Genomic DNA, 259,889 nt, shown 5'->3' with positions numbered 1-259,889 from the left:
CTTTTCTTTTTTATTGTTTTATTATTCACATGTGCATACAAGGCTTGGGTCATTTCTCACCCCTGCCCCCACCCCCTCCCTTACCACCCACTCCGCCCCCTCCCTCTACCCCCTTCCCCTCGATTCCCGGCAGAAACTATTTGGCCCTTATCTCTAATTATGTTGAAGAGAGAGTATAAACAATAATAGGAAGGAACAAGTGTTTTTGCTGGTTGAGATAAGGATAGCTATACAGGGAGTTGATTCACATTAATTTCCTGTGCGTGTATATTACCTTCTCAGTTAATTCTTTTTGATCTAACCTTTTCTCTAGTTCCTGGTCCCCTTTTCCTATTGGCCTCAGTTGCTTTTAAGGTATCTGCATTAGTTTCTCTGTGTTAAGGGCAACAAATACTAGCTAATTTTTTAGGTGTCTTACCAATCCTCACCCCTCCCTTGTGTGCTCTCGCTTTTATCATGTGCTCAAAGTCCAATCCCCTTGTTGTGTTTGCCCTTGATCTAATGTCCACATATGAGAGAGAACATATGATTTTTGGTATTTTGGGCCAGGCTAATCTCACTCAGAATGCTGTTCTCCAAATCCATCCATTTACCAGCAAATGATAATATTTCATTCTTTTTCATGGCTGCATGAAATTCCATTGTGTATAGATACCACATTTTCTTAATCCATTCATCAGTGGTGGTGCATCTTGGCTGTTTCCATAACTTGGCTATTGTGAATAGTGCCGCAATAAACATGGGTGGGCAGGTGCCTCTGGAGTAACCTGTGTCATAGTCTTTTGGGTATATTCCCAACAGTGGTATTGCTGGATGAAATGGTAGATCAATGTTTAGGTTTTTAAGTACCCTCCAAATTTTTTTCCAGAGTGGTTGTACTAGTTTACATTCCCACCAACAGTGTAAGAGGGTTCCTTTTTCCTGCATCCTCGCCAACACCTGTTGGTGGTGGTGTTGCTAATGATGGCTATTCTAACAGGGGTGAGGTGGAATCTTAGTGTGGTTTTAATTTGCATTTCCTTTATTTCTAGAGATGGTGAGCATTTTTTCATGTGTTTTTTGGCCATTTGAATTTCTTCTTTTGAGAAAGTTCTGTTTAGCTCACTTGCCCATTTCTTTATTGGTTCATTAGTTTTGGGAGAATTTAGTTTTTTAAGTTCCCTATATATTCTGGTTATCAGTCCTTTGTCTGATGTGTAGCTGGCAAATATTTTCTCCCACTCTGTGGGTGCTTTCTTCAGTTTAGAGACCATTTCTTTTGATGACCAGAAGCCTTTTAGTTTTATGAAGTCCCATTTATCTATGCTATCTCTTAGTTGCTGTGCTGCTGGGCTTTCGTTGAGAAAGTTCTTACCTATACCTACTAACTCCAGAGTATTTCCTACTCTTCCCAGTATCGACTTTAGAGCTTGTGGTCTGATATTAAGATCCTTGATCCCTTTTGAGTTAATATTGGTATAGGGTGATATACATGGATCTAGTTTCAGTTTTTTGCAGACTGCTAACCAGTTTTCCCAGCAGTTTTTCTTGAAGAGGCTGTATTTCTCCATCATATGTTTTTAGCACCTTTGTCAAAGACAAGTTGGTTATAGTTCTGTGGCTTCATATCTGGGTCCTCTATTCTATTCCACTGGTCTTCATGTCTGTTTTTGTGCCAGTACCATGCTGTTTTTATTGTTATTGCTTTGTAATATAGTTTGAAGTTGGGTATTGTAATGCCTCCAGCATTGTTCTTTTGACTGAGTGTTGCCTTGGCTATTTGTGGCCTCTTGTGTTTCCATATAAATTTCATGGTAGATTTTTCAATTTCTTTAATGAATGTCATTGGAATTTTGATAGGAATTGCATTAAACATGTAGATTACTTTTGAGAGTATAGACATTTTTACTATGTTGATTCTACCAATCCATGAGCATGGGAGATCTCTCCACTTTCTACAGTCTTCCTCAATCTCTTTCTTCAGAAGTGTATAGTTTTCCTTGTAGAGGTTGTTCATACCCTTTGTTAAGTTTACATCTAGGTATTTGATTTTTTTGAGGCTATTGTAAATGGAGTTGTTTTCATACATTCTTTCTCAGTTTGTTCATTATTAGTGTATAGAAATGCTAATGATTTTTCTATGTTGATTTTATATCCTGCTACCTTGCTATAGCTATTGATGGTGTCTAGGAGCTTCTGAGTAGAGTTTTTTGGGTCTTTAAGGTATAGGATCATGTCATCTGCAAATAGGCATAGTTTGACAGTTTCTTTACCTATTTGTATTCCTTTTATTCCTTCTTCTTGCCTAATTGCTCTGGCTAGGAATTCCAGTACTATGTTGAATAGGAGTGGAGCTAGTGGGCATCCTTGTCTGGTTCCTGATTTTAGAGGTAATGGTTTCAGTTCTTCTACATTAAGTATAATGCTGGCTGTAGGTTTGTCATATATAACTTTTATAATATTGAGGTACTTTCCTTCTATTCCTAGTTTTCTTAGAGCTTTTATCATGAAATGGTGTTGGATCTTATCAAAGGCTTTTTCTGCATCTATTGAGATGATCAAGTGGTTTTTGTCTTTGCTTCTGTTAATGTGGTTTATTACATTTATTGATTTTTCATATGTTGAACCACCCCTGCATTCCTGGGATGAAGCCTACTTGGTCATGGTGAATGATTTTTGATGTGTTGTTGAATTTGGTTTGCCATTATTTTATTGAGGATTTTTGCATCAATGTTCATTAAGGAGATTGGCCTATAGTTCTCCTTTTTGGAGGTGTCTTTGCCTGGTTTTGGGATAAGTGTAATACTGGCTTCATAGAATGTGTTTGGCAGTTTTCCTTCCCTTTCTATTTCATGGAATAGTTTAAGGAGGGTTGGTGTCAGTTCTTTGGTTTTTCCTTTAATTACCATTTCATCTTCAAGTTCTGAGATTCTGTCTTCTGTTTGTTCTATTTTGCTGGATTGTCCTTCCAATTTTTTTTGCAATTTTGTCTCATTCTTTTTTCTGAGGTTTTCTATATCCTGAGTCATTTCCTCTTTAATGTTGTCTATTTTTGTCCTGAGTTCATTTATCTCTTTATTAATTGTGTTCTTTGTTTCACTTTGGTGTTTATACTGTGCTTCTATGGTTTCTTTTATTTCTTCCTGTGCTTTTCAAATTCTCTATTTTTGTTGTCTTGGAATTTCTTGAGTGAGTCCTGTACATTTTGGTTGACCATATCCAGTATCATCTCTATAAAAATTCTCATTGATTACCTGTATTACTTCTTCTTTTAGATTGTTTTTTTGGTGTCATTGGGTTCTTTGGTATAGTTTATCTTCATTTTGTTGGAGTCTGGATCTGAGTATCTGTTTTTTTCATTTCCCTCTGGTTCCTGTACTAATTTTTTGCTGTGGGGAAACTGGTTTCCCTGTTTTTTCTGTCTTCCCGTCATTGCCCTTGGTGTTGTTATTGTCCCTGTACTGTGTGCAATTCAGTATTTTCTAGCTTGTAGTAATAACAATGGTAATATTTAGAATGGAAGGGTGAGAGGAGATGGAAAGCAAAGAAGTTAAAGAAAAAGGCAAAAACAAATAAACCAACAAGTAGAAAAAGCAAAACAAATGAACAAAGTTTCAAAGATATAAACAGGGAGAGATAGTGTACTAATCAACAGTAAGCTGAACTGGCATTAGAGAGACAGAGAGAGGATTGAAAATAAAAATAAAATAAAATAAAAATAAAAATAAAGTAAATAAATGAAAAAAAATCTCCATGTTCAAATGCAATAAAGTTTCAGTCTTAATAATTTTGGTGTTAGTTCCTCAGCCTCCAATCCTGGATATGGTGCCTCAGAAGTAGTTCTGTCATTGTCTCATCAAAGGGGAAAAAAAACTAAAACAAAACAAAACAAAAAAACCCACAAAGTGTCCTAAGTTCAAATGCAATACAGTTTCAGTAAGTTTTTCAGCATGCAAGTGTAGTTCAGTTGTTGTCTCATCAAAGGTAAGGAGAAAAAAAAAGAGTCTGGAGACAGTTCTGTGAATTGCTATCTGAGGCTGTGGCTCACCTGCCTGCTGCTGCCAGCCTGCTGTTGCTGGAGAGTTTATTTATGCAGATCTCAGGAGTGAGCTTAACACTCACCTAGCCCTGCAGGCTTTGTTTACTTAGAGTTCTCCTGGGCGCAACCACCACTGCTACAAGCTTTCCCTTTTCCAAGCACACTGGAGGAGGTGACATTGCACCAGCTTTCTCAGGCCTGCATGTTTATTTAGAGTTCACATAGGAAGTGGGTCTTCCCCCCTCTCCTGTGGAGTTTTCCTTCCACCGCCATGTTTACAAGCTTTCCTGCTCCTGGTTGCTGGGTGTGTGCCACTGCTCCTGCCTTCTCCAGCTGGCTTGTTGTGAGGATATCCCCTCCCCCTCTCTTCGGCGCTCAGGGTGCCCCGCTCTCTTTGCTACATGTCTTTCTTGTTGTTATTGCTTATTATTCAGTTTTTTTTCTTTTTTCCCTGGGTGGAGGTTGGTCTGTCCAGGGGGCTCTGCTGATCTAGCCCAGGATTGTCTGCAGGAGTACCAAGTGCTGCTTACCTCACCTTGTGGTCCGCATCTTCCCAAGCCATCTGGGCACCGCCATCTGGTGGCGACACAGGAGCCCTCCTCGTTTCTTCATTTAACGTGAAGTGGAGATGCTATGTGCAGGCTGGAGGTGTGCAGGAGTCAAAGTTTTGCCTCTTCTTGGTGGTTTTTCCTGTAAGGTGTATCTCCAGTGTCTCTCCAAGATTTTACTTTAGGAGGCACGCTTTCTGCTTCTTCCTCTAGCCACCATCTTGGAATCCCTATGCTCTACGTCTTCCACATCTCATTTGTAGTGAAATCTGGCAGGAACTCATGCTGCTTGTAATAATACACTGAAGAGACTTCTGTCCTGATAAGCTTAGCTTTGGATGAAGCCTCTCAAATTCATACTTAGAAGGTATTTTCTGAGATGACTATCACTATAGTAGCACTCTTCTCCTGGGAAAGGTGTGTGTTTGTGTGTATGTGTGTGTGTGCACATGAACACCTGTTGTCCTCTCAGTCATTCCTGCAGTATTTCCCTTCCTCTTCTGTGTCCAGCATGTATTCTCAACTTCTCAGAAGCCAACCCATAATAACCATCCACTCTAAAGAAAGAGATTAAGTAGTGTCAGGGGGCCAGAATTCTATAAAATTCCCTCTCATAATTGATTCAGAAATAATCAGATACTAAAAACTAATCTAGGTGATTTGGAATCATCTATATTTGATTCCATAGTTATAATTAGGAGGCAATATGAAAGGAATAAGCACGCTACACAGGGAAAATTATATGAGAGGAAATTTACTATCAACCCAGTCTCTAATCCTCAAAAAACAGGTGAACAGGATTTACTCTTCTTTTGTTTTTGTTGTTCTTGCAGTACTGGGGTTTGAACTTAGGGTCTCATGCTTGATAGGAAGGTGATCTACCACTTGATCCACTCCACTTGCCCCCAGATTTCTTTAGATTGCCTATAAGCAAGATCTTAGCATACAAGAGATTACTCAAGAATTTCCCTTCCAAGACTTTAAAGGTGACCCAGGCTGCAACTTTCTTTAGGCCATCCCAACTGTCCTTTACTATTCACTCACCTTGATAGCTATCTCTTAAGAGCCCTCTTTCTGTACCTAGAATTCAGCATCTATACCTTTCTAACTATATCCACTTTGGGAATATATAGATTTGAAAACTAGAGTCCTGCTTACTGATAGAAAATAGGTATCACTGTCTTGTTTCAGAAAAATGAGATAGAGGTAGTTCTTAGGAATGAAGCTTTCTTTCATTGGATGTAATTTCAGTACAGTATTTGGTTCTCATCTTTTTTTTCCTCCATTTTACTTCTGTCTTCACTTTTGTGACCTAAGAAATGCTTCAGAATTTGAAGTTTACTACTCAAATTTAAAAGAGGAAAGAGGTAGAAAAAAGTAACTGTACTAATTTTCAATGAAAGTTTTCTATGCTCAATGTGCAGCTGGCTCACATAGTCTTCAGTATAGAAAACTTGTCATTGTGATCAGGACATTCCTTGGGAAGCACAGAATCAGAGAAGTAGAGGAATATTCACATTATGGCAATGGCATCATACATTGCCCTGGTGTCTGGAATAAGGACACAAAGAATCAAAGAACAGATAATCAGGTGCCACCATCAGAACAGCTGCTTCCCTGGTTGGTGCTGGGCATTAGCACATTCTTATTCTCCAAGGCTCCTTTCTTTCTTAGCTTTCTAATCACATATTTTACACATGAATTATCTCTCATCTTAAGTTATTTAGATCATATGTAAAGCATAAAATAGGATTTTTTTATAGCCATTACCACCCAACCCTACCCAATGAAACCCATCTCCTTCCTTTTTCTATGGACAAAGAACATTTCATTCTCTTCACATAAATAAAGTAGTTCTCTAGGCTCTTCCCTGTGATTTGCTCCTCCCCCCAAGTCTACTGGAAAGCCCCCCCAAGTCTACTGGAAAAGCCAAACATCAATGACTATGGGGAGCCTGGCATAGTGATACATACCTGCTGTCCTAGCACTCATGAGGCAGAGGCAGGAAGATCAGAAATTTGAGGACAGCTTGGGCTTCATAGCTGGTTCCAGGCCATCTTTTGTTATATAGCAAGGCCCTATCTCAACAAACAAACAAACAAACAAAAACCCTGTGGGCCTAGCTGAGCATGGTGGTTCATGCTTGTAATCAGGAATAACTCAGGAGGCTGAAGTGGGAGAATCATGAGTTCAAGGCCAGCCTGGGTTACACAGTTATAGTGAGTCTCAAAAAAAAGAGGGGGCTAGTGGGGTGGCCCAAGTGATAAGAGTGCCTCCCCAGCAAGTATGAGCCCCTGAGTTCAAGCTCCAGTGCCATCAAAAAAGAAAATAAAAAGGATGGTGGAGCTATGGTATAGGGCAGTAGCACAATGGCCTGAGCCAAGAGGTCTGGACTAACTTGTTCTGACTGACTAACTCAGTTCTGTTACTGACTTGTTCAATGGCCTGAAGTACACAACTCAGTTTTATCTGTGATTTCTTAGTGAAATAAAAAGCCAGATGGTATCTAAATCACATTCTGTGACTTTCTGACTCTAAAAACAGTTGGGAAAAGAGCAAAACCCTCAAGTCAAGCCCTTCCAATCCATCTTTGACTGAGACTGCTTACAGAGTGGTACTTGTTAAGAATAGCCTGGGTCAGAGGCTAAGGCAGGTTCAAGACCAGCCTGGTCACATATCAAGATCCTATCTCAAAATACTCACCCTAAAAGATTGGCCTGAATCAACAAGCAGGCAAACTTCCTGTGTCAGAGGTGGAAAAATTTCTGGAAAATAAGAGGATTGCCTCTGTGTGTGAAGCAAAAAATCTCTCTTGGGTTTCCCCAGGGGAAAGGTTTTAAGAAGCCCTTCTAAGGAAAGTAAAACAAGTCCCATCTGAGGGTGGGAACCAGTGCGGGCAGGGAGGGTAAGCAGAGAAGGTGCAGGATGGTAAATATAGCAGATGTATTTTGTATTCATGTATGAAAATAGAACAATGAAACTAGTTAAAATTGTTCTAGGAAGAGAGGAGGGTCTGAGGGAGAACAATGGAGGGGGTGAATCTTATTAAGATATAGTGTGAGCACATATGTAAATGTCACAATACATCCCCCCATACTACTACTATTACATAATAATTTTTAAAAAGCCCTCCTAATACACAGAGCACTGTGTTAAGACAGGCACCTGCTTTCCATCCCAATTCACAGCACATCTTATGACCTTGAACAAACTAATAATTTTCAAACTTCTGGTCACACTTTGGTATACAGCTTAAGTGTGAATCACAGCTCTTCCTCGTGGGAAAAAAAATTCTTAACTTTTTCAAGTTGCTTCCTTCTCTATATTCTCAAAGATTTTTACAAGTCTCTGCTGTAGCAGTGAGGAGGTTCAGAAGAAAAACAGACTAGGCCTGTGTTCTGATAATGTAGCAGGGGGAAGGGATGGCATGACAGAGAGATAAAACTTAAAGAACTGAAACTTGAAGAAGGTCACATAGCACTGGGGAAATAAAATAGCCAATGAAGTCACATGCAGCCAAATATGGGTCAAGCTTTGCTTTTTGCTTCTGTAACATGCTTGCAAGGGTATATAAGGCAAGACCCCTTTGTTCTTGGACTCAGTCTTTGGACATGAGTCCACTGAGTCTGTGCCATCATAATAAAATGTTGCTTCCTGCTAAACTTCCTCAGTGTCCTGTATCTCACCTTGAGATTCCCACAACATTTCTTGGGGGAGCTCATTTGCTGGGATTTCAGAGATGGTGATTTATCAACTCCCTTGTCGCTGGGATGCGTACACCAGACCAATGGGAAAAGATCCCACCAGGCACCAACAGACAGCTTGATCTGGAGGAGGAATTCGTGCTCCTGGTGAGGTGGGATGAGGGCCTTGGATGGAACCCAGTGAGGTGCAGGAACCAGCAAGGGGATGAGCACCACTCATCAGACTGGTAAGAACCCAGGTTTGAATTCAGGCCTGCCTCAGGAGGCAGAAGGGGAGACTGATCACTTCCCAGATTCCACCACCTTTTGGGGTGAAACCATGTCTCTCACATTCAGGGAACAGAGTAGAAGTTCTGTGCTGTGTAAAAGTGCAAGCCTGAGATGCAGCCCAGCTGAAAAGCAAGGGAGGAGTCCTTGGCAAACTCATGGTCAAGGGTGAGCCCTAACAGGGCCTCCGGTCTGGGGTTTATATGGACTCACTACAGCCAGAAGATGCCTGAATCTCCACAATGGGAGCAGCTAGAGAAGGACGAGTGAGGACCCCTTACCTCTCCTCCAAAACCCCTTCCCCTGTGTCTGTCTTGCCATCTGGTAACAGGAGGAGATGAGTGGAAGTCAGAGTAAAAACACTTCCTTGGAGTGTATGGTTAAAACTTTTAAAAGGGATTTAATGGAGACTATGGAGTAAAGTTAACTCCTAACAAGCTTAGGGCCCTTTGTGAAATAGATTGGCCTGCTCTTGGTGTAGGGTGGCCTCTGGAAGTGTCTCTAGATAAAACTGTGATTAATGAAGTTTATAGAGTAATTATAGGAATGCCTGGGTACCCAGATTAATTTCCCTGTATCTATTGCTTGCAGGATGCTGTCCTCAGCTGGCCCAAATGGCTAAGACCTTACCTGGACAAGGCCTATAGAATTATGGTAGCTATTGTGGCCACAGCTTCCAAGTGTAGAGAGAAAACAAAGAAGCCTATAGTGGCTGGAGAGCTGGAGGAAGTACCACCACCCTATATGCCACCTATCCACCTCTGCCACCAGCCCCCAGCTCCACACCTCCACCTCTAACATTGGATGGAGAAACTCAAGGGACAGTCACACCTGAAAAATTGGTTCAGAAGCCTCAACTCCTCTAACCTCCCTGACTCCTACAGACTCCACACCCACTCCAAGTCTGCCAGTGCTTACCCTATATCCCCCACTTGATCGAGAGCAACTAACCAGTCTCCATGAGGACCCCTCCTCTCCTCAGACTCCTGCTGCCCTGCAGATGCCCATGTATTATGATCAGGAAGGCCAAATATAAGGAAGAGGACAGGTATTTGTTTATCAGCCCTTTACCACCACAGAACTCCTCAACTAGAAACATCATATCCCCTTCTTCATGGAAAAGCCTCAGACTCTAATTGATTTGATACAATCTGTCATCCAGGCTCACAAACCCACCTAGACAGACTGTTGACAGCTTCTCCTGACCCTATATAATACTGAAGAGTGATGACATATAATGTTGGCAGCTCTAAAGTGGTTAGAGGATTATGAAGGCACCCTAAATGCCCAAGCATATGCTCAGCCTATTTCCCTAAGGAAGACCCCCATTGGGACCCAAACAATAGCCAAGATTACCAGTGATTTGAATGGTATCATGAGGCATTTTTGGGAGGCATGAATATGAGCAAAACATCAGAAATCCTCCAATGCCAGATGAGAGTCCCCACTAGTTCTATGAGCACTTGTATGAGGCCTTCTGTTTGTACACCCTCTTCAACCTGGAAGCCACTGAAAACCAGTGGATGATCAACGCTGTATTTCTTGGCCAGGCCCAGGGAGATACAAGGTGAAAATTACAAAAACTGGAGGGATTCGCTGGAATGAATGCTAGCCAGCTTCTGAAGAGGTCCACAAAGGTTTCTGTCAATCAAGATCAGGAGGCTAGGCAGGAGGCCAACAGGAAGATGAAAATGAAATTGGACTTACTTGCAGCAGCCCTTACTGGACAGTCAGATACACCCCAGTGAGCTAATCTAGGCAGAGGCAATCCCTGAGAGTGACAACAAATGCCCCCAGGATACCCCAACCCTAGGAATGAACTAGGGCAAAACCAATGTGCCTACTGTCATCAGGTAGGGCATTGGAAGAATGAATGTCCCCAACAGGCTAGGGACTCCCAAAAGGCCCTCCAGACTACAGGCAGAGGCCAGGTTGTCCCCACTTGCAGGGGTCTAGCCCCTGGGAGGAGAACATTGTCAGTCTGGCAGGCCTAGAAGGCTATGAAGAGGACTAGGACAGACCAGGTTCTAGTCTCTTGGGCCCCCAGGAGCCTATGGTCTGAATGAAAATAGGGGGCCATCCTCTTGACCTCATGGTGGACACAGGCACTGAGCATTAGTTGTTACCCAACCAGTGGGTCCTCTTTCCAACAAGCATACAACTATTATTGAGGCTACAAGGGACCAGGCCCGCCGCCCCTTCTTAATGGCTAGATGATGCAATCTTGGGAGTCATGAAGTAAGGCATGAATTCCTCTATCTCCCTGATTGCCCTGTGGGCCTGATGGGCAGGGACTTGTTATGCAAACTGAGGGCACAGATAACTTTTGATTAGGATGGCACAGCAGCCTTAAAGTTGAGAGGACCTGAGGCAAACACTCTAATCCTCACTGTTGCACAAGAAGAGGAATGGCAGCTCTACACCCTGAGGGGAGGCCTCCTGAGATTTCTGAGCTTCCCTTCAGGATTCCAGGTGTATGTGCTGATAATCCCCAAGGTCTGGCCAGAAATGTGCCCCCAGTTGTGGTGAAAATAAAGCCAGGAGCCACCCCTGTCAGCCAAAAACAGTACTTCATTCCTCACAAGGCCTGGGTCAAAATTCAAAGACATGTTGACAGACTCTTAAAATATGGGATCCTCCATCTTTGTCAGGAATCCTGGAAAACCCCCTTACTACCAATACAGAAACCAGGGATTGAGGATTTCAGGCCAGTTTAGGACCTCCAGGCAGTAAACTCATCAACTGTCACTTTGCAGCCTGTAGTCCAAATCCATACATGCTTTTGGGCCTTGTCCCAGGTGAGACAAAGTTTTTTACCTGCCTAGATCTTAAAGACACATTCTTCTGCATCCACCTGGCCCCACAGAGCCTTCCAACCCATTGCCTTCCAACGGGAAAATCCCAACACCAGGGGAAAGTGGCAACTAACCTGGACTTGATTGCCACAAGGTTTCAAAAATTCACCCACTATTTTTGGAACTGCCCTGGCATCTGACCTAAAAGCCTTCTCAACTGACCAGCATGGCTGCACACTCCTCCAGTATGTAGATGACCTCCTGTGGCTGGACCAACTCAGGAGGACTGTATGGAAGGGACACACATTCTCCTTTCTCTTTTATGGGAGGCAGGATACAAAGTCTGTAAGTAAAAGGCCTAAATTTGCCAAAACACTGCCAAATACCTTGGCTTTCACCTGTCCCAGGGGCAATGCAGGCTCAGCCCTGAGAAGAAACAGGATATATGTTCCATCCCAGCCCCTAAGATCTACTGGCAAATTAGAGAATTTTTGGGAGCTGCAGGTTTCTGTCAAATCTGGATACCTAACTATTACTTCTTGGCCTAACCCCTCTATGAAGCCACAAAGGAGGGAGAATCGGAGCAAGAAAAAACCTTTAAAGAAATCAAGAAGGCACTAACTAATACCCTTGCTCTAGTTCTGCTGGATGTGATGAAGCACTTTTTCCTGTATGTCCACCAGCAAAAGGGAACAGCTATTGGGGTTCTGACTCAGTTACTGGGCTCCTGGCACTGTGTGGTGGCTTACTTTTCAAAACAACTTGATGCCATTTCCTGAGGCTGGCTGCCTTGCCTGCATGCTCTGGCAGCCACCACTGCCCTGGTGACAGAAGCAGACAAGTTTACCCTAGGGCAACTCACTGTCTAGGTTCCCCACTCTGTCCTGACATTCATGGAGTATAAGGGAAATTATTGGCTTACTAGCTATGTGAAAACCAGCGCTTCTAGCTGGAGGTTAAGTTATAAACCTGGCTACTCTATTGCTGATTGATTCAGGCCCCTGAATCATGATTGCCTAGAGGTTATAGATGAGGTTTTCTTGAGCCAGCCAGCTCTAACCGATAAGCCAATCAGCAGTCCAGATGTTGAGTATTTTACAGATGGCAGCAGCTTTGTCTAGGATGGCACACACTTTGCCAGTTATGCAGTGGTGACTTTGAACTGTTATTGAGGCTTATTCACTGTAGGGACTTCTGTGCAAAAGGCTGAACTTGTCGCCCTCACATGGGCACTCCAGCTCGCTGCAGGAGTTTGTGTAAATATTTACACTGACTCTAAATATGCCTTCACAACCATTCATGTTCATGGGGACTTATATAGAGAGGTGACTCATTAACTCAGGAGGAAAAAGTATCAAGTATGGATAGGAAATCCTCGAACTACTAGATGCTGTGTGGGCCCCTAAATGGGTAGCAGTTATACACTGCCAAGGGCACCAAAAGGGAGAGGCAACAATTGCCCAGGGAAACTGGAAAGCTGACAAAGAGGCCAAACAAGTGGCCCTCACCAGGGGAGCAGCCCCAACTGTTCTGACAACTGTCTTGTTCCCCATCCCCTTAGCTGAAATGGGACCCATGGTACACACCACAAGAACAGGCTTGGTTGGGGTTGGGGATTTAGCTCAGTGGAAGAGCGCTTGCCTGGCAAGTGCAAGGACCTGAGTTCACTCCCCAGCACTGGAAAAAAAAAAAAAAAGAAGAACTGGCTTGGTTAAGACTGAGGAGGGAAATTTTCCACCAAAGAGATGGTGGAAGTTTGGTGATGGCCGCATTGCCATACCTGAGTTGCTGACCCCTACATTTGTCAAGCAGTTCCACGAAGGAACTCATTCAGGGTAAACAGCCCTTGAGACCACCCTGACTCAACATTTTTATGTCCCCAAGCACTCCAGCATAAGTAAGGCAGTGGGTGAGAGATGTACCCTATGTGCTAAAAATAACCCCAGACAAGGGCTGAGAGCACCCCCTCAGGTGCAGATTGTTGGTTAAACTCTTCTTAAAAACTTGATTGTGGATTGCACTGAAATGCCACGAGTTCGAGGATGCAAATATCAGTTAGTGTTTCTTTGTACCATCTCAGGATGGGTGGAAGCCTTCCCCACATGAACTAAAAAGGCCCAGGAGGTAGCCAGATGTCCGTTAAAGGAAATCATTCCCCCATTTGGAATACCTATGTCAATTGGGTCAGATAATGGCCCAGCCTTTGTGGTAGAGGTGGTACAGCTGTTGGCTAAGGGCTTAGAAATCACCTGGAATTTGCATATGGCCTACAGCCCCCAGAGTTCAGGAAAAGTGGAGTGCATGAATAGAACCCCAAAATCACAGTTAGGAAAATGGTGTCAGGAGACCCATCTGCAATAGGATCAATTTACTGCCCATAGCATTACTAAGGATGAGGTCTAGCCCCACAAAACGGACAGGGCTCTCACCCTTTTAAGTCCTCTACTGATGCCCATCCCCTTAATCAAGGTCATATGGGGGGACCTTAAGGACATAGGTGACCTCACCTTGAGGCAGCAGGTGCAGGCTCTCATGTTGATTCTCTCAAAGATCAATAACTGGGTCCAGGAGATACTTCCTGTCAGCCTGACAACTCCCATGCACCCTTACAGGCCAGGGGATGCCATCTGGGTAAAGGAATAGATTGTCCAACCATTAAAGCCTCATTGGTGAGGCCCTTTTGTTATTTTGTCTAACCCTACTGCAGTCAGAGTAGCAGAGATAGCTCCGTGGACCCCCCACAATTGAGTCAAACCAGCTTCTCTCAAATGGGAGTGCATCCCTGACCCAGCTTCACCATGTAAGATCACCGTCCAGAATGTCAGTACCCTTCCTTGGCAGGACTCTGCTCCCCAGGAGACAATGGGACCATGGATGACAGGCCAACAGCCCTGCTCTAGTCACACCTAGAAGCTGACTAGCCTACACATGCCAGAAGCTTGAGGAGTCAACTCTCCAAGGGGACAAACAGACTTTTCCATACCAGTTATTTTACTGTAATGCATTGTCACCCCTTGTATCTGTTACTGTAGTTCTCACCCTAGTCTTTGCCACAGGTTTGGCAGAAACTGCCCCTGCCAACTGGACTCATGCTGAATGGTTTTTATTAGCTCTCTTCTACCTCTTTTGGGCAGGATGCATAATCATTGTTTACTGTTACTGATCTGGTTTCCCTTCGCAGTCTCAGAATCCTTATCTTGTGACCTATGTATTTGTACTACTCAGACAGGAAGTGTTGCCGCTAAGACTTTGCTCTTCCATACTGACTATTCCTGTGCAGGCTCGGTCACTGGGTCATGCACTCACAATCACACCACCTATTTAGTGTGCTCACATGGTAATAGCATATTTGCTTCAACCCCACCTTCTGCCCTTGGGAGCAATGGTTAGAGATCTGGAGCATCTGCAACCCTGGGAACTGTGTCAGCCACACCCAATGTTTAGCCCTGATAAGCCAGTGTCAATGTCCTCTGATGCATGTTCAGTCATAGACCAAGATGGACGTGGAGGTGTAGCACTAAGATGCACAATGCATCTATCAAAACTGCTTGGATTTAGACTAATTGCTGGCTTCTGAGGGAGGAGTTTTTAGAAAATTTAACCTAAGCAATTGCTGCTTACAGAGAATGAGAAAGCTTGCCCATGTCCCTGTCCAGACTTGGAGAGGATGGGATCCCAATGACCTGTTTGGAGGATGGTTCCCTGCCTTGGGCAGATTCCAAACCCTGATAGGGGTAACAGGCCTAGTCCTGGGAGCATGATCAATACTGATTCCCCTGGTACTGCGTTCTATCAGGACTATTATGTAGGCCATTATAGAAAGAAAAATGGCCGCATATGTAATGATGCTATGGATATACAAACCTCTAGATCAAGATGATGCTCTTTGACCCGAGGTGGGTCCACTAAAAGTGGGGAATAATGTAGCATGGAGGAGGATCAAACTAGGCCTGAGTTCTGATAATGTAGCAGGGGGAAGGTATGGCATAGCAGAGAGATAAAACTTAAAGAATTGAAACAAGAAGGTCACAATGCACTGGGAGAATAGCCAATAAAGTCACATGCAACCATATATGAGTTAAGCTTTGCTTTTTGCTTCTGTAACATGCCTGCAAGGATATATAAGGTGAGACCCCTTTGTTCTCAGGGCTCAGCCTTTGGACATGAGTCTGCTGAGTCTGTGCCCAGACAACAAAACATTGCTTCCTGTTAAACTGCCTCAGTGTCCCGTATCTCAGCTTGAGATTCCAGCAACACAACTATAGTACTTTGCACTCTAATACTGATTACATTTGGTCTTCCTTCACCAAGCTTGAAGAATGGCATGGGCTCTGGTGCTCAGACTTTTTGGGCTTGAATCCCTGTTCCACCTCGTATTAACTGAGTGATCTTGGGGAAATTAATCTTTCTATGCTCCACATTATCAATGGTTAAATTGAAGTGATAACAATAACTACTTCACAGGGTTCTGGTGATGAATAAATTAGCCAACATATGGGAAGTATTCAGAGGCATGCCAGTTGGTAAGTATGTAATAAATGGTATTTTCTATTAAGTTACTATTGAGTCTTCCTGCAGTAGCTACTTTGTTCCTGTTAGAGAATATATGCTTAGTAAAAGGAGATAACTCTCACGTATTCATAAAGTGACAAAGCAAGGAATAATATTCACATCTGAAAATTAAACCCCAGCAAGGTTGGCAGAGTGGCTAAAGTGATAGGGCACCTACTTAGCAAGCTTTGAGTTCAAAGCCCAGTACTGCCAAAAACAGGCTCAAACCAAAACCAAACAAAATGAAAAAAAAAAAATTGAAGAGCTTGGAAGTTAATTCAAGCTTCCATGCCCAAATCCATAGAAATGGAACCCAAGTGTCCTGACTGCCATCCCAGGGTTCTCAGGGCCTCCTCCTTCCCCTTTGATAGAACAATAATGTCACCATTTATAAATTGATGGCCATTTTATCTTCAGACCTCACTTGAGAAACTTCCAAGGACAGCCCCACCCTCAAACAGAAATTCCTGTGCTCTAAGACAGCCCCACCCCTACCAGAGACTACTTCACATGCGCTAACTTCCTTAACCTCTCCCTTCTATAAAAGCCATACCTGGTCCAGAATCTGGGCTGTGCCATCTTTCCCCCGGCCAGCCTGGCAGTTTGGGCCTGACGTTAAACTTTGCTCTATGAATATGAGACTTGACTTGTGAGCTTTCTTTGTGAGCCGCATTTTTCCTAACATTTGGTGCCATGACTCAGATCAGGGTGCGCTCCTGGCACTGACTTTGCTCTCCCAGCCTCCCCCACTCCATCCCGCTCTCTCTCTCTCTCTCTACTCCCATTCCCTTCCTCCAGGACCAGAGCTGCTTTGCCAGAACCCCTGATCCTAGAAAGCGACACTCCCTCATTAGCTCACAGGGAAATTCCTCTGCCCCAGTGTGCCTCCAACAGCCATCCATCACCGGCCAATCTTCCCTCAAGGTCCTCTCTCTTAGTAAGTCCTCCTCACACACAGAGCCATGATTTCTCTCTCATTTCCTCAAAATCCTAGTGCTAGGTCTTGGCTTGCTGTCGTCCCTGGGAACCAGGTTCCCTACTAGGGACTGTGGACCCCCCATGGTGAAGATGTTCCCTCTGGGTGTTCCACATCTCTCTCTCTCTCTCTCTCTCTCTCTCTCTCTTCTGAGGACCTGATATTTCGGGGATGCTCACCATATCTCTCCTCAGGTCAGGCCTCACCATGGGAGTTGGATCATCCCAAATTCCTTCAGATTCCCCATTGGAATGTCTCCTGTCCAATCTTAGGCCCCTACGCCTCCCACCTGATCTTAAGCCCCGAAAGCTCATTTTTCTCTGTAATCAGGCCCAGGCCCAATATCCATTAGACAATGCCTACAAATGGCCACTTAATGGCACTTTTGATCCCAATATTTTAGGGGATTTATACAATTTCTGTGAGTGTGCTGGTAAATGGAAGGAACTTCCCTATGTCCAATCCTTTTCTTATCTCTGCACCAAACCCTCCCTCTGCACTTCCTGTTCCCCTGCACAGGTTCTATTAGCATGTAAACCAGTCTCAAAACCAGCCAAATCCTCTTCCAAACCCCCTCCTAACTCTGAAACTTTCCCTTTTTCGACCCTGCTAATGAGCCTCCACCTTATCAGAGATGGGCTTCCATTGTTCAACCATCAGCCCCTGCCCCTCCTTCCACCCGTCCTTCTGTCCACCCACAACCACAGGATCCCATGAGCCCCCCACATACTCACTCTCACGGACCCCCCCAGTCAGCTAGTTTCCATCTACCCTCTCCAGGAAGTGGCTGGAGCGGAAGGCATTGTGAGGGTCCATGTCCCCTTTACCCTCGCTGACCTCTCTCAGATAGAAAAGCACCTTGGCTCTTTCACCACTGACCCAGATTCTTATGTTAAAGAGTTACAATACTGACTCAATCCTATGACCTTACTTGATATGACATCTGTCTCATTCTCTCCTCCACCCTCCTTCTGGAGGAGAGACACAGGGTCTGGGATGTGGCTAGGGCACATGCAGATGAGGTCCATCGCACCACCCCTGCCCATCCTGTAGGAGCTACAGTGATCCCTACTGAGGAGCCTAATTGGAATTACCAAACCAGTGGTAGAACACTTAGGGATCAGATGGCTACTTGTTTAGTGACAGGACTAAAAAAGACAGCCCAAAAGGTTGTTAATTTTGATAAGCTCAAAAAAATTCAACAAGAAAAAGAGGAAAATCCAGCTAGTTTCTTGTCCCAACTCATAGAGGCGCTATAACACTATACAAAAGTTGACCTTGAAACTCAGGACGGGACAGTCATTCTTATGACCCACTTTATCTCCCAGTTAGCCCCAAATATAAGAAAGAAACATAAAAGGGTAAAAAATGGCCCTCAGACTCCACAGGCTGAAACTTTAAATGTGGCCTTCAAGGTCTATAATTACCAAGAAAAATAACAAAGGGCTGATAAGGAGAGGAGAGATAAAACTAAATTCCAGATGTTGGCACAAGCCCTCCGACAAAGGCCTCCAATCTCTAACTCCTGAGGCCAAAAAAAAAAAAAAAATCCCAAACACCTCCCAGCCCATGTTTTTGATGTGGCCTTGAGGGACACTGGGCTTGTACATGTCCTAAACCATGCTGCCCATCGGGTCCATGTCCTAAGTGCAAACAGGAGGGTCACTGGGTGATGGACTGCTCCTCCACCCCTCAAGGCAGAGGGGCTAAGCTCCCTCTACTGTCCCTCCTCCCTAACTGATCTTTTAGGACTGGTGACTACAGCTGATTACTGATGGAGCCCAGGACTCCCAGGCACAACAACCATAACTTCACAGGAGCCCAGGGTAACTGCCCTCATCAAAGATAGGCCAATCTCTCTCCTTACAGACACTGGTGCCACTTTTTCTGCCTTGCCGGAGTTCTGGGGACCTACCAAGCCTTCTTTAACCTCCATAGTCAGGGTGGAGGGAACTCCTAGCAGCCCTTAATGACTTTTCCTTTAACCTGCATATTGGGAGTTGCACTTTTTACTCAATCCTTCCTAGTCCTCCCTAATTGACCCACCCCACTCTTGAAAAGGGACATTTTTGTCAAAATTCCAGGCCTCTCTCACCTTACACGCCCCCCTTAAGCCACAACCCATTAACCCCTTGTCTCCACCCTCACGGGCCCTCCTTGCTGTTATGGGTGCCTTGCTTCCACAGGGCCCTCCTGACCCTCCCCCTTACCCACTACACTGGTGGACCCCATTGTGTGGGACCTCCAAAATCCTACAGTCACTACACATCATGAGCCAATTGTTATTATTCTCAAGGATCCCTCTGTTTTCCCAAACCAACCTCAATATTACATTTCTCTAATTCACTTACAGGGATTAAAGTCTATCATCTCAGAGCTTCTCGCTAAGGGCCTGCTTTGCCCAACCCACTCCCCCTATAACACTCCTATTCTGCCTATAAAAAAGCCCAATCAGTCTTACCAGTTGATACAGGACCTATGCTTAGTCAAGGCGGCAGTGACTCCTATTCCTCTGGTGTTGCCCAACCCCTTCACTCTCCTGTCTCTCATCCCTGGTACCACCACCCATTTCACAGTCCTGGACATAAAAGATGCCTTCTTCACTATCCCTGTTCACCCATGGTCCCAAAACCTCTTTGCCTTCACCTTGACTGATCCAGATTTTCATACTTCCCAACAATTGACCTGGACTGTTCTGCCTCAGGGGTTCCAGGACAGTCCCCACCTCTTTGGCCAAACTCTGGCTAGGGACCTCCTTATCCTCCATCTCTCCCTGAGTAAACTCCTCCACTATGTAGATGACCTCCTGCTCTGCAGCACCTCACTTGAGGATAGCCAACAACACACTGCTCTCCTGCTTAATTTTCTGGGAAAAAAGAGATACTGGGTGTCCCCTAACAAGGCTCAACTGTTTCTCACCCAGGTGACTTACCTGGGCCTGTCTATCTCCCCTACTCATAAGGCTATCACCCTAGATCGTAAGGCCTTGTTAGCCTCTTTCCCTGCCCCCACCACCAAGGCTAAAATTCTCACCTTCCTTGGCCTGGCTGGCTATCTCGGAGCCTGGGTGCCAAACTTCAGTCTAATGACCAAGCCTATATATGAGGCATCCAGGGGTCCCATCCAAGAGCCCCTGGACCCCTCTCAGCCTGTGTCAGGTCATTTTAAAACCCTCTTACAAACTCTGATACAAGCCCCGGTGCTTCACCTGCTGGACCTCACTCGCCCCTTTTTCCTTTATGTTTCTGAGAGGCAAGGGTTTGCCCTAGGAGTTCTGGGACACAACATAGGGCCCTCCTTCACTCCAGTAGCACACCTCTCCACACAGTTAAACCCCACAATCGGGATGGGCCCCATGCCTTAGGGACCTGGCAGCCGCCTCTCTCTTGATCCAGGAGAGCAAAAAGCTTACCTTTGGTTCCCCCTTACTGTTTACTCTCCCCATAGCCTCTCAGAACTCCTCACATATAAGGGACTTTACTCTATGTCCCCCTCCCGTATCCTATCCCTCCAGGTAGCCTTGGTTGAGGATCCCATCTAAGTTTCATCTCATGTCCCCCACTTAACCCAGCCACTCTTCTTCCTCTCTCTTCAATACCTTGTTCACTCCTGCCCCAAGATCCTTGAGGAGCTCCTCCCCTGCCCAGACCACATTCAGGAGGGCACCCTTTCTCAGGCTGACTACACTTGCTTCATTGATGGCAGCTCCTTCGTTCACAGTGGACAGCAAAGAGCTGGATATGCTATCATGTCTGATTCCACCATCATTGAGGCACGCCCTCTCCCTTTGGGTACTACTTCCCAAAGGGCAGAATTGACTGCCCTGGCCAGATCTCTAACTCTGGCAAAAGACAAAACTGTCAACATTTACACTGACTCTAAATATGCATTTCACACTTTATTGTCCCACTCTGCTGTCTGGAAGGAAAGGGGATTCTTAACTACAAGAGGAACTCCTATTATCAATGCTGCCTTAATAGCCCAGGTCTTAGAGGCTTCACTCCTTCCTTTCCAGGTAGACATTACTCATTACAAAGCCCACCAAACTGGCTCTTCCATAATTACCAGAGAAAATAACTGAGTGGATACAGAGGCCAAGTGAACAGCCCTCCAAACTACACCCCAATTAACCATGTACCCCCTTACCCCACCTTCCTCCCCCCTCACTAAACTCTCTCCCCCCTTCTAAAGTTAAAACTCTTCTCTCCCATTTACATATGCTTTTTCATCTTAACCTTCATGTTCTTTACACCTTTCTCCGCCAATCCCTTTCCCTATCTCCAGGAGACATACAATACCTTAAACAGGTTACCCAATCCTGCTCAATTTGCCAGTGCACAAACCCCAACTCCAATATCAGACCCCCTAACTTTCCTACCCACCAAGCCAGGGGATGCCTCCCTGCCATGGATTGGCAGATGCACTTCACACATATGCTTCCAGTAAAGAGGACTAAGTACCTCCTGGTATTAGTAGACACCTTCACAGATGGGTGGAAGCCTTCCCTATGATCAATAAAAAGGCCTCCACATTAACAACGATTTTGGTCATAGACATCATCCCACAGTTTGGTCTCCCAGCCTCCATCCAGTCAGACAATGGGCCTCAGTTTGTTTCCTCTATTTCCCAAAAGTTGGCACGAGACTTAAATATTCACTGGCGATTTCACATACCCTATCACCCCCAATCTTCAGGTAAAGTTGAGCGTGCCAATTGCACACTAAAAAATACTCTCACCAAACTCTCCCTTGAGCTCCATCTAGACTGGACAAAGCTCCTACCCCTAGTCCTTCTCCGGCTCCGGGCCCTTCTGAAAAGACCACTCATGCTCAGCCCTTTTGAGCTCCTCTGAGGCCATCCGCTCCTCCCTATCAAGGCTCAGCCAGAGCCCCCTAGCATTTCCCCCACTCTCCTCAATCCTCTCCTCACTTTTCTTTGCTCTCTCCTTTGGTCACATGCTCATGTTCAGTTACCACAGCTCTCTGACACCACACCCTCCAAATGGGAGATCTGGTTTACCTAAAAAGTACAGCCACCTACAAGAAAAGTGGAGAGGCCCATTTAAGGTCATCCTCACCACCCCCACAGCTGCTAAACTAGCAGGACTTCCCTCCTGGGTACATGTGCAAAATCTAAAACTGGCAGCCCCACAAAAGACCTGCCAATCTCTTCTTACAGGACCAAAAAAATAAAGATCTCCTGCCTCCCCAAGATCCTAGAAGACAGAGACACACCCACAGAGACTCCTGGGGCACAGGCAGGAGCCCTATGCCTGGGGACCTGGCATCTCACCTACTCACTCTTTATACTTCCCCCCTTCCATTCTTTCCTGTCAGTGCCTGCCCATGCTTTTACTCTTTCATATATACCCTCGACTCTGAGATTTTACTCTTCCCACCTCCCGACACATCAGCCTCCCTCCTTTCTCATACCTTCTTTACTCCTGCTTCATAGATTGGATATCCGACCTTCACCTCCAAGGTACTGTCTCAGACTTTACTCCTGAAGAAATTTATTCATTTTCCCCAACATTCTCTTTGCCTTATTGTAAACTGTGCCACCTATGCTTTCACTCCATCCCTTTCTGTGGGTAATCCTTGTCCTTGTCCCTTCTCTCCTAAGTATTAGCCTATGGGCAACTTCTCCCTGAGTGGAGATGGGCCCAGCGCACAGCGATGTTTTGGATACCTCGCCCTATGTGCCTTACTCCTTGTGCTCTCTTCTTTCTTATGACTTGGACCTTTGCAAGCACGCCCCCACCCCCCACCCATGCCGGCCACTTACAGCATATACAATCATACAAAAGGCATGCTATAGCACCGCCACTTTATATCAACATCTTAATCAAAAATATTAAATGAGTGGCAACAAAGGCGACCATGCTGACTACTGCTGCCACAGGAGGAGGGGACAACAGGTATGCGGGACTTACCTCTCACAGCTTGGTATATCTGATGGAGGCACAGTCCAGGATGAGGCCCTTTGGAAGGTCCTCCAGACCCAGGTACCTCAAAGACTAAATGACTTATTCTTTCCCACCAAAAAGCCTCTTAAAATTCCTTTACACACACTGTCCCTTTCTAAAACCCTTCTCCTCCAGGCCATAAATACTACTCAACCACACCAATCCTACTCTAGCCCGTGGTTGTTGGATGTGTCAGTGGACTGGCCCTTCTCAGGTCATTGCCAGCCCCATAAACATTTCCACACCTTTTACCTTAAATTGTTCCTTCACCAAAAGGCCCACCACCTCCGCTCTTTCCCCAGTGCCCCTCTCCCAGCCAGCCCCTCCTTGCCTACAGAGTTCCTCAGGGATAGTTGAGGTATGCCTCCTGGTGACCAAAAAAATGTCACACCACTACTGCAGCCAACAAAACCGGAAACAATATGTGCTACCCCCCCATTTCCGGGACTCTCTTTCTATGCGGTCAGAGTGTATACCCCTATTTACCCCAAGCCTGGAAGGGTATTTGCACGCTGGTATTTTTGGTCCCTGACATGGACATAATTTCAGAAGATCAGGGCAATCCAGGCTATTCCCTTGTTAGCTACCCTGGGAATAACAGCTGCCATGGGAACAGGGGCTGCGGGAATAGGAACCTCTGTCCACTGCTACACAAAAGACTCTAATCAATTGATAAGTGATCTTCAAATGGCAGTTGATGCCCATCCTGATGCCTATGTTTCTTGCTCTCATATTCTTAAGCTTCCTCCCTTGTATCATAAGAACAGTACAAGTATTTCTTTTAAACCACGTCTGCTATTGCTAATCAAAAGTTTAACCAGTTGTACCTCCAGGGATATCAACCTACCAGGACGCCAGAGGAGTCTGAGGAGCTTGCCCCATACAGCACCCCTGCCAGCAGGAAGCAGCTAAGAGACCGATGTTTCATCCCAATTCCCGATCCTCAGCCCCTGCCCCCATCATTAAAGAAAAAATGGGGAAATGACAGAACAATAATGTCGCCATTTATAAATATGTGGCCATTTTATCTTCAGACCTCACTTGAGAAACTTCCAAGGACAGCCCTGCCCTTAAGCAGAAATTCCCACGCTCTAAGACAGCCCCACCCCTACCAGAGTCTACTGCACATGCACTAACTTCCTTAACCTCCCCCTTCTATAAAAGCCAGGACAGGCCCAAAATGGCTGCTGCGCCATCTTCTCCCTCCCCACCAAAGCCTGGCAGTTTGGGCCTGCCATTAATCTCTGCTCTATGGACGTGAGACTTTTCTCGTGAGCTTTCTTTGTGAGTGGCGTTTTTTTCCTAACACCCTTTGGGCGCCAGGCTGCTGCTCCACAGGCTTTCCAGGATGGAGGAGGCACCAAGGTCAGCCGCCAGAAAAGGTCTGAGAGGCGCTGGAGTGGGCCCTGCCACAGCCCCACACAGCAGAAGCTGCCCACCAGGTGCCCCGCACAGCTGTCTCAGGACACCATACCATGCAGGATTCGCTGGGCACTCCCAGGCCACCGGAAGTCAGCCCCAGATGGTCCCAGTTCATGTGACATCACCAGTCCGTGCAGCAGCTGAGAACCTCTGCCACACCTCTATAGGAAGATGGGCGCAGCTTCCTCTCCATGGTTCCTCCCTGTAGGAGCAGGGAAAGGCGGAGCACTGGCTCTCAGAAACATCTGCAAACCCACCTCAACATGCGTTCTTGCATTAGGAAGCTGAATGGAAGTGAGAAGTAGGGATCAACCACAAGAAGCACACAGTGCGTCATTTCATCTTGCAACCTGCCACATTTATCTTCCCATCACTATACTTTGAGAATTCTCAAGGCTTTCACCAACCTGGTTTTAACCCTCCTCATGCACGCATGTTCTCACCTGCCAGAAAGCTGACCACCTCACAGGAATCCCAAACACCTTACTGATACAGGATCCTTGCTCAACAAGGGATCAAATGAACAAGAGCTCTGTTTTGGATCAAATCCAATTCTCAGTGGGTAAATATGGACAAGTTACTTGACCTCTGCCTGTTTCCTCACTTGTGAAAAAACAGGGCTGGAGGCTCCAACAGTAGTGCCTGCCTAGCAAACGTGAAGTCCAGAGATAAAAACCCCATAACGGGGAAAACAAAAAAGACAGAATGATGATACCAAATGTCATAGGGTTGCTGAATTTCTAAGAACATCTGGCACTTTAGAAACTGTTCAGACTGGAAGTGTGGCATCGTGGTACAGGCCCTGGGTTCAATTCCCAGCTCTGGGGAAATAAAAAGTAAATGGTTGGGTTATCATCTTCCTCAACCCCAGTTCCAGTCGCTATTGTTCTGCTGTGGTTTCAGTGAACTTCCCGGCCTGCGAGGTAGCACCCAGTTCTGAAAAACTTCAGATCTCTATGGTCCTCCTGCTGACATGTAGTCCAGGGATGGAGGCATGGGTAGCAGAGCACCTGATTCATCTGCAGGCATGGCATTCCTACTTATCTGCAAACTCAGAACTGATACCATCAATACCATTTTCTGTATTTATTTATTTAGCGCAACTGGGGTTTGAATTTAGGGCCTCACACTTGTTAGGCAGGAGCTCTACCACTTGAGCAACTCTGCCAGCCTTCTTTTTATTGGGTATTTCAAGAAAGGGTTTCATGAACTATTTGCAGGAAACTGACTTCAAACTGTGACCCTCCGAATGGCTGCCTCCTGAGTAGGTAGGCCTACAGGCATGATCCACCAGCACCTGGCAACATTATGTTGGGTCTTTTTATGGATTTTTTTTTTTTTGGCGGTACTGGGGTTTGAACTCAAGAACTTCATGCTTGCTAGGTAGGCACTCTACCACTTGAGCCACTTCACCAGTCCAACTTTTTAAAAACAGACCTTTTGTAAAATGTCAGTTCACATGCCATGTAACAACTCAAGTGCCTCTTAAATTTTACCAAGTGTCACATTCCAAGGACTTCTTTGATATCCCATAGCAAGTTTGTCTCTGTAGTCCTAACATTCCACAGGCCAGAGAGCCAAGATCTAACCATTTTTTAACCTACCTTTTAGGTTTCAAAAAAATCTCCAAATCAGCTGGCACCAGTGTCTAGAAACTATCCTGGAGTGGGGGTACCCTCAGTAGAGCATTTCACTAGAAACAGTAATCTGGGGCTTAGAGTAGAGCTTCTTTCTGTGAAGTGGAAAATGCATAGTACAGAAAACATTGCACACAACTAAAATGACCTTGGTGGTGATGTAGCCACTAGATGAAAGGAAGTAAAACAGAAACCAGTGCCACCTATGTACAAAGGTTTAATTGCACGTTTTCTCTTTTATTGTTCTGAGGATCTAATGTGGGCCACCCCACTGTGTCCTTCTGAAGTCATTAATTTCAGAGCACTGAGAATAAGCAAGATGATCCAAGTCTCTATCATCCTAAAAATCACATTTAGCCATGAGCTCAGGAAGTGCTTCCACTTTAGGATTTCTCAGCTCAAGTGCTCTCCTGTGGGCCAGCATCACTGTTCAGTTTCTGTCTATTTTCTTATTTCATGGATATTCTGGTTAGCATACATGTGTCTCTGCAGCTGCATTTTCCTTCTGAGATTGGACTTTGTCTCATTTGACTGTAGATGATTACTTTTTCTTATGGGATACTCTACCTCATACAATCATATTTTCTGTATCACGGGAAAAGATCAGAAATCTTCCTGCTAGCAAACGCTTCACACACACAGTCACAAACCTCCATAGTGCTAATTGCACTAATTGGTGACCTAAGTCACAATCTTCACACGATCATAGAGTTGTCCAATACTTTGAGTTCCACAAATGTTTATTGAGCACCTCCTACATGCCAGCACCTGTGGATGTGATGATAAGCACCACCACATTGTTCCTACTGGCGGAGCTGACAGTTCAGTGGAAAGAGATTTCGAAACAAAACATTTTACAGTAATATGATAATATGATTTTAAAAGCACAATGCAGAAAAAATATGTGAGTTTAGAGATAGCTTTAAGATGTTGTCTGAGCATATTGATAAGTGAGAAATCCAGGCTGTTCAGGCAAGCAAAAATTAAACATCCAGTTATGCTTAAAGACCATCCAGAAGAAATGTGAACGGTGACTTCATGCGGAATGAAACTGGAAGATTGTTAGAAAAACAGAGAAGTCTAGAAGATAAACTGGGAAGTCGGACTAAAGTAATCATAATGGAGATGGCATCCAGATGTAGGAACTTTCAAAAGGTTTTGGTGGTTGAATGGGTATGAAAACTAAATAAAAGGGAAAAACAGGGGACAGGGCACTTCCTAGGTTTGGTAATAACTAGGCACATTCATGGAACAGCAAGTGGAAGAAATCGGGAGCAGAAATTTTCAAGTGTGAGAATATGAGTGAGGGTAGTGGAAAAATAACATCCTTTCCTTTCTATAGTACCAGGAAGCAAGAATGTGCCAGCTACCTCAGCCTGAGAATTCAATTCTCAGGGCCATGGTCAATCCATTTGAAAAATCTTCCTAAACACAACTTGGGGACCATTCACCCTTAAAGTCTCCCTATTTCTCAAGAAAACTCTCTTAACTTATTCTCAAAAGTTCAAACAGCAGTGTGCAAATATTCCTCTAAATACCTATGCATCAGGAAAATCCTAAAAGTTTTAGTAGGACATTTGACTAAAATATATTAATTTGGCAAATCAATATTTATTGAGCATTAACTATGTGACAGCAATTAATTCTAAAGTGTTAATTTTATTTAAGAAATATAAATGCAGACATTTGCTTTTAGTAGACTATGTATTTTCATGAGCATAAAATATTTAGAAGGACCTCATACGGTTATTTTCTCCAATAAGGTGTTAATTTCCTCAATCATGAAGATTATGTTTTGAGGTTATGTGTGCCTGACAGCTAAAGAGGGAAAACCAAGTGTGTTCTTTCTACCACATTCCCCTAATAGTTACTAATGGTCTGAAGGGATGTTTGCAAGACAGTTGCACTAGAAAAAGAAATGAATTCTAAAATAAACTCATTTTTGTTGTTTTAATAGTAGTTTAGAAACTACTAAAAATACCAGTCAAAGGCTTCTCACAATCTTCTGAAGTTCAACTTCTGGGTGGCATTTAAGAACATGAAAGGGATTGGGAAATAGAAATGACAGCTGCCATTTTATTCAAAATAAAATACCATCATGTTCTGTCAACTTTCAGGGATTTGAAAAGGCAATTCTCTCCAGACCTCTTTTCAAAGAACTCCACAACAAATGTCAACACTCTGAAAAACTAGCCTAGTAGTTCCAAACTCTAGCCAGCTGAAAAGGCTGTCTTCTTTTATCACTGCTTTTTCAAGTAAAAGAGGAAATTAAGTTGCTTTTTAAAAAAGATACTGTTGGTCCTAATGGGTCCCTCTCTCCTGGTCCCTGTGAACCAGTGGTCCAGTCTAACTTGCAAGAAACAGAAGTACACCTTAGTCCAGGGCTAAGGTATGTGGTTATATGCAGGTTCCATGCTCTGACGCTTCTTATCATCAGTGGTCTAGCACAGACCATTTCTTTCCTAGACAAGCCAGTATTCTGTGACAGGTGGGCCCTCCTCTCCCTGGCCCCTGAACAGATCTGCCTTCCTACACAAATGCCAAGTCTCTCCTGACCTATTTTCTTATCCCCAAGTTGCCCACAAATTTGAAAGAAACTACAAAGATCTCCCTTACCCTGATAGAACACTCCTCCACTTGTAGTGATCACTATAATCTTGCCACAGATACTGTATTTGCTGAATGAATACAGGTTGTTTTTCACATGTTTCTGTCTCCCCCTCATAAGACCACTTTTAAAGATTGGGGAGTCTCCCTGTCATAGTCTGGTCAGAGCTGCCTCAAGCATCTGGACACTCCTTTAAGCTATGCACTACATCAGAATGGTTGAAACTGTTACACCAACAAGGGATGTTTTAAAAAGTACCTCAATCCAGCAGTGCATATGATCAGAAGGTTGGGCAAGGGTGTGGTAAGTTGCTAACACCTCCTCAAAGATTAAGAGTCACAATGAGAATAAGGGGTGGTGACTTACAAGCATTATCTGAAAAGCTGGAATTTCCTTCCCACCCTGCATTCTTGAAGCTCCCACCTCCATTTCAGGAGTACTCTTTCTAGAGTGCAGTAGCCAAGGTTTTTCATCCTTCCCTCCCTGATCCTTGCTCCAAGCCAGATTCCTGGTCACTCTCTCTAGAGAAATTGTCATAACCTAAATGTCAGGACTATTCACCACTATGAAGTTTCTGATGTCTGAAAAGGACTGAACTATGTCTGAAGAATTTTCCACATTCAATGCATTCATAAGGCTTCTCACCAGTATGAATTCTGTAATGTTCACTAAGATGTGCATACTTGCGGAAAGTTTTCTCACACTCACTACATTTATAGAGCTTCTCACCAGTGTGAGTCCTATGATGCTCAGTAAGAGATGAGCTATGAGCAAAGGCCTTTCCACATTCCTTACATTTATAGGGCTTCTCTCCAGTATGAATTCTCATATGCTGAGTAAGGCAGGTATTCTGATTAAAGCCCTTTCCACATTCATTGCATTTATAGGGTTTTTCTCCAGTGTGACTTCTCTGATGCCGAATAAGGCAAATGCTCTGAATGAAGGCTTTACCACATTCGCTGCATTTGTAGGGTCTCTCCCCTGTGTGAATCCTCTGATGTTTAGTAAGTGGCGTGCTCTGAGTAAAGGCTTTGCCACATTCCTTGCATTTATAGGGTTTTTCTCCAGTATGAATTCGCTGGTGTTTAATAAGAGATGGGCTCTGACAAAAGGCTTTGCCACATTCCTTACATTTATAGGGTTTCTCTCCAGTATGAATTCTCTGATGCTGAGTGAGGTTTGCCTTTGTTTGGAAGGTTTTCCCACATTCATCACATTTATGAGGTTTTTCTCCAGTGTGAATTCTCTGATGTTGTGTAAGATTTGAGTGTTTGTGAAAAGATGAGCCACATTCATTGCATATATAGGGCTTCTCCCCAGTGTGAATTCTCTGATGATGAGTAAGGTGTGTGTTCTGATTGAATGTCTTTCCACATCTATTACATTTATAAGGTTTCTCTCCAGTGTGGATTCTCTGATGTTCGGTGAGGTGTGAATAATTGCAGAAAGAACTTCCAAATTCATTACATTTATAAGGTTTCTCTCCAGTGTGAATTCTCTGATGCTGAGTAAGAAATGATTGACATCGAAATGTTTTTCTGCACTGCTCACATCCATACGGTTTCACTCTAGTGTGAATTCTTTGATGTTGCACAAGAAATGAGCTATGACTAAAGGCTTTCCCACACTCCTGACATGCATAGGGTCTCTCTCCAGTATGAGTTCTCTGGTGCTGAGTAAGTGACAAGCTCCGAGTAATGGTTTTCCCACATTCATGACATTTCTGAGAATTTTTCTGTGTGGAGAGAGCTGGATGTTTACTTTGATCGGAAATTTCATTGGTGTGTATGTTGCTTGCTTCCCAATGGTTCAGGCTCTCTTCTGTAGAGAGCCTAAGATGTGTAACAAGGCCTGAAGTCAAAAGAAAGCTTTTCTCAAAATGATATTCTTGACTAATCATTGTAGGACATGCTTCCTTGTGGATGAAGGTTATTCCCCCAAAGCCTCCTTCCTGAAAAGGGCATGGTGCAGGAATCTCTCTAAGACCCTTTTCCTTTAGGCCCTCACATGCATGTTTTTCTTCAAATGTAGAATCCTGGTTTTCATCCTCTTGGAATCGTTTTACTATTAAATTTGGTGAATCAATTTCAGAGACATCCTTCTCCAGAGTAGGCTTGTTCTTCCAACCTGAAAGAAACCATCAAAGTGAATACTTCTTATATAGGACATAGAGGAAGCCCTGAGGTTGCAGGACCTGAACGTTCATGGGTCTCAGTATTGGCCTATGAGTAAAATGAGTAGTTCAGGTAGCAAGTGGTAGAAGAGATCTACATCAGGGTAATGTGATCACCACTAACAAGAAACATCCAGGGAAAGGGCACAATAAACACCCAGGGATTAAGAAAACAGACAAATGGAAAACAATAACCCACACAGGCTAAGTTCACAGCAAAAAGGGAAATATGGATGGTTTCAATTTAAAGAATAAATGGATTGAAAGATAAAATGAATACCAGAAAACAGTTGGGTCCATAGATACCCATTAAACCTGTCCCCAACTGCCCAGTAAGACACAGCAATTTATCTCCTGAGCTTCATTCAGTATCTCTTTTAAAATTTGCAGCCAGTTGTGGGAGTACACACCTGTAATACTAGCTACTTGGGAAGCAGAGGTAGAAGAATCACAGTCTAAGACTAGCATGAGACCCTACCTGAAAAATTAACTGAAGTAAAAATGGACCTGAGGCATGGCTAAGGTGACAGAGTCTTACCTGGAAAGCACAAGGACCTAGGTTCAAACACCAGTACCAACCCACAATCTCAATTTTTTTGAATTCCTACTGATGGACTGAAAGTCTTCCTTCTCTCAGATTGTCCTCTGCTCACTCACCTGGATAAGTCTCTCTTCCAATGCCTCTATCTTCAGCTCCTTGCATATTGAACACCCACAAGTCTTCTCTTTGCTTTGGTTAGAAAATACTTCAGGTTTGGAGAACTTCGAGCTCTGCTTATCAGGGAAAAATATGTGGAAAAGGATATCACTATCCCAGCAAAAAGAAGTAAAAGAGCTGCTGCCTAGGGATTTGATCTAAGAACTTACATAAGACCTCTCAGGATAGCAATGTGATAATATCAGCAAAACTCAGGGTTGCCATGTAACCTTCCAGATTCACAAGTCTCAATTCTCAGCTGTCCAGAGTGGCAGGCTCAGACAGACTGGCATGCTGTCCAACACCTAAGTCTTCAACAAGCAAGTCAGAATGGGTTTTTTTTGTTTGTTTGTTTGTTTGATTGATTTTACCGCAAAATGATAAAGGTTAAATGGATGGGAGTATTCCTATCAATGAGTGGATTATGTTCATCACATAATCATCTATATGAAAAGTCAGTGAATGTAACCAAAAGCTACATGAGAAAGTGGCCTCATGACAAGGCATTTAGTCTGATTCACCCACTTCCACCATATGCCAACATATATGGACAGTGACTAGAGAATTTTCTCTACTGGAGTATCAGTATAATCTCCACACACTAGATATGTAGTGATTCTTCTTTCTTCAAGATGCCATACCAATAACACTTTTTTCTTCAGGCACAGCTCAGTAAGAGTACACATGCTGCAGGTTAAAACAAAACAAAAGAAAAACACCCTTTAACTGTTAAATAATTTTTGGGTTACAAAAAGTTGCAAAAATAGTACAGAGAATTTCTGCATTTTCTACTGTTTGAAATGTTAAAATCATAACTGTTCATCAAAAAATACCTTTACATGTAACCCTAAACTAATAAGCAGAACCACAGCATTACTGTCAGGACAAAAAGACAAGACAGACAAATGACTGATGGTGCCCCAGAGTCACAAGCCCTGAAGTCTTGAGGAAATGTTGAGCCTGCTGAGGTACATGATCAGGTTGATCCCGAATGCCTCTTGTCAAAGCCTGTGCCTCTGCATTAAAGTTTTGCATGTTTAAGATCTTGTGTCGGTTTTCTGATCCTCTGTCACAGGAGAGCAAAAAAGGAGAGCAAAAAAGGAGACCAGTCAGCTACCCAACAACCCTATAGACTCATGCAGCAGAGTGAGGTTTGAGTGTAATCAGAGCTAGACACTATGGAAAAAGCTGGACAATGCCCCTTTGCAGCTTATGTCATAGCTGGACAAAAGCATTAAACCAATCACTTAGAATATGGGTACTAAGGAATATAGAGAGGAAACCTAATCTTGTCTGGGAAATCAACCCTCTGTGAAGAGGAGATAAAAGGAACTACACAAGGCTGGTGGAATGGCTCAACTGGTAGACAGCCTGCCTAACAAGTGTGAGACCCTGAGTTCAAACCCAGTACTGGAAAAAAAAAGAAAAAAAGGAACTAGACAGGCAAGAATGGTAATCATACCCAGATTGAGCAACACATAAAATAGAATCAAACTCAGTGCTTTGAAGGAGTGAAGGAGCCTTAATAAGGCCAAAGTCTTAACTCCAAGAAGTGAGATGTGAAGCCTGACACAAGCAAAGGCCAGATCAAATGAGCCCTGTAAACCTTTTTTAAGGACTACACCCTGAAGTGAGCAGAAAGCAATAAAAAGGATTTGAAAAGATTTGCTAAAAACACACCATGATCAGACCTGCTGTTTTATACAAGCATACCCCTCTATTCATAGACAGAATCACAAGGTCTGGATGAAAAGTGGGGGGGAGGGTAAGAAAGAGGAAGAAGTCAAGGATAATTGGCCAGTTTGGGGTTCATTGGATGACAGTGACCAACAGTGAAGTGGGAACACTAGTCTGGAAAGGAAGAAGGTACATTTAGTTTTGAAATGTTCAAACTAAAAGTAAGACATTACATATCTGAAACAGAGGAGAGGTGTAGGCTAACAACACATTCGGAGAGTTTTGAGGGTTTTTTTTGGGTGGTGCTGGGGATCAAACCAAAGGCCTTGTGCACATTAAACAAACACTCTTCCACTGAGTTATACTCCCAGACACCTAGAGTTTTGGACATAAAAACATCAACTGAAGGTGGGCGCTGGTGGCTCATGCCTGTAATCTTAGCTACTCAGGAGGCAGAGATCAGAAGAATCATGGTTCGAAGCCAGCCTGGGCAAATAGATTATGAGACCTATCTTGAAAAACCCCATCACAAAAAAAGGGCTAGTAGCATGGCTTAAGTGGTAAGAGTGCCTGCCTAGCAAGCATAAAGCCCTGAGTTCAACCCCAGTGCTGCCAAAAAAAAAAAAAGTACATATAGAAGTACCTCAAAAATGCATCCGTGTGTCTGTGTATCTGTGTGTGTGTGTGTGTGTGCGCGCGCGCGCATTTGTTTGCAGTACTGGAATGTGAACTCAGGATTTAACATTTGCTAGGCAGGTGTTCTACCACTTGAGTTCAGCCCCAGCCCAAAAATGTCTGTATTTTTTGACCTCGTAATTCTACTATTAGAATTTTCTCATAGAGAAGTAACTTCCTAGAGAGGGGAAAAATGGAATTTGCAAGCCAGAGGGCTAGCTCTGTGGTATACCATTTGCCTAGCATGCATGAGGCATAGAGTTCAATCCCCCACACCACAAAATAAAACAAACTAATTAACAAAAACATAATTCTCTTGTTACCTATAAAAAATATCCTTGGCAGTGTAGTTAGAAGTAATTTTTCTGTTGGTAGACGCTGGAGCTTAGCAAATTATGATATGTCAACTCAGTGGAAATTATAAAAACAAAAGTCAATTAAAAATGAGGGCTGGAGATGTGCCTTGCATGGCATGCACTATGTCCTCAGTTCTACCACAAGCACTACACACACAAAAAGACAATGAAAACATGATGGCCAGGCACGGTGGTGCATAACCGAAATCTCACCTACTCATGTGGGAGAAGCAGACACACACATAAAATGAAAGTACAGACTTTTTGTGGAAAATATATAAATGAAAAAGCTCAGGATATTATGACTTCAAGTACATTAGAGGAGTCGTAGAGTGGCTCAAGTGGTAGAGCGACTGCCTAGCATAAGTGAGGCCCTGAGTTCAAACCCCAGTGCTGCCAAAAACAAAGTACATCAGATACATTTGCTAAAATACACACATGAATAAAATCAAAAAGAAAATAATTATCACTTCAGTGATACAATGAATTATGATTTTCCCAATTATCTATATTTTGCTTTCCTTTCTTATAAAAACTAGCTAAAATATAAGAATACATATGAATTATTAAGCATGATCATCTCTGAAGTATAAAATCATCATAGACTTTTTTTTTGTGGCACTGTGGTTTGAACTCAGAGCCTACACCGTGAGCCACTCCACCACCCCTTTTTTGTGTTGTGTTTTTTTGAGATAGGGTCTCACAAACTATTTGCCTGGGCTGGCTTTGAACTATGATCCTCCTGATCTCTGCCTCCTGAGGAGTTAGAATTACAGATGTGAGCCACCAGCACACAGCCAAACTTTTGTTTAAAGCCTATCTTTTTGTAATGTGTCAAAGTTTTCCTACTAGAATACATTACTTCTATAATCAGAAAAAAGAGTGAAAAAAATACAATCAGGGATTTGTGTGCAAAGATCACATTGTTAGTGTAATTGTAAAAAAAAAAGTAAATAAATTAATGGTATATCAATAGTATAGTTTTTATTTTTTTTCCTTTTGGTAGTTCTGTGGTTTGCACTCTACTACTGGAGCCATGACAACAGACCTTTTTTTACTTTAGTTATTTTTTGGGTAGGGTCTCAGTTTTTTCTTTTCTTTCTTTGCCCATAGCCTGTCAGGGACCACAATTCTCTTACCTATGCCTCCCATGTAGCTGCTGGGATTACAGAACTGGGTAACCAAGCTCAGCTTGTTTTGCCTTTTTTTTTTTTCCAGGCGCTGGCCTCAAACTTCTCTGTGATCCTCCCCAATTTCCACCTGCTTCTGTAGCTGGGATTACAAATGCGATCTACCACATAGGCAAAAAAGGTTCTTAATAGCCTCATCTTGCTACCTAGTAGGGAGGTGGCTTCCTTCTCTTAACTTGCTGTCTCCACACTGCCAACTCCTTGCCCCTCAATAATCAGATGAAGGAGTCTAGGCAAGTCGGTGTGGTTTTTCAAGAATGTGAAACCTCAATTCCTTCAATTAGACCATACTCAAATGTACTCTTCTCTGAAGTCCTTCTTGGTTTGCCTCTTGATACCATGTAACACACTCAGGGCAGTAGGAGCAGAATGTACCTATGTTTTCTGCAGCCTTGGCTCACTAAGTAACAATGTGTTCTTGGTCAAGTTATTTTCTCTGTACCTCATTTCCTCACATAAAAATTACAAATAATAATATGCTGTTGCACAACTACTTCAAACAGTGGTTGACATACGGCAAGTGCTATATGTGTGGTTTAAAATATTAAAATGTTATCACATTTAATATTAATATTAAAATATTATCACTGCTCACATGCATATCTTCCAGCACTGGACATCAATTATCCCATTTGTCGCTTGTCCTGTATGCAGCCTTGCTCCTGAATCCCATGAAATGTCTGGCATATAATAGACAGTGATTCATTGGAAGACATTAACGCTTGCATATAAGCTATTACATACAAGCTGTCAACTGAGCCTTGTGGAGAGAAAGCAAGACACGACTACTAGACTATCCAGTTCTAGAGATTAAGACATTGTACTCTCCATAATTATAACCTCGGTGTTGAGATTTGTCACCCAAAGCTTTTTAAACTAAGACAGTCACTAAAACACGTTTCTAAGCTGCAGGATCGCCGGGGTCGTTGGCTGATATCCAGACCAAGACTTCTAAGCCCTGGCATTCGTTTAAGACATGGGTCCCTTTTTTTGGCGGTACTGTTTGAACTCAGAGCCTCAAGCTTGCTAGGGCCTTTACAACATAAGCCACTCCGCCAACCCTGTTTTGTGTTGGTTTTTTGTTTTTTTCCCCAATGGAAGGCCTCATGAACTATTTGCAGCGGCTGGCTTTGAAGCCAGCCTCCCAATCGCTGCCTCCTGAGTAGCTAGGATTACAGACGTGAGCCACTGGTGCCCGGCTATGGGTCTTAACTCGTGACCATACATTCCTCACTCAAGCCCCGCTTAGGCGTTCCTCTACTCACTTTACGGTCTTTTTTAGGCTTCTCCTCTGCGCTGAACACTGAGCTGGGCCCTAGGGTCTACAGAGCTGAGGCTGCAGGCGGGACTCCGTCGGATCTCCGCGCTGCGCCGGGATCCGGGAGGCATGGCGGCGGCGTAGGGGCGAGGCCTCCGCCGAGGCACTCGGGAAACCGCTCTTGTCCCCTCCCCGGGCCCAGCTGGCTCACCGTGAGATCCCGGGCTCCTCGCGGGGCGGTGTCTAGGGTCCCAGGGGTATGTGCAAGCCCAGGACACCGCGAGTACAAGCTGGGAACCGACGCGCGGTGGCGCGGGCCTTAGTGCGTCACAGAGATCTCGCGCGTCCCTCCCACCTCCGCTGCCTCTCTAGGAAGCGGGAGGAACGTCTCTATGGTGCCCTGGGGCCGCGCTAGTCTGTAAGCCTGGAGGTCAAGCTCAGCCTTGTTTCCCCGCTCATTCCTGAAGTCTCATTTAAGACTATGCTGGCTTGGAGCGCACACTTCAGGCACACCGTAGGGGAGGCGTTAGGAATGGAAAAGATGCCGAATGGGCCATCTCAGCCCATTTATTTATTTATAAAGCAGTATACTCCATCAGCTTAAAATAGCTCCCCAATGGCTGGGGATACAGTTCAGTGGTAGGAGCTTGCACTTCATTTGCGAGACCCTGAGTTAAAGCCCCAGGAGCGCAGTGTGTGTGTGTGTGTGATATGTATATCTGTACACATAAATATCTCAGTGTGTATGCGTGTATGTGTGCAAGAACCTTGGATAATCTCGTTAGAACGAGCAAATTCAATTAATACTTACTGAATTCTTTAATCAGATAGAAAAGTAAAATTCAGATAATTTGCATTTTTGATAAATGGGAAAAATGCAGGTGCCATAGATTAAATCCAGAAAACGAGCTCTCTGAACCTTTGAAAGGAAGAACCATGCAGCCGGCAAATTCTCATCTCCTCACCTCACTCTGTACGACTGCTGTCTTCCTCCATGGGATGTAAGCTTTATTAAGACAAAGCGTTCCCTGTCTGTTCACATTATATCCCCAGAACCCAGAGCAGTGTGTGCATGTAGTAGGCACTCAGTAGATGTTTGGTGGATTGCTAGAGATACCAGAATCAGAATTTTTTTTTTTTTTTGGTGGTACTGTGGTTTGGACTCAGGGTCTTGTACTTTCTAGACAAGCATTCTACCACTTGAGCCACTCCACCAGCCCTTTCTTGGCTCTGTTTTTCAGATAGGGCCTCAAACATTTTGCCTGGACTGGCCTCAGACTGCAATCCTTTTACCTATACCTTCCTCGTAGTTGGGATACAGACATGGGCCACCACACCTAGCTTGTTCTTTGAGATAAGGTCTCACTAAATTTTTACCTGGGCTAGCCTCAAACCTTGATTGTCCTATCTCTGCCTCCCAAGTAGTAGAATTTTGAGCTGAAGAATGTTATTTTCATTACCAGTACCCAAGTAGAGAGTCATCTTTAAATATAAATAGGTCACTAAAAACATAATTATATAAATAAATATAAATAGGTCACTGAAAAAACTCTGAAGGACACCAATGAGAGAGCGAGAGATAGAGAGAGAGAGATTGACTTGATTTAGCATCTCCTGAGTTGTAGGAGATTTGAGAGCTGACAATAGTTTATGTTCTAACATATTACGTGAAATAATTACTCCATGTAGATATTTTTTGGTATATGTCAGAGTTAAAACTGCCAGAAAATCCCCTTTCCCTAAATCACAGTCTCTCTTAAAGTTTCATCTGTAGGCCAGTTAAAACTGCTAGCAACTCATCTTTTCAAACCAACCAGATTAGAGGAGAGGCAAAGTCCACAGAGATGATTTTTGTTCTCTGTTAGTTGTAATTGCTGGGAACTCATTTTTCCACCTATGCAGGTTACATGAAGAATACACAATTTGGAAATATATTACTCATCAAAGTACAAACCCTTTGCTAGTAACCTAGGTCTTCTCCAAGAAGATAACATAGAACACACTCAATGATAGATTAAAATTTTTTGAGGTGCCAAGCATGGAGAGATTTGTGAGCCACCCCCAACCTCAATACACAAAGTAAAAAAATAATGACCATGAATTTAAGAAACTCAGTCAAGTTTTGAGTTTTCTCATAACTACTTCAATGTATTTTTCAAATGTTCTTTTTTTTTTCCTGTTTCTTCAGGATCCTGCTTTGCTTTTAAAACATGCTTGACCTGCATTTTTAGGTGTCACTGAACATAGTGTACTGTGAAGAATATTGCTTCTCTGTGTGAAATATAATTCTTGATACCTAAGCAATCTTCCCATGAGTGTTATAAAGACTACACACTTCACAATGATGCATTTTGTTGCATGAGATGCCATTATTTCCCTCAGCAGTTTATGTCAAGAAAGCAGGACACAGAATTGTAAGTTTATCTCTGAAAAATGAGCAGCTATTAACATGTAATGCCCAATTCATAACACTGTTTTGTTACTTCTGTATGGGAAAGGGAACTGCTGGTAACTCAGCTCCACCCTAAATTTTATGAACAGTACAATACAGTATGTATGTATGTCATCAAGTGACACCTGATTCCCCCCAAAACCCTATAGAGCATCACATGCTGCTTCTCCAGCTAAAGGATTGATAAATTATGGCCCAGTGACCAAATCCAGCCTGCCGCTTTGTTCTTTAAATAAAATCTTATTGGAATAAGCCACATTCATTCATATACTTTCTATTGTTCCTTTCACAATGCAATAGCAGAGTTGAGTATTTGCTACAGAGATCATGTGACTCACAAAACCCAAAATATTTTCTATCTGGCCCTTTCCAGAAAAAGTTTACCAACCACTGGGATAATGGGGTGCAAGTTTTGTTAACTCAGCTGCCTTCCCAAAGCAGGCTGCATGATACACTCACTTCACAGAAACATAGTTTGCTTCCTCTGAAAGAGCTTTCTAATGGTAACTTAGCTTTCCTTTTTGTTGATGGGACTGGGATTTGAACTAAGGGTTTCGTGCTTGCAAAGCAGGTGCTCTACTGCTTGAGACACACCTCCAGTCCATTTTGATCTGGTTATTTTGAAGATGGGGATCTTGTGAAGTATTTGCCAGGGCTGGTCTTGAACTGTGATCCTAGTTGGAACATAAACTGATCTCAGCCTCCCAAGTAACTGTGTCATGTACAAGCTTAGTTTTGCTTATAAAGAGAAGTAACATAGGGCTGGTGGAGTGGCTCAAGTGCTATAGTGTCTGCCTAGCAAGTGAGAAGCAACATCAAGGTTGGTGGAGATTATATATAGGAGGCATTATTTGTTGCCAAACTCAGCATACATTTTCCCCTCTTTCACTTTGTCAAAACCCCATCCAATTTAGGTATCCACCTCTCTTCCACGCACCCACCAACATCATAGAAAGAGAACTTAATCCCAATTCCAAAGGGGTCTCTTGATTCACTTAAGAGTAGTATGTTTCAATTTACCTATCACTTTCTCAGAAAGGGGCATATATCAGTTAGCTTTGATTTTTAACAAATGACTCCAAAACTTAGTGGCTCAAAGCAACCCTTAATGTAGAGTGCCTGTCTGGGAAGCATGAGGCCTTGAGTTCAAGCCCCAGTGCTGCTACACCCCGCAAAAAATTATTATCATAACTCCGTGGGTCATCTAAGTGATGCCATCCAGATGGCCAAGGACCTGGATAGAACAAAAGGGCAGAAGAAAGGTGACCTTATCCTCTGAAGCCGGACAATGACCCTGCCTGTAGTCATTGAAATTCCAGGTTCTCTGACTTTTGGACTCTGGGACTTGTCCCAGTTCCCCTGTGGTTCTCATAACTTCATATTTAGATTGAGCTCTGTGTCTGGCTTCCTTGGTCTTCCAGCCTGCGTATCATGGTACTTTTCACTCTCCGTAATTACCTGAGCCAATTCCCATCCTAAAACCTCTCTTTATATCTACATACCCTATGGTTTTGTATTCGTCTCTGAGAATCAGCAGAGTACAAAGGAAAATGCTCCCTGATTAATGTCTAATCATGACACCTGTTCCTCACACCAGTCAGCTCTCACCTTGTTTATTCTTACCTATAATAGGAATATTATTTCTGCCTGCCCTTTGAGATGTGTGCAGATCCTATGATCTGAGCACTCTCTCCAAGGCAACTGTCCTCTTCTCCCAAGGCAATAGTACTTCTCCAATTGCATTGGTCTTTTTTGAATAGACTCTCCTTTACTAAGTCTGGATTTGGTTTCAGTTTAAGACAAGGATTCCTGTAGGAGCTCCCCAGTCTCATCCACTCCTATTGCAATGGGTTGCAGAGCATGGTCTTGGGAGGCAAACTGAATCTTTTACTATGTTGGAAGGTGTCTATCAGTACCTCCCAAAAAGCTGAGATGGAAAGAAGTGTGTTATGTTGTAAAAGAAGGTAAGGTTAGTCATATCAGTATCTAAGACTTGTAATATTTTTTCCTACAGTTTTTGTGACCTCCCATAGATGGTACATTGTTCCTCCCCTCCCAACCCACTAATGGGCCTGATGCTTTCATTTATATGTAGGCAACTCATACACAGAGGCATAGAGGTCAGTAGACCTCTGAGATTGCTGCAGAGTTGGCTGAGGGGCCTGGAAGACACTGGGGTTGCAGGCCTGGGTGCTGAAGGTGGTGGGAGGACCCTGGGGGACCGATGTGTCAAAAAGGAGGCAGAGTCTTCGAGGAATGTTGGGCCTGGCACCCTGGGGCCCCTTCATAGCGAACTCAGACACAGGCAGGAGGAGTAGCCATGTCCACATGGTCCTCACCTTGGACTTAATGTGCAGGAAAGTTATTTGTAACTTCCTGAAGGTCTGGTCATCAGTGTGAACTGGGGATCAGAAATGAGGTGAGGCAGGAGAAAGGCAGTGGAGGTGGAGGTGGCAGCCAGAGGACTGTCACATTAGTCAGTGTGAGTGACTGAACAAGGACAGTGGTCAGGTGAGTATTAAAGAGGCTAACCACAGCAAATCCCTGTGTGATGCTTAGTGTGGGCCAGGCACAGTTTTAACCATAGTCCCATATAATCTTCACAGTGACCCTATGAGGTAGGTGATTGTTCCCATAGGAAGGTTAACCTGCCTAAGTCTTAACAGCTTTTGAGTAGGAGAGCCAGGATGGAAATCTAGGCTGTGTGGCTCTGTGGCAGGAAGGCAGGGAGGGGGAAGAGTGATGACGAATGCTACAGTGAAACAAAGACAAACTGGAGTTTGGGAATGTTACCTGCAGACCAGTGAAGGGTCACCTCGCCCCAGAGGTTACAGCTGCCAATACAATGACATGTGACTATGTATGGTACACACTGTACCCCCATTTCTGGAACCTGCTCTAAATGGTATACAAGGAAGGTCCTCTTTGTCCTCAGGGCTCAGTCTTTGGACGGCTTGCTTAATAAACTTGCTTCCCAAAAGCTTTGGTGCACTCTCAGCCTCTGTCTGAGCCCTCCTGCAACAGCTCAAGTTTGAAAGGGATAACCTAAGTATGGTCTCTGTCACCCTGCCCTTCAGGGTGGCCTGCTGAGGCAATGGTGTCTCTTCAGGCCCTCAGGGCTACAGCCCCAGGGATTTCCAAGCATAGAGAACCCCCAGGGTTTTCTCACTCTGTATGTGATGTTTGCTAGTCGGCTCTGGACATGTTTTGAAGTATGTCTTCCCAGTTCTTCTGAGAACCTCCTTTGTGCCTTATCTTTGTGCTTGGGAGGATACCTTCATCTGGGAGGGATACCTCTCTGGCTTCTGAGGCTCACCAAGCCTGAACACATGGGGAGTGGATGAGGGGATCTCTTCAGCAAGTGTAGAGCTAACTTCAGTGATGATGGTACAAAGAATTAGGGCTTTGAGTTTATTCCAACAGAATGAAAGGAAAGGATCTGTGATCTGTTTTGTTTTCTTGCACTGCTGGTGACTGAACCCATGGCATCACCCATGCTAGGCAAGTGCTCTACCACTGAGCTACATCCCCAGCCCTTCAAGAGAAAAGTTTTAAACTAAAACAGGGATTAGAGGATGACTGAAATGATAAGGGTTGAGGAAGAAAAAGAGGGAAAATAATAAGAGGAGGAGAATCAAATGGAAGAGGAAAAGTGAAGGTGGGAAAAGTGTATAAAAAATGGGAAGGAAAAAAAAGAAGTCTGGTGCTAGTGGCTCACGCCTGTAATCCTAGCTACTCAGGAGGCAGAGATCAGGAGGGTTGTAGTTCAAAGTCAACCCGGGCTAAAAGTTCTTGAGACCCTATCTTGAAAATACTCAACACAAAAAAGGGATGGCAGAGTGGCTCAAATGGTAGAGCTCTTGCCTAGTAAGTATGAAGCCCTGAATTCAACATCCAATATCTTCCCCCACCTACACCCCCTCCCCCCAAGAAGAGGAGAAAGCAGTCCAGAAGTGAATTTTGTCCCATTGCTGCCACCTGTAGGCCAAGCCTCCTTCTGCATACTCATTGTCAACAGAAATGGGAACTCTCCCTCAGGTCTGTACACCTTGAATTCTCCACAGTGCAGGATGGCCTCCTGAGCTCAAGTTGACTGATTCACAATCAAAGAGCAATCCAAAGGTTGGTGCAACTTGACTCAGAAACATGAGAATAGACAGGGGAGGTATTAGGAGTCCTTGCATCTAGCTGGTTTCTTGCGTCAAACCTAGAGGTCTTCAAAGCCCACTAGAACCTCAGGCTGAGGAATAGGAACACTGCTATCTTTTGTTGGGAGTGTCTGAATGCTGAGCCCTGCTGCCTCCCCTCACTCACTGCCTTCCTAGTTGCCTACTGACTCTCTTCTGTAGCCACACTGGGGGTGTAGGCAACTTGCAGAAGACATTTAAGCGTTCTGAATGCTTAGGGCATACATTAATATCATCTGAAGATGCTCTGTCTCTACTGTAGGAAAGAGGCAACACTTCTATTTTCTATATAATTTGTTACATTATGAAACCAAATCTGAGACAGGAATTGGTTCCAAAGCAGGAAGTATCAGAAGCAGCAAAGAACAACAGAACCACAGCAGGAGAACTTCAGAATAATGATCCCCAAGAATACAGGACCAGAGGATTCAGAAATCAGGGCAATCATGTGAAAACTGATCAGAGAAAGTGCTTCCAGAGAGATGTCGAGGACAAGGACTAGAAACATAAAGCCAGCAGAAATCAAGGATGTAAAAATCTCCCCAGAGAAGAAAACCCAGAAAGGCAAAGAATATGAAAAGTTATTTAATCTAGGCTCAAAAAGTATTTCACAATCGAATCCACAGACAGAACAAGGAGCTGATTTCAGAGGTTCCAACACAGCTCCCAGTTTATGGAGGGCTTCAGAGTATAGCATCCAGGTACAGAGAAGCTACAGGGAGGAGTGGAAGTATAGAGAAGCCAGGAATGCCCCCAAGCATGGGAAAGGAAGAGGGTTTCAAGGTGTGTGGCCCTTGGAGATGGAAGTGCCTTTGATGAGGGAAGAGGGCACCAGCATTATCTGGGAGAGAAACCCTCTATCTGTAAGGAACGTGGCAAAGCCTCTGGGCAGAGTGCAACCCTCATCATGCTCCAGAGAATGCACACTGGGGAGAAACATTTGTTGTGTTATGAATGCAGAAAAAGCCTCAGTCAGAGATCACACCATAGGACATCAGAGGATCCATAATGGGGAGAAACCCTACCAATGTCAGGACTGTGGGAAGGCCTTCAGCTGGAGCTCAAACCTCATAGTTCATCAGGGAGTCCACACTAGGGAGAAATGTTTTAAATATGGCAAGTGTGGGAAAGCTGTCAGCCAGCGTTCAGGCCTCACTGTCCATCAGAGGATCCATACAGGGGAGAAGCCATTTCTGTGTAATGAGTGTGGCAACTCCTCCAGTCATAGTTCATACTTCATTGTGCAACAGTGGGGAGAACCCTTATCAGCATGATGAGTGTGGACACTCAGTGTGATGAGAGGACAGAGCTCACATCTTATTCTTCATCAGGCAACTCATGCTGGGAAGAGACTTCAGCTAGCTACTTGAGTTGGTGCCTACCGCTAATGGGCAGAGTTTCATGTTCGTGTTCATGTGTTTGCCAGGAAAGCTGCTATCAAAATGTTTCCAGTACTTATTTCCAAGCCAATTCCAGCAGTCAAGACAAGGGAGGAGTGCTGGAAATTCATCTCAGGTCACAAGGAAAGCCTGTGGTGAGTTGCAGTTACAACATTGTCTGTTGGCTCAAACTCCATGGCAGGTCACAAGCAATTGGAATTTTCAAAGTATAAGAATTTTTAGGAAGAATAAAAAATTTCCATCTAAAGTATAAGAAAATTCCTATGTGTATATATATATACCTACATATATACACATATATATATATATATATATATTTTTTTTTTTTTTTTTGGCTAAGTACTTTCCTATTACTTCTTTGGGAAAACACCAGGCCCTTGTTACAAAAGTTTGTTTTATCAGGCAGAGGTGTATGGCGAGCACACCAACTCAGGAATTTCTGAGAGCAGTTCTAATCTTGAATGTCGGTACAGTAACTATCTGAAATGGGCTATGCACTTCCTGGTCCTGATTTTCACAAGACTAGCTGTGTTAGAATGGCTACTTGCCTTGGAAAGAGACCTGGATAAGGACTGCAGGCCCCAGAATGAAGGGAAGTTAATTTTTTTGGTAGGACTGGGATTTGAACCCAGGGCCTACACCTTGAGTCACTCCACCAGCTCTTTTATGTGATGGGTTTTTCCCAGATAGGGTCTCTCAAACTACTTGCCCAGGCTATCCTTTTTTGAACCGTGATCCTCATGATCTCTGCCTCCTCTGGCCCCTGGCTGATTTTGTGTTTTGAGACACGATCTTACCATGTAGCCCAGGCTGTCCTGTAACTCTAGACAGGTTACTCTAGATAAGTTAGGGATCTGTCCTGGTTGTGAGAGGTAGCTGATAGACCTGAGCTGGTGGCTGCAAGAGGAAGAAAAATCATCACAATTAAACTTCCCAACTCCACAGGTAACCAGTCTCTGTTAAGATCAAAATAGCCCAGCAAGGTCAGGGGATATCACCACTCATCTAAAGTTTAATCCTTTCTTTCTCCGGAATAAGCCCCACACTAAACATCCCTAGGCCTGGAAATCTCACACAGGTAATCTCATTAATTTAACAAGATAAAGATTTAGGCCCAGGAGCCCATCGTAGGGATCAGATGGACCTGTGGCTGAGAATTCCTAAGTATTTTAGATCTGGATGCTGATACTGTTGTTCTCTAGAGAAGGCCACTTTCCATCTATCAAAAGTGTACTCCTCCACTTTAAACTTTACTATCATTTTCACTGTATGTTTGGATCTTTCCTGAATTTTCTTCTCTGACCTGAGGCAGGTACCAAGGTATACACCAGTGCTAAGCTTTCCGGTTCTGGAGCTAAGTGAGGGGCAGGGTCAGCCCAGAATGTCCTCTTCCCCACCAGGAGGCTTCAGAGAATTATCTTGCTCTTGGCAATTGGGCCGGGTTCGCGTCCGCCCCAGCTAGAGGACAGAGAAAGCCTGGCAGGGCACTGGGACCGCTCCCAGACCCTTCCCTTGACCTGAGCCCCTCGTTCTCCAAAGCCGCTCACCTCTGCACCTCCCCTGGCCGCTTCCCGAGTCTTCCCCTCCTGAACCCTTTACCCCCACCCCCGGGGTGCAGCCTCCTTCTTCCCTCCCAGACCTTGCTCCCAGCGCACCGGGGCCCGGCCCCCGCTGCCCTCCTTTGCCCCAGCGCGGCCGGGACCACCCGCCGCAGGCTTCTTCCCGGCTCGGGATGCAACCCACGGAGCAAAAAGGCGCGAGGCGAGACCGAGACCCACAACGACCCTAGCTAAAGGACTAGACGAGCCGGGCGCTGGTGGCTCACGCCAGTAACCCTAGCTACTTAGGAGGCAAAGATCAGAAGGTTCAGTTCCAAGCAAGTCCACGTAAATAATTTGCGAGAATTATTATCTCAAAAAAAAAAAAAGGGACTAGACGAACTCATTATCATTTTTAAGAGGGGAAGTCTTTGACTTGACATTTAATCTTTTTGTGTGCGTGGTGCTGGCGATCAAACCCCGGACCTCATGCATACACGGCAAGTGGTCTGCCACTGGTCTCCCAGCACAACGTTAAATCTTATTTTGGAACAGCAAAAAGACAAAAGAATGAACCAAAAATTGGGGGAAATACTGTGACACATGGCAGATAAAGATAATTTTTTTTACTACATACAGAATGTGTACAAAATTTAAAAGAACCAACAAGAGGAAAAGCTGCTGAAGAACGTAAGAAATCCACAGAAAAAGAAACACGTGGCTTTTTAAATATGGGATGCAATATCCAGTCTCACCCATAATTGGATGCAAATTAAAACATGAGAGCATTTTTCATTCATGAGATCACAAAGACAAAACATAGTTTCATAAGAGAACTCAGGAGAATGGACATTTTCTTACACATAATGGGAACCCCATTTCCAATTTCTATCAAAATATCAAATGCACCTACCCTTTCAATTTGTCCTGCAGATAAGGCTGCACACAAACCAAGTACAGTGTGCAGGCATATTCTACACAGCAGTTTGTAAGAAAAGACATGTCCAGCCATAGGGCACTCACCATATGAATTATGGTACATCCATGCAATGAAGCATCACACAGAAGTGGAAAAAGATTGAGGTAGATCTTACAGGCCAATAGAGAACTATTTCCAAGACACACTGGGTGAAAAAAGCAGCAGACAAAAGGCATGCTAATCTCTAGTTAAGATTGTAAAGGAATGGACTACTTTTGGAGGGATCCTCAAGAACTGTAATACATTGTCTCTGGGGAAGGAGACTTGTCTGTGCTGGGAGATCTTTTTTACCTTAGGCACTGGTTGCACTTCCACTTGAACAAAGAACTACTAGACAAGGACAAAGACTCCCAAGGTGTAATAACATCAAAGTAGCTGTGAGGAAGAGGCACCAGTTACTCTTTGAAATGGGTATGATAAAAAAACAAAAACAAAAAAACACCTCCCTCCTCAGGTGGGTTATATGAAGTAAAGCACATTTAATGTTGAGTGTGGTGCCTGGCATACAGAAACCCCCTCAGCTAACTATGATGATTATTACAACCTTGCTTTTTACTCAGCAGGCTGACTTGTCTTAAGAGAACCCAAAGGATAATGCCAATTTGATCACAGGCATCTGGGAAAAACCATGTATGGCCTTGGGAAGACAGGTAGCCTACTGGGACTTGGGTTGCTTCCTCCCTCACCCTTGCCCTTCCCAACTTCAGAGAGGCATTAGTCACTGTGAAAACAGGGCACACAGAAGCCTAAGGAAACTAGGGCCTGTCAGACCTGGGCCTGGCTCTACTTTTCATCACAGCATAGGTCTTTAGCAGGGTTCTGGCTTGGGAATTTGCTGTTTTGTCTTTTGTGCTCCTGACGGTGTACTCATTCCATCTTCTAAACATCCATCTTTTGTCCCTGCCAGTGGCTGGGGCAGAATTCCTTAGACTGTGAAAAAAACTTGCTGGTGTTGAGGTGACAAGAAAATTAGAAAATGTATCAAAAACTAAGCCAGGTTCAGGTGCTGAGACAGAACCAGGAATTAAAGGCTGAAAAATCACTAGAACATATGGAACTGAATCAACAGTTCAAGAATGTGCACACCTGTATTCTTTCCTTCCCGCTTCCTTTTCTGCTAGATGTTAAATGAGAAGCACCATCCACAGAGGAGTAATTAGGTCCAGGAATAGAAAGATGCCTGGTTTCTGTAAATCTGTGACTGGGAAGAACACCTAAATAAGGACCATAAAAACTGACACCAAGCTGGGTGCCGTAATTCTAGTTACTTAGAAGGCAGAGATCAGGAGGATCAGGATTTGAAGCCAGCCCAGGCAAATAGTTCTCAAGATCCTGTCTCAAAAAAACCCATCACAAAAAAGGGCTGGTAGAGTGGCTCAAGGTATAGGCCCTGAGTTCAAGCCCCAGTACTGCAAAACCAAACCAAACCAAATTTATGGCCAACCCTGGCCCTTTGTCTCCAGGCTTGAGTGATAAGTGGAAAGTTGCTAGGTAACCTTATATCCTGGTGACTAGTTCTAAACCCCCAGCCCAGTTGGGGGACATAAATACCCCTGGGTCAAAGATCGCCCACTGCCAGGCACTGATGGCTCATATCTGTAACCCTAGCTACTCAGGAGGCAGAGATCAGGAGTGTGGTTCGAAGTCAGCCCTGGGCAAATAGTTAGACAGACTCCATCTCAAAACAAACAAACAAACAGTATCACACAAAAAAGTATTGGCAGAATGACTCTAGTGGTAGAGCTCCTGCCTAGCAAGTTATGAAGCCAAGTTTAAACCCCAGTGCCACAAAAAAAAAAAAAAAAAAAAAGTCACCCATTGAGCCCTCTGCTCTTGTCAGAATGCACGGCTACCCTCATCCCCTTTCCTTCCACCCAGCTTTGTCTTCCTATGCTAAATCAACCTGTTCTGGTCTGCTTCATTGTGTCCCTCCTTGAGGATTAAAATTCTTTTTCAAGTTGGGGGGAGGATCCACAGTGGGTGTTGGAAAATTGAGTAGAGAGTCCCCCTCTTCTATTAAAGAAATTTCTTCTTCTGAATACCCTCCCAGTGACAGTAAAATTGTCTCCAGGGATCCCTTCTCCCCTTACCAGCCCCACCTGTCCACACTCCAACCAGAACAATGTCACAAACCAAATTTCTCTCCTGAACTCTTTTCCATGGAATTAGGACATTGGTAACTAGGAACCTACTTCTCTAGAACCCACACTCCACAAGAAAGTCTCACCACTCGCAATAAGTCATGTTCGTTCTTTTATTAACTTCCCTTCCTGATCATAAAGTTTAGGCTCACTATAGGAAATGTAGATAATGCAGGAAAACCTAACCACTGTTAAACATTCAACCGTTTTCTTTCAGTTTTTCCCCTAGACATTATAGAAAACAGGGCTCTGTGTAGTTTTATTATTCACTTAATATTAGTATGAGTGGGGGGGAGGGTGACAGTGGGAGGTGGCCCTATGTATACACATGTGAGTAAATGTAAAAACAACAAAAAAATTACCATGAGCATTTTGTTATCACTATTCTTTAAATTAGGATTTTTAGTGTTTATACTATGATATAATTTAGTCATTTCTCTGTTGCCATTTACTTGGGTTTCTAGTTTTGTAAAACTGACATGTATATATTGTTCAAATATTCATCTTAAGGTAGCTTCTAAAGGTGGTATTATTTTATTAAAGGATATACAAGCTGTTTAAATGGCTTAGGAGAGGAAAACAAAAACAAAAACATAAAATGGCTTGGGGGTTGTGTGTGAGGGGGAGATAGCGCAATTTAATCAATGTACAATGTAAGGCTATTCAGAATTGTCACAATGAATCTCCCTTGTACAATGAATGTATGCTAATAAAAATGAAAAAAGAAATGAGAAAAAATTAAAATGGTTCAATTTCCCCTAAAAATGTCAACAATGGCTGATAATGATGGAATAGAGAACAAATTTACAGATGGAAAATGAAGTGGCAACTGAGAAAACTGATAGAGGGAGAAGAGCCTGGAACACTTGCTGAGGGCACATGGAACAAGGCAGCTGATCTGCCCTGCCCAACCCCAGAGACCTGGGACTTGCAAACCTCAAATCCAATGAGGGGAAGTGGAATTAACACTTTTTTGCATTTAGAGGAAGGCTTTTAGTGAGCAAACTCCACAAATAGAGGTCTCTTGAATTGTTTTTCTTTTCACTATATTGCCCAGGCTGGCTTTGAACTCCTGGGCACAAGTGATCCTCCTGCCTTAGCCTCCCAAGTAGCTGGAACAACAGACACAAACCACAGTACCTAGCTTTCATTTGGGCTTTTGAGGCATGCATATATGTGTATGTATGGCACGTGTGTGTATGTAATTATGTGTGTATCAGTAAGAAGCACAACACATTTGAGAAAAGGTTCTAATGAGAGGAAACATGTTAAACAAAGACAAAAAAGTTCACAGAGGAGCAGGGGCATGAAGGGGTTACGATAACTCAGGGGGGACAGAAGAGATTTTTATGAAAATCCTTCTAATTAGAATACTCAGAGGGGCTAGGGATGTAGCTCAGGAGCAGAGAGAATGCCTGGTACATGCAAAGCCCTAGATTCAATCCCCCAAAGGAAAAAGTCTCTTGCCATGAAAATAACAAACATTCTTAAGGTAGAAAATTAAGGTACTCTCCCAGAACAAGACACAAGACAAATGGATACAAATGGAAATACAGGAAGCAGTTGAGGATTGATCCAAAAGGTCCAACATTTGATGGACAGGAATCCAGGAGTAAAATCAGAAAAACAATGAAGAGGGCATTCTCATATAAATAACAAGAAAAGTTCCAAAAGTACATGAGTCACTATACTGAAAAAAAAAATCACTGAGTGCAATAGGGAATTGAGTACAGCAAGGAAAAGAGACTTTAAAACTTCCAGGCATGAGGGTAGGGGTACAGGTAACTGTAACGTAACCAGTATAAACAGATTCTCAAAGAAATAAGGATCAGACCAGAATCACACATATCATCAGCAACAGTGGATGCGGTAAGTCAAGTGATGAGCGTAACTCCTGGGGGGAAAATTCCAACATAAAAATCCTGATTCAGTCAAACTACCAGTCAAGCATGAGGGCAGAGAAAATTGTCTTAAGGTAGATAAGCACTCAATAATTTTGCCATGCTCTCTTTCTTGGCAAGTGACTTGAAGCTATGCTGCAGTGAAATGAGGAAGTAAAAAAAGAAAGAAAGGAAGATATTTAACTCAGGAACAATGGAGCCAAGTTTAACAAGAGGACAATGACAAAAAGGGCATCAAAGACAGACTATAGGAGGAGGCTGGAGGTATTCCAGAAGGGGAAAAGAAAGGCAACCACAAACTTTGGTAAAAACAAAGCTGAGCTGGAGGTGTGGCTCAAATGCTAGAGTGCCTGCCTACCAAGTTCAATGTGCTGAGTTCAAAACCTAATACTGCAAAAAAAAAAAAAAAAGCTGCTCCAGAAAACAGAAAATACAAGCTAAGATCTGCAGTAAACAGTATTCACAGTCATAATAGTGTTCATACTGTTTATTTTCAACTTTCAGACAAATCAATAAAGAAGAATATGGTTACAGAATAGTATTTAAGAATCATCAGTCTTGACAATGTCAGAGTTGAAGAGGAGTAAGAGATGGGTATATTCAACATCTAGGAAAATGGGGAATGGAGATACTGTTTATAGCTAATTCAATAAAACTAAATATATAAATATAATAAATAATTTTCCTTGATTATAAGATTCTTGTTCCTTAGAGAAAATATGGAAATTACAAAAAATCCTTTTAATCACCCATAATTCTATTATCTAGAGACATTCTATTATTTAGAATTTACCTTCTATATGGCTGTTAACCACTCATATCTCATTTCAAGTAATTTGTCTATACTTTTAAAAACAGCATATAATGTATGTAACAGCAAAAGTATATGTAAAGTGTATTACATATACAACTTTGAATCTAGATTTTTTCCGCTGTAAAACTGATACCTACCTATTATGCTTTTTTATACCTCTAGATGTATTTTTCAGTATGCCCTTGGTCATAGGGCAGAGGTTTCTCAAGATGGGTCTTGAATCAAATCTTGTAAGAAACCTAAGATTAGAGGAGTAGATAGGGTGGGTGGGGGCTAGTCGTGAGATGTTATGGACACTCAGGAAGATGTAAAAAAAGGCACAGAGAAGAGCAAAATGTGCTTCTAGGCTATACTGAAAGGTGCATGGGAAGTACAGATAAACTGAAAAGAGATTATGAGCAGCTCTGTAATCATATTAAGGGTTCCAACAGTTTTGCCATAAGAGATGAGAGCAGGGTTAGTAGGCCTTGCTTGCTTTGGCACTCCACGATCTAGCACATTTGCTACAAAGAATGCACCCCCCCCTGTTTCATAATGAGTCGATGACTGATACACAGGAAATCAGAAATGCCACTTGGAAATCTAATCTGGGAGCCCCAGGTGGTGGATATGTTGCTGTCTGGTTAGGAAATCAAGAGAAGCAAGATTTAAAGATTAGGTATCTGATATAATCAAATAACATTATATGTATACAGGGAAATAATGCAATGGCAATATGTGCTAACAAAAATAAAATACAGGTTATGTATTTGGACTCTTTAAGAGATCCGGTAATCTGACCTGTTTTTAAAAATGTCACCAGTTAGTATGTAGTGCATCTGCAGGGGAGACTTTTAGGCCCTTGAGGATCCATGGATTTGCTTCAGGAAGCCTGTACCACCTTACAAATGCATGCAGTTCTGAGTGTGCAGTGTGCACCCTCAGGGAGTGCATTCACCACCGGTGATTCTCAAAGCAGTCACAACTACAAGGTTAGGCACAGTGGATGTGGATGGAGAAGCAAGTGGAGCAGTGACATATGTGGGACAGGGATGCTGCCTAGGTGAAGAAGTGAGCAGATCCACAGCAGTTAGTGTTGCCCACCAGCACTTCTTCCCCAGCCTGAAGGAATTCATGGCTGCATCTGAGGAGTAAGTTTGTGTGTGTGCTAGAGGCTGCTGAGTCTTGCTCCTGGCTCCCAAAGCAACTGTATTTGATTTCATTATCAGACTGGCGTAACAGGTGTCCTTCACATCCACTGGTCTCAGATAAGGACACATGCCAATTACCAGACCTGGCACAAAGCTCTTTGACAGCTAAAAGTCTGATAACTTGCAGCAACTTGGGCAAGTGGGGCTTTGGAGTTCTCAACCATTTCTAGTAAGATCAGCCAAAGGAAAAGGGAGATGACCCAGAGAATAGGAAGACCTAAGACAACCGTGGCAAGGGGTGGGTGATCACTCCTCCCTACTAGAATCTGCAAGGAAGGAGCAGCTGCAGCTTATTTTGAGGGCCATAACTGAATTGGGAAGTTATTAGCTGGAGAATGAGCCAGCTCACATGACTTGGGGGGGGGGATCAGAGGTCCTAAACCTGGGCACAGGTTTGTGGAAACCCAGAGCTCGAAATTAAATACAAGCAGAAATATAAAGTCATAATATATACAGAAAAGAACATAAGTTGGTTTGCTCACAGAATCTGTTTGGCTTCAAATACAGCTCCTTACACTTAGTGCTCCCTCCACCCCACCTTGATTACATACATTCTTGGCCAGGAGGCTTTGACTGCAATGATTCATTACTTTGCACACTGCAATCCCATCCAGAGTTTAAGAAAATACTGAGGCCTGTAAATGGACATTTTAAAAAGTGACCTAGGTAATTCTAACACACAACCAAGGTTGAAAACCACTGCTTTATTTTAAGGCTGAGTTAGTGATTCCCAAACCTACCTTTGCATCAAGGTAGCCTTTCCAAACAACCTGTCAATGGAAATCTTTAGCTGGGATATTACAATTCCATGACTCAGTACTCAATAATGACAATGGCTACGAAGTGAAGCCAAAACACATTAATAGTCCTAATGGTCCTAAACCCCAGATGTCACCGTCTTTCAGGAAAGTACACTTTTGGTCTCCTGATGGGCCAAGTTTACAGAATCATCCTAAATCTTTACTTGCTCTCCCAACATTCTGAGCTTCCTGATCATTCTGGGGAAAAACCAAACTTGTTCCTAGTATCAGGAGACACATGATATTAAGTCTTGGGTCTGGCCATTCCTAGACAGAGGGCAGGATTCACGTTACTAATCATTAGGGTCAGTGAAAGCATGAATGTACATGTGTGTACCTTGTGTTTGCAGGCAGGCGGGAAGGCATGAAAATACAAGTGTGTGTGTGTGTGTGTGTGTGTGTGTGTGTGTACCTTGTTCTTGCTACCACGAGTCACACTCTTGGCCCCTTCTGTTTTGGTATTTATCTATTCATTCATTCATTTAGCAGTTCTGGGGTTTTAACTTTTTAACTCAGGGCCTACACCTTAAGCCACCCCACCAACCCTTTTTTGTGAAGGGTTTCTTTTTGAGATAGGGTCTCGTGAACTATTTGTCCAGGGTTGGCTTCCAACCTGATCCTCTTGATCTCTGCCTTCTGAGTAGCTAGGATTACAGTATGAGCTAAGAGCACACAGCTGCTTTTGTTATTTTTTGAATTGCTTTTATGCCTGGGCTGCCAAGGACCATGATTCTCTTATTTCTGCATCTAGCATAGCTGGGATGACAGATGAAAGCCAGCATGCCCAGCCTTTTATTCATTGAGATAAGGTCTTACAGACTTTTTCCCAGAGCTGGCCTCAAACTGTAATTCTCCCCAACTCTGCCTCCCAAATTGCTGGGATTACACACATGAGTCACCATGCCCAGCCAACAGTATATATAATTGTTTTTGCACTACTGGAGTTTGAACTCAGAACCTCACATTTGCTAGGCAGGTGCTCTACCACTTGAGCCATTTTGCCAGCCTTTTGTTTGTGTTAGATATTTTCAAGATAGGGTCTCTCGAAATATTTGCCTGAGCTGGCTTCAAACCTCAGTCTTCCTGATCTCTGCCTCTAGAGTAACTAGGATTACAGACGTGAAACAACAGTGCCTAGCCCTGGCTAGTACTGATTCCTACTTTTGAATTCTTGTATTTGCATCTCTATTAACAGTGTGAAACCAGGAAATGAAGTCACATATGCTTTGACAAAAGACAGTGGTTAAAAGGAGAAAAATTAAGACGAAAACAGTAAGCTTTCTACTGTATGCTTTCTATATGTGAAAGTCCTCTGTAAAACAGAAAAACTTTGTAATTGACCAAATAATAATTAGTCTTGCAGAAATGAGACAATAAATGCATGGGACTTCTGCATGACACATGTACCAGGCTCAGCACTGACAATAAATGCTTTGCATGCTCAGAGGCATTCGAATGAGCTAGACAGGTAGACCTAGAGGTCAGGAGACCCAAATTCCAGTGTTAGATTTGCTGTTTCTGGTACAGTGCCTAAGGCACACCCCAAAATCTACCACCTCGGCTTCCTCACCTGAAAATGACACTAAATAACCCTTTCTCAAGCTCCTCCACAAGTCTGGATGTGGAGTACAGGTGGTAAGACAAGTGCAGGTCCTGGATGTGGATACAGGCTCTGCGTCGGATGATCACTCTCAAGTACATGAGGATGAAGGCAATGATCTATGGGAAAGCATGAGGTAACTCAAAGTATGGTCTTTCTATACAGGAAGGTACACACGAAGAATAAAAGCGCTATATAAATACAAGGCAACATTGTTACACAACTGTACCTATTGCATAGTTTTAAAAATCATTTTTCCAGGAGTAAAGGCTCACTGGCAACAAAAATATCTTACCTTAGCCAGTTTCTTCATCCTTCTAATAGTTTTCACTATTAATAGTATTCACTATTTCAACACCTCTGACATTAAAAACCAAATTAAGACCTCAGGAATCCCACTCCATCTCTCCCTCTCCCTTCAATTCTCTCTTAGGTCCACTCAGAATTAGAAGAGCTGTTATCATTTCTTTTAAATGCCATCCAGAATGTGAGAATGAAACCAACACTGAGAACCCTGGCTGGGCCTGGGCAGAATGAGCAGAGATAATCTTGGCATGTCTCTAGGCTAGCTTTATTCTTTGATAGCTTTATTCTTTGACTCCTCTACCCAGGAAAGTTAATTCCATCTCACCCAAAAAGAACATGATGGGACTTTGGGGACTGGAGCTATATGGAGGGAGAGAGATGTTGATTTTAACAAATGAATCCTCAAGCACTTGGCAATGAAGACTGGGGAATATTAGGAAATACTCATCACGGGTCCCCAGAGTTTTACAATGCCAAGGTTTAAGAGGTAAAGACAGTAGGAGGAAGAGATCAGGAGGCTCATGGTTTGAAGCCAGCCAGGGCAAACAGTTCATGAGACCTTATCTTGAAAAACCCTTCACAAAAATAGGACTGGTGGGGTGGAGTGGCTCAAGGTGAAGGCCCCGAGTTCAAGCCCCAGTCCTGAACAGAAAAAAAAAAAAAGAGGTAAAGACAGTAAAGGAACAAGGCCGTTTTCTACTTGTGTTCATTTTGGGAGCAGTAGGTGGCTAATAGGTTATTTATTTATCTTTTGATTTGTTTTTAAAGAATTACCTAAGGCTAGGTATGATGGAACATGCCTATAACCCCAGCTACTCTGGAGGCAGAGGCAAGAGATCATAGTCCAAGGCCAGCCTGGGCAAAGTTAGCAAGACCCTATCTCAAAAACAAGATAAAAACAAAAGGGCTTAGGGCTAGTGGAATGGCTCAAGTGGTAGAATGCCTGCCTAGCAAGTGTGAGGCCCTGTGATCAAAGCCCAGTGCTGCCAAAAAAAAAAAAAAAAAAAAAAAAAAAAAAAGTTCAAAGCAAAAGGGCTAGGGCATGGCTTAAGTGGTAGAGTGCTTGCTTAACCCAGTATTGAGGGGAAAAAAAAAGTATAAGAAAAAGGTGTGCAGCAGACAACTTGCCTGTTGCTCAAACAATTCCCAGAGTTTTAACAACCGAAATTAGCAAAAATGACTTTTTCCCAAGTAGGCTCATTATCAGTTAGCTTAGTCTGACTCACTCCTAAGAAAGCCACATTCCACTTCAGAAAACATGCCTCCTTAGGATACAGTTAAAACAAAGTCCTGGTATTTAGTCGTTTAGTTTTCATTTTCTTTCTCTGAAGTGTTTGTCTTCCACTTGTGTTGCTTTCCTGAAAACCAAATTTAAAGGACAAGGACCTTGTTTTTAAAAACAAAGGAGGAAAAAATAGGAAAGAAGTGTCTAATTTTGAGGGGTAGTAAGTATGACCAACAACTGGAGGTCTTCCTCATCCTCTGGTTATTCGACAAGATGGGTTCTGTGGTGTCGCATGAGATGTGAGTTAGAAATGAAAGCTGCACCACATTTCGCACATTCGTAGGGCTTCTCCCCGGTGTGGGTTCGTTGATGCACAGTGAGGCTTGACCTCTGCCTGAAGGCCTTGCCACATTCGTTACACGTATAAGGTTTTTCCCCATTATGGATTCTCTGATGAATAAGTAGGTATGAGCTACATGTGAAAGCCTTCCCACACTCATTGCACACATAAGGAAGATCTCCACTGTGAATCCTCTGGTGGACAATAAGGCAAGAGAGCTGACTGAAGGCTTTCCCACATTCACTGCAGTCGTAAGGTTTCTCTGCGGTGTGAATCCTCTGGTGCACAATAAGGTGTGAAAAACAACTAAAGGCTTTCCCACACTCTTTACACTCATATGGCTTCTCACCAGTATGGCTTCGCTGATGTACAATAAGATTTGCACTCTGAGTGAAGGCTTTACCACAATCATTACAGGCAAAGGGCTTCTCCCCAGTGTGAATCCTCTGGTGGACGATGAGGTTTGAGCTCCGAGTAAATGTTTTCCCACATTCATTGCATTCATAGCATTTTTCTGTAATATGGACTTTCTGGTGCCGAGCAAGCTGCGAGCTGTAACTGAAGGCTTTCTCGCATTCACTACACTTAAAGGTTTTTTCTAGAGAGTGGATTTTTTGATGTACAGTCAGATTTGAACTCTGAGTGAAGGCTTTCCCACATTTTGCACAAACATAGGGTTTCTGTCCAGTGTGGATTCTCTGATGCACGACAAGGTTTGCACTCTGAATGAAGGCCTTCCCACACTCATGACACTCAAAGGGTTTCTCTCCAGTGTGGATTCGTTGATGCACAACAAGGTTTGCACTTTGACTAAAGCCTTTTCCACACACGCTACATGTAAAAGGCTTTTGCCCAGGCTGGATTTTCTGATTTTTAACAGGGCCAGAACTAAGGTTATATTTTCTCCCAGGTTTCTTACATTTCTGATCTTCCTCTTTGAAGTTTTCAAGAAAGTGATAGTCTTGCACTGTCACTTGTCTGAAATCCTTCTTTTCCCTCTTTATTCTCTGTGTTTTTAACATGTTTCCTTCTTCACAGACTTCTAACTCAGGCATTTGAGGATCAGGTTTCTGGATTCTTCCTGATATTATGGAGGGGTTTTCAGCTTCACCACATATCTCAGTTTTTGGAATCAGTAATTGCAGGTTCTTGGTTTCAGCACCTGAAAACAAGAATCAGAAAATAAAAAAATGTTAGCTCTCTCTGACCTAAAACAAAATAACAGGATCCAACACACGAAAATCAATAAACATAATAAACCACATTAACGGAAGCAAAGACAAAAACCACTTGATCATCTCAACAGATGCAGAAAAAGCCTTTGATAAAAGCTCTAAGAAGGGGACCAGGAACTAGAGAAAAGGTTAGATCAAAAAGAATTAACCTAGAAGGTAACACCCACGCACAGGAAATCAATGTGAGTCAATGCCCTGTATAGCTATCCTTATCTCAACCAGCAAAACCCCTTGTTCCTTCCTATTATTGCTTATACTCTCTCTACAACAAAATTAGAGATAAGGGCAAAATAGTTTCTGCTGGGTATTGAGGAGGGGGGAGCAGGAGGGGGTGGAGTGGGTGGTAAGGGAGGGGGTGGGGGCAGGGGGGAGAAATGAACCAAGCCTTGTAGGCACATATGAATAATAAAAGAAAAAAAAAAAAACTCTAAGAAAACTAGGAATAGAAGGAAAGTACCTCAACATTATAAAAGCTATATATGACAAACCTACAGCCAGCATTATACTTAATGGAGAAAAATTAAAACCATTCCCTCTAAAATCAGGAATGAGACAAGGATGCCCACTAGCTCCACTCCTATTCAACATAGTACTGGAATTCCTAGCCAGAGCAATTAGGCAAGAGAAGAAATAAAGGGAATACAAATAAGTAAAGAAACTGTCAAACTATCCCTATTTGCAGACGACATGATCCTATACCTTAAAGACCCAAAAAACTCTACTCAGAAGCTCCTAGACACCATCAATAGCTACAGCAAGGGAGCACGATATAAAATCAATATAGAAAAATCATTTGCATTTCTATACACTAATAATGAACAAACTGAAAAAGAATATATGAAAACAATTCCATTTACAATAGCCTCAAAAAAAATCAAATACTTAGGTGTAAACCTAACAAAGGATGTGAACGACCTCTACAAGGAAAACTATAAACTTCTGAAGAAAGAGATTGAGGAAGACTATAGAAAGTGGAGAGATCTCCCACGCTCATGGATTGGTAGAATCAACATAGTAAAAATGTCTATACTCCCAAAAGTAAGCTACATGTTTAATGCAATTCCCATCAAAATTCCAATGACATTCATTAAAGAGATTGAAAAAATCTACCATTAAATTTATATGGAAACACAAGAGGCCACGAATAGCCAAGGCAATACTCAGTCAAAAGAACAATGCTGGAGGCATCACGATACCCGACTTCAAACTATATTACAAAGCAATAACAATAAAAACAGCATGGTACTGGCACAAAAACAGACATGAAGACCAGTGGAACAGAATAGAGGACCCGGATATGAAGCCACACAACTATAATCAACTTGTCTTTGACAAAGGCGCTAAAAATATACGATGGAGAAAAAGCAGCTTGTTTTACAAAAACTGCTGGGAAAACTGGTTAGCAGTCTGCAAAAAACTGAAACTAGATCCATGTAGATCACTCTATATCAATATTAACTCAAAGGGGATCAAGGATCTTAATATCAGACCACAAACTCTAAAGTTGATACAGGAAAGAGAAGGAAATACTCTGGAATTAGTAGGTATAGGTAAGAACTTTCTCAATGGAACCCCAGCAGCACAGCAGCTAAGAGATAGCATAGATAAATGGGACTTCATAAAACTAAAAAGCTTCTGCTCATCAAAAGAAATGGTCTCTAAATTGAAGAGAGCACCCACAGAGTGGGAGAAAATATTTGCCAGCTACACATCAGACAAAGAACTGATAACCAGAATATACAGGGAACTTAAAAAACTAAATTCTTCCAAAACTAATGAACCAATAAAGAAATGGGCACGTGAACTAAACAGAACTTTCTCAAAAGAAGAAATTCAAATGGCCAAAAAAACACATGAAAAAATGCTCACCATCTCTAGCAATAAAGGAAATGCAAATTAAAACCACACTAAGATTCCACCTCACCCCTGTTAGAACAGCCATCATTAGCAACACCACCAACAGGTGTTGGCGAGGATGCGGGGGGAAAAAGGAACCCTCTTACACTGTTGGTGGGAATGTAAACTAGTACAACCACTCCGGAAAAAAATTTGGAGGCTACTTAAAAAGCTAAACATTGAACTACCATTTAATCCAGCAATACCACTCTTGGGGATATACCCAAAAGACTGTGTGATACAGGTTACTCCAGAGGCACCTGCACATCCATGTTTACTGCCGCAATATTCCCAACAGCCAAGTTATGGAAACAGCCAAGATGCCCCACTACTGGATCAAGAAAATGTGGTATCTATACACAATGGAATTTTATGCAGCCATGAAGAAGAACGAAATGTTATCATTCGCTAGTAAATGGATGGAATTGGAGAACATCATTCTGAGTGAGGTTAGCCTGGCCCAAAGGACCAAAATTCGTATGTTCTCCCTCATATGTGGACATTAGATCAAGGGCAAACACAACAAGGTGATTGAACTTTGATCACAAGATAAAAGCGAGAGCACACAAGGGAGATATGAGGATAGATAAGACACCTAAAAAAGTTAGCATTTGTTGCCCTCAACGCGGAGAAACTAAAGCAGATACCTTAAAAGCAACTGAGGCCAATAGGAAAAGGGGACCAGGAACTAGAGAAAAGGTTAGATCAAAAAGAATTAACCTAGAAGGTAACACACACGCACAGGAAATTAATGTGAGTCAATGCCCTGTATAGCTATCCTTATCTCAACTATCAAAATCCCTTGTTCCTTCCTATTATTGCTTATACTCTCTCTTCAACAAAATTAGAGGTAAGGGCAAAATAGTTTCTGCCAGGTATCAAGGGGGTGGGGGGGAGAGGGAGGGGGCAGAGTGGGTGGTTAAGGGAGGGGGTGGGGGCAGGGGGGAGAAATGACCCAAGCATTGTATGCACATATGAATAATAAAAAAATAAATTAAAAAAATAATAACAGGATCATGAAATCATAAAAATTCAGGAAGTATATGACTTCAGCATCTTTGCAAATTGGCTTCAATCAGAGGATGGAATTCCCTCCGATTAAGCCTGCTCTGTAGGTTCTTTTGCCAGGTCTCCACCTGTCACCCCACCTAACACTTCCACTTGCAACATCCTACACCACACTCCTCCTATATAACTAGGACCAGTCACAGTGGACACCAACCTCTCCCTAAGCTTGCCTTCTTCCCTGAACTTCCAGTGTGGGTTGCCATACACCCCACTGGCTAATTAGGGAGAGTCTTTACTGTAAACAAAGATCTACCAACTTAGGGTGTTGCATGTGAGGATGCTGGATACCAAAGAAAGGATAAGTATGGACAGAAAGGGTCATACTGGATGCCAAGAAGGCCATGGCAGCCAACAGCATCCAAAATATTAACAGGCTGTGTAGCACAGAGTTTAGGAATATGGATTCTGAGTCCAGACTGTCTTGTTTCAAATCTTTGCTCTGGCATAACTAACAGTAAGACTATGAGCTAGTTACTTTCTTTGTGCTTCACTTTCCTAATCTGTAAAGCAGGAAGAGTAACAGGATCTACTTTGTAAGACTGAGTGGCTTAATGGAGGTACTCTGTCAACTTCTCAGAATGCTGCATGAACACAGTAAGTGCTCTGATGTCTGCCGTGACTTTCAGCCTGACTGACATGGTGCTATGTGGGGCCAGGAGCAAAGATGAACCAGTAGAGATTGGGGTTGTTATAGTGATAGACTGTTAAGCTAGGAGGGATTAAAGAAGAAACTGAACATTGTGAGTTCTTACCTTTGTGTCAGGGAACAGCTTAGCATCATGTCAAGGAAAGTTGACCTGTTGAATTATGGCAGAGCTTGCTCCATGATGTCATAAAATAACATGAGAACACAAGAATGCCCTGAAGTTTATTTATATTTTGGCAGTACTGGGGTTTGAACTTAGGACCTCATGCTTGCTGGTCAAGTGCTTTACCACTTAAGCCGTGCCCACAGCCCCACCCTGAAGTTTTAAAACCAGTGTGTCTCTGAGTGCTCTACACTGCCTCAGCAACCGAAAGGCATCACAGTGGGGGTCCTGTTGTCAGTAATATCATAGTTCTTTACAAACCTTATACCATCTCTGACATTGGAACATGCACCTGTACAGCCCAGTGTGGATTGAGGGAACTCTTAATAAATGTTTGTGAATTAAGCCATGCTGTGAAAACTACTCAGATAGTAAGGCAAGTAAACTGAGGGCCAGCAGGAGCAGGATCAGGAGTAGGAGGCAAGCTGTAGAACGGGGAGATTTTTCTGCTTAGAAGTAAGAAGTGGGCTGGGAGCTACAGGCCACGCTGCACCTGCACAGATGGCAGGTGGGGCTGGGGGAAGACTGGCATCCAAGAGAGCGAAACATCCTTATGAATGGCAAGGCCAGGGCAACTCTCTGACCTATAATATTGGTTTATTTGAAATGGTATTTTCTCCTTTTTTGTATCACAGTTTTCTGCCAGTAAGTAATACTTAACACAAAAATACTTAACACAAAAAGAGCTGGTGGAATGGCTCAGTGTGTAGGCCCTGAGTTCAAGCTCCAGTATGCCAAAAAAAGAAAAACAAAAAGAAAGTAAGCATAGGAAAAAGTTTTCACATCAATACTTTTCTTTCATTTTTTTATAACTTTTTTTTTTTTGGTACCTAAGATTGAACCCGGGGGCTTGCACCTGTTAAGCATGTGCTCAACCACTGAGATATAGCCCTAGTTCCTTTCATTTTTTTTAAAAAAAGAATGACATCTGAAATGCTACCTAAGCCCGCCACCTTAGCTGGTTACTGTATTTTCAGAAATAAAAGATAATCCTATTATTGCTTATACTCTCTCAACAAAATTAGAGATAAGGGCAAAATAGTTTCTGCCTGGTAGCAAGGGGGTGGGGGGGAGAGGGAGGAGGCAGGGGGGAAAGGGAAGGAGCAGGGGGAAGGGGGAAGAAATGACCCAAACATTGTATGTAGATATGAATAAAAGTAATAAAAAATAAATAAATAAATGAAACCCCAGCAGCACAGCAACTAAGAGATAGCATAGATAAATGGGACCTCATAAAACTAAATAGCTTCTGTTCATCAAAAGAAATGGTCTCTAAACTGAAGAGAACACCCACAGAGTGGGAGAAAATATTTGCCAACTATACATCAGACAAAGGACTGATAAGCAGAATATACAGGGAACTTAAAAAACTAAATTCTTCCAAAACTAATGAACCAATAAAGAAATGGGCACGTGAACTAAACAGAACTTTCTCAAAAGAAGAAATTCAAATGGCCAGAAAACACATGAAAAAATGCTCACCATCTCTAGCAATAAAGGAAATGCAAATTAAAACCACGCTAAGATTCCACCTCACCCCTGTTAGAATAGCCATCATCAGCAACACCACCAACAACAGGTGTTGGCGAGGATGCAGGGGAAAAAGGAACCCTCTTACACTGTTGGTGGGAATGTAGACTAGTACAACCACTCTGGAAAAAAATTTGGAGGCTACTTAAAAAGCTGGACATCGATCTACCATTTGATCCAGCAATACCACTCTTGGGGATATACCCAAAAGACTGTTACTCCAGAGGCACCTGCACATCCATGTTTATTGTGGCACTATTCACAATAGCCAAGTTATGGAAACAGCCAAGATGCCCCAGCACTGACGAATGGATTAAGAAAATGTGGTATCTATACACAATGGAATTTTATGCAGCCATGAAGAAGAACGAAATGTTATCATTCGCTGGTAAATGGATGGAATTGGAGAACATCATTCTGAGTGAGGTTAGCCTGGCTCAAAAAACCAAAAATCATGTTCTCCCTCATATGTGGACATTAGATCAAGGGCAAACACAACAAGGGGAATTGGACTATGAGCACATAATAAAAGCAAGAGCACACAAGGGAGGGGTGAGGATAGGTAAGACACCTAAAAAACTACCTAGCATTTGTTGCCCTTAACGCAGAGAAACTAAAGCAGATACCTTAAAGCAATTGAGGCCAATAGGAAAAGGGGAACAGGTACTAGAGAAAAGGTTAGATCAAAAAGAATTAACCTAGAAGGTAACACCCACGCACAGGAAATCAATGTGAGTCAATGCCCTGTATAGCTATCCTTATCTCACCAGCAAAATCCCTTGTTCCTTCCTATTATTGCTTATACTCTCTCTACAACAAAATTAGAAATAAGGGCAAAATAGTTTCTGCTGGGTATTGAGGGGGGGGAGGGAGGGGGCGGAGTGGGTGGTAAGGGAGGGGGTGGGGGCAGGGGGGAGAAATGAACCAAGCCTTGTATGCACATATGAATAATAAAAGAAAAATGAAAAATAAATAAATAAATAAAAGATAAATTTATAAGCTCAATTCATTTTTTTTCCCCAGTATTGGGTCTTGAACTCAGGACATTCACCTTGAGCCACTCTACCAGTCCTTTTTGTGATGGGTATTTTCAAGATAGAGTCTCTTGAACTTATTTGCCTGGGCTGGCTTCAAACTTTGATCCTCCTGATCTCTGCCTCCTGAGTAACTAGGATTATAGGCGTGAGTCTCCAGTGCCTGGCTCAATTCATTCATTTTACAAAAAAAAAAAAAAAATCAAAGTTTTATTTACAAGATTTATAAGTCTGTCCAGTTAGGTGCTTGAAATGTTTTAAGGCAGACATATAAAATTTGCAATTATGCTTAATATGAGGCAATCTATTCTGGAGTTAACTGTTTAAAAAATTTAGTCCAGTCAGGGGCACTGGCTCACACCTATAATCCCAGCTAATCAAGAGGTAGAGAGTGGGAGAATCATGCATCCTAGGTAAAAAGTTAGCAAGACCCCAACTCAATTAAAAAGCCAGGTGTGGTAGTGGTGCATGCCTGTGATCTCAGCAATGGGGAGGCCACAGGTAGTGGGATAGCAGTCTGGAGCCATACTCAGACTAACCATAAGAATCTGCCTAAAAAATAACTAAAAGCAAAAAAGAGCTGGGGTACTGACTCAAGTAGTACACTGCTTGCCTAGCAAGTATGACACTGTGTCAAACCCAGTACTGCCAAAAAAATGAAATAAAAATGTTTATAAGACCTGAAGTTTAACTGAACATGAATTAAGGAAAAAGTAAAAGTGTTTTCTTTTATAAAAATATTTTTAATGTACAGGTAAAATAAGTTATGCTTAAAGGCTTAAAATTGGTTTTTAAATGCATAAAATTAAACATTAACTAAAATACAGGAAACTACATTTTATATATGAACTCCCTGAGACATTTAAAACCTAGTAACGAAATTTCCAAAGCACTTTCATGTATTGTGTAGGCTGAGTATCTGTTATCCAAAATGTTTATGACCAGAAGTGTTTTAGATTTTGGATTTTTTCTTTTTCTTTCAGATTTTGGGAGTATTTGGATATACACAATCAGGTATCTTAAGGATAAGACCTAAACATCAAATTCATTCAAGTCTCATATATACCTGACACACGTACTTCTATCTTTCATTATATATGCATGCATATATATAAAAATATATAAATACATGACATATTATATATAAAGCCTACTATATTTTATAGTATACATAAGAATAAGTACATGTACATATATATTTTGGTGTTTGTGTGGTACTGGTTATTGATCTCAGGGTCTCACACATGTGTATTACCACTTGAGCTACACTGAGCCCTTTTGTCTTCATTTTGTTTTTTTAGACAGGATCTTGCTACCTTTGCCTCAGCTGGTTTTGAACTCTTGTTTCCCCCAGCTTCCACCTCCTGAGTAGCTGTATTTTATGCAATATTTTTGTGCTTGCTTTGTGATTGCAACTAGTAACATGAGATCAGTGTGAATTTTCCATTTGTAGCATCATGTCAGCACTCAAAAAGGTTTGGACTTTGGAGCACTTCGGATTTTCAGATTAGAGATGCTCAACCTGTATTTGATTTTATTAAGATAAAAAGTATTTGCCAGGTGTGGTAGTATATGCCTATAATGTACTTGGGCAGTGAAGATAGGAGGATTTTGATTTGAGGTCAGGCCAGGCAAAAAGTTACTGAGACTTTCTCAAAAACAAACTGAACATGGTAGTTCATGACTGTAATTCTTGCTAATCAGGATATGGAGGTATGAGCATTGTAGTTCAGTCTTGGACCATGATCATCCCAATCAATGAGATGGGCATGTTGGTATGTACTTGTAGTCCCAGCTACATGGCAGCCATAGGTAGGATGATTGTGGTCTAAGGTCAGTCTCAGGCAAAAACATAAGACCTTATCCAAAAAAATCATTAAGACAAAAAAGAGCTGGAGCTGTGGCTAAAGTGGTAGAGTGCCTGCCTAGCAGTCAGGAGGCCCTGAGTTCAAACCCCAGAATTGCAAACAACACAACAAAAAAATCCAAGAAGCAGACAGAAATATTCAGCTTTGCTGATTATAGGAGGAAGACAGTCTGGGTGCTGGTGGCTCAACACCCAGCTGAGTACCTAGCTACTTGGGAAGACTGTGGTTCAAGACCAGCCTGGGAAAATAGTACAAGAGATCCCATCTCCAAAACAACCAGACCAAAATAGACCGGAGGTGTGACTCAAGGGGCAGAGCACCCGCTTGGCAAATGCAAAGCTAAGTTCAAACTCCAGTCCCACCAAAAAAAAAAAGAGGAAGACAGATTAAAACAATGAGTGAGACCCTTGCCTTGTCTTGACTAGCTGTGGTTGAAGCCTGCCTGTGGACGTGACATGTAACTGAGGGTCAGAAATATAATATCCATGAGCCCTGTGTTGCAATCACCTGGATGAGTGGCAAGGCTCTTGCTGGTATTTTGAGTCTGCTTATACAGGCCCATGTGTGAATTTGTCAAACCCCACTCCTCCCTAGCCAGTTCTTCAGGCAATCCAGTGCTAAAGAGAAGGTTAGGATCTCCATCTTTCTTTTTGTCTCATTTTTTAATCATTCCCCACACTATGAGCAGCTTCTGTTCCCCACTTTCTGCTTTCTGTTCCATTCTCTCTGGCACATTTCTCTGTATGTCACTTCTTTTCTCTCTGTTTTATCAGCCACCATGTTCTTGCTCAGCATCTTAACCTCAAGACCCGTTTCTCAGCCAAGACATACCTTTCTTTGCCTTTCTCTACTGCTGGCCACTTCCAGGGCAGCAGGTAATGGCAGGAACACTGAACTCTAGAAATTGAGAGAGAGACCTGAGTATAGTTGCTGCTGAACTCTAGAAATTGAGAGAGAGACCTGAGTATAGTTGCTGCTCTGCCTCTGATAACTCTGTGACCTTGATCTGCTTCCTGTTTTACAAGCTGAGGCATATTCATTCAAAAAAATTCCAGGTATTTTGGGGGTACTTCTTCCTATGTGCTGGACATTAGGACAGGGGTTTGTGTAACAGGACTGGGCGCAACAGCTCACACTTGTATTCCTGGCTACTTGGGAGGTGGAGATTGGGAGAAGGAGATCAGGAGGAGGATCAAGGTCTTGCTTTTTTTTTTTTTTTTTTTTTTGGTGGAACTGGAATATGAACTCAGGGCTTCGCACCTGCAAAGCATACACTATACCACTTGAGCCACACCCCTAGTCCAATTTGTTAAGATGGGGGTCATTTACTTTGGAGATGGGTTCTAAACAACTATTTGCCTGGGCTGCCTAAAACTGCAATCCTCCCGATCTCAGACTCCCAAGTAGCTAGGATTCCTGCCACCCCCCCACCAACTGTGATCCTCCCAATCTCCGATCCTTTTAATGTCTACCTCTCGAGAAGCTGGGATTACAGATGTGAACCATGGTGCTTGGCTGAATTAACTATTTTTAAATAAGACTTTTTTCACACTAAAGGTTTGTAATGGCTTTATTATTTTATTTTATTTTCAGTTCTGGGGCTTGGAATCAGGGCCTTCACCTTGAGCCACTCCACCAGTCCTATTTTTGTGAAGGGCTCTTCAAGATAGGGTCTCTCCAACTATTTGCCTGGGCTGGCTTTGAACCATGATCCTCCTGATCTCTGCCTCCTTAGTAGCAAGGATTACAGGCATAAGCCACTAGTTCCCAGCTGTAATGGATTTTTTTATATATCAACAATATTTCAAACATTCAAAAAACACGCTTAGAATATATTACCCTTTGCCAAGTCCCAGCTTACAGAGAACCAGGTGACTAGCTGTAAGTACCTGCCATGAAAACCTAATTTTGACCATCATTATGGTAGACAAAGCTGCTCAAAATTCTCCAGAATTTTCACAAAGATCATCTCCAGGGCATTTCCTCAAATCACCACAAAAGTTGACCCTTTTTACTCTAGTCAGCTTCCCTTGCAGGCTTACCCATCTATGATAACCGCAGAGCACACAAAGATGTGTCTACATGTGTGTACAGATATGAAACTTGGTAAGCAATAAATATGCTAAAAGGTAGATTTGGAGTTCACCTCTATTGAGACTGTGTGCATAAAAAGTCATTTCCTGTATCAACTGCATAGATACTTCTTACCATTCCTGTACCCAGCTCTACCTGACACTCTTATCTCATACTCTGCTCAAGGTTGGCTCCCCGGGCCCATGCACATTCTCTGAAAAGACTGAGAAACCCCAACAGTCAGACTCTGATTCTTACCTAGAGAGGTCAGGTTCCCAGGAGTCTCCAGTATCTCACTCTTGGCCAGAGTCCCTGGCAGTGAGGAACTGCCAAGAGGTGCAGCAGCAGGCGCCTCTTGAGTTGCTTTCAGGACTACTGCCATGTCAAAGAACATGTTCTGACCCTAGAGACAAGCAGGCAAAGGTGGTTTTTGATGGGATGGATGGTGGGGAAGGGGTGATTATACGTTTGAAAGTGAGAACATAAGTATTTATTTCTGGAGAAAACAAAACATAAAGATAAAAAAAATTTAAAAAGGAAGTCAGAATCTTCCCCCAACCCCTAAGGTGAGCTGGGCTCATTGCTCATTCCACCACCCAAATCTAACTCACCAGTGAATACTAGCATGAGAAGTGAGCACATGGTTCTGACCATATTTTTACAGAAAGGCTCTAAGGAAGCTCTGCCCTCATTCGGCTAATGATGGTGAGGGGTGTGTTTGGAGCATTAAGGAGACAGCACAGTGCAGAGCCTCACCACTCAAAATGTGTCTGCTGATGTAAGCAGCACCAGTACCACCTGGGGACTTGTGAAAAATGGAGAGCCTCACACTACACCCAGACCTCCTGAATCAGAATTAGCATTTTAAAAAGATTCCCAGGTGATTCCAATGTACATTACATGTGGCGATGCATTGGTTAAAGCTGTCAAACCCCAATGGAAAAACTACAGAAACTCAGATTCTGAATTTCATTAGAACAGAGTATAGAATGAACATCAAAAATTTATAAAAGCTCCTTAGACTCTGTGCAGCAAAGTTTGACAACTTTGGTTTATAGAAGTACTAAATGACACATCAATCAGAAGGGAACACCCTTTAACATATTCCAAAGGACTAAAGGTGAGAGCCCTAGAAAGTGTAACAAGGCTCCAGATTTGTACTTGAGGTTTTCAAGTACAAAGCCATCACTTACCTTTTCCTCCTCTTCTGATACATCACAGCCTGCCTGAGGGCCCTCCCTAGGGGCCCAGACTTTGACATACTGAGAGTGCACTTGTTGGCTGGATGCCTGACATATAAAATTTTTGTCCTCTTCCTCTTCCTTTTTCACCTTCACTGGCCCCCACGGGGTTAGGGCAATGGCCTCTCTCAATTCTGTAGTCATCTTCTGTGCTCAGTGGGGGAACTCCTACAGATGAGGACTGCCCAGCAGAGGTCAAGCCCCATCTAATCTTTAAGTTTCAAAAGTTTCTTCTTGAGTTTCTTCCCAGGGTCAAGATGAGTGTTGTCTACTGAGAAAAGAGAAAACACTGTTAGCACTGATTATAGATATTTTTGGATGCTACTTAGCTCACTGGCCAATTTTTTTCAGTGCCTGGTCAGTAGACCCTATAACACAGAGAACATTCTACTCTTCCATAAGATGGAAAGGGACAAACTGTATTTTTGTAAATGCAAATATAATACTTACTGATTAAAATTTAACATTTTAATTGTAAAAAAAAATCCTGACTTACAGGGAGTCTACATTTTCATATCTCACAATAGTATTAATGATCTTTCAAAAAACAACAAAAATAAAGAACCCCTGGTCAACCACCAAAGAAATAACCACTATGCATAGTACAATCAAAGATATTTCTTTTAAGGAAAACCTCCAACCACACTAATCAAAATGACTTTAGAAAGCTTTTGGTTTTGACTATGAGAATACATATTTTCACAATTAATATCATAGTATTTTTTTAAAAAGGGTTATTATAACACAAAGATTTCTTTACTACTAAGTATACAAAAATAACTCAAACAAAAGAATCCCTAGAAAAAGACAGGAAGTCTACACATTAACATCTCAGGAGTAGATGGTTATCTCCAGATGGTATAATTACAAGCAGTTTTTAGGTTTTGTTTGATTTTTACATTTTCCATATCTCTCAAATGTCTGTGAATCACTCCAAAGACTTAAAAGAATTATTTTCATGTTGTCATCTTCATACTTCTTTTTAATTACTTTGCAATAACCTATGGTGTTGATGATTTTCACTCTCATTGTAAAGGATCAATTCAGAAAGAGACAGAATTAAATGAAGTCCTATACACACACACACATGTGCAGAGTAATTACAGTCTAGGTGACTTTCTATACATAGGCCTTCATACATACTGCTTATTTTTAAAAATCATACTTCAGATCACACTTGCACACTGTTCAACAACCTGTACTCTTTTTTTTTTTGCTGTTTGGTTGCTTGGTTTTTGCAGTGCTGGGGATCAAATCCAGTGCCAAAGCATGCTATGCAAGCACTTTACCACTGAACTACATCCCCAACTGCAACTGTTTGTTTCTGTATTTGACTACAGTCTTAATGATCTTTCAATATATTACACAGTACATATATACTTTCTCCTGGCATAATATGATAAATTGTGCCTATATCATAAGTTACTTAACCATACCCTATTTATGAACCACTCCTTTAATAAAAGGAGTCTTGAGTGTTTCCAGTTATCTTAACTAACGACAACTTTATTTACTGTGCAAATAGTTTCTGCTGCTGCATTATTCCTTTAGAACGAACAGAGGGATCACTGGCTTAAGGGTTTTATACTTGGTATGAATAGTCAAACTGCTTTCCAAAACAGAACATCAACTCAGTCACACCATCACTAATCATCTGTACTTCTTTATTATAGCTACGCCAGGAGTTTGTTTTGTGAGTGAAATAATCTATTTTAGCTGATTATAGAGACTGAGAGCGCCTGACTAGCAAGTCCGAGGCCGTGAGTTCTTAAATTAAGAGTTGGAAATTTTTCTTATTCCTCTTATCCCTTAACCCTATCCCTCCTTGGATGTTTTACTATAAAAAGGGTAATAAATTTTACAGAATCCCCTTTTGCAGTTATGACCTTTGTCCTGTTAGCTTACTGGCAACTTACTGCGTACCATGAATTTCTCGAGTAACGCAACACTTCACTGCTGAGACAAACCTTAATTTTGGAGGACTCTTCTTTCCATGACGCGAGTGTGTCCAGTTTGAGTCCTGTCACCAGACTTTGGATGAGATTCAAACAGCCCTCCAGCCCGGAATCTCGGGCTTCCCTCCAATGTCCTTCCCGTTTCCAAACGTGCCCTTCGCGGCCGTGTCCCCGGGACCCGCCCGGTCCTGGCGCGGTGCGCGTCCACCCTCTCCCGGGCCTGGCTCCCTCCCGGCGGCGGCGGGGCGGCAGGATCCCCGATGGGCGACGCCTCGCCCCCGCGGGTGGCCCTTCCTCTCCGCCGCGCCCGCGGCCGCTCACCGAGAGCAGCGCAGCCGGCCGGACAGAGAGCAGGCAACAACCTGGTGCCCCGGCCTTGCTCCTGCCGGCGCGAGAACAATGACCGGACAGGAAGTGCCTCGGGATGGGCTTCCGGCCCCCCACGTCGCCAGGCCGGCCGCTCTAGGAATCTCGGAGGTGCCTTCCTCTCGACGGGCTTCCAGGGATGCCCGCACAGCGGATGGAGGTCCGACTGCTTGTGGGAGTGGAGGCGCCCCAAGCCCGTCCACACGGGAGCCTGAAGCTACAAAGCACTCATCTGTAGAGAGCCCTGGTGATTTCCCCCCAAAGGCTTTATTTTGAAAATATCAAATGGTATAGAAAAGTTGAAAGAATGATTCAAGGAATTCCTGTATCCCCTATCTGAACTCATCAGTATTTTGCTGTTTGCCTTATTTCTCTGTGCACGCTTAAAGACATTTTTGAAAGTTGTAAAAACTTCATTCCAAATATTCAACATGCATCCATTAAGAATAAAAATATTCTTCAAATTAACACCATCATCACAGGTGTGAAAATGAACAATATGCCCTAATACCATCTAATATCCAGTCATATTCAAATTTATCCAACTATCCTAAAATGTATTTCAATTTTTTTTCCAAATCAGTTCTACAAACACTGCAGTTATAGCTCTATTATTGATGCGATAACCTTCTTTTTAGCAATTTTGATAAGTGTGTAGAAGTATCTGGAGATTTTAATTTGCATTTCCCTAATGCAAATAGTTATTGGTACAGTGGTGTACACACTTGTCATCTTGCCAAATGTGTAACTTATGTGACCCCAACCACCATAATCAAGACACACTGTTTCATCATCGAAAAGTCCTCCTTGGTGCTATCCCTTAAATAGTAAAGCCGAATACCATCACCTTCTCCCTCCCACATCTCTAACCTCCAGCAACAATTAGTCATTCATCTCTATAATTTTGCCATTTTGAGAATGTTATATAGTTGAAACTATAGAGTATATAGCATTTTGAGATGGATATTTTACTCAAAAATTCTTAAAATTCATTCCCGAGTTATTGTGGCAAGCAGTTCATTCCATCTCAATTCCAAGTATTCTGTTGGTATATGATACACCATAGTTTGAACCACTGCATGAATACTTGGGTTGCCTAAAGGTTTTTGACTATTAAGAATAAAGCAACGAACCTACATTGCAAGTTTTTGTATGAATGTAAGTCTTCATTTCTCTGTGACAAATGCTCAGAAGTGCAATTACTGAGGCATATGGTAAGTGCATGTTTGGTTTTATAAGAAACAACCACACTTTTTTCCAAAGCGGCTGAACCAGTTTACATTGCCAGCAATGTAAGAGATCCCGTTTTTCCCTAACCTTGCCAGAATTGGTGTAATAACTTTTTCTTTATTTTAGCAATTTTGATAACTGTGTAGAAGTAGCTAATGATTTTAATTTGCATTTTCCTAATGACTAATGATGTTGAACATTTTTTCCTTCTACTTATCTGCCATTTATACTTCAGTGAAAAGTCTTGTTAGTTTTTCACACATTGCTAATTGGATTTTTTTACTGTTAAGTTTTGGAAGGTCTTTATGTAGTCTCTAACTTCATGTTAGACAAATATTTCCTGCCAGTCTGTAATGTTTTTTCATCTTCTTAAAAGGATCTGAGGCAGAACATACTATTTTAATTTGATGAGGTATGCTTTATCATTTTTTCCCTTTTATGAAGCATGTGGGAGTTCTTCACTTAGAAGTCCTGAAAATTGTGTGGCTTTATCGCTATGGATTTCCAGTTGTTTGCAGTGCATTTGCTAAAAAGGTTATCACTCCTCTATTCGATTGTTTTTGTACCTCTGTCAAAATCATGTGTGCATTTGTGTGAGTCTATTTCTTGCTCTTAGCATCTTGTGGATCTTTGGTATCTTTTAAAAACAATCAATCCCACTCACTTTTTATACTTTTCATTGTGGAAAATTTCATACATACATAAAAGCAAAGAACAGAAGAGTAAACACCAGCTTCAATAATGATTATTCCCCTGTCACCATGACTTTTTTTCAGTGCTGAGGTTTGAACACAGGGCATGCACCTTGAGCCTCTTTATCAGCATTTTTTCTGTGATGGATTTTTTTCAAGATAAGGTCTAGCAAACTGTTTGCCCGGGCTGGCTTCAAGCCTTGATCCTCATCAGTTAGGATTATAGGCGTGAGCCACCAGCACCCAGCTCAATCATGGCTTTTTGAAGAATCCAGGGCAATTTTCTTATCCAATATCCTACATTCTGGATTTGTGTTTCTTCTGTCTTTTGATGTTGTTCCTCTGCCTCTTATATTTCCTGTAAACTGGCGATTAGGTCTAAGAAACTTGGCTGAATTCAGGATAAGTATATGACTTCATCACATAAGGAGGCCTGTTATTTGAGTGTCTTAGCAATGTACATTTTGTTACTTGGTTATGAGGTAAATGCCAGCTTTCTCCACTGCCAAAGGATATAAATACCTCTAATTATTGTATAACCTGGGTGATTCTACAGCAGAAATATGAAGCATTTTCATATACATTTCCCTGTAACTTTGTGAGGTAGATATTTCTCCTCCTGCTTGACAAATGAGGAAATCAAGACTCTAAGAAGTGAAAAGATTTGTCCAAAGCAAGTGGCAGAACCTGATTCAGGTCTTAAAACTATAAATCTGAGCTCCTGCCACTTTTACTCTTGGGAATCTTTAATCTAATGAGGAACCTGCCTTCAAGGAGCTTTAGGTAGAATTAATAACATTTATTATAATCGACATATCACTTTGATACCACTAGTATCAGAAAACACAATCCTGATATACAGGTATTTATAGTCCAGCTGAAAAACTAGAGTTTTGGGAATTACACAGAATTATCAACTCAAGCAATATAGGCTGAATGAATCCTACAAATGTACAATAGGGCACAGGTTGAATGAGTGACAGGTTCACAGGGAATAATAGATAGTGACTGCCCAGAGGATTCTACATTAGCTTAATCAAAACGTGAAGGACTTGACTCTGAAGAACCATCACGTGCCAGGAAAGAATATTTTGTGAGTAACAGCCATCACCTGACAGCAACAATTAAATGCTAATTAGAACTGTGAATGACTGTGGCAGGGGTCATTAGCTCAAGATGATGGGATTATGGATTTCTCCCTATGACCAAGGAAAACAACATGTCTTTCCATTTGATGCTCTACATGTATTGTTGTACATTCAAAGACTTAAAAAGAAACTGCTTTCCTTGGCATCAATGTTAATGGGTGGCCATACTGTTTTTCTGAAAAACAAAGCATTCTATATATTGACACCATTAGATGTTATAAAACTGTATTCTTAAAAAGTGTTCTTAAAGTACGAAATTCCAAAGTTAGCTAACCACCGTACTTCTGCGTATAAAAATAAGCGTCATTGAGGTACACGGAATCATCCTCATTTAATATTGACCTAATGAACAAATTTACATCATGCCATCTTCTAGACTTTGACCACACCTCTTTTATCTGATTTTATTGACAAATGAATAATTTCATGAAGTACTTTCAAAAAGATCTTTTCACTTAATCCTCACAACAACCTTGTGAGGTAGGCATTACATTAACATTTGACTGACAGAGAAACCAAGACTTACAGTGACCTTAATAACATCACATAATAAGAGAAAGAGTAAAAAAACGAACTCATGTCTTCTGATTCAAAATCCAGTGCTCTTCTTAGGGTGTTCTCAAATAGCAGACTCTTACCCACCCAATCTCATGCCTCACAAGTCAGATCTCTCTACAGATTTTCTGTAGCACTGATACGGTCTTCAAAATGTACAACACATAGAAATAATTTCAGAAACAATGTCTGCTCTTTAATACAAAGATATTTCCCTATCATTTACAACTACACTTTTACATTTGGAAAGACATAAACTCAGTTTCTTTGGAGTCTTCAATTGCTCCAAGGCCTCTTTCCACAGTCATAATAAATGGTCTGGAATGGATTATACTTTAACTACAATTTGGATTCTGTTTTTTCTATCTTGGCAGTCTAGATAACTTTCTTGCATTTATCTATAAGAGAGTTGCTCATGATTTTTTTCCTTTAGGAACCATATATTATTTCCCTGTTACTTAAGTAGAATTGTATGCATTTTATAAATAATACTAGATTTTTCTTTACTTTTTGTGGTGCTGAGGATCAAACCCAGGGCAAGTGATCTATCACTGAGCCATATCCCCATCCCTGCACTAGACTTTCTGAATCTCTATCTTGGACTTACTGGTATTTTGTAGCCAGGAGAATTCTTCCACAGTATGGATTTTTTGTTGAAGATGAAGGTTTGGAGTCTGAGAAAACTGTTGTTGAGACTCAGCACATTCACAGGGTTTTTCTTCTGTATGAACTTTCTGATGTACAGTAAGGTTTTTCCTTTGCCTAAAAACTTTACTACAATCATTACACCCATAGGGTTTTTCCCCTGTGTGTATTCTCTGGTGGCCAACTAAATTCCTCTTAGAAGTAAAGGATTTCCTGCACTTTTCACACTCATAAGGTTTTTCCCCAGTATGCATTCTCTGATGTACAACAAGGTTTTTATTCTGACTAAAGTCTTTTCCACACTCACCACATTTATAAGGTTTCTCTCCAGTGTGGATTCTTTGATGTACCATAAGATTTCTACTAGAGGTAAGGACTTTTTGACATATATGACATTCGTAGGTTTTTTCACCACTGTGAATTCGCTGATGTTCAATAAGGTTTCTGTTGTAGGTAAAACCTTTCCCACACTCACTGCACGCATAGGGCTTCTCACCAGTGTGGATTCTCTGGTGGGCTATCAGGTTTGAGCGGTAACTGAAGACTTTCCCACAGTCATTGCACTTGTAAGATTTTTCCCTTGTGTGAATCCTCTGATGTCCAATGAGGCTTTTCTTCAGAATGAAGCATTTACCGCACTCATTACACTCATAGGGTTTTTCACCACTGTGGATCCTCTTATGTTCAATGAGATTTCTGTTGGAACTAAAAGCTCTCCCACACTCACTACATTCAAAGGGCTTTTCTCCAGTGTGGATTCTCCGATGTACAAGCAAGCTTGAATTGTAACTGAAGGCCTTCCCACAATCCTCACATTTGTAGGCTTTCTCCTGGGTGTGGAGTTTCTGATGGACCATGAAACTTTTGCTCATGATAAAGGTTTTCCCACACTCTGGACATTCATATGGTTTCTCTCCATTGTGCAGCCTCTCATGGTCAGTAAGATTTCTGTTAGACCCAAAGACCTTGCCACAGTCTTTACACTCATAGAGATTCTCTCCAGTGTGGAACCTTTGATGTAAAATGAGGCTCTTCTTCAGAATAAAAACCTTTCCACACTCATTACACTCATAGGGCTTCTCTCCATTGTGGAGTCTCTGATGGTCAAAAAGGTAAGCACTCTGAGTGAAGGCTTTCCCACATTCAGTGCACTTGTAGGGTTTCTCTCTGCTGTGCATCCTCTTGTGGTCAATGAGGGTTGACTTAGAGCTAAAAATCTTCCCACACTTTTTACAACCAAAGGTTTTCTTTTCTGTATGGACTCGTTGGTGCAAGAGGAGGCTTTTACTGCGAATGAAAACTTTTCCACATTCTTTACACTTGTAAGGGTTCTCTGCACTGTGGAGTCGCTGATGGTCCACAAGATAGGTGGTCTGAGCAAAGGTTTTTCCACATTCATCACATTTATAGGGTTTTTCCCCAGAGTGGATTCTCTGGTGCAGAATGAGGCTTTTCTTTAGAATGAAAGCTTTCTGGCACTTGTTACATTTATATGGTTCTTCCCCTTTGTGGAGCCTCTGATGGTCAATGAGGTAAGCATTTTGGGAGAAAACCTTCCCACATTCATTACATTTATAAGGTCTCTCCCCTGAATGGCGTCTTAGATGTATAATAAGGCCAGAGTGCCTATAGAAGCCCTTTCCACACTCCTTACATTTATAAGGTTTCTCCCCAGTGTGGATCCTCTGATGGTTTAGAAGGTAAGCACTTTGAGAGAACGCTTTCCCACATTCATTACATTTATAAGGTTTCTCCCCGGAATGGTTCCGTAGGTGCATGAGAAGGCTTGAGCGCTGAATAAAGCCTTTTCCACACTCCTTACACTTATGAGGTTTCTCACCAGTGTGGATTCTCCGATGGTTTATAAGATGGGAAATTTTATTAAAATGTTTATAACATATATCACACTTATAAAGCTTCTTTCCATCAGGATCTATTAAACTTTCAGAAATAGCTGGACTTAAAGTCAGACTTTCTCCAAATTCCTTCCATTTCTGGCCTCGTTTTTCAGGTGGAGTCCTCTTCTTCTTATCTCTTTCACAAGGGGAACCTTTCTTCACCTTATCTACCCTTTGCCCTGTTTCACCTCCCCACTGACTTGCCAAAACTTGCCATTCACACTGATCCTCAAAATCATGGACTGGAGGAAAACTGCCTTGAATTCTTTTTGATGTTCCTTTCTGAGAGTCTGCTCTTAGAGAAATAGTTGGTTTTGATGTCACCGCCTCATTCTCAGTCATGGTCTCCCATTCTAGTAAAAGGAATTAAAAATGCAAATGTTATCATGTCCCTATGATTGAGAATAAGACTTTTTTGTTTTGTTTTGTTTTTGAGATAGGGTCTTGCTATGTAGCCCAGTGTGGCCCCAAACTTGCTATGTAGCCCAGGCTGGCCTGGAACTCAGATCCTGCCATACTTAGCCTTCCAAGTGCTAGGATTATAAGATGAAACCCAAAGCCTTTGCCATGCTAGGCAAGCATTCTATCACTGAGGTATAGCCCCAGTCCCTTAGAAGGACATACTTTTACATGCATACAGAAAAGGAGACTCTTCATTCAATAAAGGCACAAAGCAGCATGGTACACTGACAGGATGTTGTAAATGGTAACATAACTCACTCTCAGACACTTCTAAGCTCTCTGTCTTCAGGAGTCGAATGAAAAAATACAAATTATGCTGAGAAAATAGATGAAAGAAAGAGAATTTGGCATCTTATGGAGACGGTTCGGACCAGAGGTCCATGAAGCTGGACAGAACAAGAACCATATGGCTCAGAAAGGATTATCTCCTTTTTTTCTTCATGTTGAGAAGATGGGAACTGTAGGAGCTAAGTGTGGTAGCCCAAATGTGTAATCCCAGCATTCAAGAGATTGAAGCAGGACTATCATGAGCTCCAGGTTAGCCTGGGTTACACAGAAACACTTGATCTCAAAAAAGAGGGTAACTTTAAAGTAGAGGAAATATACCTAGACTAAGAAAGGCAATTTTTAATTTTTAAGAGGTTGCTTTTTTAAGTAGTTGAAAACAACCCACAGAACAAAAAAACATTCAGCAGGTGTGGTGCCTGTAATCCCAGCACTCAGAAGGCAGAGGCAGGAGAATCATGAGTTTCAGGCCAGCCTGAGTTCCATAACAAGGCCCAATCTCAAAAAGGGAAAGGGGAAGGGGAAAAAAAAAATCCAACAAAAAGCATCTAAGAGATGCTTCAACAACTGCCTGCCTGTTTTTATGGTGTTAACTCTTCTCAGAATTTCTTACACCCCTAGCCTCTAGCCATGGTAAACTGTGCAGGTGCAGCTGCCCAACACATCAATTTTTTTTTCTTGGCTATCACAGTCCTTGCCCAAGCTGACTTTGAACTGAAAGATCATACACACTCGCTTGTCTAGAGTCCCAACAGAGTAAAAGTTGGTTCAAACTTCTCTTTCCTTAAAACACTAGAAAGAATCCTTCTTTCCTTCCTTTCTACTTCCCCCCTTTCTTCTTTCCTTCCTTCCTCTCTCTCTCCCCCCACTCCCTCTCTTTCATCCTAAGGATTGAACGCAGGACCTCATACATGCCAAGCATGTGCTATATCACTGAGCTATACCACCCCATCCATTGTCTTATTACTGTTTTAAGCTCAACTCTTAGACTTCTCTGGAATTGATTTTGCTATACAGCATGTGGTATGGATCCAAGGTGAGTGCTTTTCATCAAATTAATCCATAATTGATCCATAAAGAATATTTTAAAGTTCTTAGAAAAGATGGATTATTGAGTAAATAGCACTAGAACTACTGAAAGCCACTTGGGTTTAAAAAAAACAACAACAACACAGTATTCCTATGTCATTCTGTGTATCAAGATAAACTGATAAATATCAAGATGAATTAAAGCTTAAGTGTCAAATGAAACAATGAAAGTATCCTTAGAAAATACAAATTAATTTTTAAAAATAATTTTATGGGGAAAAAAAGGCCACAAAGACCATAAGGAGAAAACAGCTAAGGTTTCCTATATAAATGGTTTTGGCCACCATCTTGTGCTTTTTTGGTACATAGTTGGTAGAAAGCAGGTTGGTAATATGTAGCAAAGTATAAAATCCACAGAATGTTTGACACACAATCACCACTGCTGAGTTACTAAAGACTACATTCTCAGAAATGTGAAAACAGACAGTGTAAATTGCTACTAAAATAATAAGGCTGTTAAGCACAAAATTAATATACAAAAAATCAGGTATCTTCATATATGTAAATAAGTAAATTAGAAAACACCAGAGAAGACTAATTCCAAAGAATAAATATTACCAAAAAATATGGAAGATCTAGATGAATGTGACTTTAAAACATGCCTAAAACAGGGAAAAGGCAGTAAATAAAATTGGAAGATGGTGTAATGGTCCTCCCTTCTTCTTTTCTCCCTCCCTCACCTTCTCTTCCCTCCCCTTTCCTCCTCTCCTTCCTTCCTTCCACATGCTACATAAGGACTGTACCAACTGAGCTATCTCCCCAGCCCCTTATCATGTTCTTGAATAGGAACATTCAGAAAAATAAAACTCAATGTAAGGCATAATCACTGACAATACTATGCAACCATTTAAAATGATATAGCAGAATATAAAATTAACATACAACAAAAACCAGTAGCTTTTCTATATATCAACAATGAACAGGATGAGAAGACAATTCCATTCACAATAGCTTCAAAACAAAAAAGACTAAATATAAATCTAAATAAGGAAGCAAAAGGCCTCTAAAATGAAAACTACAAAACCTTGAAGAAAGAAACTAGAAGACACTGGAAGATGGAAAGACTTCCCATGTTCATGGACAGGCAGAATTAATATCATGAAAATGGCTGTACTACTGAAAGCCATCTATAGATTAATACAATGCCTATCAATTCCATTGTCATTCTTGGCAGTAATAGAAAAATCAATCTTAAAATTCACACTGAAAAGACTGAGTAGCAAAAGTAATCCTGAGCAAAAAGAGCAACACTTGAGGTATCACAATACCAAACTTCAAATTATACTACAGAGACGTGTAATAAAAATAGCATGGAACTGACACAAAACCAGACACAAAGACCAATGGAATAGAATAGAAATCTAGAAATAAAACCACACAACTACAGCATATGAACTTGACAAAGGAGACAAAGACACAGACTGGAGGAAAGACAGACTTTTCAACAAATGATGCTGGGAAAACTGGCTCTCTACATGCTGAAGACTGAAACTAGACCCCTATCTCACAGTCTGTATAAAAATCAACACCAAATGGACCAAAGATCTCAATGTAAGACCTAAAACTTTGATACTATTACAGGAAAAATAGGGGAAACTTTGGAAGACATAGGCCCAGGTAATTGTTTTCTGAATAGGACACCAATTGTCCAGGGCAAGAACTGACAAATAGGACTACATCAAATTAAAAAGTTTCTGCACACCAAAAGAAGCAATCAAGAGACAATACACAGAATGGGAGAAAATCTTCACCAGCTATTCAACAGATAAAGAATTAATATCTAGAATATATAAAGAGCTCAAAAAACTAAACAGCAAAAGAACAAATAATCCAATTAATGAATGGCAAACAAATTGAATAGACAGTTCTCTGAAAAAATGAAGATGGCTAGTAAATACACAAAGAAATGTTCACTATCCTTAGGCATAAAGGAAACACAAATCAAAACTACACTAAGATTCTCAGTCAGATTGGCAATCACTAAGAAAACAATGCTGGTGAAGTAGGGTGAAATGAACTCTTACTCATTGTTGGTGGGAATGTAAGCTGGTACAGGTACTAAGCAAATCAGTTTGGAGGCTCCTCAAAAAACTATGCAACATGAATAAGAAAAGGGGGGAAGAGAGAAGAAGGAATGGGAGTATAACAGAAGAGGTGAACTTGTTCAAAGTATACTGCATACACGTATGTAACCGCCACAGTGAAAGTCCCTTGCATTACTAATGCTCACTAATTTAAAATATAATAAAGCATTGAAAATGACCCTGCATATGCATTTCAGCCAAAATTCAATCATGCGGCTGAGCCCTCAGTCTTCAATGTCAATTTTTCCAAATGGAGGCCTGCTCTTCCCTTCAAGTTTCAGGACAAACGCTGCCTCTTTTATGACCCTCCCTAATCCCTAGGAATGGATCTGATTGTTCTGTCTTCTCAATTTCTATCACAGCAGGCTTATGTCATTCTTGCACCAATTGTTCTACTATTTTGTATTCCATAATCATTTCCCAAAACTTGTTAAGCTATGTAAGGGCAGAATCATACTATTTTCACAGTGGCAACACATGATAAACTATTTTTGAAGCAAAAATAGTGAACTTTGCTTTTCTGAGTCAGGATTTCACTTTGTTGCCCAGGCTGGCATCAAGCCATCCTCCTGGATCAGCCTCCCAAGTACCCAGGACTTACAGGTGTGCACAAAATTGCACCCAGTTAAAAAATTATTAAATATTCTTACTTTATTACTAATCAAAAAGAAATCCACTTTAGCCAGAGCTGGTGGCTCATGCCCGTAATCCTAGTTACTTGGGAGTCTGAGATCAGGAGAATTAATATTCAATGCCAGCCCAGGCAAAGAGTTCACAAGATCCCACCTCCAAAACAACCAACGCAAAATGGACTGAGGTGTGACTCAAGTGGTAGAGTGCCTTCCTGGCAAGCAAAACATCCTGAATTCAAACCCAGTCCCATTAAAAAAAAAAAAGTCTCCTTTAGAATAAACATGTATTACAACTTCAAGCTGGGTGCACTAGCTCACATCTGTGGTCCCAGCTACTCAGGAGGCAGAGATTGGAAGGTTCAGTCTGACCAAAAGTTTGAGGCCAGCCTGGGCAAAAAGTTAATGAGACCCTATCTCAATCATTAAGCTGGGCATGGTGGTTCATACCTGTGATCCAAACTATGCAGGAGGCATAGGTGAGAGTATTTCAGTCTAAGGTTGGCCCCAGGCAAAAATGCAAAACTTTACCTGAAAAATAACTAAAGCAAAAAGCAGCTGGAGGCCTGGCTCAAGTGGCCTAGCATGCACAAGGCCCTAAGCTCAAGCCCCAGTGCCACCCCCCAAAAGTCAAACCAAGCAAACAGACCAAACAAAACTTTAAGAGTGAAGAGGATCACAGAGAAAGCATTTTGGTAACAGGAAGCAAGAGCTTAAAATGATTCAAACACTTAGGTCCAGTAGTTGTACTTGTGAAAAATAAAGATTAGGCACTGAAATTGATAATTACGGCAGCAATGACCTAAAAGAAGCAAATGGCTAACTAATTCACTATGCAAATCATGTAGCCAATAAAGGTAACACTTAACACTTTGTGAGGAGATGAGGAAGCAAGCTATGAAACTGTAGATGCATACTCACTCACACATATTTGAACAATGTAAAGCAGAAGAAAACAACTGCCCCCCAACACACAGAAAAAAGCAGATAGGCAGTAAATCAAAATGTCAATAGCAGTTGTCTGCAGGTGGTGGAGTTAAAGCTGATTTTGTTTTTTAATATTCTGTTTTCCAAAATAAACTTTTTTTATAATCAAAACACAAAAGCTGATGAACTAAAGGTGAAAATTAGTGAAGAAAGTATCCTTACCTAGGGAGGTCACGTTTCCATAGTTCTCCAGCATCACATCCCAGTATAGGGCTCTCTGAATTGGACCCAAACATGCCCATTCCTCTGAAGTGAAGCATACTGACACCTCCTCAAACATTACCAGCTCCTGAAATGACAGGTGTGTATGAGATTACTAAGGCCCAGGAGCTCCCTTATTGAAAGGTTCCTTTTACTTCTGGGGAGGGGATACACTATGAGGCCATGAGGTGGGCAGCAGATATTAGGAAGACATAAAAGACCCCATGTGACGTCTGTCTTCCAATAGCATGAATCCTGATTTAGAGATGGGAACTGACAGGACACCATGTGCTAGGAAGGAGAGGGCACTTCGCAACAATTATGAAGTACACACAGGAAGGAAAGAGGACATGAACCTTACCTGGGGCTGGGCTGTTAGGAGCATAAGTGCCATTAATTGATTTCTTGGGTTCTCTTCCTGGGAAAGGGAAGAAGCTTCAGGGGCAGAAGAATCTGAGGAAGGAGAACAAGCTGCATCTGAGAGTTCTGGTATCCTGGCTTCCCACCCCAAGTCTTACATCTATAAATTAGGAATTCTGAATGATCCAGATCTCCCACGCCTAGACAATCATTGCTATGAAATGAACTATAAACTTTTTTGAGTGACTTCCACAAGTGTAGCAAAAAGAATGAATATAGGATAGAGAGACCCAGGAAGGGACAAGAGAACAGCAGAACAGTAGAAAGAGACTGGCATTATAGGGGATTCTTATACAGGGTAGCAACTCCCTGGAATAGGGATGAGCCATGGAAAGGTTCCTGGGAAATTAAGTACCATGTGGAGAATCCTGGAGGTTTAACACCACTGGCTCAGTAAGAGAACTTGGGTGAATTTCAGTTGGTAAGTGGCTGTTGGGATGTACAAGAGGAAGTACTGTTCCTGGAGCACTCAATCCCTCCTGAAGAGTGTCCTGCTCCTGGACAAGGACTGGAGCCTGGGAACAAGCAAAATAAATTAAGCTGGTTCTTCTTGTACATTTAGAAAATGGACTCACCTAACCACTACGGACCTCTTTCTGCCCTCAATCTAGAACTGTGAGATCAGAAAGACCCACCTCAAATGTGGAGCATCAAAACAGCAGTAAAGCTTTGCATTGAGAACAATGGAGCTGCCCTCTAGCCCCACTCATGGCACTGGTGACCTCTCCCAGAGGAGACTGTACAGAACGGTGGCAACAGAAGCCAGACCTGGGTGTGGGTTAAGGAGGGAATGGAAGTAACAAGCAGTAATGAAGAGCATGGATTTAGCCTCAGACCTAGCTTTAGATCAGATGTGGGTTCAATTACAAGTCTTCTACTTATTTACCTTCTGCCCGTTTACCACTTTACCTACACCTTCCTGCTTTAACACAAGTAACAAGGGAGTGGGGATCTAGACACTTGGTTTGTTACTAACTAGGTGTCAAACCTAAAGCAACCCACTGAACCCTTTTCTGCCTCAGTTTTCTCATCTCTCAAGTGAGAAGGATGGATTACTAATTCATAATAAGATAAATAGCTCTAAAAATCCTCATTTTATGGTTAAAATAAAGTAGCCCATCTTTAATACCACTGCCAAGTTTGAGTTATGGTTCAGACTTTTTAGGCTTCTTATACAGAGGTGTTTCTAATGGGCTACATATTCCATTTACGAAAAGAAATCTCACACATATGAGAAAGACTGTATTAAGGTCCCAATCTAAAGGCCAAAGATATAAAATTTTTTCAGAAGCAAACATTTCAACCTAACCCCTTGTCTTGTAGAATCCACAGTAGGAGCACACAAGGGGAGGTCTTGTTGGAAATGGATGGCATCATTTTTTTGTTGTTGTTGTTTTGTTAAAGAGCATCATTCTTGGTATGTCACTTCCCTTTATATTCCAAGTTTTTCTCATTATTCCAATCAGACTTATAGAACAATATATAAGCTTCCGAATAGGGAACACTTATAAACATTATCCTTTTCAAAGTGTTGAACCAAACTCAGCATTAGTAAGCATCATCCAGAGGAACAAAATGGAATCAATGCTCTTATGTTGATTCCGAGTTGGACCCAAAGACCTAAATCATAAATCCACAGTTTCTGCAAACACATTCTGTAATCTGAGTAGTTTATGAACCTACTTTCTTTAGTATTAGATTACTGGTGTGCTGTTAATTATTAATGAAAAACTGCAGGATTACCCACCAGCCCAGCCTCAATTCTTTCCTTCTTTCTATTTATACCCCACCCCCAGCCTTTCTCACTTTTAGTGCTGGTCCATCCAGATCTTTCTGCAGCTCCTCTACCAGGGCCACAGCCTCCTCGCCACTCCCAGGACGGTGGAGCTGCACCCAGGTCCGGAGCTCCCCAGGCAGGATGCTCAGGAACTGCTCCAGCACCAGCAGCTCCAGGATCTGAGCCTTGGTGCGTGCTTCTGGCCTCAGCCATCGGCGACAGAGCTCCCTGAGGCGGCTCAGAGCCTCCTGGGGTCCGGATGTCTCATGGTAACGTAACTGTCTAAAGTGCAGGTGGCACGTTTCCCAAACAGAGGAGCTGCTCCCTTGGAAGTTGGTGCCCCACTTCCAGATATCGTCCTTCCCTTTCACAAGACCCTCTTGTCTCAGAGCATTGTGGGCCCAATTTTCTCTTGTCATTATATTTTAGGAAAAGTTCCTCTCCACGTTCCTTTAATTCTTGCTTGACTTTTTCCTTAGTCTGGAGAGTATCATCTGTAAGACCTCAAGAAAGAATTGTTAAAGTTAGCTCAGAGAAATAACCAAGCTTTCCAGACCCCTGTTAGCTCCCAGTAAAAAATGGAGTAAATGCAAAATTGAATGCAAGATTCCAGGCTCCAGAGTATCTTCTGTGACAGAAACCTCCTGCCTAAGGCCCTGGGGATAGGGCTACAGACGGCAAACACATGGAATTACTTTGGCCTTGATTTACTGGCTCTCCTCCCTCTAATTACAATAAAGTCTATCTACGATTGGCCTCCCACATACTTCTGTAGTCTAAACAGGTTATCTCACTAATTTGTGACACAGGGATAACAGCAGTTCCCACCTTACAGGGTTGAGAATTTGATGTCAAAATACACTTCAAGGAATTTTTTGTTTTGTTTTGTTTGTGTGCTAGAGATCAAACCCAGGGCCTCACACATACTACACAAGTGCTCTACTATGAGCTATACCCAACCTTCATTCAAGTTTTTGAACAGTGCCTGATACATGGACTCAAATGTGAGTTATTCTGTAACTAACACTCTTCCGTTCAAGAGTCATGGAGTAACCATAGCCTTAATCCAGATACCTATAGGAAAATAATCAAACACTCAACTGATAAAGGCTGTGTAGTTTGTTATACCTACATTTGTCTAAAAATTGTCCATTCTGTTAATCAAAATATTTGAATAACTTTGGATACTTGAATAACTTTGGATAAGGTTGCATCATATGGAATTTAGGCTTTTTGCTCTCTAGAAATAACATTTTTCTGATTACAAAATGTATAATTTGTAAAATTGAGAAAGAAGCACAAAACCAGAAAATAATCATTGTTATAGTTTTGGACTATATTCATTCAGTCCTTTCTCTACACACCAATTTGGATCACAAGACTGGATCTGACTGTACCGCTCTGTAACTTGCTCTCCTCACATATTACGTTGTGAATGTTACATTAAATACTGTATAAGATTGAGTCAAGCAATACTTAGGTAGTTCTGTTTGCTAAACATATAGATTATATCTAATTCTTTGCTATTATAAAGACCTCCATGACTCTCATGGCTGACAAACTTTCGGTTGTATTTCTGCTTATTTCTTCAGGATAAATTTCTAGAGATAAAAATGCTGGGCCAAAGAGTACAAGTATTTTAAAATTTTTAAGGTTTAACAGTTACATCATCATCTGTGAGATATGATTAATTTTATTTAACAAACCCTTAAGAAACTTGTGAATAAACAAACAGAAGAGGCAGAATTATAACCACAATTTCAATTTAATGTGTAAATATAATAGGAACAACATATAAACACAAAAAGAACTCATGAAAGGTATCTTTGGATTGGGCTTTTAAGGAAAAAATATAAAACTAATTATCAGGAAAGCCATTCCAGGAAAAAGGAAACTGAATGGGGCAGGGGGAGGTTTGAACTCAGGACTTTCCACTTGTTAGGCAGTGTTCTACCACTTGAACCATGCCTCTGTCCTTTCTGTTTTGGTTACTTTGAAAACAGGATCTCAATTTTTGCCCAGGCTGGTCTGGACCACCATCCTCCTATTTTATGCTTCCCACTATAGGATGACAGGTGCATGCCACCATGTTCAGCTATTGGTTGAGATGAGGTCTTACTACCTTTTTGCCTGGGCTACCCTTGAACCATGATCCTCCCAATCTGAATCTCCCAAGTAGCTAGGCTGATAGGTGTGAGCCATCAGCACCTGGCTGATACTGTACTTTCCAAAGGAAGTAAAACACAAGCACACACAGCTCTGTCAGAAATGGGCTTTGTAGTACAGCTCTTGTCTTGCATGTGTAAAGCCCTAGGTTTGATCTTCAGCACCATCACCACCACCAACAGAAAGAAAAACAGTTCTTTTGAAAAAAGGGCTTTGCAAACCACAGAAGTATAGAAAGTTCTGGAGACAAGCTAGTAAAAGCAGAACAGGGAGGTAAACAGGAGACAAATTCTAAAGTCTCTTGAGAGGCAGAGTAAGGAGGTGATCACATCCTATAAGTGATGAGCCATTAAAGTGACTTTAAATTACATTTCCTTGTTATTTTTTTAAAGCAGGTACCATTCATGTTGTTCAAAGATTAACATAAGAAACACACCATGCACTTTCCCTGTCTTCATTACTCTCCATATCTTTGCAGTCATTTACACACATACAAGTGTGTGTACATATTGTTTTATATTTGCTATCTTTTCAGCATGAACAGTGTGCTGCATCTTCCTTTTCTCCAGTTAACAATGTATCTTAGAGACCTTTCCTGTGAGTAAATAGTCCCTTCCTGTTTTTATAGATGCAATTTATTTGTTCAGTCTAGCACTGGTGAGACACTTAGGCACTTTTCAATCTTTCCTTATTACCAACAATATAATTATGGATAATAGTGGACCCACCAATTTGTGTATGTGTAGGCACACACAGGAAAAAGTTCCTTGGGTATGGTGGCTCACGCCTCTAATACCAGCTACTTTCGAGGCAGAGATTAGGATGATCACAGTTTGAGGCTGGTGGTCCGGGAGAGTTAGCAAGACCCCAACTCAACCATTAAGTTGGGCCTGATGGCACACATCTGTAACTCCCAGGTACTGGGAGGCATAGGTAGAAGGATTGTAGTTCTAGACCGGCCCCAAGCAAATATCCAATCCAAAAAATACCTAAAGCAAAAAAAGGGTTGGGAGAGTGAGTTAAGTGGTACAGTGCTTATCTAGCAAGCACAAGGCCCTGAGTTCAAATTCCAGTAATGCCAGGAAAAAAAAAGAAGAAAAATTCCTTCAAGCAGAATTGCTGAGTTAACAGATGTATTTATAATTTATATTGCCAATCAGTCCTCCTCATTCTCTCACCAATGCAGTTGTCAAAGATTGGGCTCATTCCCAAAATTTCAACCTGCATTTTGAGTGAATGAGTACATTAAGTCATTTTGCTAACAACTCATATTTTGCTGGGTGCTGGGTCTTGTTAATTTGTACACATTCTGTATCACAGGAAAACCAGTCCCTTGCTTACAATGGAAGTTGCAAAATTTTCCCTAGTTTGTCATGTGTCTGTGACTTTGTTATTATGATGGTTTTTGCCATGCAACCAATCTTTTATGGCTTCTGGGTTTTGTGACACAATCACAAAGACCTTTCTTACTTTGTAGAATCAGGAAAAGGAGGACTCATGGGGTGGAGTGATATTAGGAAGACTAGTTAGGTTTTTCCAATTCTCTAAACAAATGATTAAGTTATAAATGAAGCAGAAGGAATAAGACAATTGGGGAGAACTTGGCATTTCTGGGTAATTAATCTGGGGGTGATGGAAACTTTTAAAAGGATTTAAGATTAATTTTCTATCAAAACTTTCTACCCATAGTTATTTTGCAGATTAAAAGCCAATCTTGTTTCTCACACAAGGTTTATGAGGCAGAAATTTAAAACAGCAACAGGTTCAGAGGAGCTACGGATTCACACAAGGCTGGTTAGGTTGTAGGAGCAAATTCTGAACTCAGGGATTTCAACTCCAAAACCCCAAAATAATTCCATCTAAGAAGAGGTTTATGAAACCCAAAAAACAGCAGTTGAAACAATGGTTTCCAAACATTAATCATGCAAGCTGCAAAAAGAGAAAAGCAATAGTCACATACACACAGTCATCGACAGGTGGGCAGTTACTTTTCTTTTTGCGAAACTTCAGTGAAGTTACGGTGCACCCGCGGCTTAAGTTTGCTTTGTAATACCGCAGTGTTACAGAATTAAAAGGCGATCACTGGCCCATCCCCAGAAGGCTGGAGGCCACTGCTCTGGGAAGCCTCCGACTGTTTCTAAGCGGCCCCTGCGGTGACCCGCCGGCGAGGTCACTCGCACTCGGGGGTCACACGCACTCACGCGCGGTCCTCGGTACCCGCCCCGGGTCGCGCCCAGCCCAGGCCGCCGCGGGGGAAGCCGGGAGGGCCGCCCCGCCCCCGCCGCTGTGCGCGCTCCCCCGCGCGCCGCCGCCCCCTCCCTCCGGCTCACCAGGGCTCCGGCCGCGCTCCAACCCTGCCACTGCCGCTGCTTCGGCGTGTGGCTGCCGGAGATGACACGGGACCCGGACGCAGCCGCAGCCGAGGCTCAGAATGATGGCCGAAAACCGAAGACCGCGACTTCCGGTTGCTTACCGCTGTCCCCACATCCCCGGCTCTCTAGGAAACTCCAACTCTATGGTGCGTTGCCGCTCCTGGAGGAGGCCAGGAGCTCTTGGAGCTCCAGGGCGCTTGGTTTTTAGACTGTTCAGAGTTGTCCAGGTTTCTGCCACTTCGCTGAGAATGCCACAGTGAGTCAGGACATCCTTGGTCCTTGAAAGAGGTTTTTGTAGGTGCAAAAATTACCCAGCTGCACTTCCTGCATCTCCACGTAAACACAAGCACACTTTTCCGCACTGTATCACTAGGAACTCCAGAACATTTAAGTTGAGTGAGGCTAAAGTTCAAACCAGAACAGCTGAGATATCAGGGGAAAAAATGAATATAAACATTGCTGATTTTATGTCAGACTCTTTCACATATTCACCCGGTTAATTTCATTTACTTCTTACATCAATTCTTTGAGACACCTAATATTGTCCCAGTTTTAATGATACTGAAACTAAGGATGAGTAAGCTTAAGTAATTTCTCAAAATTCCTTGCCTAATAACTAGGAAGACTTTGAAATCCAAGGCAAGGACCTTGGATCTTTCCACCAAGATCCATGTAGGGTTTTTTTTTTCCCCCACCAAAAATGTGTTTCTTTTTTATTATTTTATTTTATCGTATTTTATTCATATGTGCATACAATGTTTGGATCATTTTCCCCCTTCCCTCTGCCCCCTCCTTGACTCCCCCTTCGCCCCCTCCCTTACCCCTGCAACCCCTCGCTTCAAGGCAGAAACTCTTTTGCCCTTATCTCTAATTTTGTTGAAGAGAGAGTATAAGCGGTAATAGGAAGGACCAAGGGTTTTTGCTAGTTGAGATAAGGATAGCTATACAGGGAGTTGACTCACATTGCTTTCCTGTACAAGTGTTGAGGAAGTATGGTCAGACAAGAAACCAAGCGACAGTTGGAGGAGTGGAGAACTCAGATTTTATTTTTATGCCAGCGGGCTCAGACTTACACCTGTGTCTGAGCCCTGAACAAAGGATTCATAAGATATTTAAAAGGTAGTACAGGGCATCAGGTTACAAAAATGTGCTCAGGTTATGGTGTCCTAACCAGTGAGTTAGATTGTTTAGGTTCATTGGGCTGATAGTGAGCTAGGAACCTATGTTGTTTAGATAAGAACAGCAGGGGAGGCCTGCTTTGGAAAGTTTATTTACAAGTAGAGACAAAGAAAGGCAGGAATGGGTGCTTATCTCTGCATGGTGCCTTTCATCTTTTTTTTTTTTTCCTTTTATTTCTTATATTATCTTTTTTTTTTTCATTTTTCTTTTATTATTCATATGTGCATACAAGGATTGGTTCATTTCTCCCCACTGCCCCCACCCCCTCCCTTACCACCCACTCCGCCCCCTCCCTCTCCCCCCCCTAATACCCAGCAGAAACTATTTTGCCCTTATTTCTAATTTTGTTGTAGAGAGAGTATAAGCAATAATAGGAAGGAACAAGGGTTTTTGCTGGTTGAGATAAGGATAGCTATACAGGGCATTGACTCACATTGATTTCCTGTGTGTGGGTGTTACCTTCTAGGTTAACTCTTTTTGATCTAACCTTTTCTCTAGTACCTGTTCCCCTTTTCCTATTGGGTGCCTTTCATCTTGGTCCTGAACTTTTGCATGGCTCTAATGGGCAATTCCTCATGCTTTACAGCTCTGTCCTAGGTTACAGCTTTTAATTGACAGTTTACCATGTTTTATGACCCTGTTTCAAGGCTATCTTCCTCTTCACATGTGTGTCACCTTCTAAGTTAATTCTTCTTGAACTAACCTTTTCTCTAGTTCCTGGTCCCCTTCTCGTATTGGCCTCAGTTGCTTTAAAGTATCTGCATTAGTTTCTCTGTGTCGAGGGCAACAAATGCTATTTAGTTTTTTAGGTGTCTTACCTATCCTCATACCTCCCTTGTGTGCTCTCGCTTTTATCATGTGCTCATAGTCCAATCCCCTTGTTGTGTTTGCCCTTGATCTAATGTCCGCATATGAGGGGAATCTTGGCTGTTTCTATAACTTGGCTATTGTGAATACTGCTGCAATAAACATGGGTGTGCAGGTGCCTCTGGAGTAACCTATGTCACAGTCTTTTGGGTATATCCCCAAGAGTGGTATTGCTGGATCATATGGTAGATCAATGTTTAGCTTTTTAAGTAGCCTCCAAATTTTTTTCCAGAGTGGTTGAACTAGTTTACATTCCCACCAGCAGTGTAGAGGGTTCCTTTTTCCTCACATCCTCACCAACACCTGTCGTTAGTGGTGTTGCTAATGATGGCTATTCTAACAGGGGTGAGGTGGAATCTTAGTGTGGTTTTAATTTGCATTTCCTTTATTGCTAGAGATGGTGAGCATTTTTTCATGTGTTTTTTGGCCATTTGAATTTCTTCTTTTGAGAAAGTTCTGTTTAGTTCACTTGCCCATTACTTTATTTGTTCATTAATTTTGGGAGAATTTAGTTTTTTGACTTCCTATATATTCTGGTTATCAGTCATTTGATGTGTAGCTGGCAAATATTTTCTCCCACTCTGTGGGTGTTCTCTTCAGTTTAGAGACCATTTCTTTGGTTGAGCAGAAGCTTTTTAGTTTTATGAAGTCCCATTTATTTATGCTATCTCTTAGTTGCTGTGCTGCTGGGGTTCCATTGAGAAAGTTCTTTCCTATACCTATTAGTTCCAATGTATTTCCTACTCTTTCCTGTACCAACTTTAGAGTTTGGGGTCTAATATTAAGATCCTTGATCCCTTTTGAGTTAATATTGGTATAGGGTGATAAACATGGATCTAGTTTCAGTTTTTTGCAGTCTGCTAACCAGGTTTCCCAGCAGTTTTTGTTGAAGGGGCTGTCTTTTCTCCATCTTATATTATAGCGCCTTTGTCAAAACCAAGTTGGTTATAGTTGTGTGGCTTCATATCCGGGTCCTCTATTCTGTTCCACTGGTATTCATGTCTGTTTTTGTGCCACTACAATATAGGTTCTCGAAGTAGTCTCTGTTGATTTCCTGGACTTCCATGGTGTTTGTTGTTATCTCCCCTTTTGCAATCCTGATTCTACTAATTTGGGTTTTTTCACTCCTCATTTTACTCAGGTTTGCCAAGGGTCTATTGATCTTGTTTATGTTTTCAAAGAACCAACTTTTTGTTTCATTAATTCTTTGTATGGTTTTTTTTGGTTTCTGTTTCATTGATTTCAGCTCTTATTTTTATTATTTCTCTCCTATTTGTTTTGGGATTTGCTTGTTCTTGTTTTTCTAGGAGTTTGAGATGTGTCATTAGGTCATTGATTTGAGATCTTTCAGTATTATCAATATAAGCACTCATGGCTATAAACTTTCCTCTCAGGACTGCCTTTGCTGTGTCCCATAGGTTCGGGTAGGTTGTGTTGTCATTTTCATTGACTTCCAGGAACTTTTTAATTTCCTCAATGATGCATTGTTCATTAAGTAATGAGTTATTCAGTTTCCAGCTGTTTGCATGTTTTTTGTCTTTTCTTTTGTTGTTGAGTTCTACTTTTACTGCATTGTGCTCAGATAGTATGCACGGTATAATTTCTATTTTCTTATATTTGCTGAGGCTTGCTTTGTGCCCTAGGATACAATCTATTTTGGAGAAGGTTCCGTGGACTGCTGAGAAGAATGTATATTGTGTACAAGTTGGATGAAATGTACTATAGACATCAAGTAGGTCCATTTGATCTATGGTATATTTTAAATGTAGGATTTCTTTATTGATTTTTGTTTGGATGACCTATCTATTAATTATAATGGAGTGTTAAAGTCTCCCTCAACCACTGTGTTGGAGTTAATATATACTTTTAGGTCTTTCAGGGTATGTTTGATGAAATCAGGTGCATTGACATTGGCTGCATATAGATTGATGATTGTTATTTCCTTTTGGTCTATTTCTCCTTTCATTAGTATGGAATGTCCTTCTTTATCTCATTTGATCAATGTAGGTTTGAAGTCTACTTTGTCAGAGATAAGTATTGCTACTCCTGCCTGTTTCGGGGGCCATTGGCGTGGTAAATCTTCTTCCAGCCTTTCATCCTAAGCCTATGCTTATTTCTGTCGGTGAGATGGGTCTCCTGTAAACAACAAATTGTTGGATCTTACTTTTTAATCCAGTTCTTCAAACGGTGCCTTTTGATGGGGGAATTAAGTCCATTAACATTAAGTGTTAGTACTGATAGGTATGTGGTGATTCCTGTCATTTAGTTGTCTTAGTTGTTTGAAGGTTTGATTGTGTGTATCTAAGTTGAGGTTACTCTCTACTTTCTTGCTTTTTTTTTTTTTCATTTTTCTTTTATTATTCATATGTGCATACAAGGCTTGGTTCATTTCTCCCCCCTGCCCCCACCCCCTCCCTTACCACCCACTCCACCCCCTCCCGCTCCCCCCCCTCAATACCCAGCAGAAACTATTTTGCCCTTATTTCTAATTTTGTTGTAGAGAGAGTATAAGCAATAATAGGAAGGAACAAGGGGTTTTGCTGGTTGAGATAAGGATAGCTATACAGGGCATTGACTCACATTGATTTCCTGTGTGTGGGTGTTACCTTCTAGGTTAATTCTTTTTGATCTAACCTTTTCTCTAGTTCCTGGTCCCCTTTTCCTATTGGCCTCAGTTGCTTTAAGGTATCTGCTTTAGTTTCTCTGCATTAAGGGCAACAAATGCTAGCTAGTTTTTTAGGTGTCTTACCTATCCTCACCCCTCCCTTGTGTGCTCTCGCTTTTATCATGTGCTCATAGTCCAATCCCCTTGTTGTGTTTGCCCTTGATCTAATGTCCACATATGAGGGAGAACATACGATTTTTGGTCTTTTGGGCCAGGCTAACCTCACTCAGAATTATGTTCTCCAATTCCATCCATTTACCAGCAAATGATAACATTTCGTTCTTCTTCATGGCTGCATAAAATTCCATTGTGTATAGATACCACATTTTCTTAATCCATTCGTCAGTGCTGGGGCATCTTGGCTGTTTCCATAACTTGGCTATTGTGAATAGTGCCGCAATAAACATGGATGTGCAGGTGCCTCTGGAGTAACAGTCTTTTGGGTATATCCCCAAGAGTGGTATTGCTGGATCAAATGGTAGATCGATGTCTAGCTTTTTAAGTAGCCTCCAAATTTTTTTCCAGAGTGGTTGTACTAGTCTACATTCCCACCAACAGTGTAAGAGGGTTCCTTTTTCCCCGCATCCTCGCCAACACCTGTTGTTGTTGGTGTTGCTGATGATGGCTATTCTAACAGGGGTGAGGTGGAATCTTAGCGTGGTTTTAATTTGCATTTCCTTTATTGCTAGAGATGGTGAGCATTTTTTCATGTGTTTTCTGGCCATTTGAATTTCTTCTTTTGAGAAAGTTCTGTTTAGTTCACATGCCCATTTCTTTATTGGTTCATTAGTTTTGGGAGAATTTAGTTTTTTAAGTTCCCTGTATATTCTGGTTATCAGTCCTTTGTCTGATGTATAATTGGCAAATATTTTCTCCCACTCTGTGGGTGTTCTCTTCAGTTTAGAGACCATTTCTTTTGATGAACAGAAGCTTTTTAGTTTTATGAGGTCCCATTTATTTATGCTATCTCTTAGTTGCTGTGCTGCTGGGGTTTCATTGAGAAAGTTCTTACCTATACCTACTATCTCCAGAGTATTTCCTACTCTTTCTTGTATCAACTTAAGAGTTTGGGGTCTGATATTTAGATCCTTGATCCATTTTGAGTTAATCTTGGTATAGGGTGATATACATGGATCTAGTTTCAGTTTTTTGCAGACTGCTAACCAGTTTTCCCAGCAGTTTTTGTTGAAGAGGCTGCTATTTCTCCATCGTATATTTTTAGCTCCTTTGTCAAAGATAAGTTGCTCATAGTTGTGTGGCTTCATATCTGGATCCTCTATTCTGTTCCACTGGTCTTCATGTCTGTTTTTGTGCCAGTACCATGCTGTTTTTATTGTTATTGCTTTGTAATATAGTTTGAAGTCAGGTATTGTGATACCTCCTGCATTGTTCTTTTGACTGAGCATTGCCTTGGCTATTCGTGGCCTCTTGTGTTTCCATATAAATTTAACAGTAGATTTTTCAATCTCTCTAATGAATGTCATTGGAATTTTGATGGGAATTGCATTAAACATGTAGATTACTTTGGGGATTATCGACATTTTTACTATGTTGATTCTACCAATCCATGAGCATGGGAGATCTCTCCACTTTCTATAGTCTTCCTCAATCTCTTTCTTCAGAAGTGTATAGTTTTCCTTGTAGAGGTCGTTCACATCTTTTGTTAGGTTTACACCTAGGTATTTGATTTTGTTTGAGGCTATTGTAAATGGAATTGTTTTCATACATTCTTTTTCCGTTTGCTCATTGTTAGTGTATAGAAATGCTAATGATTTTTCTATATTGATTTTATATCCTGCTACCTTGCTATAGCTATTGATGATGTCTAGAAGCTTCTGAGTAGAGTTTTTTGGGTCTTTAAGGTATAGGATCATGTCGTCTGCAAATAGGGATATTTTGACAGTTTCTTTACCTATTTGTATTCCTTTTATTCCTTCTTCTTGCCTAATTGCTCTGGCTAGGAATTCCAGTACTATGTTGAATAGGAGTGGAGATAGTGGGCATCCTTGTCTGGTTCCTGATTTTAGAGGGAATGGTTTTAATTTTTCTCCGTTAAGTATAATGCTGGCTGTAGGTTTGTCATATATAGCTTTTATAATGTTGAGGAACTTTCCTTCTATTCCTAGTTTTCTTAGAGCTTTTATCATGAAATGATGTTGGATCTTATCAAAGGCTTTTTCTGCATCTATTGAGATGATCAGGTGGATTTTGTCTTTGCTTCTGTTAATGTGGTTTATTACGTTTATTGATTTTCGTATGTTGAACCACCCCTGCATCCCTGGGATGAAGCCTACCTGGTCGTGGTGAATAATCTTTTTGATGTGTTGCTGAATTCGATTTGCCATTATTTTGTTGAGGATTTTTGCATCAATGTTCATTAAGGAGATTGGCCTATAGTTCTCCTTTTTGGAGGTGTCTTTGCCTGGTTTTGGGATAAGTGTAATACGGGCTTCATAAAATGTGTTTGGCAGTTTTCCTTCCCTTTCTATTTCATGGAACAGTTTAAGGAGGGTTGGTATCAGTTCTTCTTTAAAGGTCTGATAGAATTCAGCAGAGAATCCATCAGGTCCTGGACTTTTCTTTTTGGGGAGACTCTTGATTGCTGCTTCAATTTCATTTTGTGTTATAGGTCTATTCAGGTGATTAATTTCCTCTTGGTTCAGTTTTGGATGATCATATGTATCTAGAAATCTGTCCATTTCTTTTAGATTTTCAAATTTATTTGAATATAGGTTCTCAAAGTAGTCTCTGATGATTTCCTGGACTTCCATGGTGTTTGTTGTTATCTCCCCTTTTGCATTCCTAATTCTACTAATTTGGGTTTTTTCTCTCCTCATTTTAGTCAGGTTTGCCAGGGGTCTATCGATCTTGTTTATTTTTTCAAAGAACCAACTTTTTGTTTCATTAATTCTTTGTATGGTTTTTTTTGGTTTCTATTTCATTGATTTCAGCTCTTATTTTTATTATTTCTCTCCTTCTATTTGTTTTGGGATTTGCTTGTTCTTGTTTTTCTAGGAGTTTGAGATGTATCATTAGGTCATTGATTTGGGATCTTTCAATCTTTTTAATATATGCACTCATGGCTATAAACTTTCCTCTCAAGACTGCCTTAGCTGTGTCCCATAGGTTCCGGTAGGTTGTGTTTTCATTTTCATTGACTTCTAGGAACTTTTTAATTTCCTCTTTTATTGCATCGATGATCCATTCTTCATTAAGTAATGAGTTATTTAGTTTCCAGCTGTTTGCATGTTTTTTGTCTTTACTTTTGTTGTTGAGTTCTACTTTTACTGCATTGTGGTCAGATAGTATGCATGGTATTATTTCTATTTTCTTATATTTGCTGAGGCTTGCTTTGTGCCCTAGGATATGATCTACTTTGGAGAAGGTTCCATGGGCTGCTGAGAAGAATGTATATTGTGTAGAGGTTGGATGAAATGTTCTGTAGACATCTACTAGGTCCACTTGATCTATTGCATATTTTAGATCTTGGATTTCTTTATTGAGTTTTTGTTTGGATGACCTATCTATTGATGATAATGGAGTGTTAAAGTCTCCCACAACCACTGTGTTGGCGTTTATATATGCTTTTAGGTCTTTCAGGGTATGTTTGATGAAATTGGGTGCGTTGACATTGGGTGCGTACAGATTGATGATTATTATTTCCTTTTGATCTATTTCCCCTTTTATTAGTATGGAATGTCCTTCTTTATCTCATTTGATCAATGTAGGTTTGAAGTCTACTTTGTCAGAGATAAGTATTGCTACTCCTGCTTGTTTTCGGGGGCCATTGGCTTGGTAAATCTTCTTCCAGCCTTTCATCCTAAGCATATGCTTATTTCTGTCAGTGAGATGAGTCACCTGTAAGCAGCAAATTGTTGGATCTTCTTTTTTAATCCATTTTGTCAAACGGTGTCTTTTGATGGGTGAATTAAGTCCATTAACATTAAGTGTTAGTACTGATAGGTATGTGGTGATTCCTGCCATTTAGTTATCTTAGTTGTTTGAAGGTTTGATTGTGTGTACCTAACTTGATGTTACTCTCTACTGTCTTGCTTTTTCTTATCCTGTGGTTTGGTGCTGCCTGCCTTTTCATGGTTAAGTTGGGTGTCACTTTCTGTGTGCAGGATCCCTTGCAGAATCTTTTGTAATGGTGGCTTTGTGGTCACATATTGTTTTAGTTTCTGCTTATCATGGAAGACTTTTATTGCTCCATCTATTTTGAATGATAGCTTTGCTGGGTAGAGTATCCTGGGGTTGAAGTTATTTTCATTCAGTGCCCGGAAGATCTCACCCCACGCTCTTCTTGCTTTTAATGTTTCTGTTGAGAAGTCTGCTGTGATTTTGATGGGTTTACCTTTGTATGTTACTTGTTTTTTCTCTCTTACAGCCTTCAATATTCTTTCCTTAGTTTCTGAACTTGTTGTTTTAATGATGATATGTCGTGGAGTAGTTCTATTTTGATCTGGTCTGTTTGGTGTCCTGGAGGCCTCTTGCATCTGTATGGGAATATCTTTCTCTAGATTTGGGAATTTTTCCGTTATTATTTTGTTGAATATATTACGCATTCCCTTTGCTTGCACCTCTTCTCCTTCTTCGATGCCCATGATTCTCAAGTTTGGTCTTTTGATGGAGTCGGTGAGTTCTTGCATTTTCTTTTCACAGGTCTTGAGTTGTTTAATTAATAGTTCTTCAGTTTTTCCTTTAATTACCATTTCATCTTCAAGTTCTGAGATTCTGTCTTCTGTTTGTTCTATTCTGCTGGATTGGCCTTCCGTTTTGTTTTGCAGTTCTGTTTCGTTCTTTTTTCTGAGGTTTTCCATATCCTGGCTGTTTTCTTCTTTATTGTTGTCTATTTTTGTCCTGAGTTCATTTATCCATTTATTCATTGTGTTCTCTCTTTCACTTTAGTGTGTATACAGTGTTTCTATGGTTTCATTTATTTCTTCTTTTGCTTTTTCAAATTCTCTATTTTTATTGTCTTGGAATTTCTTGAGTGTCTCCTGTACATTTTGGCTGACCCTATCCAGTATCATCTCTATAAAATTCTCACTGAGTACTTGTAGTATGTCTTCTTTTAAATTATTCTTGTGGGCTTCATTGGGTCCTTTGGCATAGTTTATCTTCATTTTGTTGGAGTCTGGATCTGAGTTTCTGTTCTCTTCATTCCCCTCTGGTTCCTGTACTAATTTTTTGCTGTGGGGAAACTGGTTTCCTTGTTTTTTCTGTCTTCCTGTCATTGTCCTTGGTGTTGGTACTGTCCCTGTACTGTGTGTAATTAAGTATTTTCTAGCTTGTAATAATAACAATGGTAATATTTAGATTGGAAGAGTGAGCTGAGATGGAAAGCAAGAAGTTAAAGAAAAGGGGAAAACAAATATACAGACAAGAGGGAGAAAGCAGAACAAGGTATCAGACAAGAGAGTTTCAAAGGTATAAACAGGGAGTGTTAGTGTACTAATCGACAGTAAGCTGAACAGACAATAGAGAGACAGAGAGAGGATTGAAAATCAAAGATAAAAAAATAAAAAATAAGTATATGAAAGTAATATCTATATATAAAAATGAATTAAAATAAAATGGAAAATAGAAAATTAAAAAAAAAAAAAAAACCAAAAAACTTCCAAGTTTATATGCAATGCAATTTCAGTCTTAATAATTTGGATGTCCGTCTCAATCTCCAGTCCTGGAGTTGGTGCTTCAGATGTTGTTCTGTAGTTGTCTCATCAAAGGGGATGCATAAAGTAGAACAAAACTACACTCACACACATACAGAAGAAAAAAAAAAAGCCCCACCAAGTGTCCCCAGTTCAAATGCAATACAGTTTCAGTAAGTTTTTTTGGCTTGCAGGTGTAATTCAGTTATTCTCTCATCAAAGGTAGGGAGAAAAAGAAAAAAAAGCGTCTGGAGGCAGTTCTGAGAGTGGTATCTGCAACTGTGGCTTGCCTGCCTGCTGCTCTCAGCCTGTAGCTGGCGGCGTTATTTATGCAGATCTCTGGGGTGAGCTAGCACTCACCTGGTCCCACAGGCTTTGTTTGCTCAGAGTTCTCCTGTGCAGGGGCCTCTGCTACAGGCTTTCCCCTTTCCAAGCACTGGGAAAGGTGACACTGCCCCGCGTTGTCAGACCTGCGTGTTTATTTACAGTTCACGTGGGAAGTGGGTCTTCCCTCCTCTCACAAACGTCCCCGCTCCTGGTTGCTGGGCGCGCCTGCTCCCGCCAGAGCCTCTCCGGCCCGCAGGGCTTGTTTATTTACAGTCCCGGGAAGGATTCCCTTCCCCCAATCTTCAGCGCTCAGGGCGCCCCACCCTCTTTCCAGCGTGTCTTAACTGTTCTTATTGCTTAGTACTCAGTTTCTCTTTTTTTCCCGGGTGGAGGTCAGTCTGTCCAGGGGGCTATGCTGCTCTGGCCCAGGCTTGTCTGTGGGGCTACCGCGGTACCGCGAAGCTCACCTGGTCTGCGTCTTCCCAAGCCGTATGGGCGCCGGCCACTGGCGGCCCCGGGGGCCCTCCTCGGTTTTCTGTTTAACGTGAAGTGGAGATTCTCTGTGCCAGCTGGAGATGTGGAGGAGTCAAAGTTATGCCTTTTCTTGGTGATTATGCCTGCAAAGTGTGTCTCCAGCGTCTCTCCAAGATTTCACTATGGGAGGGTCGCTTTCTGCTTCCTACCTGTAGCCGCCATCTTGGAATTCTTTCCCAGCTCCCAGCTGCCACTCTATCTTGGTGATCTCTGTCTCTTGTGATGGGTTGCTTCTTCAAGTCCTAGGGCTATGTCCTTTGCTCTGAGCCATTCACTCCTCCAGTCACTTTGCAGCCATCTTGGAATCCAGGAAGGAATGGACAGGAGATTAAAAACCACTTAAATATTGTTTTCAATGTGACACACCAAATCAATGAATCAATTTTCAAATGAGTGCTGGTGACTTGCTCAGTGCCACATTCTGCTTGTGGTAGACTAAAAACGACCAGCCTCTCATACTTCTCTTTCCCCAGTCTTTCAAAACTTGGGAGTTCAAAAAATCATGAAATGTACTCCTTGTACAAAGCTGAGTCACTTAGCATACTAGCTTAAGTTCCTGTTTTTGCACAATCTTATGTTTACTTAGAATTAAGAGTTGCATCATTTTGTTGTTGAGTTTCCTATATTCCCATGCTAAATCAGTCACAAGCTCTCTGGCCTACGATGGTGGCGGGGGTTGGGTCGGGCTTTACGTGCTTTGTGACTGCCCAGGGTCACTGGTGTAGCAGTAACTGGCCGTGGAAACTAAAAAAGCTGTAGGGTACAGAGACAACTTCAGAAGATTTGTGGGTTCGGGTTGCGTCCTTGTTTCCCCTTTCCCAGGTCACTCCCCACACGTTGGAATGCAGCCACCGCCCAAAAGCAAGATCAAGTGTGGAGACAATGAACCTTTATTTTAAAGCCATACTACTAGGAAAATACATCACAGCAAACAGACAGGCTATATTATCATTTCAAGTAATAAGTTGGTAAAAAGACAACATGGTCCTTACCCAAAAGATAAGGTACCCTGAAGGGGCAGGAACACTTGCTTGTTGCAAATACCCCAGACAAAAATGGCATTTGGTAATGTGTATGTGTTCTTGCCCACCTTCCTTGCTTTTTGACCTTCCTATTCCCAGAAGATTGTCTCAATAAGGCTCTGTTAATTCAGGGGCTAGCTAAATAAACAATGCTGGGTTTAGTCTTTTATCTCATCACTGTTTTATGAAATTCAGCATTTTGCAAGTCCAGTACTTCACAACTCTCTCAACTAGCCAACAGTTCCTATTTAGTGTTTATCACCAGATGCTGGTATGACATGATCAAACCTCCATTCCATTTAAGGCAAGACTGTCCTACTGCTCTGCTGCAGAAAGCCTCAAAACCCATAAGCCAGTGAAGGAAGCTGTGCTTTCAACACTCAAGAGTGACACTGACTCTCCAGGAATTTCAAGAAATGCACATCCACATCTTGATGGCCAGAAACGGATGTACAGAAGAACCTTTCAAAATTCTTGTCCAACTAAACTACTCTCTCCCAACTCACACCTTAAATCCACTCTATGCTGCTGTATGCAAAACAAAACCAAGCAAAATAAAAATCCAGAAACCTGGGATGGTAGATTGGCTCAAGCAGTAAGAGTGCTTGCTTAGCAAGCGTGAGGCCCTGAGTTCAAACCCCAATAATGCGCCCCCCCCCAAAAAAAAAACCAGAAACCTTCTTTCCTTTCTAAATTAGTGATCTACTGGGTTTTGTTTTATAACTTACAAAAATACTTTCGGCAAACAGGAGGTTGGCAACAAATAAGACACACCTCTCCTCAACCTTCACCAGATCACAGGCAGGTTGGAGGAACTTGCCAGCCTGTTGGTACCTGTGTACTAAGAAGAATCTAGTACCTTGGAGATCTGTGGCTTTGTACATGGGAGATCTCAACTGCTAGGAAAAGCACTTGCCACATGGGAATTTATGCTCCAAAACACGCCCCCCTGCCCACATGCTATCTTTCACCCAAATTTTAGCACCTTTTTTCCACTTCACTTTCCAGGATGGAAACATAAAAGAGCTATTGTCCAGAAACAAGTGAAATATACCTTAAACATGTTGTCATCCTTAATTTCTTCATAAACTTTGCTTAAAAGACTAAAATTCCCATTCCTCTTTAAATACATTCCTGCCCTGAGCTCAATGGTCCCAGGAAAGGACTTTTATTTCCCAATGGATGAGAGAGACTCTTTCATCTTCTTAGTCATAGTCAGGATGAGGTGCATGTGCTCATCCACACACTTGGTCACACAACTGTCCAGCTGCTGCTTCACCTGAAGCGCCTTGTTCCCTGCATCCATTGAATCTTTGGCTTTGTCATTGCAATGAAAGGTGCACTGGGCTATGTGGTCCTGGAACCTTTCCAACTCACTGGTCACCAAGGCCTGGGCTTGGGCTAGAGGCGCATGGCAGCGCTCAATGCACTGGTGCACCTGCTGCATGGACGCCTGGCTGTCTTCACAGCAATTGGCGCTGCACCGGAACATGAGGCCATCTTTCGGATGTTCTCTTTCTCCACGCTCTTCACCATGGCATCCACCGCCTCCTGCACCCAGAGCTGCTGCAGCTCCGCCATGGCGAACCCGCGCTGCGCCGCACCGTGCCGCGCCACGCAGGCGCCCACATGGACTCCTCTTGCTTTTTCTTTTCCTGTAATTTGGTGCTGCCTGCCCTTTCATGGTTATGTTGGGTTTCACTTTCTGTGTGCAGAATCCCTTGAAAAATCTTTTGTAGTGGTGGCTTTGTGGTCATATATTGTTTTAGTTTCTGCTTATCGTGGAAGACTTTTATTGCTCCATCTATTTTGAATGATAGTTTTGCTGGGTAGAGTATCCTAGGATTGAAGTTATTTTCATTCAGTGCCTGGAAGACCTCACCCCAAGCTCTTCTTGCTTTTATTGTGTCTGTTGAGAAGTCTGCTGTGATTTTGATGCATTTACCTTTGTATGTTATTTGTTTTTTCTCTCTTACAGGCTTCAATATTCTTTCTCTAGTCTCTGTACTTGTTTTAATGATAATATGCTGTGGGGTAGTTCTATTTTGGTCTGGTCTGTTTGTTGTTCTGGAGGCCTCTTGCATCTGTATGGGCACAGATTTCTCTAGATTTGGGAAATTTTCTGTAATTATTTTGTTGAATATATTATGCATTCCCTTTGCTTGCACCTCCTCTCCTTCTTCAATGCCCATGATTCTCAGGTTTGGTCTTTTGATGGAGTCAGTGAGTTCTTTCATTTTCTTTTCACGGGTCTTGAGTTGTTTAACTCATTGTTCTTCAGTTTTTCCTTTAATTACAATTTCATCTTCAAGTTCTGAGATTCTGTCTTCTGCTTGTTCTATTCTGCTGGATTGGCCTTCCATTTTGTTTTGCATTTCTGTTTCATTCTTTTCTCTGAGGTTTTCCATATCCTTAGTCATTTCCTGTTTAATTTTCTTTATGTTCATTTTAAGTTATCTATTTATCATGTTCTTTGTTTCACTTTGGTGTTTATACAGTGCATCTATAGTTTCTTTTATTTCTTCTTGTGATTTCTCAAATTCTCTATTTTTGTTGTTTAGGAATTTCTTGAGTGTCTCATGTATATTTTCGTTGACCATATCCAGTATCATCTCTATAAAATTCTCATTGATTACTTGCAGAATTTCTTCTTTCAGATAGTTCTTTTGGGCTTCATTGGGTTCTTTGGCATAGTTTATCTTCATTTTGTTGGAGTCTGGATCTGAATCTGTTTTCTTCATTTCCCTCTGATTCCTATACTAATTTATTACTGGGGGGTACTGGTTTCCCTCTTTTTTCCATCTTCCCATCATTGCCCTTGCTACTGTTACTGTCCCTGTACTGTGTGTAATTAAGTATTTTCTAGCTTGTAATAATAACAAGGGGATATCTACAATGGAAGGGTGAGGGGAGAGGGAAAGCAAAGAAGGTAAAGAAAAACAGAAAAACAAACAAACAACTAAAAAAAACCAAAAAATAAAAATAAAAAAAAACAGTGCCAAAGAAATAAACAGGGAGAGATAGTGTACTAATCAGCAGTAAGCCAAACAGACATTAGAGAGACAGAGAGAGGATGAAAAAAAAATCCCCAAGTTCAAGTGCAATAAAGTTTCAGTTTTAATCATTTTGGTGTCAGTCCCTCAGCCTCCAATCCTGGAGATAGTGTCTCAGAAGTAGTTCTTTCTTTGTCTCATCAAAGAGAAAAAAACAAAAAATAAAACAAAAAAACAAAAATAAAACAAAACAAAATATCCCAAGTTCAAATGCAATACAGTTTCAGTTAGTCCTTCAGCATGCAGTTCTAGTTTAGTCGTTGTTGCATCAAAGGAAGAGGGAAAAAAAAAAAGGTTCTAGAGACGGTTCTGTGAATGTCTATCTGAGGCTGTGGCTCACCTGCCCGCTGCTGTCAGCCTGCTCTTGCTGGAGGCTTTATTGATTGCAGATCTCAGGAGTGAGCTTAACACTCACCTGGCCCCGCAGGCTTTGTTTATTTAGAATTCTCCTGGGTGCAACTGCCTCGGTTACATGCTTTCCCCTTTCCAAGCACACTAGAGGAGGTGGTGCTACACCTGCCTTCTCTGGACAGTTTGTTAACTTACAGTTCATGTGGAGAAGTGCCCCTTCCCCACTTTCCAGTGGAGCTTTCCTCATGACAGCCACTGTTACAGGCTTTCCCGCTCCAAGGTTGCTGGGTGGGGGCTGCCACTCCTGCCTTCTCCAGCAGCTTGTCTATTTACATTTCTGTGATGAATTTCCCCTCCCCCCCCTTTGGTGCTCAGGGCACCCCGCCCTCTTTGCTACGTGTCTTTTTTTGTTGTTTTTATTCAGTTTGTTTTTTTTCTCTTTTTTCCCTGGGTGGGGGTCAGTCTGTCCAGGGGGCTATGCTGATCTGGCCCAGGGTTGTTTGTGGAAATACCACGTGCCGCTTAGCTCACCTGGTAGTCTGTTTCTCTTGAGCCAGTAGGAGCTGGCGTCTGGTGGTGTGGGAGCCCTCCTGGTTTCTCTGTTTAATGTGGAGTGGGGATGCTACGCACAGGCTGGGGGTGTGGAGGTGTCGGAGTTTTGCCTCTTCTTGGTGGTTTTTCCTGCAAGGTGTTTCTTCAGTGTCTCTTCAAGATTTTACTTTAGGAAGCATGCTTTCTGCTTCCTCCCTCTAGTTGCCATCTTGGAATCTAGCTCCATGTAGGTTTTTATCTGCACTGAAGCAAGCAAATCCCTCAGGATTCCGAAGCAAGACCGAGGTAAGGGAGAAAGGGGGGAAAGCTGGGACAAGCAATGTGAAGACTATATTCAGCCCCCTGAATATCTCAACTGTTATCAGGTCTTGGAGAAACAGTGCCAATTTGAACGAAAACAAGCATTAATGTTCTGGTCACTGGGAATCCATCTAAGTCTTTGATAATCTGGTGGGGTTGTGAAGCAGGGAGGCCTACTATCCCAGCTTGCACCACTTGGACTACTTTTTGGGTTTTTTTAAATAGGGTCTTGCTCTTGCCCTGGGCCACCCTCAGACCATGAAGCTCCTACCTCTGCCTCCTGGGAAGCTGGAATTACAGGTGAGACCTTGAATACCAGCCTGACTCTTGACTATACTGTGCTCTGGAAAGGCCTCAAAGTGCAAGATTGAAAAAAAGAACAGGTACTAAAAGGTTACTGAGCCCCTTCCTAGTTCCCAAGCTACGATAATTTGCAGAAACTTTATTTTGGAATGAAAAAATAATGTAATTGCTGTTATTGGAACCAGTGATGCCCCAAGGTGAAGCCCTCCAAAAGAGAGGCTCTTGGGTTCATGATGTTATTGAAAAAAATAATTTTAGGACACATCAAGGTAGAGATCAAGAAAGTTTATTAGTAAAGCAAAGATAGAAACATAGAACATAACCCAGACATGGGTGTGGCACATCTGATAACAGTGCAATGAGTGCTGTAACATCAGGGGTATTTATGTTGAAAAAGTAGATTGGGGGGGTTGGCTTGAATTTGCCTTAGGAAAAGTGCAGTGCTCCTCTTTGTTCTGACACCTGGTATATTTAATTAATTTTGCTGTTATACTATTTTATCATTTGGGTCCAAAGATTTCAAGGTTGGCCCACTTATTAAATTTGGGTCATTATAACATAGATGTCTGAGCATCTCTTTAAACAAAGGACAGAAAAAATGCTCACCATCTCTAGCAATAAAGGAAATGCAAATTAAAACCACACTAAGATTCCATCTCACCCCTGTTAGAATAGCCATCATCAGCAACACCACCAACAACAGGTGTTGGCGAGGATGCGGGGAAAAAGGAACTCTCTTACACTGTTGGTGGGAATGTAGACTAGTACAACCACTCTGGAAAAAAATTTGGAGGCTACTTAAAAAGCTAGACATCAATCTACCATTTGATCCAGCAATACCACTCTTGGGGATATACCCAAATGACTGTGACACAGGTTACTCCAGAGGCACCTGCACACCCATGTTTCTTGTGGCACTATTCACAATAGCCAAGTTATGGAAACAGCCAAGATGCCCCACCACTGATGAATGGATTAAGAAAATGTGGTATCTATACACAATGGAATTTTATGCAGCCACGAAGAAGAACGAAATGTTATCATTCGCTGGTAAATGGATGGAATTGGAGAACATCATTCTGAGTGAGGTTAGCCTGGCCCAAAAGACCAAAAATCGTATGTTCTCCCTCATATGTGGACATTAGATCAAGGGCAAACACAACAATGGGATTAGACTATGAGCACATGATAAAAGCGAGAGCACACAAGGGAGGGGTGAGGATAGGTAAGACACCTAAAAAACTACCTAGCATTTGTTGCCCTTAACGCAGAGAAACTAAAGCAGATACCTTAAAAGCAACTGAGGCCAATAGGAAAAGGGGAACAGGTACTAGAGAAAAGGTTAGATCAAAAAGAATTAACCTAGAAGGTAACACCCATGCACAGGAAATCAATGTGAGTCAATGCCCTGTATAGCTATCCTTATCTCAACCAGCAAAAACCCTTGTCCCTTCCTGTTACTGCTTATACTCTCTCTACAACAAAATTAGAAATAAGGGCAAAATAGTTTCTGCTGGGTACTGGAGGGCGGAGAGGGAGAGGGCGGAGTGGGTGGTAAGGGAGGGATGGGGGCAGGGGGGAGAAATGAACCAAGCCTTGTATGCTCATATGAATAATAAAAGAAAAAGGAAAAAAAATAAAGGACAGGTCCACCAGATGCTCTCCTCAAGACAGGTGTCCATCTTTGTGATAAGTATTTTTCTTTGTGAACACTTTTTGTGCCCAGAGGACTCACTTTCCCTGGTGGTTTTCCCGAAGATAAGTTTCTTTCTTTAAGATACCCTTACTCAGTTCCCAATGTACACTAATTATTTGGGCAAGCAGAGGGCAAGAACTACTTTTCCTTTTTTTCCATTTTACTAAATGTTGCAGCTTGTTGTATGTGTGTGTGGGGGGGCAGTGTAAGGCTTTAAGCAAAGAAAATAGTGCTCGTGTGCTTTTAATGAAGCCACATATTAATATAGTGTTTATCTCTGAATTCCTGGTGGCTCTTTCCCATGCCTCATCTTCCCTGATCTATCCTGCCTCATTACTACAATGATGAAGGGCATCTTTTGAAATAATAAACTCCTTTGAGTTAGGTAGTAGAAGCAGCTTCTGCATGTTACCTAAAGATGGCTTTTGTACTCTGTTCCAAGACCACTTCTGTTTAACTGATTTTGGTAAAGAAATAGGGAAATGACTCAACTGATCTACTGGCTTCAGAGTATGACTTTATGTAACTATAAAAATAACAAACATCATGTAGAGATAAGCCAGCATCTTCTTTATTCTAAAAATAACCAACTCCTTAAAATGAAGCAGATTGAATTGTTTTCATCCCACTCTGAGCAAAGGAAGCAAAAAGAAAAGTGATTATTTCGAATAGCAGATGTTTAATTATCACTATTTCCTGCAAAAACAATCTTATGTCTCTAGTTTTATAATATTAGAGGTGATTAAAGACACTCAAGAACAAAAAACAGTCTAATAATATAAGCAAGATTTTTATTTATATTGAAGAGAAAAATACCAAAATAAAAGACCTGTCACTGAGGATTCAGAGCTGCAATTCAATTTAATCTTATGGATTTAGATACAATTATTCAGCTAACCTAAATAAGGCTCTTTTTTGTTTCAATTTTCTTCCAAATGAGACCTAACATAGTACTCACCATCTACACCTATGGGGAAAAAAATCTCTAAAGTCTAGGGAACTAACACTTCCTCTCTAAGCAGGTTTCTTTTTCTTACATAATTTCTCTTTCTCTTTTTCTTTCTTTCTTGTGAAATTTTATTTTACACATTCCTTTCAACTAAGAAGAACGTGTGTATTTTTAATCCACAAGAGTTAAGTCTGCATAACCAGGATGTCCATCATAGAAATATTGCCTCTTCACATTCCTCAGGAATATTCTGGGTACTAAAAACATGGGTAAGTGCACAGGAAGCTAGTAGATGACAAAACACAGCTGGGTAATATACAGTGGTTCTGTAATGTTTCAACAGAGCTGGTTTCTGATAGAGAATAGAGAAGACATGGCAGTGCAGAGAGGTACATGGGTTGAGGGAGACAAAGACTGGCAATCAAGGAACCAAGGAGGAAGTATTGCCCTTAGGGAAAAGCCCAAGTTCCATCAGTACAAGGAAATGAAGAAAACACATTCAGAGATATCACCTGAACTCAGGGTATTATGAAAAGGCTTAAAAGGATGCCTGACCAAGGATGTAGGCTTAAGCTCTAAGGTAACAACTGGGAGTCCAAGCAGAGCCATGGAGGAAGGTGGGTGATCTGTTCAAACCATATTGCAGGATACTTCTCAGAAGGGGTGCGGGAACGTGTGGCCACCATTTCCTTCTGCAGCTCAACATCAGTCTAGAAGATGAATGAGGGCTTCAAGAGACCTTAATCCTAGCTTCCCTGGGGAAAGAAATGTGAAGATTTCCTGTATTCAGATCTCTGGGTATGAGATGACATAATATCCTTCCTTAGAAATATTTACTCTTAAAGATAAAAAATTCTTTCATTGAAAAAGAAAGCCTATGTGAAGAAAAAATTTCAGGCACCACATAGTGATGGGAAAATGATTGCGCAGTGACTGGAGAACACTTATCCACTCAGCAATACAGGAAGCATCAGCAGACGAATGCTCCTGAATGCAGCCAGTCTATTCCAGGCCCTCCAATCCCTGCTTTGAATAACTCTAGGAAGAGGGACTACTGTATCACAGAATTATGAACAAACCACTATCCTATCAAAATGGGACAAAAACCAAACAATCTTTTTTCACACAGATATACAACCTTTACTTCTTTCTTTCCAGTAATGTCAAGGAAGAAATATATATAACCCTTAAAATGAAATTATAAGGTACAGAGATAGGCCATAAATCTTACTCAGAGATTGATAGCGTCTTCCTTCTGAAACCATGGTCAAATAATTATTCAGCTACAATCACCTTTCACAGAGGTGCCATCCTTAGAACCTCAATTGGTCTCCCACTCATACAGAATCACCAGGTGAGAAGAGAGACTTTGGTATCATGAGGAAAGCATGAACTTCAAAGTCAGATCTGAGTTCAAATTCTGGCTCCAACCACTTATAAACCAGTCACCTAATATACTGAGACTTGTTTTTTTTCTTTTCTTTTGTTTTTGGAAAACAAAAACTCAGGTCTCACATTTGCTAGGCAGGTACTCTACCATTTGAGCCACTCTGTCAGCCTGAGACTCAATTTTCTTACACAAATGTTGCAAGAATTAAATAACATATCCTCAATAACTTATGAAATAATGAATCACTGTGTTGGGCTTAGGGATTCACAGTGCACAAAGAGGAATGGCTGAGTTAAGAATTGGGGAGATCCTAATTGTAGCCAGATGGACTTTGAACTAAAGACCTAAAAGTTTTGAATACTGGGTCAAGATGGGCTAAGACCGTCTTGGAGAGCTGGCCGTAGGGAGGGTGAGGAAAGCTGGCTGCATCTGTGGCGTTAATTGCTCCGTACCCTTCCCTCCCTTATTCTGGGAGCGGGAGAAGAAAGGACTCACGTAAGAAAGCCTCAGCCCCTCTCTTCAATTCCTAACTTGCAGGGAGTTGTGTGAAGAAAAGGAGGTCCAGCTGTGGCCACTGGCTTGCGACCATGGGGTTATGAGAAATGAAAGACAATATGAAAATTATAGAGTTAATTTGGAAGTCTGATGAACTGCTTACCTCTAGACTTCCTATTAAGTAAAAAATCAATATTCTTAAGGTCTAATTTATTACCATTTAATATTCCATTCGTTACACTTGAAAACATCCTATATGCTACCTTTGGCAAAACTTCAACCATCCCTCTAGAGTGTTTAGAAACACTGTTCCAATGTCCTACACTTGAGATATTATACGTTACCATGTGTCAGGCTTGTCATACATTACATTCATTATTTCATTTCATCCTCACAGCAACCCTGTGGGATAATTTATTCTCTTTTTACAGAAAAGTCTGAGGCTAAATGCAGTTAAATGACGTATGCAAAACTGACAAGCTAGTACTCAGCAAAGTTGGGACTAGAACACAGATCTCCCAAACCCAAAATCTGTATTTTTACATACTAAACTGTATATAACAGTGAAGGCAAAATCTCCCACTAGTTTTATATTAATGATAACCAACTCTTTAATGTTTTTAAGCCTATAATTGTTTCAACTTCATAAGGGCAACTTTTTCCTAGTTGTCTGAACATGTCCTGGAAAGCCAGGATATAGGTAGCTCACCATCTTCAGACCAGTACACAATTGAGGGAAAGGAGGGCGCACTCAATTTTTGCTGAGAGAGAGAGAGAGAGAGAGAGAGAGAGAGAGAGAGAGAGAGAGAGAGTATGTGTGTCTAACTTAACAGTAATTATACATAGACAACTCACTTATTTTAAAACTGCAAAAGACAAAGGACAGGTAAGCACACACCTATAACCTGAGCACTTGGGAGGCTGAGGCGGGAGGATCACAAGTTTGAGCTCAGCCTAAGCTACATAGTGAGATCCTATTATCATAAGAAAAAAAAATTAGCTGGGCCCTAATGGCTCATACCTGTAATTCTAGCTATTCAGGAGGCAGAGATCAGGAGGATTGTAGTTTGAAGCCAGGCCAGGGAAATAGTTCATAGGACACTATCTTGAAAAAGACCCAGAATGAAACAGGGCTGTCAGACTGACTTAAGTGATAGAGCACCTGCCTAGCAAGTATGAGGCTGTCAGTTCAAACTCCAGTATCAAAAAAAAAAAAAAAAAAAGAGCCAGGCACTGGTGGCTCACACCTGTAATGCTAGCTAATTATGAGGTTGAGATCAGGAGAATCATGGTTCAAGTCCAACCTGAACAAAGAGTTCACAAGATCTCATCTCCAAAATAATCACAGCAAAATGGACTGGAGGTGTGGCTGAACTTGTAGACCTAACTTCAAACCCTAGTCCAACACACAAACAAACAAAAAGACAAAGAATTAGTGTGAATGACTTCACTAGCAGAAAACAGTCTCTAAAAGGAACTGATTCAGCCAGTTTCACTACTGCTAAGTGTCAGTATTCAGGTATAATCCCAATATTTTAAGAGTATATAACAAGTGCCTTTCCTAACACTGTCGAGTGAAAATGAACACGTACTCATTGCATTTAAAATATACTATAGTTTTTTCCTAAGTATAAAAGTAGTACATTCTTCTTATAAAAAATCTAGAAAGTATAGAAAAGGACACAGAAGAAAATAGAAATTATCTACAATTCTGCATTACCCAGAAATAATCTTAACATTTTGGTTTGGTTTACTTCCTTTCTCTTTTGCATAAATTTAAAAAATTGAATTGTTTCATTGTTTTTCTTTCTTTCATCTTCCATTTTACCCAAACCATTTGACATGGAAATTAAATATTATTCCTCTTTTTTTTTTTTTTGGCATTACTGGGGTTTGAACTCAGCGCCTGGCACTTCCTAGGCAGGCACTCTACAGCTTGAGCCATGCCCCCAGCTCCTATACCCCTGTATTGTTGAAAATCTAGGGCTCCCCACCCCTTTCAGTTGTCTTTGTCTACTCATTATTTCCCATTTGGATTTTAAAAGTAGAATTATGGTTAATGATACTGCAAAAATTACTTTTTAGAAGAGTAGCAGTTAGCCCTATTACCAAGGATGTTTGTTATTTATGAGGTTTCTTTCTCTTCGTTATGTTTTCTCTGGTGTTGAAAAAGCTGTGAGCTGTAACGATAGGCTTTTCCACACTCACTACATTTATAAGGTTTCTCCTTAGTGTGGGTTCTCAAATGTAGAATAACTTGAGAAGTCTGCCGGAAGGTTTTCCCACATTCATTACATTTGTAAGGCTTCTCTCCAGTGTGAACTCTCTGATGATCAACAAGATTTCGATTAGAAGTAAAAGCTTTCCCGCACTCATTACATTTGTAAGGTTTCTCTCTACGATGAAGTCTCTGGTGTTCACTAAGCGTCTTCCTTAAGATGAACGCTTTTCCACACTCATCACACTCATAGGGCTTCTCCCCAGTGTGAATTCTCTGATGGTCCAGGATCTTTGTATTAGAACCACATGTCTTCCCACACTCCTTACATTTGTAAATTTTTTTCCCTTTGTGCATTCTCTGATGTTGAGTAAGGTTTGAGCTTCGGCTAAAGGCTTTTCCACACTCAATACAGGTGTAGGGCTTCTCCCCAGTATGAACTCTGTGATGTGAAATAAGTCCTGAACTCCTACTAAAGGCTTTCCCGCACTCCTTACATTCATAGGTTTTCTCTCCACTGTGGATGCCCTGGTGCCGAATGAGGTGTGACTTACCACTGAAAGATTTCCCACATTCACTACATGTATAGGGCTTCAGCCCAGTGTGGATTCTCTGATGAACCACAAGGTTGGAGCTATGACTGAAGGCTTTTCCACACTCCTTACACTTATAGGGCTTCTCTCCTGTGTGGATTCGTTCATGCACTGTGAGGTTTGCACTCTGACTAAAGGCTTTCCCACACTCAGTGCACACATACTGTCTCTTTTCAGCCTGAACTCTCTCATTTGTGGGGTCAGAGCACTGACTAACATCTTTTTCAGATTCTTGATCACTCCCTTCTGTGAGTGCTTTATTGTTTTTAACCCTATGTTCGAAGTTTCTTGTCTTTCTTCTCATTTTCTGATGGGAGCATTCCAGTGGCTTTTCTAGTCTTCTTTATCCCTTCAGAGGAAATTTTGAAATTTTTGCTTTCTTGGCAACACTGTTGTGGAATTCTTTAGAGAGTACAATGTGATTCTGATTTTTCAGGAATGATGCATTGTAATCAACACCTTTGCAGTCCCAGTTTCACCATCTGATAGAAGAAACAGAAATTGTGCATGTCACCTGTTCTCTGTACTATGGAAATAAGAACTGTCCAAAGGACAGGATGAGGTAGACCCCAACGCGTTTAGAAGGGTAAATGTTCAAAGGCAGGAAACTACTCAGAAAGCTAGAAAAGTGAACTTAGACACAGAAGCCAGAGTGAGCAGAGTCCAACTGGTCCAACGTGAGAGGAAGCAGTGAGCAGTATAAAATCCACCCTGGTTTCTTTCTGCGAACTCACAGAAATAGCGCATCAATTCATAATGGCAGGCTCAACTATAATCTGGTCCCTAGAAAAAGTAAAATGAAATATCCTTAGTTCTGTAACTGAAATGACTAATCTTCAGACTTGTTTGGCTTTTAGTTTTCCTAATGCTAGTGATATAGTGGCTGGCATAGAACAGACACTCAAAAATTGTTCTTTAAAACATCAAGTGGGATTCTATCTTAGGGTATGACTAAGATTTCATCTTTTTCTCTAGGTCTAGGTACCATGGCCCACTCTACCCCTGTATATTTAAGCCCCGTTAGATAAGTGGGAATACAGTTCTTTCACTATTGAAGCCTAGTCACATTACAGCCTGCTGTGTAGAGGCTGGTCTATACCTAGAGCCAGCTTTCTGTGCTAGTTTCATCTGTCTGCTTTTTACCATGCCATCAATCTAACAATCTACTGGGTGATCCTGAGGGGTCTAATTGAAGAAAAAGGTTAAAGCATGGTGGAGAACTGTGATAGGACTTTGCTTTGGCAATGTAAACAATGCAAAAGGATGAGATTAGGGGATAACACAAACAATTGGGGCTAAGACATGAAGCCACCTATCAAGAATGAACAGGAATTTCCCAACTGGTTTGACATGAAACTCTCTATATAATATAAGGTACATTTCAAATGCAGAGGGGGGTTGAATTGTAAAAGAAAATGAAAGGCGACTGGTGACTCCATGATACTAGCACATGCCTAATTTTTCTTCTACTATGCTTCATTTCAGACTTGTTTGTCTACATCTTGTTGGAAAAACACATTGTAGATAAAATTTTTCACCCTATCTCTTCTGCATTTTAATGATAAATAAAAAAGTGTAAGTATTTATAGTATAGTAATATATGTTTTGACTTATATAGACCTTGTGGAATGGTTAAGATACACTAATTAGCATATCTATGACCTCCCATACTTTTTTTGTGGTGAGAACATTTAAAATCTACCCTTAACAAATTTCAAGTATATAATACATTGTTATTAACTATAGTCATATTGTGCAATAGATTTTCTGAACCTATTTCTCCTGGCTGAAATTCTGTCCTTTGACCAACATTTTCCCCGTTTTTTTTTTTTTTTGTTTGTTTGTTTGTTTTGCCATACAGGAGATTGAACCCAGGGCCTTGAGAATTCTAGGCAAACACTCTACTGTTTGAGCTACATCCCCAGCCCTTTTTGTTTTGTATCCTTTTGGGGAAAGGGTGGGATTGGGGTTAGAACTCATGCCTTCATGCTTAAGAAGCAGGGACTCTACTGCTTAAGCCTCACCTCCAATCCCTTTTTAGTCTGGTTATTTTGCCCAGGCTGACCTTGAGTCTCAATCCACCAGATCTCATCCTTGAAAGTAGTTAGGATTATAGGCATGAGTCACTAGTGCAGCACTGTATTTTGTTTTTGAGACAGAATCTTGCTAACTTTGCTTGAGTTGGCCTGCAATTTGCAATCATTCTGCCTCTGCCTCCTAAATAGTTGGGAATACAGGTATGTACCACTATATATACCTGTTCATATATACCTGTATAGTGGTACATATATTGTAATACACATTAATAATACATATTAAAATATTAATTTTTATTAGTAGTTTTCCACATAACATACCACTAATTGAATTCATAATTTACCTATCATTTTCAGGGGAGGGGTTACTTGTGCTTACGAGGCAAGTACTCTACCACTTTAGCCACACCTCCAGCCTTTTCATGATCTCTTTGTCCATAGAAAGTTTTCTTCCTATTAAAATATATTCCTAGGATAGAAGTTCCACAAGTCAAAGGGATGAAATTGCTTTGCAGTACTGCCTACTCTTTCAAAAAAGTTTGATCAATTCCCATTGTCTTATGTTTTTCTGGTAAACTGAGTCATTTTCTGGAGGAGGGATATGTTCAGTGGTGAGTGCTCAAGACCAGCAAGAAGAGATCCGTCAAGGATTAAGTTCACATCGTGGAAGTACAGATGCAACTGACTCCATACACAAGTACTTACATAGACTAATGTGCAAGGTTTGAAGGGTAGCTAGAGAGAATAGGGTGAGAGTGAGTTCTTGGCTGAATCCTGAGCTCACCCCATCCAGCTGCTGCTAACTCACCTAATCACACAGGATGAGGAAGTGGAGGAAACTCAGTGAGAAGCCAGGGGACAACAGAGCAGATTAGAATTGCAAGTGTACTTACCTCCAGAGTTGTCTCTGGGAGAAAACTGGTAGTTCTTTCTGCTTTTTGTTTCCATTTCTAATCTCTGAAACTTTCTCTTCTTCATACATTTCTTAATCTAATAATTATTTAGCAACATATTTTATAAAAATCACCATTCTGATAGGGAAAAATTTAAAAAGCACTGTTATGGACTGAATATTTGTGTCTCCCTGAAATCATGTTGAAGCCCTACCTCAATATGACTGTATTTAGAGATGGGGCCTCCAAGGAGATAATTAAGGTTCAATGAGGTCATAAAGGTAAGCCTTAATCCAAAAGGATTAGTGCTGTATAAAAAGAAACACAAGCGAGCCCTTTCTCTTCCTGCATGCACACAAGCAAAGGTCATGTGGGCACACTGCAGTAACAGCCATCCACACAAGCTAGGATGGGAGTCCTCCAACAGAAACCTAATTGATTACCCCAATCTTAGACTGACTTCTAGCCTCCAGAATTGTGAGGAAATAAATTTCATTAAGGTATCTGGTCTACAGAGGCTAAGGAAAGGAGGGAGGAGAAATTATTGAGGCTCAGAATGCTGGGGGGAAGGGTTTTAGAAGGACAGAACTTCAGCTGAATCTCAGAAGAGAAGCAGTAATTGTTTTTTCAAAAGGAAGGTGGTGCAGGGTTGGTGTACTCACAAGAGGAAGATTACACTATGTGTAAGCTTCATGCTGGTAGGGATTTTGTTCTTTTTGTTCACCACTGTAGAACAGTTCCAGGCACTTAGTAAGTAAACAAAAATTTTTGTTGTTTGCTGAACAAATGAAGGAATGAAAGAATCAAGTTGCTTGAAGTAAACCCAGCCAGAACACTGAAATGACAAGACAAAAAAATGGATAGAATTTGATAGTCAACTGGAAACAAGTTCCAAAGAGTCAAATCTTAATTTTCTTTCCTTGCTCTGTAATTTGTATTCCTTTTTCTACCTTGCTATTCTCCTCTCCTTACTCTCTTTCTTACTTATCAATATGTTTTTTCAAGCATTACCATCCATTTCCCTTAATTCTCATCTTTCCTCTCTGCCATCTCTTAGAACATTCATACTTATCTCAGCTTTATAAATAAAGTGAAAAACAGAGGAGATTGGCAGTTGGGGTTCCCATGGGGAATAAGTTGAGGAAACTGAAAAAGGAAAGAATCCAAGAAATGCTCTCTAATTGTGGGATGATTATATATCCTGGATTTCCAAGAATAGTGCTGGCTTATACCTGTTATACCGATATCTTATTAAACAGTGCTCCCTTAACTCACAAAAATATCCTGTTTTGGATAAGAAATTTTGTATCACCCTATTCAAAAGTGAAATTAGGAAAAAAATGCTTGAGGAAGATTAACCAAATGGAATAGAGGGGAAGAAAAGAATGAAGGAAGGGAAATAAGTTAGGAGAAAACTTTAGAAATGCAGTATGGATGACCAGTGGGGGGCCTAGCATTTTGCTGAAGCCCAATAAATGTGTGAATAAGATAGCAAGATGCTAGCCCAAGATAATGACAGGACAGAGAACAATGAAAATCAGCTATTCCAAGAGAGCATCCACATATATCAGGCTGGATAGAGAGAATGTGTGACAAAAACAATGCAAGGTCATCAGATTCACATCCAACCATTAAGAATGGTAGTGTCACTAAGCAAGATGAGACATGGGAAAACACTTTATACAAGAGGAGGAGAAATCAGGCATATAAATTTGGGGGGAAAAAGAATCAAAGGAAGTTATGAAAATGTGTAATCTTAGTGAGATAGGGATGTGTGTTAGTAGGCATAAAAGGTAGGAAAAAGAAATGCAGAGGGATGTACTGTGAAGTCCAGGGTATTTCTGTAGAATCTGAGGAGGAAGTGGGTCTAGACACGAGATCAGGGAGGGCCGGTTTGATGTGAGTTTGATCAAAAGGAGACCTAACGATTGTTGCCTGATTGGATGGGAAATTTCCTTAGTAATCCTGGAAAAATTTCCAGGCACTAGGCTGATAGGGTCTTACTGGAGATGTAGGAGAGAAAGAGGAGCCCACAGGGCCAGTAGGGCATTAAGGATACCTAGGTAACTGTGCACAAAAGCACAAGTTTAGGTGACCAGTTTGCCTTATATTAGAGTTGCATATATGCATGTCTGTGCCCCTCGTCATCACATGTACATATTAAGCTCTAAGCTCCTAGACAGCAGGGCCTGTGGATATCACACATTGCCTGTCAAAAAGAGAACTCAGTAAAAGGTTAGTTTACAATGTTAAACAAGTTCAGGATTGTATCTAATATCTGGAGCATTCATGGGGATGGTGAGAGTGAATCTACTACACCTTACCACCACCATCCCTCCTCTACCTGTTCATCTTTTTTTGGGTCCAATATTGTGTGATAAATAACAGCGTTTTTGCATTCTTCATGATTCTAAATCAACATGACAATCCAAGGGTCTACATTCCCTAAGAAATTGACCAGTCCTACTATTCAGAGGGTCTTAGAATGTTGGCGCTGGAGGAGACCTCCAGACCACCTAGTCTGATATCCAAATGTACAGATGGAGGAACTGGAATTTACAGGAGAACTGAAACTCCAATCCAAGTCTCCTGGCCCCAAATTTGAGTTGCACTGCAACACCTTTTCCCATCATCCCCAAACTCTACTCCTCAAAGTACAGAGGTAATTCCTTCCACTTCTGTGGTTTTTCTCCTATTTTATAAATAACCATCAAGAAACGCTTCCTTTGAACCTCCATCTCCACATCATTTAGCCGGCAGGATACCTGTCCTACACTAACTTCATAGTCTGCATCTCACCTGCTCAGGAAACAAGGGAATGACTCACCCTCATTTCTATGCACAGCAGTTGCACTCCAAAGGATCATCCCAGGACAGATTTTTGCCTTATCTCCTCCTTGGGGTCAGTGAGGAAGCTGCTAATGGAGGCTTGAGTCACTGTAAACAGATATTAATGATGGAGTTTTCTGATTACCTTAACTCCAAGTGGACATGGGGCAGTAAACTATTGTTAAGTAGGTTCCGTGAGCAGTCAGGATGGCATTCCAATTTTAATGAGTAGGAAATGAGGTTCCCAGGGGTTGAATGACTTGCCCAAGATAGGACTAGTGAGTGATAAGACTTCTAGAGTCTGAAAGAAACCCTCATTCTAACACATCAGAACCATTCCTTTTAGGGCTGGAGGCATGGCTCAAAATAGAGCACCTAACAAATGCAAAATCCCGAGTTCAAACCCCAGTACTGCTGAAAGAAAAAATTATTTTTCTCCTAGTCCGTTGGAATCTAAAAGCCTCTATATTTTCTCTAACTGCAAAATGCATTCTTACTGGGAATTTCTCTGCAGTATAGCTTTCCATAGAAAGTTTGCACAAGGTAGAGGAGGAACTTAGCTGAATCAAGTGTCTTTAAATAGAAAGAAATACTTCAAAAGACATTAGAATTTTTTTTTCTGATTACCTATTTCTTAGAATTATTAGACCTCAAAGTATGTTTTGTGCTTTTCCCCTTCCATATGCTCAGGCTCTGCTTCTAACTCTTCAAGCTTGTTCCATTTCTTCTTTTCCAGAACATAGCTCAGCCTTGTACACAACTGTATCCCCAGATCCTAGCACACTCCTGGGTTGGTGCTAAATATATTAATATTTGTTGTAGGAATAATCTTGGCAAGACTCTGCTCCCTCTACACCCTCATCCCGGGCTCGTGTCCTCCTTGGTGACAGAGCCGGGATCGGATGGGTGATTCGAGTCAAATACTCAGGAGGTGGCGGGGCCCTCGGATAACCTGAGAGGGACCTCGATCAATACTGCCTGGGCGGCCCACTGTTAGCTGCTGGGGATGGCACGGTCTGTCACCACCCCTATCCTGCTCCAAGCTAGCAGCTACGAGGAGTCGGAGACTAGACCCAAGACAAAGAGAGCGCGGAACGAAGAAGGAGGTCCACACCGACCCCTCGGCCGTCGCGCAGGTGTCGCAGCGAACAGCCGCGGAGGAGGCCTGACTCCACGCCTTGCGTGTCCCACGCACTCCCAAAAACCCGGCCGACCCTCCCAGCTCTACGCCGCTGTGCACCCCTCACCGAAAGCGCCAGACGCACTTCTGGGAACAAAGCGGAGAAGGAACTGCGTCAGCGACTCCTTCCTAACCCCTTTGCGGGCCCCTCCGGCCCTTCTAGGCATCGGGAGGTTTCCACATCTCTGTGACCCCCAGCCTGGAGCATCCCACATGCCGCGGAAGCCCAGCGAGGTTTGTGGACGCTCTAGCCGCGCCTACTAGGCCGACTTTGCCCTACCATTGGCTTGGAGAGCGGGAGGACTTGAAGAGATCAGCCAATGAGAGGAGATTCCTGGAAAGAGTGAGACCTGGAACGGGAAAGTAATCAATCAATTGGGTAGCCAGGCCACCTTCCTTGCGCTAGGAGTGTCTGAAGTCGCACATTCCCAGCTACAGCTGCCAAGCAGAGAGGTTCTCTTTTCTTCAACAGATTGCGTCTCAAAGTCAGGATCCGCTATCTTATATCGTCGTATGAAAGTATTTATTGGGCAGCTAGCATGTCACTATTCTAGGCGGGGCAGACACAGTAGTAAGAAAATGAGCTCCCTGCCCCCAAAGGGTTACATTCAAGTCAAGGGAGATGATAAATAAATACGCTGAAGGCAGTAGCAAGTTAGAAGGGAGAAAGAAGGTAGTGGGAGTGTTTTAATAGGTGACAGACCGAGACAGGGAGTGAGTGATGGAAGCACGTGGATGTCTGAGGGAAGAGAGTTTCTGATAGATGGAAATTAGGAGCAGAAGTCTTAAATCGGGAATAGCACATTGTTGGCTATGATAAAGCTTTGCATTGCTCTGAGTAACACAGAAAGCTAGCTGTCGGGGCTTTGGGTACAGAGGAGTGACATGCTCTTTTTTTGTTTTTCTGACACATTGTTAGCAATGAGATATGAGTCAAGAAATCTGTTCCTATAAATTCTGATTTTTGCTCTTTCTCTGCAGGTATCCCAACATAAACCTTTCGTGAAAGTTTTACTCCCGGACCTAGGTTTTTAAATTTAGCAGTGACTACTTTATGCAGAACAATCTAAATATGGGTTAGAATAGAAGCAGGGAGATTTAGAAGCTATTGCAGTATCCCAGGTTAGAAATGAAAGTGGCTTGGACTAGCTTAGAAGTCAGGGAGGAGGTGATAACTGGTAGGTAGTGCATGTATTTTGAAGGCATGGTCAGAGTGATTTGCTAGTGAATTGAATGTTGGTTGTTATTGTTTGTATCTGGAATGTCTTCCACAAGTGCATGTGTTAAAGGCATACTTCTAGCTTGGTTCTACTGGGAGGTGTGGAAACGAAGAGGTGAGGTCTAGTCATAGGTCTTGGGTTGTTGGGGATGTGCTCATGAAGAAGATGGCAGAACCCCCGTCTTCTCCTCTTCTTTTTTTCCCCCACTTCCAGGCCATGAAGGATGCAGCTTTGTTCCAGCATACGCTCCCATCACAATGTGCCTCTCTAGGCCCAAAAGCAACAGGGCCAACCCACTGTAGACTGAAAGCTCTAAAACTGTGAGCCAAAATAAATCTTTTCTGTTCTTTAGTTGATTTGTCTCAGGTATTTTTTATAGTGATGGAAAGATGACTAACACATTTGGCTAAGGACAACTCCACAATTATTGGTGTTTGGAGCGAGGATGTTGTTTTTCAAGAAGAGGCATTGTTTCCCAGGCATAGAAATTCTTCTTGCATTGTATAACTTCCTGCTTTGTACTGCTTATATGCCTAATGCAAAAATAAAAAAATTTGCCAGTTGGTCATCAGCCTTCTGGTCCTCTTGATTTGTGTCTTGAATGTTCATTCCTTTCCTGAGCCCTTTCAGGTCAAGGACCTCTGTGATCCCAGCAGATGTGAGCAAGAAGCATAATACTGTCTTTTGGAAATGGAGTAGCCTAAAAGGGTTAGGAAGAGGGATCAGTAGTATTGTTTTGGCTATATTAAGTTAAGTATGGCAACTTGACACCCAAGCAGAAATGTCAAACTGTTGGAATAAGAGTCTGAGTTCCAGTGCAGAAATCACAGCTAAAAATATAAATTTGGGAATTATAACTCTATAAGATAATATAACCTAGGGAATGATTATAAAGTAGTTGTCTGAGAATCGGGCCTTTAAAAGGCTTTATTAGTCACCAAATATGTATTGAATACTTAAAATATGCCAGGATCTTCCTTCCTTCTTTCCTTCCTTCCTGCCTTCATTCTTCATTCATTCTTTTTTTTTTTTTTTTTTTTTTTTTTTTTGCGGTTCTAGGGCTTGAACTCAGGGCCTACACCTTGAGCCACTCCACCAGCCCTTTTTTGTGATGGCAAACTATTTGGTCTGCCTGGCTTGGAACCGTGATCCTCCTGATCTCTGCTAGGATTATAGGTGTGGGCCACCAGCACCCAGCTGCCAGGAACTTACTTATCTACCAGTTTGTGTGCGTGTGCTTGTAAACATGTGCATGTTACAACTCTGACACATTTTATAGGGACTAAAAAATAGAAGTTTAAAGAGGTGATAAGACTTACACATGTTGGTGTTGGAGTCAGGACTCAGAATGCTTTATTTACTAAGTAGCACAATACTATCGTCAATACACTATAGCCTTCAATTTGGTCTTGCTTTTCACCTACTCTTGTATTTGGGAGGGAGTCATTAATTCTGATTCAAAATGATAATTCCAAAGTAAAAAAAAGACGATAATTCCACATCTGCTCCATGGGAGTAATGATGACTTATTATTATTCTAGTCCAACCATTCTCAAATTTAGAGAGCATTAAGAGTCACTTGAATGCATATTAAAAATACAAATTCCAACCCCCCTATCCAGCTTATTACCCTTACTCACAAGCATATTTTTCCTACAAAAATATGTTCATTTAGTTCCAAATTATTTCACTGCCTAGAAATCAGGGTCTTTTGTGTGTGTGTGTAACAGTTGTGTAAATATTCAGTAATTTCAATCTTTATCAAGATATCTGTTAGCTAAAGAAATTTGATCTCATGTTTGGGCAAATGAAGTCAATATCCAGTTGATGAAGTCTTACTTTATTGGTAAAAATGGTGATAATGCAATGCTTCTCCTTTAAGAATTGACAATGTATTTATAACTATGTCTCTCATGTTATTATACAAGATCAAAATATATTTCAAAAATATAAAAGTGAGTGTTCTTTTTAGTTGAATCTCTGGCTGAAGTCACCTCAAAAGTAGCAGAGGACAGCCAGGTATGTTGGTACATGCCTGTAATCCTAGGACTTGGGAGGCTGAGGCAGGAGGATCATGAATTCAAGGCTAGCCTGGATTTCATAGCAAGGCCATGTCAAAAAAAGTAGCAGGATATTCCTCAAGACTATCTCAAACTGTCTTAAGATGGGTCTCCTTTGGATTCCAAAGAAAGAAGCACTATAGCACAGTTGATCAGTTTAAAACATTTACTTGGAAACTTATGTTCACAGGTCACATCAACCCTGGAAATGGGCAGTGAGAAAAAAGAATGTTCTATCAGGGCATGTCCTATGCAAGAGACTTTGGATATGGTGTTTATATGAGGGCTTAAGGAATTAAGTTTACAGCTAGGTCTAATTTCCTTTACTGTTTTTGGGCAACATCTTAAACACCTTTATCAGTGCCTAGGAATGGTGAGGCTCTGCCTTGGATTCAAGTGAAAAACATGCAGCTGGCTGGGTTATAGAGCAGTCAAGGCATTATTTCTCATGAAAGACAGAGTAAAAAGGCCGGGCACCAGTGGCTCATGCCTGTAATAATACTAGCTACTCAGGAAGCAGGGATTGGAAGGATCATGGTTCGAGGTCAGCCCAGGCAAATAGTTTGAAAGACTCTATCTTGAAAATACCCAACACAAAAAAGGGCTAGATGAGTGGCTCAATGGTAGAGTGCTTTCCTAGCAAGCATAAGGGTGTGAGTTCAAACCCCAATACTGCCAATAAAAACAAAAAAACAGAGATAAAGAGTGGAGACGCCTGAGGGACCCTATAAAATTGGAATTCTTATTACAATATGTATTGCTTTACAGATTATAAAGGGGTTTCATTGGTTTTAGATCATTTAAGCCCCAGGATACTTTTATGATGTAATATGCTTATTTTTCAAATACGGAAGCTAAGGCATGGATGTGTGAAATGATTTGCTTATGGTTGCACAGCTAGTAGTAGAAAATTTGAGATTTAAAGACCTGGGTCTTACAACTTCAGATCTCAGGCCCTTTTTTTCCTCCTTCTCTGTGCTGAGGATGAAATTCAGGACATCTCATATGCTAGGGGAGTGCTCTGTCACTGAGCTATACCCCTAAACCTGTGCTCCTTTATCTATGGCTACGTTGCTTCAAACTATAATTTTTTCCTTTTTTTTTTTCATTTTATATATTTTTTCTTTTTTTGGCTTCCTTTTTAAAAAATTTTTATTGCTTTATTATTCATATGTGCATACCATGCTTGGGTCATTTCTCCCTCCGCCCCCACCACCCCCTTACCACCCACTCCGCCACCTCCCTCTCCCCCCACCCCCTCAATACCCGGCAGAAACTATTTTGCCCTTATCTCTAATTTTGTTGAAGAGAGAGTATAAGCAATAATAGGAAGGAACAAGGGTTTTTGCTAGTTGAGATAAGGATAGCTACACAGGGAGTTGACTCACATTAATTTCCTCTGCATGTGTGTTACCTTCTAGGTTAATTCTTTTTGATCTAACCTTTTCTGTAGTTCCTGGTCCCCTTTTCCTATTGGCCTCAGTTGCTTTTAAGGTATCTGCTTTAGTTTCTCTGCGTTGAGGGCAACAAATGCTAGCTAGTTTTTTAGGTGTCTTACCTATCCTCACCCCTCCCTTGTGTGCTCTTGCTTTTATCATGTGATCAAAGTCCAATCCCCTTGTTGCGTTTGCCCTTGATCTAATGTCCGCATATGAGGGAGAACATATGATTTTTGGTCTTTTGGGCCAGTTTAACCACACTCAGAATGATGTTATTCTCCAATTCCATCCATTTACCAGCAAATGATAACATTTCGTTCTTCTTCATGGCCGCATAAAATTCCATTGTGTATAGATACCACATTTTCTTAATCCATTTGTCAGTGGTGGGTCATCTTGGCTGTTTCCATAACTTGGCTATTGTGAATAGTGCTGCAATAAACATGGGTGTGCAGGTGCCTCTGGAGTAACCTGTGTCACAGTCTTTTGGGTAAATCCCCAAGAGTGGTGTTGCTGGATCAAATGGTAGATCAATGTTTAGCTTTTTAAGTACCCTCCAAATTTTTTTTCAGAGTGGTTATACTAGTTTACTCTCCTACCAACAGTGTAAGAGGGTTCCTTTTTCCCCGCATCCTCGCCAACACCTGTTGTTGGTGGTGTTGCTGATGATGGCTATTCTAACAGAGGTGAAGTGGAATCTTAGTGTGGTTTTAATTTGTATTTCCTTTATTGCTAGAGATGGTGAGCATTTTCTCATGTGCTTTTTGGCCATTTGAATTTCTTCTTTTGAGAAAGTTCTGTTTAGTTCATTTGCCCATTTCCTTATTGGTTCATTAGTTTTGGGAGAATTTAGTTTTTTTAGTTTCCTATATATTCTGGTTATCAGTCCTTTGTCTGATGTGTAGCTGGCAAATATTTTCTCCCACTCTGTGGGTGTTCACTTCAGTTTAAAGACAATTTCTTTTGGTGAACAGAAGCTTTTTAGTTTTATGAAGTCCCACTTATCTATGCTATCTCTTAGTTGCTGTGATGCTGGGGTTCTGTTGAGAAAGTTCTTGCCTATACCTACTAACTCCAGAGTATTTCCTACTCTTTCCTGTATCACTTTAGAGTTTGTGGTCTGATATTAAGATCATTGATCCATTTTGAGTTATTATTGATATAGGGTGATATACATGGATCTAGTTTCAGTTTTTGGCAGACAGCTGACCAGTTTTCCCAGCAGTTTTTGTAAAACAAGCTGCTTTTTTTCTCCATCGTATATTTTTAGCACCTTTGTCAAAGACAAGTTGGTTATAGATGTGTGGCTTCATATCTGGGTCCTCTATTCTGTTCCACTGGTCTTCATGTCTGTTTTTGTGCCAGTACCATGCTGTTTTTATTGCTACTGCTTTGTAATATAGTTTGAAGTCAGGTATTGTGATACCTCCAGCATTGTTCTTTTGACTGAGTATTGCCTTGGCTATTCGTGGCCTCTTGTGTTTCCATATAAATTTAACGGTAGATTTTTCAATCTCTTTAATGAATGTCATTGGAATTTTGATGGGAATTACATTAAACATGTAGATTACTTTTGGGAGTATAGACATTTTTACTATGTTGATTCTACAAATCCATGAGCATGGGAGATCTCTCTACTTTCTATAGTCTTCCTCAATCTCTTTCTTCAGAAGTGTATAGTTTTCCTTGTAGAGGTCTTTCACATCTTTTGTTAGGTTTACACCTAGGTATTTGATTTTTTTTTGAGGCTATTGTAAATGGAATTGTTTTCATACATTCTTTTTCAGTTTGTTCATTATTAGTGTATAGAAATGCTAATGATTTTTCTATATTGATTTTATATCGTGCTAACTTGCTGTAGCTATTGATGGTGTCTAGGAGCTTCTGAGTAGAGTTTTGGGTCTTTAAGGTATAGGATCATGTCATCTGCAAATAGGGATATTTTGACAGTTTCTTTACCTATTTGTATTCCTTTTATTCCTTCTTCTTGCCTAATTGCTCTGGCTAGGAATTCCAGTACTATGTTGAGTAGGAGTGGAGCTAGTGGGCACCCTTGTCTAGTTCCTGATTTTAGAGCGAATGGTTTCATTTTTTCATCATTAAGTATAATGCTGGCTGTAGGTCTGTCATATATAGCTTGTATAATGTTGAGGTACTTTCCTTCTTTTCCTAGTTTTCTTAGAGCTTTTATCATGAAATAGTGTTGGATCTTATCAAAGGCTTTTTCTGCATCTATTGAGATGACCAAGTGGTTTTTGTCTTTGCTTCTGTTAATGTGGTTTATTACGTTTATTGATTTTCGTATGTTGAACCACCCCTGCATTCCAGGGTTGAAGCCTACTTGATCATGGTGAATAATCTTTTTGATGTGTTGTTGAATTTGGTTTGCCATTATTTTGTTGAGGATTTTTGCATCAATGCCCATTAAGGAGATTGGCCAATAGTTCTCCTTTTTGGAGATGTGTTTGCCTGGTTTGGGGATAAGTGTAATACTAGCTTCATAAAATGTGTTAGGCAGTTTTCCTTCCCTTTCTATTTTGTGGAACAGTTTAAGGAGGGTTGGTATCAGTTCTTCTTTAAAGGTCTCATAGAATTCAGCAGAGAATCCATCATGTCCTGAATTTTTCTTTTTGGGGAAACTCTTTTTTTTTCTTTTATTATTCATATGTGCATACAAGGCTTGGTTCATTTCTCCCCCCGGCTCCCACCCCCTCCGCCCCCTCCCTCTCCCCCCCAATACCCAGCAGAAACTATTTTGCCCTTATTTCTAATTTTGTTGTAGAGAGTATAAGCAATAATAGGAAGGATCAAGGGTTTTTGCTGGTTGAGATAAGGATAGCTATACAGGGCATTAACTCACATTAATTTCCTGTGCGTTTGTGTTACCTTCTAGGTTAATTCTTCTTGAACTAACCTTTTCTGTAGTACCTGTTCCCCTTTTCCTATTGGCCTCAGTTGCTTTTAAGGTATCTGCTTTAGTTTCTCTGCGTTGAGGGCAACAAATGCTAGCTAATTTTTTAGGTGTCTTACCTATCCTCACCCCTCCCTTGTGTGCTCTCGCTTTTATCATGTGCTCATAGTCCAATCCCCTTGTTGTGTTTGCCCTTGATCTGATGTCCACATATGAGGGAGAACATATGATTTTTGGTCTTTTGGGCCAGGCTAACCTCACTCAGAATGATGTTCTCCAATTCCATCCATTTACCAGCGAATGATAACATTTCGTTTTTCTTCATGGTTGCATAGAATTCCATTGTGTATAGATACCACATTTTCTTAATCCATGTGTCAGTGGTGGGGCATCTTGGCTGTTTCCATAACTTGGCTATTGTGAATATTGCCGCAAAAAACATGGGTGTGCAGGTGCCTCTGGAGTAACAGTCTTTTGGGTATATCCCCAAGAGTGGTATTACTGGATCAAATGGTAGATCGATGTCTAGGTTTTTAAGTAGCCTCCAAATTTTTTTCCAGAGTGGTTGTACTAGTCTACATTCTTGGGGAAACTCTTGATTACTGCTTCAACTTCATTTTGTCTTATAGATCTATTCAGGTGATTAATTTCCTCTTGGCTCAGTTTTGGATGATCATATGTACCTAGAAATCTGTCCATTTCTTTAAGATTTTCAAGTTTATTTGAATATAGGTTCTTGAAGTAGTCACTGATGATTTCCTGGACTTCCATGGTGTTTGCTGTTATGTCCCCTTTGCATTCTTGATTCTACTCATTTGGGTTTTTTCTCACCTCATTTTAGTCAGGTTTGCCAGGGGTCTATGGATCTTGTTTTATTTTTTTCAAAGAACGAACTTTTTGTTTTATTAATTCTTTGTATGGTTTTTTTTGTTTCTATTTCATTGATTTCAGCTCTTATTTTTGTTATTTCTCTCCTATTTGTTTTGGGATTTGCTTGTTCTTGTTTTTCTAGGAGTTTGAGATGTATCATTAGGTCGTTGATTTGGGATCTTTCAGTCTTTTTAATATATGCACTCATGGCTATAAACTTTCCTCTCAGGACTGCCTTTGCTGTGTCCCATAGGTTCGGGTAGGTTGTGTTGTCATTTTCATTGACTTCCAGGAACTTTTTAATTTCCTCTTTTATTTCATCAATGATCCATTGTTCATTAAATAGAGTTATTTAGTTTCCAGCTGTTTGCAAGTTTTTTGTCTTTACTTTTGTTGTTGAGTTCTAGTTTTACTGCATTGTGATCAGATATAATGCATGGTCTAAGTTCTATTTTCTTATATTTGCTGAGGCTTGCTTTGTGCCCTAGGATATGATCAATTTTGGAGAAGGTTTCATGGGCTGCTGAGAAGAATGTATATTGTGTAGAAGTTGGATGAAATGTTCTGTAGACATCAAGTAGGTCCATTTGATCTATTGTATATTTTAGATCTTGGATTTCTTTTTTCATTTTTTGTTTGGATGATCTATCTATTAATGATAATGGGGTGTTAAAGTCTCCCACAACCACTGTTGTGGAGTTAGTATATGCTTTTAGGTCTTTCAGGGTATGTTTGATGAAATTGGGTGCGTTGACATTGGGTGCATATAGGTTGATGATTGTTATTTCTTTTTGGTCTATTTCCCCTTTTATTAGTATGGAATGTCCTTCTTTATCTCATTTGATCAATGTAAGTTTGAAGTCTACTTTGTCAGAGATAAGTATTGCTACTCCTGCCTGTTTTTGGGGGCCATTGGCTGGGTAAATCTTCCAGCCTTTCATCCTAAGCCTATGTTTTTTCTGTCTGTGAGATGGGTCTCCTATTAGCAACAAATTGTTGGATCTTCCTTTTTAATCCGTTTTGTCAAGTGGTGCCTTTTGATGGGTGAATTAAGTCTGTTATCATTAAGTGTTAGTACTGATAGGTATGTGGTGATTCCTGTCATTTAGTTGTCTTAGTTGTTTGAATGTTTGATTGTGTGTACCTAAGTTGATGTTACTCTCTACTTTCTTCCTGCTTCTTTTCCTGTAGTTTGGTGCTGCCTGCCCTTTCATGGTTATGTTGGGTTTCACTTTCTGTGTGCAGAATCCCTTGAAGAATCTTTTGTAGTGGTGGCTTGTGGTCACATATTGTTTTAGTTTCTGCTTATCATGGAAGACTTTTATTGCTCCATCTATTTTGAATGATAGTTTTGCTGGGTAGAGTATCCTGGGGTTGAAGTTTTTTTTAATTCAGTGCCCAGAAGATCTCACCCCATGCTCTTATTGCTTTTAATGTTTCTGTTGAGAAGTCTGCTGTGATTTTGATGGGTTTACCTTTCTATGTTATTTGTTTTTTCTCTCTTACAGCCTTCAATATTCTTTCCCTAGTTTCTGAACTTGTTGTTTTAATGATGATATGTCATGGGGTAGTTCTATTTTGATCTGGTCTGTTTGGTATCCTGGAGGTCTCTTGCATTTGTATGGGACTATCTTTCCCTAGATCTGGGAAATTTTCTGTAATTATTTTGTTGAATATATTACAGATTCCCTTTGCTTGCACCTCTTCTTCTTCTTTGATGCCCATGATTCTCAAGTTTGGTTTTTTGATGAAGTTGGCGAGTTCTTGCATTTTCTTTTCACAGGTCTTGAGCTGTTTAATTAATAGTTCTTTGGTTTTTCCTTTAATTACCATTTCTTCAAGTTCTGAGATTCTGTCTTCTGTCTGTTCTATTCTGCTGGATTAGCCTTCCATTTTGTTTTGCGATTCTGTTTTGTTCTTTTTTCTGAGGTTTTCCATATCCTGGATCATTTCCTCTTTAATGTTGTCTATTTTTGCCCTGAGTTCATTTATCTCTTTATTAATCATGTACTCTGTTTCACTTTGGTGTTTATACAGTGCTTCTATGGTTTCCTTTATTTCTTCTTTTGCTTTTTCAAATTCTCTATTTTTGTTGTCTTGGAATTTCTTGAGTGTCTCCTATACATTTTGGTTGACCATATCCAGTATCATCTCTATAAAATTCTCATTGAGTACCTGTAGTATGTCTTCTTTCAAATTGTTCTTGTGGGCTTCATTGGGTTCTTTGGTATAGTTTATCTTCATTTTGTTGGAATCTGGATCTGAGTATCTGTTTTTGTCATTTCCCTCTGGTTCCTGTAATAATTTTTTGCTGTGGGGAAACTGGTTTCCATCTTTTTTCTGTCTTCCTGTCATTGCCCTTGGTGTTATTGTCCCTGTACTGTGTGCAATTAAGTATTTTCTGGCTTGTAATAATAGCACTAGTGATATTTAGAATGGATGGGTGAGAGGGGATGGAAAGCAAAGAAGTTAAAGGAAAAGGGAAAAACAAATAATCAAGTGGAAAAAAACAAAACAAAGAAACAAACAAAAAAATTTTCAAAGATATAAACAGGGAGAGATAGTGTACTAATCAACCTTAAGCTGAAAAGGCATTAGAGAGCAGAGAGGGGATTGAAAATAAAAAATAAAAAGAATAAAGATAAGAATAAAAATAAAAAATGAAAGAAAAAAATATATAAAATAAAATAAAACAAAATAAAATAAAAAAACAATCCTCCAAGTTCAAATGCAATGAAGTTTCCATCTTAATAATTTTGGTGTTCGTCCCTCAGCCTCCAGTTCCGGAGATGGTGCCTCAGATGTTCTGTAGTTGTCTCATCTAAGGGGAAACATAAAGTAGAACAAAACTGCACATGCACGCGCACACACACACACACACACACACACACACACACACACACACACACACAAACCCCATAAAGTCTCCCAAGTCAAATGCAATACAGTTTCAGTAAATTTTTCAGCATGCAGGTGTAGTTTGGTTGTTTTCTCATCAATGGTAGGGAGATAGAAAAAAAAGTCTGGAGACAGGTCTGTGAATGGCTATCTGCAGGTGTGGTTTGCCTGCCCACTGATATCAGCCTGCTGTTGCTGGTGGCATTATTTATGCAGATCTCTGGGGTGGGCTTAGCACTCACCTGGCCCCGCAGGCTTTGTTTACTCAGAATTCTCCTGTGTACGAGCCACTGCTACCAGCTTTCCCCTTTCCAAGCACACTGGGGGAGGTGACACTGCACCCACTTTCTCAGGCCTGTGTGTTTATTTATGGTTCACATGGGAAGTGGGTCATCCCTCCTCTCCTGTGGAGTTTTCCTCCCACCACTGCTTTTACAAGCTTTCTGGCTCCTGATTGCTGGGCGTGTGCTGCTGCTCCTGCCCGCCGGAGTGTTTGTTTACAGCTCACATGGGAGGTGGGTCTTCTCCCCTCTGCTGTGGAGTTTTCCTCCCTCCACCACTCTCACAAGCTTTCCCTCTCCTGGTTGCTTGGCACGCGCCCCCGCTCCTGCCCTCTCTGGCCAGGCCCGGCTTATTTACAGTTCTGTGAGGGATTCCCCTTCCCCCCCTCTTTGGCGCTCAGGGCTCCCCAACCTATTTGCTATGTGTCTTTATTGTTCTTATTGCTTATTACTCAGTTTCTCTTTTTTCCCCGGGTGGGGGTCGGTCTGTCCAGGGGGCTATGCCGATCTGGCCCAGGCTTGTCTGTGGAAGTATCACGTACCACTTAGCTTACCTTGACCACGTCTTCCCAAGCCATCTGGGCGCGGGTGTCTGGCGGCCCGGGGCCCTCCTGGTTTCTCTGTTTAATGTGAAGTGGAGATTCTCTGCTATAAATTTCATTTCCTCCAAAGCATATTGAGTTATGAGCTATCCATATCCCTCTTCATCTTTTTCAAACTTTATTTTGAAACTTTCTGATATGTAAATACTCTCTAGCTAGACTTAACAATTGTTAACATTTTGCCACAATGGCTTTCTCTCGCCTCACACATCTACACATATTTTTGTGGTTATTGTGGATTCACTTGAAAATATATAGTAGACTGTGACCCTTTAGGGTTGGAAAAATATCTCAGTGATAGAGGGTTTACCTAGTATGCATGAGACCCTGGGATTAATCCTTAGTACCATAGGGGAAAGCAGAGAGAGGGAGAGAGAGAGAAGGAGAGAGAGAGAGAGAGAGATCATAACCCTTCAACCTTAAATACTGCAGCATGCATCTCCTAAGGACAAGGATATATTCTACATAACCAAAATACTATCGTCACACTTAAGAAAGCTACAAATAATTCTGTATCATCAATCAATATTGTCAAATGATACTGTCAATTCTGTATCATCACAATACACTTAATACTAAACATTATATCTAGTTATATGGGCATGGCTTTGGCAGCAACAGCAGCTCCTATGGGTGGTAGCCCTCCCCCAGGAAATCCTTGCAGTTGGCCAGACTTTGATCCATGGTCACCATGTACGACTGAAGGGTAACGATCAAAAAATGTGGCTGTGTTGGAGGAGATAAAGCAGGGCTCAGTAGAGTGTGCTTCTCAGACATTGGAGAACTACAACATAGAAAAAGACATTTGCAGCCAATTATCAAGGAGGAGTTTGACAATAATTACAACCCCCCCACTGGTGCTGCATTGTTGGAAGGAACTTAGGTAATAACGATGAATATTTGTTGCCACTGCAGAAGTGCCTAGAGACAACATGGAGAAAGTATGTGGTGGATTTACTGAAGGACGAGCACAGCATGCACTCATAACAGAGCAAGAAATACGTCAGTTTACAACATCAAAGAGACTTCTAAGCCAAAAAGTAGTTTTTTTCTTTCAGATAACTCTGGAGGAAACATTTGAAAAAGCTGCCCAGTAGAATGCCTTCACATCCCTAAAGGACCCACGTTCTGGTCCCGTAACTGCTTCTGTTTCTTTTCAACCAAAAATAAGACACAACATACAGTAACCTTTTTTTCTTCAATTTTTTTTTTTTGGCAGCGCTGGGGTTTGAACTCAAGGCCTCACTGTTGATAGGCAGGCAATCTACTACTTGAGCCTCTCTGTAGAGAGAAAATGCAAATCCTTGCCCCTATTTAACAGCTAATGCAGGGATTCAGTTGATACTCCTGTGCCACTTAGTGACCCTGAAGATGTGATTTTTTTCACTGTACTAATGGTAGGTCATATTTTTATTGGTTTTTTTTTTTTTCAGTACTGGGCGTTGAACTCAGGGCCTTCACCTTGAGCCACTCCACCAGCACTTTTTTGTGATTTTTTTTTGAGATAGGGTCTAGAGAACTATTTTCTCTGGGGCTGACTTTGAACTGTGAGCTTCCTGATCTCTGCTCCTGAGTAGTTAGGATTAAAGCCACCAGCACTTGGCTTTTATTGTTTTTGTTTTTTTGTAGTAAAAATAATAGTAAATATTATTAGGAAAGAAATTTAGTGTAACAGGATAAAAGTTGGGACAAATTTAGTGTAATAGGATAAAAAGTGAGGACAAGCTCCTGCCCCCATGCGGGATATGGGAGTATAGACGCCCATGTTTTTATTGTTAAGTATGTGTTTGTGAATTTGCAAATAAATGTAGGAAATAATTGTGTATCAGTAGCATGCACATTCTGAGTGAGGAATGATGGTGATATCAACTCACACTGGAGTACCATCATGTGCCTGCTACAGGGCTTAAAAGTCCATCTATACATTCTCTATCAGGCCAAAAGTTTCAGCTGAGAATTAAATATCAATTGAGAAGCCATCTGGAATACAACACAGTAGTCAGTGGCCATATTCTTTATCCCAGAGGAAATGGTTAGGTTAAATAAATTAAAAAAATTTTTAAATCTTCTATGTTATGAATTGTGGGGGCCCAAAATTGATTAAGTAATTAAAGTTAAATGAAGTCAATAAGGTGAACACTAAGCCAATCTGTGTCTTAATCTCCTCTCCTTGTAAGAGGAGACTAAGACACTAACAGATCCAGAGGAAAGATCAGGTATCTATAGATCCTGATCTATCCAAGGACAGAGGGCTTCAAAGAAACTATCTCTGCAGAACATCAATCTTGGGTTTGTAGCCTCTACAACTATGAGCAAACAAATTTCTGTTGTTTAAACCACAAAGGTCTGTGGTACTTTGTAATGGCAGCCCTCACAAACTAATACACCTACTTCCACTGAGGAGCAACATATTTGGTGGTGACCACTTTACAATTCCCCAAGAAAAGTAAAGTTGGTTCAGAACTTGGAGATGCAGACCAGGTAGCATGTCAGGGCATGGCTTTGCCCTTATCATCAATTACAGACCATGACATTATAGCTTCTTGTTGGGGGGGGGGCAGGGTAGATGGGACACATCTTTATCTGTCCCAAGTACAAATTATCCATAACTCTCTAGCATTGTCCTACATATATTGTTCTTCAAGTAATTCTCTTTTAAATTTTAAAGAGTAACTACAACTACCTTGTTCTGAGCCTGTTTGCTAGGATAGATGGTTAACAGTGGATAGCCACAGTAAATGTAGAGCTTAGATTGGAAAGAACAAGTTGCTGGTGATTTTAAGGGTAGCACTATAGCAGCTGCAGTGACCACATTCTCCATAAATTACCTCTGTAATAGGCCACACCCACCTTAAATCCTGAGGGCATCAGCGGTGTGGCTGGTGACAGCTTGAGTATCATCAGCTTATGTTCATTGTTGAGGCAGCCTGGATGCTGACTGGAGATGTTTCATTGGTGGCCTCTTTCTGATATCAGGACAAGTATGGTGAGTTGCCAGGGCTGCCTCTGGTAAGGTGTCATTGCAATTTTTCTAGCCTCTCCTCCTCTGGGGAGCAGCATATGGTTTTAGGTTGGGATATAGCATTTTTCAATCTTCTAAGATGGTATTAAAGTATATAACTAGAACAGGTTCTGCCCGGAAGTGGGGGGAGAGGGTGGCACAATGTATACCTATATAAGTAAATGTAAAAATAATAAAAGGAAAAGAAAACCCAGAGTAAAAAAAAAAAAGTATATAATGAATATATTCAGTCTAGTGGCTGGGTATGTACAAATTCATCCCATGACTCAAAATATGCATCCGTGGTTGTCACTCCTTATTTAGTTTAGGGTAAATATATATTGCCCCGGGATTACTCTATGATCTTGTTTTACCCAAATCTTGTCCATATAGAAGACAATGCAAGTGGAAGGAATTTGGGGAAGAAATCTATTAGATATCATCATAAAATGCCAACTATACATTCATTCCTGGAAGCTTCTTTTTAAGTCTAGGGAATGGGTCGGCTAAGGGAGAAAACATGGTTTTGGTCAGCTGTTTCCTAATCTGGCATCATTTCGGGAATACTCAGAGGCCAGAAAAGAGGGTAGACCATGATACATTTGTCTCTACTGTGTTTCCATGCAAAGCATTCATATGCTTTAAAAAGGAGTCTGCCCTATTATTGGCACCCACCCTACAAAGTGACCTTATGTGTATATGAGTGTGAGAACTGCTTTGGTTCGATGAACAATAAATTTACAATGTCCAATCCTAGGCTAAGTACTTCACTATTGGGTACTTGTGGAGCCAGTTGGCATCATAACACCTTCCTTTTACCATCTGGGTAACTACTTCTACAGGGCCCCATTAGACTAGAACATGGCCTAATGTTAAGGGGACATGTATATATATACATATATTTTTTGCTGTGTTTTGTTCTTTATAGAGCCCCACCATATGGATATTGAAAACTGACAACCCAAAATTTGTTGCTAACTCCTACAGATGTTCACGAATGTATCCTTTGTAATATATCAGAAGGAAGTTTCTTGACAGAAACTATCTCCCAACATAAGACAGTAGTAAATAATGTCAGCATCCATAATCTTGTGACCCTTCCTACAGGATTTAGAAGCTTAATGGCCAGGGTTAAGGATGCAGAATTCAGTTGTGGTGTATTTTGTTTGCATGTATCAAATATAAGTAGGTCAATGTCCAGCTCTTAGCCCCTTAACCATCACGATCACCTGAACTACTTCTAGGTTTGAATTGATTTTTACAAAAACAAGTAGGAATTTCTTCCACATAATTAACTGCTATCCTTTCTCTATATTGTGGATTCCCTGATGGAGGAAAAGCTATGTGCTATAACAGAAAACTTCTCCACATTTTCTTCAAGAATATTTTTCAGAAATGTATGCAAAATAGTGGAAGCTCCTATTGATTTCTTGACCTCCAAAAATAAAAATGGCACACTAATACAGTTAAGGCTAGTGCCAATTCTCACCCCCCAGAAACTTACAAAGGATGAACAGTAAGAACCAGAAGGACAAACTGCAGCATTCAATAGGAAGGGTAGTTCTCTTGAAGATGGGACTGGTAATGTCCAACTCAAGGTAGAGGCTGTCTAGGTACAGCCCAGGTACAGCCCATGTACCCAAATAGGGTCAGGTTATTCCTTGAGATCTGGGAACTCCAAAGTGAAATAATTCTTTTAAAGTCCTATCTGCATGACTTTTAAAAGGGAAATGGAGAGCAAAAAATACAGTTCAAAACAAATATAATTGACAATACAAATACACAAATGGTAAATTTCATTATGTTCTCAGGTCAGTGATCTTTTTAGGCTCCCAAGTTTATGCCTACAATAGTTTCCTAACTTTGTCTTTGGTAACTCCTCCAGAATCACATAATTATTTTCTTAAGCCTCAACTCCTTTCCCTTTCTTCTACATTATCTGAGACATACACTACAGCTCATAAAATCTCTCCTCAAGGTTACATATCTGTCATTGCCTCTCTAACCTCCCCCTCCAACTCTGCCACACTGCTGGTCTTTCTCATGCTGTTAACAGGAAATTTGGGGAATGGCAAGGGGACAGACATCAGAAGTAAAGTTTTCCCAGCCCTGGACCCTATTGCAGAGATGGAAGGGAAGTTGTGCTAGCTTGTGACTGATGCACATTAACTGGAGAGAAAATCCTCTGAGATGACTTCCTGTTTCTTATGTCTTTTGGGAATAAAAAATGGTCTAGAAGAGAATTAAGAGTACAGTTTTCATCTTGAATTTGAGATGGCAGATGTGGTAGACAGGACTAGTTGCCAAGGAAAAATTGTGATTTATCTTATCTTGCCACAAAATTCATCACTGTGAACTTTGATTATCCAGTAATGTGTCTTGTAAGATTAATTATCTGTACTACACCCATGAAAGTCAACTCACCTTTGCAGTAAATTTTGACTATATTCCTAACCTGTTTATTGGGAAAGCAGAATGGGGTCAGCAAGTTCAGAACTGGAGTCCTTGGGTAGGCAACACACATCTCAGTGAGACAGGACTTCCCAACCCAGTGCTTACAGGTACAAATAGTCACACAAACACACACACACTTACATACACAAACACATTAACTATTTAACACTGAAATTCCAGCAGTGAGACTTACAGGAATATATATAGAAGATATCAATGAAGCCTTTGGATGTGATAGCCCACAAAGGGAGATGCACTTCCATCTTTAGAAGTTAGAAGAAAGGAATTTGTATATAACTTAGGGATCATTCAGTTTGAGAGCTGAAGTTTATTTTACAACCTGTACATATAATCTACTATCTATATGCTGAGTTATATACCTGACCTCAATAAGCCTGCAAGTTGGTATGAAAATATATACAGACACAAGAAGAACAACTTACAAGGCATAATTTAAGCTGTACTTTAGCACCACCTTATTCAAGGAACGAATAAGAGAAACAAGTTTTGAAAAAGAAAGTTCTTAAGAAACGAAATGGATCTTAAAGGTTATGATGGAGCACAGATGAGCAAACAGAAGGAAAAAAAGCTTCCCAGGTAGGGAACATAGTGATAAGAAGTTATACATTGGAGTAATTAAAAACTAGATGTGGAGCACCATAACCCAGAGGTAGGGAAGAATGGATAAATCTTAAGGAATTGCTTTATGTAAATGGTAAAATGGAGGAGAAAGAATGGAATAGAAAATATATTATCTGTCCTTGAGATCTTTACAGTTTGATTGTGAGAGGCAACACTAAGAAATCAGAGATTTTAATAGCTAAAAGAAAATGAAATGTGTAGTCTCTACTTTTCTGATGATTGGGAAAGACTGCAATAAATTAATCCCACTCTCCCCTCTTAGTGACCCAATGGAAAGCACTAGGCAATGGTCAACTCTGACAAGTAGCTCCAGGGAGAACATCCTTCTTATATATACATAAAAGCTTAACTCATATTTCCTTGTTCTCTCTCTCAGAAAACCACACCTTAGGATTATGACCGAGGCAGACCTGAGGGCTTCTCTCCAGTGTGAGTTCGCTGGTGATGATTGAAAGTGGAACGCTGACTAAAGGCTTTCCCACACTCAATACATTCATAAGGCTTCTCTCCTGTGTGAACTCTCTGGTGGACAATAAGCTGTGAGCTGTCACTAAAGGCTTTACCACAATCCTTGCACTTATAGGGTTTCTCCCCAGTATGGGTTCTCTGATGGACCATAAGGCTGGAGCTATAACTAAAGACCTTCCCACACTCATTACATTCATAGGGCTTCTCACCAGTGTGAATTCTCTGGTGTATAATGAGGTGAGAGTTTTGATTAAAGGATTTTCCACACTCATTGCATTTGTAGGGCTTTTCACCTGTGTGAAGTCTCTGGTGCCGAATAAGGCATTTACTCAGACTGAATGCCTTACCACACTCACTACATTCAAAAGGTTTCTCTCCAGTATGAATTCGCTCATGGTCAACAAGTTGAGAGTTCTGATTGAAGGCTTTCCCACATGTGCTACATTTATATGGCTTTTCCCCAGTGTGGAGGATCTGATGTCGAATAAGACATTTACTCCTACTGAAGGCCTTGCCACACTCCATACATTCATAAGGCTTCTCCCCAGTGTGGATTCTCTGATGGTCAGTAAGATTTCTGTTGGAACAGAAGGCTTTCCCACACTCATTACACTTGTAAGGTTTCTTACCAGTGTGAAGGACCTGATGTCGGATGAGACTTTTACTTCGATTGAATGCCTCTCCACACTCATTGCACTCATAAGGTTTCTCCCCAGTATGAATTCTCTGGTGGTCAATGAGTTGGGAACTCTGAGTGAAGGCTTTCCCACATTCATTACATTTATAAGGTTTCTCCCCATTATGGAGTCTCTGGTGTTGAATGAGATGGGAGCTGTGCCTATAGGTCTTCCCACACTCATTGCATTCATAGGGTTTTTCCCCTGTGTGGGTTCTGAGATGAACAATTAGCTGAGAAGTCTGCCTGAAGGTCTTACCACACTCGTTACACTCATATGGCTTCTCTCCAGTGTGGATTCTCTGGTGCCCAATGAGGTGTGAACTCCGGTTGAACACTTTGCCACATTCACCACATTGATAGAATTTCTGTCTCTTTGGAACTCCTTGATGTTCAGTAGGAGTGGAGGACATATCTGGATGCTCCTCTGCTTCCTTATATTGCCCACATCTGTCTTCTGTGGTATTTGTCTTATCCTCATCTGTCATTTCCAAGAAATCACTTTCCAGTCCAGATTCTTCTTCATCGGAGGGCTGCCTTTCCAGCTGCTCTGAAACATCTTCACAGGTATCTTCAGCTTCTGTTCCCCTAGTGGCCATTCCATAGAAGACCCCTGATAATCTATCAGATGACTCCAATTCTTTGGAAATGTCCTGCTTTGGAGTTAACTCAGAATTCTCCATTCTGTTCTCTCCTGCTACCAAAAGAAACAAGCAAACAACTCATTTTTTTATCCTGTTGTAGAAACAGAATCATCAAGAGAATGATGCATCCTATAAACATAACATCATGGTAAAGGAAGGAGGTAACACATTGAGAAGAGGAAACAGGAAATAGCTCAATTGCTCAATTTTGTCTTTAGAAACAGAAAAACAAGGAGGGGAAGTTTTGTGGGTTTTTTTTGTTTTTTTGTTTTTTTGTTTTTTGTGGTGGTACCAGGGTTTGAACTCTGGGCCTTACACTTGCTAGGCAAATGCTCTACCACTTGAGCCACTCCACCAATCCTGGGGAAGATGATTAATGAAGAGGGTGGGACAAGTGACACCAGGACAGATGGATGTTGAGCCAGCACAGCCTAGCTCAAGGCTGTACAGCATGATGACATCTTCCAGAAGCCCATTCCAGTGTTGTCTTCTTAGTAAAAGGATGAACTCTTAAGTTCCTTCCAAACCATGACAATGTGTAATTCCATGATTCTCTGAAAACATTTTGGGAGAGAGAGAAGGCTTACAAGCACCTCAAGTTAAATATGAGAGAGAGAGAGAGAGAGAGAGAGAGAGAGAGAGAGAGAGAGAGGGAGAGGGAGAGGTGGGGGGAGAGGGAGAGGAGAGGAAGAGAGAGGAGAGATGGAAATGGTAAGAGTTAATGAGAGGTTTATAGTATTAGGGTATGATCAGGAAAGTGTACAAAAAGGAGAGCTCTTGTATGATAAGACAATGACAAGATATGGACATGAATTTAGGAATGTTGTGGGTAACAGTGTTGAAAGGGAAAACAAAGCTCTAAAAGTGGAGATGCCACAGGTCTCCAGAGCACTAGACTGATAGAAGCCAGCTCTATACTTGAGTAAAAATTTAGCCATCAATAATTTAAAATGTGAATTAAAATATGTGTTTGAGATCTAGGTTCTGTAGAATAATAAGGAAATTAACAGATGAATATGCATCTGGAATTTTGGAGTTCTGGAATACTAAATTTAGGAAAAGACACATAGTAGAATTATTGCTAAACATGAAAATGTTGGTTCCTTTCAATCATGTCTTAACTAGGGCCAGGCCACCACACTGCACAGCATAAAAAAAGCTTAAAGATGTCTAAATCAATGGTTGTCATTCCCCATCTGTCAAGTTGGCTACTATCCTAAGCTTGTCATCCACAGGTCCAGCCCCAGGCTTTGCAGAGAAAGAATCTTATACATCTATGCTTTTTGTCAAGTGACTGTGAGCATGTCTGAAGGACCACAGGTGATTGCACCAGGGCAGGTAGTAGACCCAAGTGTAGCTTATCTGTAGGCTAATTATCAGTCTCTGCTTTTGCCTGGGCAGTGAATGCAAAAACAAAGATGACATTAAATGACTGTACCAGCCAAAATCCCTCTCTATGGATAGTCTGACCTGGAAACAGGGTAAAATGAAGGCAAATGTGAGTCAGACCTAAAATTGAAATGATGTATGGAGCCAAGTGAAGGTATTCAGAGCCACAGCAAGCAGTAAGTGTGAGGAACTGGAAGTAAAATTGTGAAGAAGCTATGATGAGGACAAAAGTTTCAGAGGAAAGAAATGGATAGTAGTGGGAAGAGAAGCAGAGAGAAAACAGACAAGGGGGAGCAGTTGTGTTAGTCACAATAGAACACTGGTGTAAACATTATTTACTCATGCTACTAAGGCTCTTGGGCTGCCATGTTTCTCAAAGCCTGGTCTACCTAATGGGTTTGTACTGGGTTCCCATTTCTTTAAGCTTTAAAACACATTTCCTACTTCTACAATCTGAGGGACTGTCTCTTCCTTACAACTTAGAAAACCCAAAGTAGCCACTTTATGTCCATCAATCACAAATAAAAGAGAATGATGACAAATGTCAAATCTGGGTGATAGGTGCAGGGAGATTCATTATACTAATCAATGTTTCAAACAGCTGATAATAAAAAGGATTTTAAAATATAGTGAAGAACAGCTGAGTGTAGTGGCTCACTCCTGTAATCCACTCTACCTGGGAGGTAGAGATTGGAAGGATTGTGGTTCCAGGGCAGGCCAAGCAAAAAGTTACTAAAACCCCATCTCAACCAATAACTGGGCATGGTGGCCAATACTATCAGCTTTACAGGAAGCATAAATAGGAGGATGGTGGTCCAGGCTGGCTCATCCAAGAATACAAAACCCTATTCAAAAATAACTCAAGCAAAGACGGCTGGAGTGTAGCTCAAGTGGTTGAGCACCTCCCTAGCAAGCTTGAGGCCCTGAGTTCAAACCCCAGTACAGTCCAAAAAAAGTGAGGAAAATGAACACAATGAAGACTTTAAGTTAGTACAGAAGAGAATCATTACCCAATGAGACCATGCTGTGATCATTTTCTGGTATCATGTTCCGGTATAGGGCTCTTTGACTGAGTGCCAGGCCTTTTGACTGCTTCTGAGTACAGTGCACAGACGTGCCCTCATATGCTGCAGTCTCCTGTAATGACAAGCTTCACTGCTTAGGAAAAGAAGGGCAGAGTCCTGAGGGATGTAAGGGGCACAGATTGTGGGCTCTTGGTGGGAAAAGGAGTCAGGGAAAGGAGCTGGAATGACACATCAACAGGACAAGATCAGGGTTAGACAGTCCATTAACATGGCACAATGACCAGCTCCAGATATTCTCCACCCACAGCCACAAGAACTCGGAAATAATACAAAGAGTCATGCTCACCTGGGGTCTGACCATCCGAAGTACAGTGGCCACTGCTTGGTTTCCTGAGTTCCCCACCTGGGGAAGGGCAGGACCTGGGAAGAACAAATTGAGGTGAGGGAGGAGAGCTCTGAGTGGGCAGAGCCCTGTCTTTGGCTCCTACAAGGTTTTTGTTTCTAAGGAAGGTTTTTGATAGCACCTGAGCAGCTCCCCACACCACTGATTCCCAGCCCTCTTCCTAAAGGTGCTATCCCAAGTATGCTGTGAATGTTTCCAGGACGGCACAATAGTTCTCTGGTCAAACCAAGACCTCCCAGCCCTCCCTTTCTTCAATCTGACCATAATCTTTCCTAGCACCAGCCAAACCTGATTTCCTCTCATGCCTAGTATCTCTTCCTGCCCTCTCAGAAGGACACACTTAGAAGCCCAGCCCAGTGCTTCATTCTTTTTTTATCAGTAATCTCACCAGCTCTCGTGGCTTTAACACTACTCTGAATTCTCACTTCTCTCCGAGACCGCTTTCTCAGAGTTGTGTATTGGACATTTCACTCAGGAGTCCCACACCTCAATTTCATTTTCTAAAATGCATTTCCTTTCCAGAAATCCCACTTTCTGTCAATAATTACATCACTGACCAAAACCCTCTTGTTGCCCAACCTTATGGATTCATCTATCACAATGTTTCTTGCATCTATCTTCTTCTATTCCACCTGCCCCTGATCTGGTGATAACTGCCTATTTTACTGCACAAGCCTTCTATTGAAGCTCCCTACCACTCAGTCCACAAGTAGCAAGTCATCCTCCTGAGATATGTTTCTAACATCATTTTCTGAACCTCATAACCTTCCTGGTCTCAACCTCAAAGGCCCTGCACAAGCAAGGCTCTGGTTCCCAAATACAGCTCCCCCTGACTCCTCCTCAATGGTGGCCCAATGAATTCTCAGCTGAGAGCCTTTGCTTATATCATCTACCTTCTATCACTCTTCTCCTGCCTTTAAAATCCTCCCCCACTTTTCATTGTTCAAGTCCCTGCTACTTCCTCTAATAAGCATCTTTTACCCAATGATCACTTTTTACAATGTCCACATGGCTCACTTGTGATAGGATCTAATGCTCAAGGACAGACATCACTCATATATATTTTAAGGTGTTGCTTTTTCTTATACATATGCCTGACTTCCTGTTACCTAGATAACAACTCCTTGAAAACAATGACAGTGTACTAAACCTCTCTGATCCCCAATTCTGTGTTTCTTATGACATGTGCTTGAAAAACACTTGCTAAATATATACACGATTGAGAATTAGCAAAAGGAACAGACAAGGTCAATAAGAAAGGAGGCCAGCTGGCAGGGCAATATGGGATTCCAATGGGGCCAATGGCAGATCAAAGCAGAAAGACTCTAGAGAGCAGACAGAGGCCACAACTAGGGAGATGAGTACCGAAGTGCCCACTGGGGAGGTGGTGTCCCCCTGAATCATGAGGAGGCTTCAAGAGGGCTCCAGGGTCTGAGCCCCCACTGAGGGGTGAGGTGGGAGATTCCTCTGTTGCACCTAGAGCTGTCATCTCCTCCAAATGTACTTCCTTTTTCTGCACTGGAGCTGAAACCTAGAGATAAGGAAATACAATTGGGTTCAGAAGAGCATGCTTGAAGGTAGGGACCCAAGATCTTTAAGACGCCCTCTCCAGGAAGAAATCCAGGGATGTGGGGGTTGGGTGGGATGCAGAGTGTCTTTCCCACACTATAGTGAAGCCCATGCAGAAAGCTTGCAATCCTCCCTGCTATCCCTCTACCTCTTCATAGAAGCTTGAGACCCACTTTTATAGCCATTTCCTTTCTGGGTCAGGTCTTCCGACACAAATCTGCTTAAAGAACCACCTGGAAATGGCCAAGTGACTCAGTACATTCAGTAGGGCCTTAGCAATGTGTGTTCCTGTATGTACACAAATAATGCTACTGAAACTCATAGCTGAAGCTATACTATAGAACAGTAGCTGACAAACCTAAAAGGAGCTTTTCCAATTTCTCTCAGCAAAAGTGTCTCCTCTGACTACAATGACAAAGCAGGGATAGTTACTATCTTAAATTATTTAATTATATTTTCTACATTATATATATTAATCTTTACATCATCTCATTTTTATCCTTATTGTCTATTTTGCCCCACTGGAACACCAAGTTTCATGAGGGTAAGAATGTTACCTGTTTTGATTACTAGCTCCTAGAACAATACTTGATGCAACATTGATGTTCAATTAATATTTGCTGACTTCCTCTTGAGACTCTTGCTAAGAGTCTTTAGGGTTAGCTACAAACTCAGTTTTTAATATGTCCTACTTCTTCTTAATAATTTATATTAAAAAGTCAAAGCATAGCCATGTTATTTCTTTTTTTTTTTTTTTTTTTTTGTGGTACTAGGCCTCACTCACTCTTGCTCTGCAAACACTCTACCACCACTTGATTTTTTTTATTTTAATTTTGCCAAAATTTGTGCCTCTACTTTTCATGTAGCTGGGGTTAGGGGCATGCATCATCATGCCCAGCCCAGTCATTTTATTTGTAAGGAAATCAGCTCCTCACAATCTCATGATTACTATTTTTAGCAACATTTTGAGCAGAAAATCCAAAACATTATCTAAACAAAGCACATTTATAGGCTCACTTGCTCTGGCATATACATACAGCACACAGCATGAGATGAAAATAACTTCTTTAATAAACCATGCTAGATCTGCCCTATTTGGTTACATCTACTGAGATGTTACAGGACTTTCTCTTTTAATATATATCTCACTAGCATAATGGTGGGACCAGGTGAGTGGTGGTTCCCAAGTTCTCTTCTGGATGTTTCTTATAAAAGAGAGTCACAGCTCTTCAATATAGCAGCTTCGGGCATGGGTAGATCATAGAATTTAACTGCATTGTGATAACACAACCTTGTGATTCACTGACAATTAAATCCTAATACAGTTCCCATTCATTATTGAGGCTCAGACACATGAGTTTCTTTTCCTTGAAGGCATGAAAATCTCATTCCAATTCTCATTCTAAAAATGCATTCTATAGCAAAACGCTAGTGAAGAGCTAGTGGCTTCAAACCTATGGAGCTAGAGAATCCTGGTTCCTCACCCTTGGTGGTAATCAGCAATCACAACACTTTAGCTAAACCTGTGGACAGGGAATGCTTACTTGATGTGTTATCTCAGATGAGTCATCAACCTCTCTGGACTTACTTCATTTGTCAAATGGAGATAATGATTACTTCACTGCCTATTTGGTAAGCCTTCTAGGAACTAAAATAAGATATAAGATACAAAAGCATTTTGTAAGTAGCAAGATTCTGTAGCCCAGCAGGGATCACTCCACAACCCTCCCCAGCCCCAGGGTACCTACTTGTCCATGCTCTTCCTATAGCAATAAAGTGGCTTGCTTCTGAGGAGCAGAATGACTTCCATTTGACAAGATCCTCCCTAATCTCCAACTGACAAACTGTCATGAAAAGCTTGTTTATTCATCTAGCCATTCTATAAACATCTTCTGAACCCCCTGCTAGGAAAAATAAGTAATGCCTTCATGTCTCCATGAAGGAAACACTGACAATAGTGTCAGAGTAAGAAATGGAATCTTTAGACTCCACTCTTAGGCTAGAGCCATGAGTGTACAGCTGCCCTATTTGTAAACTGTTTAGTCACTCTCTTGGGTTGTGACTTGGTCACCTTTTTCTGAGACTCCTTGGACAAAACACTGAGACTTTCAATGCTTCAGTATGGTATGAAATAAGGAAAATTTCATTATTTGTTCAGCTCCCTGTCATTGATATGGTTAGTTCTAGTTACTGTGTTAGGCCCTTGTGATTTATTCATGTGTGCATACTTGTTCACACGAAGGAAATGAAGGTTGACAATAGGTTTGATGATCTCAAATGTGCACTGGCTGGCTGGTACTCCTGGAAAAAACACCTAGCCCTAGGACTTCAGTCAATTGGAACTGATTCCATAGTCACAGAAAATGTATTTTTAAGTGCACTGAATAAAATGACATGCTGTATAGATGGGAAACTTTATACATTCATTTTCTCTGATAAAGTGCAAAGGAATAAAGTAAAAGGGACAAGTTCACCCTGCTCAGGTTATAACACAACAATTAGAAACCCGGTAAGAGGAATTAATCATTGGTGTGACGGTCTTTTGATGTGTCAACTTGGCACTAGTCAAACATTAATTCAGGTGCAGCTGTGAAGCAGAAATGTGATTGCAGTCCATAAGCAGTTTGAGCAAGGGAGACTATCCTAGACAATGAATGAATGGGCATGATTCAATCAGTTGCAAGGTCTTAAAAGCAGAGCTAAGCTGGGTGCTAGTGGCTAACACCTGTAATCTTAGCTACTCAGGATGCAGAGATCAGGAGGATCGCAGTTTAAAGCCAGCCTGAGCAAACAGTTCCGAGAGACCCTATCTGGAAGAAAAATCCTTCACAAAAATAGGGCTGGTGGAATGGCTCAAGTTGAAGGCCCTGAGTTCAAGCCCCAGTACCGTTTAAAAAAAAAAAAAAAAAAAGCTAAAGGTTTCATGAAGAAAAAACTGCCTGTACACTGCAGCTTCACTTGTGCCAGAGTTCCAACATGCCCCTCTTGATGGCCTCCCTAAGAATCTCAGTCTTGCTTAACCAGCCTCACAATAACAAGGGCCACTTTCTAGCAATAAATCTCTACACACACACAAAACCCTACAGATTCTGCTTCACTGGCTGAACATTGACTGATATATATGGTTATAGAGCTACTGGCTCTGTGGACCCAGAAGTAAGATTTTCCAATGTATATTTCTGACTCTTTCCAACTTTTCTTCTGGTTTGAGTTACCTTGGCTTTAATCTTGAGAGAATTCCAGGAAATAGGGACAACTGAAACTGGAGTAAAAGAGACCAAAAGACCTAAGTTGAATTTGGAAAGCTAGCAAAAGGAGCAAATGATAACATGGCCCAGAAATGTCATTTCTCATAAGGAACCTAAGAGGCAGGAAGAGAGATAATGAATTGTGAGAAGTCCACAAAAGTATGAGAATTTCTCAAATAAAAGTCCATGTTACCAGTATACCCAAAGGTCTACTTCTTCCCCACCCCTATTTTCTAACCCGTGTTGTAGCTAGACTCACAACAGAGTTATAAAGTGATTCAGTGCTTAGCTGGGATTTGCTGACTTTTTTTTTGAGACAGGATCATGCTATATTATCCGGGCTGGCCTCAAACTGGCAATCCTCCTGCCTCAGCCTGGGATTACAGATGTGTACCACCATGCCCACCTGGGATATGCATTTTTGTTTTTGGCTTGGAGCACAAAACTGCTTTCCCTCTGTCCATGGAACAGGTTCAGGAGCCTAAAGGCAAAGCAGCCTAGAGCCTGGGGAACAGAGAATGCCTATTTCCTGGCTAACCCAACCACTAGAGAATGGTTCCAGATACCATTCTAGACTCAACTGCTTACCTCCCCTGGTCCGCTGAGGTGTCTCTGGAAAACCTCCACCACAGCCACAGCCTCCTCACCACTCTCAGGACAATGGAGCTGCACCCAGGTCCGAAGCTCCCCAGGCAGGATGCTCAGGAACTGCTCCAGCACTAGCAGTTCCAGGATCTCCTCCTTGGTGTGGACCTCTGGCATCAGCCACCAGCGACAGAGCTCACGGAGCCGGCTCAGTGCCTCCCGAGGTCCAGACATCTCATGGTAACATAACTGCCTGAAGTGCAGCCGGAAGATTTCACAGACAGAAGGGTGGTTCTTTTGGAGGCTACAGTCCTGTCCCCAGGTCTGGCTCTGTGACTCCTGCTTCACAGTCAGGCAACCCTCCTGCTTCTGGAGCACAACACTCCGGGGGATGAGGCCTAAAGCTCCCTTGCCTTCAGCAGTCATTATGATCCCAGCTGCAGGAGGTCCAATTAAAATGATGGTCTTTAGTTCAGATCTCAGGAGCTGTTTTCCAGAGTTGAGGAAGGAAGTGATAGGAGTGTCACCTACAGAAACATTGAAAGACAAATCAGTGTCCCCAGTGTTTTCCTCCCCTAGGCTGATGATAGACCCTTTACAGAGTTATAAAACAAAGAGCAGCCAAGTATGGTGGTACAGCCTGTAATCTCAGCTACTTAGGAGGCAGAGATGAGTCAATCCAGGCAAAGTTAGTAAGACCCTATCTCAAAAATATCAAAATACATGGGGGAGGGGGCAGGTGGGAGAAATGACCCAAACAATGTACGCACATGTGAATAAATGAATAACAAAAAAATTTTTTTAAAAGAGGTAAATTCTGACATTGTGGAAATGCAAAAAAAAAAAAAAAAATTAAAATACAAACAAAAGAGTTGGGGGCATGACTCAAGAGGTAGAGCACCTGCCTAGCTCGTACAAGTTCAATCCCTAGTTACCCCTCTCCCACTGCCCCCCCCAAAAAGCAACAGGGAAATATCTCTTAAGCATCTCCCCAAGTGACTTTTTTTAAATGTTCAGTGGCTCCCATCGCTAGGATAAAACCTACATAGCTATGCCTAGCATTCACAGACCTTCACAACCTAGCCTTAGACCTCTGTTCCAGCCAACACCCTTTTACTCTCCCCAAGTATACAAACTAGAAAGACAGCAATAGTCTCCAATGTAGGATATCCAAGATATCCCAAATGGCAAAAGAAAATACTAAGTTGTTATTTAACTCCTGTTTAATGTATGTTTAAAAATATACGTTGAAATTTGTATAGCAAAATTTTATTTTATGAATACATATTTTTAGTTTATAATTATGAATTACATATTTTTAGTTTATGAATAAACCTATGCTGGAAACTCTTCCACTGACAGAATTGCACAATAAAATTTGGGACTAACATTCTGGAGATACAGTGAGAAGCCACATCCACTCTTTCCCTGTTTGGACTATTTCTTCTTTCTCTCAACTTCTGACAAATTCATATTCATCAGAACGAATACCGTTTTTCTTCAAGGCTTTCCTGACTGCCATAGCAGGAAGAGAGCTGGTAATTGCCCTTGCTGTAACTAACTAAAACACATTTTAACTGGTTTATAGACAACTTGTCTCGAATGCCCTCTGAACTGCTGGGTGGCCACCCAAAGAAAGAAACCAGATGGAATCAGAAAATTCCAAATCTTTTCTACTCAACTTCCCTCCTCTGGAAAGCCTTTCCTGGGTTAAGACTAGTTATTGCCTCAGTGATGTCACAGCCTGTTTTTTTCATTCAAACTTCAGCCATTGTAACTGTAGTTTACGCCTGTCTTCTCCACTTTCTGGGAGGACTCAAAGGACAGGGTTGAGTTCCAGTTATCTTTGTACACGGCCCATCGGGGCACATATTTGGTAAGCAAATGAATGTGGCTCATTTATCTGACATCAAAGTTTGGGAAAACGTTTATTCAGATTATCCATCGACAAATGCCATTTGAAAATCAGCAGCTTAGTGGTAACTAGGATATGTGTGCTGTGCTTCCAAATCACCATACATCCGGCGCCCCAGAGCAAACCATTTTTCTCTGAGCCTCAATTTCTTTAAAAAAAAAAATTGAGAAAGAGACTTATCTGTTAACTCTACTCTGAGATCCCACAGATGTAGGAAGTGCAGGCCATTTTCCTACTTCCCTTCCTGCAGCGTTATGTCAACGGGATTTTTGCGTTAACAAGTAACACTGCACATTTGAGCTCCCAGCCTGGGTCTGACCCACTTCTGATGCTGCTTATGGTCGCCGGGTGCAAGGCTGGGTAGGCTGCTACCTACAGCTCGTGCTAAGCCAGGCTTGTGCGGCGCGCTCACCTGGCCACGTCTGCCCTGATCATTGCTGCGCCAGCAGGTGCCGGACTCCCAGCCAGGATGCTCAGAGGAACAGGACAAAGAAGCGACTCTATATCGGACGGCCTCTGGGCGTCCCAGAGACCCCGCCGCGGGAACGAAGCCTGTCCCCTCGGTGTTCCAGGACGCTGCTGCTCGAGCCTAGCGACCACACATAAGGTCGCGCCTCGATCCCCACCCTCGGCCTGTGAGTGCGACGACTCAGCGCACCCACCAGACACTTCCAGAGCCCAAAGAAATGAAAACAATGGCCGGGCCGGAAGTGAGAGAGCCCCCCACTTCCGTCCGCACCAGGACCCCGGAAGTCCCGGTTGCGAACGTGTGCGCGCGCGCCCCTGCATCGGGAGAGTGGGCGGGGTCCTGCGCGCCGGGACTTTATCCCGGGCCAGGCTGGGCTAAGAGGGCGGGACCTCAGGCTGCGCACGTCCTGGCGCCAGAGTCCCAGAGATCTGGTATCACAGATCTCTTTCCATCCGTGGTGACCTTAGGAGTGATACTCATTCTCCCAGTCTATTTTCCCATCTGAAAAATGCAGAGTATAGCGCAAGCCTCATGGAGCTGTGATCAATGTGAGTTAATACACAGACACTACAAATCGAAGTCCTGGAGGTGTTCTGGGCATTTTCACTTATAGTGAGTGAGTGAGTGTGTGTGTCTGCCCAATCAGTGACTCAATGAAGTGACCAGCTGGCATCCTCATTTTACAAAAGAAGCAGGTCCAAAGATTGTGATACTTTGTTCCATAAATGTGGCCAAGGAGCAAATAAAAAGTGAGAAGGGGGATGGTGGAAGAGCGCCTGCTCTGCAAGTGTGAGGCCCTGAGTTCAAACCCCAAAGCAGCCAAAAAAAAAAAAAAAAGGAAAGGGAGAGAAGGTTTGGGACAACTTGTAATCTCAGACGCACTTGTCTTGTTTCTGAGAGGCAAATGTTATCCTGGTAAAATGATTTGCATACAGAAGTAGGATGTAAACAGGTGCCTGCTGTTAACATGATTGAGAAGGTCTTGGAGGCACAACTTATATGGTATACACAACCTATGGTATAATGCCATAGGTGAAGAACAGAAAGTAAGAAGAGTCACTTCCTGATGGAGTTAGCTATATATGTATTTCAATGTAGCTAAGTTTGTGGGACCTTTACAGGGTCCAAAGTAAACAGTCTCATGGACTGTGTCCAGGGATCAGCAATATCCAGAGGTGTCCTGAGCCTACCTCAGGCCTTACAGTGTATCACTTATAGGTCTGGATAGGCCAGAATAGAGACAAATGCATCAGAAGTTTTCATGTTAAGCTGTCTCAGAGCAGTCTTGGTCCACTGAGTCTAATAATAACCTCCTGATATCAAATGTACCTTCAACATTTGAAAATTTCACAGGGAAACTATGGCAATCAAGGTCTAACTTCTGCCTAACATAGCCACTAGATGTAGCCCATTGGTCCATCAAAGTCTTAGAGGTCTTGGTTCTTGAGCAGGAAGTTTCTTAGAGCCAGGCCAATCAGTTCTTGGTTTCCCTGACCATGTGTTTTCCTGCAGTTCTGGCTGCATAATGTAGAAGACACCAAGAGTAATTTTTTTTCTTTTGTGGTACTGGGGTTTGCATCCAGGGCCTTGCACCCTACCACTTGAGCCACACCTCTATCCCTTTTGTGTTCTTATTTTGTGTTTGACATAGGGTCTCACTAACTTTGCTAACTCACGATCCTCCTGCCTTTACCCCCTGAGTAGCTGGGACTACAGATGTGCACCATAACACTTGGCAACTGACAGTGTTTTTTATTCCTCAAAACTGTGTCATGCTCAGGTGGTTGACTTTCATTGTGAGGGAAGTGTAAATCTGAGTACTGTGTCCAGATATGTCTATGTGTAGCATTGTGGAACTGATTTACCATAACTGGGCTAGGCCCTAGTGGTCAAGGCATGCTTCATGATGCTTCCCTTACAGCACCTTGAGATACCTTCATTTGTGCCAAAGATGACTCTGTAAGTCCTTCAGTAGTTCTGTACCAGATTATGACCTCTCTTGGAGACCATCATAGAAGCTGTGGTGTGAGAGCTATCACATAGGGAGCCCAAGTTCTACATTTCTAAAGCAAAATCTGCCATTTACCCTAAACCCTGAAGATCTACCTGTGATTCCATCTGTTTTGGAAAAACCCAGATTTGTTGCATGAAAACCATCCTCCAAAGGTAGAAGGGGCTGAAAGACTGAAGAAAGAGACAGATGGATCCAGTATTGCACAAAGTGCAATTTACTGGAGACTTACAGACAGAAATGTGTCTTGGGCAGTAGCAAGATAGGTAGATCCCTGAACCCCAAAACACTAGGAAAGGTTTACATGCTAAACTAGACAAAGGCGGACTGCAGACAATGAAATGTGCCTGGCCTTTCTCAAAAGCTATTAACATGTCCAGTGTTAGTTAAAAATAGCTAGAACAAAATCCTCAGCTGTCTTAATGATTTTGTTTACTCTAAAAGGACTTGTGAATGTGTGCTAGGGTCACTTGGGGGCAAAATTCCAGTTATGACTGTAGTCAGGCCAAAACAGGTTCCTAAACCATTACTTACTTTATCGTATTTTGTTTTATTTTTGAGATAGGATCTCTCTATGTTGGCCAGGCTGGCCTTGAACTCCTGGACTCAAGTGATCCTCCTGCCTCAGAATCCTGAGTATCTGGAACTACAGGTGTGTTCTGCTACATTATCACTTTTAAAAGCACTATTATTCATCCAGGGGCCCAGACTAGAATCCTAAGTGATCTAGGTGACCATGGGCAAGTTACTCAGCCTCTCTGTGCTGCAGCTTCCTCACATCTGTAAACTGGAGATAAAAATAATATGTAAATTTAGAGTTACTGTGAGGAGTAGATGCAATAAAATACATAAAGCCCTTAGAATGGAGCTTGGCACACTATAAAGTGTACAGAAGTTCTCTAATATATTTCCTATCCTTGTTTCCTCCCACTTCATCTGCTGTATCCAGATTATTATAAAAGCCTGCTGGGTTTGCCCCATATGTTGTAGTAGTGGTAATAGAAAATACCATTATTATCTTCTAAGCAGACACTCTACCACTTGAGCCACTCCACCAGTCCTATCCCCTCTTCTGTGTTAAGTCCTGCATGGGGTGGGGGCAACTTTGAGAAGGGTATCCCTAGGGACCTTCTGGATTTAAGAAGACCACAAGACTGGCATGGTTGTGTGTGCCTATATTCCAGCTATTTGGAAGGCTGAGGCAGAAGGATCACTAGAACCCAGGATTTTGAGTCCATCCTGGGCAAGATAGCAAGACTTTGTCTTAAAAAATAAAGGAGGAGGACAAAGATGATGAGGAGGAGGACAGCAGGAAGAAGAAGAATAAAAGGAGAGGGCCATAAAAAGAGGAACACAGTCAGGCATATGAATTCTTTACCCCCAAACTGCTCAGACCTTCTGACATCATCTGCATGGAAAGTCCTTTTTCAACAGCCAGAACACTCATACACACCTTAAAAAGATGGGTCCCTAGACACTCTAGAGGAGGGGTTGCTTTGATGTGAACAGAAAATCCCAGCCAATTCCTGTCCTTGAATGGGAGTGGATGGGGCCAAATGCTTGCTAGGAGATCAGAGACCCTCCTTTCATCTAAAAAACCCCTTCTTATCCTTTAAGGCTTAATTGAGATGCCTCTTCTCCAGGAAGCCTTCTATGCACCCATCTCCTCATCTGGATTAGCTACCTCTTCTTTTGTATTCCCGTATTGGCCTGCCATGTCCTTGTAATTGCCTTTATTTTCCATACTGCATTAACTGTATACTTAATGGCCTACTCCGACTATACTGTAAGTCCCATGGGACAGACAGCATGTCTCTCTGGTTCACGGTTGAGTCCACAGTCACTAAGACTAGACTTCAATGTTCTGTTTGTCATGGTATCTGTCTCCTTAGCTGGATGTGAGCTCTGTATAGTCAGACCTTTGTTTCTCTGGTCTCCAGCACAGAAAATAATCTAGCCTCTAAGAAGCCGGTCCTTGTTCTAAGCTTTTAGGCTGGCAAAGAAACTGATCAATCTGGGTTGTGGCAAGTTGCCTGTGATTGTCAGCTATAATGAGAGGCTTAGAGGAAGAGACAGGAATTGCTCTCATATCTGTTTATCTTCTTTGCACTTCAGTGTCTCTTTAAGACAGCATAATTAGTTTTCAGGTGAGGATCTAGAGGCTTGGCAATGTCTTGCTAGCTGGGTAGCGTGTTACTGGCTAAAAATGGTAAGCAAGGCCTTGGATCCAGGTCTTTAAGACTTCCCATCCTCCTCTTCTTTCTATTGCAAGATGCTCTGATTCTTAGTCATTCCTGGTTTTTTTTTTTAATTCCTCTCATATTTCTTCTGGCTAATGGTGTTCCAGGCCCTATTACAAGGACAAGTGGGTCAGTTATGGTTACAAAATCTTGCCTCCATGAGATACTCAGAATGAGGAGTATCTCTTGGCCTCAGAGGGCTCTGTGGGTTGCCGGTCCCAGGTCAAGAGACCACAAAGATGTGCATAACTACGAGCTTCCTAAATGGAATCTGAAGTTGTTCCAAGTATGTGAAGACCACAGAGGGCTTCCCTATTGGTGATCTTCTGTTTAGTACTTGTCTGAAACCACTACTGGTAGGGTGGGGCCTGGGTTGGGAGCCCATGGCTACCAGAATAGGACCTATAGCCTGTGTCTGCATATGGTGTCTCCAAATGTTGGCACTGGCATCAACTCCTTCATGACACTTATTGGAAGAGAGGCTCAGAGAGCAGTGGGGACCTGCTGGGGATCAATGAGGATATTTGGTGAGAACTAAGGCATTTTCTTCCCAACCCAGTCTCACCAACTCTTGGGCTTCCTTTCCCACAGGTACCCAGCTTCTGGGGGGAAGGGAGGGCCCAAGCATCCTATCCTCTGTACTCTGTCCTAGCTATACCATTCCCCAGGCCTGTTTTCCTTCCTCCAACCTACCAGCCAATCCTCCAGCCTGGCCTCTGACCCTTCCTCCAGCAAGGCTGTAAAATTGAAGGAAAATTTTCAGGCCAACCTATGCACAGCTTTCAGCCACTAGGGTTGATAGACTCATAGACTGCAGGAAGGATCCTTTGAGTCCCTAGTCCAGCCACCTCTTCCTGCCCTATACATGGGGAAATGGACTCATGGAAACAAAGCAACTTAGCTCTCCCGTCTCCCACTCCAAGGACCTTGTCTGTTTTTCTGACCCAAAATTCTGTGAGCTTTATTTTCTCAAAGCACAATTTTGATCTTGAAAATAATAAATTCACTATTACTGGTTTTAATCTCTCAGTTTCTGGGTACTGAAATCTAAATTCTTACTGAAGTTTATTTTTCTGGGGGGGTGAGTGAGACTGAGGTTTGAACTTATGAAGCAGGTGCTCTACTGCTTGAGCCACACCTCCAGTCCCTGAAGTGTCTTTTTTCCCCACTAGGATATATTTGTTGTACAAGGGGGATTCATTGTGATAATTCCAAATAGCCTTACATTGCATATTAGATCACTTCTACCACCTCCCCTCACAAACCCCTCCCTACCCCACTTGAAGCAATTGCAAGAGGTTTCATTGTCCTGAAGTATCTTAAATATAGGCTGGAATTACTTTCCAGCCTATAAATATGGAAGAACACAGCTATCACTTATCACCTTGGATTTAAATTCCTTTATTTGTGAATTGATTGGTGTGCAAAGGGTGAGGAATTGGTGTCTGCTTCTCCTGCAGAGTTGGGAGGATTAAGTGAGATAAATTGTGAGCTTGGACACACCCTCTTAACCACTATATATCATGATCTACTGAGCATACATATGCAAGGAATTGTTTGAATTCTATGTTAGAAATGGTAAGAGCTTCCTGAACTTGGAAATGTCAAGAGCAAAGAGCAGGACGACACAGATGACTCTTAACAAAAGGCAATACATGATACTCAACATAAGAGAAATTCAGAGAGCCCAGGGAGGCGCCCTTGTGAACAGTTGGCAGTGTTTAGACCATGTGACAACATCACCAGCTCTGAGATGATTCTATCAAGCAAGGACAACCAGCAGACCTGTCCAACCCACACTGACTGGACGAAAATTGTAAGGTGCCAGGGATCCAGCCCTAACAGGACTAAGATAACCCCCCAGAACATTTTCCTTCTTAGGAGAAACGATGATCCATTCTGGGGGATTGTCTCAATTCTGTCGCTCCTAACTGTAACACTTCCTGTGTGATCTTGGGCGTGAGGCAACGTTTCTCTGAACCTGAATTTGCTGTATCTGTAAAATGGAGATAGTTTTCCTTAGGTGGAAATAAGAATGAATGGGTGAATAGCTGTAACGGAACCCAGCCAAGGCAAGGTGAACAGTGATATTCCCAACAAATGTTGGTTCTCTTCACTTTTCCTTGAGTCTGCAGGTAGATGAATCCCATGCTGTCTTTGCCCTGCTATTAGGGTGCATATGAAAACCATACTACCTTAGCTCAGGAACAAGTCAATAAGATCTTGGAATTTGGTGATTAAAGAATCATGACAATCTCCCATTTTCTTAGAGAGGGAGAGCAATGTTATCAGTGGATAGCAGGGTAATGTGCAAATAGGTTTGCCCAGCTCCTCAGATCCAGGCTAAGATTTTCATTTGGGGGTGGCAACTTTTAATCCCATGTGTAAAAGTAATGCATATTAATTATGAAAAATAATTCATAAACGTAGATGCTAATAGCAGTCATTAGTCTGCCATTGAGTTATATATTTTCTTTGCTATTTTTGTTTGCTTGCTATGGTTCTAAAGAAAATAGGCTGGTCTCCCACTCTCTCCATTTCTTTTTGAAAATCCATTCACTTTTCCCTTATATATTTTAAAGTGGTGGTGATAGATGAAGAGGTGCACGTAAGTTTATGTAATCATTCAATGCATAGTTACTGAGCATTTATTTACTTTATGCCAGGCACTGTCCAAGATTCTGACAGCTCAGTCACAAACAGGATAGAGGCATCTCCTAGTGGAGAGAAAGAAATAAGTGTCTGAGAAAAATCTAAGGAACTCTCCTGCATTCTTTCCTTCCTGATTTTTGGTACAGTAGGAATTGAGTGGAAAAACAGAGATAGTTGGCTTAGACCCTAGGTCTTTCTAGAGTTTCCATTCTCTTTCCTAGGCCCATCTGACATGCAGAGGGTTCTGGTGTAGGACATACACTGTGAGATAGCTCCTTCATGGCCTTTAACCCTTCCTCCCCAAATCATTGCTTCTCATCTTTCAAAAGTCTCTTATTCCTTTCGAATGTCTCTGATTTCCAAGTGATCCAGATGTGGCAAATCTTTTGGCCAGATTTCAGATCTTAGGCAAGATTGACAACTGCATACTGCATTTGCTGTGTATATAATGGTCGAGGGGAAGTTTTTAATGCCCAACTCAGCCCCTGTTGCCCTCCAGAGCCCACATGAGGAAGAGGTTGCAAAAGGGAAAAGGTGCCTGCAGCAGCACCTTCATGGAATATTTGCAGAAGCCATACTGGAGAAGCCCTTTAAGTGCAGCAGGTATTGGAAAGACTGCAGTGAGTACTAGAGACCACGCCTATACCCGTGAGCTGCTGTGAGGAGAAGCCCTATGAACACAGGGTGTGTGTGAAGGTCCCAGCCAGAAGAGGACCTGCCAATACACCAGAGAATCCCTACTGGGACCAGCCCAAAAGAAGAGTGAACCTTTGCGCTGCACCCTCCCTGCATGCTTCTCCGACATGATAGGATACGTCTGGCCCTTGTGAGGTGTTTTCCCCCTCACTGCTTTAGCATCTTCTCCCTAGGGGAATTTGCTGGTGGACAACAGAGCAGAACTCAGGGTGAATGCTCTCTCACCTTCAGAACACACAGAATCTCACTCCTGTGTGTAGTTCCTGATGCTTCCTAAGTCTTGAAATTTGCACAAAGTAATTCTTATAGCCAGAAGCACTTCTCCCTCAATTGACTCCTTCGGTGGACAGCAAGAGTAGAGCGGAGAGGCAGCTTTCCCATACTCCTCACTTATAGAGGGCCACTGTGTTGTATGGACTCCCCTATGCCTCAGGAGAGAGGAGCCATGGCCAAGGTCATAAGGTATCTGCAGACACCAGGGGTCTCTCAGCTGCCCAGAGGTGGTTCTAGGAAGGCCAGCCTGAAAGGAGACCAGAAAAACCTTCATGGAAATAACATGTTTAAACTGTTTTTGGAGTTTTCCTTCCTTTTTTGCCAAAAAGGTATGTAGTGTCTTCCCTATGAAACCTGGTAATTAGCTAGAGGAAAATCAAAGAATTTTGAACTCGTAATGATCATGTAGCTTTCTCCCTTTGCCAGAATAGTGGGAAGACCAGAAATCCAAAGAATTTGAAATCAAAAGCCAGCATGCAGCCTGGAGCTGACCATGGATACAATAATAATTTTTTAAAAATAGTTTGCACCCTTCAGGTTTTACATTCACATTTCTCTGTCACAAACAGAAAAGTTCAGAAATCTCAGCTGTAACTCCATTCTCTCTGCTCTGGTTCACACCCCCTTTTCTGGCTTCCTATCCCCACTCTCTCCTACCTTGTTCACAGGGAAAATCCATGCACATAGAATGATACCTCTCTAGGACATTCTTGTTAGAACCATTAATCTCACACATCTGTCATTTACCCTGCCCCCCAACAAAATTAATATACTCATTTTGGGGAAAAGGGAATCTCCTAACTTTAGAGGGTCTGTTTGGTTTTTTTTTAACATCCCCTGGTTCCCAATAATTCTTAATGTTGATGGGGGAAAGAAAAGATTTGGACCTTGTCCCTTTTAGTATGGCCCTGTTATGGTTTGGATATGAAGTATCCCTCAAAGACTCATGTATTAAATGTTTGGTCCCCAAAGCAGCAAGAGGTGGAGCTTTTGGAAAGTGAGGGCTCTAATTTCATCAACTGATTCATCCACTGAGGGGTTCATAATTGAATGGCTATGGAAAATGTAGCAGATGGGTCCTAGTTGGAGGAAGTACTTCCTGGGGGACTCTGATCTGCTCTCTTTCTCTCTGCTTCCATACATGAGCATCTATCTTCTGTCCTTCCATCATGATGTACTGCCTCACCACAGGCACAGGTCCAGAAACAACACAGCCAATGGCTATGGTCTGAAACTGAGCTAAAAAAACCCTTTCCTTCTTTAAGTTGATTTTGTGTGTAGTTTGTCACAGTGGTGACAAGCTGACAAACACAGGCCCTTGGACCAGCAGTTCCCCACCATGTGGGAGCCATCCTTGGGATCATGGGCAACTTAGATGGAGCAAGTTGTTTTGGTGGTACTGTAGGTTGAACGCAGGGCCTTGCACATGCTAGGCAAGTGCTCTACTATTGGAGACATACCCTAGCCCAGGAGCAGTTTTTTATACCAGCCCACCCTTCCAGCAGGCAGTATCCAGCCTTGATGGGATAAACTGAAGAGGTTCCTAATACCCTTTTCATATTAAATCAATTTGGAGCCTTTGCACAGGGGACAAAATGAATAGGGTATTTAATAAGTACTAGAAGCTTCTTTTGCTGAAAGCACTGACTCTTCACTTGTGTTTACAGATGTACAATGGGTAACTAAAAAGCAGGAGAAAAACTTAGCATCTCTGCCTTCATCTTGTATCTGGCTCATTTGCTATCTTAAACTTTGGGTGAGATTCCTGCTCAACTCTGCACATACATATGTTAATCATTTAAGGAGTGTTAGTCTAAAACTAAGGCCAATTATATCAAGATAATAACTAGAATATTTTCAAGAATTTCAGGGACATCATAATCAGGTTTATCAGCCACTGACTATTACAACTTCCTGTTTCAGACTAGAAGTCTCTAGTCATTGCCCTAAACCTGAAGGAAGTATCAGTAATTGTCCCAAGTTACTCTGTGTTGCATTTCTGATGCATTCTCTCTCTCTTTTTTTTTTTTTTGGTGGTACTGGGGTTTGCTCAGGGCACGTGCTAGGTAGGCACTCTACTACTTAAGCCATGCCCCCAGGCCTTTTTAGTTATTTTCAGGTAGGGTCTTGTGTTTTCTCTCAGGGCTAGCCTCAAACTCAATCCTCCTGCCTATAGCCTCCTGTGAATCTGGGATCATAGGTACACGTTACTATGCCCCGCTTGTTGACATAGGGTATTGTTTACTTTTTTTTTTTTTTTGGCCTGGGCTGGCCTCATACCAAAATCCTGCTGATCCTCGCCTCCTGAGGGGTTGGGATTATAAAGGTGAGCTACTCCTCCTAGCCTGATTCATTTTTTCTCAGCGTTATTCTCTCCTCAGTTACCTCGGATTCCAGTAACAATAGGTTTGATTGGTAAATATTGTGTGACAAGAGTTAAAATTACTCCCAGGCAGCAGTAATTTTCTTATCACTGACAAAGCTTTGCATGGCCATCCTGAGATACTGATCAGACCATAGTTTGACCAAGATACTTGACTTATACATGCAGAAGCATGCCCTCACTCTGGTTCCTTCTCAATAGAGTCCCGAAGTGCTTGTCAGTATCCACGGGACTTGTTGCCCTGTTCCTTCCAAGTATGACTTTACTAAATAAATTCCTCTCCTACTTCACCATTGCTTTTTATCATTTGGCCAGCTGGAGTGAGTGGCAGAGCATGGTCCATTGTGGACCCCCAGAGTTGGGCCTCTTGCCTAGGAGTCCAAGTAACAGGTAGTGTTTTCTCTACTGCACAGAAAGAGCATTTGGAGAGCATTGCAAAAATTAAATGCCTGCACTCTGCCCATGAGATTCTGATTTAATTGGTTTGAGGTGGGATTGAGAATTGTATTTAAAAAAAAAACTCTCCCAGTGTTCCTAATGTGCTCCTAAAACTGAAGACTATTTAGGTGGCTTTCATCCTGATTTTCCAATTGTGATGCCCACCCACATTAGCACTGTCTAGAAGCCTATTACAAATGCCAGATCTCAAGTCCTACTAGAGACCTGACACAGGCTAGCATAGGAACAGGTGGCATGAGAAAAGAAGCAAGTTAAAATCTAGGGCATTGAAAAAAATATCCAAAGTGAGCTAAAAGCCAGGAATTAAGAATAAGCACTGTATTAATTAGGCATGGCTCAAATGGTAGTGTCTGCCTAGAAAGCACAAGGCCCTGAGTTCAAACTCTAGTACCACCAAACAAACACACCAAAAAATACTGTATTATTATGTAACTTGAAGTCTCTCACCCTCTCCCTTCCCCCACCACTAAACTATAGCAGCTAAACCCTGTATTAGTGATTTACTCTAGCACATACTAAGTAGCTCAAGAATAACATCTGAGCCAGGCACCAGTGGCTCACACCTGTAATCCTAGCTACTTAGGAGACAGATCAGGTGGATTGTGGTTCAAAACCAGCCTGGGCAAATAGTTCACGAGCCTCTACCTCGAAAACACCCCCCACACGAAATGGCTGGCAGAGTGGCTCAAGGTATAGGCCCTGAGTGCAAACCCCAGTACAAAACAGAGTAACATCTGGTAAATCTCATCCTGAGGCAAAAAGGAGACCTCCTTAAAGGAGGATAAGTGTCTTCCTTTAGGCATTTCTTCCCTAAATAAGCATCTTTTATTTTTGGTGATGGTACTAGGGTTTGAACTCAGGGCTTTGTGGTTGCAAGGCAGGAAGCCTACCTATCACTTGAGCCACACTTCCAGCCCAATAAACATCTTTTTAAAGAAATTGACACATCCTCAGACATATCACCTTTGTCAATTGAGACTTAGTCTCTGGGAATCTTATTAGTTTCAAAATACAAGATACAATTAGAGGAGTGTTAAAGACTGTAAAATTAAACATTGCAAATAAAGAATGCACTTTTTTCCTAAGTGGAATATGATAGAAATAGTTTCTGACCTTACCCCAGATGAGTGATACACCCAAAACTTAAAGATGCTTGAAATTTAATTGAAAGAGTGCCAATAAAATTACAAGAAACAGACACCTATGTTATAAGATCACCTCAGACTCACTTTCTCCATGCTTGGGTAATAATGTCAAAATTTTACAACAGCAAGATGATTTTGGTAGTAGCAGGTGCTGAACATTAAAGAAAACCACTTATCTGGGAAAAAAAGTTAAACTCCCCTAGACTGACTTGAGTTTCATAAATATCCTTTACATGAAGGACTTGGTGCACTTCTCCTGTGCCCACATCTCCAGCCTATTAGGATGTGCTTTGTTTCTTCTGCTTTGCTAATTAAAACTTCACCTAAGTAGACTTCTGTTAGGTCCCAGCCCATGATGTGTGAAAGATTTCACTGAAAAGAATTGAAGCAGAAGCTGTTTTACTTACTTTGAAAGCGAGGAAAGGGGCCGATATTAAGAGGTATCAGCCCAGAATGAGGTTAGAGCTGGAGTTCATAAGCATTTGTGGTGTAAAGTTCATTGCCTTTTTGTTTCTTGGCTTAGATAGCTGTTTCAGGAAGCAGCTGGGGTGGTCAGTTTCTCAATGTTTTGTCAAGGTAGTTATTAACTTATACAGTCTTATGACATCATGAAATCAGAATATGTTGTCAACAAGATGCAAGAGGGGTTCCACTCCAATTCAGAAAAACAGTTCCAGTAAAACAGCTTTCCTGCCATACAAAATGGAGGCTAGGTTAATTTAATTTGGGGCCTTACACCTTCCTTAAATTTTTTAGTGACAATGCCACGAACTTGGTCCTCATCGAGGCCGTGAGTATGGCACCCCATGTCACAGGCTTACGTCCTCTGAGGTTTATGCCCTGTAGAACCTCCCTGGGCTTGAACAGGTCCTAATTCCAGTGACAGATCACAAGTGCGGGAGTGGGACCTGACTCTTTCTTAAGAGAGCTTAAGGAAGTTAGTGCATGCACGGGAGTCTTTGTTAGGAGTGGAGCTTGTCTTAAAGCGTGGGAATTTCTGTTAAGGGTGGGGCTGTTGTTGGCAGTGGCTCCAGTTCTCAAGTGAGGCCTGAGGATAAAATGGCTGCCGATTTACAAAATGGCGACATTATTAGTCCATCAGGCAGAACATGTGAATTCAATGAGCTAAGATTAGAGGCCTTGTGCACATGCCCCAGTTTGGGTCCAGGTGAAAATGCTATTTCAAAGGGGGTGTTTTGGGGCAGTTCTGGGTGGAGCTAGACCACCTGTTCCCTGTGAGATGCTATGTGAGGAGGTTACCTGTTCTCCATGACCTGGTTTGGGTACTTTCCTCTGAGGCACAAAAATCCCCCCAAAATCTTTAGGGTTGCTGAGGGTTTGATGGTTTCTTCTTCTGTATCTTCTAAACTGGCAAGGGGCTACAGACCCTACCTATCAGGGAAGTTATCTCTCCTACTTCTTTCCCCCAGGACTTGCCAGGTAACTTTGTGGCCCCTGTTGTCTAAATCTTTGTCCAGCATGATCAAGGTTACTCATGGGGAGTTTGTTTGCACAGGATGCTATGCTTGCTGCATCAGAATTTGGACTTTAATGGCCTCAATACTAGAAGAAATGAATCCAGTTAAGTGATTTGCCAAAGTATAACCCTAACAAAAATAAAAACCAAAGGGCCTGAACATGTGAGAAGCCAGATGAAAATGCTATTTCCTAATAATGACAGGAGATTGGCCAGCCAACTATTGTCTATACCTGCCTGTTTCTTTAGTTTATCAGTAAGGCATGATGTTTTTCTTGAAGCCAGATGAACCATATCAGGAGAACTCCTGGGTGAGGGGCCCATTTGCATTGTGGGAAAGAAGTGAAAGAAGTAGGCATGACTTATCTTTTAAGCTGAGGCTTTTTGATCCCTTTGGAAGAGAAGTTTCAGGTCTTCTATTGGCTCACAGGCGTTTTAAGTGTCCTCAGGCTGTATTTGATTGGAAGAAGGTTCCCTGTCACATGTTTTACCCTGGAAAGTTGTATTCAGCTATCCATTCCTTTCACTTTGATGTCTGTGGGAGTGGTCAGGATCACTGTATAGGGATCCTTCCATTTGGACTGGAGTTGGTCAGCTGGGGCTCCTTGGGCTCCTTCCTTCCAGGACTTGATCAACACCCATTCTCTGATTAAATTCTCAGTTCTCTCCCTTTTATTGGGGCCAGTAGAACCTTTTTCCAATTCCCAGATTGCTTGTTGAAACATCCCTAGATCAATTATATATCTTAGAAGACATTTTGTTCTCTCTCAACCAAGAAATTAAAAACCAGGACAATTGGCATTTGAAATGTCCTGAATAGGGATATAAATCAGGAGACCATCCACATATTGGAGAAACTTCTGGTTGGTGATCCTGAGGGTCCCTGGAAAGGTCTCATTTGCCACTGTATTAGCAGCTGTGAATTTTTTTCTATGTAGGTGCAACAGTTAGCCTCCAGGAATTGAATATCTCTCTAGGATAGATAAAAAAGCCAGTGTCAGGGTCTGAGACCCATCTGAAAATTTATTTGGGTCCTCAGAATATCTCCTTAGTTTTTCTTTGCATTGTTGGATATCAGCTACAGAAAAAGGTGCTTGAACCTGAATTGGGCCTTCTGGCCCCAGCATGTCTCATAATGGGAGCAAGCCTTGAGATGCTTCCAAGGAAGGTGTTTCACTTTGGGTATGTGGGGTGGGGGGCTCATGAGCAGTTAGAGTGCAGAGGGTGGGTTATAGTAAGGAGGTGGATGTTCCCACTGAAACAGGTGTCATTCTCTGTAGCAGGCGGAAAAATTCAAGGACATTCATATCTTCATTTGTTTTCCCCATTTGGGATCTGGGGGTCCCCCTCCAAAGGAAAGGATCTTTATAGAAGACCATAAAGACTTGGACATGGCACTTCCAACCATTTTCCGTGTCTCTTACAAATCCAAACGTAGAATGGTATTACAACTTAAGCTCCCATTCTCAGGTCACTTTTCTTGAGGCTAAGCTACATTACAGTAGAAGCCTAGGCATTTCTTTTTCAGATTATCAGGGTTGAAATGATCCCAATGGTTAAGGATATAGCTGAATGGAGGATCCATTGGGATAGATGCTGTTCCTTCCATTTTGATTCGCAGATTGAAGAAACAACTCTTAAGATGTGATGAAGTGGGCTGGTAGTGTGGCTCAAGCAGTGGAGCACCTGCCTAGCAACCATGTAGGCCCTGAGTTCAAGCCCAAGTACTACCAAAACAAGAAAACAACAACAGAGGTGATGAGGCTGGGGCTCTTACAGCCCTTGGGGGCATCCTCCATAGTCCTGGGAGTCCTTGTGTGTGTGTGGGGGGGGGGAAATGGGGAGTGAATCCATTTCTCCCCAGCCACCCCCCCCCCCGCCCCAGACTTTGGCCAGATGTCTTTGGCTCTGGATGGGCACTGATGCCACTAATTTCTTTTAGCTGTCCTCCAAAGGCTGTGTCCGATCTCAGGTCCAGGCATCCAGCAAGTTATGCTTGGTGGTACAAAATCAGAGAGATGCACCAGTGACCATGACAAATAAGGAAAGTTAAAGTGGAAAGTAATTTGGATCAGTGAAAGAGGCAGTGGAAATGGCATTTTGAGTATGGGTCTTCCCTCCTGACTGGGCTTGCTGAAAGTGTTACCAGCAGGTGTTCTCAAGACTGTGGTTGAGCTCTCAGGTTCTTGGCATCCTGAACAGAGAATCAGATGGAGAGATAGATTGCAAAGTAGTAGCAGAGTTTCAAGAGTGAGTGAAAGTAGGAAAGCACACTCTCCAAATGGGGCGTGGTGGGGGGGAGGTTCTGAGCAAAGTTAGGTTAAGCAAAGTAGTACCTGTAGCTCAGCAGTGCCAGTGCCTTGATTTGGATGGGTATTTATCTATTACAAAGAGTGAGCAAGGGGTGGAGATTTGGATAGTACTTAGGAGTGGCTTTTGGTGATTGACTGTGCATGTGAATTGAATGATCTATAATTAAGGGCCCTTGTGCACATGTATCAGTTTGGATCCAGATGAAAATGCTATTTCAAAAGGATTGTTTGGGGGCAGTTCTGGGTGAAGCTAGATCACCTGCTCCCCTTGAGACACTGTGAGAGGAGGCCACCTGCTTCCCATGACCTGGGTTGGGTACTTTCGTATATTTCCTATCTCAAGGGTTTTTGTGTCTCTTATGTGCCACCGCTTATGGACAGACTCCTTTCTGTTGTGTATCCCCAAATTGGAGTAGAACAGTACTTGGAGGTGGACACTGCAGATGGCTGTTCAGTAGTGACACAGACTAAACTCTCTGTCCTTCCTCTCTGCCTCTCCATCCTATAGAAGACTTAAAATAGTTCTTGAGGACTTTGCCTCCCTTTAAAAATCTTCCACTTTTACCTCAAATAAATCCTCCCTTCCCTAAATCAGAATTAATATTAATTAACAGACAACCTTTGAAGATAACTCTCGAAAAACTTACTGTGACAGTTGCAAAAATGAGACTGCTCTAAGAAATTGGCATGAAAAATCAAATGTATGCTCCATTTCCAACCACCCAGTTTAAGGTAGCAAAGAAAACAGATACAAAATGAAGGCAGGGAAGCCAAGCTTTTTTTTTTTTTTGTTATTCATCAGGCATCTGCAGGTCCAAGTGAAGACTCGTGCTTCTAGCAAAAGCAGTCTTTAAGTCCTCATTATCCTTCCTGATGCTCATTAGCCTTTAACATCTGTTTGATAATTTTTATTTTGCTTTCTTGACATTATCATTTTACTTGATGCTGGCAGGGGCTTCAAATGTTATCCTGTCCAATGTTTCTTTGAGAATGGAAAGTTCTTATATAATTCCCCACATATCTGTTAACTATAACCTTTTTATGAACTGTAGATGGATAATAAAGGCATATGACTACAGTGGGCATGGGTGAAAACTGGAAGCTGTGGACTAGTAGCACCACATTCAAGGTCTTCCAGAAAGCAGAAAAGGAAAACTAGCACTGAATCAGTGACTGATAAAGTATAAAGTGCAGATCGAATTTGTACTATTTAAATTTTACCCTAAATGTATCTTTAACAAATATGAAAAAGGCAGCTATTGGTTTGTAAATGTAAGACATTTTTATGACTAAATCATATGCTTTTCTATCTTCTCTACTCTTTATGCCTAAGAAAGGTCATCTCAGGGATTCATATCCATGAACAGCTCCTGGACTTGTACCCTCAGAGAAACTATGATTGTTTTTAGTTTTTGATAGTGTTGAATTTCTCCTGAGTCCTTATGAATAGTGAAGGTTAAGTAATCCCCTCATTCTTCTGTGTTCTGGAAAGTGGCTTACTGCAAAGAGCCACCATTTTATGTAGGAGATAGCTGAGACTCACAGATTTCCCCAAATATACCTATGACAGACCCTCCAAACCCCCACTCTTTGCCTCATGATTAGTTAAATTGCTTGTTACTAACAAAATACTTGTTCACCAAGATGTAGTCAGGTGAACTACATCTTTCTATCCTCCAGGCCCAGAATTCTACTTGTTCCCAGCCTGAGCAAGCATGGAAAGTAGAATAGTCCACCTTATCAGCTTCTACAGGGAATCTGCTGACCATAGAAGGATACTTTCCCTTCAGACCCCTTTTTCATTGCTTGCCCAACTTCCTTCCAAAGGCCATGCTGGCTGTTTTGCCTCCTCCTTCCCCTATAAAAGCAAAGCCTCTCTTGTTTGGAGATACCTGCAAACAAGTATCATGACATGGTCATGTAATCCAGTCCCCATAATGAAATTAATCATTTTTCTCCCTTTCCCCTTCTAGCTAAAATTTTTTGAAATCAAAGACTACATCTCTTTTTTAAAATGTCCTAAGAGGAAACTTGAATAAACCCCTGCTGATCCTACTATAGATTATACTCCTGTGCATGGTCACCTTGGTTATCATTATGTTAAACTTTTTATTTTTTGTTTTTTTTATTCATTTATTCACATGTGCATACATTGCTTGGGCCATTTCTCCCACTGTCCCCCATCCTCACCCTCTTCCCACCTCCCCCCCTCGCTTCCAGGCAGAACCTGTTCTGCCCTTATCTCTAATTTTGTTGGAGAGGACATAAGCATAATAAGAAAGACAAAGTGTTTTTGCTACTTGAGATAAGGATAGCTAGACAGAGAGATTCCTAGCATTGTTTCCATGTACAAATGTGTTACAACCCAATCTTTACTCTGATTCCTGATCCCCTGTCACTTTAAGGTTTCTGTATTAGTTCCTCTGCAGTGGGGACATCAAACATTTTCGTTTTGGGTTTCCTACCTATCCCCATACCTCCCATATGTGCTCTTCCCTTGTCATGTGACCCAAGTCCAACCACATTGCTATATTTGTCCTAGATCTAAGGTCTGCATATGAGGGAGAACATACGATTTTTGGTCTTCTGAGCCTGGCTAACCTAGCTCAGAATGATGTTCTCCAGTTCCATCCATTTAATTATGATGATAAGATTTCATCCTTCTTCATGGCTGAGTAAAATTCCATTGTGTATAAATACATTTTCTTGATCCATTCGTCAGTAGTGGGGCATCTTGGTTGTTTCCATAACTTGGCTATTGTGAATAGTGCTGCAATAAACATGGGTGTGCAGGTGCCTTTGGAGTAACCTGTGTCGCATTCTTTTGGGTATATCCCCAGGAGTGGGAATGGTGGATCATATGGTAGATCTATATTTAGATTTTTAAGAAGCCTCCAAATTTTTTTCCAGAGTAGTTGCACTAACTTGCATTCCCACCAGCAGGGTACAAGGGTTCCTTTTTCCCCACATCCTCGCCAACACCTGTTGGTGGTGTTTTTGATGATGGCTATTCTAACAGGGATGAGGTGGAATCTTAGTGTGGTTTTGGTTTGTGTTTCCTTTATGGCTAGAGATGGTGAGCATTTTTTCATGTGTTTTTTGACTATTTGAATTTCTTCTTTTGAGAAAGTTCTGTTTAGTTCACTTGCCCATTTCCTTATTGGTTCATTGATTTTTGGGAGAGTTTAGTTTCTTAAGTTCCCTGAATATTCTGGTTATCAGTCCTTTGTCTGATGTATAGCTGGCAAATATTTTCTCCTACTCTGTAGGTAGTCTCTTCAGTTTAAAGACCATTTCTTTTCTTGTGCAGAAATTTTTTAATTTTATGAAGTCCCATTTGTCCATTCTTTCTCTTAGTTGCTGTGCTGCTGGAGTTCTATTGAGGAAATCCTTGCTGATACCTATTACTTCCAGAGTGTTTCCTGCTCTTTCCTGTACTAACATCAGAATTTCGGGTCTGATATTAAGATCCTTGATCCATTTTGAGTTAATACTAGTACAGGGTAATAAACATGGATCTAGTTTCAGTTTATTGCAGATGGATAACCACTTTTCCCAGCAACATTTGTTGACCAGGCTGTCTTTTCTCCATCGTTTATTTTTGGCAACTTCGTCCAAAATAAGGTGGGTATAGTTGTGTGGATTCATATCTGGGTCCTCTATTCTGTTTCACTGGTCTTCGTGTCTGTTTTTGTGCCAGTGCCATGCTGTTTTTATTGCTATTGCTTTGTAATATAGTTTGAAGTCGGGTATTGTGATACCTCCAGCATTGCTCTTTTTGCTGAGTATTGCCTTGGCTATTGTGGTCTCTTGTGTTTCCAAATGAACTTTAGGGTAGATTTTTCAATCTCTGTAATGAAAGTCATTGGGATTTTGATGGGAATTGCTTTAAACATGTACATTGCTTTTGGTAGTATAGCCATTTTTACTATGTTGATTCTACCAATCTATGAGCATGGGAGATCTTTCCATCTTCTGTAGTCTTCCTTGATCTCTTTCTTCAGGGGTTTGTAGTTCTCCTTGTAGAGGTCATTCACATCCTTTGTTAAGTTTACTCCTAAGTATTTGATTTTTTTTTGAGGTTATTGTAAATGGAATTGTTTCCATATATTCCTTCTCAGTTTGTTCATCATTGGTGTATAGAAAAGCCAGTGATTTTTGTAAGTTGATTTTGTATCCTGCCACCTTGCTATAGATGTTTATGGTGTCTAGAAGTTTTTAGGCAGAGTTTTTTGGGTCTTTAAGGTGTAGGATCATATCATCTACAAAAAGGGATATTTTGACAGTTTCTTTACCTATTTGTATTCCTTTTGTTTCTTTTTCTTGCCTAATTGCTCTGGCTAGGAATTCCAGTACTATGTTGAATAGGAGTGGGGATAGTGGGCACCCTTGTCTCATTCCTGATTTTAGGGGAAATTGTTTGTTATTCACCATTAGTATGATGTTGGCTGTAGGTTTGTCACATATAGCTTTTACAATGTTGAGGTACATTCCTTCTATTCCTAGTTTTCTTAGAGCTTTTATCATGAAGTGATGTTGGATCTTGTCGAAGGCTTTTTCTGCATCTATTGAGATAATCAAGTGGTTTTTGTCTTTGCTTCTATTGATGTGCTGTATTACATTTATAGATTTGTGTATGTTGAACCACCCCTATTTTAAACTATTTATGAAATGGATTTAGAGAAAACCTTGTGAGGTGCAAATTGGTTGAAACCACCATGTCTCTCATCTGGACCTGTGAAAGTGTTCATTAGGCAAACTTTTGATATCGGAGTGAGCCAGGACAGACCAGGACAAATGAAGCATGAGACACAGGAGCCAGGAATCCAGAGACAGATTATACTAAGGAGTAGCTTGACTTAAAGCACATAAGCCACCATTTTCCTTGTTTTGAGGCTTACACTCACTCCTTCACTAAGCCAAAATATTTAGCTGGAAAAAGAGTAGCCATGTTTTGCCACTCATGAAACTTGCGTTATGGTCATGGCTAATCCTGGAAGGCCTTCTTTTAGACTCTAAACAAATCTCAGAAAGGTTATGCCAGACCTCGTCACTGACTTACATCCTCACACGATGGCAGTAGATTGTGTTGACTGTACACTTCAGTCATGGCATTCATCAAGAAGATGCCTGATGCCTGGCCTCAATGACTGTGTGGCTTCTTGATTTCTGATTGTCTCCCATCTGTCTCAGGATGTTGGAAGGAAGAGTTGTGGCATTTCGACTCTGCTTTATACATTCTCTGTCCACTTTACACTGATTGATCAGACATAAAGTGTCCTAAATATTCAGGAACATCTTTCTACTAATATCTCCCCTGGTCATTTCATATTGCCTCTTACACGTCTGCATCCAACTTGTCACAGTTCGACATCCCCAACCAACCAATTATGCTGTCTACATCTCCCTGCTTTTCTGTACTCCCTACTCACTAACATCCTAGTAGCCAGGCCATACAAGAAAAATTACTTTCTGTAGGTCTAGAAATTAAGCCAGGCTATGAGGGAGATCGTGGGCATGGGACACATCCAGCAAGCACCTAATCATGCAGAGAACAATTATCTAGACATGTTGAGTATGAAAAAAGTCTTTTAACCTCATGGCTTTCTGATACCAGCTGACCCCATTCTATGAATCCACCTCATCTTTCACTGCTCTAGGAAAGACCAATCCTGAACCATTCATATGAACCTGCAACTACAGGGTTAATTTGGTATTGGGAGAGGGGATGAAGGAACTCTTTTCTCACATGGTCTCATTCTAACCATAAGAAGAGGTTGTAGGGAGGAAGGGAAATTGGCCTTCTCGATGACTTCCTTGCAGTCCACAGACAGAAGGACTCAGATCTCTTCTCCCCTCCTGGGTGATATTTAAAAGATTAATAACCAGTACCTGTCTGATTGGACTGGGGAGGTCATGAAGGACCCCTGGTTGGCTAATCATCAACACTTAGATTGTATTAAACAAAAATAGGGGAAGCCATTGTTTTGGAATTAGCTCTTGCAAGAGGCCCCAACAAATCCGACCAAACTGAATGAAGTTACTCATGCTAAGCACAACTTAATCAAGCTTTAAGGGGATAAACTCCCAAACAGACCATCTTTTCCTGAAAACTAGAGATTCACATCAAGTAATTACAAAGAATCAAGTTGACCCAGTGCTGTAGATGGGATCTTGAATGTTCTCCAAAGGCCCATATGTTGAAGGCTTGATCCCCAGTCTGTGACACTACTGGGAGGTGGTAGAACCTTTGGGAGGTGAGGCCTCTAGAAGGAAGTTTGTTTATTGGGTGTGTGCCCTTGAAAGAGATATTGGATCCCTGGGCTCTCATCTTCCTTTCTTTTTTGCTTCCTGGTTACCATGAAGCAAGCAACTTTGCTCTCCCCCAGACTACCCATCAAATGTTCTGACTTGCCACGGGCCCAAAAGCAACAGAGCCAACCAACCATGGACTGAAACCTCTGAAATTGTGAGCAAAAATAAACCTTTCATCCTTATAAGCTGATTTATCTCAAGTATTTTGTTATGTGATGGAAAGCTAACATACCAAATTATGAGGAAATTCAAGTATAAGGAAAGCAATGAAACCAGAGTTTTAGGACTGAGGCTCAAACTCCTGGGTCAGGTCTGGCCTCCTGCCCCTATATTCCAAATAAGGAGATATGGTGAAGGGCAGAGAAAGAAGATTTATTACATGGCCTGGGACATGCCAGAAGAAGAAGTGTGTGCTAAGAGCTACACAAAGTATTAGGGTATCAGAAAACATACAGGCATTGTAGCATTGTGAACAGTCACTCTAAATGAAAAAACTCTGGTACTTTTCAACATAGTGTAACTATTGCTTTTTTTTTTTTTTCTCTTTGAGAAAGGGTAACTTTGTGTACCCCAGACAGGCCTTGACTTCATGATCCTCCTGCCTTCTCTTTCCCAGTGCTGGGGCTACTAAGGTGTGCCTGGCCTATTTGCAATTTACTTGCATAATTTCTTATTACTTGTTTTTTTTTTTTTTCATGAAGATGCAGCTCCATCCAGAGTAGGTAACTGGGTGTCCTAAGCAGGAAAGGTAGTGCAGCAGCTTGACAGCCCTTGAATAGTTATATAAAAGTATTCCTAGCACATGGAACATGTCCTTATGCTACTGGATTGTTGATCTCAAGTTCGTGTACTGGCATAGTCAGTGATTGAAGATGCCACACCAGGAGTTAAGAGTAAAGCAAGCACGATGTTTATTGAAAGACTAACAGAGCACCCTGACAGGTGGGACTTAGCTAAGCCAAAGAAAGGTCGAAGTCTAGGAGATGATACAGGGTGCTACTTACCTGGCTTATGTACAACTATTTTACATTCGTGATTGGTTGGTGCCTAGTCAACTTCTCATTAAATCTGACCACCTGTCTGTCCCTCTTCTTATTGAACTGAACATTCCAGGAGGGTCTGGTCAGCTCATCCTGGCCTCAAGGCCCACTATTTACATCTTATAACTCCCTTTCGCTATCTTAGTGGGAATTTGCTGGGTTACTTTCCTTGAGGAGCCTGTTCTTATCTCTTTGGAAGTTTGTTTTCAAAGACACTTTCCTGTCTCCCTTATCTAGGAGAAAGACTACATATTTTATTATCAGGGTGAGAGGACTGCTTCTTGTGACTTCTTAGATGTTTCCTTAAGGATACCTTCCCATCTCTCTTACCTAAGACAAAGTCACTTCTGCCATATGCTCTCCTCACATTCTTCTATTTTTCTCCCTTACATATTATTTTATATAAAGTATAATTTCAGTTTTATTTTATTCCAGAAGATAGTCTTTCTTCTTCTTCTTCAGTCCTTAAGGATGTAGCTCCTTACATGGGCTTTGGTGGAGGTCGTGGGGCAGCACCAGCAGGTCTAAATCAGGGTGGCGGTGTTCAATCCTTCCGGGATTCATGAGAGTGATTACTGACCACCTTGCTGTGAATGGCACAATTAACACAGTAATGCAGTTTCACAATGACGAACTCTTAATGGCCTTTTCCTTGGGCATGCATCGGGTGCAGTTTGTGCAGCAAATAAGTGGCATGTGGCCGTGGCACTTTTTGACACAACCATTTGGTCATCTCAGAAGTGTGGACCACTGAGAGCTCCCCCTTAAATTTTCAAAGTCAGTTCTGCTGTTTGCTCCCCTCCCACTTAGAAGGACGTACAGATTAGGCAAGAAGAAGGAATAAAAGGAATACAAATAGGTAAAGAAACTGTCAAAATATCCCTATTTGCAAACGATATGATTCTATACCTTAAAGACCCAAAAAACTCTACTCAAAAGCTCCTAGACACCATCAATAGCTATAGCAAGGTAGCAGGATATAAAATTAACATAGAAAAACAATTAGCATTTATATACACTAATAATAAACAAACTGAAAAAGAATATATGAAAACAATTCCATTTATAATAGCCTCAAAAAAAATCAAATACCTCTGTGTGAACTTAACAAAGGATGGAATGACCTCTACAAAGAGAACTGAAAACCCTGAAGAAAGAGATTGAGGAAGACTATAGAAAATGGAGAGATATCCCATGCTCATGGATTGGTAGAATCAACATAGTAAAAATGTCTATACTCCAAAAAGCAATGTACATGTTTAATGCAATTCCCATCAAAATCCCAATGACATTCATCAAAGAGATTGAAAAGTCAACCGTTAAATTTATTTGGAAACACAAGAGGCCACGAATAGCCAAGGCAATACTCAGTAAAATGAACAACGCTGGAGGTATCACGATACCTGACTTCAAACTATATTACAAAGCAATAGCAATAAAAACAGCATGGTACTGGCACAAAAACAGACATGAAGACCAGTGGAACAGAATAGAGGACCCAGATATGAAGCCACACAACTATAACCAACTTGTCTTTGACAAAGGCACTAAAAATATACAATGGAGAAAAGACAGCCTCTTCAACAAAAACTGCTAGGAAAACTGGTTAGCAGTCTGCAAAAAACTGAAACTAGATCCCTGTTTATCACCCTATACCAATATTAACTCAAAATGGATGAAGGATCTTAATATCAGACCCCAAACTCTAAAGTTGGTACAGGAAAGAGTAGGAAATACTTTGGAACTAATAGGTACAGGCAAGGACTTTCTCAATGGAACCCCAGCAGCTCAGCAACTAAGAGATAGCATAGATAAATGGGACTTAATAAAACTAAAAAGCTTCTGCTCAACAAAAGAAATGGTCTCTAAACTGAAGAGACCACCCACAGAGTGGGAGAAAATATTTGCCAGCTACACATCAGACAAAGGACTGATAACCAGAATATATAGGGAACTCAAAAAACTAAATTCTCCCAAAATTAATGAACCAATAAAGAAATGGGCAAGTGAACTAAACAGAATTTTCTCAAAAGAAGAAATTCAAATGACCAAAAGATATGAAAAAATACGCACCATTTCTAGTCTTAAAGGAAATGCAAATTAAAACTACACTAAGATTCCACCTCACTCCTGTTAGAATAGCCATCATTAGGAACACTACTAACAACAGGTGTTGGCGAGGATGTGGGGAAAAAGGAACACTTTTACACTGCTGGTGGGAATGTAAACTAGTACAACCACTCTGGAAAAAAATCTAAACATAGATCTACCATATGATCCTGCAATACCACTCTTGGGGATATACCCAAAAAAATGTGACACAGGTTACTCCAGAGGCACCTGCACACCCATGTTTACTGTGGCACTATTCACAATAGCCAAGTTATGGAAACAGCCAAGATGCCCCACTACTGATGAATGGATCAAGAAAATGTGGTATTTATACACAATGGAATTTTATGCAGCCATGAAGAAGAACGAAATGTTATCATTCACTGGTAAATAGAAAGAATTGGAGAACATCATTCTGAGTGAGGTTAGCCTGACTCAAAAGACCAAAAATTGAATGTTCTCCCTCATATGCGGACATTAGATCAAGGGCAAACACAACAAGGGGATTGGACTCTGATCACATGATAAAGTGAGAGCACACAAGGGAGGTATGAGGATAGGTAAGACACCTAAAAAATTAGCTAGCATTTGTTGCCCTTAACACAGAGAAACTAAAGCAGATACCTTAAAAGCAACTGAGGCCAATAGGAGAAGGGGACCAGGAACTAGAGAAAAGGTTAGTTCAAGAAGAATTAATTTAGAAGGTAACACACATGCGCAGGGAACCAGTGCGAGTCAACTCTCTGTATAGCTATTCTTATCTCAACTAGCAAAAACGCTTGGTCCTTCCTATTATTGCTTGTACTCTCTCTTCAACAAAATCAGGTATAAGGGCAAAATAATTTCTGCCTGGTAGCGAGGGGGGCAGGAGGGGAAGGGGGGGGAGAAATGACCCAAACATTGTATGCACATATGAATAAAAGAAAACAAAACAAAACAAAAATCAAGGACGTACAGAACCTCAGAGCCTTGCTTGGGAATTTATTTCTCTGCTCTGGAGTTTAATGTTTTGGAGCTTGCTGCTCCTAACTTGATCCTAGTGTCGGCTCTCTCTCCACGGTGGAGCAGTACTGCAGATACAATGGGAGGGATATAGGCAACAAGCTCCGGACCAGAAGGGGCATGGAAGCACCGAGGTGACACGTGCAGGGGGACGCAGGGCCTGTGGGGCAAGCCTGCCTGCCCTGAGGCTATGCAGCCCAGCCCTGGAGCGGAGGAGCCGTGGAGACGTCGGTCCTCCTAGTTTGCTAGAGAGGCCACGGAGGGCCGGGGGCCGCGACGCGCGTGCGCGACCCTGGCGGCGGGAGGTGAGTACGGCTGGCGGCCGAGGCTGCGGCTCGAGTTCTTGTCGGGCGGTGGTGCAAGGCGGTGCATGACCTGGCAGGGCGGCGGACAAGCGGAGCTGGAGGTTGCGTCGCCGGCGCGGGGGCCGCGATCCCGCGCAGTCAGGGAGGGTTTCGGGAACCGCTTCGCCACCAGGTCTCGGGCGGAGAGAAGGTGGAGTCGGTGTCTCGGCTTCGGCCTCTCACCCGCTTGTGCAGATATCCGCCATTCAGTGGAGCCCGGGAGAGCGCGGGTGAGCGCGGGCGGTACGGGATGCAGTCGGTGACGGCCTGCAGCCGTGTGGGGATTGCGAAATCAGGTCATGCCATCGCTGTTCCCGTTCTTTCTTTCCCTTTTTTTTTTTTTTTTGTGCTTAAACAACAGGAATTTATTATCTCACAGTTCTAGAGTCCAAAATCATAATAGACCTATGCTCCCCGTGAAAGATCCCGCCATGCTTTCTAGGTATGGTGGATTCTAGAACTCTGTGCCTCCAACTTCACATATGCTATTGCGTTTAAAAAACGTTCATGCTGTCGTGATAAAGTACAATAACAGGGCTGGGGAACGTGGCTCAAGTGGCAAAGGGCTTGTTTAGCGAGCGTGAAGCCCTGTGTTCGCATCCCCCAGCTACACGACCCCCCCATACAGGTAACAGTTGCCATACCATACATACTTACGGTTTGAGAAATGTGTAATTTAGTGACGTTAGGCAATTCATATTACTGCCCTTTAAAGTTATTATCTCTCGAATTGCCCTTCATTCGTTTCTTTTTTTCTCTTCGTCTCTTCTCCCTCTCCCCTTTTTCTTTTTTTGTCCAGAGCCTCGGGCGTGCTAGGCAAGTGCTCCACCACTGAGGACACCTGGCCTGGTTTGTTCATACTTTGATTTAGATTGGGACTGACATGGTAACGCCATCAATACGTTTTTCCTGAAGATCATTAAAATGTGTTTTCTTTTTTTTTTCCCATAGTACACGTCTGTATGACACTTAAAATGCTGTACAAGTAGCATTTGTATAGAAAAATAGAGAAATCTTGTTACGGTGAAAGAACCAGTATATAAAATGCAGTTTTTAAACAAAGGTACAGCTTTAACCTACAGCCATTGCAGTGGATTTGGTGTATTCCCTACACCTGTATGGCTCTCTGTATGTTCAAGGACTGAAGAATTAGGTTATTGTATGTATGTATGTATGTATGTACGTATTTATCTTGGCAGTAGTGGGGGGTTGAACTGAGGGCTTTATGCTTGCTTAGGCAAGCACTGTACTACTCAAACCATGCCCCTCCTGCCCTTTTGCTTTTGGATTATTTTTCAGATATGATCTTATGCTTTTGGCTGGGCTGGTCTCAAAACTCAAGATCCTCCTGCCTCCACTTCTTGAGTAGCTGGGATTGTAGGCAAGTACCACCACACTCAACTAGCAGCAGGATACTTGTCTAGCCTGCATAAGGCCTTGGGTTGAATCTCTAGCACTGGGGAGGAAAAGCCATAGTAGACAATTTTTTCTTGAATTTTAAGAGAATACCCATGCGTTGAATAACATGATAGCCAATAAATTTGAAAACTGAGATGAATCCTTGGGTATTTTCCTTCTTTTACAATTAATGAATAATGCTGCTATGAACATTTATATATCAATTTTTGTGTTTATATAATTTATCTTGGGAATGTACGTGGGGATAGAATTACTAGGTGAAGTGATAAATGTATAATAGTAACTATGTTTTGATGAACTGCCTGAGTGGTTTCTCAACTTTCTGCACCAACTTACATTTCCACCAGCACTGTGTAATAGTTCCAGTATCTTCTTCCCCATTCTCACTGATGCTTATTATTATCTGACTTTATTTTTGCTACCCTAGCGGATGTGAAGTAGTATTTTGTTGTGATCATCTGCATTCCATGAGAATTAATGTTGCTGGCTAATCTTGTGTCCTTGTTGGCCACTTACATATCATCTTTAGAGAAATAACTATTCACATTCTTTGCCCATTTTTAAATTAGGTTATTTTTCTTCTTGGTTATAAAGGTTATTTATATCTAGGTACAGGTACTTTATCAAATATATAATTTGGCAATATTTTCCCCCAGTTTGTGGGATGGCATTTTATTTTCTTCATCTGTCTACTGAAGCACAAGTATTTTTTCATAAGTCCATAGTATTTATTTTTTCTTTTGTCCATGTGTTTTTGGTCTGCATTTGGCAAGCATATATTGCCAAATTCAATGTTACAAAGATTTATACATAAATCTTGTTAGGTATATGTTTCTTGTTAAGAGTTTAATTATTTTAGCTCCTACATGTAAGTCTTTGATGTATTTTGAGTTAACCTTTGTATATCATATAAGGTAAAGCTCCAACTTCATTCTTCTGCATGTAGAGAGTCAGTTTTGTTAACATCTGTTGAAAAGACTATTTTTCCATTTTGAGTGATTTTGACACCCTTATTTCAACAAGAGTGGAATTATGGGTAGCGTATAGGTTGTATTTCTGGACTCTTAGTTGTGTTCTATTAATCTTTATGTCTTTCTTCTAGTGGCACATAGTCTTCATAACTGTTGCTTTTTAGTAAGTTTTGTAATTAGTGTGAGTTCTCCAACTTTTTAGGATTGTTTTGACAGTGTGAATCTCCTGTGTTTCATATAGATTTTAATGCCAGGTATGGTGGTGCAGGCCTGTCATCCCAGCTATTCAGGGTGATTGCTTGAGCCCAGAGTTGTTCAGTGTCAACCTGGGCAACATAGAGACACCCAACCCCCCTTCTTTTTTATTTAAAAAAGAAGAACTTTTGGATCACCTCTCATATTCTAAATAGATGCCACTTTGGAGTCTATTAGGAATTGTATTAAATCTGGAATCGATGTAGGAAAAACCTATGGAGCATGTATTAGAAGAAAGGAAAAGGGGAATTAAAATGCTGTGGCTTACTTCTGGAATAGTTGACAGAACTTGAGAAATCAGGAAAAAAAGGTGGTAAGAACATGTATTTTATACAGAAAAATGTAAGGAGTCATATGATACCCAAGTGAAATTTCCCACAGGCAACTGAAGAGAAGTGAGAACAGTGTTAAAACTGTGAGAGCTGTTAAGAGTACTTAAAGAGGGAAGCACTGAGCTGGACTTTGAAGAGTGTCTGTATGAGAGGGCAGGAGCAGGAAGAGACACCAGACAGGAGGGGAAATCAGGGTAGGCTGGTGCAAGGGAACCAGGGCAGAGAGAATGGGATCAAGTATAGCTTCCTTCAGACAGGTTGAAAGGGCAGGCTGGGAAGTCTCCATTTAAGCCAAAGAACTTCTGTGCCCTCCAGGGAATGTTCACACTAGGAATAAGACCCTTAGAGAAAGGAATAAGAGTCAGTGTGTATTGATCTGCTGGGATGCTATCAAATCCTGTCCTTAGGAATATAGGCTTTACGGGAGCTTGAAGACAGGGCTTGGCCTTTCTTCCTTCACCTCAACTTGCACTACCAAGTCCTTCCCTTCCCCAAGTGGGGAATCTCAGGTGACCAAGCAGCAGCCACAATGCTTTGGATGGTCAGGCCCCATTAAGTATGGCTTTTTATTTTTTTTTTCTGAGTTCCAGTGGCTGTGGCATAAGAATAACTGGAGTTCATCTCTAGGCTCTGCCTATCTAAGAGCTCTTGTCTAATGCATCCCTGAAGCTGGGTCCTTGTGCTATGGTAATGGACTGTCTAGCCCTGGATTGTCCTTTTTGATGTGTAGATCCCAGGTCCTGTCCCCACCCCTTTTCCTACCAAGAGCACATAACCTGTATTCCCTGTATGCCTAGTATCCCTAATGACTCTGTCCTTCTGTTTCTGAGCAGTAGAAGCTTGTCATTCTAAGAAACTGCAGTGTATGAGGGCCAATCTCTGCCTTGTACTCAGAGGCAATGGAAAGACATGGCACTCAGAGAGCCCTATACCCAAACATGATGCCAAGAAATAATCACAGCATGGCCTCATTGGGTAATGATTCTCTTCCCCAGTAACTTATGAGTATTCACTCTGTACATATTCTTAATTCTATTTTAAAGTCTTTTTTTATCATAAATATTTTGAAACAAAATGAAGTAGTATAATGAATTTCCCTGCATTCATCACCCAGATATAACAGTGATCATAATTTTCTTTTCATGATTAGTGGACATAAGGTAGCTAGTTTGGGTTATCTTAGTTGTAAGGATAGAAAGTCCCTCTAGTTATAGAAGTAAGGAGCTTTGGATTTTAAGGCCTAAAGGAATGGAATAATCTACCTATGAGGTAGACCAGGCTATGGGAAACAGGGCTCCCAGAGACTGAGCTGTGACTCAGGGCAGCCTGAGAGACTCAGCACCATAAACAAATGAAGTTTCACCAGTGTTCTAGTGTGACTAATGCAGCTGTTCCCTAATTGTGTGTTTTCTCTCTGCTTCTCCTCCCACTACCATTCATTTTTTTTTAATGTTAAGATTTTATTTACAAAGCTTCTTGTACAGAAAGTTAAAATGCTGTTACAATCTAGGTGTAACTGGTAGCCACAGACGGTTGACTCACCAATCACAGCTGTCCATACTACAGCAAGAGTCTTACACGAAAACCTAACAACACTTACAGTTTTGTTGGGGCTGAGTCCCCAAGTTTGGTGGGTTACCAAGAGGGACTAAATGGAGGAAGGAGGAATGTCACAGGAACTATTCTTTGGCTCTTTGGGTGGGTGGGTGTCTTGGGGTTTGTATCACAGCTACCTTTTATTTATTTTTTAAACAGCTATCAAATCCATGAGCAGTTCAACCAATACTGAACAGTTCTGTTTCTACAGGTTATCTGGGGTCTTAATCATCTTCTCCTACATCATCTGTTTCTCTCTTTCTCTTTTCACCTTTCCTGCTTTCTTCCTCCTTGTCATCCTCATCCTCATCAACTTGTCCATCATGCCCAAATTCTTCCTCACCACTGACTTCATCTTCATCTTCTTCCCCTTTTACATCTTCGTCTTATCTTCATCTTCTTTTTCATCAAAGTCTTCCTCCTCACCATCCTCATCCTCCTCATCTTCTTCTTCATCCTCCCCCTCTTCATCCACACCATCCACCTCTGCATCTGAGTCAGGAGCTTCCCAGGCCTCTCGGTCATAGCCATCCAGGTAGGTCAGCTGGGGCAGGAGCCTGAAGATGCTCTCCCCGTAGTCATTCAGGTTAGTGACCTCACAGTTAAACAGATCCAGGCTTTTCAGACAGTCCAACTTTTTTCAAAGGTTCTAAGGTGATGGTATTTTCAGTTTATTTCCACTTAAGTTTAGATGTGTGAGATTTGGAAGTTTTTACACTACATGTCCAAACCTCCCAAGATTCTCTTGTCACTTAGCTCAAGCTTTTTCAATTTAGGTAGTTTGGGGATATTTGAAACTGCAACCAAGCCTACACTTACTAAACTGAGGAACTCTAAGTTCACAAATTCGGCTGTTAGGCACTCAATTTTTCCGTCATTTTATTTGCAATTGTCCAAGACAAGTTCTCGAACAGCTGCCAAGGTCCAGTTCCTTAGCTCCAGGTGGATCCTCTTCTTCATGTGCATGTTCCCTCTCTTCAAACTTAACTTCCTGTGGCTGGGGCGGAGAGGGGAGAGGTGTCCCAGGCTGTCAGAAGGGTCTGCTGGAGGCAGCGCCTGGAGGTGCCGTCCCGGGCAGTGTGTGGGTGAGGCGGAGCCCCCGGAGCCAGGTTACCAGCCCTATTCATTTCTTTACTGTGAAATTTTTATGCTCAGCATTACTACTTCTCATGCTTCTTGCAAATCAAACTAATGGTTTGATTTGGCTGCCTGCATTATTTGATCTCTAGGTCTGATTCTTAATTTTCTTCATTTTGCCCTATTTCCAGATCAGAATTTTCTTAAAGAAGGATTGACTAGGATCTGACTGGTATAGTCATTAAATATTGTGTTGGTCACTTATTGTTGCTGTGATGAAATATCTGAGAAAACCAACTTAAAGGAGTAAAGAGGTTGGGTGAAGAGGTTCAGACCTGTAATCCTAGTTACTCTGGAGGTAAAGATTGGAAAGATCATGGTTTGAGACTTTGCAAGATCCTATCTCAATCAATAAAACCTGTGAGTGGTGGCATGCTCTTGTCATACCAGCTACAGGAAGAGCATAAATAGGAGGCTTGCATTCCAGGCTAGCCTGGACTGAAAAGCAAGACTGTTCAAAAATACTTATAGCAAAAAGGGATGGGGATATGGCTCAAGTGGTAGAATGCCTGGCTGGCCCCCACAAGTCCAAACCCCAGTACGGACAAAATAATAGGTGGTGGGGAGGAAATGTTTATTTTGGGTCATGGCTTCATAGATTTCAGTCCATGATCAAATAGCACTATTGCTATTAGGCATGTCACAGTGAGATAGACCATCATGGCAGTCGGAGGGCATGGCAGAGCAAAACTGCTTACTTTGTGGCAAATAGGAAGCAGAAAAGGAGACAGGATGGGGCAAAACAAGATCTACAGTTCTCAAAGATGCATCCTTAGTGACCCACTTCATCCAGAGAGGCCCCACCTCCTAATACACATTTAGATATGAACTCAAAATGTGTTAATTCACTGTTGAAGTTAATTCATTCCTCATGATGCAGTCACCTCTCATTTGTGTCATCAGCCGGAGACCAACCATCAGCCTTTTGGGTAGATATTTTGGTGTGTAAAGCACAGCGAACTTGTATTGGCCGTCTCTGGTCCAGTCCGCAGCAGAGGCAGATGATTAACCTACAGATGATCTGCTCTTGGGTCTGGTACCCAGCTGCTGCAGTCACCTGTGGTCCCTTGTGGCATGGTTATCATTTGACACAAAGCATAGTTATATGAGCTTCTCTCTCTGCAAAGCTTGGGGCAGGTCCTGTGAACGACAGGCTTAGGACAGTAACCATCTTGACAGAGGGTGGACATGAGAGTCATGGATAGAGGCATCTTTAGATTTTCAGTTGCTATATGGTGTAGAGACATGACACTGGATAAGACGTGATTGAAAAGAATCAATGTTTTGGGGTTCAGTGATAAACCATGACTAATGTACCTTTTCCCAGATTTTGTATTCCAAAACTCCAAAATTCAGGCACATATTCAAATGTTTATTTTCCTTATTATAGTAGAGAATCAAGATCTGAAAGGCATAATTTGTATTTAAAATTATTGATGTCCCTCTCAGTTTTTATAGGAGTACCAAAGTGATTCCGACCAGCCCAGTGTTCTTAGGCCCTATGATGTCTCCTGTTTTAGAGCTCTCCTTTCCCCTTCACCACTGTTCCCCAACATTTCTAAACCCATGTCCACATCTTGCCACTGTCCCGTCATACAAGATCTCCTGTTTTTGTACACTTTCCTGATTATGCCCTGTAATATAAATCTGTCATCAACTCACTACTTTCTTTGCCCTCTCTTTCTTGTATTTAACTTAATGTATTTTCCAGCTTCCTCTCTCACAACATCTTTTCTGAGAAGCATGGAATCATATGGTGTCATGGTTAGGGAAGAACTTAAGAGTTCATCCTTTTACTAAGGAGATAGTACTGGAGTAAACTTCTGGAACATGTCACCATGCTGTACAATCTGGGCTCTTGCTTTGCAGTAGTTCTGCTGGCTAGGCTGTGCTTACTCAACATCCATTTGTCATAGTATCTCTTTTCCCATCCTCCTCCACTAGCCATCTTCCCCTCTTTGTTTTTCTGTCCTTAAAAACAAAATTAAGTGTTTTTCAATTTCTTTTGTTGTTCTTAGTTTGTCATCTCATTCCTAAATCATAATGTAAAATTTGTTAAGATACATTAGGGGTTTAAAGATTCTATTTCCACAGCAGGACAAGAAATGGGTAAACGTGTTCTTGTTTCTTTTGGCAGCAGGTAAGAACAAGATGGAGAGTTCTGAATTCACTCCAAAACAGGACATTTCTGAAGGACTGGAGTCATCTGATAGATCATTATGGGGCTTCAATGGAGTTGCTACTAGGGGACCAAAAGCTGGAGATACTTATGACGATGCTTCCGAGAAACTGAAGGGGCAGCCCTCGGATGAAGAGTCTGGACTAGAAAGTGATTTATTGGAAATGATAGATGAAGATAAGAAAAAATCTATAAAAGACAAATGTAGAGAATATAAGGAAATAGGGGAACATCCAGATGTGTTCTCTAGGCCTGCTGAACATCAGGGAGTTCCAAAGAGACAGAAATTCTATCAGTGTGGTGAATGTGGCAAAGTGTTCAATTGGAGTTCACACCTCATTGGGCACCAGAGAATCCACACTGGAGAGAAGCCATATGAGTGTAACGAGTGTGGTAAGACCTTCAGGCAGACTTCTCAACTAATTGTTCATCTCAGAACCCACACAGGGGAAAAACCCTATGAATGCAATGAGTGTGGGAAGACCTATAGGCACAGCTCCCATCTCATTCAACACCAGAGACTCCATAATGGGGAGAAACCTTATAAATGTAATGAATGTGGGAAAGCTTTTAATCAGAGTTCCAAACTCTTTGACCACCAGAGAACTCATACTGGAGAGAAACCTTATGAGTGCAAGGAGTGTGGGGCAGCCTTCAGTCGGAGTAAAAATCTTGTCCGACATCAGGTCCTTCACACTGGTAAGAAACCTTACAAGTGTAATGAGTGTGGGAAAGCCTTCTGTTCCAACAGAAATCTTACTGACCATCAGAGAATCCACACTGGGGAGAAGCCTTATGAATGTATGGAGTGTGGCAAGGCCTTCAGTAGGAGTAAATGTCTTATTCGACATCAGATCCTCCACACTGGGGAAAAGCCATATAAATGTAGCACATGTGGGAAAGCCTTCAATCAGAACTCTCAACTTGTTGACCATGAGCGAATTCATACTGGAGAGAAACCTTTTGAATGTAGTGAGTGTGGTAAGGCATTCAGTCTGAGTAAATGCCTTATTCGGCACCAGAGACTTCACACAGGTGAAAAGCCCTACAAATGCAATGAGTGTGGAAAATCCTTTAATCAAAACTCATACCTGATTATACACCAGAGAATTCACACTGGTGAGAAGCCCTATGAATGTAATGAGTGTGGGAAGGTCTTTAGTTATAGCTCCAGCCTTATGGTCCATCAGAGAACCCATACTGGGGAGAAACCCTATAAGTGCAAGGATTGTGGTAAAGCCTTTAGTGACAGCTCACAGCTTATTGTCCACCAGAGAGTTCACACAGGAGAGAAGCCTTATGAATGTATTGAGTGTGGGAAAGCCTTTAGTCAGCGTTCCACTTTCAATCATCACCAGCGAACTCACACTGGAGAGAAGCCCTCAGGTCTGCCTCGGTCATAATCCTAAGGTGTGGTTTTCTGAGAGACAGAACAAGAAAGTGTGAATTAAGCTTTACTTATAAGAATGCTCCAAGAATGGTTTCAATGCACTCTTGAAACCATTAGAGCTGACCATTGCCTACTCCTTTCCCTTGGGTTACTAAGTTGGGAGAGTGGCACTAACTTATTGTAGTCCTTTCCAATTATTGGGAAAGCATCTCATTTACTTGCAGATTGGCTTCTATCTCCCTTACTTTCTCTTAAGTATTAAAAATTTGCCTCTTGTTACTGTTCATCTCCTAGTCATATTTCTAAGGAACAGGGGTTATATCTTATTTATTGTATTGCAGCTTCTCAATTTCACTGCATACTTAAGTGATTCTACAGTACTTTTCTATAAGAATGTTTTCGTAGTCATTTACAAGACATTGTATAGGATTATTTCCTACTTCTCTATGGCCCTCCACATCTGTCACATTTTTTAAATTTATACTGTAATTTGTAGCCTCTCATCTCTGATGTTTCCTATCCATAAAAGGTCCTTTTTCTGTTTGCTCATCTCTGTTTCCTCACAGTGTTCAAGATGCATCTCATTTGAAAGACACTTCAAAAGCTTGATTCTGCTTAAACTTCCATTGATTAGACCTCAATTTTAGAGTTAGATGGTGCTACAGAATTTAAATGTTAAAATTTCCTTCTTGATGTGTATGACTTTATTTCACACCAACTTGTCAGTTTTCGAGTTTGGATGTGGTGTTGATTTCTTTTGCCTTATTGTTTGAATAGTGGTTCTTAAAATTTTTTGAAAATCCAACTCAAATTAAACTTAACATGGGCAGTTTCTCCCTTCCCTTCTCTACAAGACTAGAAGCTTCTATAGATTGAAGTGAACTGGGTGTTATAGGTCATGCCTATAATCCCAGCTACTGGGGAGGTAAAGACAGCAGGATCACACTTTCAAGGCCACCGTGGGAAAAGTTAGTGAGACCCTACCTCAGAAATAAAATACAAAAACCAAGGGCTGGGGGCATGGCTCAATTGGTAGAGTTCTTGCCTAGCCTGGGCATAGGCTTGGGTTCCACTGCAACACCAACAAAAATAAGTAAATAAATGTGGGAGAGGCATATCCTATCACAAAAGTCTCACCTTCATTTCTGTTTAGCACTGGAAGTCTTATTACTGCTATTGGACCTTGTAGAATTATGGATTTATGTGTGAATAAGTGTTTATGTATTTAGGTCAGGCCCGGAAGTTATTCTGTTGAGATGTCCTTTGTTCTACACATTGACTCCAGTTTTCAACTAACTGAATATATCCAACTTCCTAAATAAACTTTATAGTCAAAATTTATTACTAGATAACATGACTTTCATGACCATGGCACATACAATTGACAGCCCAGAATTCCTGGGTGATCATATTTACACTGACTAGTTTTTTGTCATGATATAGCAGTCAAACTAACTTTTTTTCCTAGCAACTAGTGCTGTCTACCTACAACTGCCACCTTCAGGATGAAAAGTGTACCCATCATTATCTTTTAGGCCTTCTTTTATTCCCCAAAGGGATAGAAAAGGGAAATCTTAGAGAATTTCCTGTCCTTCTACAGTCTTGCAGCTGTCACAACTTTTCCTTTCCACCCTTGCCATAGAGTTTTAATACTGGGGGACCTTTCTTTCTGGTATCCATCTCCTTATTTCTATGCCCCAAACTTTTCTTAATAGCATGAGAGGATGGGCATTGTGGCATTGGTGGAGGGGGATACTAGAGGTGCTGTGTCATGTAACCTGGAGGAGAGGTTTGTGAGCTATAGTCTGTGTTTCAGACAATAGAGAAGAAAGAGAAGGGAGCTGAAGGTTTTAAAAAATGAGAATTAGATGTGCTTCTGGGGGAAATCTCACAAAGTTAGGAAGCATTAATGGGGGCATAAATTTTGGGGAGACCTAAAAAAGTTACCTGACACAACTGGAAAATTGCCATTTGTGAATCTGCACTTTCAATTGTATTGGTAATTTATATTTATTTCCATTTTCCTTTAAAAGATACTCACATGGGAGTATATTTTTTGGTAGGGTGGGGGCGAGCTCCATAATCCATGATCCCAGAGAGGAAAATGCCCCTCTATGTGCACATGGAAACAGCCCTTCATCCTAAATGGAATAGTTGTGGACGTATCTTCAATAGAACCATCTGGCTGTTTGATGTAGTAATTTTACCTCCTGGTTCTTGTTTACTCATTCCCTCCTCCACTAGTCTCTAGAGGGTGGGAACTAACATTATTGATAACTATTAGCCTACTACTACCAATCTTGTATACATGTCCAGTAGGAATGAATGCCCTGACATCTGAGAATGCCTCAGACTCTTGGCTATTTGGAAATTTTTATTGAATCCTATTACCTTGCTGAATTATATTTAGTTGTATTAGTCTTTTCATTTTGCTTCTTAGGTTTTGTAGGAAGGTATGTAATACATAGTGATTCCTTTATATATGTTTCCAATTTTATGCCACTTATGTTTGCATTCGCAAAAACCTACCAAAATGTCCAAGAATAGGTATCAGATATTCCGTGTCTAAGTTTAACTCTGCAGGAATAGCTTTAGTATTTCGCAGTTCCATGTGTTGCTTGTCATTGAGTCTTACATATTCTGTTATATTTAATCTGTCTTTAGAAGAAGCAGTGCAATGGTTAATAGTACAGGTTTTGTGACCAGCATCCTAGGTTGAAATCTTTGTTTCACCACTTTTTAAAATGTGTGACCCAGGGAAAAACACTAGTTCTTTGTGCCTCAGTTTTTCCATGTATAAAGTTGAGCTTCCTCAGGATTGTGAAGGTTAAATTACTATGTATAAGGTACTCCAGATTGTACTTGACACCTGGTATACAGTAGAGCAATAATTAAAGAGGTTACTAAGGGGCTTGTTTTCTTTTTTGTCTTTGAGACAGGGTGACCTTGAACATATCCTCCTGCCTCAGCCTCCAGAGTGTTGGGATTATAGGCATGTACCACCATGCATAGCTTTTTTAAAAAATTAGAAATGATTGCTGAATTCTATCACCTTTTCAATTATAATTTTATGGGACATTTCCTTGTTTTATAATTTATTTTGTAGATAAACTTCTTAATAATTGAAATTTTCTTATGTTCCTAAAATAAAATGTTTGTTCATACTTAGGGTTTTTCTTGTTGTTGTTAAAGATGAAATTATATTCCACTTGGTATTGTTTTAATTTGCAAGATTTAGTTTTTCTTTTATTACTGAGGAGGAATTGCATAACATGGAATTGTTCCTTAAAGGATTGTCAGACATAAGTGAGCCTAATTGTTTTGGGACATGGGTAGGGGGTTGGGTGGGACATGTCTTTGGTGACTCTTGTCAGTTGAAGCTGCTATAACAAAATACTACACACTGGATGGCAGTCCTGTGGGCTTAAAGGTACATCAGTGTGCTAGCATGGCTGAGTGTTGCTGAGAACTCTGGTATGCAGATGGCCACCTTCTGGCTGTGTTCTCACATGTCAGAATAAGAGTGCTGGTGCCCCTTTCAGATCTTTGAAAGACATTAATCTCATCATGAGGTCCCCATCCTCATGAGTTAACTCCTATTAACTCCCTAAGGCCCCACTTCCAAATCCATCACATTTGGGATTAGATTTTCGACAAACATAACATTCCACTCTCTCCCAACTCCCACTCATGTCCTCCCCTGCAAAATACATTTATTCTACCTCAGCAACTCCAAAAGTCTTATCTCATTTTAGTATCAGCTATATTATCTAAAGTCCAAGGTCTCACCTAAGCATCTAAATCAAATATGGGCAAAACTCAAGATACAATTCATTCCAAAGCAAAATTCTTCTCTGTTTGTGAACTAGTGAGTCTAGATGAGTTAGGTACTTCCTAAATTCAATGGTGGGCATAGATTAGACACTTCAAGTCCAAAAGGTAGAACTTGTGAGGAAGAAAGTGCAATGTGTGCAAGGCACACTCCATGAGACCTTAATGGCTTAAGAATGTCATTTTTGGTTGGATGTTCTCCCCTGCAGGATCCCCTGACAGGTAGTCCTGACCAGCATTGCCTAATTGTGGCTTTGGTCAGATGCCTATTGAAACATGTAGTGTCTTGGATGGTCTCTGAATAGCCAAGGGAAGGGTCATTCTTCCCTTGACTTGAACAGTGCACAATAACCTTCCTCATTTCTAGCTTCAGGACTCCAGACACAGTCATGTTGGACCTATAGGACTTCAGTATGTGAGTTTTGGGGTACACAGTTCAGTCCACAAAAATACTTAAATTCTGACTTGCAACCTGCCCAGTTACCCATAGGTACTTGTTATCTACATATCACTGACATGTTCATTGTTGGCCTAAAACGAGTTGATCACTTTCTACATAAAGTCATAGACACTGGCATAGGCAAGCCAACCTGTCAAACCTGATGAGATCCAGGAACTTGCATAATAAGTTCAGTCCCTGAAGTCATCTGGGCTAGTGATCAAAGACTCAGTATAATCAACCATTCCTTTTCTTCTTTCTTCCCACTGGAATGTACTATGTAGGGGGTAGTTTGTGGTCTGGAGCTTTACTACCACCACCAGCGGGCCTCCTGGTTAAAAGTCAGAAGAAGTGTTAACCTTCAGGCATCTCCCTGGTGTGGGACCATGTGATAGGACAGGTGAATGAGTGACAGAATATTGAGACATTAATGTTTCTCTATATGCACCTGGGACTCCTGATTCCTTGATGCAGGTGGACAGTACTATAGAGTATGCCAGATTGTCCAGAACATGACCTCCTTCACGTGGGACAACCAAGGCTGAAAGATTTGGGTCAGTGAATCCCTGCAGAAGTAACTTCTGGAGCTGATAGAATGACTCAAGTGGTACAGTGCCTACCTAGCGAGTGTGAGGCTCTGAGTTTACACCCCCATACCACCAGAAAAAAAAAGGTTGTAACCTCGGGACTCAAACATCTTGGGTAACTATACCCAGACAATGCTCACCCCTAGAACAAGAATGCTCACCCATTGAACAAGAATATCCCTGGCTTTGAGAATTTCGTGGAGTGTCTGATGACATCAATCTTTCCTTTTCTTATTTTGTCAGAAGACTCTGCCATGCTTGTCATGACAACACCCTGGTAAGAATCAGTCAGCTATGGCCAAGGTAGCTATCAATGCAGGATTTGTGACCTATATTGAAGTTTCCTTTATCTCACACTCCATTGTAATGGCCTGGCTAATACACAATGTCTTGGAGCTTCCAAAGACAATAATCAAACTGCTTGGTGACTCCCAGGCATGTCCTGGACTTTTCTGCTTTCATATTATGATAAGGCAAGAAAGGATTCCCATATCAGAATGGGCATTTTTTTTCATCTTTTTCTAACCACATGGGAAAAATAAGGTGAGATTGTATATAACTAGACTCACCTGCATTAAAGCAATGAATATGTGCCTGAAAGGTGTCACTTGCACTCCTCCAAAGTCATGTATCCTTCTTTGAATATAGATGAGCAACAGAGTCCCCAGGAGAAGGTAATAATTTTGTTAACTTTTAAGTCCTAAGGCCCACTGTCCATATCAATAACCATACAGAGGGCTGGAAGGGAACCATTCTGCTAACTAGCCATACACTGACAGCACCTTTCCAGGTGGATAAACCAAGAGCTGGTTTCATTCTTAAGGTACTTAGGAACTAATTTTGCTTAGAGGCACTGACTCCTTACTTGGGCTCACAAATTAACTAAATTGAGGAGAAAAAAAAGACATGTCTGCCTCCATTTTGTTTTGGTCTTTGAACATGGTTTGAGACCAGCCTGGGCAAAAAGTTCACAAGACCCCCTTGTACCAATGGCTGAGCTCAGTGGCACATACCTGTCATCTCTAGCTACACAGGGAAGCACAAAAAGGAGGACTGTGGTCCAGACCAGCCAAGCATAAAGTAAGACTCTATCTCAAAAATAACAAAAGCAAAAAGGGCTGGGGGCATGGCTCAAGTGGTAGAATGTCCGCCTAGTGAACACAAGACTGACTTCAACCTCCAGTACTGCTTTCCGCCCCCAAAATTTCAGGATCAGTTAAAACTGATCTGGAGAAGTTCCATTTTCAGGCAGGATAGTTATTAGCTATGCACCCTCAGCACCTCTTAGACTCATTTATTGACTTCTTCATTTGTCTTAATCCAGGCACTTGGGGTTACTGGCCAAGGACCCGTGTTCCAGGGGCTTGATCATCCGCCTCTGTCCTGTGACCCTGATGAAGTACTATCTTAAAATAACAATGATTCTCTGCCAACTAGGGATAGAGGGGCCATTTCCTCTACTTGGTAAGAACACCTGCTTTTAAAAAAAGCTACAACTAACATCATACTTAATGAGAACCTAGAAGCTTTCCTGCTAAGACCCCAGGCACAGGAAAAAGATATTTCCTCTCACTGCTACTTTTTATCACAGTATGAAAAAGCCTAGCTAATACAATAAAACAAGAAAAGGAAACCAAAAAGTATATAGATCAGAAAGAAAGAAATAAAAATGTCTTTTTTTCACAGATAACATGATTGTCTATGTTGAAAATCCAAAAGAATCAATGAAAACAAAAATCCTGAAACTAATATACAATTATAACAAGGCTAAGGTCCAAACATGATTCTCTTGTCTGTATTAGAAATGTGTAAGTGAAATTTGAAATACAAAACACATTACCGTTACCATTAGCACCCCCAAATTGAAATACTTACGTATAAATTTATCTTATGAAATGTGTCCAAGATCTACATGAGGAATATTATTTAATGAAAGAATTGAATAAATTAGAGATTGAGATTTGGATGTTCATGCATCAGAAGACTCAATATTGTGAACATGTCACTTCTTTGCACTTGATCTATAGGGTCTATGCAATCTTGATGAATATTCTAGCAAGCTATTTTTTGGATATAGCAAAGTGATTCTAAAGTTTATATGGAGAAGCAAAAGATATATAGTAGTCAACTCAGTTTTGAAGTAGAAGAACAAAAAGGACTGATTTGACTTAAGACTTACTATATAGGTACAGTAATCAAGACAATCTGGTATTGGTGAAAGAACAGACAACTAGATCTATGGAATAGAACAGGGAGCTCAGAAATAGTTGCACATAAATACAAATGGTACTGGAACACCTGAACATCCACATACAAAAAAGTCTAGACATAGATTATACACTCTTTACAGAATTAACTCAAAATGGGTCACACATCTAAATGTAAAACTATAAAACTACAAGATAATGTAGGAGAGTATCTAGGTGATCTTAAGTATGGTAATGACTTCAGATTCTGCACTGAAAATAACTGACAAGCTGGACTTTATTAAAATGAAAAACTTTTGCTCTGTGAAAGACATTGTCAAGCAAGTAGTAAGATAAACCCCAGACTGGAAGAAAATATTTGCAAAACCTGTACCTGATAGCTGTTATCCAAAATATATAAAGAAATCTTAAAATCAATAGTAAGAAAGTGAATAAACTCAATTTAAAGAATAAACACAAAAAAAGATGCCTCACCAAAGAAGATTTTAAAAAAAGAGATGGCAAGGATATATATGAAATTTGTTCTACATCATAGATTGCTAGGGAATTACAAATGAAAACAACAATGAGATGAAATACCATGACACACCAGTAGAATGATCAAAATCCAAAACAATGACAACACCAAAGATTGGTGAGGATATAAGCAACCAGGAGTTCTCACTTGCTGCAGGATGGGAATGCAAAATGGTACAGCCATTTTGGAATACAGCTTGGCAGTTCCTTACAAAACTAAACATACTCTTACCATCCCAGCAATTGCATTGCTAGGTATTTACCAAAGCCTGCTCACCTGAAATTAAAGTAGTAGCTTTACTTATAATTCCCCAAACTTGGAAAAAAACCAAGATACCCTTCAGTAGGTTAATGATTTATAGGCTTTGGTGATCCACTGAATATTATTCAGTGTTAAAAAGAAATGAAGCTGGGTGCCAGTGGCTCATGCCTTTATAATCCTGGTTACTTAGGAGGCTGAAATCGGGAGGATTGCAGTTCAAGGTTAGCCCAGGCAAACAGTTCTTGAGACCCTCATCTCCAAAATAAGCAGAAAAAAATGGACTGGGGGTGTGGCTCAAGTGGTAGGGTGCCTGCTTGGCAGGTGTGAAGCCCTGAGTTCAAACCTCAGTCCCCTTCCCCCCCACCAAAAAAAGGGAAAGAAATAAGTTATCAACTCATGAAATGACATGGAGGAAACTTAAATCGAAAGAAGCCAATCTGAAAAGGGAACATATGGTGTGATTTCAACTATAAGAACATTCTGGAAAACACAAAACTATGGGGACAGTAAAAAAATCAGAGGTTATTTCCATAGGTTAAAGAGTAAAGCGGGTTGAATGGGCAGAGCACAGAGCATTTTTAGGGCAATAAAACTGTCTGTATGATACTACAGTGATGAATACATTCATACATTTGTCAAAAAACTATAAGATGTACCACAAAAGAGTGAACCCTAATGTAATGTATGACTTTTAGGTGATAATAATGTATCCATGTGGGTTCGTTGACTCTACCAAATATATCACTATGGTTGGGGACATGTATATGGGGCGCCGGGGATATGTGGAAATTCTGTATTTTCTGTTCTTAAAAGTGAACCTAAGGCTGGGTGCTGGTGGCTCATGCCTGTAATCTTAGCTAGTTGGAAGATTGAGATTGGAAGGATCACTGTTCAAGGCCAGAGCAGACAAACAGTTCTTGGGACCCCACCTTCAAAATAACCAGAGTAAGATGAACTGGAGGTGTAGCTCATGTGATAGAGCACCGACATTGCAAATGCAAAGCTCCAGGTTCAAACCCCAGATCCCCTTCTACAGACACACAAAAGCGAATCTAAAAGTGCTCTTAAAAATAAGCATTTTTTTAAATGACAGAAGGATTTTGTGAGCAAACTTTTTAGGGGTTTCCTCAGAGTCAGCACTGCTTCCAAATTCATGGCAGAGAGTGAGCCACATGTGCTCTACTGCTGCGTCAGCAGCAGGTGGACTGCAGTTGTGCATAGCTTGTTGACACTCACGTAGTTTCCAAAGAGTACATACTGGACTTGGGGCACATCTCATGCTCTGCTGGGCTCATCGCCTTGTTTAATTTGCACTTTTTTTTGATGGTACTGGGGTTTGAACTCAGGGCTTCACGCTTGCTAGACACTACCACTCTCCAGTCCTATTTTACTTTAGGTTAATTTTCAGATAAGGTCTTGTGGTTTTTTTCCCAAGTCTGGCATTGGACCACAATCCTATCTATGCCTCCCACCTAGCTGGAATTATAAGTGTATGCCACCATGCCTGGCCTTTAATGTGCATATCTTTGTTCTGTTTAAGCATGTGTATATCATATGGCACCTGCCCCATCCCTCTGCTCTACCTGTTCTCAGTAGTTAGGAGAGTAGGAACAGGTCCTTAATGGGCAGCACAAAAAGATGCATGCAGACTATCTCTGTTGGCCATGGTGTGAGATCCGCTGCCCATGGGGGTCAGTGCACACAATTGAAGGTTATTTAGGTCTGTCTCCTTTCTTTTCTTTCTCTTCTCCCTTCTCCTTCCTTCCTTCCTTCCTTCCTTCCTTCCTTCCTTCCTTCCTTCCTTCCTTCCTTCCTTCCTTCCTTCCTTCCTTCCTTCCCTCCCTCCCTCCCTCCCTTCCTCCCATTCTTTCCATTCCTCCCTCCCTCCTTCCTTCCTTCCTTCCTTCCTTTCTTTTCCTCCTCCTCCTCCTTTGCAGTACTGGGGTTTGAACTCATGGCCTACACCTTGGTCCACGCTGCCCTTTTTTGTGATGGGTTTTTAATCAAGATGGGGTCTCGTAAACTATTTGCCTGGGCTGACTTCAAACCATGATCCTCCTGATCACTGCCTTCTTAGTAGCTAGGATTACAGGCATGAGCTCCTGGCACCTGATTGCTGTGTTTCTTCCTTATGTGAATTAAGTGTTGTTCCACCCAGTACCTGTGTAAATTTTGTCTTTTTTGACAACCCTGACACCTGCAAACCATGCAATTAGTTGATATCCTGGGACTGCTGCTCCTGGTGGTCATCACTGCTGTGCTTTTTGCTGTCCTCCACACAGTGGGACTTCTTGGAGGTGCAGACAGGTATCAGTTGCTTGACAATTAGTGACTGACATCCTTTCTCTAGGACAGTCCTGAGCACATAGTGTGCACTCAACACATTCTTGATGAATGAAGAAATGAATGAAAATAGACAGGTCTGGCTTCAATACCCATTTTGACACTTCCTAATTCTTTGTTTCAATAGTGGAAAAAGAAACAAGAAGGACCAGGTTTGCTTGGGGGAAGGTGTGATGAATGAGTTGTTCTTTGCCACCAGAAAAAAAACACATTCTGATATTATTAACTGATTTCTGTTAGTTATCTGTGTCCTGCAACTTCCTCCTGTAGATTGTTCTGCAAAAGAGCTTTGCTTTTTTTTTTCTTTTTTCAGTACTGAAGTTTGAACTCAGAGCCTCACACTTGCTAGGCAAGTATTCTACCATTTGAGCCATTCCTCCAGCCTGAGAACTTTGCTCTTGTGCAGGCACTTGTGAACCCACAACTGTCTTCCATAAATCTGCTTCTGCTGCAGACTTAGAGAAATCAAACAATAACCTGACTGGTTTCTTTTTCTTTACATTTGTGCTCTAATAAAGCTAGCATATCCCTTCCTTCTTCCCACCCCACACAGGCATGCATATATTCACATACATATGCTCAGGGCAATGGTATTACTTCAAGGTTTTAAGGAAAAGTAAAAATTTGCAGATTACTTAATCATGTGATAAGAACACTTGATATTAAAATGGCATATGGGAAAGGCAGAATAGAAAACCAAAGTTACAACAAATTTGGTTTAAAGAGCCAATTGTCTTTAACTAGTGATTCTAGAATTAAGCAGCATCTCATTTTAAAAAGTAGAATGGCTGAGTGGAGGAAACGGGGTTTATGGACAGAAAGGAGCTAAAGTCAGCAGAAATAAGGAATAAAAAAAGTGGATTGGTTAGCACCAAGTTACTTCAGGTTACTTTGCTTATGAGGGCTAAAGCAGAGGGGCTTTCTTATGCTGGCTAAATATGGCCTGTTCAGGGATATGACTATTACTATTGCAGAAAAGTCCTATTGGTCAGGTTAGATACAAAGATTATTCATCATTTAACAAATATTTATTGAGCACCTACTCTATACCAGGTGCTGTTAAGTTCTTGAGAAACAGCAATGAGTAAAAGATTCCATAGTTTCTCTTCCCGATGGCTGTGTCCTGGCTCAAAGATAGATGACCCTCTGTCTACTACCAATAAATTTTAGCTTCCCAAGCATCCCTTCCTGGCTTCCAGAAACTCTCTCTCTACCCTTGTACTAGAGAGACAAAGAATACCCTCTGCAGAAGAATAGGGAAGGAGGGGAGAGTACAGTTCAAATTTTAAGTTCTCTTTAGTACTATGTAAAGCATCAGTATTTCTTTGATATAAATGACAAAGTAATTAAAAGTTTTGCTGGGCACTGGTGGCTCACACCTGTAATCCTAGCTACTCAGGAGGCAGAGATCAGGAGGATCGTGGTTCAAAGCCAGCCCAGGAAAATAGTCTGTGAGACCCTATCTTAAAAAAAACCTATTACAAAAAAGGGCTTTCGGAGTGGCTCAAGGTACAGGCCCTGTGTTCAAGCCCTAGTACTGGGAAAAAAAAAAAGATTCTCAGAGAAGGCGCTGAATTTCAGGCCTGTAGAGATCCAGCTTGCCTTGACTGCAGACATTGGTTGTAACCACCCTCTTGCCTTCCAGGTGACCCTGGCACATATTGCAAGTCCTAAAGGATAAAATTGTTAAGATAGTCAGCTGAGCATTGATCATTTTGTGCTGGGCACTGACACCTGGATTGTCTCTTAACTGACCTTTGACATGCTAATAGCTTTTGTGGGGAGGGGTTGGTGGGACTGGGATTTGAACTCAGGGCTTCACATTTGGAAAGCAGGAGTTCTACCACTTGAGCCACAACCCCAGCTCATTTTGCTCTGCTTATTTTGGAGATGGGGATCTCATGAATTATTTGCCCAGGCTGACCTTGAACTACTATCTTCCTGATCTCAGCCTCCAAACTAGCTAGGATTACAGGTGTGAGCCACAAGCACCCAGCTTGCTAATAGCTTTTGAGAATGCACAGGTATATTCTGACTGGCTAAAGCTCACCTTTGTGGGCACCTTCCTCCTGCCTTGCTGCTGCCCAAGACACATCTGTCTGCAAGTCACTAATAAACTGCATTCTACATAATTCTGAATTTGTCTGCCTTTTCACCTGTCAGCACCTTCCACCTTTGGAGACTGGTTCTCACATACTGGGTTTTCCTGAAACGAGACCAGAAAAGAGGAAAAGTCCTAGCAGTACAGTTTGCTTTTATCACTTCTTCACAGCTAATTCTCGGTTTTAATATTTTTTTCTATATTTTCAGCTCACTGTCCAGATCCCCCTCCTTGTCCCCAGTGCCCCAATTCAGTTTTTTCTTCCTCATCTCAAAATAAGAGGAAAATATAATGCAGGAAATTTCCTTTTTTTTTTTTTTTTTTGGCACTGCTGGTGTTGGAGCCAGCTTGGGCGATTTACTGTATGGAATTTAACTTCTGCACTCTGAGTCTGCAAGCAGCTTTCTCCTAGTTCTGCAATACTGCATGCCTCCAGCTACCCTGCAATATTTCCTGTAACTATAACCACATTCTATAAGGGGGTGGGGGGCAAACTCTGTAACCAACTTGTTTTCCTGTAACTGACCCATATACTACAAAAAACCCCAGTTACATAACTCACCTGAAGAGTATTTAACCAAGCCCCTGACACAGATCAGGGCTCAGCGCTTTGAGAACTTATCTCCCGTGAGTCTGCCAGCATAATAAAATCCCTGCTTCCTGCAGGGATCAGTGACTTTGTTTCCCTTGACATTTTCTGCAACATTTCTGGTGCATTGGCCAGGAACTGGAGAAACCAAAGTTGGCATTTTTGCCTCCCTGGCTGTTGGCCCAACTCCTGGAGATGCAACCCTGCTGAGGTGCCACTGCACACTTAGTCTGGACGGGTAGGGAATCCTCCCATGAAGTCTGAGGCCTCAGGTCCATACATGCCAACAGAACCTGGATAGAGACCTCAGGAACCAGGAAAATTTGCAGCAGTGCCCATCTGGAACAGGTAGGATCCAGGTCCATCAGAATAGGTCTGTCCATGAGAGGATGGAAGAGGGACCTGATCACCCCTAGGTATGCACTAGTACTCCTGAACCTGGATCTTTGGTATTTGTGATTATTAGGAGGATGCCGCAATACCTTCCAGACCAGGATTGCTGGGATGATGAATGTGTGATGTACAACTGAGAGTATGAAAAAAGTGTGACTTCAGTCACCACATGGTGTGCGAAGTTCATTTCCAGAAGCCAGGGATGCTCTCACTTGGTCTAGGGCGACCCCTTGGAGTACCGGTCCAGGGTTTATATGGACTCACTATGGCTAAGAGGCAGCTGAACTATCTCCACGAGAACAGCTAGGGATGAATGAAGCAAAAGTTGTCTGTCTTCCCTTTGTGTCAGAAATTGAGGACCCCATACCTCATTTCCAAACTCCCTGATCCTCTTGTACCTTGTTTCAATATGGGTGGGAGCAAAAGTAAACAAACTCCTTTTATGGTTGATTCAAGGTATGCTTGACAACTTCAAGAAAGGGTACACAGGTGGTTTACGGAGTGGAGCTCACACCCCAGAGCCTTTGGAAATTTTGTCAAATAGACTGGGTATCCTTTAAGGTTGGATGGCTTTCCAAGGGATCTCTGGATTGAGAAACCATTCATAGGGTTTATCAGGTAGTGACAGGGACTCCGGGTTATCCTGACCAGTTCCCCTACATAGACATATGGCAGACATTGCAGCTCATCCTCCTCCTTGGCTTAAGAAATGCTTTAAAGACAATTGTAAGATTATGATCACAAGGGTAACAAATACTGGGACTATCAAAAGAAAGGAAAAGAGAAAAGGCTTCTCCCCTGTTGCTCCAGGCAGAACCTGATCTGTTTCCACCACCATATGCCCCAGTTTATCTGCCTGTGCCTTGGCCACCCCCACTTCCAGCAGATCCCACAACAGACTCAGAACCTGAGGACTCAGGAGACCCCCCTTCTCCTCCCTCATCGGGAGTTTCAACCAGCCACCCTGCGCAGTCTGGAGCTTGCCCAAAAACCTGATTGATAGCTTGGCAGCATTCCAGATGCCCCTCAGAGAGACCAGAGGGGCCATGTGGTACAATCCAAATAGCAAATTACAGGGAGGTGGGCCCTTGTTCATTTATCAGCCCTTCACCAACATGGACCTCTTAAACTGGAAAAATCATACCCCTCATACCCTGAGAAGCCACAGGCCATGGTCGACTTGATTCAGTCCATCATCCAAACTCACAATCCAACCTGGCAGGACTGTAGACAATTGCTCCAAATGCTCTTCAGCATGGAGGAATTGAGATGAGTCATCCAGGCAGCCCTACATTAGCTTGAGACTCATGCCCCCAATGGGACAAATGATGTGTGAGCCTATGCCCAGATGGCTTATCCAGAAGCCGAACCTGCATGGGACCCAAATGAAGCAGAAGGCTGAGAGAATTTACAAAGATATAGAGAGGCTCTGATGTTAGGTCTAAGATAAGGAGATAAAAAGGCATGAACAAAGAACATAAACATGAACAGTCTCAGAGATCTTACGGAAGTCTGATGAGAGCCCAGCACAGTTCTATGAGAGACTATGTGAAGCTTAGTCTCTCCCTTCAATCCTGAGGCCCCTGAAAATCAGCAAATGATCAATGCTGCCTTCATGGGGCAGGCCCATGTGGACATTAGAAGAAAGTTACAAAAATTAGAAGGATTTGCAGGCATGAATGCATGCCAGCTCCTGGAAGTGGCAACTAAGGTGTCTTGTCAACCAAGACCAGGAGGCCCAAAAGAAGGTAGAACAAAAAATGAAGAAAAAGATAGATCTCCTGGCAGTGGTATTGAAAGAATGGGGAGGGCACAATTCCAGTCAGGGTAGAGGCTGAGGAAGAGGCAAAGAAGGACCCCAAAGAAACCCCCCACAAGCATGGCCCCAGGGATCAGAGCCCCTAAAGAAGAATCAATGCACTTTCTGTCACCAAGAGGGACACTGGAGAAGTGAGTGCCCACAACTCCAGCCCAGGCACAGAGAGACAAAAGAGAAAGAGGCCTTCATGGGGCTCACAAGCATTGAGCGGGCTGATGATTAGGGACGACCGGGCTCTATCCTGCTCAGTCCCCAAGAGCCCGTGGTCCGTATGTCAGTAGGGGGCCAACCTGTAGATTTCATGGTGGACACTGGGGCTGAACATTTGGTGGTGACCCAATGGGTAGCACCAATTTCAAAAAAGACACTGAACAATTGTGAGGGCTACTGGGACCCAGACCTGCCACCTATTTCTCCAGCCCCAAAAATGTACTCTGGGAGGGCATCTTGTGACTCATGAGATTCTCTATATACCAGAATATCCAGTGGCACTGATGGGCTGAGACCTGCTGAGCAAATTGCATGCCAAAATCAATTTTCAGGAGGATGGACAAGCGGCTTTAAGTTTTGGCTCAGGGCCCACAAGGGTTTTAATATTTCTTCTTGCTATGTCTTAGGGGGAGCAAATATGGGAGATCAATGGCCCAGGGAGGCAAAAGAATTAGATCCCCAGAAACCCCTCAATGGGACGGGATGTTCTTTCCTCAAGGCAAGAACCTGGCTTCTAAAAACTTCTATTATTGGCAAAAACCGTCTTGCCCAATGGGGAGGGAAGTTCAACACCTCTGTTGAAAGCCTGACATGCTTGGGTCAGAGATTTTATAATGCTACTGCCAAAGAAACCCAGTGGTGGGGGCCTTCAAATCATTCTGATCCAAACCCTCACCCCTTGTCCAGTTTCCACACCCTCCGACAGGCATGGAACCCAGTTGACACAGACATAGAATGGCGGGCCCCAGGAGGATTTTACCTGGCTGCCTTGGTATGGGGCCAGGGCCTGTATGCTAGGGACAATATGTCCCTCCTTTTTCCTCCTCCCCTTACCTCAAGGTAAACAGCTGGGAATTCCAGTCTATGAGGGAAAGGGGCACCCAAGGAGTTGGAGGGCTATACAAAGGGGCATACAAGTTGGAAACTAGAAAGATGATGAATGGCCCCCAGAGCACATAATTCAGTATATGGGCCAGCCACCTGGGCTGAGGATGGCTCTCGGGGCTACTGGACTCCAATATATATGCTCAACCGTATCATGTGGTTCGAGGCAGTGGTAGAGATCATAACCAATGAAGCTGCAAAAGCCCTAATATACTAGCTAAACAAAGTATCAAAATGCGCAATGCAATTTATCAAAACTGCTTGGCTCCAGACTATCTCTTAGCCTCAGAAGGAGGAGTTTGTGGCAAATTCAATTTAGACAGTTGTTGTATTCAGATTGATGATACGAGAAAGGTAATAAAAGAGATCACAGATAGAATGAGAAAGATTGCTCATGTTCCAGTTCAGATTTGGAAAGGGTGGAATTCTGATGATTTGCTTGGAGGATGGTTCTCAACCACAGGAAGGATTAAAACAATGTGTGAGGGCTATATTAATGGCGTTAGGCTATCTTATACTCCCATGCTTGCTGCCACTTATCATGTTGTCCATATCAACCCTGACAGAAGCCATAATAGAATGAAAAAACAACCATACAATTATATCTATTACAAGGTTACCAAAGAGTAAATCCTATCCCTGAGGACAAAAGAGATGATAAATTTTGATAAATAAAATGTCAAAGCATCAAAAGGGGGAATGTTGGAGCCAAATGGGATTTACTGTACATCTAGAATTTACCTTAGTTTCCACACTGAGTCTGCAAGCAGCTTTCTGCTAGCTCTGCAATATTGCATGTCCCTAGCTAGCCCTGCAATGTTTCCTGTAACTGTAACCATATTCTATAGCGAGATGGGGGGCAAACTCCATAACCAAATTATTTTCCTGTAACTGACCCCTATACTACAAAAACACCTGGTTACATAACTCTTCCCGAGAGTATTTAACCAGATCTGACACAGATCTGGTCTCAGGGCTTTAAGAAATAATCTCCCCTGAGCCTGCTAGCTTAATAAAATCCCTGCTTCCTGCAAAGTGGTCTCAGTAACTTTGTTTCCCTCATCATTTCCTGCAACACTAGCATCACAGAAATATTAATATCCCCTCCCACAGTCAACACCCCTTGCCTGGAACTCTTCCCCAAGACAGATCACTCATTTTTATACTCCTTAAAATGGCTATAAACCTCTGAGGGCCATTTGCCTCCGTGGCTGCTTGGTTCCTTTCCTCTCTTGGAAAGTGCAAAAATCTTTGCTTCTACTCTTGGCATTCTTTTGGTGAATTCCTTCACACCCCAGCCATGGCAGAGGCCTCCAGACCTAACATCCTTTATTTTGCCTTCAGTTCTCAGGGGAGGTCCCAGTGTGAGAATCAACTACAGTCAGGTCTTTTCTGTCAATGGGGTTAATATATATAGTATACATTATCATTGTACAGATTATTGTACAGAAATCAGCTTAACTTCCCCAAATTGTTGCCTATGTGCCTTGTGAGATGTCACTTAACCCTGTAAATTTCTAGTTTGAACAAACGGCTGGTCTTCTTAGCTGAGCAAGCTCCTGTTATTGCCAGGAGCCCTAGTTTCCAAAACTGCTTGCTTAGACAACTATTGCTCAAATAAATCTTTGCTCTCCCTTCCCCAAGGTCCCTTGCCCAATGTGCCCCCTTTTCAAATTAGCCAATGACTAAGATTGTGAACCAGAAAACCATTTAATCAGGGTAAGCGGCAGACTTGCATTAGGGCTAAAGCTGGGTGGATTCCCCATTCAGGGCACTTACTTACTGGACTCCTGTCTATAGCATGGTCTTCCGCAAAAAAAAAGTAAAACTTTGCCCAGTTGCTTCTGTGCTTGTGTCTTCATTCTTAAAGTGACATCCCAATATTCTGAGAGTACTTCTAACACCAGAGGCCCTCTTAACAGCAGCTCCTGGCCAGAAGCTAACCTGACCCTAGCATTGGGTCTCTTTCTTCCCCGGGAAGCATAGGCCCCCAGGGCAGTGCTGCAGACACAGTGAGAGGGATGTGGGACAACAAGCCAAGGCTGACCTCTGCCGACTGACATGAGCACCGAGGTGAGGCTGATAAACCCAGAGGAAAGATCTGAAGGCAAGCTCCCTCCCCCAGCCAGGCCCAGTTTCACAGATGAGTTAGTGTGGTATGCTGTAACCTTGTTCTAGTGTGATAAGTTGTAACCTTGTGCTACTATGATATGTTGTAACCTCCCAGCGAGAGGATAACTGCCACGTCTGCTTTTGTCCTCCCTGCTTGCTTGCTTCCGCAGTCTGAGGCATAAAAACCCCGCAGCCCTGAGCTCAGGGCCAGTGCCATTTTTGGAGAGATCCAGGATGCTGGCTCACTAGAATAATAGATCTTCCTTTCCTCCAACCACCTGGGTTTGAGTCTTATTCTCACTGTTCTGACATTCTTCCCACAACATTTCTGGAGACCCCAGTGAGATCAGACTTCTGAGCCATGTTGGGTAACGGGTCCCCACTCCCTGGCTCTGCAGCCTGCAAGGGTCCCTGGATTTGGGAAGTGTGCACCCCCAATGTGATTCTGGGTTCTCCTTCTAGACAACTGAAGGAGGCTGCAGAGCCATGAACTGGGCCCTTGGACTCGTGGAGTGAAAACAGAGATCTGTGCCAGATATCCAGACAGGTAGGAAGCCCCCAGGGTAGTCAGTATAAGGAGCCGGCATGGACTGATCCTCTGCAGGGGACCATCTGAACCCTGAAGAATATCCAGGGTGACACATCCCCTTCCTCTGTGACCAATGTGATTCCGGTCAACTGGGACTAGAGCAGGCCAGGATTTTAGGGGAAAATAAATAGGAACTGAATGTTTTAAACTCTGAGTGAATGGTGTGTGAGTGAGCAGCTTGACTCGCTTGCATTTCAAGCTCGAATTTGTGGCTCCACGGCTGGGCACCTCTAAGGTCCCCTAAAGGCTACGGAGTCTGAGTGGGCTTGATCTGTGACTTCATGGTGATTGGCATACAGTCTATGGTGGGATTGGACTAGTGTCCGATCATAAGTCACCCTGTCAGGCTGAACCCACTATGGCCAATCCACACCCGACCCCATCACCTGGGGTTGCAGCCAGACGAGCACCTGTGTGGCCTTTCACTGAGATGCATCCCCTTCCCTTTGTCTGTCCTGCGACACTGACAATCACCAGGCACATATAAAATGGGTTCTTCTGGGTCAGTCAAAGCACCCAGCGGTGCTCCAGACCATGCTTGCTAACTTTAGGGATGGCTTCTCAGGTGACTATGGAGTCCGGATGAAGCCGGCAAAGCTCTGAAGCTTTTGTGAGGTAGAATGCCCCACCTTCAACGTAGGCTGGCCCACATGGGCACACTGGACCTAGCCACTATTGCCCGTGTGAAAGACACAGTCACTGAGGATCCAGGTCATCCAGACCAGTTTCCTTACATTGACTCCTGGTATTCTGGCTGTCCGCCCACCTGACTGGCTACATTTTCATGCACCCCAGAGACACATAGCCTTTCTGGTTAACAGAAAAGTAAAAGAAAAGAAATTTGGGGTCCACCACATCTTGGAAACTGAGCTGCCAGACCTGCCACTGTATGTTCCTCCAGTGTGCCTAACTGCCCTGGCCTCCCTGAGATGTGACTGACTCAGAGGACCCCAATGGAAAGGATGAGGCATCGGAGCTGAACCCCCACCCATGTCATCCAACGGCTCCCTCGTTATACCCCACTTTTCCTTCAATGGCCCCAGAGAAAGATACGAGCCATTGGGGAAGGTTGCCAAACTTGGTCGGACCTATGCAATACATGTACCAGCCCTTCACTACCACCGACCTCCTGATCTGGTGGCAGCACACCCCAGCATACTCAGAGGAACTACAGGCTGTAATAGAGATCTTGACCAACATCATGCATGGCAACCAACCCAACTGGGATGATTGCCGTCAGCTCATGTCTACCCTCTTTACTTCTAATGAGCGCCGGCAAGTACACCAGCCAGAGCATGGCTAGTTACCCAAGCTCCACTGCAGACTGAAAATCCAGAGCAATAGGCAGATGAGAGGATCCCGGACACCAGACCAGACTGGGATGCAAACACTCCCGCCAGGCTCCAATCCATCCAGTGTATAAGACAAGCCATCCTGGAGGGAGTCCACCAGAGGGCACAAGGAGCAACCAACCTTGCCAGGGTCAGTGGTCATACAGAAGCCTGATAAGCTGCCTAGCCGATTCTATGACCAGTTAGGCGATGCTTATTGTCAATATACCCCATTTGACCCTGAAGCCCCTGAGAACCGGTCTATGATCAACACCGCCTTCGTCCAACAGTCTGCCTCTGATGTTTGCCAAAAGCATCAAAAGATGGAGGGCTTCGTAGGTGCCAATATTGACCAACTCATTAGTATAGTGGCCAAAGTAGTAGCAAACCAAGAGGAGATGGCCAAAAGAGACAAAGAAAAATATCTGGAACAAAATGCAAAGATCCTGGCTGTGGGCCTCAAGGAGGGAGACAGGAAGACCGGAGGCTGGAAGTGAGGCCCCAACAGGAGAGAATGGAGAAACCCTCTGGGAAAAAAACAGTGCGCCTACTGTAAGGAGGAGGGACATTGGAAAAATGAGTGCCCCAACAAGAAAAAAAAAAGGAAAAAGAGTGACAGTGGCTGCCACCAAATCCAAGGATGCCTGCAACGTAGAGACAAACACAGTCTGGGGAGACGAGTCTGACTGAGAGCAACTGGGCTACCTTTTGATCGGCCCTCAGGAGCCCATGGTCAAGACTGACATTGAGGGCCACCAAATAGACTTCATTCTGGACATTGGGGCAGCCATTTCTACCATGACCACACCAACCAGTAAGCTCACCAAGGACTCAATCACCATTATAGGGGCCACCGGAAACACCAGGAAGTACCGGTTCTGTGAACTCTGGGAATACATGGTTGGTGGACACCAGGTCAGGCACCAGTTTTCGTATGTGCCAGAAGCTCCAGGCCCCTTCTGGAAAGAGACTTACTTTCTAAACTCAGCACCACAGTATCTAGGGATCTGGGACTGTCTGACGTGAGTGCCTTGCCAGTGCTGACCTTGGAGGTCAGTCTTGATGAAGAGTGGTGCATACATCCCCCCAGGGATAATAAACCTGTCAGTCCTCAACCATTCCTAGATCACCTCATGAAGCAGTTCCTGGGCATTTGGGACCATTACGAGCAAATTGGGCTGTCAACAGGACATCCCCCAATATTGGTCACCGTCAAACCAGGAGCTAACCCAGTGTTTCAAAGTCAATATCCAATACCTCTAGAAACCGGGAAGGGAATTGCGCCACACATCCAACACCTACTGGACCAGGAAATCCTGACGGAAGTACAATCAGCCTGGAACACCCCTTTACTCCCTGTCAAAAAGCCAGAGTCCAATGATTATCAACCAGTTCAAGCCCTGCACTGGGTGAATGAAGCAACAGAGACTATTCATCCTGTCGTCCCCAACACATACACTCTGCTGAGTTTGATTCCTCCCACTGCTAGGGCATTCATGTGTCTGGACCTTAAGGATGCCTTCTTCTGCCTATGACTGTCAGAAGCTAGCTGGCCCCTCTTCACATTCGAATGGAAGGACTCTAACACTGGAGCAAAAGGACAATTAACCTGGAGTAGGCTTCCATGGGGCTTCAAAAACTCCCTCACTATCTTTGGGGAGGCCTTAGCCAGAGAACTTGAAAACTGCCAACCAAAAGACTGCACTGTCCTCCAGTATGTAGCTGATATACTCTGAGCAACCCACACCCTGGAGGACTGCAAAAACAGAACAGAAGAAATACTCCAATTCCTACAGGAAGCAGGATACAAAGTCTCACAAAAGAAGCACAAATCTGTCTATAGAAGGTCACTTGGGGTATCACCTGATCCAAGGGAAAAGAAGACTGGGAACTGGGAGAAAAGGAGTGATTATCCAGTACCCATGCCCAGAATCCTGGAGACAGCTCTGGTAGTTTCTGGGCGCAGCGGGCTTCAGCTGCCTATGGATCCCTGGATTCTCGGTCACTGCTGGGCCACTCTATGGAGCACTAAAGGGGAACCCCATAGGACCATTGCACTGGGGCCCTGACCAAGAGGACACATTCCACAAACAAACGACACCTGGGTGAGGCACTGGCCCTGGCTCTTCTGGACGTCACTTGCCCTTTCCACCTGTACATCCACGAGAAGGGAGACATAGGGTTAGGTGTCCTGACCCAGCCACTGGGGCCATGGAACCAGCCAGTAACCTACCTGTCCAAGAAATTAGACCCCGTGGCCTCAGGTTAGCCCCATGCCTCTGGGAATTGGCAGCAACAGTCCTCTTAATGCAAGAAGCAGATAAACTGATTCTGGGACAACACATCATACTCTGGGTCCCCCACCAAGTAACTTCTCTGCTCAACAGCACTGCCAGTCAGTGGATGACCGGGGAGCCAGATGTCAGGCTCTATTGGGTGAGAACCCCTGGGTGTGAGCTGAAGCAGTGAGGGCTCTCAATCCTGCCACATATTTGCCAGAAAAGGAGTGAGAACCTCTCCACTCCTGTGAGGAGATTCTAGACCAAGTCTTTTCTTCCTGGCCCAATCTCACAGACACTGCCATTCCCAACACCAACCTGGAGCTCTTCACTGATGGAAGCCGGAGCCAAAAAGAGGGAGGATACAGAACCGGGTATGCAGTGACGACTCTCACACAAGTAGTGGAACATGGACGGCTGCCAGACCATTGGTCAGCCCAACGGGCAGAGCTATACGCCCTCACCAGGGCCCTCACCCTAGCAGATGGAAAGACAGCCAACATTTACACTGACTTGCGTTACGCCTTTGCAACCTTGCATATCCATGGGGCCATTTACAAAGAGAGAGGCCTATTGACATCGGAGGTAAAGAGATCAAAAACAGTCAACAAATCTTACATTTATTAGAGGCAGTCTGGAAGCCCCGAGCCATTGCTGTCATCCACTGTCTGGCCCATACCAACCGACCAGACAAGATCAGCCAAGGAAACAGATTGACAGACAGGAAAGCAAAAGAAGCTGCTCTCTCGCAACACCACCAACAGGTGTTGGCGAGGATGCGGGGAAAAAGGAACCCTCTTACACCGTTGGTGGGAATGTAGACTAGTACAACCACTCTGGAAAAAAATTTAGAGGCTACTTAAAAAGCTAGACATCGATCTACCATTTGATCCAGCAATACCACTCTTGGGGATATACCCAAAAGACTGTGACACAGGTTACTCCAGAGGCACCTGCACACCCATGTTTATTGCGGCACTATTCACAATAGCCAAGTTATGGAAACAGCCAAGATGCCCCACCACTGACGAATGGATTAAGAAAATGTGGTATCTATGCACAATGGAATTTTATGCAGCCATGAAGAAGAACGAAATGTTATCATTCGCTGGTAAATGGATGGAATTGGAGAACATCATTCTGAGTGAGGTTAGCCTGGCCCAAAAGACCAAAAATCGTATGTTCTCCCTCATATGTGGACATTAGATCAAGGGCAAACACAACAAGGGGATTGGACTATGAGCACATGATAAAAGCAAGAGCACACAAGGGAGGGGTGAGGATAGGTAAGACACCTAAAAAACTAGCTAGCATTTGTTGCCCTCAACGCAGAGAAACTAAAGCAGATACCTTAAAGCAACTGAGGCCAATAGGAAAAGGGGAACAGGTACTAGAGAAAAGGTGAGATCAAAAAGAATTAACCTAGAAGGTAACACCCACGCACAGGAAATCAATGTGAGTCAATGCCCTGTATAGCTATCCTTATCTCAACCAGCAAAAACCCTTGTTCCTTCCTATTATTGCTTATACTCTCTCTACAACAAAATTAGAAATAAGGGCAAAATAGTTTCTGCTGGGTATTGGGGGGGAGAGGGAGGGGGTGGAGTGGGTGGTAAGGGAGGGGGTGGGGGCAGGGGGGAGAAATGAACCAAGCCTTGTATGCACATATGAATAATAAAAGAAAAAGGAAAAAAATAAAAATAAAAACAAACAAAAAGAAGCGGCTCTCTCAAAAGAAGTACAAAAGGAAGACGCTACTCCAGCCAAAGTATGCTTCGCCCTCCCTGTCCTCCTGGACTGAGCAGAGTACAGCCCACAAGAGAGAGGAGAGGCCCATGAAACAGGGACTAAAGGGAACTCAGAAGGCTGGTTCATAACCCAGACGGAAGGATCCTAATACCAGAAAAAAACAGCCCCGGACCTGGGAAGGCTGGCACAGGACATCACCCATTTGGGCAAAACCCCCCCTACAAAGACTGTTACACAAAAACCTGGTCATTCCCCAATTGGCAACTTTAACTCAGTTGGCCAGCAGGCTTGCCTGCACTGCGCCCAACATAACAGCCCCCGCTGCTCTCTCAGAAGAAGGGAGTCTACCCATTCCAATACTAGAGATGGACTTCACTGAGATCCAACCACGTAAAACTTATCGGTACCTCCTGGTGGTGGTCTGTACTTTCACAGGCTTGGTAGAGGCGTATCCCATCTGCATGGAAAAGTCCACAGAAGTGTCAAGAGAGCTAGCCAAGGAAATTATTCCTCGGTTTGGGGTATCTAGAAGCATTGGGTCAGACAACGGGCCTTGCCTTCGTCAACCAGGTGGTCAAAGGCATATCTCGTGCAGTTGGGTTGACCTGGGATTTGCACACCTGGTATCACCCCCAATCATCAGGCCAAGTGGAAAGGATGAACTGGACTATCAAGACAGCACTAGCAAAACAATGTCAAGAGACAAGGCTACCCTGGCCAGATGTATTACCCCTGGCACTGTTCAAAATTAGGTGTACACCTAAAAAATGTGGTCTCCCTTTGAAGTCTTGTATGGATGGCTGCCACCACTAATACCTGGACAGACTGGAGGCCTTTGGAAGTGTGGACAGATCGGCCTCCACAAGTTCCTAAAAGGTTTGGTGCATGCTTCCAGGGAGATTGCCTGGTACCTAGGACACCTGGAGCCGACCCCTGTGACCCTCGGGCCTTTGCACCCATGGAGCCCAGGGGACTGGGTTTGGGTCAAAACTCCAATTAGAGGGAGTCTAGACCCCCGATGGGAGGGACCTTACCAAGTTATTCTAACCACTCCTTCAGCCCTTAAGGTTGCAGGACTGAAACAGTGGATTCTCCACACGCACGCCAAGCCAGCGGAGGATCCAGGCCAGGAGTGGAAATCCCGAGCCAACCCAGACCAGCCATTGAAACTGACCTTGACCCAAGGGAGTGCCAATGAGGTCCCAGACAGACCTACTGGTTCTACTAACAGCTGTAATAATAATAAATGACTCACAAACAAACCCTCCAGACCCAGCTGGGGTCTCTCATAAACTGATATGGGAGGTCAAACTCTCAGAAGGACAAGAGGGAACTGTATTAATTAACCGCACATCCGTGCTTTGTCAGGCCCTTGTCTTGTCTCTTTTAGGTATTGCTCCAGCCTGGAGGCCAGCAGATGGGCCCAACTGGTGCCCTCTACTCTGACTTGCTCTGGCCCATCCAGAGATCACCTATTCAATGTGTATGGCCGAGTTCCACAGAACTGGGATGACTGTGGGGGGCCTTCATGATCCTTTCTATGACACTGGTCATGTGTCGATTCTGCCTCTCCAGGGGCAGGGCCATGGTGTCAGTATTAAGAGGCTATCTTAAAAAATGAAGAGTGGTCTAAGGCCCAGGGAGCAGGAAAGGAAGACCTCTTCCAATTAACAATAGACAAACCACAATTATGGGGATCTAGGGTCTTCGGGCTGGGAGGAGTCCTCAAAAATCATCGGGGAGACCCTGTAGTCTTAAAGATCCTTAGGCCTGAGATTAAAGCAGCAAATGTCTCTCTCCAGTTAGTAAAGTTAACTTCTTAACCCCTGGGCACAGGGCAAATCCTCCCTCCCTCCTCGGGTGGGACTGATCGGCCCCTGTTACACCCTGACACCCCTCTCATTAAAATGATAGCTTTGGCAAACAGCAACCACCAGCTAGTACAACGAGCAGACCCTGAACTAGGCAGAAACTGTTGGATTTGCCTGAGGGCTGGCCAAATGTCATATGCTGGGGGTGGGCCTGACTAACATGTCCAAGATACATGAGCTGGGCCTGGACAACTCAACCCAGAATGACAATACCTATCTAACAGGCCCAGCTATCCAAATAATTGGAGAAACTAAATGCTTTGGTAACAAAAAGAATTTTACCAATCTGGTAAAAAGAGCCAAAGTACCTAATGGGACTTACTTGGCCTGTCAGGGTGGGATTCACACCTGTTACCTGGGGGGAGCTTGAACCCTAGTTTTCTTAGTCCTGGACCTGGACATACTTTTCTTATGACCATTTCGGGGGAATCGTCGAGGGGCAGTCTTTGAGATTGCCTCACTAATTGCAATCTTAACAGCATTCATGTGATTGTGAATGAATCTGGTGAGGAGGTTTATCACACAAGACCCTAAGAGTAATACCATAAGGAGCACAGTAAGTGGGCCCTCCAGGGGGGCTACCCATGGGGCCCAGCTCTTCCATCCTGTATTCCAAAATGTTTCCTTGTTTCTTTCCTTTGCCTTGATCCTCTCTAGTAATTGGCGTGCATTTTGTCTCACTATCCCCAACTGGTTTGCATAGAAGCAACATTCTTTTCCTCCTTTTTCCACAGTAATGAGGTCTAAGCCTCTGTGGTTCTGTAAGACTATGGCCGCCAGTGAGTCCAACTGATTCTGTAGGGTGACAATGCTCTGTTGTACTAATCCTAAATCCTCATGGATTTGTTCAGACAGCTGGCTGTGTTGGACTTGTTGGAGGCCAATAGCAGTAGCTCCTGTGGCTGTTTCTCCTGCCAGTTCAACTCCCAGAAGTGCTGGGAGAAGGATGGGGTCCCGTCAGATAACTGGCACTTTAGAGGGTAGGTAAGAGGCTTTGAGTAGTTTAAGGATTAAGGAACCGTTAGTTATGGGTGTACCCTTAGTGGTGAGAAAGCATGGTGGTGTATAATATGATAAGCATATTTGAAGTCAGTGCAAATGTTGGCTTTCTTGTCCCTAGCCAGAGTGAGGGCTCTGGTCAGAGCTATAAGTTCTGCCTTTTGAGAGGTGCTTCCCCAAGAGAGAGGGTTAGAGTCAATGACTCCCGTAAGGGACACAATAGCATAGCCTGCATGTCTTCTGCCCACAGAGTCCAGTGAGGAGCTACCATCTATGAATCAGGAGACATCAGGATTGGTAGGGGTGAGCAGGATAGATGAGGTTTACAGTATGTAAGGGTCTCTAACGATTCTAGGCAGGAGTGTTCTAGAGCTTCACGGTCAGGAAGCAGGGTGGCAGGATTAAGGGGAGGGCAGGCCTGTAGGGTAACATCAGGGTTTTCTATAAATGTGAGATGAAAAAGCTGTAGTCATAAAGGGGATAGATTGGAAAGGCAATGGTGGGACAGGAGATCAGACATCAGTGGGGAGATAGAACAGTTGTGGGTCTCCTGAAGGTGAGTTTGGAAGCTTCTTGGGTTAACAGGGCTGCTGCAGGCAAGGCACACAGGCAGGGCTGCCAGTCCTTGATAATATGGTCAAGCTGTTTAGATAAGTAGGCTACAGGGGCAAAGGTGGGACCCTTCATCTGTCCTAACACTCCCAAGGCCATCCCTCCTCTCTCAGTGACATATAGCTTGAAAGGGTCATCTCGATTTGGAAGAGAGCTGGGGCCTGGAGGAGGGTTTGCTGGAGTTTGAGAAAGGGAGTTTTAATGGGTTTGGCTGGGTCAAGGGGTTCAGTTAGGGCCCCTTGCGGCCTCATAGAGGGGCTGGGCCAAGAGCAAAATTGGGAACCCATGTCCTGAGAGAGCAGCCAGACCTGGGAAGGAAAGTCCTTCCCCTTCAGTAGAGGGGCCATCAATGACCTGATGTGGGCCTTCCGGTCTACTGTGATTTGTCTAGAAGTTGGTGTCAGGAGAACGCCCAGGTATTTTACCTGAGGCTGGGAGAGCTGAGCTTTTGAGGGTGAAACACGATAGCCCCACTGTGCTAGGAAGTTGAGTAATATGATTTTTGTGAGCTGGAGAGGGTTGGGCTGTAAAGAAGGAGCTAGAAAAGGGACATGGGAATGATCCTGTGTGGTAGATGGAGGTTTAAAAGAGAACGTGAAGTGGAACTTGGAGAGAAGGTCTCTTCCCAACAAAGGGGTGGGGCAGGAGGGCAGGATAAGGAAGGAATGCGTAAAGGGAAAACCCAGTATATGGCATGAGTTTGGGCCAGTAACTTTTGGCTGGTGGAGGAGACCAGCCACCCCCACCATGGAGATCTGTGAAGGAAAAAGCTTACCTGAGAAGTGAGGTACCACAGAGTAGGTGACCCCTGTGTAAGGAAATTGGCCTACCTGCTACTTAGACGGTTACCCTGGGGTCCTCCGAAGGTGATCTTGAAGGGGGCCGAGGTCCCAAGGCCATGTCAGTCTTCTGCCGCCAGGCCCAAGAGGTCCGAGAGGCCTTCAGTCTGGTGGGAACAGGAGTGGGAGACTGACCTACCTTGCGGAGACAAAGAGGGGCAGTCGACCCTCCAGTGTCCGTCTTGGCCACATCGTGGACAGGGTCCTGGTGGCCGATGAGGTGAGGGGCAGCCTTTTGTCCAGTGTCCCATCTGGTTGCATTTGAAGCAGGCCCCTGGAGGCGTGCGTTCTTTGGCCTCTCTTGAAGGTGGAGGTGGTCTCAGGGCAGCCGCCAAGAGCTGAACCTTAGGGTGGTCTCAGGCCTCCTCTTGGTTGTTAAAAACCTTAAATGCCATTTTCATGAGATCTCCTTGGGGGGGTCTGAGGGCCATCCTCTGCCTGCTTAAGCTTTTTCGAATATCAGGGGAGGATTGGGAAATAAAGTGGGAGTTGAGAATAATCATTCCATCCTTTGAGGATGGATCTAGTTTAGTATAGCAAATTAGGGTTTCTGTCAGTTGCCCCAAGAAGTTGGCAGGGTTTAGAAGAGCGGACAGGACGAGGGATGTGATGGGTCTGAGCAGTGGGAGGATGGGGTAGAGGAAGAGGTTGGGGTAGAGGGCCAGCGAGAAGAGGAGCTGGGAGGTGTTGCAAGATTTAAGGACAGAGGGTCGAGAATGAAGAGAGAAGAAAGCTTGGACATATGGGATTTTAGACCACTTGCCATTGCAGTGGCAAAAATTATCAAGATCTGTTTGTGGAAGTCAAAAGTACCATTTTCAGGCCATCGGGACTGATTATCTAATCTGTAATGAGGCCAAATGGTGTTACAGTAAAAAATTAATCGCTTGGACTTAGTATCTTGTTGGAGTCCAAGGTCCCCAAGTGAGCGAAGAAGGCATCCCAAGGGAGTGGAACTATCAAATTTAGAGTATGGGGTACCCATGGTGGAACCAAAAGAGAGAGAGAGAGAGAGAAGGGAGTAGAAGAAAGGAAGGGGAGAGAGAAAGAAAAAAAGGCGGGGGGTGGGGAAGTGTCACTAGAGTGAATTCCCAGGGGCAAGCGTCCCCAGCCTGGGTCACTGTTCATAGAGAAACAGCCGGTTAGGCAGGTGTCCCTGTGCTAAGTGGTAGGTGCCCCAGCGGGCATAGGAGGCATACCTGATGTAGTGCTACAATTTTTGAGAGAAACAGAACAGGCAGCCCTGAGAAGGGTGACACTTACCCAGTCCAAGGAGAGGAGTACATTAGATAGAGAGCAGTGGAAGGGAGGCTAGTGATGGATGGGAGAGCCAGCAAGGCAGCAGGGTCTGAGATCTGAAGTCAGTAGACACGTGGGGTCAATTCAGCAGTCTGGGTCTGGGAGAGGGAATAATAGGAGAACCAGGAGCTGGCCCTGAAAGGATGTGCCCTTTGCCCCAGCAGATCCCCATAGCAGAAACCAGTAAAGCCAGCACAGGATGCCCTGTGCAGGATAAGATAAACAGGATGGGGGCAGGTGGAATGTGAGGAATGTGAGCAGATTGCGAAAGACGACTAGAAGTACGTGCAAGATGTGCCCTGCCTGCTTGCTAAATGTAACCGTGTGCGCGAATACTGACCCTTGAATCTATAGGCTAAGAAGTAATGTACTCTTAAATGGATAGGCTGGAAATGTATGTGGTGTTACAAACTCATTGGCTATGTACTGTGCGGGTTTTTGCTGTAACGGCTGGTAGGGGCCTATATAAGATCTTCCCTAAAGAGGCTCGGGGTCTTGTCTGCCCAATCGGACCTGTGTGTCTGTGTGGGAGCTTGACCCTGGCTTGCCAGCTCAATAAACTCTGCTTTGTTGATTGCATTCACGCGTGACTCTCTGTCTCTCGGAGGAATAGGATTCTCGGACCCTAACAGCCCAGGCAGGGGTGTCCTGTTAGCCTCTCCTGGGTTTCCGCACCAGATGTAAGGAACCACCGAAAACAAAGACCGCACCACTGTAGAAAGGAAAGGTTTGTTGGGGCACATACTGCTGGGCTGACTCTGGGGTTCATAGTGCAGCAGCTTGACTAGATTGGGTAGTGGGTTTTATAGGAGGGGCCATCAGGCAGAGGAGGGAGGGTATCCTTCCTAAAGAACGGCAAAGCCGTTGGTCCCCGTTTGTCAGCGATCACAAGGTGGAATGGGCTGATTATCAGTGATTACTTGAAAAACAGGAAGAGAAGGATGTTTTGCAAGCAGAATTTTGCAAACAGCCATGGGTGGGGGGGGATCTTGTTGGACTTCCCGCCGGTCCTGTGGGGGTCAAGGACCTATCACAATGTTGCAACCTCCTAGCAAGAGGCTAACTTCCAGGTCTGCTTTTGTCCTCCCCGCTTGCTTGCTTCTGCAGTCTGAGGCATAAAAACCCCCGCAGCCCTGAACTGCAGGCCAGTGCCATTTTTGGAGAGATCCAGGGTGCTGGCCCGCTAGGGTAATAAATCTTCCTTTCCTCCAAACACCTGGGTTTGAGTCTTATTCTCGCTGGTCCTACAATCAACAAGGCATGCAGGAGGAGGCGAGGGCTGTGGGTCAAGCTGGCCCACCCTGAGAAGCCAGCCCAGCCCTGGGGCGGAGGAGCAGTGGAGACTTCGGTCCTCCAAGTTTCCTAGAGAGGCCGCGTAGGGCCGGAGCGGCGAAGCGCATGCGCGACCCTGGTGGCCGAAGGCAGAGGCAGCGGAGTGGGGCGCCGTCTGGGAAGTGGGAGGCGGTGAGTGGCCCGGTGGCGGGAGGCTCGGCGGCGCGAGACGGTGAGTGGCTTGGCGGCGGGCGCGGTGTGCTGTGGCGTCTGTAGGGTGGCGGGGCTCGGGTGGCGGCGGGCGAAGCTGGAGGCCGCGTTCCGGGCTCGGGGCCTTGTGATCCTGCCCCGCCAGGAAGGGTTTCGGGAACCGCTTTGCCACCAGGTCTCGGGCGGAGAGAAGGTGGAGTCGGTGTTTCGGCCTCTCACCCGCTTGTGCAGATATCCGCCATTCAGTGGAGCCCGGGAGAGCGCGGGTGAGCGGAGAAGCGGCGGGTCGGGAATTTCGGTGACGTTACCGGCGCGCGGGTTGCGCCCCCACGCCCGCAGCCCTGTGGGGATTATGCTTTTAAGAAACTTGATCGTATGCCGATGAAACGTGTTTTGATAAAATACGCGCAACGTCTGCCTGCGATACACACAGACGACGTTTTCACCACGGAAGAATGTGCAATTCAGTAGCAGTAGGTAATTAACACCATTGCCCTTTAAAAATCATTATTTTAGGTGCTGGATGTCGAACCCAGGGCCTTGGGCTTGCTAGGCAAGCGCTCCACCACTGAGGTACGCCCAAGTCCGTTTGTTCCTATTTTGGGTTGAATTGGCACTGCCATGGTGACCACACGAATACATTGCCCCCCCCCCCCCCCAGGATCATTAAAACGTGTTTGCAGTTTATTTGCCATAGTATACGTTTACATGATACTCTAAATGCTCTACAAGTAGCATTTGTGTAGAAAAATAGTAAAATCTTGTTTGTTAAGATTATTCTTTCAAAATGAAAGAACCAGTATACATAAGGCAGTTTTTTTAAACAAAGGTCCAGCTCTAACCTACAGCTATTGTGCTGCATTCACTGTGTCCTGTGCACATGCATGTCTCTTCACATATTCGGGGATTGAAGAACTAGACTGCTCTTGTATGTTTTCTTAAAGCTGCAGAAAGGCAGGCAAGTTTTGGTTGCAAGAAAAAAAAAAATTCTTATGTAAGCTGGGAAGATAGGAATGTTTTGATGATAAACCTCAATATGCACTTAAAAAAAAAAAAGCTGACAAAAGCATGAACAATACTTTTGTCCCATCCGGAAGTTTTCTGGGGCTTCTGGTATCCAGGAAGTATTACTAGTGCATAAACATTGTATGTTGCTTGAGAATAAAGACATAAAGTAAGGTAAAACATACAGGATTTTTGCAGTCGTCAAGATTTTTGTACAAGAAATAATCTGAAAGAGGTTTTGTGAGCATTCCTCTCAGTGTCAGTTGAATCCTTATGCTTTCAACAAGACTGAATTCATGAACTTACTTTTTTCCTCTTCCGGATCTTACACTTCTCTCTCTTTGTTTTATTCTATTACATAGCACCTGTCACTATCAAACATACCATACCATACAGATGTATATGTAAGATATGTATGATACACATATGTGTGTGTATATGTGTCCTCAAGGCAGTGCTTTTTGTCTGTTTTATCCACTACTGTGACCTTAGCACCTGTGACACAGTAGATCCTCAATAAATATATGCTAAATTAGTGGAACAGTGGCTCAAATTGCAAGATAAGAAAAAATGAGAGTATTTAATATCTTTTTTAAGACTGATTGCCAAGTTAATCCTTAGCACTTAAAATAGAAACAAATCAAATAAAAATGATACTGACTTAGACCTCTCATTAAAAGAAAACCTTTTATTTTGAATAATTGCAGACATACTGAGTTTGCAAAAAATTACAGAGTACTCTTGTACTCTCTACCTCGTTTGCCTAAAGATAACCATAGCACACTCATCAAAATTAAGAAATTTATATTGGCAGAATCCAATTTAATTAAACTACAGATTTTATTCAAACTTCATCATTTTTCTGTAGAGTTCTTTTTCTGCCCACGATCCAGTCTAGAATCCCTCATTTATTGTCATGTCTCCTTGATCTCCTTTAATCTGTGACAGATGTTAGATCTTTCTGTGTCTTCAGGACTGTGACGTTTTTGAAGTGTCTCGTTGTATGTAATTTTAGAATGTCCCCGAGTTTGATTGTATCTGATGCCTTGTGCTTAAGCCATTTGAGGATGAGGTCGATATCAGGGCTTCACACTTGCAAAGCAGGAGCTCTACCACTCGAGCCACACCTCCAGCTCATTTTGCTGTGGTTATTTTGGAGATGGGGGGGGGTGTCTCTCAAACTATTTGCCTAGTCTGGCCTCAAACAGAGATCCTTCTGATCTCAGCCTTCCAAGTAGCTAGGATTATTAAGTGTGAGCTACAGGCACCTGACTTATTTTAAGGTTTTAAATATGTACCAAGGTCAATCATTAGTTGTTAATATCTAGAAACTTGTTTGTTTATTATCAATATAAAATATACCCTTACGTACACTCACGCTGGTAGGAAAACACAAGAATAAGAGGCTAGTTAATGGGGATTTTAAAATAAAATTACACCTATGGGTGAAGGAGCAAAATAACAAAAAGAAGAAAATCTTGAAAAATGCCAAGTTCTTGCATGGAAGTTTCTCCCTTCTTTGCAAACCCATTTCTTTGAGAAAATGACACTGGGTTAAGGTGTTCTGCTCTGAGAGGAGAGGCTGGCTCACATGTCTTCTCAGGCATGGGTACTCAAATTGTACTTTAACCTCAACAAGTCGATAAGTGAAGCATTTCCTCTGCCCTCAAAAGGTAGTTGGGACTTGGGAGGAAACCTGCAGCATCAGGATGTCTTCTGAGTGACAAACGCAGCCACCTGGCTGGGTAGCTATGCTCACTGTGCTCTGGGTGGTTCTAGGTGACCAGCTTCTCCAGGGGCTACTCCAGCTTTTCCCTTTGGTTCACCATGGGAAGCCCGTGTTCTCTGCAGATACCTACTCTGTGTTGAAGGTACTGCAGACTTGATCTCAACAGAGTAGAACATGTTCCTGGAGTGATGGAGTGTTGTAGGTTCAGAGCCAAAATTACCTTGTCCTCTCAGGCCCTTTAGAAAAGTAGCCTTATACTTTTAACCACTGTGTCTGAGCTAACATTTGTGCCACTACCAGGTAAATCTGGATGGATTGTTAAGCTTTGTTAATGTTTGCTCTACAGTCTGGTGAAAAGCGCACCAACCCTAAAGCTAAGTTTGCTGGGAGATCACATTGGAAACCTACAAGCAAGTTTCCCTGCTTTGCTGTGGGCCACATGCCTAACGCCCCCCCCCCCAGTGTATTTGGTGAATGTATTGATCTATGATGTTCTTTGGCTGTAAGAATTCACACAACCTCTTCCTCTTCTGTCATTTAGGGTAACTTGAAGCTGCATTCCTGGACCTTGGTCACCCATGGTTGGCTAAATAAATTATTTCCTATAGAGTTATTACTTTGTATGGACAGTTCAATCCATGCAAAAGATGAGTCTTTGACTCTGTCTGATGCTCAACCACTAATTCTTACGAGAGTGATAGCAGGAGCAGATCTCCCTAAGTCCCGGTTTCTGGTAACTGTATTCTGTCTGGCTAGTTACTAGTTTTTGTTTTTCCAAAAAGGAAGTTTAAACTACTCTTGTGATGTTTTTGAAAGGTGAATCTGTACTGAGGTGGTTTTGTCTCCTGGAAATTCCCAGGACCAGGGTTAGAAATCCTGGGCCACAAATTTATTTTCTTTTTTTCACTGAACTGGGATTGAGCTCAGGGGCTTTTGTTTTGCTCTACCCCCACACCCCACAGCGAACAGTGAACAGACACTTAAACAATGAAGGACAGGAATGTAAAACAGGTCATGTTAATGCGAGGGAACTAGTGGGAGGGGTGGGAAAACAGAGGTTAAAGGAGGGTGAGTATGGTCAGTGTATTTTCTATACATGTATGAATATGGAATATTGAAACATGTCAAAGTCATTTTAAGAAGGGAAAGGGAGAAGAGGGAGAATAATGGAGGGGATAAACCAAACTGGGGTACATTATATGTATATGTAGGAATGTCACAACGAAATCCCCTGTACAACTATTATATGCTAATAAAAATGACAAAGAAAAGAAAAAATCCCTGGACCAGGTTGTATCATACTGCTCAGTGAGAGGTTTTATTGTACCTATGGCTGCTAATCATTTTATAGCCATAGCGACTTTTATAGTGTACTATAATTCTCCTTTTGTTGTCTTTTAATTTTAATTTAATTAATTTATTTTGACACACGATCTCCTGTTGTCTAAGCTAGAGTCAAACTCCTGAATTAAGTGATTCTCCTGTCCAGCCTCCCAAATAGCTGTGACTGTGGGCATATGCCAAAGTACCTGACCTCCTTTTGTTTTCTTAAACAAAAGTTCTTTCTCTTTCTCGTCTTTTTCCGTTTTATCTGAAAAAGATAAACTAGTTTAAATTCTTAACTAGAATTCATTTTTGTGTGCTTTTATTGTTTGTATTTGCCTTGCCAGTTGTCTCAACACAGATTATTGAATATTTTGTTCTTTCCCACTGACTTGTAATAATCCTTCCTCCATCGTCTGTTGTGTTAGTCAGCTGTGTGTTACTATAGCATAATACCTGAAATAGTCAACTTAAAAAGATGAAAAGCATATTTTGTCTCACAGTTTTGGAGGTCTTAGTCCATGGTTCATTGACCCCTGGCCTGTGATGCGTCAGCATATCATGGCTGGGAGCACATGGCAGAAGAAGCTGTTGAATTCATGGGTGCTGGCAAGCAAAAACAGAGGAAGAGAAAGGGGCTAGGGTCCCAATACCCCTTCAAGGGCACACCTTCAGTGATCTGGTTTCCACCAAGCTCCACTTCTAAAGGTTCTATCACTTCCCAGTAGCACTACAAACTGGGGACCAAGCCTTCAATACATGGGCCTTTGGAGAACGTTCAAGATGCAAACTGTACACCCAGGAGGATCATGAGTTTGAGGTCAGTGAGGGCTACACAAGGTGACTATGTGTCCAAAAAAAAAAAAAAATCATATAGCTTGTGAGTTCCCCAACTTTCTTTTCCAAAATTGCTTGACTATGTTGGTTTCTTGATTTTCATAGGACCAGCTTGTTAATATGTACAAAGAAGTCAACTGATTTTCTGATAAGGAGCATGTTGAATCAGTAGATCACTTTGGGGAGTGTTGCTATCTTGAATATTTAGTCTTCTGATCCATGAACACAGGATGTCTTTTTTTTTTTTTGAACTTAGGGCTTTGCCTTTGCTTGGCAGGTGCTCTACCATTTGAGCCATGACCCCTTCCCTTTTTTGCTTTAATTATTTCTCAGCTGGGATCCTGTGTTGATTTCTTCTAACAGTATTTTGTAGTTTTTAGAGTATGTTTTATGCTTTTGTTGAATTTACTAAATATTTTATTCTTTTTTCTGGTACTATGGTTTGAACTCAGGGCCTACACTTTGAGCCACTCCACCAGCCCTTTTCTGTGATGAGTTTTTTCAAGATAGGGTCTCTCGAACTGTTTGCCTGGGCTGACTTTGAACCACAGTCCTCCTAATCTCTGCCTCCTGTGTAGCTAGGATTGTAGGCATGAACCACTACACCCAGCCTATTTTATTCTTTTTGATGCTGTTGTAAATAGAATTGTTTTCTTAATTTTAGTTTTGGTTTGTGCATTATTACTGTATAGAAATACTACTTTTGCAAGTTGATACTATATTCTCCAATCTTGTTGAACTTATTCTTAGTTCCAGTAGATTTTAGTTGACTGCTTAGGATTTTCTTCTTTTTCTTTTTTCTTTTTCCCTCCCTTCCTTCTTCACTTTTCCTCCCTCCTTCCTGTTCTCTTAATTGATCAGTCTAGAACCTTCCAGTCGGTGTTACATAGAAGAAGTGAGATTGGATATTGTCTGTCCATTTGGGGGCAAGCATAAGTCTTTCACTTTGGGGGGGTGTATTAGGATTTAAGTTTAGGGTCTTGTGCTTGCTAGGCTGGTGCTCTACCACCAGCCCAGGCAAACTTTTTGCTTTAGTTATTTTTCGAATAGGGTCTTGTTATTATGCCCAGGCTGGCCTTGGACCGTGGTCCTCCCGGTCTCCACCTCCCAAGTAGCTAGGATTACAGATGTGAGCCATGGCACCCAGCTAGCCATGAGGTTTTTGTAGATACATTTTATCAAACAGAAATTACTTTCTATTCTTACCCTTCTGAGTGCTTTTTATCATAACAGTGTTTGATTTTGTCAAAAACTTTTTCTGTTGTCTGTTGACATGACCACATAATTTTTGTTTTTTATTCTGTTGATATATTAACAATCTGTGCATTCTTAGGATAAATTCCACTTGTTTACAGCATATAGTTCTTTTTGTATATTGCTGGATCATGAAGTTTTCCTTTGATTTTTTTTCTAAAAGCTGCCTAGTTAAATATTATACATATAAGTTTGCGATCCATTTTGAATTGATTTTTGTATAGGGTATGACGTTAGGCCAGCTTTTGCTATCTGCCTATGACTGTACAATTGCACCAGTGGTATTTGTTGAGAAGATCATCTTTCCTATTTGAATTGCTTTGTATCTTTATAAAAAATCATTGGGGTATGTCGCCGAAATGGACTACTCTACATGCTTATGTGGCTTAGAGCGCAAGCTCCTTTCTCAGATGGGAAAAAAACAAACATTCAGTGAGAGCCCAAAATGTGCCCCAGGTCACTTCTTATTTAAATGTCATTATCCCGTCTATTTTATACCATGTGGGCACACATTTCAAGAGGTGAGAGGATGCATCCTCAGTCATATAGCTAGCAAGTAGGGAACTGTTTTGGAAACCAAGTCTGACTTAGTTTACATTCTATGCTCGTTCTTTTTTATTTTTTTGAAAGAAGGCCTCTCTGTGGCTTAGGCTGCCCTGAAACTCAAGATCCTGTCCCACTTTCTCGAGTGCTGGGATTATAGGTGTGTACCTGGCTTTGTGCTCTTTCTACTAAGGTCTGCTGTCTTCTGAAAGTGGCTTGAACCCTTGGATACCTTTGTTGTGAAGAATTACAAAAGGAAATACAGGAAGTCAATGGGAAACTGGATTAATAGTTTTCAGATTAGTATTTTAAATTCATTGGTGAGCCAGAATCAGGGGATTCCCCATCACCATTTTGTTTTATTTTTTAATTGTTCATGTGAGATATTTTAAAATACTGTTTTACAATATTAGTAAAAGCACATTTGATACTTGAAAATCAGTTGAGCAAATTTGTGTGGGTCTACTTCTGACTTTTCTGTTCTGTTCCCTTGATCTATATGTCTGTTCTTCACCAATACCACACAGTCTTGATTACTGTAGCTATTTTATGTCTTAAAATTAGGTAGAGTAATTCTTCCACTTTATTGTTATTTTTCAAAATTGCTTTATCTCTTCTAGTTCTTTTCCCTTTCCACAAAAGTTGTAGCACAATCTTTTTTACCCCTAGTGCTAGAGAACATTTTTGTGTATGCTAAGCACATCTCCAGCTCCCATGTCCTCAGTCTTACTGAGATTTTGTAGGAATTGCATTAAGTATGTAGATCAGCTTGGAGAGAATTGACACTTTACTATGTCAAGTTTTCTAATACATGTATGTTTATATCTACTTACTTAGGTCTTTTTTGACTTTTTTCCTTAGCCATTTGTGTTTTCATCCCTATACACATTTTACTGTATTCTGGGATATTTTTTGGTGTACCTTAGTAGGTGACAGTCTAGCCTTGGTCTGCTTGATACTGGCAAGTACATCTGTGCAAATACTCATGTACCTGTGCCCTCTCCTCACACACAAGATGATCCCCACCGACAGGATCTTATCTGTCTCCTCCTAAACAGGAATGCTGCTTATTTCAGTCTCTTGCCAGTGACTTCTGGTGTTCCAGAAAATGGCCTTGTGCTGCAGTGCTGAGAAGATACTCTCAAGGATCCAGTAGTGATTCCCTGAAGGCAGCAGATTTGGTTTGCACTCAGCTGGGTGGACTTTGAACCAGAGTAATGCCTCCAGGCAGGTGGTACGCTGTTCATCCAGTTCAGGCCCCCACCTCCAGGGAGCGAGGGCGCATTCGGATGGTAAAGAAGGAAGAAGAGGATGAAGGGTATACTGTGGTGCAGACTGCCAGGCCACAGACACTCAACCGTGCTGGCCAGGAGCTGTTCCGCCAGCTCTTCAGGCAGTTGCGCTACCATGAGTCTTCTGGGCCCCTAGAAACTCTGAGCCGACTCCGGGAGCTCTGCCGCTGGTGGATGAGGCCTGATGTTCTCTCCAAGGCACAGATGCTGGAGCTGCTGGTGCTGGAGCAGTTCCTGAGCATCCTGCCTGGGGAGCTCCGGACCTGGGTGCAGATCCATGGCCCTGAGAGTGGTGAGGAGGCTGTGGCCTTGCTGGAGGAGCTGCAGAGGGACCTGGATGGGACACCACAGAGGGTAAGTGGTGCCAGTTGAACTCTGCCTGTCTGTCTGTGGCTGGGGTGGCCCTTTGAACTGTCAGCTTGAGGAATGCAGGGAGGCCTCCCCTTCTTATTCTTGTAGTACTTGAGCAGCTGAGAACTGGACCCTAAGCCACACACCCTTTAGCATGAAGCTCTTCTCACTTTCAAGAGGAACCTCAGTTCCAGGATAGGGTCAGCATATATCTATAAATCACAGTAACTAGTTTTAAAACACAGTGGTTTATAGTATAAAAGTCTTATCTCCACATATTATCTGTTTGGCTTGATACTGACTATAGCCCTGTGAAGTGGTAGGACAGAAGGGGTAACAGAGTCAGGACTTGATTTTTGAGTGGGAGAGTACAAAAGAGCAGTCTGCATGTACCATGTGGCTTCCTTTGCAAGGAGCTTTTGGGGTCTGTGTGTGTGGCGGGGCAGGTGGGATGGACATGATTTCCCTGGGGCTGGGAAATGGGACGAGTTCAGTTTTATTCAGTTTTCAAGACTTTTTATTCCACAACTTCAGTGTCCTTGGTCATGTAGTTATACCTTTCAGAGCCTGTTTTTTAAGAAGCAAATGCAGAAATGATCTAACCGTGGGAATTTGTTCAGTAAATATTTGAGTGCTTGTCATGTCCCTGGCCCTGGCCTTGGTGCTGGAAAGCAGAATGAACAGTCCTAGGCCTGGCAGTAGAGTGGTGGTGGGTGACTTTCTGCTCCTTCTGTTGCATAAGGAAATGTCCCGTATCTTCTTGATTTTTTTTTTTTAAAGGGCAGTTACCATTTTTTCTTCAAATTTTATTTATATAAAATAGGTGACTCTGCATGCGTAATTCATACATAGATAAAGGTTGTTAAAATTTCTGAAACATGGGGGGGGTGGGGAGAGTGGGGAGAAATGACCCAAGCATTGTATGCACATATGAATAATAAGTAAACAAGATAAATAAAATTTCTGAAACAAATTTGACCTTGCACCCCAAATTTATTATAAAAATTAAGTAGCATTTGAACATCGTCCACGAGCTGTTTAAAAAAAAGGGAAAACATCTTTGTTTAATATTGGGTACTATTTTTAAAAATCTAAAGGAACATTCAGCGTTTTTACCAAAACGATGGGATGTTCAAAAGGACTTAATAATAATTTATGAAGTGAAATAAGGTACACAGCAGTTACAAAACTATGGCTTGCTTGTATTTAGCTCATTTAGGGATAGAGATAAGGCTTAAAAATCCATGAGAACATTGCCAAATGAGCAAAAAGGCCCTAACTGATTGAAAGATAGCTAGAAATTAGAAGACAATGGGGACTGAGAGAAAGCCCCCACATTCTGAAAAATGAGTGCTTTAAGAATAGAATCATCTAGACAGCTCAGTAAAATGATCACAGTATGAAACACTAGGGCCTGGAAATTTGTTCTTAAATTAGTTAGGGTGTGCTCCCTTACTGTTTTGCTATTCTCCTGTTACTAGGGTTTGAGGGAACTGGAGCTAATGACTGGTTAGTTCATTCTCTTTAGTCTGTTTGTCTCTGTCAGATGCTCAGTGTCCTCACCATACCATAGAGAATGTTTTGGCCAGAGGACCAGAAAAACTACACGTTCATTAGCTGTAGTCTCCTGTACTCCTTTCTATATTAAGGATGGCCTTGCCTTGGAGACCAGAGCTATGTTAAGTCCTGAGACAAAGGCCTCCTCTTTGCTTTTCTCTGCTTGGATGAGCACTGTCTGTTTCTGCACCTGAGACTTTTTTTTCTATAGTTCCCTGACTGACCCTCATGATTAGCATTGCCTCTCTAGAGGTATTACTGCTTTAGTCAGGTCTCCTGTCTGCAAGCTAGCCTTCTCTGAGGTCACTGTGCATATCTGTGCTTAGAGCCGTGCTTGACAGTACCCAATACTTCACTGTATCTCGGACCAATTCCTTCTGTAGTTTGTCAGTGCTAGGCCAGGGTAGAGGGTAAAAGGGAGGTGTTACTGTGGTATCTGAGGACTGATGACTAGTGACTTGCCAGGTGTGTCCTTATGTTGAGCAGGAACCTGTGTCCACCTGGACTCTCCCAGGCCCTCTTTATGAGCTAACAGGTAGGAGAGGCCTGCCTGGATTTTCTGTTTGCTCTTCCCCTTCTTGGAAGTAAAAAGATTCTGGAGGCTTATCCCTCAGCCTTTGACGTTTAGAAATTAGCTATGTGGCCTCTTCTCTGAGTTTGATTTTTGATTCCCACAGGGATCCTCTTACAACATTTTCTTTTTGCCAGGACCCACGCCCTGCCCAGAGCCCAGATGTGCATTGGATGGGCACAGGAGCACTGCAACCTGCACAGATATGGCCTCCTGCTTCATCTCTCAGGAGCAGCTCTGCTCTGGGGGACCACCTGGAGCCTCCCCTTGCAATAGGAGTGCATGACTTCCTGGCTGGGCAATCCGGTACTCACTGCCTGGCTCTGAGACTCCAGCCTTATGTCACACCTCCCAGATTTCCTGTACTGTCATCTTGTCACCATCTGTCCTCTCACAAGAATCTTTGTCCTTTAGATCTGTGTCTCTTTTCATCCTTCTGTGACCCATGTCTAGCTAGTTCCTCCTGCCATTGCATCTCCAATTCTCCCCATCCTGGCCCCCAATAGACACTGAGGACATGTCCTGTGGGTATTTTAACAGTCTGGGTCCAGGAGTCATCTAGGAGAAAGAGTCCTTTAGTAGGGAAAAGTGGGCTTCTCAGTGGGGTATCCAGCTCTCTCATGGCTCTTTCTTCTCCTTCAGATTCTCCTGCTGCCCAGGTACCTGACCCTCCACTGAAAGAGGACAGCCCAGGAGACCAGGTAACAGCCACCAGGTCCCTGATAGTCCAGCACTAGGTGAGTCCCAGGGCTTTTGGCTTTTCCTGGTGTCTCACATTGCTTCTTAATGGAGCAGTGCAGATCCTTTGTCCTGGGTTTTTCTGTTCGTTAATTTCATATCCAAAGACCAGATTAATCCCCCTTGAGCCTAGAACTTTCTAGTGAGTGGTCTTCCATCTTTGCTTGATCCATCCAGTACTTACTCAGAGCCAGCCCCCTCTCCCGTCCTGAAAGCTGGGTGCTGAAGACCAGCTCTAAGCCACTGTTTTTTCAGGAGGCTTTGACTTTCAAAGATGTGGAGATAACCTTCTCCCAGGATGAGTGGGGATGCCTGAATTCTGCTCAGCGGAACCTCTACCGGGATGTGATGCTGGAGAATTATAGGACCCTGGCTTCTCTGGGTAAGCCTTCAACTTTTCTGTGCTTCTATCTACTTTTACTTCTGTCTTCTTGGTTTTACGGTAATGTGTAGAAAGGAGTGGCCTGGGTTTTGATCCTGGCTCTATAACTGCTAGCTAGGTCACTTAATCTATCACCTCACTATCCTCTTTTGAAAAATGGGGATAGTAATGCCTGTCACATTAGGTTATTGCAAAGATTAAGGATATTCCAATTTCCTACTCCATTTAGGCATTCATTCAAAAAATGTTGACTGATTTACCAATTAAGCAGTTTTGGTTCCCACCTCTAGAGAATCCTTGTGATCCTTTTGCCTATGACTTTTCTCAGCCTGTCATCTTTCTGTTCGGAGCTATTATCAGAAATGGCTTCCTGGGCCACCTCCTGCCCTTGCTTCCTCCTCTTGCCTTTCTGGCCCTCCCTCCTCCCTACCAGGACCTCAGGCGAAGGACCCTAGAGAGTAGTTCCACTTGACCCACCTACCTGCCCATTCGTTTCCTTCTTTTCTGCAGTGGGACCATTCTCCAAACCTGCTCTGATCTCCTGGTTGGAAGCAAGGGAGCCGTGGGGCTTGAATGTCTGCACAGTTCAGCCTAAGAGGGATCCAGGTATTGTCCCTGCAGGTGAGTTCCAAAAACCCACCAGGTCCTGTCCCTCCTGCATCTTCTCTTTATGGTCAAGTATATCACTGGGAACTTATTCCATTGTTTGCTAGAAGGAGTTGCTAAGACCTGTTGGGTCCCTGGGCCTCTCCCCTCCTGGCTTGTCTATAATAGGCCATTTGTTTCCAGCCCTGTCCCTTCCCCAGCATCTCTCTCAATAACAGTTCTTGCCCATCAAAGGGATTCACCGTTCCTCTTTTCTACTCATTAATGCTTCTCCTCAGCCTGTGCCAGCACTTTCTTAGAGTCACCTGCCCCCAACCCCATCCTGCTCTTAGGAGGCCTCATCTCACTCCTGTTTTGCTTTAATTCTTGTTTCTGGGATAGACTTGATTTCTAGTTCTTTCAGCCAGGCGCTCCTTGGGTTTTTGGGTGCCTTTGTAAAATGCTCCTGTGCCAGGATTTTTCTTCCCCCTCTTGCTATTTAGTACTTTCTTCTTCTCAATACTTTTTGTTTCCTGCTGGATATAATTTCCACGTATCTTTAGCTGCTATGCCCATCTTGTTTCTGCTTCTCCCTTCCCTGTTGTTTGCAGTACTCATTCATGTTTTGCCTTGTTTTTGGCTGTTTTGTAAAGGTGTTGGCAATCAGGCAAGATCCTTACCACCCAAGGGTTAATGGCATTTTATGGTCCCTTGTTGCTTTCTCCAGTTCTGCATATAGAAGAGTGTATTCTCTTTTTGTAATTTTTGTCAGGAGATGAGCTCCAGATTCAGACAAGCAAGATCATCTTAAAACAGGACCCTTTGGAACATGCAGAAACCTTTGCTGTACCATCAGGATGTTCTTTGACAAGTGTTTCAGAGGGAACAGGGCTCAGAGGCTGTTTTGAACAGAAGAGCAGGTTAAAGCAGCACTGTGGAAACCCCAGACAAGTGAGAGATATGAAAAAAGAGACTGATTTCAGTCACAGGACAGGGAAAGAATCTGAAGTATCAGGAAGAAGTAATAGTCTTGACCTAAAACATGTTACATATTTGAGAGTTTCCAAGAAAAAACAATCCTTTAAACATGGCTGTGGCAGACACTTCAGAAAAAGTTCACACCATTATGACTACAAGAAATATGGGAAAGGGCTCAGACACACTATTGGAGGGTTTAGCCTCCATCAGAGAATTCATACCGAACTGAACGGGAGTGAAAAGGACATGAGGGGAAAGGGCTTCATGCTTAGCTCTCATCACCAATCCGAGCAGACTCTTTATACCATGGGGACCTTATATAAGTGTCGAGACTGTGGGAAGACCTTCAGTCGAAGCTCTCATCTTGCTGATCATCAGAGACTTCATACTCAGGAGAAACCTTTTAAATGTAGGGTGTGTGGGAAAGCCTTCAGATGGAGCTCTAACTGTATACGACATGAGAAAATTCACACTGGAGTGAAACCTTATAAATGCAGTTTATGTGAGAAAGCTTTCCAACGTGTGTCAGCCTACCGTCTGCACCAGGGAACCCATACTAAGCAGAAATTTGAATCAAGTCAGTGTGAAGAAGTTCTCACCTACAGCTCAAGGCTTGTTCATCATTTGAGAGACCAGAGTGAGGAGAAGCTCTTTGACTGCAGCCAGTGTAGGAAGTCTTTCCACTGTAAGTCCTATGTTCTCGAACATCAAAGGATTCACACACAGGAGAAACCTTACAAATGTATCAAATGTAGGAAAACCTTTCGGTGGAGGTCAAACTTTACTCGTCATGTGAGATTGCATCATGAGCAAGAGTTTTGTGAACAAAGTAAGTGTCGAGAGCACTTCAGGCAGAAGAAGTGCATTCAGCCCCAGGGTGTCCCCGCTGTGGAAAAAATATTTCCTTGTCAACATTGTGAGAAAACTTTTACACAAAAGAAAACCCTCATTGAGCACCAGAGAATTCACACAAGAGAGAAACCATACCAATGTAGTGAGTGTGGGAAAGGATTTACCTATAGATCAGCCTTTATTGTTCATAAGAAGAATCATGCCATTAAAAGAAAAGACGGGGCATCTTTTATTCAGGACAGAGCCTTTCAAGTTCCTCAAAGCAATTTCACCACAGAGGAGCCCCACAAATGTAACCAGTGTGGCAAAGCCTTCCGCAATCACTCCTTCCTTCTCATCCATCAGAGAATTCACACCAGAGAGAAGCCATATAAGTGCAGGGAGTGTGGAAAAGCCTTCAGATGGAGCTCCAATCTCTATCGACATGAGAGGCAACACAATTGGCACCAACAGACCAAGTGTCATCAAAGTGAGGAGACTCCCAATGTGCAGCCAAAAATCCTCACTGGTCAGAAACCTTTTTGGTGTGAAGAATGCGGGAAAACCTTTACACGTAAAAGAAGTCTTTTAGATCATCAGGGAATACACAGTGGAGAGAAGCGCTACAAGTGCAATCTGTGCGGGAAATCTTATGATAGAAATTATCGTCTTGTTAAGCATCAAAGAATCCATGCTACGGAGAGACCTTTTAAATGTCAGTGGTGTGGGAAAGATTTCATTGGGATACATGCCCTTTCTGTTCATCAGAGAAAACACAGAGGAAACACCAGAGCAGCACAGTCGGAACGCAGCCTGCCTGGCTTATCTTCCTGTCAGAACACAAAGTTGGATGAACAGGAATTAAAACCAAGTGGAGAGAAGCCCCGTGAAGATCGTGAGGGACCTTCTAACCAGAGCTCCATACTCACTGGACTCCAGAACCCACCCACTGAGAAAAAGGGTCACAAATGTAGCATATGTGGGAAAGCTTTTAGCAAGAGTTCACTCCTTATTAGCCACAAGAGGTTTCATACACGAGAGAGGCCTTTCAAATGCAGAGAGTGTGGGAAGACCTTCAGGTGGTCTTCAAATTTGGCCCGGCATATGAAAAACCACATTTAAGATTAGCCTGGGGCCTCCTAATGACAATGGGGTGGAGAATGGCTCCTGGCTACTCTGCTAGCAAACCTTGATTGAAGGCAGTATGAGGAAAACATTCACAAAGGGCCCAGCCCTTCCTATTTTGGAAGTGAGTGGCAAGGAATCCTGAGGATTTAAAAGCTCAGGGACTACCCAGTCCACCTGCTAGATGGTGATGCTGGAGCAGAGCAGCAAGATGTTCTTTGGCCCAGGCCCCGACGGGTAGTCCTCCACACAGCAGCTCGGGGGTCCCACAGCCAGGTCTCCTTCAACAACACTAAAGAGAAAGACCATTGTTGTTTGTGGTTGGACATCATGTCTGTGGGCTGGTTGGCTGTGGCTTCGGGAAGGAGCCACTTGCATCCTCATTTCCTCCTTAGGTTTGGCCTGTGATGGTGCCTATTCTGATGATTTTTCTGGCTGTGGCATCAGCTTCACAGCTGGCTTTTAGATGTCTACCAGGGGCTTATAGCTGTCCCAACAGCAGGTGAGGGAAGCAGAACGCTGGGCTCCATCTCTTAAGAGAATGGAGCTGTACCTCATCACCATCTCCACTTTACAGGGTCTACACAGGCAGCAGTGCTTCCCCCAGTTCAGCAGAGACATCCTGAGTACCTCCTGTGTACCAGTGCAAGAGACCTAGCAGTGACTGGAACAGACAAAAAATCTTGTCTTGGATCTTTACAGATGATAAACAAATGGGATTTGTAGTACTCTGGGTGGTGGTGTGTATTGAGGACAAAGTAAATAAGCAGGCATGCTGGATTAAGAAGTGGATTTTGATTTTAAATAGGCTGGCCTGGGAGGGCCTCAACAAAGGAGATGAAAAATAGTTGAGTAAAGACCAGAAGTAGTCTGATGGCAGTGGCTCAAGCCTGTAATCCTAGCTACTTAGGAGGCCGAGATCAGGGGGATTGTGGTTCAAGGACAGTCCAGGCAAATAGTTTGAGAGACCATCTCGAAAATACCCAATGCAAAAAAAGGACCGTCTGAGTGACTCAGGTGGTAGGTTGTCTGCTTAGCAACCATGAGGCCCTAAGTTCAAACCCCAGTACCGCAAACAAATAAAAAAGGAGGTTGGAGAGTGAGCCATGTGGATCTCTAGGAAGAGAGTTCTAGGCAGAGGAGGTAGGATCTTGTCCGGTGTCCTAAGGGGATTGTACAGGGTCTTGAGTTGAGTGGATTGAGCCAGCTGGAAGAGGAGAAAAGTGGACCAGGCCATGGGGGTGCTGGGTCCAGAGCCCTCGTAGAGGTGCTGCTCACACATCAGTCAGTTGGTGCTACACCCCAAGATACCCCTCTTCTGTTCACAGCTTCCCGCCCTACTCCTTGTGCTACCTGGTATGTGCTCCAGAGGTCTTTTTACTGCTGTTTTAATAGAATAATACACTTTTTTTTTAAACATTCCAGTCAGATTTTAAAATAAAGAATGAAGTCAAAATCAACAGAAATCCTTTTACACTGAAGCTATTAATATTTGGGAATTGTGTGATGCAGTCTGTCCAATGACCTGAGTTTTCAAATTATCTTAGTTTTATAAGTAATATGTAATTATTGAAATACTGATAAAAGCCTGACTTCTAGGAATGAACTACAAAACATTTTGATGTGATCAGTGTTGAATTTGACTTCATTGCACTCCCTGAACATACCTGGACTGCTTTGCCTGTCCTTGTCTCTTTTTGTCCAGAGTGTCCCACCTCTGTTGGCCCAAGTCTTACCTCTTCAAGACCTGGCCTGGCCTGGCCCTCATCCTTAAACCTGCTCCCCAGGCCCCTTCTCTCCTGAGGCCCATGCCTTGCTCTGTAAATATCCTCTGGGTTCCCAGTTACACCTGTCACCACAGCCTAACCAAGCATTCTGGGAGGCCAGGGGTGGGTGCTCACTTACCTTTTTGCCATGCAGAGGAGATTCAGCACTAAATTGCCTCTCTTAAGGAATCTAGAACCAACTTTAGTTCAGTCACATCAGGGTTGGGGGCAGTTCTTTTTAAGAGGCCTTGAGTGAAATGTTGACCAGAAGTCATCCACAAGTATCCACTCGCTGGTTAGAACCTGGCCATGGATGGTTCCGAGTCACAGGGCTCCAGTTGACAGCTTCTGTCAACTGGATTGGACTGGAGGACATGTGGGCTTCTTTCAGCCTTCTCCATTCCCTTGGAGGAACTGAAGTTGGGCATGGGGAGAGCCAGGTGGACTGGGGCCGTTACAGAGAGGAGTGGATATCAGACAGCCTTTGAGTCACCTGTTCATTGTGGTCATCCCCACCTTTGCTGATAGAGACTAGCAGACCAGGCAGAGGTATGTGCAGAAAAGAAAGCTGGAGAAATGCAAAATAATAATAACTCATATATAATGGGTTTTTGCAAGCCCATGTGGCTAAGTGTGTGGGACAACTGGAATTCACACTGCTTTGTGAATGGAAATTGTGACAACTACTGTGCCAAGCAATTTTCAGTGTCTTGTAAAGTTGTGAGTACTGGCCAAGCATTTTCCCTCCTGGGTAGATCTTAGAGGAACTCTGTGAAGAGATGAGACAAGACAAGCCTTCATTGCAGCACTGTTTAGATAGTGGGATTGGAAGAAGCCTGCATTGTCATCAATGGGTAACAAGTGGGTTGCTGTTTGGAAAGTACTTAAGTGAATGTGAAGCCGGGTGTGGTGGTACACACCTATGATCCTAGCACTTCTGAGGGTAAATTAGGAGGATTGTGTTTTCAAGGCCAGCTTGGGCTACATAGCAAGACCTTGTCTCAAAAAAAAAAAAAAAAAAACTTTCAAAACCAAAACCATACTGAGAAAATTGTAGAAACTGTGTATAGTATACATTAGTATAAAGTTGCGTGTCCATGGGCATATCACTTTCATTGATTTGTGTCTCACTTTTTCTGTAAATGGAATGGTAGAACAAACCTCCCAGGATGATTGGGTGGGGTGGGGGGGCACTTAATGAAATAATGCATGTAAAGTGTTTAGAATAGTGGCTGGCATGTAAGCATTCTTGGTATATAATAGTGTTAATGTTTTGCCCACTTGTGCAGATTCAAATGATACGAAATAAGAATGAATGGGCTGATGTGTGCAGGTCTCTGCTCACCTTCCCAGGGCAGGAGTGTTGGTGGAATCAGTAGGGTGCACAGGAGCTTTATTTGTGTTTTCTTTCTAAAAATCAGTGCAGATGCATCAGAAAATTAACAACATAATATGATGGGTTCTTTTAAACTCTTTTCTTTAAAATATGTCAAAATAAAAAATATTTAAGCATTGACTCTGACATCTTGTGATTATATAGAAATCCCAGCTCTGCCACTGAATTTCTTAAGACTTGGTGGTCTTCATCTCCAAAACGGGGAACAGTAGGAGTAGCTGTTAGCAGAATTGTGGCTCAGCATTTCTGTGGCTGATGGAGTCCATGAAGGAGTTTAAGAAATGATGGATTTCCCTGTCTACTCAGTTGATCCCCAAGACACACAGCTTCCCGGAAATTTCAAGCTCAGTTTTCTTTAATTTCTGCTTGCTAAAAATAGCATGTGAAGGCAGAAGCTGTAGACTCATAATTCTGATGAGGAAGTGGGACTTGAGAACAGGGATGCTTGTCAGGCATTCTATTTTCTCAGATGAATAAAGAACACCAGCCACCACATCTTTTAAGTTAATGCTACTCTTCTAAGAATGGCAACATTTTGTATCAGCCACTGCCTTGTCAGGAGCTGGAAACCATGCCAAGTATTTGAACAAAGACAACTTGGAAATTGTTGACTAGGTATATTTAAAGAGGCAAAAAGAATGACAGAAACTTCCACAGCAGAAACTGCCAGGAGCAGTTATATAGGGGAGCTATAATAGAATCTGTCCCCATTTTTGATGTGTGGTGGCTGACAGCTTCAAACCCTCCCCCTCAGACTGTCTCACACCTGAGCAGGCTAAAAGCTCAGGCACTACACCCTCAGTGCCAGAGGGAAAATTCAAACCGCAGAGCTTGGTTCCCAGTGCCGAGTCATTTTGTAACCATGATCACCACAGCCAGTTTCCCCTCTGGCTCAAGCCAAGCCTGCCTGGCTTGGTGCCTGCTCTGCCTTTGTCCAGAAACCTCAGTTGTGAACAGTAAACCTTTTTATAACCTGCTGTGCAGTGTCATTGGTCTCAACATCTGAACCAGTTTTGGGTGGTGGTAATGTTGGATCCTATACTACCAAAACCACAAAGCAGGAAGAGAGAGAAGAGATGGTTAGAATTTTCATAAGGCTGAAAATGGGCAGAGGGGTCTTGTGAACTGAACTTGGATCTGTGAGGAGGGGCTTACTGTGGATGATGGTAGTGTCCCACTTCAGGGTTGAGGCCCTGGCTTTTTGCACCTATTTTTCTGTAGAGGGGGCAGCCATTGATGCTGGGTGTCATGGGAAAGGAGGAAAGGGGATGTCACAGCGAGACTGAGGTTCGTGTTTCAAAACACTGGTGACACCTCCCAGGGCCTACTCCCACTTCCCCTTTTGCTTTTAAACCTACAGTCAGATTCAGGTCCCAGTAGGATTCAAAGGGTGTGATATAGTTTGAGGAGACAGCACACACCCCAAGCTGCATCATTTGCTGGTTTTCACTGACCAACCTGTCAGGATGGGTCTTATGGTTGAAAGAATATAAATCAGATTGGTTAAAATTTATCGATTTGGGCTTGCTGAGCAGAGATTTGAGGTTCATTGTTTTGAGAAGCTAAGAATAGCTCTAACAGCTTGTTGCTTGTTTGCCATATAGACCCACAGCTAGTCTACTTATACCAAATAAGTTGAAATGCTAGAATATCCTTTCTATACTGTAGAGGAAGACACCTAAATGCTTAGGGAGATTGGAATGCTTAGGTGCGTTTGCCATGTACCACTTAGACAGGCATAGAGGCTATATGTAAGGTGTAGGGTTTGAAAGAAACAGTCACCCTGACTGACAACGTGGTTGTGGCAATCAGCAGTTTCCTGAGGTGTGAAAAATAAGCTTTTCAAGAAGCTTTCTCTCCTGAACCCCAAGGGTGATTTTCTCTAAGGTAGAGCATGTGCACAAAAAGAAACCCTTGGAGGCATGGCTCAAGTTGTAGATCACCTGCTTTGCAATCATGAAGCCCTGAGTTCAAACTCCAGTATGACCAAAAAACCCTTGCCCCAAAATAACTTTTGCTTTGTTACCTGTAAAATTCAGGGCTGGTGATGTGGCTCAAGTGATAAGAGTGCTTGCCTAGCAAGTGCAAGCAAGGCCCTGAGGTCCAATCCCAACACTGCCAAGGAAAATTCAGACCTCTAGGAGGTTTTAATAGAAAACAAATATGTGCTTTGGCGGCTACATGTTAGGAGAAATTAAGTCAGAATTGGGCGGTCGGCCTTTCTTGCCTCCTCCTTGCCTAGTGGGCCCCTCTCATCAAGACCAGAAGCTAGGTTTTGTTTAAGGTTGCTTCATACCAATGTCTGACTTATGCCAAAAGTAGTCTCATTGCTTCAAGGGCAACTCTAGCAGGCATTAACATTTTTGTTCACAGTTTGAAATAAAGGAAGCGAGGTTTATTTTGGCTCCTGCCCAGGAAGCTGGGAAGTCCACAGAGCTTGGCACCAGAATCTACTTAGCTTCTGGTGAGGGTCTTCGCTGCTCAGCTCATGGTAGAAAGTTAGGAGGTGCCTTCTCACCCACCTCCCAACACTGCCACCTTCATTAAGGAACCATGCCACAGCAGGAGTTTTGGCGGGGACAAACCATAGCACCCTCTATAACAAGTGGGCCTCATTCCAATCAGCTAAAGTCCTGAATAGAACAAAAAGTCTGACCTCCCCTGAGCAAGAGAAGTTCTCTAGCATACTATCTTCAGATTTCATAACATTGGCCTTTCCTGGCTCTTTGGTAGATGGCCTTTGACTCAAGTGCAATATTGTCTCTCCTGGGCCTCCAGCTTATTGGCCACCCTCAGATTTTGGACTTGCCAGCCTGCATTATCACATGAGCTAACTCCTTATAATAAATCTCTATATAAATAAGTGTATGGATGTGCTCCAATAAAACTTCATTTAGTGACATTGAATTTTTAACTTTAATCTTCATGTATATTCATTAATTTACATATTCTGATAGTTCTTTATGTTCTTTCATGTCCTAAGTAGTCCATAATGTTTATACCAGTGCCAATCATAATCATGAAAGATCTCAAATGACATAATCTTGAATGTTTAAATCCCAGATCAAAATTTCTAGTTTAAAATCCCTCAAACAAGAAACCTGAAAGATTCCAAATGTTGACATCCAGAAAGATGAAACCCTGAAAACCACAATTACTGTTTAAAATGTTGGATGAGAGGGGTAGAAAGCTGAATTCTGGGGTAGGCATTATTGTGTTTTTAGAAGTACACAGGATAATAGCCAAATTATTCAATCACGTCCTGTTCTGTTCTTTTGCACTTAGTTCCATGTTTGCCTTTAAGTAATGCCTTTTGTCAGAAAATAAAAGGAATTTGACAAGCTCAAGTGACCTGGACCAAAGACACCGACTGAGATAGAGGTTCCTCAAAACACAAATATGCCACAAAACACATTAAGTGGTAAATTCTATTTGGTGGATACTGGGCAATCCAAGAAGGTAGGCTTTGTATAGTTACCACTAACTAATCTAGAAAATGAGTGCTTGCTTCTCTGGCTGTTGGATGGCACTTTTCCGATCTGCTCCCACTGAGATATTTTTTTCAAATATATACAATTCATATACCTGCTGGATCCAAAAACTCAAACTTATCTTTTCACTTATGTATTAATAACTGGAAAAAGTAAATCGCTTTATATATAAATATAAATTTATAATTTATAGATGATTTACAATTTATAGAAGAAAATGTTTCTTATATGAATTGGATGCAATCAGGACTTGTTCCTTTTTAATTTTTGTTTTTATTTTGGTGGTACTGGGAGTTGAACTCAGGGTCTTATTCTTACTACACAGGCACTCTACCACTTGAGCCACTCTGCCAGCACTTTTTGTGTTGGTTACTTTTATGATAATGTTTTGCTTTATGCCCAGGTTGTCTTGGACTGTGATCCTCCTATTTGTGCTTCCCTGAGGAGCTGGAGTGACAGGTATATCACCAGGCCCAGACATTGGTTGAGATGGGATCTTGCAAACTCTTTCCTTGGGCTGGCATCAAACCATGATCCTCCTGATCTCCACCTCCCAAGTGCGCCTGACTGCCATCAGAACTTTTTTGGGGGGGCAGGAAGGGTGGGACTGGATTTGAACTAGACTGTACGGCTTGCACAGCAGGCGCTTTCTCCTGCTTGAGCCAAACATCTAATCCATTTTACTCTATTTTGGCAATGGGGTCTCAAGAACTATTTACCTGGACTGTCCTCAAATCATAATCCTCCCAATCCCAGCCTCCCAAATAGCTAAGATTACAGGCTTGAGCTCTGGGTTGGTTAGCTTTCGTTCATAATGACAAAATACCTGAGAGAAAAAAACTTACAAAGAGAAAAAGGTTTATTTTGGCTCCCAGTTTCAGTACTGGTCCATGGTTGCTTGGCCCTGCCGCCTTTGGGCCTGTAGCAAGGCAGAACATCGTGGAGACACACATGGTAGAAAAATCTCACTTTTGGTAGCCAGGAAGAGAGCAAGGAGTCAAGATCTCAATATCCCCTTCAAGGGCCCACCCCAGTGACCTAAGTTCTTCCCACTAGGCCACACCTCTTAAAGGTTCCACAACCTCCCAATAGTGCCACAGTCTGGTGGCCATCGCACCTTTAACATGGGCTTTTGGAGGACACTTAACCTAAACCACAGCACCAATGAAGGTTTATTTTTTTTCTTTCATTCAGCCCTATGCATTTGGCAGAAAGTTCAGACGAATCTATTGGTCACATGATAACAGCAATGATGAAAACTTGTTTAAAAATATGTCATTTGCCTGCATCAGCATTCCTTCCCACTGATGAAATTCCAGGAGCTTTTAAGGAATTGAAGCTGCATTTGCCTGAAGAAGCCAGCAGAGTTCAAAATAATTATGTGCAGGTAAGGTCAGAGCCAGTTAGGTAATGGTGTTGCTGTCTCATCACCAGCATTGTGTCTGCTAAATCTGTGTACCAGTGCATGCAGAATGGAGTTCCAGGCATTCAAAGCAACAGAGAAGTGTGGCACAGAAGTTGGGCACGTGTATAGGAAATGTTTGTGTTGGTATACATAGACTCCTAGAATTTCAAAAAGAGCAGTGCTACACAGAAAATGAACGTGAACATATTCTCAGAGGAGTTCCATGCCCTAAAAGAAACAACAAAAGCCCCAACTATATATCAAAAGCAAGTTAATGACTGTGAAAGCCAGCCTGCTCTTAGGGACAACTTCCATCCAACTGTCCATAATCTATCCCAATAATATACTTTTTCTTTTGATTTTAAAAATTAGCATAGATTCTACAAAGGGGTTTCATTGTGGTATTTGCATACATGTATGTAACAAATCCAACTCCCCCATTACTTTCTTAACCTCTCTACCCCATTTTAAAGTTTTAGTGGGTTTCATTATGCTATTTTCATACATACATTACTTGTCCCAATACCCTTTTCCCCTCCCTCTTCATGCTGCTCCCCCCTCTACATGATTATGTCTTATTATTTTAGGTCTAGATTCCACGAGTGAAATCATTAGATATTTGTCTTTATGAACTTCCTTCACTCAATGTAACGGTCTCCAGTTCCATTCATTTTCATTCTTTTTATTGCTGAATGTACTCCAATGTATATGTGTACCACAATTTAACCATTCATTGGTTGTTCGGTACCTAAGCTGATTCCATAATTTGGCTATTGTGAATAGAGCTGTAATAAATGTGGATGTACAGGTGTCTCTATGGTGTGCTTGCTTACACTCCTTCAGATAAATGTCTAGTTGTGGTATAGCGGGAATATATGGTAGTTCTACTTTCAGCTTTTTGTTGTTGTTGTTGTTGGTTTGTGTTTGAACTTGGGTTTGTTGTTTCCCTTTCTGACTGGGATTGGATGGAATCTCAATGCCGTTTTTGATTTGCATTTCCTTTATGGCCAAGGTTGTTGAACATGTCTCCATGTACTTACCTATTTGTACTTTGGAGAACTGTCTGTTCAATTCATTTGACCATTTATTATCATTTGTTATTTTGGTGTTTAGGTTTTTTTAACTCTTTATATATTCCATATATTAATATTAGCCTAATGAATAGCTTGCAAAGATTTTCCCCATTTTGTGGGTTGTCTGGTAATTGTTTCCTTTGACATGCAGAGGCTTTTTAATTTAATGCAATCCAATTTGTTAATTCTTGTTCTTATTTCCTTAGTAACTGGAGTCCTATTCAGAAAGTCATTAGCTATGCCTATACCTTCAAATGTTTCTCCTATGTTTTTCTGTAATAGTGTCAGAGTTTCAGGTCTTACACTGAGATCTTTATTCCAGTTTTTGATTTTTGTATGGTGAAAATTAGGAGTCTAGTTTCAGTTTTCTACATGTTGATATCCAATTTTCCCAGCACCATTTGTTGAAGAGGCTGTCTTTTCTCCAGTGTGTTGTCTCCTTTGTCAAACAGCAAATGTTTGTAGCTGTGTGCATTTCTGGGTCTTCTGTTCCATTGCTCTACTGTGTTTTTGTGCCAGTACCATGGTTTTTTGTTTTTGTTTTTCAGTACTGGGGTTTGAACTCAGGGCTCTGTGCTTGCTGGGCAGGCAGGCAGGCACTCTATTGCTCAAGCCATGCTTCCAGCCCCTTTTGCTCTGATTATTTTGAAGACAGAGTCTTTCTTCCCAGGCCAGCCTGGACTGCCTGCAATTCTATTTTACACCTCCCACCACAACTGGAATGACAGGCATCTACCACCATGCCCAGCCTTTTTACTGTTGAGATGGTGTCTTGTGAACTTTTTTGCATGGCCTGGCCTGGAACCTTGATCCTCCCGATCTCAATCTCCTTGTATAGCTTGGGACAACAGGTCTATGCCACCACGCCCAGACACTGGTTGAGATGGAGTTTCATGAACTGCCTGGGGTTGGCTTCAAACCGTGATCCTCCTGATCTCAGCCTCTCAAGTAGCTGGCATTACAGGCATGAGCTCCATGTTTTTGTTACAATTTGTTATTTTTGTTGTAATTTGAAAGCAGGTAATACCTCCGGCATTATTCTTTTTGTTCAGGATTGCTTTGGTTGTTTGGGTCTTTTTTGCTTCCATGTGAATTTTAGGATCGATTTCTCTATTTCTCTGAAGAACGACCTATAATATAGTTTTACATGTTGACTTACCTTTTTGGTTTTTCTCCCAGTGTTTCAAATTGTCAGCATTATTTTTACAACTTGCTATACTATGTATCTCCTCTTTGCCTTATTCCCAATACCAGAGTCATAAATTGAATAAAGACTCATAAAAAGTTCTAATTCTTTTCTTTTTCTTTTTGCCAATTTGATTCTACAAAAGTTCATTACCACAGTGTTGACTGTGTGTGTTCATTGATTCCAACTGCCTTCTGGATAGCTAATGAAGAGGAAGGAAAGCTGAGTTGAGTTCTCCGTCTGTGGGCCATTGAGGGACCCACCCCTTGCACTGCAGGGACTAAGAAACTCCATGGTCTGTTGGCCTCAACACACTTACCTATGCCTCACCAGATCCTTTCTCAGACCCTTCATCAGCTTTGCCAGGAAGAGGAGAGCTCTTACCAGGTATCCCAAGTGAATTTCTAGGTTTGAGCAAACTTTCAGTAAGAAACACACTGGTCATCTCCAGTCCCCTCCTGCTCTCAGTAAATGGAACACAGTTGATTGCCCAAAACTACTTCCTGTGAATTAAGAGGCCTTCCTTCCTTCCTTCCTTCCTTCCTTCCTTCCTTCCTTCCTTCCTTCCTTCCTTCCTTCCTTCCTCCCTCCCTCCCTCCCTCCCTTTCTTTTCCTTCCCTTTCTCTCCTTGCCTTTCTCTTTCTATTTTGTGGTACCGGAGTTGAACTCAGGGTCTCACACTTGCTAGGCAGGCACTCTGTACTTCAGTCACTCTGCCAACCCTGTTTTGTACTTTTTTTTTTTTTCTTTTGAGATAGCCTCTCACTTTATGCCCAGGTTGGCCTGGACCACAATCCTGTTTGTGCTTCCTTGAGTAGCTGAGAAGATAGGTGCATACCACCATGCCCAGCCATTGCTTGAGATGGGGTCTCACAAATGTTTTACCTCTGCTGGTCTCAAACCAAGATCCTTCAGATCTCTGCTCCCAAGTAGCTAGGGTTACAGGCTTTGAGCTGCTGTGGCAGGCCAGGTTCTGTTTCTTTTATAAGGTATGAAGTGATGGTCCTTCCTGGTGAAATCCAGAAGCCTTTACCTTCTGGGTCACTGGTGCAGGTTTTGAGGTCTGGCAGCTGTTTGTTATCCAATGCTGAGTAAAGAGGTGGGTGTGTTCTAGTGGCGGTGGGAGAAAATCTTGGGCTTGATGCTGGGATGCCCTGTGGATTCCAAGTTGTTGCTGGGACGGGGGAAGTTTTGGCAGAAGGAAGACTGAAGAGATTACCTTGAGAAATAGCAGAAGGTTGTCAGTCTCCTCTGACCCCATGGTATACTCCTCTTATTCTCTGGTACCAGCACCTGGCATTTGTGACATCAAAGCCTTCCAGCCAATCACAGCACTTACTCCTCACCCTCACAATGGACCTACAAGGCAGACCCTGGAGACTCCATCTACTCAACTCTTCCCTGGGTCCTTCCAAAGCATTCTGCATCTATGGAAAAAAGTACCTTTGCTACCAGTAGAGAAACATAATTCTTTATTTTTGCCAGTTGGCATGCCTGAGTGAGGGTAATTATTTTAGCTATACAAGCTTTAATTTCTGAGAGATTAAGTAAATTCAGTTTGGGGGCATGGTCTGTATTCTTAAGGATTAATTTGTATATTTGATTTCATTTAAAAATACAATCAAATATAACTAAGACAGAGCTATCCAAAGGAATCACAAGATTAAAAGTATGCTAATGGCTGGACATGGTAGTATGTGCCTGTGAACTCAGGAGGGGAGGCACAAGGAGCTCAAGTTTGAGGTCAGTCTGTGTTATATTATGAGACTGTCTCAAAACAACAACAAAAGAGCAAACTATCAGACTTGTTTTTGGGTTTTGTTCTAGGGCAACTTTCAAATGAGCAATTTTATCCATATCAAAGTTCTTCCAAAGTGGCATAATTCCAACTTATTTTTGGTGAAAGATATGCACATTCATTGTCATTATAATAAGAAAACATGCAGGAAGCAGATGTTTAGTGTGGAAGAGGCAGAGTTTAGATCAAAAAGACTCATGGGAAGTGCAGCATGGCTGAGGGCTGGAGCTTACGTAACTTTGTATCGCATCTCCAAGGCTGTCAAAGACCTGTCACCACCAATCGGAGTTTTCAATTACTTGGAAGACAAAGCTCTCGGATCACATTTATCAACTGTAGGATGCCATGGTAGGAACAATAAAATCTTAATATTTGTAGCAAGCCAAGTTTCCAGAATGAGTATTTTTCTGAGAGACCCGCCCTTGTGTAGACAGCAATGGAGAGGTGCAGGGAGAAAAGGAAGACAGCCTACATGGACCTAACCAATGCAGCGGCTGGAGTGTATGAACTAAACCTGGGAGGGAAGGGGGGCAGGCAGAGGGCTTCTCCCTCACATTAGCAATGGCCTTGTATGAGGGAGGGGCCCACAACAGCCCTAGGGAAGACTCAAAGGCACTATGCTAGGGAGAGTTGAAGCAGGCTAAGTGGAGAATGGGGCATGGGTTGGAGGTCAGGTATTCATTAGATCCATCCGTGCTCATGGACTGCCCCCATCAGGTGGGTACTACCAGGCAGGTGAGGAGAAAAGCCTGACTGGATGACCTGGGGCCAGTTCAAGAGGACGGCCATTCCATTTCTTGCCAGTAAGATAGGCTGGCACTGTGTGACACCTGACAGCCACTGGGTCTACAGAGTGGGAAGGACTCCAGGTCAGAGGCAGCTTGCTGAGGATTTGAGGTGGGCCTGGGCCAGGGCAGTCTCAGCAGCTAGCAGCATGGGTACAGGATGGAATTCTCCAGAACAGAAGGGCATGAAGAGAATGTGAGACTCTGGGCAAGCCTAACTCAGATGAATAGGGAATGGATGAGGATTCCTGGCTTCCTCTGTGCTGAACATAATCCAACCTGTCAGAAGAGCACATCCTTGCTCTTCTACAAATTCACACTCTGGAAAACCCCTCAGTGCTGTTTGTGGAGCCATGGGATGGAGCTGCCAGAAATTGGGAGTTAGGAAAAGGTAAAGGCAATGTCCAGGTTGGGAACATTTGATACCATGACAAAGAGGGCCACAGCAGCAGTGAGGTGTAAGATCCTCAGATAGATCCAGACCGGCATAGGCTGGAATGCTTTATGTAATAAAGATTAGGTTGCTAGGAGTCTCCAGCCTTCTAGTGCTCTCCCACCCTCAGAAGCTCCCTTCATAGATTCTTCCAGCCTAGAGCCTTCCAACAGGTGAGCTTCAAACCCTTTATACCTGCCCAATGCTCTAGTTCCTGACCAGCCCTTACCTGTTTTACTTAGCATGCCCCTTGCTTCACCTACCTTGATGCTGGGAATCTCTGGAATGCTGACTTCCCCATGGCCTGTAGGGAACTTCTCTGCCTGCACAAGTGAGAGCATCATGTGGAATGTTGCTAGTTGACCTGGGTGACATACTAAATAGTGCACCTTGAAGTTTCTTTGGGCAACTGTTGTGTCCCTTCTAAAGAAAGCAAAGTGATTGCCAAAGTGGGTGGAAAGAAATTAGGAAGTGTCACTCAGACACTTCCATGCTGGCCCTGGGACAGTGTTCCCAGGTGCATGAGTTTCCTTTTTTTTTTTTTTTTTTTGCAGTACTAGGGCTTGAACTCAGGGCCTTCACCTTGAGCCACTCCACCAGCCCTATTTTTTGTGAAGGGTTTTTCAAGATAGGGTCTTGCAGAACTATTTGCCTGGGCTGGCTTCAAACCACAATCCTCCTGATCTTTGCCTCCTGAGTAGCTAGGATTACAAGCATGAGCTGAGCCACTGGTGCCCGTAAGCCACTGGCGCCTGGCTATGAGTTTCTTATTGATGCCATAACAACCAACCACCAACGTAGCTGCTTAGAACAGAATCCACTTACTATCTCTCATTGTTGCAGATTTTAAATTGGGTTAAAAATGGCTTGGTAATCTGCATAGGGTTTCACAGAACCAATATCCAAGTTTTGTCTACTCTGGACTCTTACCAGGGTCTCTGGGGAAAATCATACTTCCAGGCTCAAACATTTTATTTTATTTCTTTCTCTTGGCTTCTATTTAACCCCTTCCATGGGGAAGTCAGCAACAGCAGGTCGAGTTCTTCTCATTAAAATCGCTATCACTTCTGCTGCTGTCTCTTTGACCTTAGGAAAAGCTGATTTTTTTTTTTTTTGGTACTGGGGCTTGAACTCAGGGCCTACACCTGAGCCACTCTGCCAGCCCTTTTTTGTGGTGGGTTTTTTCAAGATAGGGTCTCACCACAGAACTGTTTTCCCCGGACTGGCTTCAAAACACGATCCTCCTGATCTCTGCCTCCTGAATAACTAGGATTACATGCGTGAGCCACTGGCTCCTGACCGCTGTCTGTTTTTAGTGTTCAAGTGATTAGAATGAGCCACCTGGGTAATTTAGGATAATAGCCTTAGTGTAAGGTCCATAATTGTAATTACATTTGCAAAGCTCCTTTTGCCATGTAGTGAAGCATGTCTTCAGGTTCCAAGGATCAGCGCAGGGCCATTTTTGGGGTGCCATACTATTGATCACACTTGGTCGTGTCTTTGTAAAATTTGCAAGAAAAATTTTTTTTTGGTCTTCTTTTGTATAAGATCCAACATTCTCCATTCTGGATCCAAGATAGAGTTTTTCAAGGGTTTGCAACTGACAAAGATCTGCTAAGCAAGCACATCAGGAGGGAAGTCTGCTGGGGTTTTTATCCCTGACACAACACTGCCCCCTTCTCCTCTTGGTGTAGGAGTCAGGGTTCACAGTCTTTCTCATTAACTGTACATAAGGTAAAGGGCAAGGTTAACATTTAACATTCTGGGAAGCCATGAGTTAAGCAAGCATAATAGGCAGCTTCTTTAAAGTGGATTTACCAGGGTTGAGTATATAATTCTGTTTCTTGAGAGCTTGTTTGGAGGTTCTAGCAGGGGAGCGCAGCTACTCATATACTCTTGACTGAAGAACGGTCCTCCTCTATCGGGGATGGTCGTCCTCTTCGACCAAGCACGCAGCTTCGGGAGGGACGTACATGGAGCGGTGAGGGAGGAAGGGGACACCTGCCTAGCCAGCTAGATCAGCCGAATCATCCCTGACGATCAATGGGGTGACAGATGTCGCAGCCAGATCGCCCTCACATCCTATAATTCTGTTTCTTTGAAGGAAAAGACAAATTATCCTCCACAATTTCCCCCTTTTTCTTTTTGTACTATTCACTCTTTTCCTTGAATTGGTTAGCATTAACTGACGTTCTTGTTTAACAGTATCCAGAAGGAGGAGGTTATTCTGTTGGTAAGATACTAGGGTCTATTTGGTTAGGACTCTTTCAATTAACCTTTAGACTAGGCCCTGGATACAGGGATTATACAATATCCAATAGTAGTTAGGACCCCTAACACAATAACTAATGACATGAGGACTGAGGTCATAACTCCTTTCCATTTCCCAAACCATTTTTCCATCCATCCTGTGAGCGGGTCATTAACCCCTGAATTCTCAGCCTGTTCATTGGCTAGTGCAGTCAGTCCTTGGAAAGCCTTAATAATGCTTCCATTTGGGGCAGTGTTATTTGGAATAAAAGTACAACACTACTCCAATCATGACACATACTCCACCTTTTTCTGCTGCTAGTAGCATCCAACTGCTCTGCAATTCCCTTGCTGTCATCAAAGGACCCACCTGGTGTCTCTCTTTTAGATTGGGGCATTTGTTTACTGTTCAGTGGGTGGAATTAGAAAATGCTAGGGTAAAAGGGATCACCAATTGCAAGTTCCACTCCAGTTACTCAGGAGGGTTGCCAGTAATGGTCCCTCTCTGCAATACCACCAGTCATCAGCTTGGGTAGGCTTGATGTAGAGTGATTAGTTTCCACAGACATACGGTCTTGTATACATCCCAAAAGGTAGTGTAGTGGCCCCTCTCACCATCATGAGAGACTGGAGGTGTAGTTGATGCCAGACTTAGAAAATCTGATGTTTTCAGATTCAGATTCAGGGAGGTTTTGCCTTGGGAAAACTCTGGCAAGTTTGATTCCCCCAGGAAGTCTTATCTTGGAACAGAGCAGTCATGCATTTTCCCCCTGAGCTGTCTGAGTTCTGTCCTCGCGGAAAAGGGGTCACTTGGGCCTCAGGTTGTTGCAGCTCTTGTTTAGTGCGCCTACAGAATATTTTATCCACTCCACCCAGGCATTGGTTTCTCCATATCCTATCTCAACTTCCAGGGTTTGTCTTAAATCTGTAATTTTAACTACCTGAACCTTGGTTGGGTCATTAGCCAGAAGTGAAGCTTGGTCAGGAGACTTTATCTCTGTTGCTGGGGGTGGAATCCCTGTGTCTATTTACCTTGAGGATTACGCTAACCCGTCTTGGTTGGGCACATCCAGCCATGGTACTGGGCAGGGGGGTCACACATGTCATCATAGGAGAGAGGGCAGACTGGCTGTGGAACCTCCATGGCCATTAGTGAATAGAGTTCTGGAGCCCATGGATCTGGATTTGAAGCCCACCTCCTTCACTTTCTGGCAAGCTAAGCTGTACCTACAAGATGGGGATGGGGATGTGGTACCTGCTGTGTGCCCACCTGTGAGGCTGTGGTGTGATGTGCGTAAGGGAGCCCAGCTCTGGCCCAGGAGGGAGATAGATTCCTAGGGCTGGGACCTTGTTCCACAAAGCACTTTGGTTCTGAGACTCCGCCCAAGGGGGCTTGCCACTCCCCTCCCTTTGCTGCTGAGAGGCCCTTCAGGCTGAGTGGAGAAGGGTGGGGGAAGGCAAGGTAGCACCTGGAGGTATCTTGGGCCCTGCCCTTAAGTCTTCCTGCCCATCTCTCTAGCTAAAAGCCATCTGAGTGAGTCCTGTCCTAACTCCCACAGATGGGAGCCCTAGCCTGGTGTACCCTCCCTGACTTCTTGACCCAAGAAGACTACTGGGTGGGGACCATTCCTCCCTGTGCCGCAGTTGGCTATGCTGCTCAGTGGATGAAGGCTAGGACATCTTCCTGGACCCCCCTTGGACTTTGGCTGGACAGAGACAAGAGGGCCTAGTGAGATATAGCCCCAGGGTAGGACATGGGAGTTGCTACAAGGTTCCACAGGGTGGAGGATGAGGGACTAGCTAAATAGGCTGCACCTTGAGCCATGAGGAGCCAGGTGTTATGCCCCATGGGCTGGAGAGGATGACTGTATTGCTCCTGACAGGGTATTCCAGGGACAGTGGGCCACTGTGGTAAGAATGGACCAGGCCTGGTTCCCACAACCCCACAGGCTTGAGCCTCCCTGCAGGCCACGCTTCCTTCTTCACCTATACGTCATGCCAGGGACACTCTCCTTTATGTAGACGGGAGACCACAGAGTGCCTCACCAGCCAGTTTATACCTAGACCAGTCCACCAGACCATAGCAACTGTTCCTTCAAGAACACATGCACCTTGCTTTGAGAGAGAGGTGGGCTGTTAAGATGGCCTGAGCAAGTCCTGGTCCTGCTATACCTCAGGGCCAGGGATGTTGATAGTAAGTTTGTTTTGTTTTCTGAATATGCTGGTTGGACTGTGAAGGCTGGGAACACAGAGGCCTTCAGCTGGGGAGGCCCCCAGGAAGGAGCTGGGGCAGGCCTGGCCCCATGGTTTGGGGCAATATTGAGTCAGTAAATTTATCCGTCTAGGCTCAGCTGATACTGAGCAGGATGAGCTGCCCATCATACATAGAAGCCAATACCGTGTATGGCACTAGCTTTTGCAAAAAGAAAAAGTGGGTTTTTTTTGTTGTTGTTACTTTGTGTGTGGGAGGGTCTCGCTATCTTGTCCAGAACTTCGGAGCTTGAATGTGGGGCTGGAGCGGTACTGCCACTGTTTTCTCTCAGCTAAGGGTTCTTTTGTTCAATTCCGATAAAATCTTGAGAAGGCCAAGTGCAGCTCCCTTGCTGTCACTGAGAGAGGGAAAATATAGTGGAGAGGCAAAATAAGTGAAAAGATAAAAGTATCCAAATAAATCTTTCTATACTATGCATGTTTAGTCCTGCAAGGAGCACTCAGGCTCCACACGGGGCAATTCCAGAGTGTTCCGGACAGTTCTTTCTCCTCATCTCAATGCCTGTTTACAAATAACAAGAGCAGAGTTTGAAGAAAAGGAAGGTAAGGTTTATTGATTTTGCCAAGAACAAAGAACTAGAGTGGGAGCCTTTGGTTCAGGCCTGTAATCTTAGCTATTTGGGAGATTGAGATTGGGAGGATAGTGGTTCTAGGCCCAGCCCAGGCAAAAGAGTTTACAAAACTCCACCTTAACTAAAAAAAAATGTTGGGAGTGCTGTTGTGCTTCTGTCATTTGAGTTATGGCAGGAAGCATAAAATAGAATTGTGGTCCAGGCAGGCCTGGTAAAAAGTGAGACCCCATTCCCAAAATAAACCAGAACAAAAAGGACGGTTAGGTCTGGATACCTAAGGTGGATGAGTAAGTAGCCCATCCCCCATGGAGAGCAATATCATTCTTGCATCCTGAGGAGTTAGAGGCCTGCATTCCTGCACCCTGAGAAGGAGTTATAAATCTGCATTCCTGCATCCTGAGGAGGAGATGCAGGGTGTCATAAATCTGCCAAGGGGCTGAGAAACAAAATGCTCTCAAGGTTGTCCCCCCCAGTAAGGGGCAAACAGACCAGCTCATCTAAGAGAGCCCACATGCAAATACATGGCCAATAGAAAAAAGCCACCTAACTGATACCCTTACCCAGAGTTAGAGGGTCCATAAAAAGCCCCAGCCTTCACCTGAGCAGGGAGTTACCGGCTTCCAGGCTGCACTACACTTCTCTGTCTGTAGCTTTCCTTTCTCTCTAATAAATCCTACTTCATAGACTGGCTTTGGCTCATCATTCAACTGCCTCATGAGCCAGTTCCCTGTCCTGTGAAGGCAGGGACCCTTGACACCAGCATGTAACAGGACTAGAGGTATGACTCAAACAGTAGTGTACCTGTCTAGGAAGCATGAAGCTCTGAGTTCAAACCCCAGTACTGCCATAATAATAATAAAGAGTTAGCATGGTGTAGAAATTCTATAGCCAATAGCTGACTGTGCCTATGCGAAAACACCTTTGCCTATATAAGCTCCGCCCCTCACCTCTGTCCCCTATACTGCCTCTGTTGTGCCACAGCAAAAGCCCCAATGAAGCCTCAGTCACCTGGTAACACTGAGAGCCCTTGACACTAAGAGCTGAGGTCTGATTATGTCACTTCTCTTAGGAGTGAGGAGTAAGGGACTCCTCTAGTGTTAGAGAGCAGGGACCTAAACTTGCCCTCTAACACCAGATCCTTGACTCGGTGCTGGTGGCTCATCGCTGTAGTCCTAGCTACTCAGGAGGCAGAGGTCAGGAGGATCATGATTCAAAGCCAGACTGGGTGGGATCCTAGGATCCTATCTTTAAAAAACCCATCCCAAAAGAAGGGCTAGTGGACTGTCTCAAGGTATCCTGAAAACTCCAGTACTGAAAAAAAAAAATTCAGGGGCAGTCAGCCGTGAGAGAATGATAGCACACACTCTTGGGAGGGAGGCATGAGGGAGGAGGCAGCTATCCTATCTTAGCATGTTGGGGTCTGAGGTTGACCACCCCTCAGAGGAACAAAAGACACTCACAATAATGTAAGCCACAAAGCAAGGTTTATTTCCAGCTAGCTGGGGTCCGGGTATCTGCCCGACGCAGCGGGTTTCAACGAGGACCCTGAATGCAAAATTCAGGCTGCTTTTATATTTTTTAAACATTAGTCATGGTCACACAGCAATTTTTATGGCCCCTGGGGACACATATATCTGATATCACCCACATCCTGGTGGTGGGGCAAGATTACTTGAAGATTACTTATCAGGAACTTGATAAACACCAGGTGTCTTAACTCATTGACTCACATACCGTTTAGCAAGATTAACCAGAAACAGTCCCTGTTCCCAGAAACCGTCCCACCTCCCTTTGTTCCAGTAAGTGGTGGCTTGGGTCATGTTAGTCATGGCCGGTTTCAGGCTGAGTGGGCTGCAAGCCTCAAAGGTACCCTAACAAGCAGTGCATACGTAAGTTTTGGGCTGTGTTCCTGAATTCTAAGCTCTACTGGATTTCTTTGTACTGATCATATATTCCAATTAATCATCTATTTTGGCTGTTCTCATGGCATGTATCTGAAAGGTTTTTTCATTGGGTTTTTATGACTTCTGACAGTAAGGGAATTAAACCACTGGTGCATAATCATTCTTACTATCTTACAGACATGCGTTTGAAGTTGCTAGATATAGTTTAGCATATGCTTTCCTTTTAAAGCTCCAATGCTTTTTAATTAAGCAGTTTGCACTTGTCTCGTAAGAGGAGCAGACACCTAAGTGAGCTCACCTTAAATAAGACATTTTAGCCTAATGACTAACTCACTTTACTGGCCAGCCTGCTTCCAGTTATCCAAGTTGTTTCCAACAAAAGTTTTAAGCACTATGTTTTCTTTCTCTTTGTCTTTTCTCTCCCATGTGAGGGAACTGAAGAACACTCTTTCAGCTTCAGGCAAGGCCATCAGCTCCTCTCCTTATCTTGCTGATCAGGGGAGTGAAGGAATGTTCAGGACAGCAGGACATATGGATCTGGAGACTAACACCAGTACATTGGGAGATAAGAGACCCAAGGCTACCATCTGGCCCAAAGTCCTTAAGAAGAGAATGGCTTATTCTTGGCACCAGGGTCTGCCCTTGACTCAGCAATCTGCACATGCAAGATGCATGCTGGGTGGGTCTGCACTGGGCTGTCATGTAGGGGGATTGGTGTTTATCACAGCCACTGCAGGGGTTGTAGGAAAATCCCTGGGAAGGTGGTGGCAGTGGCAGCAACTTCAGAAGCCCGGCAGCTGCAGTGGAGCACAAGTGGCAGCAATCCACCCTTGCTGTGGAAGCAGTGGTGATTTGAACCCCGAGAGAGGCAGAAGCTGCTACACCTCCTTCTGCAGCCCAGCTGCTGGGCGATGGTGCCTGCTCCCACCCACCTGCAAAAAGCCATCTATGTCCACACTAAGAGGAAAACACCCTTTGAGGGAGGGTGGGCCTTTCCTATTCTGTCTCACCTCCTCGCTGGTGGAGTAGCTGAGACTATAAGCTGGCACCACCAGTTAGAGGGCCTCTATTAAAGCTTAACCCCAGGGAGCCAGAACATGTGCAGCCTGCTTCCCCATTACCGGTGAAGAGGACCGTTGGGGCTTGGGAGCGGGGGTGGGGGTGGAGGGTGCGGGGAGGGGGGTGTCTGACGATGTCTTGGCTCTCACCTGGGTGCAGTTCTATCTTTAAGGTGTCAGTGCAAAATAACAACCATGCCATAAAGGAAACCAATGGTTATGTAAAGCCAACAATAGAGTCTAAGTAACTCCACTTTACATCTGGACTCCATTTCGTGTGGGCTCTGGCCTAACCTTGCTTATCTTTTTCAGCCCTGACCCAGCTAGTGCCTTCTCTATTCTGTTTTCAGGAACCACAGTACTCAGAGACTTTAAAGATACATCTCCAGGCCAAACTGCACCCTGGTCAACCTGCTGGTCTGATCAGGACACCCACACCACCATTTCTGATCCTGAGTTCTTTTCCTGGCAAAGTTGATGGTTGAAGACTTTGGACCAGTAGGAAGACAGGAAGAAATCATTGTAATTCAACTTCCCAACTCTACTAATCTCTATTTAGGATCAGGTAGCCAGAGCCCAGGGGCTATCACAGGATGCTTTGAAGTTAGCCACTACCCTAAAGCTTAATTCTTTACCCAAGAGTAATCCACATCTTAAACACAAGGTGTGTCTGGCACAGGGAGGTTTCACAAGTGAATTTAACAAAACAAGAACCAAGAGCTAGATAGAGCAAAAGTTAGGAATTTCAAACAGAAATTCTCTATCAATTAGAGCAGGAACCAGTACACAAATGTCTTTTTTAACAAGACAATGACCCAAATACAGGAAATCATCCCAGGGGCCAAAAATGACCTCTCCCTGTTTTAACAGCCACCTCAGTCACCTGGACCCATTATCTTTGACCATGTGTATTTTATTCAGCTCTCCACAATAAAATCAAAGGCAGGGACTGATGCACAGATTGATGCACAGATGACATGTGCAGGAATTTCAGGTGCTCAGGGTTTTTGAGCTCACTCTGAGAATGAAAGCATAGGCAGACTCCAGCAGCAGAGGTCAGAAAGATTTTATTTGTGGAGAAGAGAAGAGAAAGACTGCATAGTGGAGAATGCAAGGGGACCTGGAAACTGGTGGTCCCATGGGTCAGGTTGGGGATTGGGTTTTAATGGCCTTTTTGAGTATTGTCTGAGGGCAAAAATGTCTCTTAGGTGCAGACAGAAGTTTCCTGGGAAGGAGAGGTATCTCCTTGAGCACTTATCACCTTTTGGGACCCCCTGCGTTCCGTCCTTCAATCCCTCCTCTCAATGGTCACCCTAACTGCTCTTAGGAAAGGGACTACGAAGTCTGTTCAGTAACTGCTTCCTGCTGACAGGGGGCGATGAAAGGGCCCGCAGCATCAGGGCTGACTGTGAGAGGGTTGTCGAGAGGACCACTATAGTAGGTTGTTTTCATCTCCATCAGGGGCATTTGTAGTTTGATGATGTTATGTGCCAGTGTGAAAGTGTTGGAGGACGGTGTCAAGGGTCCTTGCCTTCACAGGCTAGAGAACTGGCTTGTGAGGCAGCTGAATGATAGCCAAAGCTGGTATATAAAGTAGGATTTGTTAGAGAGAAAGGAAAGACTACAGCTAGCGAAGCGCAGCGGAGCCCGGAAGCCGGTAACTGGCTGCTCAGGTGAAGGCTGGGGCTTCTTAAGGACACTTTAACTCTGGGTTAGGGTTTCAGTCAGGTGGGTTCCTCCTGTTGGGCATGAATTTGCATGGGGGCCCCTTACATGAGCTGATCTGTTTGCCCATTATTGGGGGGGAAATGGGGAAAGCAACATTGGGAAATTTCATTTATCAGTCCTGTGGCAGATTTGTGGGGCCCTGTATCTCTTCCTCAGGGTACAGGAATGCAGGTTTATGACTCTCTCTCGGGATGCAGGAATGTAGATTTATAACTCCTCAGGGTGCAGGGCTCATGGGGCTCTCCATGGAGAATAGGCTACTTATTCTGCGTTAGGTCTCCAGACCCAACAAGTCCCTCCTCTGAGACAAGCACCCATCTGCTGTTAGGGAGAGGGGTGGTGATTCATTTAGCTGCTTTGTGCTGACAATGGGGTGACAGGGGGATAGGGGAGGTGGTATTTGTCTCAGGGATTGACCTGTGTAGTCTCCAGGGGCCCCCAATAGAATGGGATGGAGGCCACATAGCTGCTGTGGTCAAAGAGGAGCCCAGATTAACAGCTTTTTCCTTGACGGTCGCCGTTCTGTTTGCTGTAACTGATCTGCAACATTTTGGGAAAAGACAGAACTATTCTATCTACTTGGCTGAGATGGTTAGGATCCAGGTTCAAGGTCAACCCAGGAAAATAGCCAGAGCAAAAGTGGACTGGAGCTGTGGCTCATGCAGTAGAGTGCCTGCTTTGCAAGCACGAATCCCTGAGTTAAAACCGTAGTCCCAGCAAAAAAAAAAAAAAGTCACCGGTATAGAGAAGTAGCTTGCTGACCTAAGAACCAGTATGCAGGGGCGATTGAGCATCTTGGATGTAGGTCCTGGGAACATTCAGTGGCGCGTAAGGCAATGCTCTGTCAAGACCAAAGGTCTTAGGGAGGGGGTGGGGGCAGGGGGAGAAATGACCCAAGCGTTGTATGCACATATGAATAATAAAACAATAAAAAAAAAATGACCAAAAGGTCTTGTTTTTGAGGACCAGGTGAAGGGAACAATGAGATTTAGGATAATTGTGTTCTCATTCACATTAGAAAAAAAAAAAAAAAGAATGGGATGGAGGGCTCATGCGTAGGCAGAGGTAAGTATTCCTTGACTAAGAGCTGGAGTTTGATCTGTTGGACCTGTTGAGATATGAATCTGGAGAGAGCATTTATTATACAAGGCCAAATAGGAGTATTAGAAGGAGCATAAAAAGTACACCAGCCAGAGGTAGTGCCCAAGGAACCCAGCCCCATAAGTTGTCCCAGAAGGACCATGAATTGGCTAGCTCTTGCTCCTTTTTGTAACACGTTCCTTTAACTGTCAGACCACGTCTCTGACCACCCCAGATTTGTTAGCATAAAAGCAACACTCCTTGTTTAGGAAAAGGCACATTCTACCCTTTTCAGCAGTTAATAGGTCAAGTGCACATATTTTTGGAGCACTACTGACGTGAGTGAATCTACCTGGTCTTGTAAAGCCTCTATGGACTGAGTGACCTGTTTTATGTCATCATTAAATTCTGCTGACAGGTTTTGATAGGTATAAATTGACGAAGAAATGCCCCCAATGCCAGTACCTACTCCAGCAGTGATCTCCATGGCTATCAGTAAGGGAATGATTTGGATGGCTCTCTTTCTATTCCAGAGGAATAGAAAGGGA

The 259,889-nt window shown here is 42.5% G+C and overlaps 4 protein-coding genes, 1 non-coding gene and 2 pseudogenes across 28 annotated transcripts; 3 read left to right on the top strand and 4 right to left on the bottom strand.

Annotated features, from left to right (window-relative positions):
* Nucleotides 1-24,673: 24,673 nt before the first annotated feature.
* Znf502 (zinc finger protein 502) lies at nucleotides 24,674-70,288 on the bottom strand. Of its 9 annotated transcripts, XM_074059511.1 has the most exons (5): nucleotides 36,729-36,871; nucleotides 35,855-35,939; nucleotides 31,532-32,048; nucleotides 31,322-31,435; nucleotides 24,679-30,618 (listed from the first exon to the last, which is right to left on the bottom strand). In XM_074059511.1, the coding sequence occupies exons 4-5, from the start codon at nucleotides 31,365-31,367 to the stop codon at nucleotides 29,045-29,047; spliced, it is 1,620 nt and encodes a 539-aa protein (XP_073915612.1). In that variant the 5' UTR covers nucleotides 31,368-31,435; nucleotides 31,532-32,048; nucleotides 35,855-35,939; nucleotides 36,729-36,871; the 3' UTR covers nucleotides 24,679-29,044. The 9 variants fall into 9 exon arrangements, with proteins under 9 accessions (XP_073915615.1, XP_073915612.1, XP_073915609.1 ...); XM_074059508.1 differs by having other exon boundaries at nucleotides 31,322-32,048; XM_074059509.1 differs by having other exon boundaries at nucleotides 31,322-32,048; nucleotides 36,525-36,865.
* A 2,380-nt stretch (nucleotides 70,289-72,668) lies between these two features.
* Nucleotides 72,669-153,230, bottom strand: LOC109682495 (zinc finger protein 197). Of its 9 annotated transcripts, XM_074059507.1 has the most exons (9): nucleotides 152,904-153,225; nucleotides 150,580-151,103; nucleotides 146,540-146,705; nucleotides 145,118-145,191; nucleotides 144,757-144,883; nucleotides 140,988-142,410; nucleotides 114,700-115,420; nucleotides 102,531-102,539; nucleotides 72,669-78,594 (listed from the first exon to the last, which is right to left on the bottom strand). In XM_074059507.1, exons 2-9 carry the CDS (start codon nucleotides 151,000-151,002, stop codon nucleotides 76,666-76,668), a joined length of 4,872 nt encoding a protein of 1,623 aa, XP_073915608.1. In that variant the 5' UTR covers nucleotides 151,003-151,103; nucleotides 152,904-153,225; the 3' UTR covers nucleotides 72,669-76,665. The 9 variants fall into 9 exon arrangements, with proteins under 9 accessions (XP_073915608.1, XP_020013341.1, XP_020013339.1 ...); XM_074059506.1 differs by lacking the exons at nucleotides 72,669-78,594; nucleotides 102,531-102,539; nucleotides 114,700-115,420; ... (4 more) ...; nucleotides 150,580-151,103; nucleotides 152,904-153,225 and adding exons at nucleotides 78,849-78,986; nucleotides 83,633-83,724; nucleotides 84,332-84,458; ... (2 more) ...; nucleotides 86,597-87,070; nucleotides 91,064-91,212; XM_020157750.2 differs by lacking the exons at nucleotides 102,531-102,539; nucleotides 114,700-115,420; nucleotides 140,988-142,410; ... (3 more) ...; nucleotides 150,580-151,103; nucleotides 152,904-153,225 and adding exons at nucleotides 84,332-84,458; nucleotides 84,732-84,823; nucleotides 85,146-85,305; nucleotides 86,597-87,070; nucleotides 91,064-91,211 and having other exon boundaries at nucleotides 73,543-78,986.
* LOC141418557 (protein FAM136A pseudogene) lies at nucleotides 103,204-104,949 on the bottom strand (annotated as a pseudogene).
* A 26,158-nt stretch (nucleotides 153,231-179,388) lies between the features above and the next one.
* On the top strand, nucleotides 179,389-192,020 carry LOC141410428 (uncharacterized). The gene is given in 3 exon segments (XM_074059516.1): nucleotides 179,389-179,651; nucleotides 187,269-188,604; nucleotides 188,606-192,020. Coding segments are annotated over 2 exon segments (1,473 nt in total). The 5' UTR covers nucleotides 179,389-179,651; nucleotides 187,269-187,282; the 3' UTR covers nucleotides 188,757-192,020.
* Nucleotides 179,642-185,985, bottom strand: LOC141418556 (putative acidic leucine-rich nuclear phosphoprotein 32 family member C; annotated as a pseudogene).
* Nucleotides 192,021-219,665: 27,645 nt separating the features above from the next.
* Nucleotides 219,666-238,428, top strand: Znf445 (zinc finger protein 445). 8 transcript variants are annotated; one of them, XM_074059496.1, is made up of 8 exons: nucleotides 219,666-220,026; nucleotides 220,220-220,521; nucleotides 227,794-228,381; nucleotides 230,644-230,812; nucleotides 231,149-231,207; nucleotides 231,422-231,626; nucleotides 232,137-232,247; nucleotides 232,984-238,428. In XM_074059496.1, the coding sequence occupies exons 3-8, from the start codon at nucleotides 227,953-227,955 to the stop codon at nucleotides 235,140-235,142; spliced, it is 3,132 nt and encodes a 1,043-aa protein (XP_073915597.1). In that variant the 5' UTR covers nucleotides 219,666-220,026; nucleotides 220,220-220,521; nucleotides 227,794-227,952; the 3' UTR covers nucleotides 235,143-238,428. The 8 variants fall into 8 exon arrangements, with proteins under 8 accessions (XP_073915597.1, XP_073915600.1, XP_073915596.1 ...); XM_074059499.1 differs by having other exon boundaries at nucleotides 219,666-220,066; nucleotides 220,220-220,310; XM_074059495.1 differs by having other exon boundaries at nucleotides 219,666-220,066.
* Nucleotides 238,429-258,713: 20,285 nt separating this feature from the next.
* Nucleotides 258,714-258,827, top strand: LOC141418689 (small nucleolar RNA SNORA16B/SNORA16A family). The gene has a single exon (XR_012443346.1). It is a non-coding gene; the product is annotated as a small nucleolar RNA SNORA16B/SNORA16A family (small nucleolar RNA).
* Nucleotides 258,828-259,889: the final 1,062 nt, after the last annotated feature.

This window comes from Castor canadensis, chromosome 17, assembly GCF_047511655.1.
Source record: "Castor canadensis chromosome 17, mCasCan1.hap1v2, whole genome shotgun sequence".
NCBI classification, from domain to species: Eukaryota; Metazoa; Chordata; class Mammalia; order Rodentia; family Castoridae; genus Castor; species Castor canadensis.
Note: the sequence above shows the minus strand (reverse complement) of the source record. Positions and strands in the feature narration are given on the sequence as shown.

What these genes read in the sequence shown, in the direction of transcription:
- Znf502 (XM_074059515.1), bottom strand. Translation starts at nt 70,288, where the DNA reads ATGACTACAGAATTGAGAGAGGCCATTGCCCTAACCCCGTGGGGGCCA. An exon ending in TATCAGAAGAGGAGGAAAAG is followed by an intron (nt 69,307 to 70,096) that starts GTAAGTGATGGC and finishes GCTTGTCTCTAG; the next exon opens with GGTCAGAACATGTTCTTTGA. An exon ending in TGGGAACCTGACCTCTCTAG is followed by an intron (nt 58,553 to 69,161) that starts GTAAGAATCAGA and finishes TCTTGTTTTCAG; the next exon opens with GTGCTGAAACCAAGAACCTG.
- LOC109682495 (XM_074059507.1), bottom strand. Translation starts at nt 151,002, where the DNA reads ATGACTGCTGAAGGCAAGGGAGCTTTAGGCCTCATCCCCCGGAGTGTT. An exon ending in CCTCCCCAGTGGGCACTTCG is followed by an intron (nt 145,192 to 146,539) that starts GTACTCATCTCC and finishes TGTTCTTCCCAG; the next exon opens with GTCCTGCCCTTCCCCAGGTG. An exon ending in TCACAGCATGGTCTCATTGG is followed by an intron (nt 142,411 to 144,756) that starts GTAATGATTCTC and finishes TTCTTTTGGTAG; the next exon opens with CAGGAGAGAACAGAATGGAG.
- Znf445 (XM_074059498.1), top strand. Translation starts at nt 227,953, where the DNA reads ATGCCTCCAGGCAGGTGGTACGCTGTTCATCCAGTTCAGGCCCCCACC. An exon ending in TGGATGGGACACCACAGAGG is followed by an intron (nt 228,382 to 230,643) that starts GTAAGTGGTGCC and finishes TCTTTTTGCCAG; the next exon opens with GACCCACGCCCTGCCCAGAG. An exon ending in TCCAGGTATTGTCCCTGCAG is followed by an intron (nt 232,248 to 232,983) that starts GTGAGTTCCAAA and finishes AATTTTTGTCAG; the next exon opens with GAGATGAGCTCCAGATTCAG.